The sequence below is a fragment of the Pagrus major genome, chromosome 12, assembly GCF_040436345.1.
Source record: "Pagrus major chromosome 12, Pma_NU_1.0".
NCBI classification, from domain to species: domain Eukaryota; kingdom Metazoa; phylum Chordata; class Actinopteri; order Spariformes; family Sparidae; genus Pagrus; species Pagrus major.
The window spans coordinates 8,894,917-9,183,274 of NC_133226.1; the positions used below are offsets into that span (position 1 = coordinate 8,894,917).

The window sequence follows — 288,358 nt, forward strand, 5'->3', positions numbered from 1 at the left end:
CTACTTTTAATGTCATTACCAATACTACTCTCTTCTGTTTAAGTTCATTCTTAGTTTACTGTTGTATTGAACTTATCTTACTTCTATTGTTATTCTGGTTTTTGTTATTAATCCATAAACACTTTATCCTTTGTATATTTAGCTTATTTCACTAATATATAATACTTCATTGTCTTTATTCTCATAAAGCTGGGCCCAGTGTGTGACAGGTTGTACTGTAACTTTTTCAGAGCAGTCTCTGGCACAAGAATTTCCTTTGGGATTAATAAAGTTCTACAGTATCTTATCTTGTACTTCAATATCTTATCAATATATTTTTTTAATCTCCCAGTTACAAACCATGAAGCTGCAAAGAGGTGCTGTTTACTGCACAGTATATCCATCACAGCGGTATTATCAAATTACAGATACTGGCTGTAAAGCATGGCAGCTTCTTCACTCCCTCCCTTATGACCTCACCAAACAGCATCTTCTCTGGCGGAGAAGATAACGCAAGAGCTGTTATCATGAGAACAACAGGATGTTGTGAAGACAATCAATTTGCCCATCTAACAAGATTATTGCATTTGAGAAGGTTCAACAGAGTGCAGAATCTAGCCAGCCACCGGCATCTGTTCCTGTGACAGAAGCGTGTTTTCATATCCTTTCCGTCTGTGCTGGTTAAGGAAATGATGAAATCTGTGGGATTCATCTCTTAAAGCAAGAATATCTCTTAGAGATAAAAGGAGGTGGCTGCCTTTGCTGCGTCCTTCCTGTAGTGACACAGACAGGTCTGACCCGTTTTTATGGAACCCTCTTTTAAACAGCTCAATCCAATTTCTGTGGTCTCACACATGTAGGCACATCTGATTCTTCACATCACAGATGAAACCCTGTCATCGGTCCTCTGTTGACTGTTACTGACCTGCCTCCTCTTTGCCGTGTACTTACTCAAGGCCAGCTACTAGAGTCACCTTCTTTGTGTGGTTCTGTCCAGTATCCAGTGCACTGCAGATAGACAAGGTAAAAGTGAAAAATTCATGGTTATTAAGGAGTATAGGTCGAATAAAACTTTTGTCGAGATGTGCTATCAGAAAAAAATAAATAATTTGACTAAAGTGTTGACTTGAGGTATTTTAATTAGATGTAAATGTTCCATCTCATTTCATTACATACGTTTAATGTAAAGTGTCACATTTAATGCAAAGTTTTCCCATTAAGTTGCATCAATGTGAACAAATTAAATAACTCAGTCCAATTAAAATGTAACTAATGCAAACTTATACAAAAACCTCATGTGTTTGTTCAATTATTACATATAAAGTTAAAGTGAACTTCTACCTAAACAATGAGTTTAAGTATTTTACATAAAAGTAATGCACTTTGACTCAGTTATTCCGTCTCCTGTTATAAATCACACATCTAGTTATTTCATTTATACACATTGTCTCATCATGATACCAGACTTTGCATTAAATGTGACCTTTTACATTGAACTTACATAATAGATGGAAAAAGAAAAAATAAATTACCATACTTAAAGTCATAATTATATATAATTATATTGATTGCCTTTAAAGTACAGTCTAGCTATTTTCCTGCTGTATGTTCCTTTTGACGACTTTATTATTTTTGCTCTGCTTGTACATGATGTATTTGATTTGTCTTTTGTCTTGAATGCTCTTTAGGATTTTTATCCCCCGTTTTTCTAATTTGAATGCAATTCTCCTAATGTAAGCACAGAATGTAACTGACAGGCTGTCAAATCCCAAATGGCGTGCCCACATCCCTGTAATTTTGCCCTTTTTTTACAGCTGTTTCAGGCACAGTTTAAATTGTTTTCATAAGCACAAAGAAGTCTTTAATATTCAAACACCAAAATATGTATTATTGTTTAGCTAATTGGTACTTGTACTGTTCCATGTCACGCACAAAATTTGTATAAAGACTTTTTGCATCTTTTGGCATAATCAGATTCAATTCCATCACGATTTTCTACATCTACTGCCACTCCTTTTGCCCTGTTTAGAGGTGTCGATGATGTGGCAAAGTCATTTCAATGAGTGCTGCTCTCTCCTTGTGGGCTTAATGAAGATTTCCCTGCCTCTTTAAATTCTTCTTCCAGGGGTTTGCTCTCCCCTCTGTCTCATAATTAAGTCAGTATATGAGCCGTAAAGGCTGAACTCTCCTGAAATAAACCCTGAGAATTCTCCGCCATCTGCTCTTCCTCTCCTCTCCGTTCTCCACTGCGGCCTCCCACCATCACAGCCCTGGCCACCCCTGCTAGACTCCCTCCCACATGTTTACAGGAGGGAGAACAGTATTCACAGTGTCTGTAAAAAAGGGACTTTTCTTACTTTCTGCACCTGTCATGGACAACCTTTTATTTTTTTTTGTTCCATTAAAATCCCAACACTCCTGACACACTTTCTCTGTCTCTCTCACACGTCTTTATCTGGTTCTATCACTACAAAGCACCAAGGGAGAGAGAAAGCAAAGCTGACAAAATGGGCTGTCCACTTAAGAGTAGGTATTCATTAATAAATCATATTGTTCATTTCCAACCAGTGAGTACATTTAAGTGAAATACAGACAGTGGCGTGGGGACTGGCTTGAGGGTGGACTATTTAATTTAAATGCTTGGATTTTAAAAATCTTCTCCATATTGAATCTTTAGGGATCCCGGTATAGGGATCAGGGTTTGACAATCTGAAAATGAATTCCCTTGAATATAAGGAGAATTTCACAACACACACGTCTTCAAACAATAGTCCGGCACATTGAAACAGTTTTGACTCGGTGTGGTAATTCCTCTTATTCAGGCTGTTCATTAAAGCTGTAACTTGGGATGGAAGACAAAAAAACAAAGTATTCTTCCTACAAAGGAAATGTTGAATTCATAATTATTTGGGTTTTGTTCCCCGTCACTAACAGTGAAAGCACATTAGGCAGGGATATTTTAATGGCCACTATGAACGAGAGAAATCAAGCTGTTTCTACATTCAAATGGGCACCTTAATGGAAAATTATGAATGTATCATTTATTAAGTCGTGCACACAAATGACAAGTTTGATCAGCTTGTGTAAACCAAATGTTTAATTTGAAATATATTTGAGAATAATTTTGTTTGTTCCATTTTCTTTGTTTTCCCATTCCTGCATTTTTGTTCTATATTTTGGTGAGTTGTGTACTTCCAAACCTTCCCAACAATGTTCAAACCCATAGGAAATCTATAATTATACTAAAGGTAATGGTGCGTTTCACTTGGCCGCCTGTGGCTATAACTTCCACGAGAGTCAGGGTGTGAGGAAGGATGGAAGCCTGCAGAGAGACTGAGCAGAACGTGAATAAAACACTGAAACATTACCTCGTCTGGAACATTTATGCCAGAGCTGCAAAGATAGATTTCATTGGCAATGGTTAGCATTAGCATTATGTGGACATAAAACTGATAAATTGTTGCATTTTGACAGAGCTTTTCTATTTTAACCAGCGCAGCTTTAGACTTTACAGGACAAGCGGCCTCAGGAAACTCCAGGATCAGTTGAATGCATTGTAAATTACTCATTTGATCCTACACAGCCAATTAAATCTGTGTATTATATACTGTTAAAAATCAACAAATCACCTACTGAATTGCCTACCTACAACAACTCCCATGATCCCGCGCTACTTTTGGCTTGATTGATACATTTCTGGATGCAGAAATTTCATACTGTGCATTTAAATCAATGACTCTTGGTGAGCATAACATTTAGCTAAAGTAAAAAAACAACATTGTTCTAATAGCCAAAACCCAATATCTCAGTCCAAATCAATCACTGTACTACACAGGAACATGTGTGCAGCTAGTTGCTAGGAGTTATTTAGTAATTTGATGCCACATCTATACTAAAGTGCAGTCAGTAGCTGATGGCTCGACCCGTCCTCATCAGGCAAACAACCATATAGGTCGACTGTGAAAGCAGATTATTACAACCTGTATTTACGTTTCTTGTTAGGCAGCGACCTCTAGCGACTGTAATAAGTATTACACTAGCAAAGGAGGAAGTCAGAAAAAGTAGTGTAAGGAGTGAAAACGTCTGTATAAAGAGAAAGTTGGGATCGACAAGCACAGAACGTTCATCCAGGAGACCACAGTTCGTGTCCAGTGTGAAACTGCAAGTCGGTGGTGAGTTATTTTAACTTACTATCCTAGTTAAATTACATCACATATATAGAATGCAACTTAAGTTACAGGGAGTTACAGCCAGTCGACCTATTCAGTTGTTCATGTACAAGGATTGCTCCCAGTCGGTAGGCTACCAGACTGGGTGCTGATCCCTCAGTGACTAGACCGGTTATGATGACTGCACACATTAATTCAAGGACAAAGAATTAAGTAATTAGTACACAGAAACAATTATGTTAAGGGTATCCAATTATGTATTAATGACCAACAATTTGAGTTTGTCTAACTAATGAAGCGAGTCATTCCTTCCACCGACATCACTCATATCCCCTCAGCTGATAGGCTGGTCAGTCTGGGATAGCTGCTGGTTAAAGAAGACTCCAGACTCGTTGGTTTTATATGATTGTCATTTATCATAAGCAACCTTGTGTCCACTCGCTGGCAGTATTCTGGCCTCAAGCACTACTCTAACTGACATGACATCATTCACAACAGCTTCTTCAATCTTTTGTTCAGAAGCGCTGTGGCCTGACTCATACTTACAAAAAAGTCATTTCAGAGTGAACAAATTGAGTTTGCACACTGTCCCTCAGAAGTATGTGTGACACAAATCCTGATAGCTGCACAGCAAATAGACGCAATGAAATTATTACTTTTTTCTTGAGTGGTATTTAGCAGAAAAACTTATTGAGGATATCACCCTGAAGTGGGAAAAAAATGAAATTTTTGAAGACATATTCTGACTCATCCAGGATTGTATTTATTCACTCTAGACAGGTCCCTACTGACAACAATGTTTATTAGGTAAGTTCCACTTTAATATGTGTTAAAACATACATCAAAAATACAAAAATGTGCCCGTTCTCAGTCACATAGGTAATGTTAATCTTCTAGGATCTTTAGTGTTGTGGTCCGTGAAGCCACAGTGACATACAATCACTGGGTGCAGCTCTCAGTGAAGCATCTCACGTCAGTTGTGCCCAGGTGAAATATATCAATATCTGTGGGCTGATAACCGTTTAAGCCAGTTCGATCTTACAGTGTCAGGGAGCCAATCCTTCACCTTTATTCATCTGGCTGGCCTTCGTCTGCTCCTGTCTGACCCACGCCATTAATTACCCTGCAGCTGGATCCAAACACTGGCGACAACACGCAGCAAGCACGCAGCAATAATAGAAACTGATGAGGACTCGCTTGCTGTGCTTCTATGCTGGCTTCTCCCAGGCTAGGCTGTCATGGTTTTTAGTTTTTGTCATATATCTGAGGCGATGCCTCCCTAAGCATCACTGCGCTGCTCAGCCCTTGCTTGTATATGTTTTGTCAGGAGAAATAGGTTCATACTTCCTTGACGTTGTAGCAGCGGATGCGCCGTGGCATATTGTGTGTGTGAACGTAACACAAACAATGACAAAGCCTTTATCTCTCTTGCTGGAGGAATCCACGGAAAAGGCTCTGTTCTTTTGTAGCCGCTGCAGATACAAATTTCTTCAAAGACACTTTTGTAAAAGATTGAAATGGTGCTCTGAGACCAGACTTTGATAACTGTGCAGAAAATGAAACGGGGGGAAAAAAACTTTTAAATAGTAGGCTCGGTGACTCAAAAGTTTGTCATTTTGTCCCTTGTGCAAAGACTTTTTTCTTTTCTTGACACTGTAAACAGCAGAGACCAGTGGGGAGAAGGTTTGTTGGAGATATCACAAGGATTTTAAAACAGAGTTAATTCCATGGTGAGACACAATACCCTATACACTCTGCCTTTTAATAATACATACATAGATTGTCAAACTTTGTGAGTACTTCATCATCTCTTGAAAGTTCTGGTAGAGCCTGTATTATAGTGACCTAAAGAGAATTCAATATCCATGTTTTAATCATTTGACTTTGGTCAAAATGTGTATTTTGCATTACCTCTCTCCCCCCAGGTCATATTTTGCACGGGGTCTGCTTCAGCTGGTTCTGAAAGGATTTGCTGAGTAATTGAAGGGATTGATAAGGATTAATGGGGAAGTTGGAGATCAATATCATTTCCAGCTCATTTACAGCACTGCAATTATTCCTTAAAGTAAAGCTCTGAATAATTTATCTTAATTGTAAATTGATCTATTGTAAGGGATTGGAATAAAACTTTGTGATGACAGGAAATCCTTGGTAATTTTGGGTTTGGGAAACTCGCAATTGCTTTGTTACTTAGCTAGAATCGGAGCCGTGGTTGTTTTGAGTTTATCAATGGTGCCCTCAGCTATATTTGAAATGTGAAGCTTTATTGCAATATGCATGGAGAACAAGTTACACTGTACAGATATCTTTTTAGCCACCACTCTCTCAAAACTAAATGACAGAATAGGTTGTTTGCCAATGAAAACAAAACAACATTTTTGAGTACGACATATATGACGATTGTTAAGTGGTTACAGTATGTCATGATAATAAACAAAATATGTGGTTAACATTGTTAAATGGTTGCTGTTGGATAAGGTTTAGCACCAAAACGATCATGGTTTGCGTTCACAAGAGTTTGTTAGTTACATACAGTAAGTCCAGTTACATATGTGCTGCAAGTCAACCTCCTTTATATGCAGTGCATGATGTAACTTGTGTTAACTTACATATTAGGGTTAAAACTTTACTTTTTGTTTCTCATGGGACATGGACAGCAGTGTCCTGATTGAAAGTCCTGTTTTTGACGCACCTATCCAGCCTTACCTCCCTACTTAGACTTCCTTGCTTTCTATACTGCGTCACCTGACTTCCTCCTCTGGTCCTGTCATAATTACTATGGCCACTACAGGTTGCCCTCTTACTCTAAACTTTAATATGTGTCGGAATATGCTGCTTGCACAAACAAGATGGCCAGCTGTTTTTTGGGGGGAGGAATGTCTGTTTTTAACTTGATTATCTGGAAAATATCCAACTACTTAAAGATGCAGTATGTGAGATTTTAGTTGAAAACGTTCAAAAATGATTGAAAATGATCAACATAATGTGAACAAATAGCTGTTTTGACGTTATCACGACTATGTATTCTGTTGCAGATCTATCGACTGAGGTTAGCATGCTAATCAGCTAACCCCGGCCTTTCCTGGGCCAAAGCTCCTGTGCTAGGAGTATACAGCAACACTTCCCCGGGGCTCCAAGCTACCAGTCCGGACCGCTAGCTGCACGGCTAACTAGCTATCAGGAGCTACAGTTAGTGCTTACTCTAGTGATATGCTGCCCCCTATTTGTATGAGTATGAATTTGACAGGGGGCCAATTCTTACATATTGCACATTTTAATGTACAGTCTTCCAACCAATAGTTTCATCTTTACTTCAGTGAAACAAATATAATAAATGACCATACTTTCTTTATTAAATTCAGCCTTTAAAGAAGCTCTGTGGAGGAGAGAGGCACTAAGACAAGGCACTTAGAAATGTGCATAAAGTCCCATCCTTTGGACTGTCAAGGAAAATCTGAGTCCTTCAAAAAGAAAACCACATTCCAGCAGCATTAAACAACTTAAACAGATCATCCACAGGCATGTAGGCAACCAAGAGAAACAGGACTGTCTCATTTTTCACGTCACATTACAATCCGCTCACATATGGCCAATAGAAAAGTGATCAATACATGTTAATTGCGACAAAATGTCACATAGAGCCCCTTAAACATCAAGACATGATGAAAATGTAGATGACAACAGAAATAATGAACAATATTTAAGTGTACATTATTAGGTCTTTGTTTTTTAATTAATAACTCCTGATTGGTTTAGAATGTTTATGTGCTGTTTTGGCTCAGCTCAACATATTTTCATGAGAAATGTCACCGTTTCCCCCCTTGAAGGGGAAAAAAACCAAATTGCATTGTAAGATATTTTATTGGTGCACTGTGTTCATAACATGATTCATATTAATTAATGGAGTTCCAGACCTCATTTACTAACGGTATTAAAATGCTATTTGGATCTGGAAAGCTAATCTGGATAAGTAGTAGCATATCTTATTAAACTAAATAATAATAAACGAGAGACAATGAGAGCATGAGAGTGTTAAGTATCTTCTTTATTGCCCTTATTTTCCAATTCGTCATTCTTTTTCTTTACTGCTGTCTGTCATCAAAACTGAAAAGGGGTTATTAAGGTTTTTTTTTTTTTCTGAATTAATTGTAAGCTATAACTTGGTAATTTACTATTCTTAAATTGTATTTACCTGGCAGAGATGTAATACTTTGGGTGGCTTGAAAAGTGCACACCGCTCAGTATGTTTCATATTTAGAATATCTGCGATCATTGAAGCACAGTTCAATGAAATGTAGAGCCTTTCACTGACTTAGCATTCTGTCAGAGCTCCAACATGACAGGATTTGATTTACAGTTCTGCAGAAAATACTGAACGCAGAGAGTGCTGACAGCTACCCATAAATATGGATAGGGCACTCAAACTGCAATCATAGGATTCACAAATCATAGATTTTTATTTTGCTGCTGTCAATACACATGTGCACCGTACTGCATAGCTGGACCTTTAGTTATCCACATGTTTCAGACTGGAAACGTGCTGTGCTTTCCACTGCGGCTATTTATCCGTGGTTTGAAAAAAAGGGAGTTTTCAGTTGCAAACAATGTGTGCGGTAAATAGGCCAGGCAAAAAAAAAAAGAGTCTACACGATCTACTCATGGGCACTTTCCTAGGTGTCTGAACTAGTTTAACCTTCCCAAGAGTCCAGACTTGAGTTCAATGCTTTTCGTTTTTCACAGAATGAGATGTTATATCACCGCCTGAACACACAGTCGAAGGCGAGAGCTGGCACAGAAACACCCACATACACATTCACGGATATCAATACTGCACATTTACACCAGTCCCAATGCACATTTAGACAGACACACACACAAGCAGACAATCATAAAGGTATGTAGGCAGCCACCTGTCTCCTCCACCTCCTGCTTCCCCACAGAACTCAGGTATCAGCCAGCTTGGTGGTCCAAAGCAGATGGAAGCTGAGGCTTTCACAGGCTCAGTCCAACTGGGTTTATAAAAGCACCATGGATCAAAAGCAGACGTCTGGAGATGCCTGTGCAAGAGCAGCAAAAAAAATAAAAGTATTTTAAAAAAGCTGATAATTCAACAAGTTTAGCTCAGAGCTGGGCCGGCTATACTTAGATTTAGATCCAAACCCAGATGCAAAGCCAAAGCACCTGTGATTGTTTACAGCTATCCGTAACTCAAGCGTCAGCTTCTGAATAGCATCGCTTTAATGAGGTATATTCTCAGAATTTTGTCTTCTTTAATTTAAAAAGCTGCCTCACAGCAGACAGGCCTCAAGTCCTCGGAAACCACTGGTTCAAAAAGCAAATGAAAGCACCGCAGCGCACAAGCAATGTGTCAGCTAGTGACAAAGCAGCCTGCAGCATGCAAAATGTAGCAAACAAGACAAAGCATGCAAAAACAAAGGGTATGATCCTTGAACATGGCTATAAAAGATGCATGAGTAAAGAGCTGAAAACAATGCATTCACCTGTCTGTAACCTCAGAGCTTGGCAGCACTGAAGTGAGAGGGGCGGGGAGCTTTATGCACAGCGTGTACTTCAGAGCTGGAGATGCTGACAACCACACAATGAATGCGAACACTCCCGTAAGTGTGTGTTTGTGTGAAAAGTGTTTGTGGCAGTGACTGCGCACCTCATGTCCACCCATAAAAATATCAAGGATCAAGGATCGTTCTGAATGACAAGTGCCATACTCAGTTATGCTCATGGCTTGTTGAAAAAATGTTTAGCGACACACTGGCTTTTGTTTTGAAGAAAAAAGAACAACCAAACGTAGAAAGAATAATTTCGCTCATGCAAGAACAAATTTAATAGATTATACAGAAGATTAAGAATGCCTAAAATATAAAAAAAGAATAAAAAATGATTAAACAAACAAAGCGGAATATAACGCATATTGTAATAGAGACAGGACCGTGGTTAGACAGCCCTTCACATTAGGCCCGTTTGTGCATTAAGTAACATTTGTGATTGACTGTTTGGAAGCTGTTGATGCACACATGTTCCACCTGTGGTCCCGCCCCCATCTGTGAATGAAAATACACCTCTTCACTTTGTCTACTGTGCTGTGATTTGATTTTAATGTGGTATGAGAAGTTCATGTTAAAAGGAGAAAAAATGAAAGGAATTGCACAACAACGTGCACCGCATTTCACTTTACTTCTTTGTTTGATTTGTTATCATTTAGGCCTTTTATATCTTCCATTTCTTTTTAAATGTACCAGTTTTCTACTGTTTCACATTTTCTTTTTCAGCATTAACACATTTACAGACATTTCAAAATTCAGCATTCCTTCATTCATCTCTCATGTCATTGCCCTCTAGCCTTCAACGCCTCCTGAGCAGCCTGAGCAATCTGAAACCCATGGGCACAATTCAGACTGTGCATGATGTAATTGTTAGCAAGACTTTTAACATTCATAACTTAACCTAAACCCCACATATCAGTCAGCGGGCACCTGGAACGGTAACGATACTTACAAGTGGTTTCTCTATCACTGTGATGGGATGAGGTGTCTCTCATCTATAAATTGTTTTGTAGCACAGCTGTGCCCTGTTTCTGTTAGCAAACCAAACTCAAACAGGATTAACATCTGCATTTGTTAGGACTATTTTCAGCTGTGGATTTGGTGCGATAATGAGTATTTACAGCACCGGGAAGGTTTAGACTCTGAATAAAGTACTTGGCCTGTGTTTGTGGTTATCAAGGAACATGGCGCACAGTGTAATTCTGTGGCTCACTAATGTGTTTTTAATAGTATTTGAACAACAATGGATGTCGAGGCACAGAAGAACAAGCTGTATCAGGCTGTAGGGAAATAGTAGGTTATATTAATTGTTGGTTTGAGTCATCTCACAGGATTTGCTGACAGTAAGAACAATACTGAATATCCCCAGACTAACATTAAGATGGGACACTGATGAGGAAATGCACCTTTGAAACTCGAGCAGGTTGAACAGTAATGCCCACTTGATCATGTTATTGATCAATGGGATAAGGGAATGTTTTTTAATTAATGCATTTGCTAAATCAACAAACTTTCATGAGTGTATCAGCAAAGTGTACGCACAGTCCCTCTAGATTAAAAGTTGTTTAGACACACATTAAAGGGTTTTTTGGGGGAGTTTTTCCTCATACAAATTCAAGGTCTGAGGATAGAGGCTGTATGCTGTAAAGCCCCTTGCAGCAAATAATGATTTGGGATTTTGGGCTGTATAGATACAACTGACTTGACTTTATAAGTGTGAGAGACCTCGGTGTGAACTATGACATAGGGCATACACATGTAGTGTATTCACATTTAACCAAGACCATGATCTTTCCCTAAACTCAGACCTAGAATGTGAATCCTGGTCTCCAGCATCAAAATCCTCCACTTGATCCACCGACGATCCACCCAAACATCTCACTACAACATTTTTTTCTTTCCACTCAACATGTAATTGGTCAAACAAATCAGTAGTATAGTTTTGCCCAATTATCTGAGTCTATAGTTTCTGTTTCCAGAAAGTTAGCTTACTCAGGCCACGTCCAACGAGGGACAGTGACGTGATCGTGACTGTAATGCAGATGTGCAGACTGGGAGGAGAATACGCGTTACTGGACGGTGACAGCTATTGCTGCTCAGAAGCTGACAAGGCAAATCTGAGTCATAGCTGCGCAGCACCAAGCTTTCCAGAAGTTTCTATATGATGCAGTGACTTTCATTATAGACTAATGTGTGAGATTCTGTTAGAAACACAAGCTCAGAATCTCAGAAATAAAAGATAAAATTGAAAAACAAAAAGCAAAGTCGATAGACATTAATCCATGTATATATCTCAGTTCAACATTTAGCTGATTCTATGAGGCTTCAAAAGGTATAAAGATATATTCATTTTCTAATGAGCTTTTGTAAATCCAATCTGACGCCCTACACTTAAATGAGAGTGTGGCTGCTCAAAGGAATAACTTTCTGTTTCTGAACTAACGGTCATGTATAGTGTAGGTTAATATTCAACAGTTAACATCAATATAATGCCACAATTAGTCAAAAGTTTTACTTTTGTATCTGTAAAGTTTACCTACAACTCAACTCAGGCTAATTAGCTTAACATGTCTGCTTATCTAATGCGAAATAAGCTTAAGAACATCAACAACGACAATACCTCAAACCGACTGAAAAAAGCAAACCGAAAAACAAAAATGACAACTTTGATTCATACCCAAGCATGTGTGTTGAATTATTTTGGTTAAATCAGCCACAGTTTCTACACATGGCTCTGCTGCTCCAAGAGTGTGCTGCTCTGAACAACTCAATAGTATATTCCAGCAATGCTACGATCTGAGGAATGGTGCTGTGGCAGTCGGAGTGACTAATCTGCCACTATGTTAGCTAATGCAGCTAATGTAGTGGCTAATATTAAAGATACAGAGATGAAGATACAACTGGAATGTAATGAAGCCACTGTTTGATAGCTACACTGCCTGACAAAGGCAGTAGCAACACTAACAATGAACTGAAAAAAATGGCTTCAGTTAGTTTTTTGACTGCCCAGCCAAATGTTAGTGTGTTAGTCTTCTTCTTGTCTTCTCCCCAAGAAACTTTAAATCAAATGAACCTTTGTGTTACATTTAATCACATTAGTTGTTTAATTATTTGCATGTTCAAAAAGTTGAAATATATAAGTAATAAACATCATTTCAAGCAATCCTCAAGCATCGTTTTGTGAATTTTAGTATACTTAGGTTTATTGTTCAATTTACCTAGACACATTTTTTTACTTAGATTTTTGCCTTCATACAATATTATGTTTGTTGTTATGGAAGTCCCTGTCTTAATATAAATAAATATCCATTATATCTAGGGTACTAAATATTAAAATTGTTGTAATACCTGCTGTTTAGAATATAAATTGAAGTTATACTAATTAAGACTTGGCTACAACCATGTAACATCAATGTTGTACTATCTGCTCCCTGTAACCCCTGAAATATAAGAGAGAGAGGAGACTGGTTGTCAGTTTGTACACTAATGTCAGTGTACTCCTCTGTGCTGTCTAGTTAGTTTGTGCCAGCAAAACAATTTTCAAGTATCTACTACAATCGTGTGAGCTGATAATACACAGATGAAGTAAGTACGAGGTCCCTGTGGAGAAAACAAAGATTCCCTTCTTTAGATTGTCCTGAAATCAATATGGGATTTACAGACACCATAGCTTTAGTCGCAACAGTTTGGATGGCTGTCATGCATCACAGTACAGGCAGACGAAGCTCAGAAAAACACAAGGGAAACTGCAGTAACTTCCCTGACTGTGTTTTGCCTTTGTTCCTGTGTTTTTTATATCCTTTATTCTCTGAGAAAAAGCAAGACTGAACTTAGACAATTTCTCACAAGATAAAACAGACATTTAAAAGTTCAATCTGAGTTGTAACTCAATTCTGACCAAAGTTGTAGTTGCTGCGCTCTGACTTTGTGCGGCAGGATAAATTGTGACAGTTCTTGCGGTGCCGACTGACTTTTATTGTCAGGTATGAAGTCAAGTTTTGGATCATTAGGCAGACTAAGGAGCTTAGTCTAACAGCCAGGTGAGAGGCTTAATCTCTAAGCTGGTTAGAGGTTTTTGCCATTGAGGAAGTCAAAGGCAAACCATGCTTGGCACCGTGTGGCGGGGTGTCCGACAAGGTGTGTGCCAATTCCTCCAAGTGCTTTCAGTTTCACCACACCGGCACGGACTGAATGTATATTATTCCTGGCAGGATGTTCCTTTTTCTTCTATCTGTCTCTTAAGTCTTGTATGCCTAAAAAAAACGTACTGACTTTCAGCATTCAAATAAATAAAACATAAAAATCCATCCAAGTACTCATCTGCTGTCGACCAGCTTGACCAGGTTTGATATGTTTTTCCACTTTTTATTTTGTCTCTTCCAAGAAGCTGCTCTCCTCCCTCCTTTGGGGAAATGGTCTCTGTTACAAGCACCGGCCCGGATGAAAAATGCAGTCACGGGTTTAATGCAGGACCCGCGTCAGTCCTTACATTAAAGAAGCGCTCATCGACCCGTGCTGACAGGGTTGAGCAGCGAAGTGTTGTTGTGGATGGAGGATGAGTGGTTTCGCTGTAGACGGAGAGGGTGTCAGGCGAGCACAGACAGGTCATTTCCTATCCACGTAGGGGGCAAAAGCTGCAGATTCAGCAGTCCTGGATTCAGATGATGATGACAGCTATGGATGCACCCGGTTGGTTCCTCCACAAGGCCATTCCTCCTCATCAGCTTCTCAGAGGGAGAGTTCGGCCGAGTCAGCACAACACAGATAAAAATGTCGCTGTGTGGCCTCCTCTCTGTGCTTCGCTCTCGCATTCCTCTCCGCGGAGCAGAGGAGAGTGTGCGTCTGAGAGAACGAGAGAGAGAGCACAGGAATAAAAGACAAAGACAAAGCGGCAGAGAGCAGAAAGGCTATCCTTGTGGGACACACTCGCTCCGTCTCCGTCTCTCGCAGCCCCTGTTGCTCATCGACATGGAGGGGCACATCTGCGATCCCGCGTCCTCAGCATCGGATTGCATTTCCAGTTTTCTCTAACAATATTTTCAACAAACGCTGGTCACAGCATGCGGCAGTAATGGAATCCAACCTTATATTTCGATGGATGCACTCGGGAATTCAAAGGTCTCAACATGAGCAGCGCCTCATTTTGTCAGACGATTGCATTCACTTTACAAAAGCTCTTTGGCGAGAGTTCTTTTAGCGTGCTCTCTCGCTAAGAATGCTCGGGATGTTTTAAACATTTGATTCAGCAAGACTCCGACTGGGTCATGAGGAGGTAACAGAGTGAGAGAAAAGACATAAACCACTTCAGTTTCCTCACATTTTGAGTAATGGTTCAGACGGGGAGATTTTGTGTTAAATTAACCGGTGAAGCTAAGCTTTGCCTCCAGGTTTATAAAATACAACCTCCCAAAATATTCTCTCACTCTAGCACACCTGATGTCTATAGTATCTGTTGTATCCAATTTCATGTGAGTTAAAACATCTGTTTGGAGTGCCATTTGCATTCATTTTCCAAGTGATATAAATCCAGTGAGATGCATCTGTCTTGCAAATATGGGGATAACAAACTTTTTTTTTTTTTCATGATTTTTTGAACATCTGTTCGAAGTGTTGACGTCTAGGGCCCAATCCCAATTCACCCCTTGCCAATACCACTTAGCCCTTCGCCTTCGTTCTGCACGTTAATGCTGAAGGGTAAGGTGTCACGACTCTTGTTGGGTAAGAGGAGGATGGTGTTAGAGCTACATGACCCTTTCAAACAGAGGTTGTTTTTTTTTCGAGACACGCTTCTAACCTTATGGGTTAAGTGTGTCATGTGCCCTTGACTCCAAAACACAGCATCTAATTAAATCAATACTCTTATACCCTTTAACCATTTCAGAAATTTGATCTTAAACCTCCCAACCACCGGCTGTAATTGTTTTAACCAACTCTGCTTTATTAACATTCAAATCATTTTAATTGTAACCATTTTACAGGACTGTATTTTTGTATAACTTTGAATTTTTTTATTCTATCTATTAAATTATCTGGCAGAACTGCAATGTTTTTACTTAACTGAATTTTTTTTCATATTATTTCAATTTTTATCAGAGTACCTAACTTTTTTAATGGCATTGTCTTTTTACTAGCCTGTTGTGGGATGGCGTTTGACCATATTTCTCCCTGTTATTGTTCTTCCTTTTCTTTATTTTGTTTGACACACTGTCACTGTAATTGAGGGTTGCCCCTCAGTGATCTCTCAAGTATAAATAAAGGTTGATTGATTGATTGATTGATTGATTGATTGATTGATTGTTTTTTTTGTTTCGTTGTTTTCCCCCCTTTGTTATCATATGATGCCCGAAAATTAACTAAAGTGCAGCAGTGAAGTTGCTGCAGTTGATACCGCTCCTCCGATATCAGTGCAGACAGGCAGGGTAGGAGCATGGGTTGCTAATGTTAGCCTATAAAGCAATGTTGTGGCGAGTCATTGTTTGATGACTCGACTGATTGAGTGAAGTTGTGAATTAACTATGAGCCTCATGCTTTTCTTTCTCCATCAGATAGACTGCATTGCACTTATACTAGAATCACCACAGCTGAACGCGACATATCGGAAATGTCCGGTCGCGTCTGTTTACATAAAGGGTATCAACGACTATTGATGACATATGAGGGTCTTGAAGGGCTGTCCCATCTCACAGGAGGGGATTACGAACACCACTCCTTGTAACTCTGTTCTGAAGGGCAAAAAAACAAGGGGTAGGGTTTAAAATTGGAAATGTGACTGAAACTAAAATGTGAGAACAACAGAGATGTTTTGTATTTATGCAAAGTAAATCAAAAAGACCTTGTAAAGAAGGCGAAAGACCTAAAAATGTCACACAAAACAGCTCCAAGTTGCTAAATTGCCATGGCAACTGCCAGTTCAACCCTGGCATGAAGATAACAAAAAACACAAACACTCATAAACTTTATGATAGAGCCACGGGAGCTTTAGCAGCCTGAGCAATCTGGAGCTTCTCTTCGACTCTCCTCGAACTCAAATGGTAAGTTTATGTGCTGACGTACTGTATGGGGAAAGGCTCACGGTGCCTGAATGCATGCGAGATGCAACAGTGAGAAATGAGTCCCGCTCTGCCAGCTAGAGAGCGAGCCTGTCACTCACACATCAAAGATGATGCCCGTGTAACTCCAGATTTGGAAACCATTTCAGCTGGTGACAAAGCAATTCTTAACAGTTCGGCACCAATCATTGGAACCAGTAAATAAAGACAGGAAAAATAAAGGAACAGCATGGTAACAGCTGTTGAAGCTCTCATGCTTCTTCAAGCTGTTGGCAAGACCAACAAACACAATTAAGAAGTTAATCAAATTCACAATATGGAGTGATCTTTAAATGAGAGGGGCTAAGAGACCCTCAGCCTTGATTTGGTTTGTGATGGAAATGAGGAGTTGATTGTTTCAGTGATTATTTGAATTCTTCTCCTTCTTAGTGCGTTAATGGAGGAAAATGGACATGAATTCAGAAAGAACACCAGTTTCTTCTGCTCCACTTTCCCACTAATTTCTTCTTCATTCTCCTCCTTTGCGTCCCACGATCTTTACCCTCCTGTGTGCATCCGTGTTTGCTCTGGCCTGATAGCAAAAGTGCCATCACAAAACAGGGCTCCACCAGTTAGAGGTGAATGATGTTGGCTCGGTATCGACTGAGCCCGTCACGCGCTCTGATGACTCATGTTAAAGCGCTTTTTGACTAAAAGGATTTGTAAAGGATGTGTCACTCACAGAGCCTTTTTCCATTCCTCTATTCCCGGTGGTGGGCCTCTTCGGACAGGAACAGTCAAACCGTTATCTTTTCACTCTTGACTTATTGACAGGATGCTGGAAGAGGGCTAAATGGAGGTTAGCCAATTACAGCTATTAAGGTCAAGCACATAAATATACACTTCTCTGACGTGATGATAGGCAGTGCGAGGGCCAGGCTTTATTCCCCACTGGAAATCACACAGAGATCAAAGCTCCTTATACAGTGACTGATCTTGTCTTATTGAGAAAACTGTAGCCTTTTGATGTCAGGAGACAAAGATGAGCAGAGCTCAGGGAGAACAGTTGGCAGTACACAAGTGAGAGTGGAAAAAGCCCATTTATATTAGTAGAAAGCCTATCACCGAACACAGGTCTGTGATGAGCCAGGTTCACAGCGGGGTGTCCGACTCTGATCGTTGCACTTTGCCTCTGAGTCGAACAGCTGCTACGTGATTGAATCTTGCTCTCGCATTTCTGGAATTAGTCAGGGTCTGTGTGATATTCACAGATCTGAAAAACGCTGCAGTTAATGTTGATTGTGTACTGCATAACCTTTTATCGATTTAGCCCCATCAAGGTTATAGCACGTTAGATTTGCACTGTTTGTACATTAAGAAAAAAATGATTCATGGTGAAATTGGACAAAACAAGCTCTCAAACTGAAAAATAGGTCATTTGTCAGTGTCTTGCAAAAACGCTCCATAGGACCATCCTGACACTGACTCATACGATGAATAAGACAATCACTTCAGAATTTGGTGCAGTCTGTTTTGCTTTCTTGGTGTCTCCAGGTCAAATCTCTGGGGGGTAGCAAGACTTATTTTTGATACAGGGGGCATGTTCATATTCTACAGGAAGAGTGAATGTTTAAGATACCATCACTCTTTCCCGAGAGTCTAACCTGGTTTGTTGCTAGAAGTCAAACTGAAATTAAAATGCATGTGTGCAACTTGTAGCTTGTTTCTATGCAACATGTTTTTACTCCAAGCGCATCAAATAAGACAGCATTGGTCAGTGACCCCAGTTTCAAACTATAATAAACTTATCTCTATAACATTAGTCGTGCACATTCATGGCTCCACGGTCAAGTTAGCAATAATACGCACGTCTGGTTAAAGATTGCTGACAAAAGTTTCACATATTTTGACTTTTGGGCTGTTAAATTTATGAAAAGGTCCCAGTTTTGGTAGGTTTAGGCAGTTAAGGGTCCAATTTCTAATATCTTTGATTGTTAAGCCTTTTTGAACTTGTCAAATATTGACGCTCTAGGTTGGAATTTGATGAGTTGGATGTTTAAACTACTTGGTTAGGTTAGGGAAAATATTGTGGTTTTGGTTAAAATAAGTAAGTAAGTTGAGTCAACTCTGACGTTTGGTTATACACAGGACTCAGGACTTCTGGATGGAAATTCCTGTGTTTGACCCTGACTGACACCAAATATGAACTTTTTTCGCTCTGTACACGACCACACCAGATGGCTGCCTCCAGAAATGACACTACAGGGGTGCCTACAGCATCAAGTGTTGGGCCATTGACCAAACTACAGTTTTTGACTTGTTCAGAGTGAGAACAGGGCTGATCATATAATAGGCATAACCTGACGCACCAGATCTTTTGTATACAGAACCATCTGGGACGGTTCTGCTAGAAACTGTTTAAAAAGGGCAGGCACTTTCAAAAAATACCTTGCAGGTGATTGGATGTAATACTACATTGAATCTGTTTTTCACCATCTATGGGTCTAAGTCCATCCAGTCAGATCAAGAGGAGGAGAGTGCTACCATCAGTGGAGCCAGTTGGTAAATCAAACACTCGCCTTCAGTGCTGTCCTTTGCTCTATTTTCATTAAAACATACTCTACTTTTCCGATATGACTGATGCTGTCAGCATCCAGCAGCTGCTCACAGCTGTCAATAAAACACAGACACTCACTCCACTGACCAGCTCAAAGGAAAAGTGGCATTTGTGATATTTTCAGAATATAGTTTTTATAAACAATTGACAATAAATTTGAAAAACATACTAACATTACTTTTGACTAAATGTGACTTCAGTTGAACTTTGCATGGGCAAGTCTATTGCAGTTTATTTTTATACACAAGCATCCCTCCAGACAATGCATCGATTGTGCGACATGTATCCATGACAACACAATACAGTATGTAATTCAGTAAGTGCTGTATCATAGGCAACTGGACTTGTTTCAGTTTCTTGAGGACATTTCACCTCTCATCTAAGAGGCTTCTTCACTTCTAACTAACCGGTGGGGAGTTGCAGGCTTTTAAACTCTGTGTGGGAGTATCCTTACAGAGTTGTTAAGGACACGTGTGAGCTCTGAGTTTCAGAGTTGTTCGGGCCGTTGACCCAACCGGACTTCATGTGGGTTGCTAGGGCTAGGTGAGCCCAGCTGTGAATGGTTGTTAAGCTGTCTGGGGAGAGAACTTAGTACTGCATTGTAGGTGGTTGATAAGTTATGTTGTAGGCTGCCTCCTCTGTTCAAAGACGGTCGTTCTAGTATATGATCAAGATCATATGGGTGAGCACGTCAGTTCAGCAGTCTGCCCCAAGTGAACCTCAAACCACTGCTCTGTTGTTGACCAAACTCTCATAACCTCCAAATACCTACTTGCTTGAGGTTTAAGAAAACTTATCTCAAAGATACCAGGTTGGTAGAAGAGAGGATGCAAACAATGTCTCAGGTTGGAACACCCAGCCATCTCCCCAGTCGCAATGAATTGTACAGCTGTGCAGTCTCGCCTCAAGGAAGTCCATAGGGATGCACTCATTTCACACACAAAAAGTTGCATCTAATAAAAAAAGCCATGTTGAGAGAGAAAAATCTGCCTACTTTCTCACCTCCCCTGGGTAGGATTGTTGGTTTTGTTATGTTATAAAATTTGCCAGACACAACCTCCCCAACTGCAACAATGGAAAGTTGTGTGGGTTGGTGGTTTCCGACAGTGTTAGACAATTTGACAAGTACGTATTTTTAACTACACTTCACTTCCTCCGTTACCACTGAGACACACAGTCATTATTCTAACGACCACAAGACTTTGCCTTTATTAAGATATAAACATTGATCTTGAGGAAATAATATAACCACAAGGTCCATTAGTTCTGGAGCATTTGATGGTGTTAAACGATGGTCTGCAGCGGAGGAAGTTTGACCGGTTGTCGTGGAATAGCAGCCACAGATCGTTATAATAGGCCAGTGCTGTTCTTTTTCTGATGGGGACAGTTTCAGTAGACTAACGCAGCGAGACACATTGTCATAAAGAACAATGAAGGCAAATGACCTCTCATAAGCAGATGGTCTATTTTTTGCAGATCTGTGTCACTGATAAATGTTACATTATGGGCAGATGGCTGCGGACAAAGTTCTATCAGGCAGAAAATGATACAAGGTATTTCACATAATTGCTACAAACAGATGTTTTGCTCTGTTGTCACCAGCAATGACCTCCTCAGACACATTATCATTAGATGCCAGCTCCTCTGACTGTGGCTGCCATCTTGAATTAGTGACGGCCTAGCGTGCAGAAGGCCTTCCTGTCTCCCTGTCATCTCTATGGAGACAGAGGAAGTGGATCTCGCCCACAGCTTGTGCCCACATTTCACATCTACTCAGCTTCACACCACACCATTCCTGTAGGCTGCTGCAGAGCACGATTCTGCACATGAAGCCAAGCAGACTTAATAAACATGATCAACTCTCCCATCCCTCTCCATTTAGGGCTTTAAAAGTCTTCAGATAGTCTAAGTACAACAGCGGGGGCGGCAGTTTGGCTGAATATGACATTATAAATTGAGGCGTAAGTGTATGCAGGCAAATTTGTAATTCAAATCGCAGCGTATTCTACCAAACATCTCTTAAGCTGCTACCTGGCATGCAGAATGCAGAGCTGTTGTTTCAGCTCTTACAATGTCCACTTTACAGCACTGCTCGCGGAAGCCAGGGAGGTAATGGACAAGGCATAAAACTGAATTGAAGTTTAATGCTTTTTGATCAGATGGGGAAAAGGCACTTCTCCTGTCTGAGAATTAAAGTAAAGACAACGTTTAAAGATTGTTCCCAGGGGCCAAATGATACCACAAGAGGATGCATGGTAATGAGTATGTGACAAAGTGAGAAAATCACACATAAAATGGTAAGTTAACATAAGTACAAGTGTGTTAATTTAACAATGCTGATGAATGCAAGACAGCTCTCTAAGAATAATGGGTTTATCACACATGAAAACTCCCGGGCTGACTTCTTTCATTTAATTCATTTAGACGTACTTATTTCCTTTGCACCTACAGTACTTAGATAAAACAATAAAGCATAACAAAGAGAACAATGCATCATTAGAGGGTAATATGACAGGCTGCATATGGCGCTGCAATGAGGAGCACAAACAAGGATTATTGTTTTGACAAGCTGTTTGATGCAAGTCAAAGACACGGGAGATTGAAGGCAGTCAGGCCGTATTTACCGTATATATATATATATCAATCTTGACATTTAGCTTCCCTCAGTTTCAGAAAGCTTTATCTACTGTCACTGTCGAGGAAGTTCTCCTTTTCCAAGGTAGAGTTTACCCTGTTTGACATTTGAAGTCAGCTCCACAGGGAGCTCCAGGTGGATAAGGCTTAATGGGAATGCGAGTGGGTGAAATATGAACTGTGCAAGAGTTCACTGCTTGACATGGAGGTTGTAAATCTTTTTGCATTCTTGCAAAAGAAGTGGTTATATAGTTTGACTTTCTTTGAAGGGATGGATTGCGTGAATGAATAGTAGCAGGGCTGAGCGTAAGACAAACAAGCAAACTTCAGACGGCTAAAGACAAAACAGGCAGGATGGTATTCATGGAGTGTCTCTCTTCTGCTAAATAATTCTTTACCATTTTTTGGTTTCATGCCTCTACAGCATTGTCCATTTTAAGTCTGCACCTCAGTCCCACCTCATCTCTTCTAGATGAAATCTTTTGCAACTCTCACGAGCATCTTTGTCTGGGAAGAAAGATACAGAGAAGAATTAATTATAGGAACAGTACACCATAAATCTGTGATTTGAATGTCAAGCACTCACTGCCTGTAGGCTTGCAAGGAGGCTCCCAAAAGTCTGGCATGCCTCTTTGAATAAATTACGGCGCATGATGACTAAAAACTGTAGTGTTACTAAAACATGTTGTGTTACAAAACTGAGTTGAGAAGTATTTTTCCAATATTGTTGACATTTCTACTTACCAGCAGTATTTTTCTTGTTTGTATTGTTGCTGGTGTATTGCTTTGTGTGCACTGTAGCTTGCTATGGCCACCTGTAGACCAGCAGAAAGCTATGCAGCAGTTGGCAGGACTGCATTTCGTGTCACCCAAGATAAGCAAGATAAGCCGGGCCTCCCATTGCATGTATGTCTATCAAAGCAGGTCTATCCTTAAAGGTCCAATTTTTTAACAGGGGATTGTTGAGTCTCGCTCGTCAATTACTGACACTTGGGGTTGGTGGATCGGGCCGGCCACCAACTCAAAGCGTCTGTATCGGACGAGTTGGGAATGTGACTCAATAATCAACTATCTTATAAATTGGACCTTTGGATTGAAATCGTCAGAACTTTCAGAACTTTTAAGTGGTTTGGTTTGATACAAATGCCAGATATGTATTTTTGATACAGGACACTTACAGTTCAACTGAAAGTCTGACTTTTATGTACATAGTAACATAGTACATAGTATTTCTATAATATAATGTTTAAGACAAACTTACCATCTGTATTTAGTTTCCATGTATATTAAGTACAATACTTAGAAATGTAAGTGTTTGGCTGATAATGTTACTTTGTTTATAATTTCAATACATTTGGAAATGGTTGCACATTATGTATATTGTGTGTGAAAATACATACTGTGTATCAGCAGGGTTGGACTGAGTTGTTACGTGTGTTACATGTAAAGTTAGTGCCGTGAAACTTTTTTAATAATGGAAGAACATACATTACCATAGCTGATTGACAAATATAATATTCAGCATCTTACTGATATATAACTTTATAAAATATATATAGGTATGTATATAAATATAAAAATATTCATTTTTTTTCCTCAACCCAACATATCTTAAACTTTACTTTAGTATCAGGCCACCCTGCCCTCACCAGAAAAACAACCATATATGTCATCTGTGCAAGCAGGTATTACCCATACCCATTACCCAACCCATATTTATGTTAATTGACCTCTAGTGGCAGAAGTAATTGTGACACGAGCAAAGGAGAAAGTCAGGCAATGTAATATAAAGTGATCAAGTCCACATATGGAGGATGATGGGATGGATGGATGGGGCAACCACACCGAGACTTTCACCCAGAATACTGCTGATCATATCACTTGTAAAAACGAAAGTCAACAGTGAATTATTTTACCTTGCATAAAATACAATGTTGTCGGCTTTAGATGGTCATGAGCACCAGACATAAACAGCTAGCAACAAGCTGACTATGAGTGATAAACCAAAAAGAATATGACCATATTGAGCATCTGGGCATACTGCAGAAATGAACAACAGATATGTGGAGTTAGCACAAGAGTGATTGGAAACATTTTGATAGACATACTGGTCCACTGTGGGAAACTGGGTCACCTTTGTAACAATCCATTGTTGACTGCTGATTACAACTGAGGTTCTTTGGGAAGAAGTGAGCAACAAATTGCAGGGCTTTCTTTCTTTCAAGCTTATGGTAAGTGTTATATTTAAAACATAGCTTTTCATTCATTTATTTCTTTCGGCTGACTCATAGCTCAGCACTGCTGTTGTACTTTCGTTGTTGCTGCTGTTGATTTGTTACTCTATACAGAATAAAATACAACCATACTGTGTAATTATATCATAATTTCAAATGTCATTCTAAATGTCAAGCCAAATTATTTATTTATTTTCTGTTTAACAACTGATTTGTCATGAAGTGCTCCTAAGAAAAAGTGTAACACTGAAACCAGAATAATCTCATCTATACAAATTGCCATTGTTAATGAACTCATAACGCCTCTCATGGCCATGGCAGACACAAGCAAACCCAACCGTTTTTGTCAAGGCTCTGGCATCTCTTTGTATGTAATTACTCATCGTCACACCACACGCTATCTTCATTGTCATCTCTTTTGCCGGCCCGCGTGTCATCTTATCGTCCTCAGCCTCTGTGAACCGTTTCCTCAGCCTGGCTTTCCAAGCGCAGCGGGGAGTGGATATCTCAAACTTGCCTTGTTAAACACAAAATAGAAGACAGGCCACAGAAAGGCTGAGTGTCAGAGCCACTGTGGTTGTTCAGCAAACACCATCAGCAAGAAAATCTATGTTTGTGTAGAGGAGACGCTGACAATGTGTGAAAAAGGAGGATGGGAAAGGTAGGTACAACATACATAGATGGATGGATGGATGCCCCATGGAAGAAAACATAGAGGTGATTTGATGCCCCTAACACCTGGATGTCATTGTTATTATCATATGATTTGGGTTAAAATGAGTACTCTCTCTTTAGGTTAGGGAACCATCATCATCATGGTGACAACAATAAATACATGGTTAAGGCTGTGGTCAAGTTACCAATAACAAAACATGCTATGTCCGGTCAAATTTTCAAAGTAAAGGCACCAAAACTATTTGGTTGGGTTTAGGAAAAGACAGTAAGATTTTGCTTAAAATAATTCCTCAAAACAGTCACCACTGGCTGCCTCTCACAGGGCTCAAACCCTGGTCTCATGGGTCAAAGTCCATTAAATAAGCCACCCGACCATCCCTGACCTCTGACTGTGGACTTTCTGGCTCTTTGAATTGTGTTTGTCCATTGTTCCAATCATAATTGCAACCTGCACCTTCATACACGCCTGTGTTTTTTGCGCCTATGTAAGCCAAACCATCACTCCCACACGCTGACCTCTCGTAGATCGTCTGGTACCAATTTGGCGTGACAATGGGCTATACAACATCACCTTATCTCCTCCTTAGCTCCTGTCATTATTATACAGCCACCAGAAGGCTTTATCACCTTAAGTATAGAAATATTGTTTTGGGGCACTTGACAGGATGACTGCTGTTCTGAAGGGAGAAAGACTCAAGAAAAATGTCTTTAAATATATTTTTTTTTTACGTTCTAAAAAGTCAACACATGTCAAAACTCCTTAACTCTGGACCCTAGCACAACATTTCCAATTAATTCTGACATTCGTGGCATGTTCAGATTAACTCCTCAAGTAAACAGGACCCCAGTTGAAGCCTTCAGTATTGTTGGTAGGAGGATTTCATTATTGGCAAGTCGTCTGAGAACAGACTAAGGACAGGATATGAACATCCCTGGTATATAAAATTTTCTCACACTCTCTTTTGAATGTTTCTAAATATACAGAATAATTTGTTCAAAAATATAATGTAAACTACAGAGCACTAAAAAATTATGTTCTGGGTATGGAGGTGCTCCCTGTGATATTTTGCTTGCTATGCTTTCATATGGATCCTTGCCTGTGACGGTGCCTATATTTTTATGTTCTTAAGAAAATCATGAACATGTTACAAAAGCTGTTATATAAATGCATAAAAGTATTAGGGAAAGCAATGATATGGTTAAGTATCTGTTCAAATTACTGCTGCTTTTTTATCCTTGTTATTGCTATCTGAATATAATAATTGTTTTTTAATTCTAATCATATGTGCTTTTGTTTTTACATAATATAAGCCTCTCAGGGACTTGCCTATTCATGCCTTTTTTTTCCCAATAAGAAGTAATGCTTTGTGATGAATTTAAAGTATTCACTAGCTCTTCTACTCTTTCACTTTGTATTTTCTGTCAGTGTCTCCCTAATCTCAATATTGCTTAAAGAAACAGCACACATTTTGTCTTTATGCTACACACTGTCTCCCTTTCTCTCTCTTTCTGTCTGTGTGGAAATGTACACGTGTGTCCATACGTAGACCAGACAGGAGCACGTATGGTTGTTATCCTTAGGGAAGCTGAGAAGAGATAGCAATAAAGCATGATGAGTGGGAGGTGTATGATGCTGGCGTGCCACATCTACTCCCCTGGCTGTGCAGATGACATCGGCCCAGAAGGCAAAATCTTGACACTGTACGTCGCTGAGTCATGGGGCACGGGGGCACGGGGCCACAGCGAGATGAGATCTCTACTTCCTCACTGTGTCACACACACATACACACACACACACACACACACACACACACACACACAGTGGACTATATATCTACACTGCCAAGTGTGGACCTCTGTTTTCTGATCATTTTTTAAACATTTTTGGTATTTTCCCATAATATTGCTACAGATGTGTAGAGAGACTTATGAGTTTTACCGTTTAATTAAAATCTTTGGTTGAAATTATTTAACTGGAAATACAATACATATCCTGCATGTAACCAAGGCCAGTATAGATGGACAACACCACATTTACACACCACACCACACACACACACACACACACACACACACACACACACACACACACACACATATGGTTTGACTTTACAGTATGAGTTTTTTTTGCCTTTGATAAATTTGTGGCATTAATAAAGTTCTAAATGATCTCAGAATTGTTTGATTTTGTGTCATGTATATATCTGTATTTCAACAATGGCTGTTCACCCCTAGAGGGCTCAATTTACCCAGACGCCATGCTCATTTACCCCCACCTTAGGGCAAGTTGTGCCATAGGACTTGTTCTGAAACCATCATAATTAGATAACCTGTTTCAATTTCTACAGGTACACAACAACCTGAGCTGTATATAGTAACTATTAATTGAAACAAATACACTTTTGTTTTTCAGTAAAATAATCGAATATTAATGTGTCTTCATCTTACCTCGTTCTCCCCTTGAGTTGACAGGACATACTGATTAATAAAAAACACAGTGTCAGTCCAACTTTATGTAATTGTCTTTTTAAATTAAGTAAATTAAATGTGTCAAAGGACTAAAGCCCATAATTACATTACAGCAATGTGTCTGGTTAGATTTGTTTGTTAATTCTACTTGACATTATATTTTTCACACAAACACATACACACATAAACACATTCAGTCAACCCTGGAAAACACTTTGAATTGCCTGTACACTGTTCTATGGCTCATCAGCTTCAGTTTTTCAGAGTGAAATAAACCTGTATTTGTTTTATATGAAAAAAATAAACAATATCAAATATACTGTATACTGTATCTTATGTCCATGTGACTGATTTTTTTTTTTTTTTTTTTGTGAGAGAATGAATCATTTTTATTTCGGTTATAGACATTATAAGAAACATTATTTTTCCTGCTGCAAGAGCATTTTGACCACCACAATTTACAGTCAGTCTTGCAGTAATAGAAAATTCTCAGAAACATTGAGAAAGAACTACAATAAGTGCCAAGAAGGGAGAAAAAGAAGAATGGTGAAAGAGTATGTTTACATGGCAAAGTATGTCTGGATTTCAAGTTTCATCTGAATTCTTGTATTCATTATTTTTCAATACACATTCCTCCTTTTTCAGTAACTAAAAAAAACTAATACATCTCAGCAGATACGTCTTTTTACTATCAAAACCAAAAGTAAAAATCTCTATTCATTTTTTATTCAGAACAATTTCTAGAATGTCCATGTCACATGTGAAAGGAAGGCCTCATGTTCCAGGCTTTGGTTTATCTGCTCTCTGAAAAGTCAAATTTCATAAAGTCAATAAAGAGCCACAAAAAAACAAAAACAAAGTCATTGTGTGTAGGCTGTTTCTTCTTGTATGTTTACCATCATGCTCCTATATCAAGAAGTACCTATTGTGATGTATGATTGTGATTTCCAAGCTGCACCATTGTATACAACACAACCAGTGATTGATTTCCCCGTGCACAAGGGGAATGACAGTAGGAAGATTGTCAGTGTGTTTTTCTTCTGCCTCTCTCTTCACAGGTAATTTTCATGTTGTAAATGGAGGTATTGATTGGCACTCTCTTCTGTTTGTCCTCGGCTCGGTCTATCATCTGAGGAGAAAACAGGAACTTACGCGAGTTTGACTTCATAGCATGGTGGGATGTAATCAATGGCTCCAACATTCTCTGAGGGAAGTTTGTTACACTTTTGTGATTTCATTAAAATTCCACTCTGATCTATTGATTCAGTCATTTTTAATATCCCCACTTTCCTTCAGTTCTCTTCAAGTGTTCTTTTCATCCTTTTGTTTTATAGAAAAGAGAGATGGGTCTTTGTCGTTATTTTTTTTAATTATCTCCTTATACATTTAGTAGTTGAAGTATAAATCTGTCACAGACACAGAAGGGAATCTTACAATCTGTATTCCTCATATATTTTAGGTTACCTCACTAGCAGACAAGCAAGGCGGCATCCAGATGCATGTAATATCGGTATACAGGGACATATCAACAAAGAGGTAAGAAGGACAAGAATGAAATTGTAGCACAAATGTGCAGTGTTGGTTTCAATGTATATGAGAGAAAGATGGAGCAGCAAGTTTGGCAGCTGAGATAAGGTCAGGTGGAGGTGGCAACGGCGTTTATGCTGCTAACCTGTAGTGATTCCTCAGTTCAAAAGGATGAACACGACAACAGATGTTTGCTTATCTTATAGAACCATTTTCTAAATTATATATAGGCCTTTAAATAATGTAATGTAATGCCCAGAATTCAAAGGTAGCTCCAAAACTATAGGGGGCAGCATAACTGCTTACTGCTGCTCACTACGCTGGACTTGCTACCCTTTGAGATCGTCTCGCATAGCCAGACCTATCTCCAGAGCACTGAGTCAGCACTGGAGAAAGGTCTTGCTCCACACATTTTCTTTCTGGTTTGCGGGGAAAAAAACACTCCAGCTTGTTTGCATGTCTTTTAAACCAATCACAATCATCTTTGGTGGCACTTAACCTAGTATGTGATTGTGTCCCTACAAAATAGTGATGGTGTAAACTTGACTAGCATGTGGGAAGGTGAGCCCTTGCATTAAAATGGCTAAATCCCTGCAAAAAAAAAGGTAACAGCTGCTAGTTTGTTCACATTTCAGAGTAAATGGCCAGTTTTAGCATGTGGGTTGCTAGCTTGGAAGTTGTTCACACAGTACACATACAGTAGATAGCAGAAGGAAGGGAGCAATAGGCACTATTCCTATTTCAAGCCCAATGACTTTATAGCAACAATCTACATCTGGTAAGTCACCTTTGCTGTAGCTAACTTTGGATTTAGCAACTGGATGCCGGTTGCAAGTAGCTCATTAGCTGTGGAGCCAAGTCCAACACAGTCGGCAAGAATGTAGCCTACAAAGACGTCTTTGTAATAACCCGGACACTGTTGTTTCTTCTTACTCTGTTGATAAGTTATTTTTTAAAATGTTTTAGACTATATTAATAAAGGAGAATATTCGCACATCAAACTAACTCAAATGCAGGTGCGTTGGAAAGTGTCACTTCACTCTTAAAAAAAGTAGATCCCATTCAAAGCTCTTGCTCAGCATCACGACTTATACATTATACTGATGTTGTGGTCCCTCTGGACCTTCCTCAAGATTGTTTCCGACTAATGTTTTAAACAAAAAATTCTCCCATATCTTACTTATTGCCTCTTAATGATGATTGTGACATATGTCAATACGAGCACCCTCTTTCACATCCAAATACTCTGAATATACCAAAAAAATATGAAATATTGCATCGTTAGTAAAAGAAAAAACACAACAAACCTCTGCTGACATGTCCCCACCCATTATTTGCATGAACCATTATTTGTAGTAAGGACATCTTGCAAGCACTGTGCAGAAGCCTCAGTAAATCTAGCCCTGACTGACTTGCCAACTGTGTCTCCCATAAATGATGTTCATATACAACTAATGTAAATCAGCAAACCATTATGGAGTAAACAATGCCTGGGCTGATTGCAGCTGGGTACTTTGTTGGGTGTCGAGCGAGCTTGTGACCAAAGGATCACAGGTTCAGTTCCCCAGTGTGGCAGGATAAATCTGGGAGGGGGAAAGTGAAAGGCAGCACTTGTCTCTCCCTGATTACCACCACTGAGGTGCCCTTAAGCAAGGCCTTTAAAGTGTTACCAATTATTAATGATGGTTGTAAAGTGTTCTGATCCTGATCACATTCAGACTGAGCAGCTCCACTGGAGTAGTTGAGGTTAAAGTGTAACTCTCGCCAAAATGCAACCTAGGCTTTTTTTGTGAATGTACCCGAGTCAAACCTTCTTGTAAAAGCATAATTACGACGAAAAAGCCACTTTTAAGATTTACTGTAGTTTTGTTTTCGGGTCAAAATCATTTTCAATTGCGTGCTAGGGGCAGCTGTATGGTAGCATCAAAATATTTTTAAAACACTAAGAAGACTCGACACAGCATGAAACTTTGAACACGAATTGACGCATTGAGAACATTGTTTGTGTACACAGAGTTTACTAAAAAGAAGGTTTTTGAACAACTCACGCTAGCAGTAGCTTGCTCCACTTGTCGCCGTCCTGCCAGTGGAGATGCGTCAATCCCCGAGTCTGGCGTAACATGGAGGAGAAAGCTCCATGTTATGCCGCACTCGGGGATCGAGTGCTACCATACAGCTGCCCCTAGCACGCAATTGAAAATGATTTTGACCTGACAACTAAACTACGGTAAATCTTAAAAGTGTCTTTTTCGTCGTAATTATGCTTTTACATGAAGGTTTGACTCGGGTACATTCACAAAAAAAGCCTAGGTTGCATTTTGGCGAGAGTTACACTTTAACCTCAACTACTCCAGTGGAGCTGCTCAGTCTGAATGTGATCAGGATCAGAACACTTTACAACCATCATTAGTAATTGGTAAATTCAGTTTATGAAAAATGAATGAAAAACTATTAATATATGTAAAGTTGAACTTTTAACTCTAAATTTACCATTCATTAATGACGGTTATTATAAAGTGTTAGTTGCAGCAGGCCATCTATACATACGTCCATAGTTTACTGCATTCACTGGTAATTTGACGTACAGATTTATTTGGCTGTGCATAACTCGTCCCTTTAACATTGCACCTTGGCATAACATGTCACTGCTATTGCAAAAAGAACATTTCTACTGAACATAGCTCAACATAGCAAATAATATAGCCTACAAGATTCTTGGCAGAAGATATCTATCAAAATCTATTAGCCTACATGAAGTAGATATATAATGAACATAATTTATAGGAGGCTGGATTGCCTTTGTGCCCAGGGGTATGTCCCAATTTGATCTTTTGCTTCACTGACTGCTGCTGCCTGCTTACTCTGATATTTGTTTTCCCACCCTATGACCCTGATTCCCAAAAAGTCGGGATGCTGTGTTAAACGTAAATAAAAAGCGAATGCAATCATTTGCACAGAAACTGTTTTAACCCTACAACAGTATTGAGAAGTTCCTGAGCTCATGTAGTAAAATCCTTTATATGATCGTGTGTTTACAAACTGATGAACCTCACCCAATCCTTGATCCCAATCATGATACTATCACCAGTTACCAATGAACCTGTTTACCGGTGGATTGTTCCAAACAGACGTTTTAAGCATTCAACAACTTTCCCAGTTTTTTGTTGCCCCTGTCCCAACTTGTTTGAAACTTGTTGCTGACATCATATTCAGATCAATGACGTTTATTGACAGTCGAGGACCTCGCCTACGACATCACGTCAAAGATTTTCTGTTTAGCTCCAGTTGTTGAGCAGTTGGACTTTAAACAACGAAGAGTCTCGTGGATGCCTGCAAATTCATCAGAAAAATATTAAAGTCTAGTTTGGTCTGTGCTCACATTCAGCAGTACTGTTTGTGCTGAACATGACATGCATACATTTAAAGACTTTCTTTCTAAATGAAACATCAAACTCATCAAGTTTTGTTTAAAAACTTTTAGTTCTCATCCCCATGAAAACCTCATACATTTTAAGGTTTCAGTTGTATATCCTGAAAAGCATATATCACGTTTATGTTCATTTTGGGTGGTAAACTATTCATGTCATTGTTATTTACATAGTGTATCGTAGCTGGCCACATCCTCAGTGATCTTTTATCTTTTCTTCATTTTTATTTGGATGTGGCTGAGTTTATGTAAGAGCATGTTTAATACAGTTACATAACACGCAGTAATAAAAGTAAGTGCGTAATTTCCTTCCGGCAACCTTGTTTGTGCACTTGAACTGAAAGAGAGAGCGAGACGGGAAAAAAAAAAAGTTAAATAAATATGATGAATGCCAATCAAACGCCTGCTTCAAGACGTGTTAAAATATTGTGTTGAAAATGAGAAAAGATGTCCTAAAAGTGGCGAACAATACCAGAGCATGTTTTGAGTGAGGAGGGAGGGAGGGAGCAGTTCACTAACAGACTGTAATGTCATGCTTCAGTAAAGCTGCTGTGGTCAGAGCAGCCAGCAAAGGACAAGACAAGAAAAGCATCACCGGTGACATTATTTGTTGAATCAGTGATGTAAGGTTTTGCAAGATGCAAGATTTTGTGGAACGCTTTCCCTCAGAATGTCCCGTACTGAGGCATGCCTCAAGATGTCCGCAGTTGTTTGTTTATTACATTATGTAATTAAGTACAGCCAAGTCTCCAGGATGAAATGCCGGCGGTTAACGTTTCTGCAACACACTGATTCCTTCACTTTTGCACGTGTCACAGGCCTATGTACCTTATTTCTACAAAACGTGTCCTATCACGTTCACATCACGTGTTTATGACCTGACTTTCATGTTGGGAGGTGGAGGGGATGGTGGTGGTTTCAGGTGAGAAGGATGCCAAGCCAGTGACCGCAGTTCAAGACAGCGTTTTAACATTTGTAAGCGTGACACCACTGGATATTTTCATGAAGACCTCAGGACATTTTCCAGTTGGTTTGTGGCGACAGAAACTGGATATTTTTGATGAAAAGTTTGAACATCTCGGGCCGTGTTTGAGGTGACCCAGACATGTACTTTAGGCCAATAACATGATGTTTTCCTAAGCCTAACCAAGTGGCTTTTGTGCCTAAACCTAACCGGAGCATGAGCACAGAGTGACCTAAGGAAACATAAAATTGCAATATAAAGAATTTTCAAATTTCAACATATCCGTGGTTTACAGAAACGTACATTGCCAACATTTAATCTAGTGACTGGGTTGATAAAGTAATAATCCGATGTAGGATGCTGGAACAAAAATGCGCTAAAACTCCACCAAGGACACTGAGGTCCCTCCCTGAACAGTCAAATCGCAACATTTTTAGTATATTGATTCATCCGATGAGTTAAATGGGCATTGATGTCCGTCTTAACTCATTCACTCCCTGTTAAAAATATCATGCTGCATAAGCTGGTGAAGTCAAATACTCTGGTGCTGAATTTAAGCCCAGGTGTTTAAATGTATTCAAAGTCATCTTGAATTCAAACTGAGCTCACGTCTGCTCTATTGGATTTACTCAGTTAATTAGGAACATGGGAACTACAGCAGCACCCTTTCAAGAAATGAGATTGAGCTTTGGTAACTTTTTCTTTGCTTTTATTGTATATTTCACTAATGGACAGCAGAGTGTAACAGGCTTTTCACCCAGGCCATGGCATAATCTTAAGTGGCGCAGCTGCAGTGTGATGCAGCAAGGGAAACATCAGCTGTCTTACAGAAGCAGAAAAGTGAAGCCATTCGCTTCTGACCCTTTCTGGAAATGCTTTACAATTTTCCTCAATGATTTAACCTTCGTATTTACTCCCTAGACTTTAAATCCATTTGTGTGAGTGAAAAGACAACAATTGTATTTTATGTAGGTTGGATGAAAATTCCAATTGCTATATGACAGTGATCATCTCACAAATCAAGATCCTTCCCTCCCTGATAAACAACCAGCTGTCAGGAGGAGGAGGAGAAGTTATGTTTTTAAAGAAATTTGCAGTCAGATACATCGAGGGACAGTCTCAACCTATTTTTCTTTAGAATATTGTTAGATAATGCTAGATCTGATAAGATTAATTATGCCATGGGCAGGAAATTAAAGTTTGTGGCATAAAGATCTCAAAGTAAATTGGATATGTCAAAACATTGTTTGGAGTGTCACTTAAGTGTAAAAATATGTATTAACAATGTGTTTTGCAGAAGTTACTCAAGAATGGATATAGTACTGTACAAGATGTTGGCATACGTATTCGATGTATGCACAAATATAGCATAAGCAGTAAATATTCTGGAGCTCTCTATTCATACTAAAGTCACACTCACATTTACAGTTGAACACACGGTCCATCACAGCTGCATTTAACTGATAAGGCACTTAAGGAACAAACCTGATGGCAGCACTGAGACCAAAGACCAGTAAAATAGATTGACTGTATAAATCCCATGTGGAGCTTTCCATATCTTAATAGACCAGCGAGAGGGCAATGATTTACAACACAACAACCTATGGTGGTAGGTTGGTACTATGCGTGTGTGTGTGTCTTTGGTGCATGTTTGTGTGTTTGGCAAGCTCAGGATTTTCCTGTGCAGGACGTCACATTACTTTTCCCGAGTTAAGAAATACAGCTCATGCTCCGGCACATCTGCTCAGAGCCACAGAGGGACCCGGTGAGAAACCAAACGAGGCTGTCTGCTCAGCCAACGCTCTCCACCCACTCACACATTTTCAACAGTCCACAAGCTACTTCCTGTTTATACCTTAATCCAAACCACACCTGAAACTGACAGCAAATCCAGATGAAAGTGACACTACAGTTGGTGCATCGACCGGAGGATGGGTTTGATGCGTGAAGGACCAACGATCTGACTTGTTTTAATGACCACGGAGGTCACTGTTATTATGTTTACAACAACTGTCATGAGATACCAGAAAGTATTAAACCACGTGCCAGAATAGCTTATATGACGTGTACAAAACTCACTCGCTTAAGGTGTAACCGAGTGACCTAACAGCGCTCTTTCTTTTTTTCTCTTTTCTTAAAATCAGTTTTTTAAATGCTTCCAAAATAGCATTAGACTGGACTTAAAGCGTGCATAAAAGCGCACACGGGACGAACAGTTTCTGCTGCTGGAGGGTTGCTGCAGGTAATGTAAGCTAATTAATATTTTCCTCGTTAAAGAAGTAGTATTTCACCCACAGCTCACTGTGGCCTTTTGGATATTACTAATCTCGCACTTTTTATTGTTGTATTCAGCATCTGTTGTTGATAGACATTTTTCAGTGAATGTGCTGCGTGCCATAACTGCGTCTGTAAAAATAAAAAATTGATGCCTTCTTATAAAGTAACTCTGAAGTCATGAAAATCAACTATTTTCTTAGCCCCCAGGTAAAGCCCCACCATAGCACTGGCAGAGAGAAGTGCCTTCCATACCAAGCCATCAGCTGACTCATGGTTACATTTAACCCATGTTTTTGTTATTAAGTCATCTCTTTGTGGGCTCTGGCATACTAAACATACATGAGGTGGATGGGACAATGAAACTACCAGCTAGACAATCAAAAACAGTGCATTTCCCCATCTGTGTGTGATGTTTTTCCACTTCTTGTTCGGAAAGTTTACTCGATTTTCCACCCTTGAATGCAAAAGACTTGGCACTGGCAATGAGAATTGTCGGCATCGACTCCCGGGAAGCGTAACCACACTTTTGAGCATTTATTCTCTGTGGTATTGTCACAAAAGCAGGGTCTGTGTGTGTCTGTGTCTGTGTCTGTGTCTGCGTATGTGAGAGACAGGCAGAGAGAAAGCTCCTCCAGCACAGACAGGCTCCAATAGAGATCTCCCTTCTGGATTGGGAATAGCAAAAATGCATCATAGACAATGTTTGTACTGACAATATCTTAATTTCTCCAGTGCCAAGAGCAGCACCAATAACGTAGGAGCATATTGATATTATGGTCTTTAATAACTTAACCTCAGGGGCAGTTTATTACCCGTTTTAATTACGTAGCCCTACTCCAACGTATGGGTGCTTATATATGTCTTTCTTTTATTTACTTTATGATCAAGGAAGTAAATTTAACTATATACTATAATTTTGATTTGACTACACACCGAAAAACCTTGCGGATGTGGTGATGAAAAATTAAAATACAATAGCAATTATCCAGCCTACCAGGAGGTCACCTGCAGGCGCCAGATTAAATAAATAAATAAATAAAAACCTTCATATCACTCATGTGGCTGTTACCCAAGAGAATCTGTCCTGATTTTGTGAGACCTTTGATCTGGGATTACACAGGGGCTGCTGAGGAGAGAACTAAGTGTTTGGCCTGGGAGAGCTCGTGGTGCCGCCTGCGGTGGTCGAGGCCTCTGAAGTCAACGCTGCTGCTGCGAAATCTACTGAGAACATTGAGGAAGGTTGAACTTTAACAGAATATTCAGAAAACAGATTAATGCTGCAGGCCTGAGTCGAACCGGTTCAAATCATCAGCAACATAGCAATTATTTTTAAGTATTTAAAATGTGTGAAATATAAATGAATTTATTTACACAATAAATCACTCTCATATTCGCAGCAACGTGTGTTTTCTCTTCCGGCTCTACATGCTGTTTTCATCCATGACTAATAGTCCTGATCAGAGACCCTGTAAATCGCCTCTGTACTGTATCCCCTGTCTTCAAATCACCACCCCCCATCATCTGAGGCAGGCAGACTCCAGCTAGCTGATAGGGCCATTTAACTCCACAGCTTGCTGAGCTAATTGCTAATGGTAGCTAGTTGCTACAGCCAAAGATAGCTAGAGCAAAGTATAGCAAGTCCAGGAGAGTTAGCAGCAGACAGCGTTTATAGTGCCCCCTATAGTTCTGTCTATTTCTTACTAATCACACCTTTAAGGACCATTATGATCATTTACTTCAAATGAGTATTGAATTTGTAATGAAACATGAAAAAAATAAAATCCCTAGATGGTTCTGTATTTCAGTTCCATTTAAAGGATTCGGGGGGAAAAAGCATTGAAACAGATGAAGCACCCTTTCTCAAACAGCCTCGGGCTCAACAGCTCACTGTACTTTAGCAAGATGTCACCTCCCCTCAAACCAAAGGTGTTATACAAAAAATTGCACAATATGTGTGTCACACAGCTTGCCTCGGGTCCTTAGACTGAGAGGTGAGATGCCTGCTGGCAGCACCTCACATCACTGCACTCACTGTCCTCAATGAGGTGAATCCTCGGAGTAAAAAGCCTTTCTAATGTAAAACAATGCGTCGATGTGTTCTGGATCTCGCAATTTTCTTTTCAATTAGCCTGAAATGAAGTTACAGTGGGTTTTCTTCTTTTACCTAAATGTTTCTTTCCTCCTCCTTTCCTCTCCCCCCCCCATCAAAAAGCTTTGAATCAATTTCATGCCCTACAAATGCTGTTTACCCTCTTGGGTGTGAAACATCTGCTGCTAGCTCCCACTGGCTGCTTGAGCTCTCCTTGCTCTCTCTCTCTTTCTCTGGCTTTTTTTTCCCTAAGACTTTATAAAGAGGCTTGTCGCAGTTCAGGCCCGCTGTGGAAATGGTCGATTGCTCATAATGTGCCTTCAAGAAAGGGCGGGTGTGGCATATTCATTTCCTGTATTCATTGATGAGGGACACAGCTACAGTCTATTGTTAATTCAAACTGCAGTATATTTTGGGCTGCAGTCTTCCCCTTGTATTCTGTGATTCCATAGTGTGTCTATTATGCTCATCAGAGCTGTTGAGGAAAACGTATCTCTGTGGCCCAAAAAAGCCTTTACAGTTAATAAAAATTCCCATCATCTGGAGAAGTATTTTATGTGAGACACTTGAACACTTTGAAATACAAGTTGTATTTATGAACATCCAATAAACGATATAAGAATGTCTCTGTGTGTCTTGCTCTCACAGTGTTTGTTTTCACTCTTGTTAAAGTCGCTGGTCTGGGGGCTGTCGGATTTGGAGTGATTTTAAGAAGCCTACAATTACCGACACACCCCAGGGTTTCCATGCTAACAACTGAAATCAGCTGCCTATGTTTGTAGTATATATTATTATCTGTAAATAGTTTTAATGTCCACTAATCTACACAGACACGGAACGACTTGTGTTATTTGTGTCCAAGTTTAAAGGAATGTAACAGGACAGTACATATCATTTAGCGTGTCTTCATCCAGAAACATATTATTGAAAACATTATTTTTAAAGCCACGGTTGCAGCCTCAAAGGGGATTAGGGCCACAGTATTAAACAATAGAAGAAAAACATGTGAAAAAATAAATGAAAATCATGTTTGGTGCCTTTGCCATCATGTGTGCTTTTACATGTTATTTTCCAAAAATGCCGATTGCCTTTTAAAGTCACGATATCGACCGTGAAGTCTCAGACCAGGTCACACTCCCGACGTGTGGAAAGGTGGAAGTTTTCAGTTGTGACTTGGAAATGCTACTCGTTTTCTCACTGAGAACTGACCTTTTCTCCTCCGAGCCAGAGTATTCCATTAGCTCAGCTGGAGATTGCACGGTTTCAAAACCCTTACAATAAATGTTCCCTCAGTTATCACAGCTACTCCACACAGAGGGTTGGCGGCCGGGTTCGTATGACAGGTTTGTGTCCACAACCCAATTGTTAGAATAAATGTCAGCTGTGTATGTTTCTGCAAACAGCAAACTTTACACTTGAGTTGCTGGAACTTCACATTTCTTTATGTCGCAACTTTCCGATCCTTTATGTTTAATTTTCCATGTTATGGTCTGGTTATGTTAAGGCACACTTATACTTGGTTAGGGAAAAAATCATACTTTGTCTTATGTGGTTCATGGAACTACAAACACAGCTGGGAATTTTCCCAATGTCTGGTAAAAAAACCTGGTTTTGTGCTCAATAACATGGCTAGAAAAAAAGTGGTTCTTTTGATAGTAAAGGTTGCTGACCTCTGTTTAATCATGTTAAAGGTGCAATATATAATAATTGTCCACCTGTTGACTTCAACAAATAGGGGCAGCATATCAACAGAGTAACTGCTAACTGCTGCTAACTGTATTCTCTTTACACATTCATGATTGTAGCTACTGTTAGCTGGTTAGCTCAGTTAGCTGTGCAGCTAGCCAGAAGCACAAGAGCTTTGGGCTCCTGGGAGAAAGATATTTTCAGGCCTGTGGCTAGCTGGTTAGCGTGTTAACCTCAGTATCACTGCAACACAATACAAAGATGTCTTTGACATAATGTCAAAACTGTTATTGCTTCATATTCTGTTAAAAATTTTTTATTTTCAAAGTTAAATTCTCACATATTGAAGCTTTAACATAAAACCACTACAGCTGACATGATGCAGATACAGATTTGTATGACAAGCTGGTTTACATAAGATTACATTTACCAAGTAAATTGTGTGTATTTCTATTACTCAAATCTTCCTCATGCATACACTGCACACAGGTTACTTCAGGACATCACAGACTCAAGTGCAAACGTCACACTTGACTCAACTTTCATCACTCTAAGCTTCTGATTTTCTCTCTCATAACTCTCCATTCATCAGAGTCAGACTCAGATGACCATTGTCATCTTCAGCGATCATTTGTCAGCTTCAGCTGCCCCTCATCCTCCTCAGCTATACTTCATCAGCCTCGGCTCTACTCTGTCAGCCTCACCTCTTATTCCCCAGTGTCAGCTGCACTTCATCAGCCTCAACAGCATTTCATTACCTTCAGCAAGACTTCTTCAGCTGGTCGGGATGGATCAACACAGGCTCATCAATCTGCGTACAAATAACATGACTTTCGAATGGATTGAAGCGACTGGGCAGAATAGATAGATGGGTCAACAAAATATTGGATTTTTCTTTGATAGTTTTTTCCCCATAACCTTACGAAACCATAGCTGTGTCACATCATGAAATTATTTTCAACTGCGATGCGTAACGTTTTTGGAAGGCACAAAGTATGGTTTAAAAAAACCTGGGACACTGTATAAAACATAAATGAAAACAGAATGCAATTGTTTGCAAACTGTTAACTGACAACAGTTTGGCAACATGTAAATATAATATAATCAAATCACGGAAATGATCACTTTAGCTTACACAGCATCCCAACCTTTGTTGGAATTGGGGTTGTAGGCTACTTATCACATATAGAAATATGGTTTAACAAGCAGTTCTTCTTTTGAAGCTTTTGCTGACTGTTAAAAGCTAGCTTAACATTGAATGTATCCCTGAATGTAGGCTTAGTGGTGGCTTAAGTTAGCAAGTCCGCTAAGAAGACCACGGATGGCATTTATCTCCTTTTGTAGAAGGTGACTCCCCCAGCTCCTTTGCTAAGCTAACACGTCAAGGTTCAGTTGGTCCTCTTTCCCACAGAGTACATGTCAAACAGGAATGGAGAAATGGTCACATTCTGTTTTGTGTTTTACACAGCGTCCAAAGGTTTTTTTCGAATTGGGGTTGTACTTAAAACATGTAGAAATACAATGTAACAAGCAGTCAGTCCGTTTTTATGAAGTGTTTACTGACTGTCAATGAGTAGCTTAACATTAGCCCTCCATCTAAACCAGGGGAATCCTGAAGCTTGCCAGTGGCTAATGCTAGCAAGCCCGCTAAGAAGACCAGGCATCACCTCCAGCTCCTTTGCTAGGCTAACACATCATGGTCCACTTGATGCTTTTACATCAAAAACGGTTACAAATATTATAACATTCTGTGTTATTTATGTTTTACATAACTTACCAACTTTTTGGGAATTGGGGTTGTACTTCTTCAACCTCAGCTGGCTTTTGTCATCAGCTGTACTAATCTTAACAGTTATTTAGTGTGCTATTGCTCATCCTTAGCATGATATGCTACCAGCTGCACACTGTGTGTCTCAAATTTCAGATTAAAGTCTGAACCCTCCCGTCACTTATTCAAGGGACAAAAGAGTAATAATAATGCCAAAAAAAACATGGTTGCTGTTGTTCTATTATTCTAGAGGATTTAGCCGACTTTACAATATGATGCTGATAAAACATCGCACCATCGGCCCTCTAAACCATCACTGACACACACGTTTAATCTTGAAAGATGTCTTTGATAAAAAATGCTCACTGTAATCCCAGTGATCACAGCTGTAGTGTGAAGCACAGGCGATAATGCTCTTATCCAGTAGATTAAGGTCAGACTATAGGCGTAAACATGTGCCAACATGCTAATGTGGATATTCCACGAGCGACACATTTATCCAATGCAAATATTGATACTGGGAATCATAACTCTGAACATTATATTCTATGATAAGTGAGATTTAAGTGTATAATCCTTTCATTTGTCTGATAAGGAGAAGTCTCCTCTGAACTTTTAAACCTCAACATATGTTAAAGGCATCCAAGAAAAACTATGGGCTTAATTGTTTTACCCTTCTCAGAGAAGTGTTTTTACCCTGTGGTGTTATTGACACAAAATGGTCCATTACAGAATGCTTACTGTGTCTTGTGCTGTGAGTGTTGTGTTGCTACATCTAAGGTGGGCTGTTTCTGTTAACCCTTACCTGCGCCATAAACGGGTCACCACTCTGGGGAGGTGATTATTCTCTAGCCTGGCTAATGGTCCTTACTGACAGCACTTAATGAAAATTAATGACCTAGCTTAAGGATGCCTGCACACAAATAGGGCAGCAACTGTATTTTGCTTTAAGATCCCATATCCATAAGCCAACCACAGTGGATTTAGATAGATAGATAGATGCATCGAGAAATATAGATGGATTGGGTGCTATGGGTTTACAAAATCGTATCAACGTGTTCGGAGACCGTGCCAATGTGTCCCTCGGCAGAATAAACGTTCAAAAATAAATCAAACCACCCCGCAGTAATACCCCAAATTTACTTGATGAAATGAACTCCAAGATGTATTTCTGTCTAATAATAACAAATTTCAGATCCCGGCCAAGCCTCTGATGAACTACCTTGGCACCATTCTTGCTTCATCATCCACTCATTGGTCGGCCCAGCTGGCTGCGGAGAGAAAGCAACACCGGCTCTGAGAGATCAGCGTCAGCCTTAAGCCTGTGAGAATCCTATTAATGAGTATTAATGGATGTCTTGGAATGCCGTGATCCCCTCAACATGGATGGGATCTACAGCCTCTTAACCCGACTCAGTCGCAAAGATTAGGCCTTACTGGATTTACAGGTAGATACATTTTACTTACTGCCTTTGAGACTTCTTTGTCTGTACACAGGCACACAGCTGATTAGACCGAGTTGGTCCAAGTCTGTGTGTTTGTTGGACAGTGTGGAAGTCAGTAGATAATTGTCCTTCAGTGTGAGGTGTTTACTGATAATTTTGAGGATCAGAAACAGGAGTGTTGACATATTGTGCTGGCCTTTAAAACATTTTATATACAAGCACAAAGTGGAAAAGTGGAATAATGTAGCAGTTTGCCATGAGTTCATCCAGATTCACTTTTCTCTGAGAGGTTCTACATCCCCAACCGTCTCTGCAGAGTTTATAGTTTTCCATCATCTCATCCGATTTTGCCTTTCTACTCACCATTTTGCCTTTTGCCAACTAAATTACCAAAGTTAACTGTTTTGGATCGATGTCTGTGTCTGATTTTTTTTTTAGGTGAGAATTCATGTTCTTGCTGATTTTGGATGGTTGTCTAGTAACACGATGTCAACCTGTGGTTCAGTTTTGGCATCCGCAGTGTTTTGATTTTATTTTTCGATGAGGGTTTTGGGATTTGGTACTTACACAGTATATTAGGGATACACGATATCAGCGCTTCATCTGCATCAGCTGATAAATTGCTGAAAATGCGCATGATGCAAACTATTGACTGAATGTGTACAGTTTGAAAAGCATTGTACATCTGCATCTGCCAGTGAGCCATCACCATGAAAGGAGTCAGAATAATATGTTAATTCCACTACGAGAGAGACTTGATGATTTTTTGCAATTAGGTGGAAAAAATATGTCCATATATCAGCATTGGCAGTCAGCCAAAATGAGTTGATGAGTTGAAATGAGCAAAATATTGGCGTATCTATCATTAAACATCCCTATTAAATACAACCATCCTGTTTTTGTGCTGTTGTGAGACTCCTGTTTCAGATCGTGCTTCTGGTATTTTGGGGTTCTGTGAAAAAGTAAATTGTAACATAGGTCATTTTTTTTAATGTTTTTACATATGCATATTTTCTTCCTGATGTACAAAAATGCTGTTATTGTTTGACTGAACAACTAAAGTGAGGAGCAAACTTTAACCAAAAGTCAAAGCTCTCTGTGTGCACAGGTATTAACATAGAAACAGGAAGGTTTACTGGTCCTCGGGAGGAGAGAAGTTTGTCTTTGCTGTGTGATTTTGATGAGACTAAAGTCCATTTCATGTTTTACAGCTCATTATATGATTATGTAAGGGCTATTATTTCTCAAGAAAAATGTCCATTATATCTTGTACGTTCTTCTGAATGAGTTTTTGTTAGGAACTTGAACTGTGCTCTATAGAGGAAAACCTTACTGTGGCTGATTTTATTAGTGGAGCGTGGGACAGGAGACAAAGTTCTTTGTTTGCAATGTAATGTATAAAGTTTTGTTGACAAATGTGTCTCCACTGAAGTCTTAGAAGTTCATGTCTTTGCACTTTTATGCATGACAGACTAACAAAGGCTACTAAAATATTTCAGCCCCGTCTTCATAATAACATTATAATAACAACTGCATACTAATAGTATGATTTTACTCTTTCAAATTGAGTCCAATTTTGCGTATAGGTGATACACAAGGCCCTCCCTTAAGTCAGCGTTGACTTTTGGTTTCACGTGCTACACACCACCGGTCTCCAGTGTGTTTGACCCAGTCATGAACCTCTAACCAACACTTTACTCAGCCTCTTACTCTGGGCTTTCTCGCTCTTGCACTAGGTTGTACTAGGTTAGTTTTTATGCATGGTATGTGGAGCAGTCTGTTTTCCACAGAAGTTAATGGGAAAAGATTGGTGTATCACCTGCACACAAAATTGGACTTTGGCATATGCACTGCATGCAATTTGGCAGTCTAAAGTTGCTTTATTTGAACACAGATTGAAGCATGTGTATGGTGGTGGACTGTGTGTTGTTTGTGTGGTGTGTGTCTCTGCAGGTATCATCCATCAGACCTCGACAACATTACCAAAGGTGCATCACACCACTGTGATCCAGCTATTTCTCTTTTCAGCAAGGTCAGAATTATTGTCCCAAAAAGGACCACAACATTGTTGTCTTGTTCACGTTTCTCTTTCATACACCCTATATACAGACGTTGATGACTCGTGGAGAAAGGATTCATCTCACCAACACGTTCCAGCAGGTTCAAAGAATACTCCGAGGAGGGCAGTGTGTTTACATGCCAAAACAAACCCGTTACAGATTAGCTGAGGGGCAAACAACATGTTTATCGTTACTTGGTTCCCTGTGAGAATACATTCTTCATAGAAGGTGATCTCCGCTCTGTCAGTAGTGAAGTTCACTGCCAACACGCTTTTACATAAACAGCCGGTGTGTCGCTCTTTTAATTGTGATCGATTTTGTGCGCTGTGCATTTAAAACACTGCATAAGTGCTTTCATAACATGCTTGTTATGAAGCACTCTCAAAGCGTTCCTGTTTCGCAGAGTCAGAGAAACCTTGGTGAATGTGCAGAATTGGTGAATATTTAGCGAAAGTGCAGGAAAAAAAAAAAGGTGTCATATTCAGCAAGGCAAACACCTTTCTTCATATGCAGTACACCAGGGCGAACAGGACATTTGCATGAACACGTACTGTACACAGACAGCATAGTTGTACAGTATGTGTCACATGTAAACATGAGCATGCTTCTGCATTAAAATGTATGTATGTATATTGTTTTCCACTGTGTTCACACATGTCTCACTGTAGAATCACGGTGTCCCTCTGAGATAACAGATATTTCTGTGCGTCTGGTTTGGTCTTGTGCTATTCCACAGAGGCCCAGGCGAGATATTAGCAGTCAATACTTGCATGAAGCATCTGAAACCATTGCAATTTATAGGCCTTGTTTCTGCTGATACAGCCCGGCTGTCAAAATCATCAGCGTGTGCACACAAACACCGGCCCCTTCTCGAGGCACGGAAACGCATACAGAGCAGACGCACCACACACTCCGAGAACGGCGAGGGTGGGGTGGGGTGGGGGAATTGAATCTCTCCCTCGCTCTGTCTATTTCTCTCGGCCTATCGTCCTCTTTTTCTCTGGCTGTTTATCTTTCCCCGGCCTCTCCCACCCCTCAATACTTGACGCTTTTCAGAGATTATCTTGTTTTCCTCCTCTTCCACAGCGGCGAACCCCATCAAGCTAGGGTGTGTGTGGAAAGCTGCCATTCAAAACCTTTCATGCGTGTGTTTGCAAATAATCTATAGCATTAAAGGGGAAATAGCTGAGATTAATATGTGCATGCTGGATGGTGGTCGTAAGGTAGAGAGAAGATGTTATTCAGCAATGGTGAGAAGGAGTTTGGAGTTTCAACTTTCTTGCATCAGGAGCGTTCAATATCCTTGACAGGTTTCATTTAAATAGACACATTTTCTCTTAGTTACATTTTTCATCTGCTATGTCACAATTTGCGATTATTACCGGCACTTTTGCTTTTTTGGAGACTGTTCTTTGAATATCAGCTAACCCTGTCCCCGGGGATTAGTGTACACATCGAATCTGCTCTTTCATATATTTCAATTGGCCACACTGGATAAGCCAAAACCCCACAGAGATAGATGAAAGGGGGCTGTTAGGTTTTAAAGCTATCAAGGACTGATAAGTCAAACTGATAAACCCCACAGTGGTTCCTCTGGTGGCCTGATCTAACATACCTGTTTGTATCAAGCCATACTGTCAATAGCACGCAGTGATTTGATCTCTGCCTCCGAGGCCTGTGATAATTACCCTGCGAGAGCATCAATGAGGATTTATTGGTCTCTGCTCCACAGTGCACAAAAGAGCCTGCCTTTAATCTTTGTGGGGTGAGAGACTTCGACTTGTTAGCAACGTGTGAGAAGCCCCCATCGCTTCTTTATCCTTGACTAATCATTAGTGGAAATTAGCGTGAACAGGGATGGAGTGAAAGTGGATGCTGTGTGGAGGAAAATGTGAAAAAGTGAAAGGTACTTAGAAAGTAGATGGTCGCCATCCATTACAAATGAGCCACGTATGACCACGACAGGCCAAGGACAAGGCAGTCCATCGAGTGCAGAGGGAAACATTTCACTAATGCTGAGTAGACAAAGTCATTAGCGGAAATTTGAAAACGATTTTCATTATGTGCGCCGAGTGTGAATCTTTCTGTCATCTTTGCCTGTGTGTGTGTGTATGAGTGTGTTTGTTTTTATCTGTCCGTGGCCACATGTGGCGTCAATGTTGAATGAGAACAACCCAGTCGACAGAATAAATGTTGGCAAGATATTTTCTGAAAAACACAGATATGTTGAAATGTGACTTTTTCTTTGTGTAGCAACTTTACGATTCTTAGGTTCAATTTTCAATGTTGTCTTCTGACAACACTGTGCTTATGATCTGGTTAGGTTTATGTAGAAAAACCACTTGGTTAGGGTGAGGGTTACAGTCAAGAGGGATGTGTTTTTAAGTTATGTAACATAAGTAATTTAACGACATAAATGAACTGATGTGATGTTCATTACGTGAGTGACATAGTGTGATCATATCAGTGGTTGGCAGAACAGTAACTGCCAACATTTTACCCTGGCAACTGGGCTGGAACAAACCGAAAGAATCTTTGCAAGCATCAAGTTGTTTGTCCGACACTGATATACATGATTGTGTAGCGGGCTCTGAATGCTGTCAAAATGGATGTTTTGTGAGTTGCTCACTAGGCAAATACGCCACAAAGGTTTTTCAGGCCTCTGCAGTTTTGGACCCATATATCATGGGCTTTACAATCCTTTACTGGCTGAGCTGGCACATATTCATGACCTGAAAATCATTTACTGATATGGCTTTTTGAGACTCGTTGGTTTATTGTATTTGAAAAAGTCGTTTTGGGCCACTGGACTTTCAGTACTGATTGTGGTCCAAAGTTGCTGCAGAGCTGTCCCTTTTAGCCTCATCAAAATGACAGATTTCCAGTCATTTTACGTTGTTGTGATGTCACGTCATTACAATAGCAAAATCAAATGAGAGCAAAAGCAGTTTAACACAAACATATCGTCTGGTGAAGTATTCTTATTTTACTTGTTCTAATCATTTGACATGCTTCAAAGCTAAAAATGTGTCAAATTTGGCGAGCTGTTGAATTCAAAGTCAAAACAAACAGGTTGTAGCATTGCACCAGTCTACTAACTGCTGCCAACTTTGTTAACTAGCTGCCATAAGCTAGTTAGCTCAGCTAGTCCTGCAGCTAGAAGTCTGGAGTAGGAGTTCAGAGGACCGGGGGACTGTTGGTGTTTACACCGCAAGCTCAGAAGCTTTGGACTGGGTCAGGCTGTGGCTATACTAGCTTCAGTATATATCTCTGGAACGCAATACATAGATGCCATAACGTCAGAACTGTTATTGGTTCACAATTTATCGATCATTTTTGGCAATTTTGTAATGTTTTCAAGTAAAATAACATATTGCACCTTTAAATGCAAAAGGGCTCAGCAATACAGAGATATCCACCACAAAGCTCATTAGCTAACATAGCCAGCTGTAACAACAAAACCCCAGAGGGTAAAGAATGTAGAATGGCAGCACAATATTTATAAAATTATTTTCATTATCATCATTATTTTCATTTGTAAGGAGAATGTGCCATTTCTCATTAGTATATACACACCTTAAAGCAGCCAATGTTATTTTATTAACAATGGCTAATGACTGTGTAATGTAAAAGGGGTTGCTTGTAGTGATGAATCTATAATTGTAACCTGACTTTCAGCATCTTTAAACTCATTGTTTTGCCATGGTCTGTAAATTTACAGTTTGAGTTGAGTATCACTGCTCCCATCAATGTCATTTCAAGACACAACAATTATTTCTGCAAATAAGCTCTGAGAAAGCCATGGCAGTAAATGGTAGATGAGGTTAGCGACTAGTGAACATAGTAGGGATGGGCCAATGAACGATTCCATTATGCACTGCCGATGGCTGAGCACAATAGAGTGGTGTGTCTCCTCAGACTTGCCGGAAGGCAAGAGTTGTTGTTTTTTGTGACATGTGGGAAAGAAAATGAAAAAAAAAAATGTTGCTACTCAGTGCAATAATGTTATGTCTCCATGTCCAGGTTATTATTCTCTTATTAAACCAAGGTGCTCAGTTACTTTAAGGGGCAGCTGTTAATGTTTTTCTTCCAACCTTTCTATTGTTATTCACATTTTCTTAGCTTAGGTTCCTCAGTATAGCTAGCTGGCTAACTTAGTTCAAGCTTCTGAGGCTGAAATCAGCTAAGTTATGGACATGTGGTGCTGAGAATATTACGTTTTTAAACCCAACAAGGGGGTTGTATGTTGGTGATAACGGGATACAGTTTTTACTGCTGGATGAGACAGTTGGAGGTTGCCATCAGAGTGACAGTGGGAAACTGCAGTGGTTATGGTGGTGAGTCACTGCTGTGACCCAACGATGATGTCATTGTCCATCATGATGTCTCACTGTCAACATTGTCTTATTTGGGAGAAAAAAGGGGAGTATTTAGCAGCTAAAGAGCCAGATATTTCCCTCAGGAGTTGTTGAAGACCAAAACAGAGTTAAAATACAGTGAATATTGGACTTTTTCACAAGTCCAATATTTTTTCATATTGGACACACACACACACACACACACACACACACACACACACACACAAAATGAATGGTAATGTTTCTCCATGTGTAAATAAGAAAGTGTTGGGTACAAAGACACTTCAAAGACAGGTGATAATAATGTCACTGAGAGTACAATGTTACAGCTTGCCTCAAATCAGTTAGGGCCGTTTTAAAGTAATTCTTAGGTTTAGGCAACGGTAAAGGTTAAGTAGCGTCAAGGGAATGAAGTCAATAAAGTCTCCTCCGTGTGTGTGTGTGTGTGTGGTAGAGCGCATCTGTGTTGTGTATTCCCATACCATCCAAATCTAGGTCACATAAGCCAGTATGTTGTGCCCTTGGCCTAAGCATGTGAACCCTGAGGTCTGAGGAAGGTGACTCCCACAGTGTGTAATTAAACAGCAAACTGCCTCACTAAACATGGACGCTGCCCTACTGAGCGCCTCCTTGCTCTGGCATCTGTGCCCGACACCAGACAGGCTTTCTTCGCCCATTTTTCATAGCACTCTTCACGCTGTAAAAGAAGTCAACAAGCAAAACAAGGGGGAAAAGAGCTGCAGCGTGCCATCAACCTCAAGGGTTACGAGTCAGGAACTTTGGAAAACACAAAGAAAAGTTTGTTTCACCTGGAGTAACACATCTCCAAGTGCCTCATTATACTGTATATCCCACAACACTGAGGTGCCATTTACTAGATAGCAGCAAAGAGTACACTTTGAAGATGAGGTTTATGTATTCCCTCGGAAAAATGTCATGAAATGTCAGAGACAATAGTAATGAAAGAGGAAGCTCTCTCAGCTCCTTTACCTTATAGCATCCAACTTAAATGCCAACTTCTAGTTGATATTGAGACATATATAAAGATATACACTTATTTAATATTCATTTACACCACTAATTTAACTGTGAATATAAAAACATATCTTTGCCCTTTATTAGAGCTCCTGCAGAGAAAATGTGAGATCCTGCAGAGTTATGTTTATTATCAGCTTGCATCAAAGCATTTTATAAGCGCTTGTGTCCCAGTGCTTAAAAGATTCATCTTAACTACTTTTACTGTGTTTTTACTTACATATTTTTGTTTACAGACAGTGACATAGTATTTTTTAACATATATATAGATTTGTAAGTAGAAACACTGGACATTTTAGTAAGAGGTCAGGACAATTTCCAACAGTGTTGGTGGCAACAGAAGAGAAAATTGAACCTATGTGAAGTTTCAACATAACTGTGGTTGGTTGGTTGGTTGGTTGAATGATTTAGTTGGTTTGTTGGTTGGTTGAGTGATTTAGTCAGTTTGTTGGTTTGAAGGTTGGCCGGTTGGTTTGTTGGTTAGTTAGGGTTGGTTGGTTTGGTCGTTGGTTTGGTCGGTTGGTTGGTTGAGTAGTTGGTTGGTTAGTTATGTTTGATTTATTGGTTAGTTAGGGTTGGTTGGTTGGATATTTAGGGTTAGTTGGTTGGTTTGGTAGTTGGTTGGTTGGTTGGTTGGTTAGTTAGGGTTGGTTGGTTTGGTTGGTTGCTTGGTTGGTAGCAGCACAGTTGGCGGGATAAAACTTTGTCTTTTTATGTTACTGCAAACCACAGATAAAATCACATTTGTGACCATTACACATTACATGTGTATGAGCTCACTGTCATGAGGTAATGGGGGCGGTGGTGGAGTGACAGCTAGGTAAGACGGCTGCCAATTATGAGACCACTGAGCTGGTGTTTCAACATTTGTAAGCACGAAATCACTGGATATTTAAAAGATTATTTTTTTTAGCTTTTGGCCTTTATTTGTATAGAACAGCTTAGAAGGATGACAGGACATGGGGAGAGAGACAGGGGATGACATGTAGCAAAGGTTGGAATTGAAACCAGGCTACTGCTGAAGACTCAAACTCCATACATGGGTTGCATGCTCTGCCACCACTGGATATCTTAAGATAACATTGGATAGATAGGTATATAGATGGATGGATGGATGGATGGATGGATGGGCAGGTGATTGGGTGGGTAGTTAGGTAGGTAGGTAGGTAGGTTTAAATTTTGCTAAACTCTGTTGTGGTGCTTTCTCACTTGAGGTGAAGACAATATCAAAGCCATTAAGAATAACCTGCATTCGTCGAGGGTTAATTAACCTCTGCAGGAAACTTCTTTGATGCCGCGCCAGCAATCAGAGGTGCTGTACATGTCACATGGAGCAAGCACACAGTGCACATTTGAATACAACAAAAAGGCCATAGCACGCAAGCTCCAAATCAAATGCTCACTCGCCGTGCTACAAGTAATGAAACCTTATATTTGTGTGGGTTTGAAAATGATTCTGTGCATTGGTGTTTAACCACGGTCACCCGTATGAAATAGCCTGAGACCATCTGCGATTTATGATTCGCTCCCAGCCTCTGGCAAGCCAGGCTGAATAATTTACATTGTGCTGAGGTCTACGTGCCCAGAATGTCTGATGCCAAAAATAGAGGGAACGAGGGGAGCAAGCAGGATGAGGGGGACAGAGTCAGACGAGCTACCACTATTGTGGGGACGTGGCACAAAGTGGGTGTGTCGAGGAAAAGGGAGTGGGTAGCATGCTGAGTAATTGGCCAAACATGCTGAGTCACATGGAAGTGCTCTTCAGAGCCGGGCTAATCTGTGCGCCTCCAGTGTGTCACCATGACACTATAAACACTATGTGGAGGAATCTCTTTTCCCTTCCTCCTAAGCACTAGAAAGGGATGCTTGCACTGAGTCTGTGATCCACATGTCAACAATAAAACATCAGGGAAGGATGATTTTCCTTCATCTGTCAAATACTATTCATTCAGCTCGGGTGAAAGTCAAAAATGGGAGACATCAAACAAACAAATGAAGCTCTCATACATAAGCCTCAGAATAACAAATGTAGATGAAAGAGAGGTATAGAAAAAAATGTTGGACTTTTGAGGAAATCTGTGGCGGTGTGCATTTGTATGTGTGTGCATGTTTGCAAAAAAAAATAACGTCTGTTTTCTCCCCAAACGCCTCCCGGCTATAACCTTGGATGGCTCTGACTCTCTCACAGGTGAATGCACTTTAACAAAGGTGCAGCCCCACAGCTCACAGCCCTCCCAAAGGCCCCAAAAACTGCAAGATGGGGAAAAACCAAAAACACAACAACGACCCTGTTTTTCATGGCTCTATGGCGTGTGTTCACTTAGCAAAGGTCACGAGTAAAAGAGTCATTAACATTGCTGGAATTATAGTAAATAATGAGATACAATATGATAACAGCTAAATGATATTGCCTCCACCTAAATGCTATTTTTCACTAAGCGCATAAAATGTGTCCTTGAGGATGCTTTTCTTGTGTCTTTGAACACAAAAGTAAGCAGGAGAACAGTGATTGCGCTCTGTGATAATCTTCAACTTGTGCCAATCAGCCAGCCTAATCACATTGGGGATTTAATGAAAGTGGAGGACCACAGGCAGCACAAAGTTAAACTGAAGCAGATAAGAAACTCCAGTGGCTTGTAATTGGACCTCATTGATCTGCTGGGTATATAGATCCTTATCATCTTACATTATGTAAATTCCTCTGTCTCTCAAGAGCATTAGCAGACATCCCTTGTGTCTCTACTTTTGACCCCACATGGTTGTAAAAGGTTCTCTAGAGGTTCTCTAGGTTCTTTCCGTCTAGTAGTGCCAATATAAGATCACATCAAAGCAAAGGAAACTCAGCTTTATGACTTAATCTATATATGTTTCCCCACCCTTAGAATAAAATCCTGATCATTTCCATGGAATAACCCCTGAACTAAACTGGAAACTATCTGCCTACCCATGTTCTACCCATGTGAGCTTATGTCCACAGAGACCCCATGGGCAGTTGACAGATGGCAAGGCACTGCCATACACAGATGCCCACCTCTTATCTCGCACATCTCTGCCAAGACAAAACACATGAAGCAGGCATTGGAATCAAGCAGTTGGGGGAGCAAAAATCCGTGGAGAAACGGCGAAGCAAGATAGGCGCAGCGATTACACGACGAAGACGAGATGTGTCTGATCAGCAAAAGCTCCTATCTTCAGTGTTGTCACGTGTGGCACAGGCACACAAGGATGATTATTTTGTGTGTGGGAATGTGTTTACGCAGAGAGATTTGCAACTAGAAACGATTCATGCTTTGAATTTTGTTAACATGAGGTGCAGACCTAACTTGATATATGACATGATGTGATAAAATATAGTGCAGTATTTCAGAGTTTTAGCTCATTTGTTACAAATCATGTACTAAATCTTTATTTTGACAGTTTTTAGATGTATGAATATAATTAAAGAAGTTCCATCCCTCATTACCATAACCATTGCTAGAGCACCTTTGTGTTGCAGAACCACAAAGAGAACTCTGAACAGATATTCCTACACAGGGATTAGTGCAAGAGAGTCTAATTATCAGTATATGCCACTGAATTATGAGCAATATTACAAGCTTTGCAGTGGGTGGAAGAGAACTGCATAGGCAACATGATAATTGCCTCTAATAGTTCTACAGTATCCTCAGAAAATCATTATATAACACAATATTCTGTTGAGGAGGAAGGTACATAATGGCTGAACAGTTATTGAAATCACAGGGAGTTGATGTACGGGTTCCATTACGTAAATGTATATTGTGTATGTTTCACTGTAATCAGTCAGATCCACAATATGTACGACTGGAATCAACTATCTGAAAGGGGAGCAGTAGAGAAGGCAAAATGTTGCATTTGAAAATTCTCACATAACGGAAATTATATAGTCACTTAACTTAAGTTTAGCAGAGACAGTTTTTATTTTCTTTGCTCCTACTGCTCCACACACCAATCCAGCAGGTGCCAGAAATGCAACTGTACATTTGCGGAACACAAATAAATCAAATTTCCAGTTATTAAATGTTTTTATGTTTCATGCACAGTTTACATTACTTTGTGTGTGCTATTAAAAACAGTAATTCATTAAATTAAAATGTCTGTGCCTTCGTATAAGGTGCATTATTGTCAATGTTTGATTTCGAAGTAATCATAAACTAATCAGAAGTATACAGATGACATTTATTTATAATTCAATGTATTACATTACTGATTACAAAAGTTGTAGATGTTGTGATGTCATTTGTATTCAGGAGAGGCTACATTTTGAAGTAATCTGACACTATTATTGCATGATTATGATTGCTCATTGAGAAATTGAATACCTTGCTTTACTAAGTGTATAACAGCAAAAAATAAGGCCAAAAAGTCAGCCTTTGGTTTGGAAGTTTTTCACTCACTATCAACAACTATCTTAACATTAGCCAGATCACTAGGTCACCGCGTACAGCGCTCCAATGTCCCATCGTCAGGTAAATCCCCTCCAACTCCAAACAAAATCAGGTGATTCCTGAATGATGGTTTAGAAGACGCTAACGTTAGCAACTCCTTCGAGTGCAAGTGCTGGATTCAGGATGCTGTGGTGGAGACAGGTCTCTGTAAAGATGTTGGCACAAAAGTCTTTGATTTGCTGTTGTTTGGCCAGCCTGATTACATTTTATATCAAATTACCCTCAAAAAAGTAACTGGGATAATGGATGTGGTTTCAAATAAAGGCTATATTTAGCCTTTTTTAATGTAATAAAGTAATCCTTGAAAATGTAACTGTAATCTTATTACATTTTTTCAAAAATAATGTAGGCTGACTTTAGTTACTTTTTGTAATCTAATTTAAAAAATCCAGATAACATGTATTCTGTTACTACCCAACTCAGCCTGCTAATACAGTATATTATCCTTTAATACATAAAGTAATAAAAGCCAGTGGATACCTGAAATGGTGGACAAAAGCATTCACATTTCTAAAACACAGCACCCGGTTGGCAAAATGGTTTCCCTTGATTTAACACTGGGATGGGTAGTCACAGAGCTGAAACATCTACTGGTGCAGTCCATTCACACTACATTGGAATTCTCCTCCTTCCCTCTGCGATCAATACAAAGAGTGTGCTTTATCCTGCTTGTTTAACATGTCTCAATCACTTTACATATGTCTACTTCCATGTACATCCAAGCTGCAAACACCTCAGCCCCAACCTGAGCTGCAGTCTGTGGAACACAGCTCTCCAGATTGGAACCCAGCTTGGGGTAAAGGTTAATGGAAGCGACCTGCAAAACAGAGATTTACAGCTACCGCATCTGCTGTGGCAACCTTGGCATCATAACATTCTTTGTACCAAAAACAACTTTTTAAAGGGAATGAGGAAGAAAAAAAAAAAAAAAAGCAAAGGGGAACAAGAAAATGTTTTCTTTTCGCACGGCACTGTGTTGGCTGTATAAGCTGTCCCTGGATATTTGCTCGATGATTCACATTCATAGGTGAACTCGAGAAACTCAGTGTCAGGTTGAAAATTGCCTTGAGGCAGGTTAAGATGATTCTGCCAGGCTTAAGATCAGAGGAAATGGAAAAAGAAAAGAACACTAGAGAGAACAAGTCCCAGTCTAATGTGAACACGGGAAGGACAGAACGGAGCTGTCTCTCACCCTGGAGATAGCCTGAAAATATCTTCTGTTGTCAGAATCACTTAGACAGAACACACGCACCGGTGAAGGCCATACATTTACCCATACAGGTCGGTCATGGAACCATCGACAGCCTGTAAATCCACCATGTGTCCATCTGTTTGTGTCTCTATTATCCTTCAAACATCCAAAGATTAAAAAAAATATATATATATACTGTATATATATATTTAATTGGCAATTTCTATTTATCAAAATGGTGCTTTGTCATAGACAGTAAGCATGATAGACAGGACCACACACACTTTTCTATTTGGTTCCTTGCAGCTTTACTTATAAGCTGAAGAATTGCTTTCAGGCGATAAAGATTACCTCTATTTTAGTCACTTAGTCATGCATTCAGACATTTATTAAATTTGTGATTCAAGCTCTTTCCTGTTTAACTCTCACAAGAATGTGCACATTGTGTGAGTACTGCATATTGTCATTACTAAATTATTTCCATTTCTTTGTGCTTTTTTATCACAGGGGCTCCGATCATGGGGAATTTGAGAGCATGTGCTGGATGTTTGTTCCATTTGATTCTATCAATAGCTTATGAGAGCGCTTTAAAAAAAGAAGTGCTATTGAAATCACCGAAGGCCTCAACATTCGCGACCTGAAAGATTATTCAACATGTGAACGTTGCCGAGCAACAAACACAGCTGCAAACAGGGAAGTGTTTTGGTAAATATTACCTATAAAGCTGTAATTATTCATCAGAGTGACCATTTGCAGTTGGCAGTGTTGCCAAAAACAAGAAAAGCCGTTTTACGTGAGAGAAAAGGATTCCTCTCCTCTTTCTTTCTCTTACAAATGTTGGGTCCTGCCCACCTGACAGACACTTAAACCAACAAGCAGAGGCAATTCATTGGTGGAGTAAAAAGGTGAGGGTAAACGATACAGTTATATTTCTCGAGGAGAGAAATCACTGCCGTAGCCTGTGGGCTGGCACTGTCTGTATCTCCATAACTTCACAGGGTATTAATTGTTTCAGCACCGTCAGCAGAATGGCCTCTGCTTGTTGAACCAAATCCAGAAGTAAAGTCATCAGCCAAATTGCATGGGAGCAGATACCGAGGCTGAGCCACAGGGCAAGATGCTGAATTTTAAAGATGGTGTTGGAGAACGTCTGGCTCCATTTTGAGAGGTGCAGTAAAAAACAGGTAACCCACACTGAGCAGAAGAACGGGTAAATACTCTGCAGGCTAATGGAAAATTGCTAATTTATTGGGATTACTGTAAAAATACGTGATAGGATTGTCGAAGCTGTCATTGCCATTCATGTGACACGCTCTAACCAGCACTGATTTACAGCAGTGCTTAGTATTCGTGACTACCTTATACCATTAGATCAAGTAAAGAGGGGCATTTGGTGCCAATCATGTCCCAGTGATTAGCTGAGAATAAGTGCAAGAGGTGCTGCGGGGAACAAGAGAGAGATTTTCATTTTCCAATAGTGCTACTTTACAGTGAAAGACAACCTACTTAGAGTGATGTTCTATTTAGCTTCAACAGGGTTTCAAGGCCATTTGGTTGAATACAAGCAAAGAATTGTGGTGAAAGTGGTGCTCATAGCCTTTACTGAAGTAAAACTTAGAGTACTATGATGAAAAAGTGCTCCAGCACTGGTGAAAGACCTGTATTCAGAGATGTGCATTGGTAAAAGTGCGAAAGTACAGCTGCAAAAACATACTTAAAGGACAAGTTCGCCCACAAATGAAAATGCCGTTGTTATCTGCTCACCTCCATGCCACTGGAATGTCAGGTGAAGTTTTGTAGTCCATAAAACATTTCTGGAGCTTCACAGCAAAACAGTGAGGCAGCATTCTCCTAAACAACTGTAGTAGATGAGGACTTGTTTGAAAAAACAACAACAATCAAACATAAAAAAAACAAAACAAACAAACAAACAATTTAAGTAGATGGTAGATGGGGACTTGTATTAAGACTTACAAAAACAACAGAACAATGGCTTTTACACTTTAAGTACAGGGACCAAACAAAAACCATCAAATGGCTCGGTACAGCTTGTCTGGCAAAATCCAAGTCTATGGAAGCCCAGCAATCCCAAATTGATTTGGAAAGATGTTTCTTACACCCTCCACACACAGTCTAGCTGTGCTAATGTTTTTAGCTTGACAGCTACTGTCAAAGAATTCAACTTAATAAAAGGTCTAAATAATATCTCCTTAAATCAATTTGTGATCTCGGGGCTTCCGGAGACTTGGATAATGTGTAAAAGCCATTTTATGTTTTTGGCCTCCACCAAGGAGGTTATGTTTTTGTCCGTGCCCGTCTGTTTGTTGGTTTGTGAGCAGGATTACACAAAAACTACTCAACAGATTCCCATGAAACTTGGATGAGGGATGGGTTTCAGCCTAGAACAGAACTCATTGACTTTTGGTGCAGATCCGGATAAAGGGACGAATCCAAGAATTTTTTTCTTACTTTCTTTAATATTTTGTGATGTTTTGAAGGCATTTTGAGACTTTTTCTTTAATTTCTCAGGGAATGATTTGTGGATCTTGATGCAAAAAAATCTGGCATATGTAGGTGGCTGGTATTTCTGAGTGAGTACAGTTTGATGCAGATCCAAACAAGAATATAGATCTAGCGGAGGTAGGTATGTTTTTATTTTGTATTGGATTAGACTTGATTGAATTAAAGGGGACTGTTGGACCTTGGCATTGGAGCTATGCGCACTACAGAGTGCCATTATAGTTACAGTGTTTTTTTAATAATTCTAAAACAAGTCCCTATCTTCTTCCGTTGTTTAGGAAAACGCTGGAAACCTGTTTTGCTGTGAAGATCCAGAAATGTTTGGTGGACTACCAAACTTCACCCGGCTTTCCATCGGAATAGAGTAGGAGTAGATAAGGACTGAATTTCCATTTTTGGGTGCAGTGATCCTTTAAGTATAAAAAAGTAAAAGCACTTATTGTGACGTTTCAAGTTCATCCTTTTTGTTTGGGTCATTTAAACTTCTGTAGCAGATATGAATGAAAAATCATGATCTGTACAGATTGTGGAGTAAGTATTTCACCACTGAAATGTAGTGGAGTTAAAGAATACAAATGGACAAACGGGAAACCCCTGAGTAAAGCACCAGCGCCCCAGGTATTTGGTAAACAACTCATTTCTCAAGCAATTTCTTGTGCTGGAACACTATTTACAGATTCTATGGCTGGAGTGTGAATTAAAGGGGCAACATAGATTAGTAACCCAGTGCAGATGCAATGCACATTAAAAATTCAGTTGCCTATTTCCTCCTTAAATACACCCAAGCTTTAAAAAGGCAGCTGAGGCAACGCAGAGGGAGGCCGCCGTCGATTAACTACCGTTGCATTTCCTATGCGGGTTAGTGGCGGAATGTTAAGTATAATTCCGTTTATGACTTCTGCTTCGGTCGTTTCTCATAACTTGTTTACACAGAGGCTCGGAATCAGTCCCTGGGCTGTTCCAGGAAATCAGCCCGCTTGTATTCAGTCACTCAAACGCACCATTTCAGCACCGTGGACAGCGTTTGTTCTGGCGCACAGTGTGTGGCTGCTGCTTCCTTTTTATTTTTTTACACTGGAGCTCATTCTCACACACAGTGGGATTCTGTACGTGTGTATAGGCTCACTGTAACGACATAATGTACTTGCCATAGCTTCTAACGGCACATTTACGCACAATATGTGTCAGCAAAACCCCAGCCTCCATCCAAACCTATTCCCAACTCAGAGTTTTCATAAAGATCGCTCATAATATCACTTTTCACCATGAAGGTCTCACTCTTAAAATGGTCCTCACACATATAGAGGAGTACACACACACACACACACATACACACACACTACAGCAAAGGCGATTTCTTATGCAGGAAACGATAACTAATGAATTCCTCATCATCTACAAGTGCGCATGATGCATTCATGAACACTTCACCCTGCTGTAATGTGTGATATCATAATTCTTTTTTAAAAATAAATATATATACGTTTTGCTTCATCCCAAGCAAATAATGACGCTGTTAAAATGAAGAGAGGGCGCTTTGTTCCCGCTCTGATGACAGGATTCATTTTTTGTTTTTTCTTTTTTAAAGCACCGTGCAAGCACAGTAACATTTAACTCACGCTGCACCCTTTGGACGAGCTCACGGGTCGCAGTCTCACCAGAAGAGGGCATTCCGATTCTGCCTGACAAAGTTGCCTTGACATGCAGACGTGATTAACAACAGCGTCATGCTGTATTTCAAACCGAGCCACGGCGAGGAGGAAAAGGAACATTTGGACAACAAGGGAAAAAAAGAGGGGAGATATTTGGATATTCGACTGTTCCGCGAAGACTCGGTGCCAGCGTTTCACACGGACTTGTGGATAAACGAGCGCTACTTTTTTTTCTCTGTGCGCCATGCGCGGATCTGACTGAGCATCCTCGAGAAACAGAGACGCCAGGGTTGTACTTGGGAGAAAGGAAATCTAAAAGGGCTGCTCGACTCCTTTTTGGAAAAATTACCTCCTGTTTTTCTTTTCGGTCTTGTTATTTGTGCATCGTGCCGACGCATCTGTGAAGTTTCGTGACAGGATTTTTCGCGGAATCTCCATGCGCATGTGAGACTGACATGAATTACTTGGATGTGGCTTCGTTATCGTCTGCGCCTACTGCGGTACTCTTTTTGGCTGTAACTTGAAAAAAAAAAAAGAGAACGATTCTTTTTTTTCTTCCCCTCCTGCGAAGACATGGATAGGTTGTTCTGAGCGGATTTTTTTTGTGTGTGTATGTGTGTGTCACCCTTTTTAATCTGGAGTTGGAGGTAAATGACATTTGCCCCGGTTCAGTTGTGCGGTTATAGATGCAGAACTAAACCGGATAGCACATCCAGGTCCGGGAGAGTAAAGGGCAGGTGCGCTTTGGAGTCGGCGGCTGCGCGGAGAGACCGGGCTAGTGGATTAGGACGGTACCTGTCTGTGGAGAGCGCGTCATGCGGACTCGGATGTCGCGCACAAGAAGCCATTAAAACCTGTAGGCTGGAGCTGACAGATAAGCGGATATGGGTAAGTTCTGTTTATGTTACCATCTTTTTTAGATCAGCGTGGGTTGTTTCGAAATACAGTTGTCCTCCTTTCTCAGAACACGGCACAGAAAAAATGTCTCGCCTCTTCCGAGCAGAGCCTGGCTCGAGTCAGATCAGAAAATAAAATGCTCGTCTTTTCTAAATGCGCTGTTGGAACATCTAATCTGGGTTTTTTGGGGTGTCTTTGGCTAAGTGGTTCGAGGTGGGGGGGGAAGCTTGAGGAATGTGGCAGGAGCCTGTGCTGCAGAGCTGAGCTGCGATGTGTTTTTTTTTTCTCCTCCATTTCCCGACGGTGTGACTTCTATTTTCCTCTGTGTCTTTACATCGCCGTGCGCTCACAGATTTGCCTCAAAATCACCGGGCAAGGCGAACAAACCTTTTACGTCTCAGTGAGGACTGTCCCCCACCCCCCCAGCCTGACTAGTTAGACTGGCTGCCTCATTGACATGGACTGAAATGCTAATCACGGGTAAATGTTGGAAGGCGGTCAACTTTATAAAGCGTGGCCCTGCATAATCATTGATTGTCCTTAATCTGTGCGCACGGAGCCCATTGTCCAGTTTGAGCTCGGTGCTGCTAACGCCTCCACCCCCCCTCACTTAAAAAAAAAAAAAAAAAAACTCTTGTGGGTTGAAAGGCACCGGCTCGTGCAGGTTTTGCTTAGCAGACTGATTCTCATTCAAGTAAAGCCGTCGTGTTCTGCACCTGGCATCAAGAGGGACTCTCCAAATCCAGCATACAACTGTGCGTCCATCTATCACTCATCTCTGTGCAGTCAAGACCCCCCCCCTTCATACCTCTGTGCCTCATGCATGTGTTCTCCCCATCTTATTCCCAGCTCTAGATACAATCAGAAATTACCCATAACCCACCCCCTCCACCTTATTGGCCCCCCTTCCTCTCATGGAATTCAACAGTTCTGCACGATTCCCCCAAAAATGTCAAACAATTTGGGCTTCTTCTCCATCACTCGCATCCTCCCCGGTCCAATATCAATGACTGAGGTAGCCTAATCTCCTCAGCCGTTCCTAACTGGTATACAGATGGCCAAGTTCACTGGTGGTGCTGTGCCATTAATTGCGAGGCCGCATGATATATCGACCCACAGTGGGTTACTGCACCACATCAATATAAGCTACAACGGCACACAAAGCCATACAGTACAGGCTGTGGGAGCTCGGACGCAATTTATGTGTACTACAAGCAGCCATATATGGTTTATCAAAGAAGTCTCCTATATGGGCCTGCTTCTTAATTTTGATATCTGAGCACGTCACAAAGCCCTGCATACCTGGCTCACACACTGGACGAGTGCAGGTGGGCACACATGCCTGTCCACAGACACATCCCCAGTCCAGGTGCTCAAATCAGCCCGGAATCCCAACTTTTGTCGACCACACAGCTCCTCAATTATTCGAAGATTACATGGCGCTGTCGTCTCAGTAATCCACCGGTGCAGCTCACTGTGATGCTCTTCATTAACAGCATGCAACGCACTTATGTTTCATGGACCATATCATTAGAGATCGGCTTTGCAGCAGGAGAACAGTAGGGTAGGGATAGCGGAGAGCCTCAGCCCGAGATGCAGCTTTAAGATAAATTGAGAGACCACACTGGTATTTTAAACACCTTCCCTGCGCCTAAAGAATGTTTTCAGCTGTAAAAAAAAATATAAGCTCTTGTCCAAAGAAACATTGTTGCCTTGTTGAAATGAAAATCAGTGTGATACCAGTGGTCGTATTGGTTCATCTGCTACTTCACAGTGGCTCAGCGGAAGAAACTGATGACCTTCTGCTGGCCCTACAGCATCCAACAGGCAGCATTGTTGAAATGTCAGGTGAAGCAGGTGAAGGGCTCGGGGGATCAACAGGTCCTCGGAGGGCTATATCTTGGCATTTGTTATTTACATTTGCTTTATTTTTAACACAAAAATCAATAGCATGTGAAGCACTCGGGATCCCAGCAGCCGTTATCTACAGTATATACAGATCCTGTTCAGGTTTGTAGGGGCTGGATGCACTGATACAGTACATGGTGGAAAGGGATGCCAGTGGCACTTGTGTATGTGTGCTGACATACTCTAATGTTCAGCAATGTTGGACAATGGTTCCAGTCAAACAAAACTAGAAATACAATTAAAAAGAAATGGTATGGGATATGTTGGAAGTCACAGATTGCAAGTGAGCTTTGTTTGTCAGAGTGGTAGGTGAGGAGGATGGCCCTCAGCTCAGCGGATGAACAACAAACAAAAAAATCTATTATTGATGATTTAGTGCCACTCTGCAGTATGTTTAGACCTCTATATTTGTAAGGACAGTTACTAGCACAAAGTGTTTCTTACCCCCTCACCTTATCTTAAAGGGTAATTTTTCACATTAAAGTCTTTTTACAGGTCTTGTGGAGGACTAATGTATATGTAAAAAAAAAAGTACTAAAAGGCTTTTTCTGGATCAAGATGAAGCTGCATGTAATTTGATAAATTGCCTCCAGTGATGTCACTCAGTGGCTAAGTTGTATTGTGGGTAATGCAGGCGCCAGGTTTTTAAAAACAAAAAGAATGCATGGAATGAAAAAGGCATCATCTCAGGCTCTACTGTATTAATTTTGATCATTTGTTTTTAAAAGGTCTGTAATGAGGCCAAAGCCCCTTTTCGCATATGAACTCCAGACAATATCCAGAGAATTGGATCAGGATATCATCCACATTTGCTTGTTCACACATGCAGCACGCAGCAGGAGACTGTCCGCGTGAGACGCGTTCACACATGTTGGGAATACTCAGTATGGTTTGGTAGGAGGCTGCAAACTGCTCTGTAATGATGACGTCAATGCTACATGTATTTGGACATATCCGCAACAGTAACAAAAGTGTGGAAAGCAAAATGCAGGAAAGCAAATAAGAGTATGAAGCTGCTACACACAGTGCATGACGATCCCAGCGTAGAAAGAAAGCTGCAGTATGTTGGATCCGTGTCCAGCAGCAGCGTGAATGGGCCATATGGAAGTGCAAGAGACCGAGTGGGGGAATATTCTGGGCAGACGTTTTGCAGAAACTTTGCCGAACAGTTTAGACACCATTTACACATGTTCCGGTGTACACTTGAATATGTGGTACAGCTGATTAAACCAGCACTAACACGGAGGATTGCACGCTGTCGACGCACCCACTCGCTCACTGTGCATTTACTCCGGACAATCGTCTGCTCTATTTACACATGTGGCTCACCCGGACTTTGGATTAGGTAAAGTCCAGGACAAATAATTCAGACATTTGTGTTCACACATACAGCTCCTCCAGGTAAACCCACAGTTACAGTGCATGTGTGTAAGGGGCTCAACAGTGAATTCAACTTAGCCACCGAGTGACATGCACTGCTGTAACAATGTCAGAAATAATGAGTCCACACATTCTTCCTCTGTTTCAAAGTTTGGGCCTGCGTTACCCACAACGCAACGTATCCACTGAGTGACATCACTGGAGGTAATTTATCAGATTCTGTGCAGCATCCTCTGGAGCCACAAAAGGTTTAAACTACTATTTTTCACATAGGCCCATGCAGTGGTACTCCCCAAGACCTGTGTAAAATGTGTGGAGTTACCCTTTAATGACCATACAAAATCATCAATTTGTCAAAACAAGAAATATTAAGTAGTATATAAAATGGCCTAGTCATTTTTTAATTGGATTAATCAACTTTTATTCATCATTAACCATCACAACAAAATGACCCCAACCTTTTCCTTAAACTCTGACTGAAGCCTCATTCTAAATGCCTTTTCCCTTAAAGAGGCACTATATAGTTTTGAAAAGGAAATTCAAACTCAGAATTTTAATATTTACAATATGAATGAGTTCATAATACGAACTCAGAAATATTTATTTATTTTTTTCCATAACTGAATAAACAAACTGTTCTCAGAGGAAAATAAGGTCCCCAGAACACTGTTTGAAGCTAGAAAGGTGGCAGGGGCCATAAACAAAGTAAAACAGTATGACATTGTGTTGTCCTTTGTTTATTCAGTTTATTCAGTAATGGAAAAGAAGAGTTTGTTTATTTAGTTTGTTTAGACATAAAACAAAAATGAAAAGAAAAATATATCCCCCAACGCACACAATATTATTTCTTCCAACTTTCAGAATGAATGAATGAATGAATGAATTACTTTTATTATTGTGTCATGCATACATGTATGCCCAGCCCGCATGGGCTTATAAGACACCAAGAAAAGAAACCGGATCTAGAGCACATCATCAGCACATCAAAGAAGTAAGAAAACAAACAGGGGTTCAAAACCATTATCTAAAGAAAAAAGAAAGGGAAGACAATGCCAAGGTTCAAGAGAAATCATCAAAAAATAATTAAACAAATTTACCTGTCTTCTTTTCCAAGCTTGAGAAATAAAGCTAGCAGTTTTAAACACATTGAAATTAAACAACCACTCCAGCTTCTGCTCATCAGAGCACCAAAATATTTCAGGGTTTTGTCCACAGATTTCATGAAATAATACCTCTCTCAAATCATCATACTTTGTACAATATAAAAGGAAATGAGACTCACTTTCTACTTCATCTAGCTCACACATTTCACATATTCTATTCTCCTCAGGAATATTTTTAAATCGACCAACCTCAATGGCCAGAGGAAGAATACCAGATCTCAACTGTGCAACTAAAGATCTTTGACTTCTCTGTAAATGTGATGTAACATATAATTCAGGTCCAAAGTTAGATTTAATCTGCATATATGTCCTTAATTTTGGTTTTAATAGAACATTTTCAAACCATTTCTCTTCAAATTTCAATAGAAGCATATTTTTATATTTTCAGAATTGTTACTGTTGTAGTTTTTTGCAGCCCTTTGTCAGGACTGTGTTGTCTGCTCATAAACACAATAACATTACTGCAGATTCGTTGAGTCAACTTGAGCAGGATGTTGGTCTTTTGCTTGGTATCTTGGGTGCCATGGTAGAAGAAACAAAACTCAACCTTTATAGTGACATACAGGGCTACAACCCAGTTTGTATTGAACTCAAGTACCTGGAACAGAATTTCTATTAGCACTGTGCCACTTAGAAATAATGATAAACACAAGGAGGAGCTGTCTCCTGGTTATTGTTTATTTACTTGCACATTCACCCTTTGTTTTCCATGCAGGAATTCACCCACAATAATTTTATAATGGGAAACTTATTAACAGATTTATCAACATGCTGTGTTGTCACAGTAACAATAATGTAAAGTACTGTAGTGAACTCATTCCGCTGCAGTACAGTGAGGGGTGAAGTCTCATTGGTTATTCTCCATCACTCCACCTGCATGGAGCTGTTACCGCCGAGGGAAATCAGGAATCAGACGAGCTTCAAAAACAGAACAGTTAAAATATTTATTTATATATTCTGTAATGTGAATATATGTGTGTGTTCAAGTCACGACAACACTCCCTGTAGCGCCTTTCTATACCTAATCAGTGCTACAAGTACAAGACAGGCGCCGGGACACAATGTTTTCCAACCACTGTTGAAATGGGTCTAACTTGGCAGGCCTTGCTATCATCTCAAATATAATTGGAGACTAATAGGATGACTTGGGCAGGTCTGGGGACGTCCTTCCCTGTGTGTTCGGATGCTGTCCAGTCTCTATGTGCAGTCAAGGCTGGGGCTGGTAGCATTTTGTCAATGACAAGCAGCAAATAGCAATGAGCCACTTGTGTGCACTCAAAGTGCACCAGTTAGCGAGTCCATTTGCCAAGTTATTAAGCTACATTTGGTTTTATTTTAGGTCAGCAGTAAAGTGCACTTACTCGCTCTATGTGTTGGGGTTGAGAGGCAGAAATAGCTATCTTCTCGTGCTGAGGACAGCAGGGCTGTCTGCTGCATAACTCAGCATTACGCACATGCCTTTAGACAAACTTCAGCTTTGACTTATCCAGCCATATTAGATTTAGACGGATACCTGCAGAGGGTGACAAAGAAAAATGAGAAGCACTTCCAGACATATTATCATACCCAGCACTGAAATGAAAGCAAGAAAATCATCTGGAAAGTTAGACTTGAAAGCCGGCAAGAAAGAAAGTTGGAGAGCGAAAATGAAAGTGAACGGGGCTGAGGAGATTTTCTGACCACATGCATTAAAATAGGCTTCACATTATCCTGATGACTCGAGGGTTCAAGGACATGCATAACTAGCGTATTTTCAAAGGATGAGAGAATGAAACGGAGGAGAAATTGTTCATCTAAGAAGATCTGGCATGAAAACAGTAATGGCGAGAGGTACATCAGGTAACAGGTAATAGAGACACAAAACCCCATGAGTGACACCTCGGAGGGTGACTCGTGCTCCTTTGTGCATAAGATTAGAGGAGTAGTGGGGAAGGAGATGGCTTACAGAGGCATTAGCGCACAGAGCGCTCATTAAACCACATACAGTGTCAGTAAAGGGGAGAGAGGTGGCTTGTGAGGCAGGCTCAATCTGAAAGAGATGGCAGAGTCACTTCTAATAAAGCAAGCCTATTATGCACATGGGGAATAAAAGCAATAGGGGGCCGTTTCGACATCCTCCTGGGATTCGAGTCAAACACGAACTGTGGAAAACAGTCATGTTTTAACAGCCCACACAATCTGTTCCACTGTCAAAAGTGTTGTCTATTAAAATTCCCTTAAATGCACATGGAACATTACACATGGGTATTGTTCTATATCAGCATACTTCTGCGGTCTGTCTGTTTTTTCTTCTCACCGTAAGCCTCTGAGGCACGCTGTTGTTGGCAAATTAGTTAAAGTTACATTCAGCAACCTGAGAAAAACAAATTGGCTGCACTCAGATATACTGCATCCTGTGATCAGCGCCTCTCCCTCCCTTTTCTCTCGGCAATATTTATGTGGAAGCGTCACAATCGCGCGATCCAAGATGCAGAAACGTGATTGATGTATCTGCGGGTATAATCAATAGCCAGCACAAATTATCTGTACAGTTCCATGGTTCCCTCCATCTGTAAGGAATGATGAAAGATTCCTCTGAAAACAAACAGTAAGTGTGTGTCGCTCGCTCTCTCTCAGTCACACTCTTAGACACACACTCATACAATACCCATATGGGATCAGCAGATGCTTGGCAAGGAGCGAAATGGCTATGTTAGATAGCATATGCCGTATGATGCCTCTCAGCCACTCTATGTCAGGGAATTATTTCTGACAAATCCTGCAAAGATTACGGAAAATACTAGAAATCTGAAATCATGCCTGTCGCCTCGACTGCAAAACAAGTTTTTTCCAAAATGCCCAGAGACTCCATGTTTTAGCTCCAAGTTCATCATCAAGTGTAACACGTCTTCACGTAACACATTAATTTTGATAAGTTGGTGAATTCGCTGAACGCTTCATACATTTTGTAAGCTAATTAAAGTATGGGCTACTTCTCTCCTGACATATTAATCTTATCTCGCTCTGATAATGGTAATAAAGTCCATACTTGATTATATTGCCTTGAGAAACACACATAAGTAGTGAAACCCCCCCCCACCCCCCCACAACCCCCATACCACCTCCTCAAGGGGAAATCAATGTATCTTAATGACAGATCATTAGTGGCTCTGTAAAGGGGAACGATTTTAATGGAAACAACTCTGTCTCACCTCAGAACAAGGAGTGATATCACGGGCAGCTACTGACCACTTTTCCGCACTTTTCGATCGCATTTAAAACAGAGAATCCACCGCACATGCAGTCATTCTCCACAGACAGGACGTGCTAAATTTGGCACTCAGGTGGTTGTTTACTGTAATAGAGATGAGTTGTGTAATTCCATAGGGTTCATAGTGATTTTTTATTTGAACCTGTGGGAAGCAGGAGCAATGATTCACGTTGAACCTGCGCTGCTTTGGTTTGGGTAAAATACTGTCTAAATTGAAATGCCTCCGGGATTGTATACACAACCATCAGCTCTTGAATGTTAATTTGCTCTGTACAGGCTGCCTTTCACCACTTATCTGCCTCTACCATTGGTGCAATGATGGCTTATGGGATGACTGAATATAAATACAGATAGAGATACGATTGAGTAAACTGCAAGTCGTTTTTGCTTCAACACTGGATGTCAGTGTGTATTCATTGTAAACATACAGTGCAAATTACATCAATCCAAACAGCTAAGACCATGTAATGGGGTAATGAGTCCACACAGTGTGAACTTCCTTTACATCAGAATAGAAAATGCTTTTTGTGATTAAAATTAAACTGAATTAGACCACTTAAAGGTTAACTCCACCAATGTTACACATTAAAGTGGACTTACAGGTCTTGGGGAGTGCAAATTTGGAAAAGATAAGTATAAAGCTGTTTGTGGCTGCAGAGGAAGCTGCATGTAATCTGATACATTGCCTCCAGTGATGTGACGCAGTGGATAAGTTGCATTATGGGCAGTGGTAGACTGATTATTGTCCCTTGCTGATATTCAGCATTTTTCAAAAAAAATCGGTATCAGTGCTTTTTCTGTCACATCGCTGATAACATTTTGGCTCTGATGCAGCATCATCTCACACAATGTCCCATCCACAACACTGTCTGATTGTACTTAATTGTACTTAAGAACAGTACTTGAGTGAATTGAACTGAGGTTTATTCCATCACTGGTTGCTCGAAGTTTTGACACAAAGAGTTCAATTTCTATTGCATATGAATACCGGTCCCAATATTTATTTTCAGTCTCCTTGATTTATAATAATTGGTGTCGGTAACGGCCCTAAAAAAGCCATATAGGTCGAACCCTAATTGTGGGTAATATAGGCCCAAAGTTTGAAACAGAAGAAGAATGCGTGCAGTGCAATGCTAAGCCAGTGGACTGTTTTCCCTGGGATGTAACTGGGGATGCCCTCTCTCACTCTCTGAATTCTTTTTACAATTCCCAATAAGAGGTTATTAAGATAACATGAAAATCAATAAATTAATCAAATCCCCAGGTACCCTGGTTAGGCTGGTCTCCTGATTTAGGCTATAATGTATGGAGGGTGGCAAGTATGTTGTTGAACCAAACGTACTCATCATGATTATTATGACCCTGATCCCTCTGGTGTGCAATGTCACAGAATGCCAACTCCTTAAATGCACCTACTTCACCAATACCAAATGTAACTCCAGACTAAATAGAGAAGTTGACAGCACTGCTAAAATACATTTTAATATTAAGGACAACAATGCACTTATTACAACACTTTCAAAAAATGTCGCACCACCACTCTGGTCTCAAGTGAAACCATAGCTAATCTTAAAGCTGCAAATTCAAGACCACTAAAGTAAAAATGCTTTCACTGGGTTGGAATTTTGCTATTAGGTATAGGTCATGTTGAGCTACACACAAGTCATGAACTTACTTCGAGCACAAAACAAGTCATGCTGTACGTCTGATAACATTATTGTCACTGTCATGGGGAACAAATTGGTGTCAGACAAGCTGCTGTCCCTTTGGACCACCCACTAGAGATCTGACCATAAGGTTCACTACAAAGGCAGACAACATAAGAGGACTGGGGATACTGTTCTGGAAATAACAAAAACAAAAGCTAAGCTTATGAGGGGGAAAGTGTTATTTATGTATGTGACAACCTTGGAGACTAAAATGAAAGGGATGCATTACAACATTGCTTTTAGATTTGAGTGAAGGTAGGGAGTTTCCAAGATACAGAACAAAAATGAACCTGAAAATCTGCAAGAGGAAAGGGCATAGAGTATGTGGATAAATCTAACAAATTTGAATATTGACAAAGGGAAGGGACTTGGTATGTAAGATGAACGAAGGAAGATATGGAAATTGAACAGAGGAATATGAGTCTGAATCTGAGGGACTGATGATCTAGTGCAGTGGTAGGATAGATCTCTGAAAGGAAGCCTGGCAATTTTGAAAGCTAAAAACAGTCCTGAAGGAAGACCCTGTAGAGGGGCCCTCTTTTTTAAATTCTGGCCTCTCTGTATCAAATTGAATGTAAAGAAAAAAAGTCTTCCTTCCTTCAGTATATAGCAACGGTTATGTATAATTTTCTTGACTTTCAAAGCTCAGTGTTATGTTGGTTGGTTGGTTTGCAGCAGGATTGTCATTTGATTAAAACCATCCAAATGTAGAAGCATGGATACTTGATGCTTGCCTTGAGATACCTGTCCAGAAGTAAACTCATCTGCTTAACTTCCTTTTACATTTCTTGTTTTCCTCTCCCCCTTCCCTTCCCATTCCTGTAGGCTCTGCTCTGCGGCGTCGCTGGCTAGTGGTCCAACTCCTGATGCAGGTGTGGCTGGCAGCAAATCCATCTTTGAGTGAGCGCCCATGCCCCAAAAGCTGTCGCTGTGATGGAAAAATTGTCTACTGTGAGTCAAGCGCCTTTCGCGATGTCCCCAAGAACCTCTCAGGAGGCTGTGAAGGTCTGTCTTTACGGTACAACAGCCTCGCCAGTCTTCGTGCAGGCCAGTTTGTAGGCCTCAACCACCTCATTTGGCTCTACTTGGACCACAATTACATTGCCTCTGTGGATGCAATGGCCTTCCAGGGGGTCCGCAGGCTCAAAGAGCTGATCCTGAGTTCCAACAAGATTACGTCGCTCCACAACACCACATTCCACCCTGTCCCTAATTTGCGCAATCTGGACCTGTCGTACAACAAACTGCAAGCCTTGCAGCCTGGGCAGTTCCAGGGCTTACGGAAGCTTCTCAGCCTCCACATACGCTCAAACTCTCTAAAAATTGTCCCAATGCGTCTGTTCCAAGATTGCAGAAATCTTGAATTCCTGGATCTGGGTTACAACCGCCTGCGCAGTATCACTCGGAATGCATTTTCAGGCCTAGTGAAGCTCACTGAGCTGCATCTGGAGCATAACCAGTTCTCAAAGATCAATTTCTCTCACTTTCCTCGCCTCTACAATCTGAGGGCACTTTATCTGCAGTGGAATCGCATTCGCTCAATGAACCAGGGCCTGACCTGGACTTGGGCTTCCATCCAGAAACTGGATCTGTCTGGGAATGATCTGACGGAAGTGGATGCTGTAGTTTACCAATGCTTACCCAATCTTCAGACCCTCAATCTGGACTCCAACAAGTTGACCAATGTCTCCCAGGAAGTTGTTGATGCCTGGATCTCCTTGACAACAATTAGCTTAGCTGGAAATGTATGGGACTGTGGCCCTGCCATCTGTCCTCTGGTGGGCTGGCTAAGAAATTTCAGAGGGGCAAAGGAGACCACCATGATCTGCGCCTCCCCCAAGAAAGCCCAGGGGGAGAAAGTGATGGATGCAGTTGAAGCTTTTGGTGTTTGTCAATCAAACCCATCAACAACTCTCACTGTGAGTATTCCTCCAACCCCATCCATTGTCCCTGTGCAGACTGACCGTCGCCCGGCCATTCTGACTTCACCTACTGGCTCTGGAAAGAGAGGAGAAGGATCTATTAGAGGCCCTACATCGTCAGCTGTTACACCACCTGTGGCACTTCCTCCAGAGCAAGACTTGGAGCCCGTGTCCTTCCATAAGATTGTGGCTGGAAGTGTTGCCCTTTTTCTGTCCGTTGCGATGATCCTGTTGGTAATCTACGTGTCTTGGAAGCGCTATCCTAGCAGCGTCAAGCAGCTGCAGGAGCACTCGGCTGCAGCCCGCAAACGTCGCAAGAAAGCGAGAGAGACGGAGCGCACCCTGAGCTCTCCACTGCAGGAGTACTATGTGGACTACAAGCCCACCAATTCTGAGGCCATGGATGTGCTTGTCAATGGGACCGGACCCTGCACCTATACGATCTCAGGCTCCCGAGAATGCGAGGTATGACCCACACCACCGCCACTCCTCCTAAACAAAACTCTGTCCACAGCGAGACGACCAGAGGTAATTATTTACACTGCTTTGAAAGATGATAAGTCTGCTGCTTAAATACATAGACTAACAAAGCAGGTTAGGTAAATAATGTGTTCTCATGGACTATTATTAAATGAAGCAGAGGTTTTTTAGCATCACTTTATGTATAACAAGATATCTCTTGTTTTCGGATAGGTGTTTGTATATTCGCTTAAACCCAAATCTCTGTTGAGATGCAAATGTTTGTTTTGCCTCAGAATTGTACAGAAATACAGATAAATGAGACTGATTACATTTCCTATTCTGCATAATCTCAAGCTTAAACTATGCTGTTTGTGATAAGACGTTGGTGATTGTTTAGGTTTGCTTTTTTTGCTTGCATATCACAGGCTTTGTGCTTTGTGTGTTTGCTTGACTGCTATTCAGTTTTTGATGAGCAGCATTGTGTGGGAAGAATAGCTGAATAGGGGGAAGATTTACTTCTGGACACTGGATGTGAATGCTAATAGAGACTCTTGTCACTGAAAAGAGCTTCCCCTGAGCTGATGAATTCACACTTTTCTTGACATAGGTATGAGTCAAGATAGTTGGAAAATATTTGATGCTCACAGTCCCCCAACAGCACTCCCATTCTGATTGTTTTCCTTCCTCTGTACATTGACTTGCTGAAGTTACTCGCTTGTTTACTCACCAGCTTAATTGATTTGTCACACATAAACCGAAATGCATACTTTCACTGGCCATCCACAATTTACCTCACACAAAGAAAGAATAAAATACGCATTGTATGATACAACCACACACACAAACACACACACACACACACACACACACACACACACACACAGAAAGATGTCTTGTTTGATAGTCCCGAAAGGAGTGGGAATCCTTTGAAATGTTCGGTACACAGGCAAGTGAATTTCTTCAAAACAGTATTTACAGACTACAGCAATGTGGGAATACCACTTTTTTCCTCTCGCTTTCAGCTTCTACAGTCTTGTGTACCTGACATACTGTACCATTCTTGGATAAACCTTTTATTCTACTGCTGAGTTGTTCAAGCTACAGCTAAGCAAGGCTTCTGTCGAAATGTATTTCTCATCACTGATTCACTGGCCCTGTTATAACAGGGGGCAAAGGATGGGCTTAGCCCATCTGGATGATCAGGTAGCCCACCCAGCGAATCTGTAACCCAAAAGGCGTAAGACATATTTTGGTTAAGCTCTCTATATATTTTCACATTACCAGCCCACTCATACTTGGTCTAGTTCCTAGATTTTCTCTGCATTTCCATGGTATGAATTTCTGGCAGGCTATCTCTGGAGGAATGACTGTAAATGCAGAGGTTTAAACAGCGAGGAGAAGGAGGAGGAGGAGGAGGAGGAGGAGGAGGAGGAGGAGTGCTCGATCCTCCACATTCTTTTCCATTTCTGTTACTGGCCGTCTGGCTTTCCTGAAGGCAGGTCACCTGTTAATATGTAACACTTGCAGGTTGCTCACAGTGGTTTGACTGTAAAGAGGGACAACAAATCACAGCTGCCATTTTGTTGTTGTTTGCCTTCCCCCACACAGGCTTTGAGTGCCTCCTTTCAACCTAGGGTACTGCTTTATGTTTAGTGTACATCTTTAAATGTAAAGTTCTATTGAAAGTGTTGCCGGATGGAAAGATGGGGAAAAATAGAGGCTGATGTATTAAGTTATTTCTGGAGGTTGTACTTCATTCTATAGAATGCCGTCAATTTGAATTATTCGGTTTTCACATGACCTCATTTTGACAAGTCTTTTGTGGCTTCAGCACAGCACGCCATGCTGTCTGCAAGCCAACAAAATATTCTTATTTTTGTAGATCAAAACTTGATGCACAGTATGATCTCAAGCCAGCAATATGCAGAATGCACAGAGGCAAGATATGATAACAGTCCAAAATCCAGTATGATAACACAAATATGCCTCAAAATTTAAGGAAATGCACTGACTTTTTGTGAAGTGCTAACAAAAATATAAACTTCACAGTAGAGTAGTTGTTGTAAAGCTGTTTTGGACATCATAAGCTTGTACAGGAGGTCATGTTATTGTGGCAGGCCCCTTATGATTTAAATGATTAGTTAATCTAATTGGCATGTTAATTTGCAAAGTATGTAACAGGAGACAGATGCTCACAGGAATCACACCAATATCAACAAGGCAAAATAATAATTGCAATGGAGGCGAACTTTAGGTAGAGGTCGTGAAGCCAGGAAATGGTATCCTTAATCAAACAGAAAAAACGTTAGATGAAAATTGATTTAATTACTATATTGTTTGATAGCAGGGCTGGTTCTAATTATAGGCAAATTGTGCCATAATCATGTTATATATATATGTTCAAATCTAGTCTTGGTCCTTTTAATTATCTTCTGAAAATAATAACATATTTTGAAAATTGCAGTTTTGTCTCATATGGACAGCTGGATTATAAATGTGATCATTTCAGATTCTTTTTAAAACAGTTTGAGTTGTTATTAGGTTATTTTTATAAAGCCCCAAATTATGAGCTCACACCCCTGTGTTGGACCTATATATTAACATTCTATATGAGAAACCTGAAAAACTTTTGATTAATTGTAGAGCAATTAATCCAAAGTTTTTGTTAGCAAAATTGCAGTATGGCCATGTGAAATGTCCAAATCGTAGGAGTTTTTTTTATTAATGTAAAATGTATAACAACGAGAGCACAACCAAAATATCGGTTGGCCCACTGATATATCGATTTGCGGATATTCGGCCAATATTGGACAATCATAGATATATTGGTATTGGCATACATTTTGTCTGGTATGCCCCAAGATAATAATGCAAAAAAAGATGCTTGGAGTAATTTATGTTTATTAAAATTATCAGTGAAGTCAAAATTCCCACAGTTTCAGTGTACACATTTCATTTAAGACATAAAAAGTTTATTGTTAAAATCAAAAATATCCTGCCTTTGTTAGTGTGATAAACAACATTTGAGGGATCATTTTTTAAAAATGGGTATATATCGGCTGATATATTGATATCTGAATAGTTTACTCTCCAATATTGGTATCAGCATCGCCCTCCAAAAATGAGTAATGGTTGGGCTCTAGTTACAACATACCATTATATATGACGCACTGTGGTGCTGCATAGATGTTCAAATGTAAGGGAACATGTTTATTTGTTACAGACCCCAACAAATGATGTCATCATCATTTCTATATATTTTACAGTAAAAACGAAATGCAAACGTTTCCATTCCCACTAAAATCCTGACTCATACAGCAACCAAAATCTGTCAAAATAATCGATTTTTTTTTTTCTCCACATTGATAAAACCTGATATATCTTACCAGTGTTTGCCTAATATTATATAACTGTTGACATTAACAATTCTCTAACTAACAATGGATGGCTGCACTGCACCAAGGATCAGGAGGAATTAACAGCTCTAGAGAAGAGGGGATACTGTCACACTGAAGGCTGACAAAAAAATCCTTTGCTTGACTTCCAGTATGTTACATTACAAGGGATAAAATGGCTGATTGTCATTCCCAACACTCATTTTCAGTCCCGATGCCCCCCGCCAGGAGGATCAGACTATTATCAGATTCATACTGCACAGTCCAGGGAGGCCCTTTCAGAGACCTTATCTATGAAAGGTGTCGTCCACTTCCACTCAAAGGGACCGCACGCAAAATAACCCACAGCCTCTCCATCAGTGTGCACTCGAAACAGGCCTACCGTTTACCATTGAATTCACTGCATCTATCATTAGCCGTTTTATCTTGACTTGATTGAACTTGGCAATTTAGCTGACTCTTTCATCCTGTGAGCCAGATAGAGCAGGAATTAACCCTTGCTTAGAGGGCCAAGGGCCAAATCAACATTACAGAGGCAGCAGAGTGTAACAAATAGGAAAAAAAGAAGGGGCTTGAAATATTTGTGATTATTCAACAAGCATTCGTATTAAGAAAAGTGGCAACAAAGAAAACAGAAGAAGAGTAGCTTTCTTTTATCATTAAGGGCAAAACAAGAATAGATCTAGTGATGGAAGGGAGGTGGTAGAGAAGAGGGTTAGTGAGTGTCTAAACAAAGGCTAACAGTACAGAGGGAAAAACAAATAAAAGATATTCACAGCACTGTGCAGCTCCCAATATTAAGTTTCAAATTATACAGTTGTGGTTCTCATGAATAGCAATTTGAACACTGATTCTGATATTCTCCACCTTCTTATATAAGACAAAGGGAGGGTAGTTGGCACAAACAGGTAATGTAAATCCGTAGGGCTGCAACTAATCATTATTATGTCAATTATCTTCTTGATTAATCAATTAGTTGTTTGTTATTTATGTCACAATATGGAGAAAAATGTCAATCAGTGTTTCCCAAAGTCCAAGGTGACATCCTCAAACGTCTTGTTTTATCGAAAACCCAAAGACATTCAGTTTACTGTCACAGAGGAGTGAAGAAACCAGAAAGTATTCACATTCAAGAAGCTGTTACATGAACCAATTAATCAATTATTAAAGCAGTTGGTGGTTAAAGGTGCAATAATCAAGAGGTTTAGGAGAAAACATTCAAAACTTCACTACAGTTAATGACAGAGTGTGAATAACAGTTCTGACGTTTATGTGTTGTGTTGCAAAGATAGTTAGCATGCTAACCAGCTAACGGCAGCTACACAAAGCAGCAGTTACTTTAGCGATACGCTACCCCCTGTTTGTTTTGAGCATGAATGCGACAGGTGGTCAGTTCTTACATATTGCGCCTTTAATATAAAAGCTGACAACTATTCAAATAATTGATTGATGGTTGCAGCTATATGCAGCTCTACAAACCAGGATATTAACACATTATTAATCTTAAGAAGGTGAGATGTAGAGCCTTGACATCAGTCACATCACTAGATGTGCTTTGTCAAGTAAGGCGAATCAACTCCAAGGCGTCATGCTACAACTTTTTGCTTCTATATACAAAAGCAAGACAGATTTCTTTTTCCGTGACTGATCTATAAGAGAAGTCTGTCTAATTTTGTCCACTCTCAGGGCTTCTTGGATACATGGGAGTCTGTGTTTCTTGTGAGTGACATGCAGGCTCTCAGTGCAAAACGAACCACCAATCACAGTCAGTCTTGATCAGTCTATCCAAGAAAAGCAGGGCCTACTGTGGTTGCTTTGATAAAATGCTCTCCTCTACAAAATCACCCCAATCATTTTGGAAGGATTCATTATTTTCAAATAGAGTAATTTCGTTTTCCAATATGTCATTTTATATTACTTACTTACTGAGATGTGTTCATAACAGGCTGTAAATATAAATAAGAGTATATCTGAAGAAGTGAAGCAAAGCCTATTTCCTAAAAAAAAAGTAATATGCAATTTGATAGGGAGCCCCACAGTGATGCTGACATGTTTAATATACTGTAACAGAGTGTGGTTGTACTGTTGGAAAAGCTTGCATTAATGTATTTAATGTTATAAACATATATTAAAGTTGAAACAGACATTCCATCCCTGCTTTCTGCAATCTGCTGATCAACTCAGCACACCTGTAGGGGATTTTGATTGTCATCAGTATTACATGTAGGCCTCAGGTGTCTTATAGCATAAACTGTATAGCTGTAGCCATACTATAAAGCCATGTTGCATGAATGTCTGTAAACATATGCTGGAAAAGTGAGCGAATGCCCAGCACTCTGCTACTTCGCAGTTCTGATTCCACGTCCTTCCTTTCCATCCCCACACTCTCCTCCTCCTCCATTTTGTTTCTTCAGATATCCTTGAAAATGCACTCTCTCCTGCCTTATCTGTCCCCCTGTCTCATCTTAAAACATTGTAGCACGGAGACAGGAACTATCAGTCAGCAGTCCACAAAGTCCTGAGTTCATCTCGGAATGCGCTCCGATCTTGTTTCTACATTTTGTTGCTCCTGCGCGGACATAAATCACCCGGCAGCACGCAGCGGCACCTGCTGCACTCTCCTCCACCTCGCAGTACTCGCCGCCTCTCCTGTTCTTCTCCCCTGAGTGGGATTTGCTTATTCTGCCCGTGTCAGTCTTACCAGTTCTTTCATTCAGATCCCACGCCATCATCATAACTCACCCTGGACCTCTTCACATGATTGTCCTTTATCAACCCCACCCGGTTCCACCTGACATGAATGTGAGTTTCGGCGGCCTCTTTAGAGAATTGCCTGAAGATGGTGCAACCCTCGTTCTCCTATATTCAACCTTCCCTCAAAAAGCATAATTCCTATCATTTCATTTCCATCTACCTTTCATACCTTTCATGTGTTCCTTTCCGGCTGACACACTTGTATCGGAACATCACTTGGCATCTTTTGCCGTTTTTTCTAATCTATTTTGGTAAGCATACCACACGGGAACATTTCAGGCTTTTACCCTCCTCTCCTCTCATCTCCTTTCACTTTATACAATGTCTCTGTGTCCAGCAGCTCTATAATCATCCCCGACCTCCACCACCTTCTATCTGATTCTGCTCATTTGTCGTAGCCTGAACCTCGCTGCTCAGAGACCAAGTATTAAGCAGACTTTGCCTTTTGCATCTGACACAAAGTGGCTCAAATGTTGTTCTTTGATGCACATTTTGATCATATTCCAGGCCTGCCCTGCCAACTACCCAGCAGTGCTCAACCTTAAATCACTCACCACCACCTCATCTTACCCAACTCAGACAGCCTTATAATCACCTCGCCCTCTTGACTCTACATCCATATCCCCCCTTTTCATAGCGCTGCTGACCTTTTACAAACTAGAGTCGTCCACTTACCATAATGTCACACTGCATACGGCTGCCTTTTAAGTAATTAATGATGTTCCTATTTTTAAGAAACCCCAACTCATCTGATGCTCAAAACTAGACAGGTTATATGGCTCCAACTTCTCCTAAGTGTACTTCCCTTTCACCTTTTTTTCCAGGATTGGTCTTGCAGAGCAGCGTTTGAGAAATCCACCTGCCCACTGGCTTTAATACATTAATCATTCAAACTGCTGACCCGTGGCCTTGCATTTGTGCATTTTCACTCCGACAAGAATATCACTCAAAAGAGGAAAAAAGGAAACTGCCAAGTACTATCTGCTGTGTTCAAACAAATTAATGTATTGATTAATCAATTAGCTGGTCAGCAGAAAATTAATCAACAAGAATATTAACAATTGATTAAGTCATTTATCAAGCAAACCCAGTAAATGCTAAACAAATAGCGGATTCCTCTGCTTCCTGCGTCTCACATGGGAACATTTGCTGCTCTGTTTTGAATTTTAGTTTATTTTTTTGCCATTTATAGATTATGTAGATATTGATCCATGATGAGAGTAACTGTTAGTTGTAGCCCTGATGCTTTAACTGACATTCAGCTCCACGTTTATCTTCCATTGTGGCAATCAGAAATGAGCCAATCCTCACTACAACAACAACAACAGTAATCAAAATAGAACAATAGGAGGTACATGAGTGAATATGAATATATTATATTTTCTTATTGTGTTCCACATGTGAGTAGGTACAGTATATAGTATGTAGTATAAAGGACATAGGGGAAAAGAGAGAGAAGAGGAAGGGAAACTCTTAAGTGAGGGGTGAAGAGGGGTAGAGCCAGGACACGTCAGGACAGCTGGCTCAGTCCAGAGTTTTATTCATTTATGTCTGTTTCATTCTCCCTTTCTTTTATCCATTTGTCTATTTTGGTTTATTGTGTTTTGATGTGTTTGTTTTTCCCCTTTTATTTATTTTCCTCCTCCGTCCTTGCTTTCAGACGTAGGCAGAACAAAATGTTGGCAATGTACGTTTCTGCAAATAACAGATATGCTGCAACTTTTCATTTCCCTATGTTAATTTTTTTTTTTTATGTCAGTGCTTTACTTATAGTCTGGTTAGGTTTCGGCATAAAAAAACACTTGGTTAGGAAAGGATCATGTCTAAGCTTAAAATATCTGTTTAGGTCACCACGGACACGGCTGGAACAGTCTCCTTAAAAATATCCAGTGGTTTCAAGCTTACAAATATTTAACTCAGTCTTGAACTGTGGTCACTGGCTTTGAGGCCTTGTCGCCCAACTCCACCACCATCCCCTCCGCCTCCCAATACGAAAGTCAGGTCATAAACATGTAATGTGAACGTGATATGATACGTGATGTAGAAATGTCAAGATGGTGTGTATGGCATTTACAAATGTGAACATATCAGTGGTTTTCAGAAATGTTTCCTGTCGCCTCGGTTGCCCAGACCCGTGGGAGGTTTCTGGCCCGACGTAGCAGCATAACGTTGTACTATTCTTTTTCTCCTCTTGTACATTGAGATGATATTTTAAAAGCATGCAAGGCCAATTAGCAGGAAGTGTAAACGGGTGATTTTAAGTAGTTGAACACAACCACTGGTAGACATGTACCTTGCTTAAAATCTGCTTGCTAGAGTGTTAATTTTCTCAGTTTTGTCAAGATTTATGAGTTGAAACAGCATTTTGTGGAGTTGGTTGGATGACTTTATACAAGGCCTGAATGAATTAATAATTAAGTACACACATTTTTGTAAGATACCAATATTTGGAGGTAAAAATACAGTTGCAGTGTTTCCCTGCACCGTTGTACCAGCTGTCTCTAAAGGTATGAGGCAGCTTCCCTCTCTCCCTGTTTCTCTCTCCCCCCTCCTTTCTCTCTACAGTCCAAGGTCACGGTGTCAGATTGTTAATTGCTCAGAAAAAATCAACACAAACACTGGGAGGCTAGCCAAGGGCAAGTAAGCTATCTGTAATTCAGTGGGGAGGCTGAACTTCTCGATGCTAGTGTCTTCAGTCGACAATTAGCCATGTGGGAGACTTCAAAACATGCACTGCGCGTGAGAGAACGTCTCTCTCATCCGCTAATCCTGTCTGTTTCACACTCTGGTTCCATGCCGCCGCTTTCTGTACTGCCGTTTGATCCATGCTTAATGAGGGTTTTAGATCACCAATATAGCAATTGCATTACCTGGAAAAGAGGCAAGACTCTTCTGTCTTTCCTCCCAGTTTTCACAATGCAGCCCCAGAGCATCGTTAATGCTAAGCTTCCTGATGCACTGCCTCTGTTATCGTCTCTCCTCATCGGCGATTCTCGTCTGAAGATCTTCCAAAATTTACATCCGATGTGGTTTGTATGTACTCACTCAGAAATTATTATTATTTCCCCCCTCCCCACTGGTCTGTCCACTTCCAAAGCAGTTTTTCAAAAGCCGTGCATGGTTCTGTTTCACACAGTTCTCTTCGCCCCCTTTACTACCTCTTAGTTGCTTCCCTACCTACTGATTCAAGTGCAGCTGCTTTTTGAATGGCCAAAAAAAAATTATGTATAATAAAGGAAGCCCAGATTACTGACACAGACACAGTATCACATTAGAGCCATGCACGCCCCTCTTGCCCAAGAGTGATCCGTGTTACGCTGTCTTCCCATTTTTTGACGCTGCATTGAGTTACAGCACCAGCAACGAAAAATGTGCCTCGACTAGCAGCCAGCCTTCCACTACATTTAAAACTCTCCCTGTTAGAGAAACTGTGAGGGAGAGGTGCACCAAGCACATAGCAAACACCTTCATCCTGTCAAGCTGGCTCTCTCTATAAGCTTTACTTTTTTAGAATAACCTGCACGTACTGCAAGAGTTTTACCACCATGAATCCTCCCTTCTGACTGATGTTCTATAGTAGGGCTGGGAAATACTATTATATGGATATTTATATGAGACTTGTATTGTCTTAGGTTTTTGATACTGTTACATCAGGATGTTGCATAAGTGTTGTCTCTTCCTGGCTTATAAGGCTGCGTTACAGTAAAGTGATGTCATTTTTTGAGCTCACCAGACTGTTCTACAATATGGCCGCAATATTGATGTTGAAGTATTTGGTCAAAATGATTGTGATATTTGATTTTGCCCATTTAGCCCAGCCCTGTTATAGACCCTTTTCACAGCAGACAGTTCCACTTGTCAAGGCAGGAAAAGTACAAGTGCGACTAATAGCGTTAACGATGGCTGAATTCCATTAAGCTCCCCAGAAAGTCATGTCAGTGAGTGAGCATTCACAATGGCAGAGCCCAGGAACTGGCTCACCTGAGAAGAATGCAGCCATCATTAGTGTTTTAGATTCCACTTTTCCACTTTTGTTTTTACTGCTTTTACAAGTCAAAATTTCTGGCGTGAAAAGGGTCTGTAGCCTACTGGTACAAAGGACATTTGTATATATTTTAAGGGCTTTTTATGACTGTTCAATGCAATTGGAACTCTAAATTGATCTAAAAGCAATTTGGTTGAAGTGGACTCTGTCGAATGTAAAAATGAATTAAATCGAGCGAGAAGACTTCATAATAACCATCATTATCAGTGGTTAATTAATAGTTAATTACACTTTAGTTAATAGTTATTTTACTGTTAACAAACAATGTAATGCTTTATAATAAACAATTGCTCAATAAATGGTTTATAAAGCATTTCATTGATAGTTAAAAGTGACATAACTATTAACTATTAACTACTATAAATGAACTATTAATTTTTTATTCTAAAGATCTCGGTCAGATTTTTAATCAACTTTAAAGGGGCACTATGTAGTTTTGGAGAGATAGTTCAAACTCAGAATTTTTACCATATTAGTTAAAAAAAAAAATCCATAACTGAATAAACAAGCTGTTCTCAGAGGAAAATAAGGTCCCCAGAACACTGTTTTAAGCTAGAAAGGTGGTGGGTCCGCCACATATAAACTAAGTAAAACAGTATAAAATTGTGCTATTTTTATTCATAGGCCATATCGCCCAGCCCTATTCGTTCCTTCTGTATTGTAAAACAAGAAGGAATAAGATGTGTCATTGCATTACAATAAACATTTCCCATGAGACCATGACAAGTTAAAACCATGTGACTTTTTATGCCAATCACCTGCCAACTCCTGTGTATAAATGACATGACTTCCATATTCCTACATGGTCTGATGAAGGCCGGAAAGACGGAAACGTCAGCAAGATAAATTGATGAAAATGAGAGTTGTCAACTCTGTCCTGAACATTTGTGTGTATGCTACCTTTATTTTGTTGGTTATTCAGCAGTTGGAACAAATAGTGTATAATATACAGTATAGTGTATTGAGATTTAATGATTCCTCTTGTGGAATAAGTGGCATTTCATGAAACAATTTTAATATTTCTCATTGTTTGTTGAGGGTGTCATGTGTGTAATATTGAATGCAAGGAAGCTATGCGGACTAGAAAGAAGGTTAGAGGACTTGAGTGTGGATCTAGCCCGCTGAAGCACTCCTTTTTTCTCATTAACTATGCGATCATTTGCCGTAAGGTTGGACAGCCTCACTATCACCTTTCCCATTAGTCACTAAATTCAAATACGTGTAAATTAGTAGGTATGAGGGAAGAGTATGAGTCATTCACGGATCTGCATCTGAATGCACCGTTAAGTGGCTGCAGCAGTACATCTGTTCACATCTAAAGTGCAATAAAATGAAGAAGTAAAAGGCGAGCGAGCCATCCCCGTGATGGGCATTTTTAATCACTTTTTTCATCCTAGGAACACTCGCTGTTGAATGAAGCACTTCTGCTGAAGTTGTGCAGACTTGTTCACTCTTACCCGAAAATGATGTGCCATTTAATGAATTGACAATGAGTCTAGTATAATTAGCCTGTCATCCTTGCATAACGCCGCTGTCAGATGAAAATATTTTAGCGCTCCAAAGTCAATTTTATATTTCTATTTAATAGGTTTCATGGGGCCTAGTGTCAAGAAACTTACTTGGAAGTGAAGACCGCATCTTTCAAGGAACTTAAACTCTCCATTCATTACTGCAAGGAAGAGTTGCTATCTGATTCTATAGCCCGTCCTAATTAACTAACTACTGTAATTAAGTGGAGCTCTCTCCAAAAAGAAAGGGTAGAGGCCTTGTCTCTGCACTTCTCTGTGGGTGGACAGAGTATTAAGAGTCAACAAGACCACAGATCTGCGTCTCCAGAGGGATTTCTGTTATCTGGCCTGTTTTTCTTTATCTCTTCCTAACTAAAGAATAAAGTACATGATCTTTCTGCTGACATTTATATTTCTTGCAGTGGCTCTTTCACATCCATTAATGAAAAAAATCAGTATTTTACAAGGAAGTAATAGAGCAAATAGATAGGAACATCGACAATAAAGATGGTGCCTGTATGACAGGATTTAGTTTGTTCTTACTTCCCAACCCAGAAGTCATGTCTGGACCTCTTGTAGGGATCGCCGCTGCATTCTGTCCTTGGTGCACCCCTTCCGGTGTTTTCACCTAACCCATTACACCTCGTCTCAGCACCACGTGGGCGAGTACATACTGTGCATGATTGACATCTCCCTGAATCTCCTGCTGGAGTGCTTGCACCTGCTATGATGTGAAAATGTACCTCTTTATCATTTCTATTCATGGACTTGGAATGTGACCGTTCCCATATGCATGAGGTCACCAGCCTTCCATACAATGAAACTGCCCCAAGACAGGGATGTAATGTCAACGGTCAGATGCAGGTAAGAGACAGATATTAAGCGATGTGTGACAGCAATGGTGCAGTTTGTAGTCTGGCAGTGTTATACAAAAAATGGCGGTGGCACGTTGTTGGAATAATGACAGCGCATCGATGTCTCTAATGGCCGACTGTAAAAATTCAGTCAGAAATCACCTTGAACAAAGGTGACACATCAATAAGGATGAGTCCACTGACTATACTGCAAAGAAAATACAGCACACAGCATTCTTAAAAAATTAAATAAATGCACTGTTTTAATTTGTTCTTGTTCTGTATACATTATGCATTTCCAATAAATCTAAGAAAATGCCTCCTCTTTCCCAGAGCTCATGAGATGTTTGTGCTTTTATTGGCGCTGACAAGGCCGTCCTGTTCAGCAGATTCAACAGGCAGAAGAGATAGAGCTGCACTCGGGGGGCTGAAGTCGAGTAAGACAGGTAGGCAAGTGAACCTGGCAGAGAAGCACGGCTCGACAGGACGAAACAGCCGACAGGCGGACAGGAGAAGTGGTTAGAAAGCCACAGAAATCAGGCAGTCATCCAGACTCGACAGCTAGATTGGCAGGCGTCCGTCCACAAAGACACACAGGGCTTTGTCCACGGACAGCTGTCCATCCTCTGATCGGTGATGGCTCAAAGCTTTTTTGAAGTAAGATAATAAGTCGACGAGGCAGGGCCCAGCAGAGTGGCATGTTTTCCTCAGTGGTCGGATCAAAACTGCTATGCGCCGAGGATGGTTTGTGTGTGTGTGTTGTCAGAGTTAAAGGGCGCTTGTGATCAAAATTGTGTCAAACTGGTTTGGCTGATTGTGTGAGATGAAAACACAAGGGTGCAAATGTATTTACTGCTGGACTGTGTGATAAAGACTGAAGAAAAAATCACCAGATAAATACAGTGTTCCTTTTCATTATTAATGATCACCTTTGGGTTTTCAACTTCTGGCCAGACCACAGAACTAGAGCCCAACCAATACTGGATTTTTGGGGCCGATGCTGATACCAATAGTGATATTATATATCTCTTTTATACACATAAGCGCACATTTTTTTGTAATAATCTCTTAAATGTGGTTATCAAGCACATGTGACAAAGTTATGTCACTGGGAATTTAATAATTCTAAATTGTAAAAGGTATCTTTTCTGCAATATGTTTGAGAGACAAGCTTTTCATGTCAGCACATATCGGACGACATATAAATACTGATATTTATTACAGGCCAATATTGCCGATAATATCAGCAAACGGATATCCATGAGTTCCCTGGGTAAATCAATTGTGGGTGAAGTATCATAATAACTGACACACTGGCAGCACTTTCAAGGCTTTACAGGCACAACCTAAAAGGGGTTAACAAAATGCTAATATGGGTTAATATAGAGTTTCATGGATGGAGATCTACATAGATCAGCCACAACATTGAAACCACCTGCTTAATATCGTGCAGGTTCCCTCTCTGCAGCCAAACAGGTCTGACCTGTCAAGACATGGTCATGAAGATTTCTGGGGGTGTCCTGTGGTGTCTGTCACCGGGCCCTTTGTAGTGGATCCTTTGGGTCCTGTATGTCGGGGGAGGGACCTCTTCCATCGGACTGGTTCCGGCGCGTCCCACAGATGCTCAATCAGATTGGGATCTGAGGAACTTGCAGGCTAGCTCAACACCTTTGGGCTCTTTGTTGTGTTCCTCCAGTTGTTCCTGAGCAGTTCTAGTGTTGTTTCAGGGCTCGTTGTCCTGTCGGGGGGGAACTGCCATCGTGGAGAGCCGTTGCCATGAGTGGGTGTATTTGGTCCACAACAGTGTTTGGATTGGTGGTGTGTGTCATGTTGCATCCACATGAATGGATACCAGGAGCCAAGGTTTCCCAGCAGAATATTACATTGTAATGAGATGATCAATGTTATTCACATCACCTGTCAGTGGTTTAAATGTTGTGGCTGAGCAGTGTATACAAGGATCTATAATGAAGATCTTAAGAAAGAGGATTAGCGTCCTCCATGGACAATTACGGTTCATTGACAGGAGGCGCTACAAGTTGTGCCATAATTCACGCAATAATTTGCGTAGGTATCATAGTGGGGACTAAAGTCCAAGCAACAAAGACAACAAAAAGGCAACAAGAAGGATCCAAGAAAACTATAGCGTTACACAAAAACGGAGAACAAACATAAAGCCATGTGGAACAAATCCTCATATGAGGACCGGGGAACAGACGCAGGAGGAAAACAGGACTATGGTGGGGAAACAGATGGACCGACAAAGAGTGAGGGAACAACACAAGCTTGAAAACACAGGGAGTGATCAACTAATGAGACACAGGTGCACACAGAAAAAGGGCGGGAAAACAAACAATGAGAAGAAGCGCAAAGTAAAACATGACACATGAGGATAAACTTTCAGCATCATTACAACACTTACAAAATATTGTGTCGATGGCAATTAAGAGATCTTTATTAAAGTAGCATTGTGAGAGCAGCATGATTATCACGTGAATATGTCTATTTAAAAGATTAAACTCTTTAAAAGAGGACATTTCAGCTGCAATTATAGATAAATATATCATTTTTATTTCTGACATTTGGAAATGTAACCGATGAATCTCATGCTCGTGAGTTTTGTTAGCAACGCTAAAACTTCAAGTCTGCTCTTAGCATTTCTCTGTTCCTTGAGCTTTTGGTGAGAGTTAGAGAAATTCAAATTGACACACATGATTAACCTCCCTCAGTTTCATCTTGCATTCAAAGAAATCACGTTACATGCATGGTTTAAATCAAAGGCCGTCATGTGAGTGTGCCATCCTTGACATTTCCACAAGTTACGGCAGTCGGACAAGAATTGTAACACAGTAGAAAAAGCAATCAGACATCAAATTTCCATTGCTGCTGTGATGTGCTGCCAGTCTTTTATGCTGGATATATATAGAGAACTCACATGAAGGGGTGTGGGTGAATGAAATATATTGATGTTGAAAATCTAATGAAATTTCCCATGCCTTTCAAGTTTGATCCTTCTCCAGCGTGTAGGTGTCGGAGCGGGCTGGCTGCATGTGCTGCATCCACTCATGCCTGCATAAAAAAGTAACCTTCATCTCCTTGGCTAGGATATTCTCGGAGGTTTCACTCCGTTGTGTCTCCTGTTCCTCTTAAAGCCCTTTTCTCTGCCGTGTCAAGCACATATTATTTTTAGTTAATTACCTGTCTCTGTCAACCTCCAGCATCCCACTCTGTGGCCTCGCTGCATCAGCTGGGATGCAGGTTGTCTTCCACTGCAGGAAAATGTACACCTCTCATGATTGATGACTTCTATTCTCCCACAGATTCACTTTAGCAGTCTCAGCCTCGCAGTCATGTCCTAGCTGCGAAGAACATAATACGAACACATGCTCTAAGAATAAGTTCCGACCCATGGTCAACTTTTTTTTTGACATCCCAGGACGTTTGTGGAGGGAGAAGCTGAAGGGGAGGGCAAGCGCAGTGTTATAGCTCCACAATGCACGCACTCAAGCAATATCTGGCCTACGTTGTAGCAAATGTCATATATTTAGAGGCCATCTTTCACAGTAAAATATAATAGCCCCTCTTATCGATTGAATTAGCAAGGTGATAAAAGCTCTGTATTGACAAAACTGACAATGGATAGGTTGGGGATTGATTGTGCCATGAAGCTAGTGAGGCTACTTAGGGACCAGGACCCCTCTCTGCATTGATCGACTGTGTCTGGAAATGTTAAAAAGATCACAGATAACGATGATCGTAAAAAGATAAAATGAGGAAGAGAGCAAAACCCACCTGAGCCCTGTGTCTGTTATAAATCATGACATCTGTTACTTTGCATTTCAAATGCATGGGCATCTTTAAGAAATACAAAAAAATGATAATAATTCTAATTTGAAATGATCGATTCACATCATTGCAAGTAATAATAATCAAATTGCTGTCAAGCTGAAGATCTGACTCGGTTTTTCTAGGATACCAGCATGCATGTTTATGTTCAAGGCTAGCTCAGTTGTTCTATATATAGCACTATGTATTATAACTGTTTGACTTGCTCACACTGAGGAGACATGGAGAGTCAAATTAGCCCCCCCATCGGCTTGGAGCTTAAACATTTTTTTTTACCCACTTACATCAGGCTTTCTCAAAATTTCCATTATTACATCATCCGAAACTGGAACGCTGGCTGAATGTCTACACTGGAACAGTGTGTCTAACTTCAGTTTTAGCCTTTAATTGCTTCCAGGTGCCAACGTCTGTAATTTTGATAGGCTTTTACACAGAATGTGTTAGCAGCTCAGAATACATTTGAGGTGTGTCTGTGTGTGTGTCGCCTATAAAGGTTTATTTCGCCTATTGCCTACAGCAGATTTTTATTTTGCCCTAAAATTCTACCTGCTCCCAGTTTGCTGTTTGTCTTTTAGTCCATAATAATTTGACTAAACACACATTTATTTCAGGATATGTTCCATGGAGACAAAGTAACAGGAATGAAAAAGTGTGAAAAGGTATATTGCTTTTTGTAGCTCCATGATGCTGTGCAAACTCTCGTTAATTGGCTCAAGGGACGTCTCTTAAGGTTAGTCGGTTCAAGCTGAGATTTAGAAGTTTGAAAGAGAAAATAATCATTCGGGGCTGGAGTTAGGAAGAAAGAAGTGAGCTGCTAAGCAGACTTAGCTCACAATCTCCTCATGTCTGCCATTGACATAGATAAATATGGAAGACACGTCTCCAACTCCTCCCACTTTACAACAATGAAGCCAGATAAACTGGTTACAAGCACTGCCATATTGTGCTAATGATGTCTTTTGGAGCTCGAGTCTGTGCAATAGTGAGCAAAAGCGGGCAGAGGAGCCGAAGGATTGAGTTCCCACTCATACACCTGCCTGCTCAATCGCGAACAGGGCTCGGCTGTCAATCATGGCATCACACCCCCTTATAATAGCATTAAATTATCAGAAAAATGAACACTTGAACATATTTTAGTACCTAAAATGTTTTTTTTGTTTTGGTAAAATTAATTTGACGTGTACTTTCCAATCAATAGCCGGCCTCTGTAGAGCAATGAAGACGTTTTGGATTCACTGCCATCGTCCATCTTCGTATGCCAATGGTCTCTGCTTGCGGCTACTTTAGCAGCTAATAACATAACAAACCCCAATTCTCCGATCGAACTCTCGATAAACGAGATACATCATGGGTAATGTAGGTTTTGGCAAGGGTTCATTGATTTTGCATTAAATGTGGTCTTTTTTTCAAACAATGTCTATCCTAAAGGGTTATGGTGCCCTGGGCAAGGGATGCCAGGTTTGTAAAATAGCCTGAGGTTCATCATATTTAGTAATACTGCACTACATTTTCCTTAAAACTCCTTCAGGAGCTGTCATGTCGTCCATCTGTATTTACGCATTGATGTCTGCTTGAGGCTAGTGTTTCGAGGCTACAGTATCTGCTAATTACATAACAATCCTTGAATCTCTGACAATAGAGATGCATTGTGGGTAATTCAGGCACCACATTTTGACAAGGGTCCATTGATTTTGCGTTGAATCGTCTATCCTAAAGGGTTCTGGGTCCCTGAGCTGATTCCCTTTTTTTGCCTGGTTTGTGATACAGCCTGGAGGAGATCAGATATTTAGTAATGCTGCAGTGCATTTTCCCTAAAAGCAAAAAAACATCTTTTTAGCTATCATGTATTTTGTGCAGTAGTTAGCCGTGAATCATGCCCCATCTGAGCGGTTTAGTCAGTTTGGAAAAGCAAAAAACTGTTTTATTTAAGGACTGAACTCCAAATGCCTCCTGTTACCCTCATAATGACTCATGCAGTTAAAGACTAGTATGCCCTAAGGGCTTGAAAAGGGCGTTTTAAGTACTGTTTATTGTTAATGAATTTGAAAAGGAAACTAAAAATCATTCAGAACAAGCGTCTCCAAGGCTTTGTGAGTGTTGCACAGCTGTCCTATCTTCTCCACAACTGTTTCAGCTCATCAAATGTGAGGGTCTACTGCAGTACCCTGTCTTGTATTATTGTGAATGTCACATTTTGGAGGTTTGGACTGTTGGTCAGGAAACATCGGATTCATCAGTACTGAAAATAATCTTGGTTTGCAACCTAATTGCACTCAATTTAGCATTTCCCATGTCTCAGCCGTTCTTCCTCAACCTGTCTCTCCCTCATCTGATGTGTAAAGTGGATTATTCAGTGTCTGAAACCATCAGGAGACTTCGGGCCTTTTTCATCTGCAGTGTGTCTGATATTTCATTCATTCACCTTATATGATATGCAGCCTTTGAGATATGATCCCCACTGCTATTCTGCCACTGATTATAACCATTAACAAGCAGTCTGCCTGTGAATGAATGGGGTCACTACCCTCAGCATTAAAACATTCATCAGCGAATGTGATTTACAGGGCGCTCGCACCGAGTGGGAGGATGTGCTCTTTGTAACGCGGACATTTTAAAATGGGACGCATTCCAAAGTGCATCACAATCAATGCAAATAGAAATTTTTAATCACCTCGGCCATTCTCCTTCAACTCTATTCTGATCTATTGGATTGCTCACCTCTGCAGCTAATGCACGCCTGATTTGACAATGCAGCCCCTGTACTGTGACATAACCGAGCCCTCACGCGTCTAAAGAAAGATTCCAACCTTTAGCAGAGTGCTATTTTCAGAGCAGCGAACCAAGACTGAAGTAGCTGTGTACCTGGCCGCTGATAATTGAAATTCTGCTTTCTCATATTTTTCTAAAGCGATGAACTGCCCACAAATTAAACACTTAAGCTCTTTTGTTTCTCGACTCTTTTTAATCAAGGCAGGTGGGTCTTTCTATTTTATTTTCGCATATTAAGAGGCCGGTGCAGGCCAGTAATCAACATCAGGCTAACCAGATTTGGGGTTAACACATTGATGTTTTGGACCTGCGACTGCTATAGCTGATGATGATGGTAGAATAATCTGCACAGTGCGCGTGGGTGCTCAGGTGAGATTAAAGTGGTGGGTGTCAATCTGGTTATCCTTTCAAGTGTGAGTTAAATCACCTGCAAAAAGGATAAAAATACACATGGAGCAATGCGGGGAATCGTGACAAACACAGGAAAGATACAAAAACAATCCTCCGATCTCTCCTTTCTAGGGGGGACATTTTACACTGTCGCCTATATTTATCAAGTCAGCTGCGAAGGAGAGCGTGATCAAAGAAAGGGCACCGAAAAGCAATGGAAAATCACAAGTTGAGCCAAAAGATAGGAGTAGACAAACTGAGAGAGGAGAGAGAAATGGGCACCTGAAGTGGTGTGGGATTTAAGGACAGAAAGAAATTGAAAGTTGGAAGGGGAGAGTGGGGAAGAGCACACACACAGTCACTCTCTCAGCTCTCTCTGACCTGAGAGGCACAGCCTGTTTGATTTAGTGCCAATCAGAGTTTTTAATGTCTGTGCAGCGCATCATAATTTATTAGGATTATCATAAACTTGTGCGGGGAGAAGGAGCAGGGGCACTTGTGCCTCCCTCTCAGAGTGAATTACGCGCTGCGAGCTGGAGTGTCAATCAGGCCAGAAAACAGCGACACCAGCTTTTTTTCTGCCCCACTTTGTTTTTTTTTTCTCCAACCTTTTTCACGCAGCCCATCAAAGCCAGGGCTCACGATAAATATTCATCCCAAAATATTCCACCCTCGATGGGGGGCCAAGGATGTGAGGTGAAGGAGAGCTGAAGGCAGGTTTAAATTGCATTCTGGACTGGTGGGGAGTGTCTCTGTCATCAACAGCGGGGGGTGTTTGGATTCATTATATGGATATATGAAAAAAATGTAGTAAAAAATGCACATACAGACTCACTAGAGGAATTTGAATTTTTTAAAGGAGACATTTTCAGGTTCATGATTTTATTTTGGTTTGCCACTAGAATAGGTTCACAATACTTTTGGTTCTTCAGCACTGTATTCCCCCTCAGTCTGAAACGCCCCTGAGTACCTACTCTGCTCTGATTGGTCAGCTCAGACACGCCTGAGCCAGAACCGCTAACAACAACAGAGCAATTGTGTTAAATCAATTCTTATGCGCCATAGTCACAGATTATGCTAATGTGTCACGGAATTAAAGGCGGGACTACTGACGAGGCATTTTAGGAGCATTTTTCTGTGGGAGAGAGAAGCTTCTGTTGGTGCCTTTTTTTAAATATCAAGATCTTTTACATGCGCAAGAATGTATATAAAACAACAAAAAAGCATAATAGGTCTCCTTTAAAGCAGTTTGGACTACTACAGCTAAATTTTACATGAGTAGAATTATTGCTGTTAATGCAATTGATAGTCAGTCAATTGTCACAGCTTCACCCCACTGCCCCTCTGAACCCTGGGTAAAGGGGACACTTGCCTCTTTGTCTGTTGTTGTTAAGGCTGAAGTGAAGACTCCTCATCTGCTGAGCCTCTTCCTTCCATTCCGATCACACAGTAGATGGAAAGCGACATTGAAAGAATCGTCTTGAATATGGTGGTGAAGCTTTATTGTGTCAGTCAGAGACTAAGAACCCTCTTCACCTACTTGAGGCTCTGCGTCACGATGGACTGGCATTGAATAAATTCTCTCAGGACAAGAACTGGGTGAGTGGGCAAATGATGTAACTCCAGAAGTGTGTTAGACCATGAGCTTTAGCCTTTTCTTCTGTGTCAAGAGGTGAAGTAAATACCGAGTGTTAACTTATTTGGAGTTCATCCACATGCACACTGCAAGAACCTCAAAGTCATTTTGGTCTCAAATTAACTTTTTAAAATTTTTCTTTTAAAAAAGTCAGAAATAACACACATTGTTGCGGTCCGCAGTATAAGCTGAGCTTTGTGTTACAAAGTAAATGCCACGTCCCTCGACTCGAGTATATTTCGCCTTATTGCAAATTTAAGCATCATTAAGCAAATGTGGCTCACAGTAAATTTCATGCGCGCAGGCAAGCACAATCTATCCTTGCAAGGTTATGTCTGTTCTTCTTTAAGATGTTTACTGTAATTTACCAAATTTACACCGTAGCTTTTAAACCCTACGGTGGCCCTGCATAGACGGTGAAAACACACATTCCGCTGAACGAATGGAAAATCTGTGGAACAATAGATGGGCTGGCTTTTGGGAGTTTGTCTGGGGCCTGTACTGGCATGAAGCTCAGTGGGAGTATGAAAGGCAGGCAGACTGGAAGCCTAATTAATCCAGCCTTCCTTAATTAGTCTCTCTCCCGTCCATGACGCACTCGCCAATCTTCTGATGCTCCCTTTCCCTCCTCTACTCTTCCTGTCTTCTCTCTCTTTCCCACCATTTACCTATATTTCACTGTCTCTCCCTCCCTTTCTCTCCTGTCTGGTTTGCCATCATTCCAGGCTTGACCGAGTGGTGACAATATGTTCCGAGGTGATAAACAAGCACACGCTGCTGCAGAGGGCAGCTTAGGCAAAGCTGTGGTTGTCTGTGCCGTTGCCTGTGTTGCCACTAGAGGACGAGACAAAAGCCCAGCTGTAGGCGGCAGAGATTGCCTGCACCGCATTGTCTTTAGAGATACACGGTGCACCTCGCAGTGCAGGTGGTCACTGTGCGGCTGGATGGCACCGTGCCCCGGGCGCTGCACCTCTCGCACGCGGACCACGGCCGTAATCTGCAAACACTGGCACAGGAAGACATTGGATGCATCCCCCCAGCATGGCGGGACAGCAGGCCATGGCAGTAGCTGTAACCAGGGCCAAGGCTGCTATGCTCAAAGATGCAGACATTAATGACACTGCGCAATGCCGAGGCCCGGCCCACTCACTCTGTGCCCAGAATAATGAGGCAGTTATTCCACGAGTGGCCATGACCATTCAAAATGACTGCACTGTGAATACTGATGGAGACTAAATGTTGACATTCACATGCACCATGCTGGCTTTATAATGAGCCGCATGATGAACTCATCAGGGTTTGCTTATCTTTCTTGAGGGAAATGTAATGTAGTCCTCTTCAAACATAGGGATCAGTATTGTAACCAAGTAAAAATGGCCAAATTATGACTGGTTAAGCTAAAAAACATTAGGTAAAAGGCACCTTAAATCATTTATTTGGGGTGGAAATGGTGGTTATTTTAAGTCCCCATGTTCTTAAATCAGCATTAAAGGTCCTACAAGGAACTTTTAACTGGTTGTGATCACAGTCTCAATTTAATATTAATGTCTCCATATAACCTACACACAGCCTGAGGAAAAAAGCTGCTCTGTCGTCTGGTGGTACGGCACTAAAACAAAGTTTGCTTTGTTTCACCGTCGTCATATTACAGTTATTAATCTTACTTTGCAACAAATAGATTACGTCAATCGCATGCATCCTGCAAATAGTTGTATTTAAAAAGGAAAAGGATTAAAGATGTTTTCCTCACTTCCAAAACAGAAGCACACGCTAGCCAGATCAAGATCTTTATGACAAAAAAGGCGTTTGTGCGCATACTGTTTTTGTCCACAGGGGCCGCCAGAATCAAGTTCCTTGTAGCTTTAAGTAAGACGATATTTTTAAAAAAGGACCCTAAAGTATTTATCCGCAGTGGAGTTGGTGGTTATTTTAAGTTTGCACATTCTTAAAGATGCTTCAATCAATGTATTTATTTTATATTACCATTGGATTGAATGACAATGACCGCGAACACCGCAGCCCCACAAAGCCTTTTTACCTGTTGTTTCCAGTCTTAATGCTAGGCTAAGCTAACTGGCTACTGGTGTAAATCCTCTCGTCAGCAAAAGAAGTGAATGACCTTATTTTAAAAAATGTCCCAAGGATTCCTTAAAGCAATGCTGAGCTGAGGTACACTTTAACCAAATGAATACACTACCCCTGGCTAAACGCTCATCTCACACATCTAGATTCTGATCATTTTTCAAAGCATCATTAGACTTATCGCTAAAAGAACGCGCTAAATCGCCAAATAATCCAATCAAGACTGCATGTTAAGAGAAAAATAAATGGAGTTAGGTTTGCTGTGATTTAATAGTCAGCTCCTGCACCTTCACTCCGTCAAAAAAGCCTGATGAAAAATATGATAGACTAGAAGGTGATAATTACCTGAAGCAGATCCTCCAGTGGACCATAATTTGATAAATATCTTCAGGGATAATATCGCATCTTTTTTCTCTTTTTTTAGATGTAAAGATGGGCTATTTGTGTATCAAGGTCATCTTGCATCCCTGCTGCTTTTTCCGCAGAACAGTTGCCAATTTTTATCTTTTCCTCTATCTTTTTTACTTTCATTGCCACACTCTATCTTCTTTTTTTTTCCTTTCACTTCTGACCTCTCTTTTCCATGGGGGTAGGACACGGTCTGAAATAGAGACCAGAAAAGGGTCGAGGTGAAGTTGTCTTTTACACTCCAGAAGCTAAAAATCCCTTTTCTCCTCCGAGCTCCCCTGTAATAATGCCTCAAATGTCAAACCTCAGCGTGATTGCCTTCACCATATTAGATGAGGCTCGGGTGGCATTTCGCAGAGAACTCGTTTTCAGATGAGATCAAAATCCTTCCGATTATTTCAGGTGGCATTTCTTTAGGTTTCGGGTGGGAACTTCAAGGTTTTACGAGATTGAAGCGTGCACATTTTTCAGCTGCTGCTTCAGCTCGTTGTAAGTTAGAGCGTATCATATAGCTCAGCTCCGGGAGAAAACCCGCGGATAGTGAGTGAGAACATGGCGCAAGCACAAGCCGGAGTTGTTAGTGTGGTTTCGGCGTAACAGCTTGCTGTGTTTGTCTCTAACCCTGCCTGTAATCCCAGGTTACTCCCAGGCTGTGTGGGTCTGAGATCTGGGAGCTTTCAAGGTTCTGCACTCTAACTGGTGTATACAGTGACTCACCGCTACACTGCAGTGTGCAGACTTAACCATCACAGTCCCTGAGCACCGAGCATAAATCTGTTTAGTCTGCTCCAGTTTAACGTTTCTTCTCTCCCATTTCTTGTGTCTTTCACGCTGTGATTCACCAGCTTTGCATCTCTTCTTTGTGAATATCAGAATATTTCTCTTTTTGTTTTGGCGCAATTTTTTTTTTTTTTCTTTTTGGCCTGTTCAGTGTGGCCCATTTCTTCTGTGTGGGTTTTCGGTCTCTTTGTGCCTTTTCGTTTCTATAGCTCTCTCGCTCTATCCCAGGGCCTCCTCGGCATCATTTGCATGGCCTACTTTTCTGCACGGGGTTTGGTTAATACCCACAAGTAGACACTTGAGGAGTAAACAGTTTCCATGCCGTGACTACCAGTGGGCTTTCCCCGAATGAACTGATCCACTTAAGGCTTGATCTCTGTAATGCCTGTTATGCCATCCAGGACAATACTTCCCTTCAGGATCTTGACGGAGCAATCACACACCTCTGCGGGGTCAAATCTGAAAGAGAGACACTTAATACAATAATTACATCAAATCAGTCCTCCTCAGCAGTAATATATAATCTGTACTCTATAATTACCAACCTGCTACTCCAATCTGACGGCTAATGCTGCTAATTTTAGTGTTTCACTCTTGCCAGCACAAAGATAGAAGAGTGAAAATACAGAGTGGAATACTGTGTGGAATATGAGTTGCCTTATCAGAGAGTAATGAGAACCTGCCTTTTGAGGAGAATTTCACAGAGATAGGGAGTGAACCATGTAAGCATAAGATGACTGACAGAGCTTTATCAAAACACTCCACAGGGAAAAAAGGAGAAACGAAACCCTCCAAGGCGTCTGCTGCTAATTAAGGTTATTGACCGTGCCCGACGCACTAATATTTGACGTACGGTTTGTCCAGGTTCCCCCAGAACGATGTCTCAGAAAACGGTGTGGCGCGATCATTTTCACCTGTCACAGTCGCTTTCAAATTGACTTTCAGATGTGCGACAGCTGAGTCTAGTCAAGAAGAGACAGCTGTGCCTCTTTCACTTGAGAGGGATCTGTGTTCCTGCTCGCGTAGCCATGATTTGTTTTCCGCTGTGCTTATTCTGAAGTTCCTCAAAAGATGTTCAAAATATTTTGGTGTGAGATGATTTGCGATTGTTCCTACTTCATATTCCCTCTTTATGCAGTCACCTGCACAGAAGGTGTATGCACTGTATATACACGCACGCACATAAATTGTATTTAATGTAACTTAAAAAAAAAAAAAAGCAGGGAAACTACATATACATTATAAAAAAAACCCTCACGTCTATTACAGTCTTCACCTGTCAACCTGAGTGTCACATACCTCCAGGGTACTTTAGTATTTCCCCTTAATACCTTCCCCACAGAGATAGGGAAAAAAAATATGTATCCATATGAGTCAAACGCATAACTTCATAGCAAATGATGAGCAGCATTCACTCATTTGCATGCATTTCTTCAGCATTTGGAAGAGGGGGGCAGAGAAAGATGAAAAATAAATAAATAAATAAAAGATCTCAGAAAGCTAATCTCCCACTGCATTTGCAAGGCTTTCTGGGACACCAGAACCCCAGGAGGGAGCTGCCTGTGCACTATAAACAACTTCTCTGAGTTTGTGTTGGGGTTTCTTTGAGAGAACAGGAGATAGACACGCAGGTTTGTCTTCCTAAGATGGTAGCAGCAAATAAAAGATGGGAAACGGATGAGAGGTAGCGATGGGGGAGCAGGGTTCATATATAATGGCTGACTGGTAGAGAATGAGAATTGGCTGTTTTTCATTTCACCTGTCGTTGCAAAGGAAGCGCCTGTCACAATGAGGGCAATGTCACCAGGACAGACGATGTTTCCATGACAACCGGGAATTTTCCCCCGTCTTCCTGATTTGTGTCGAGCTGTTGCATGGGATAAGGTCTTTAAGCGGGGAGGAAGCGGTGCCCCTGCACGGAACGCAAATGAGAAGAGCACTTGCTCCGTCCATGCCGGGGAGCGATGTTGTGCCTTCCTCTCCTGTCGTTGTCGCACCGCTCTTCAGATCTTTTCCCTCCACGCTGATGTTTTATTCCGCACATATCAAGCTGTGCCTTTTGATCGTCACTCTGCTTGTTCTACATCAAACGCTGTCAGTGTGAGAAAAATTATAGTCTGCTGCGTCGTGGCGCCACTAATGTCTCACATCTGTGTTTAACATCTTGGCGAAAGTCAAAACAATCAAGTTGTCATTCGCATATTCATTCAAAGTTGGGGGGAAAAGAAAAAAAAAAGGCACTGGAGATTCTTCTTTGTCCGACAGAGCAAAGAGCAGAGCTCACAGGTTAAGATCCAAAGGCTGCCTGTAAAGATAACAACTACCCGTCGGGTTTAGGACGTTTCCTGTGCTATCCATGAAATCTCCAGGATGAAATGTATCAGCGCTGTGATCCAGGATAAGGCGGCGCTGCATACTGACACACAGCAGTGATTCAGTTCATCCGAGTGGTTTATTAAGTGTTGCAGAAAAAAAGGGGACATCCTAAACCTCTGCTCACGGTTATCATTACTGTGAGTGTGCGTGTAAACGGTCGGTTCACTCAGATCACAGAAGAAAAAAAAAGATATTTTCTCACTCACCTTTTGCAGTATCTGAGATGAGATAAGATAAACCTTTATAAATCTGAAAGACATTCAGGTGTCATAGCAGCACCAAGATAGTAAGAATAAAAACACATATAAAAAGTAAAACTAAAGATAAATCAAGTAAGAAGTGAGCAGTTGGCTGTAGATATCTGCAGTGGATCTCATGAGTGCATAAGTGAGTATATATACAGTATTATCAATAAATACGAATGTGTGCATACATACAGTCTGTCAACAAATAGGTATAGATGGACATGTATGTATAAAATATATCAGTCAGCTGTTATTATCAGTCAATATTGGCCTATCTGTGTTTATGTTGTCCTATATGTGCCTATATAATAAGTCATAATGCTGAAAGTGATGCTTGAGGCAATGAGCTATTATTGAATTTTAGTATCGTCACAAGAAAACACAAAAGAAATGTCCAAGTTCGATACCTATGGTGATCTTCAGTATCATTTTCGATACCATTGGGTAGTATATATGATATATATAGTTATCGTGATATGACATAAGTGTGGTCTTTTCCTGGTTTTAAAGGCTGCATTTCAGTAAAGTGAGGTCATTTTCCAGACTGTTCTACTTGTTCCAGTACTTGTTTTTCCCCACTTAGTCATTATAACCACATTACTGATGATTATTGATCAAAAATGTGATTGTGTGAAAAGTATTTAATCAAAAATATCGTTGTATTTGATTTTATGGCCCAGTACTTGCATTTATGAAGGGCTTCTGAGGACATTTCGAAATATCTTGCTATATATCCTATGTCCCCATACAGCCTTATAATATTGCAGTACTATTTTAAGGCCTTACCACCCACTACTGCTGGAGAAAGTGACAGCGTGACATTTTAGATTTTTATTAAATAATAAATATAAAAAGGCTATAACAGGAGAACGAGAAACAAGTTTTCTTGGTTAAGCGTAAATAGTAGTTTTTTTCTCTTTTGATTAGGCCGTTAAAATGAATGTGTGTGTGTGTAGAGTCTGCAGAAAATGAGTATAGAAACTGTTTCAATTCCAATTGAAGTCCATTAATTCAGTGCACCGCATGTCATTTTTTTCAATAAAGCTTACTTTTAACATCTAAAATATCCTGCCTACATTATAAACCTGTCTTTGTCATAAGTACAAATGTGTATTGACCAGACTGTAGCACAAAAATTAGGGAGAATATGAGAGAATGAATATGTGCGTCTGCAAGTGTCCAGAGGCCATGGCCATGCACATAGTGTTCTCTTTATTCACCCAAGTCAATGCCATTACCCAATACAATGAACGTGACTCAGATTTCTTTGTGATGCTCAAAAAGTACATAAAAACACAAGAGCCAATATAATATGCACTGGATACTCCATAAAACAAGTTGTCAATGGCGTTTATAGGGACTATTTTTTAAGGTAAAAAGTAGTTCCGAGGTTATCCGGGGCAACTTTATGAAAAGACACATTAGTGTTGAATGTTTCTATTGAAATGTTTCTGCACTGAGAAAAAAAAGGCTGAAAGGAAACATTTCCAAACCCCAGTTCAAAAAATCAAAAACTCTCCGCATGCCTCTAGAGGTAGGTAAGAAAATATATTTTCTTTTGTAATTTGGCTGAATCAACACTTTAAGTGGAGTCAGCATTTGTGTGAGGCTTTTTCTATTAGGTGGAAGCTGTAAGCGATGGCACTGATTCAGATAAGATCTCCCATAAAACACGGTACAAAGTGTTTTGTATCGTGGAGACATTGTTGGTGTGAGCACAATCAGACCTGATGTAGAAAGAAGAGGAGTTCTGGCAGAATCAGTGGCCACTTTTCCATTGTCACACAGTTGGAAAATGATGGCGCCAATCTGCAGCATGCGGCGAGAAACAGTCCCCCTGTAGGCTTACTGATTTTAAGGCAGTACGTCTATGTTATGTTCCACCATTTCTCATTTTGGGAGCTGCAGGTGGGCATTTTTATTTTTTTTCCAGGGAACAGATTCCCTGTACTGACAGACCCACGGTAGCGTGCGCTGTTTTCAAGATGTATTTACTTTGGGCAACGGCTATACTCGAGGTCCATTTCACCTTCAGTGAGGCAGATTATTATGTGCTCTAAGAATATATTGTGTTTTGATTTGAGAATCATTTCTTGGGTATCACATACATTTATCTTCCATAGTGAACGATATTACAGAGAAAGCGAGGCGATGGAATAATGTTGAATTTAATGCTATGAATCCACTGAAGAATGACGTCTCATGGTTCCATCTCCTCGGGGACGTTTCGCTTTCAGTATTCAAATCTCAGGCTTCTTTTAAATTACTCTAAAATTGACTTAATTAATCGTTTATTCAATAATGATAATGCTATTTTGAGACATCAACATGTTGGTCTGTGACAATACACAAAGCGAGGGAGACTGTTGTACATCGCAGGACTCCTGCTGATGGAACGGTTTTCAATTAAAGGCAGACATCGCTCTTTGCCAAGAAACTTTAGATTTCAGAGTTTTTCTCCAGCAATCACGTCCAGACTGAAACAAGGCCAACGCATTACTCATTCCAATTACTCATCAGTCAGTTTCACTGTTAATCAATGCATGGATGGAGTTTTATTGAAAAGAATGTCATTCAAACGTACAGTACATGCCGATCTGTTAATTTTACTACCGTTATTACATGCAATGATAATCTATGAAGCCATGTATATACACATGGTCGCTTTCCATCTTCCTAGAATATAAAGTCAATTTTTAGCATTAAAAGGTCCAGTTTGTAGGATTTTGGAGGATCTATTGGCGTAAATGGAATTCAGCATTCATAGTTATGTTTTCGTTAGGGGCAGCGGTGGCCTTAAGGTGAGACAAGCCAAGTCAAATCCCTGAAAAGTGGGTGGGGGAAGTGAAAGGCAGCGCTTGCTCCACCCTCATTACCACCCCTGATATGACTGCTTCCAGGTGTGAATGTGTAACTGTGTGGATTTGATCAGGGCGTTCCTGGGGCGTCGAGGGGTGTTTTATTGTTGGTTATCTGCAACCTCACTGGTAGATGCCCCTAAATCCAACACACTGCACCTTTAAGTACTCTGTACTTGCCAATGTCAGCAATGACATTAATGTGAAGTGGCATGAATGTTTAAAGCATGTTTAAAGCAACTTCTGCTGACCCCCCACACTGTCTTCGATACCACATCAGAATCACTTCCTGTTTTCAATATTAAATGCGATGAAAAACAGCAGAGGTACAGTTCATGCAGAGGTCTGCTGAGGCTGTCCAAGATGCTGGTAAAATATTTAAGCTCTTAAATATGCGAACAGTTTAAAATCCTTGAAAGCCTTGTAAACATTGTAAATATACGTTTCGTACATGCATTCACATGAATTAACTTTCCCTAACATTCTCTCCAAAATGTAAGGTTTGAAGGACTACCAGCAGGTCAGCTCCAGCCTACAGATATCTGGACGGCACATGCCTCAGAAGTCTGATTCAAGGTTCATGTACAGGTCCCCAAACTGATTAATTATAGTTCTGGCCATGTTCGTTTGCATGATGTAAATCAGGCCTATAAATCATTTGGCCAATATTGGGAAATTTATATTTTTGCCAATTTATCGATGTGAAAGTGCATCAGATAAATAGAGCCGGTAATACAACCCTCAAACTGCTATCATCGACTTAACAAGCAGCATGCTGTCGTCAAACTGCTGGGTAGAGCCAAAGTGTAAACTGGAGCTTTGGTTCCACCTGTGGGTCAAGACCCCCAAATGGCTCAAGAGTTAATTTCCTCAGGTCCCCTGATGGTAGTGGAGGAAAAAAATTAAAAGAAAAATAATCAGATTGGGGAATAGTTTTGACATTAAATTGCCTGTACCAGTGATAAAATGCCCTTTAAAATGTATTTTATTGAATGTGTTTGTAGGAGTCAAAGCCTGTGTGCACAGGAGTTCTGATTGGACACACACACACACCCAAAGAACATGTTGAGCCAAATGAACCAGCACTGAGGGAGGGTCGTGAACTCCACCAGTCCCTCGAAAATGCTGAGGACCACTGGACTAGAGAGGCAAACATATCGTTGCTGATGTGAACATTTTTAACAGTTTCAGAGGAAGGCTTCGGAGAGGAGGGACAAGGTCTACAAGATTTAACACAACAAATCTTATTAGAGCTAGCCTTTCATACCCTCAGGTGTGCAAAAACTACAGGTTAGGAACTTCTTTTTAAAATACGAAAGTGTGAAATTATCGGTTTCTTTATTGGTATCAGCCATGAGAAGCAGGTTTTTATCAGTTGTCGTATCAGCTGAAAAAATCCCACCTCACATCCTCAGTATGAGGAGATGTCTGAGGCATAATTTACAGTAAGCGTAGCTAGTGCAGGCACTTGGCTGTCATGAGAAATGCATGAACTGTATGGGTGCACCGCCTCTCCCACTCTCACAAGACCAGACATGCTCGATTCAATCGGTCTTGGGCTGGCCTGTCAGAGCTTAGGGTCAGGGTTGAAACAAAAGTCTTAATGACTCCCTGCAGAGACAACATTAGGCAGTGGTCTCTCACTTCACCATGATGCAAATACACTGGAAGCATGCATCGATTTTCCCATCATGTCAGGACTACTCAGCAACGCCAAATCCTTTCCCAGTCTCTCCCAATTAGCTTTCGGCCTGGGGAATACTGTCGATCCCCATCTGCCCATCTGCCTGTCAGTGGCTTCATTCCACTGAAGGACCGAGATAGGAAAGGGGAAGTAGGGGAGGAAATGAGCGCGAGAGCAAGAAAGCGATGGATAATTCTGTGTTTGGCGGCTACAGGCGAGAAGGCTTGGCAGATCTGTCCAAAGCCAAAGCCAGTAGGGGTGGTTTGGAAGCGGAAGGACTCCCTGAGAGAGATACTGTTGTTTGGATGATAGAGCGAGGCACAATGCCCACTCACTCTCTCTGCAGCCATTTATCAATGAAAACACAGGACTCGTTCTCCATACAGCCTATGCCAGAGAGGGATGCAGATTTCTCATTTCTGTCTCAGTCTTATATGTCTCGCTTTCTGTCTATCTTCTTATCTCCCCATGGGATGGAGCTATCACTGCGCTGCCCTGAAGGTTAGGGAAACTGGTCCAGATAATGGCCTGTCTAAGAGGACTTCAGCTGAGTCTTTCACTCTCCCAAAAGGCCTTGGCGCTTGAAGTTGGCAAGCCAGACGGACGTTCTGTATGATTGCTGACTCATCATTCTCCACTGGCTTCTTCCGCTCCTAACCCCTGAAACGGAAGCTAGTTCCCCTTTGAACCGATATGAGCGACAGGATATATCCTCGCAGTCACCCTGCACGCAACGTCGCTCCGTATCTTCAACTGCCAAAAATTGGCCACATGCCACAGTTGTCAATTTGGGAGCTGGAAATGAGAAATCTGCGCAGAGAAAATGAGTTAAAAAATTGTTCTAGCTGTCAAATTTAATTTGACAGCCAGTTTTCTCCTGGCAGGGGCCTTTTGCCTTGCCCACCTCCCACAGCTGAATAGTGTGTAATTTTATTTGTATGGAATAGCTGTTATATTGCATTGGCCATGAGTGGTTTCATCCTCCAGAATTGGCTCGTCGCAACGAGGCTTTGTCCAGGCACATATAAATGAGAGTCCATGCTGTTACGTTAGCGCTGTTGTCCTACCTCTCCTCACTCATTGGTATTCCTCTTCACTCTTTGTCCTGATGGGTGGTGTAATTACTGAAGCAACAGGGAGGCGGCCGTATTTTATAGTTTGTGGAAAGCCTGCTGGGAGCTGCCCACTAGTGGGCAGGAAGAGAAATACCTGACAACCATCCATAACCTCATCAACCAGTGGGCAACAGGCGATAACAAGGAAAATTTAATGAAAAAAAGAATGCATGTTCACGCACTGATGTTGAGACATGATTGGCCACTATCATCCATGCACACAAAACACACTGAAAAACACTCATATAAATGCATGCTCACACAGCTGGGCATGTAGACACACATTGTGGAAATGTAGCTGTCCGCCCCGGCACACGAACAGATAAAGTCGCCATTGGCCCGGGCTGCAGGCCGATAAATTTCCCCCCACATCCCTTTATGGGTTGTGCTTTTTATTTTGCTGCTGGGGTTTTATCTGGGGGCAGCAGTAGCTGAATCCGCATATCCTGGGCCCTGGCACAGCCAGGACTTCGCCTACAGTGCATTAGTTCTCACATGAGGAATGAGTTTTTTGATGAAACGGCCCACTATTCTCAGTCCTGATGGAACACCACTATGGGTTTACCCCTAGTGATCTAATCCACAGCTGGGCCCAGACACCGGCTGATATACTAGTGCAGAGAGACAGAGAGAGATTGAAGGAGCTGAACAGAAGAGATGTGGAGTAAGAGCGGGGGATTGAACCAGAATGAAAAGGATATACTCTGCGAGGAGAATCAGCGTGAGAGGATCCTCCATTAGAGAGTCCATATTTGGCATGTGTACGTGCAAGTGTGTGTATCGCAGCCATCTCGCTGGCAGATAAACAACTCAGTGCATGGCTGCCGGCATACTGGTGGGTCAGTATGGTCTGTTTGAGGGGGTTAGAATGAGAGAATAAACTTCAATAACAACAGCCACAGTAAGCAACAACAACAGCGGCGGCAGCGGCGGTAGTGTTCTCGAGAAACCCACAGCAGCGGGCCTGCAGGAGCAGAGGCTGCATTCAGGAGCGTGGTTATGACTCATTGGTGGGCTATAATGACCACAGATGGCCATTAGCGAGGTGTAAGGTGAACAGCGTAGGCCCCGGGCCCCTTGCGCCTCAGAGGTGTGCATTGCTTGCTTATGACAGGCTCAAACTTGATGCCTGTCTAACGAGCCCCCTGGTAAATTGTGCTTGTGTACAGAACGTCTCCCCTCTTCACCTGCCGGAGAAAATGCTACCAACAACGTTTCCGAAAGGCAGTTTCCATATGGCGGGGATCATTTTACTGACCTGAGCTCGCCTGGACTATACATTTCTACACTGATCCCCTTGTTGCCGACCATTTACAAATCGAGTTTGTCACATACTCGAGCTTTTCAATCAAAATTTGTGTTCGGAGTGGGATTGAGTGGGATAAGCGTTTCTGCAGGGTTCACAGTAATCCTTCACTCACAAATTACTATGAAATTCTCGGAGTTTTGAGCATACTTGAATCAATTTAAAGGATAAGTTCACCTAAAAATCTAAATTCAGTCGTCATCTACTCACCCCAATGCCAATGGTAAGTTGGGTGAAGTTATGTAGTCTTGCAGCATTCTCTTGAACAACTGAAATGGAAAATAACAACAAGGTAGGTGCTAAGCTAAAGGCGTTAGCATGCAGCCCTGTGAAGTGGGTGCCAAGCTTGGCCGCAAGTAGAGGGTGTAGGTAGATGAGGCGGATGGAAAGGCGGGTGAAGTTTTGTAGTCCACAACACATTCCTAGAGCTTCACAGCAAAACAGCGTTGCAGCATTCTCCTAAACAACTGAAGAAAATGTGGACTTGTTCTAAAAGGTTAAAAAAAACAACCAAAAAAAACAACATAAAATGGCTTTGTTGGGTGTGATCCAAGTCTCTGAAAGCCCAAGATCCCAATTGATTTGAAAAGACATTATTTACACCCTTTTTTTAAGACAAAATCTTCACTGCAGCTGCTAGAGCGTTCTAAACTTGACCGCACGTCAAGGGTGTAAATAACATCGCTGGATGAGCTGTATGGAGCCCTTATCTTTCTTTTGTTGTTTGTTCATGTTTTAAGGCCCCCGCTACTTGAGTTGTTTCTGAGAATGCTGCAACGTTGTTTTGCGTTGTGGTTCCTTGGACTACAAAACTTAACCCGACTTTCCATTGGCATGGAGGTGAGTAGATAATGGCTGAATTTTGATTCCTGGGTGAACCACTCCTTTAAATCCATTTGTTATGTTATTGTCATGTCATTATGTTAACTACGCTCGGTTTCACAAACAGCAGTCACTCTTAAATAACTGTAAAAAAAAAAAAAAAAAGATCCATTGATAACAAGAACAAGAGTTAATTTAGGACTTGGGAACTTTCAGAACAGCAAACAACTTCCCTTCCATCCTTCCTTCCTGCCCGTGTTTGAATTTGGCATATTTTTAATGAATGTTCTTCTCAAGCCTCCCTCTCCTTGGATCCTTTCCTCCTCCCTCATATCATCTGCTGTGCAAGAAGAGTCTCAGCGTGCCTCGGCTCACTCACGGGCTCAGTGGCACTTTAATTCTCCAGGTGCACTCTGTGTAACTGTATGGGAGGTGCTGAGTCCCTCTCCTTGGGTGGGTGCTCAAATGCTTCGAGGACTTTTGGGGGGAGCTTGACGCTTCCTCCGTCGTCTGCAGTTCATCCCACGTCCCTCCTCTCTCCTTGTCTCCCTCTGTCTCTCTAAGCTTGTTAAGAATTCCTGCCATGTTCCATTGTGGCTAAGCTGAACAAATCCCTGCATATTTTCCTGAAAATTGCCTGATGGAAGGAGGGCTGGGAAATTTGGGTTTTATTTCTCTTTTAAAAAAAGTTGTTGAGGGCGGAAAGAGAAAGAGATTTATATATGGATCTGAAGGAGTATTGGCATACTATGTGTTCTCTTTTATGGACTCACTCTTACTTAAAGAAGCATTTGTGTTTTAAGTCCTTTATTCTGCACTTTTTCTTAGTATCTGTCTACTTGTTGTCTGCTACAACAACAGGTAAACCAAAAATAACTAAATTATGAATCTACCACTGGCACTTTGTGTGGCCTCAAGGTGAGCATTACTCACACAAATTGGGATGCAGCCTAACGCTGTGAACACCAATCCTCTGCCCTGCCACATACTGGGTGAAGCCATGTATTATTAATAGGGTACATTGTGCTGTGTCTGGGACAGTCAGGGCCACACCAGAAAGTGAAATGCTACAAGTCCACACCATGGACATTACTGTCCCACATCCTTATTCTTGGCCTTTTTCAGGTTGAGTTTGTCACATTTTCTGGTTGCACTGGTCATTACTTGGATTAAAACTCAGTTCCACACGTGTTCATTATCTACTGTTACACAGTTACACAGACCTTTGTTTTGTGTTGCTCTCTTTGCTTTCAAGTCACCTTATTGTATTCTACTTGTTGCTTTTAAGAAGCATAAACCCTCAACCTATTCATGCATTGTGCATTATCCTCCAGCATATTCAACTTAAAAAACTTAATCTGAATCTTTGCAGTGAAGTATGGCACAGGATTCACATGCAGTGGATTTGTCTTGGAAAGTTGCTCCAGTTAAGCAAATGGAGCGGTTACTAATACAGTAATGATAATTATTGATATTTACGCGAGCAGGGTTAGGCAGAGGACTAAGTATATACACATTACTTGTATGTTATTTCCTGAGCGATGAAACATGAAGATAAATGTTAGGTGCAATTTATGTACAATGTACATTAAAGCAACATCATGTAGAAATTCCTATTTTTTGCGATTTGGCGCCCCTTACTGTTCCACAGTGCAACAAAACTGTTGCAAATACAGATCTGAGGTTTCTGTAACAATTTGTCAAACTTGATGTAACATCAGGTGCTACCTATAAACAAAACTCGGCATGTCGTAACGATGCTATGTCCTGAAAACTTAGGGTATGTCTTGAGGTAAACATGCATGCTCAGGCTATTCAAGTGCAGCAAGTCCAGCTCAGCGTTTGTCATTGGCATCCTGCAGCCTTTTATGTAGCAAAGCTGTCCCCAAGACTCTTGACTTCTTAGCTTCCTCCATTAACGTCCTCGTCGTCTCTTCATCTCTGTGATGATGCCTGTAGAGGCTGCCGAGCCATGTTCTGCCAGTGCCAGAGACACCATTCTCTGTCTATTGCAAGTCATTGTACTATCATAAATGATTGTTATTGTTATTGTTATTTTAAGCTGGGATAGTTACATAATGTTGCTCTGATATAAATAGTTTGGATCCACCTGCAACAAAAACTGTGATACAGTCAATACAGTCTTTCAGGCTTTTTGGTTAAAGTGAATCCTCTTAACAAATAGATGTTATTTTTATGAAGGGTTTGACAAAAAAAAACAAAATTGATGTTTTGTACATGGAGAAAGAACTGCTGCACAATGGTTTAACCTGACTGACAACTGAAAAGGCAGAGAGAGACCGAGATACCCCTGAGCAACAGTTTAATAAGAATTTAAGAAATCACCAGTCACTAGGGAAAGAAATTGGAAGAAACCTGTGCTTATTTAAATAGGAAGGGGTTCCTTCCTTTCAGTGTCAAGTGCATCATAATGCCAATAGCAACAACCAGAATTAACAGGCGTGTCTCTTTAGCAAAGCTATTCTTAAAACTTCAAATGGAAATAGAAGATAAGTCAAGGTAAGCACTATTGAAATTGGATCACAGACTTTCAGCTATGGGACCAACAAATCACAGTTTAAACCTATTCAATCTAACCACTGAGTAGACTGCAGACGGCCCAAAGAAAAACAGGTTCCCAAAATATTTAGAGCCCGGCTGCTAGCACCGCTGGGGTTTAATAATATCACTTACGCTTTTATGGAGTGGAAAACAAATTCAAAGTCGAAGGGAACAAATGGCGACAGCAGCATTCTCCCGTGTCATGCAACACTGTGGGGACGATGACTAAATGGAAGTTTTAATCATTTAATTGTTCTTCTTTTGGGGCTAAAACTTTTGCAAATGTAAAACATGCATTTGGTGTCTCAATTATACTGTTTTTATGTGTGTTAAAATAGCCATAATTGAAGAAAAGAAGGCAAACATGAATAAAAACGGATGACTCCAACCATAAACATACATTAGCATTGTTCGGGTGCCAGGTTTGAGATCATTTTGGGGGCGTTTTTCCTCAACACATGATATAATTAAACACATTCTGTTTCTGGGGACATGTAGGAGGGAAAGTGAATGAAAAACAGTTTTGCTATGCTAGGCAGCTACACTGCTCTTGAGTATTGCTGCTTTTAGAGCCATTCAGTTCCCAGAAATAGAAGACAATGGTTAAACCGGGCAGCACTCATGTATGGGAGGTTCAACAATGTACTTTATAACTAAAGCAGTCCTGCTGGGAACAGAACAAGCGTGTCCATTCAAATTTATTTTTCTAATTCCTGTTAGCTCATACCAAAGCGCTTCCATAGGCGCAGATATTTCTTATTTTCCAGAATGGTTAAAAGGCTGTTTCATAACTTTTTTTCCATTATAGTGTTTTCCCTATGGTGTTGTCGCAGCGGAGGTGTCACACACACGTCATTTTGTTTTTTTGCATGTAAAGTGCGACGTCTGGGAGGTTTCTATTTGTGTGGCAGCATAAGGGCTGTAAATACATGTGAGGTGTGAAGAGACGGTTTTCTAAACTCATCTGAAAATTCAAACACGCAGGGGCGAAAAAAAAAAAAAGCTTTGGAGGGGACAATTGCATGACATTTTCTCAAGAGCAATTCCTGAAGGGGACACCAAATGTAGTGCTCAAAGAATAATGTGATGCCCTTCCAGCTAAGATAAACTACATTGCTACTGAAGGCACTGCCAGTTGTGTTTACAGTGATATACTGGAGGGGGCAAATCAGATTTTCCCAGGATGGGGTGGTTGTGCCCCCCTGGGATTTAAGCCTATGTGATTTAACAAGCAAGCTAGCCTATTATTTTATGTGTGACCCCTATCACCCACTAGGTGCTCATTTACATCCACTGGGTGTGGCTACATGTAGCTAGCTGTCAATTATTCTTAAATTTAATTTAATTTAACTTAATTGAATTCATTCTTATCTCTTTTTTTCTAGAATGAACTTGCATCACCACAGTGTTGTATTATCAATTACTGATTATTTTAATTTAACAACATTTTCAGTGATAAAATAATTTGTGAAGATCATTATGAATCCTGTCTAATTCATCGTTAATATCTCTGAGGGAATCCATCGATCGTCTTTGATTGACAGCTGTAGCTCCACGGTGCCCATCGCGCACAGCTAAAGGCCTGCCGCCAGGATGAAGAAAACAGTCGGATCATGTGGAATACCTACTGTCTTTGTATCAACATGGATCCACCAAATGTTGTTTATTTCACAGAGTAGTTTTTCTCGCATTTTCCCAATGAATGACTGCGTTTGCTGTAACGTTACTGTGCGACACTCTCGTGAGGTTGCGGGACAGGTTTTTTGTTCTGTGAGAATGATAATCATGCATCTGTCTTCAGCATCGCCTGCTTCAGTGTCGACATTAACCTGATACTTGTGGTTTTAATCAATGAGCGGACATAAGCAGGTGAGCGTAAAGTTCCTGGTTTATATGCTGAATGCTTTCCTCGTGTGTGTGAAGTGGTCTGGATATGAAGCGTCAGTAGTGAAAAAAAATACAACTTTATTTTCTTAAGTTATAAGACGGAGTCCTCTATGTTTCTATGCTTTACTGACAAAAGTGTGTCAGCGCAAAATAATATAACGTTAGTTTCTTAAGTTAAATTAAGTTAATGCTTCCTCTCTTCTCGGCTTATATGCTTTTACTCGCAGGCGTGTTAACTGACCTGTAGCTATATGAAGCATCCGTAGCGCCAAATAATATAAGCCGACTGTAAGATAAAACGCAGCCCTCTCTACTCTTCCCCTCCTTTCTTCTTCTATTTCCTCCTCCTCATTTCAGCAGTGGAGGTGCGCCGCTGCTAGATGCATATACATGTCGGGGGAAACACTGCATTAGTGTCTAACATGACTTGGTTGCCCCTTGTACAGGATCAAACACTTCTCATCTGCCGCATCCTTTTTCCTAAAGCTCAAAACTTCTTCAAAGAAGTGCATTGCAAAGCAAGACTGTTTCCAACTCCTCACACTTTGATTTTTTTTTCCGTCCCGTCCTTTCTTGTTAGTCAAAACAAGAGTCTGATCCCCGGGAGACTGCTAATAGGTTCTGGGCGTCCTTCGTGGTCCTTTATGGTGCATCAGGCCAGTGATGGAGCGGCTTTGCTCGACTCAGCAGGTATCTGTCTCCGACTCCTCCTCTCAGAGGGAGCTGGACACCAGGCAGAAAGGAGCCTGTGGCATGGCTGGAGAAAATGGATCACATAAAAACAACACAAGCTGACTGTAAATGAGCATGGGAGCAGACAGCGGGGAGTGGGGCGGGCACAGACTGGTGGCTGGGTGAGGCGAGGAGCCAACAGGCCTCAGACCAGACGCTCCGATTCAACATATCCAATCATTCACACTGCCTTGAGCCACAGCGGGGGTATTATGGGATTCTTCAGGATTTTTTTTCCCTCATTGACTCTTTCTGTGACTGACAGCTATCTACATTGATTGACACTGAGGGAACTAGCAGCCCGCTGAGAGGGGGGGCGCCAGGCTAATTGACTGTGTTCCAGCTGCTTGATGGCTGGCTTTGGAAGAAACGGCAGGCCCACAGCCCGCCACCGTTTCTCCCCACAGATAGACGGGAAATGATGAATCCTGTCGGAATGTTTTGGCAGAGACGCCTGAACCCCGGCTAGTCGATTCTCACTTTGTCTTTCCCATAAACATGTGGATGTTGAGTCACCGCCACTACCACCCTGGGTGTGCAGAGTTTTCTTTGCCGTTATAAATACTGTCTCCACACTCCAAAAGGAAGAAATTAGAATTAGATGGAGCCGAAGGGGTCTACTAAATAAAGCATTTTGGTGGTTGAATTATTGAACAAATAGAGATGTATACCTGCAGCAAGACAGCGGGGCCTGATGGTCTTGCCGGAACACAGCAGCAGAATCAGTCATGAATTAAATTACGTGTTCCAATTATTTGCTCCAGCCTGCAACATTGGACTAGGAGATTTTTTTTAACAAGACCATGATTAGTAAATAATTGATACTGCACATAAAACATAGACTCGCGCTGGAAGTGAGGACAAAAGCCTCGGAGAACCTAACAAGATAAAGGAGGCGGTTTTGTCAAAGTGTGGGATAGCTGGCCACGATGGTGCAATAAAACAAACTAATTTTGGATGGAATATTGTACTTTGCATTGCATGTGATTTATTACACATTATTCAAATTGGATCACCAAATGTAATAGTCCACTTTGGCCTCATTCATAAGCAACGTGAACCGAACAACAGATGTTCTCTTTTGCTGCTTTCCTCTCCACCAGTTAGTATGAGTAAATTTATTTCGTTGATCAGATTGAAGTTGGGGGGTGACAGCATTCACGTCTATAAGAAGTAATTTATTTTTCTCATCTTGCTTCAGGACCGTCTCCTTTTTATTCACAGTGCAGCACTCTAAAGCAAACTTTCCGAGCCAGGGGATAATACTGTTGCAACAACAGCGCCATTTCAATACATTTTAAATATCCTCTTGAGTTATGCTGATAAACAATATCTGATCCAGAGCTAATATCCATTTTAATTTGCAGTAGATACACAATGTCTGCACTGAGGTCATCCTATTGATTTAACGTAAGCCACTTCAATGGGAAAAATGGCATTCACTGAACCTCCACACGCAGGGTTGAAATTGATTTTGCGAGAAGACACAGTCACCGTAACGTTTCTGTACACTTCCAACTATAGAATCTTTAAGACAAATGAATATGTTGGATTTAACTAAGGCCGTGGAAGATTAATCGTTAAGGTTAAGGCTTGATGAACCATGAAAATGTCCTCGTCAACTGTTATGCATGCCACTTGTCATTGTGACGATGGAGTTGAGAGGCAGCCGGACCTTTGCTAATGCACCGAGAATGCGTTTTTGCAAAAAGGGAAAGTGGCCAGTGCGGTATTTGGATGGGCCATCCAATTTTCTGCTCCAGTAGATGTCTGTGGGTGTTAGCTGTATGTATGGAAGGCCACGCTTTGGTGGTAACACATGGAGACTTCGGTCCAGAGTCAGCAAGGAAAAGATGTAACTAAATAACTAAAAGATAGATAGATAGATAGATAGATAGATAGATAGATAGATAGATAGATAGATAGACAGACAGACAGACTGTATGGAAGGCAGTAGGCTTATAAAAAGAGTGTGGTGTGTGTGGTGTTGCTCCACAGCTCTGGCTCAGGCCTCGGCATTGACAAGCTGTCCACATCTCACTGTAATTTAGAGACCTTACCCCAGAGAGCGAGTCTGAGTTATAACATTTCTCTCAACCCACCCTTCCTCCCCTCTCGCTCCTTCCTCTTCCCCTCCACCCACCCTCCACTCCTCTCCATCTTTCTTTTCCCCGCTGTGATGCTTTTTACCCATCGTCATACAATTCAGTAAAGGACAATTTGGGGTTCTTGCAGCTCAGATCTGTCATAGTTATAGCTATCCGTCCTGCTGGGTGTGCTCAGCAATTTGCTAAAAGAAGTCCAGCTGGGTGAAAGGCACTTGTTGTCATACACGTCTCTAACAACTTTGACCTACCATGTTTACCTTGCAAGGATCATGTGATCATGCGAATCCATCTTGCCAGGCTTCAAGCTATGTGCTTGTGACTGGGCACAGGAGTTGTACCAATCAGTGTCCTATCGGGAACTGCTGGCAGCTACGGATGTAGATGACAGATGTAGATGTGACAACCAGCTAAAAAAGTGACTGCTCATTTAAACACAACAATGGCTGCTCCTCAGGAGGAGCTGCCATAGTGTCAAAACTCTTCACTGACGGAAGTGAAAAGATCGGCAGTGAAGGTTTTTTTCTCAATGAAATGATGATTTCACTGTTCTCTCGATTGACCTCCATAAGAGTTTTGATCCACTGCTGCTAGAACTCTCCTACTCCTGATCTGATTGGTTGAGGTTAGTCCGTGATAGACGTTGACAGTCAGACTGTTCATCCAATCACCTGCCAAGTATTTTTTGAAAGTTCCTATCTTTGTCCAAACAAAGCAGTGCCTTTCCAGATGGCATTATCTAACAAGCAATCTCACGCATTTGGTTACAGTTTCCAGGGTAATGAGGGATTTTGGTTGACTTCCAGTTTTATCTCCAATTAAAAGGACTTGGATCATCTGGCTAAACTGCTCAAAACCCAACCCTTACTCTTACCCTTAACCCTGACCCTTACCCCTAACCCTAATGCTTACCCTTATACCAACCCTCAACACCTAAACCTTACCTTTTCTCTTACCCCTAACCATGCTCAGGAACTACTTTGGTGAGTGCAAATGATGGCCAAAATGGGAAAAAAACAAAATAATTACCCAGAATTATCCTTTCTTTATCTGCACCACCCCATTTTCTTCAAAATTCAGTTCACTTAAATGCTAAATATCTTCCAGTTTGTATTTGTTCCTCTTCTCAGCACCTCCTACCCCTCCTATTACTCAACTCAGTCCCATTATCACCTTTACAAGCCACACCTGACCTCTGTTACTACAACGGATGGTTGTGACCCATTCTCCTCTGGCCCCAGCAACAGCTGGCTCGGTTGTATGCTCACGAAAAGATGAATGTTCCTCTGTGTCTTTTTATGTACGTTTAATGGAATTTTGAATTGAATTTTGGTTTTTCTCCAATGGTCTTGCATCATCTTGACATGATATTAGACAGATGGTGCTGTATCAAATTGCGACGAGTTGATTGGAACGGATTGTTTTCTGTTCCTTCCATTTTTCAGGGGATACTGCAGAGGTTAGTAATTGTGTAAGCTTTTCCCATTTTCCTCACAACTAAATCCATCCTCTGTGGGTTCAACCTTCCTTAAAAAAGCATATGTTTCCAATCAGCTTGTCCTTGATCAGGTGTCCCACAAGACCCGTTAGAAGTCGGTTTCTCTACACATGACTGCAAAACAATTACACTAAATGAAAATGGACGTCCCCTTGGATGCTCAAAAAGCAGTTTATCAAAACTCTAATTTTCTTCCAGCAAATTACAATGTTGTTTTGTCCCTGCTTACACAGATCCCTGTGATCAGCTTAACAAGAATTCAAACAAATCCTATAGTGTTCAAAGTGGACAAGGTAAGAAGTCAATTCCAGAGAGGTTCCACGTGCCTCATCACTGTTGACATTTCCATCTGACAGCGAGAAATTAAGACCGGCCACTTTAGATGCTAATTTAACGGCTTAGCACATGATTTCCCTTTCTCAGTAAAGCTTTACTTCCACCATAAAGCTGTCGCACTGCCGTCGCATCCCGCTTCCTTACAAGCGGCGGTACAGAGGTACACAGCAGTCCTCTTCCCCCACTGAGAGGAACAACAACCTTCATTATGTTTGGTTTTAATCACTTAATCTGTGCTTTAATACAGAAGTAAACAAATAAAAGCACATCTAAGTAAATGAACAGTTGGGGTTGTTCTGTAATAGCTCGTAAATCTTTCAGAGTTCGTAATGAGCTCCTTTCTCCTCTGGGCTCAGCAGCAAGAAATCAGCACTTCACACACGAGTGAGAGCGGCGTGCGAGCAGACTCCCACTCTAAATGTGTACTATTGAGAGACTTGGGGGAAGATTGGTTTGTTTGGTCGGGGAAGTTGTGTTAATCCGTATGTGAACTTTCACACTCCATTTTGATCAACAACAAAAATCTGAACAAATATGGCTTTGTATCGCACAACAGTTGAGATGTTTTATATTTTGTTTAATCAACTGCACTGATGAAAAACGTAATGCCGTGCTTTTGCAGAAATCTTCGCACCGTGCATGTACACAACGGCATGACGAAAAACAGATATCTCTACTGTCTATGCTGTGAAAATCATGTGCATTTCAATTTAAGCATTAGATACCTAGCAATAAGATGAGATGACCACCCTTTTCCCTGTATCTAGGCAACAAGAAAACCACATAACATTCTCTCTCGTTCCTGCTCTGTCTCTAACTCCTTCTCTCTTTCGCTCCAGGGAACATCCCGTCTTACTTTTAAATTAAAGACTCATGTAGAGCATATATATATATATATTTCTTTGGCCTCAAATTTGTGCCGATCTCTTCAGACTTCTCCCCCGAAAAGCTGAAACTGTACGCTGGCGGATTCCTGGGCGCATCATCCGCTCAGCAGTGACTGTGTTTTATGGCTCTCCTTGAGGAGTGATGAAATGTTTACCAGTGGGTGAGGAGCAAACAGGCCGAGGAGGGGGGTGTGTGATGTGTGGGAGGATTGGCTCACTCCGACCACAGGAGGGATGGGGAGTGAGGAGGAGGAGGAGGAGGAGGAGGATGAGATATAGGTGGAGTTTGATGTCATCTAGGCTCAACCCCCAATGAGATAAATCAAATGTGTGTGCGAAGTTAGTTAGAACGCCGTGTCTTTCTCTGTGTGCGGCCATGTTGTCGACATTTTCTGCTATGTCACTGGACCGGTTTGCCGTTTCTCCTGCTTTACATGTTTCTCTCCTCTGCCCACCAGTCTTCAATTTGCAGTCATTTCCGGGAATCAGACTTATATAACCTTCATTTACCCAGTGATGTCTGGCATTCAGCACTCATGCTTTGAAATCGAGTTGCCACAGAAACAGTGCTAGATTTTTTACTGCTGGAGGAGAAAAAAAAAAAAGAAAAAAAGGATGACAGCTTGGAGAAATAATTGTTTAATGCACAAGGAGCTATTCATTGTTCGGAGTATTATGATTAATTTCTCGGTGGCTAATTGTAAGTAGTTATCTGCAATTAATTTCTTCAGCGGGATATGACATGTCAGCCTTGAATACACATGTGATAAAATGGCTTTATGTGAATTATACTCTGCTTTCAACTTTTCAAAATATGTAAAAGGTTTTTTTTTTTCTAGTTTTCCCTTCCAGTACATCTTTTTTCCTTTTTTTTAACCATATTTCCTAAATATCCCCTCTACTATCAAGATTCCATCACTGACCTCTTGTTTTTCCATCATTTTGACATTTTCAAATGATAAATAAACTGAGGATTAACTTGTATTAAATGTCCTGATGCATTATGTATTTTTTGACTTTGTTTATTCTACCACAGAAGCTTGTAATAGTTCAATTTGATGCATTGGTGGAGTCGCTATGCTGAGAGATTAAAGAGTTCATTTGTCTTTTTGTTTCTTGCCACTGCAATCCCCTGGTGTGCGTAGCATAGTACTAAGTGACACTGTACAGTATCTGGTGTGGTAAAATGACAGTCTCCAGAATATAATTAAACAGCCTACAGATGCAGGGAGCTATTTTCGGCAACGGTTGCTGTTGTAAATACAGATATCTCTGCTAGTTTTCAACAAGTGCAGAGAAAAACGAGTTTGTTTTTTTAAATAGAAACAATGTTGATGTACAAATACCATACTGTTCAAATGTAAAAGCCATCCTCACTCCCAACTTGTCAAATAATGCAGCTTGCTCATTGACCTCAATCTATAAAATATGATGCTCTACTTACCCCACTAGTACTAGTTTTACACATGAAGGGCTCCATGGTCAAGTTAGTAATAATACATTGTATGCTATGTCTGGTTAGACTTTTAAAATAAAGCTTGCTGACTAACAGTTCACTCATTATGAAGTATATGATTTATTAACATAGTAAAACGGTAATGGTTTGAGTAGGTTTAGGCAAAAAACTACAGCTAGGTTTAGGCTCCAAAACACTATGTTAGCTTTAGGCACTAAACTATCCAGTTAGGTTTAGGCACAAAAACTACTTGGTTAGGTTTAGGATTAAAATAACTACATTCAATCTCATAACATACAATAATGGAAGTGACATAAGTATGTTTTTTAACGTACTTACTTTACGTATTTTAACTTACTTTTGTAACACGACTTAAAAACAAATCACTCTTGGTCAGAAACAGGGCACAAACCCTGATCTCCAGAGGTAAAGTCCATTGAATGGGTTAGGGCTGTCCGACCACCCCCTGACTCAAACCTTCCTCACTCTTTATAGTACTGTACTAGAGAGGCGTTCCAAGAAGTGATGCTAGAGGAATACCCACAACGTCAAACTGCCATATTTGACATTTTGGGATGGCCTGAATATATCGTGTATTTTTAAAATAGCCCATTCACTTTTTGAGTGAAGTATGAACAGTGTAAAAAAAAAAAAAAAAGAAGCTGTGCAGATGTAGCTGTAGGTACACAGTCCACTCTGGTTTAATTTATTGCTCTTGCAGCAAAATAAGTGCACATGCACCTGCTTGAGTCCCAGAGTATCCATGCTTTTAGCTTTTCCAGGCATTTCAACTTTGACAATACGGTGGCTGCGGAGAGCTTAACTGCTGCTGCACTACTAGCAAAATGTATTTTAAAAAAGGCCCTGTGCTACAAAGTATACAGCAGGAAAGGGATAGGCAGATATCTGAGGCATGTTATAATTTTGCTTGTTCTCTGTCGCAATATTTTGCTATAGGATGCATTATAAATACAGGATGCAGCTAAATATGCTCACTGACCAGATCAGTACAATAAACTGTCAGCACTATTGCTTATGCAAGTATAATCAAAGCTGCAATAATTGTTTTTTGGCCTCTAGGGGCAGAAGGGCTCAACATCAAGCTTACAGTCACATAACCCTGATTTATGACCACCATATAAAGCTGTTAGGACCAACATGTTAGCAAACAGTTGCCAAATTACACATTGAACACAAAGCAACATAAGTATTCATCTCAAATGATGGATGTGAGTCCAATTTTGCTCTCCTCTTAGCTGTATTTTTAATCTCAGTATATGGATCTTAGCTGCTATGTTCCACTTTCTTCTTTAGCTAACTTTGTCTTATGTTTGGAGCTGGGAAGTTAGCCTACAGCGGGTTTATCAGAGTTAAAAAGATTTGTCGAGCAGCAGAGTTGGGGGATAATTCTCTTTAATTCTTACTGTGGGCTCCCTTTTCACATTGCACTTTGTCATTTGGTTGATTTTTTTTATCTACATAGAGAGGAATGTAACTGCGAGAACACTTGCCTTAGATTTGTACTTTCTGCCTGCACTTAGTTTTCCTCTTCATCCTCAGGAAAGCAGTAAGGTAGCACAGGAAGTAGGCTACAGAGGGGAGATGAGACACTGACTCTGGCTGATAGTTCCACATGATGGATGTGGCTCACTGGTGACAATTCATGCTGACACCCCCAATGACAAAGCCATGCTTTATAGACAGACTACTACCTGCAGCCCGGCCTCTCCGCCGATGTGACTTGATATCCTCTGCGGTGTAAAAATCACTTGTGCCACACCGCTAACAATATTATTGAGAAGTGCACGTAGAGGTAAAGCGGGGTGGTTTCTAAAAATGTCTCATACCCAGCCAGGGTCAGCCCATAGTTTGATTCCCTGTATGTTGGAGGAGTAGTGAGCCTCGTGGGCAGTCTTACAGGGAAGAATTTACTAGGCCAGTTGTTAATTATAACTACGCTGCATTGCACAAGCGAACGTTCGGGCACCTCTGTGCTCGAAGAGTGTGTGTGGGGTGTGTGCATGTGTATATAGAGAGATATTTTGTGCATTAAATGTTTGTGTGACTTTCCTTCAGGTTTGCTTGGAACTAGCATTAGCATTAACACCGGTATGAGAGACATTGCTTGCCACAGCAGATACAGAAAGAGTCACAAACACAGCAATAATAGACGTGTTAAATATGTATTTCATATAGGAAAAATAAGCAGGGAGGCAAACAGTTTCCTGTCAATTCTTGCCTTTTGTAGATTCATTTCCCGACCTTATTCTTCCTCTGAAAACATCCTTTCAAGAGGAGGAAACCTGCAGGGGAGAAAATGAAACGTCAACACCTTGTTGTCTTCTTCTCCATTGTTCCGCTCCTTTTTCTTTTTGCTCTGCATGCACCATACTCTGTGGCAAACTGAGACTTATTAGAGGGCATGAGAAGAACTGAGTAAGGGAAGATAAGCTAAGACTCCCCTTTAAGTACCTCTCCATCCATTAAGATGGAGATTAAAGTTTCAAAGCTAATTGTTTTTTTTTTTCCTGCTCTCCTTCTTATTCTTTTCATGGAGAATGTGCAGGAAATCAAGTAGTGTGGCCCTTTCTTTTCAATTTCCCTCCTAATAAATTCCCTTCTTTTATCCCTTGTCCTAATATAACAGCAAATTAAAATTCATTGAATTTCAACGTGTTCATTAGGCTCTGAAGGTGAGCTCTCTGTGAGAGGATGTGGTGCTTTAGAGGCACTTGTCTTCCTCAGTATAAGTGAATGACAAATAGAGATCGAGTGTCAGAAGTGAATGCAGAATGAATGTGAAGGAGCCGTTTGAGGCTTCATATTCACTGAAGGATTTTCACTTAATGTACATTTATACTGTAGTGCTCTAAACTATGCGTTGCTGAAACACAAGGGACAGGCAGCACACAGATCCATTTATAATGTTCTCATGAGGCACGAGAGTCCAGTCACTTAGATGACAACGGACAATTTAGTTGCAGTCATGCTGATAAAAATAAAAATGGTCTTGACAGCTGTTGAGGATTCATGTGCAGAGCAAACAATGGGTCAGTAAGCATGACTTGTTCAAGGAGAGACAGCCTGCAAGCAAATAGTCACAGGGTCCGCTGGGATAACGACATACCTGACTGTGAAAACCTTTTTCCATAGGAAAACGTGCAGTCTGTGTACAGTGTCGATAGCAGTCCTGTCTGATGTCACTCACCTCAGTCCTTCATATGTGGTTACATGTCAGTGTAGTGGTCCTTCCATTCCACTACTGCTTGTTACTCTGATGGCTGAACAATTGTTTTAACCCTTTGGTGCACAGGCTATGCGAGCCCCTTCTAATGTACAACACAGGTCAGAAATGACCCGTATTCATTCATCAATGAAAATGATTTGTGGTAATCTAAAGCAAGCTATTAAGTGACTACCTAGAATGTTAGATAATTAAATGCATCTATTTCAAATATATAGCAAAGAAACACATAAGAAATGAATACGGCCATTTTTTTATCCATGTTGCTGATTAAAGGGATAGTGATACAAAAAATATTTTTATTCAAAAAGTAAATTAAAGGTGCACTATGCAGTTTAAGGGAAGGGATTTTAATCAGAAGAGAAATATCAGATTTTTTATGCCCAAACAAACAGACCTTAAAGGACAACACAATTCCATACTGTTGTTTATATGCGGCGGGCCCTGCCACCTCTCTAGCTTTAAACAGTGTTCTGGGGGCCTTATTTTCCTCTGAGAACAGCTTGTTTATTCAATTATGGAAAAAATTAATTTTAAAATCAGGATTTGTGATGATCAAAACAAGTAAATTGAGGAATACCTGGAGTACTCAATGATGAAATGAATTTATTGCACAGATGTGGAAAATGAAAAACTCAGCCGGGTCATTAAGTCGATTAAGTCATCAAATTCATGTATTTTTTACTATCTTTAATACGTCAAACATACTGGTAAAAAATAGGGTTTGATAAAATTACAATTCCATTGATTACATGTTTATTCACTGATGTGAGTGGGTTGACTATATATATATATATATATATATATATATATATATATATATATATATATATATATATATATATATATATATATACATGTATATATATATATATATATATATATATATGTATACTGTAGGTGGGAGTATAATTCCACACACCATAAATATCTGTCACTTGTCTTTTCAGGTTTGTCTTTTTAGCCTCATACCGAGCAGGTACACAAGATGTTTGCAGATGAGAATTTGGGTCACTTATTAATATATTGTACATCTGAATTAAGTTTAAGTGATTGTTTTTGGTTTTTCAGGTCAGTACAGGACAATGAGTTGAATCCCAACTGGTGACACAGTTTGCCTCTGACTTTAGTTAAATGCTGGCGTCTGCGTGTTCTCCAGATCCCTCTGATGAAGTCTACATTTTTCTTCTGGTATAAACGCTTGAATTTTTACATTTTGAGCCCTGTACTCAAAGAGCAGTATATCACTTTCACTTCCACTGAAGCACGTTATTGCCACCACCTCCTGAAATTAAGAGTAACTAAAGGTTAGAAAGTTCATTTTAACTTGACGCCGTGAGACCCGTACGCAGCCAAGATAGCTGCGCTATGATTGGATGATAACAATAATGCGTTTTGAATCATTGCAGCCGGCAATAAGGTCATGTCTATGCATAGTCATTACTCCTAAAATTGGTAGAAAATGTCATCATGCTTAAACACTGATTAGATTCCCGGTTTCATTCTGACAGATTTGCTTCCAGTTAAGCAGTCATTGGTTGGGAGATGTATGTTAATCCTATGTTCTACTGTCTGCGTGTAACACAGTCCACACAATGCAAGTGTAAATACATCAACGCACATGTAAAAGAACCCTCTGTTTAGACGGATAAGTGGTGTAAGTGCTCGGAGATAACAACACCCGGATGGATTGATATCAAATCTAATATTTATGACGTGAATTAAGTATATAGAAATCCCAGTGGACTATCACATATATAATGCATCTAAGCAGGGCCATTAATTCTCTCTGGAAGCTTTTCACCTTCTTGTTTTTTTGCCTGAAGGAGAGACAATGACAAAGAGAGCAAGAGAGAGAAGGAGAGGGACGGACAGAGAAAACAACCGAGTTCATCAGGTCTTGGCCTACTGTGAAGTGAGAGTGTGGGGGGTGGGAGAAGAGTGTGTGTGTGTGTGTGTGTGTGTGTGTGTGAGAGAGAGAGAGAGGTTGGAGGGTGATGAGAAAAATCAAGGACAGCCGCCTGTGCCTTCCCTAACTCTGTTAGGCCAGACTGGCATTTTAATAAGGGCTGCTGAATACCACTGCTTCATCCCCCAGGGAAGCCGAAACACGCACACACACACTCACTCGCTCACACTTCTTCGGCCACATGCGCACAAAGTATACAAAGGGAGGTGGAGGCACAAATCATGCGTAGGTGTAGTGTACACAGAATGGTGTCGGGTGTATAAAAAAACCTCCATGAATTATACAGATATACAGGCACGCTAGCCGGTGAATGTGTTCTAGATATTAAATTACTTCAAAAGTAAATCTATAAATGGTAAATTAAATGGCTGGCAGAGATAGCCACCGGGGAAGCTCTTGCCCACATTGTATTGTAATGCCATTACCGTCCGTACAAGAGCAGCAGGGGTGGGCCGTGTGAATACAAGAGGGCTTTCACATTCTCACACGTCATTGGCAATGAGGGGCAGGGGAGGGTGCGGGAAAGGAAAACGCCACACGGGGCTTATATTCCCCAGCCTATCAGCCACCAACCGTAGCATGATGTGTCACATCCAAGAGGTGCTACATCAGGCGAGTCATCTGTGAAGCGTAATGCAGACGGAGGACCGCTGCCCCCTTATTGACCAATGCAAATGCAGGCAGAGCCGTACACAATGTTTACACACACTGCGACCGCTCCCGCGATCGATCTCGAAGTGTGGAAGCGGCCGGCGATGCACACTCTTCGCAGCTTCCCAGTGTCAGGACGTATATAATGCATCTCATTCGCCAGCTGCGGTGCAGTCCGCTCCCTGCGCTTTGATCAAAACCAGGCCGCTGCATGTGTCATCTGCTGCGTATAGAAAGTGCAGAACACTTCTGTAGAATTTGTGAATAGCGAGTGCTGACTTTGTATGACGACTGGAGCGACTCGCGAAATGCAGTTGGAACCGAACTAATATGTTGACCTTTTAAGCTGACAAGTGTGTAATGTGATTGCATGCGCGCGGCTCCGTTTCTATTTTCTTGAGACTTCCTTTCACGCAGCGGGGCGAGCAGCTTGCGAGGGGGATCAGAGTGGTTGCGATACCGCTCGGCCTTTTAGGCAAGGAAGAGATGAAACAGAGCAACGTCCTGATTGAAGATAAATCCAGCCCTGATTAGCTTTGCTGTGCTTCCTATGTTGTTGTTTCCACTCCCCACTTTCTCTTCCTCTTACTTTTCTCAGCCGCCGTTCCCACGGAAGTCCAAAGACTGGCATAAAACACTGACACGCTTGCGTAATTATTAACTCTGTAGAGGCTCATATTGGACTAAAGCTGGTTTCTAGAAATCCGTAGCTGTCTTTGTCCAACGCCAAGGAATAATTTGTTTTCCACTAGCAAATAGGTGTGTGAATTGCCATCCATGCATGCAAGCAGGGGCATGCATGAAATGTCAGGAATTACCATATGCATAACTTCAATTCAATTATTGGTATCCCCTTAAGTTAGAAGAAAACATTATTGGATTCCCCCTCTACGTCTTGATTTATTCATTTTCATTTTCCCACCAAGAGCCGGAGACAGCAGCAGTGTCCATGCCTTCCCTTTAAACATGCATGCAGTTATTGCCTCCGTGTGGTCCGTACACATACACCTATGCATAACCCCAACGTGTATAGGCTCCGGCTCGTCCCTTTACATTATTGGAATTGCCCAATGGGCATTGACAGCGGGGGTTTAATGAATTAAAGTGGACATAGCTGACTCAGTTCAATCGATAACTGGTCCCCTGTGGAGCCCTCTGCTCCTTGCGCCAGGAGCAGCAGAGAAGGGGAGATGGAAAGACAGAGATAGAGTGACAAGAAGAGATAAAAAAAAAAAAAAAATGAAAGAGTGAGCGCAGAAAAGAGCACACAAAGGGGAAAGAGAGGAGGGACTAACCCTCTAGAGGGATGATGTGGAGGGGGGAGAAGCGAGGATGGAGCTGAATACAAAAACGAATGGAGGCGATGAATGAGGTCCGGCTGATGAAAGGGTTAAGTGTTTTGCAGTTCCTCACCCTAATGGCTCCCGTGGTTTCTCCTCAAGAGGGCTAGTTTGTACTTTATCCCCCGAAGATTCTGCGAGATACACACCCGATTCCTGCCTTTTTTTTTTTTTTCCTGCCCCAACAGCAGCTTGTTTGTTCTTTACAGCACAAACAAACTGGGACTTTATAGCACATGTGGCCTCATTCAGTCCAATGCTCGTAGAGACAACATTTGTCTTGCTCTTCATCGTGGCGCTGAAATCATAATCGTCGTGGCCTTTTGAGCAATAAACACTGCTCGCCGCCGCGCTTTGTTTCGACGCGCGGCCTGGCAGCAAGAAAAAGTGAGTTCTGTTGTGTTTTGCATAAGAAAGGGATTAAAGAAAAACTGCCGGCCTTGAGAAGAATTACATAAGATAAAATGCAAAGTGTAACCATCTCGCAAGGCTGAATGATCTCTCTCTCCAGGGTCCACATTGGCTGATGTCAGGGATTCCAAACACCCACCATTAAATGGATTTTTATATTTCACTGGTGTATGCACGAGTAGATGCTACATGATATCCAGCAGAGCCCACTCTTGAAATAAATGACATTCGGTCATTGGCTCACACCACTTGAAGCAAACTGTGTTTTGGTTGAATACCTAATAAGGAGAGACGTTTTGTGGTGCCTTAAAGGGAAGTGGAGCTCAGTAAAAAACAAATTTAAGATGCAGCACAACCGCACACAGTAACAAAATGAAAACACACACCTCTGACATATCGTTTCCTCATAGAAATTGGTATGGCTCGCGTGTGTAGCGAACACAGCCAGCAGACATGAAGCACTTTTAAATATTTATTTGGGGTCATGATTCATGCCCACGATGAATGTGAGGCGAATATTAACTCCGCTTGTAGCTCTGATGTGTTCTCCGTCACAACCATGTTTGTTTGATGAATACAGCTGCTTGAGGTTGACCAGTGCAATAGGACTGAATTATGCAGTTAATGTGCCATTAAACCAAAACAACATGTTAAAGAGGCTTAAAAGCCACAGAGGGGCTGCAGAGCTAACCCACAGAAAAAGAAAAAAAAAATCATTAGATGAGCTCTAAAGGTGCAATATGTAAGACTTTGCCACCCAAATAAATAGGGCGCAGCATGTTAGCTAGTTAGCTTAGTTAGCCATGCAGCTGGGAGCTCAGAGCACATCGGTCTAGTTTACATCGCTAGCACAGGAGCTCCACATTTTTAGTGGACTGCTTTAATAAAAGAAAGTTGGTCACCAGATGACTGCCATTTTGTTTTTTGCTTCCAAGCGGAGCTCACTGAACTGAGATCAAACTGTAAAATTAGGCAGTGCTGATCAAACATGAATCTATGGCATAGTTCTCATTTCAAATGGTTTCAGAAACATATTTCAGTGTACTTGTGTTTAGGTATATTATGAGAAAGTGTCCTACCAGGCAGTCGTGAGGAAGACGGGAGGACTCACAGAGGGACATAAACTCCACTAGGAAATAGTTGACTCCCGCTATGTTAATGTTTTAAATACCCTTTATATGTTATATTTAACCTTTAACACTAGGGATGGAACATTAAAAACAAATAGAAAAATAGAAAACAACAAATATTAGTGTTACAGAGATCCTTTATTGATGAGAAGAGGTTTCACTCGAAGAGGAATAACTGAACTGAACTAAACTGATACTGTAACATTGCCGTAGATCCTTGGACAGGTTTGAGACAACAAACTCCTATTGTTGTTGGATCACTGAGGGCTGGTATTTTTTTTGTTGAACTCTTGAATCTTTATTTTTGGTGAATATTATTCAAACTTGTCTGCAAATAGCACCAGGACGAAGTCAAGCTGTTGTTGTACATTGCCCCTATCTTTTTAAAGAAGTGTAACAATAGCATAGCTGTCAGTGCTGAACATTTTTTTTTACTGAAAATCTAATCAAATCAAATCAAATCGAATCAAATCGTGGATTTAAAGAATTAGACACCCCTAGTATGAAGTTATGTATGAGGACTTGTTCGAATATCCAGGTATAAGGGCTGCAAAGAAGATGCATTTGCGACCGGTGAAATTCATCCAAAGTGATTTTTCACCTTCCACATTTCTGTCCAGTCTGAAATGATTGCCTCTGTCTTGCCTTTCCTTAGCATCTCCACTCCTTTCAATCACAGCTTCTCTTTTCTCACATTCTATTATTTTTGTTTTAGCCTACCCCCGCCCCATGCTCTCTTTTTGTATTTTTCTGCCTTGACAGGGAACGGTTTCGCCTGTCATGTCACACTTGTGACTGACTGCGTGATGGATGGTATTCTGGTTAGAGCTCTGCTCTGTTTAAGGCACACAGCGGGACAGAAGCCTCCCCCCTCCCACCTCCCACTCTACCTGTCACGCACCGCACCCTGCTCACGTCACCCCGTATTACTTAGGATTTTCTCCCACCGCTTCACCTTTTCAAAGCAACCTTGCTGAGGCTCTCCATCCATTTGTTGGCTTTTCACTCTCGTCTGGCACTATTTGTCTTCCTGCTGTGAATCTGGCTGCTGCAGACAGTCAATCATTGTCTTATACTTTACACTGTGATTCCTTCCACATTTGCATTTTGTCATCATTTTGGCACGAGGTAATATCGTTTAATAACACTGTCTCCTCCAGTAAACAGGTTAGCTGTCTGGTGTTTCGTCACAGGGTTTTTACATTTCCTATTACTTCTCCGCGGTTCAGCACTCTGCACTATTGTCTTTCAACAAAGACAATTTAATCTAATAGCACACTTTTTTACACATTTTTTCCATTAGGCTCTGTTCTACCATCTTTTTTGCTCCCAATTATTCCCTTGCAGAAGCCCTAATCATAGTGTGTGCGGATGGACAAAGTGGTAAGATTTAGTTATGCTAACAAGGAGCAGGGCAAACGCAGCCTTTTCAGGCGTTGCTCCGGTAATGGGTCCTTGACTGATTGACAGGCCTATTCTCTGCTCCTCCTGAGTGACAAGTCCGCAGTCGCCGCCGCAACGTGGGAAATGAGAGTGGAATTACAATACCAACCATGTCACCTCCTCAGGGGACAGGAGAAAGGAAAATACAATCACAGTCTCCATCAAACACACACACACACACACAAAGTGTATTCTCCATTTGGAATCACTCTGGTGGAGAAAAAACACATACAGTACGTGCAAACACACACACACACACCCAGACTCCAGCAATGTTGTTACCTGCTATTATTCTGGCTGCTACTTGAGCTTGATATGACATCCACCCAGCTGTTTAGGTAGTGAAAATGAATGAGAAGCTGCTTGTTACTCATTGGATCATGGTAGTTTATTCCTATAAAGTCAGCCCATTCATTTGGCGGCCCACGGGCCACATCTGGACTGGAAGCAACCTCCGAGTATGCCCAGAAAACACCAATCTGTTTGTGACAAAATATGTAAATGACATATATAGTGTAGTATATGCTCATGTATGTCTCACAGGTATATGCTTATAGATGTGATGTACATATAAGTTATCATATATTCATATCATGTAACTCATCTGATTGCACCCAGATGCACATATGCAGTACCGATCAGGCAGGATGTACGGGTCAGGCACTTTCACAATATTTTCTCATGTGATGCTGTTCTGATACGTTACAATTAGGTAAGAGCTCTACTGAAGATATGTCTCTGTAAACCCTGAAACAGAAAAGTGACCATGAAAAATGTCAGTTTAACCCTACCTGTGGGGCCGGGCGGTATGGCCCCGAGTTATTATATTTGGAAATCTTCTTAAAGGTCTTCATAAACAGTAAGACTGAGCGACAAAATCAAATATCACAATATTTTTGACCAAAACGTCCCTACTTTGATATTGATAGTATTTCGCTTTAAAAAATATTTTACACAGTGACATTTCTGATCAATAATCATCAGTAATGCAGATATACTGACTGAGTGGATAAAGGCAAGTATTTGAACAAGTAGAACAGTGATAGGTTTAGAAAATGACATCACTTTACTGTAATGCAGCCTTTAGAGCAGGCAAAGACAACACTTATGCCATATCACGACATAATGATATCCAAAATCCAAGAGAATATATAGTCTGCATATCACGATAACGATACATATCATATATACTGTCCAGCCCAAACTACCTGGAAAGGAAAAAAGGCCTGAGACAGAGCCATCATTCACCCTATTACAAGACACTGTACCTTCAAAATGATTTTGAAGCTGTTCATGGTTTAAAAAAACGGTATGCTAAAAAAGTGAAATAACATTGCTCTAAAATTTGCCTTTACCAAAAGCTAAAAAAAGCTTTTAACTAGGCGGCAGAAGATCGAGTGTCAGGAGAAACCTCAGAAGTATAATGGCCTCACACGGAGGAAACACACTTTATTAAAGGACTAACGTTTTGACACCATGTGTCATCAGAGTCAAGCTCTGATGAAGTGTCAGACAGGCTGTCCATGTGAAGTGCAACTCGTTACTTCTTCCGTCAGGCTGTCAGGCCCATCTACATTTCCGGGGTTTCAAAATCTGTCCCAATTGAATTTGTAATTGAAAGGCCCTCGTATAAGTCATTCCAGAGGAACATTGCTTGAAATAAAAAAACAAAAGAAACTTCAGAATTCAGTCCATTATGTTTTATAAATTGAGCCGATATTGTTCTGCTCGGAGACATCTTGGGGCCTCAGCTTAGATAGTTGAGAGGAAGTGACAATGTGAATACAAGGGGAGGCTATTTTATTTCATCCACATCCTCCTGTAAGGGGAGTTTGAGATGCGTGTGTGAACAAGTGTGGTTTTCTTCGAAAGGGACTGTGAAAACACCCTTAATATTTTAGGTTGTCCCAGGGATTTGTTTAAAGAAACTGTGAAAAAGACTGAAAAGTCTCTCTGTCGCTCTTTGCGTATGTGTGTGTGTGCCAGAGAACAAGGAACACAGAGTAAAAAATAGCGAGCCAGGCCGTGAAGGAGAGCTGAGGTATGTTTTCCTGTTTACGCCGCATGAGAAAATGCAAATTTAAATCCGCAGACTCCTCTTCTGTCAGTCAAGTCTAAGTAATATAATCCTTGTAAGCAGTGGGGGCGGGGGAATGACCGAAGCTTTAACCACTGATTGAACCCACAGGAGGAGCTTTGTCCAGTCCATGCTGTGAGTTCACCCAATGCATCGCTCCTTCACAGTCATTAACAGGTCTGGTTAATAGTAATGCTCGGGCAGATTAAAGTCTAAGTGGGGACATTTCCTAGTAAAAGCTTTCTATTATGTCTGCTTTTACATGGAGGCAGCCACCGGCCCAGAGTCTGTTTGTGCTGCATTTACTGCCGTTCCCCTGTCGCTCTGCCTTTACTGCCTGTGGTGTGAGCGGGGGTGTTTATGAGTTTATAAAGGCTCATGACGCATCATCATGCTTTTGTAAATTCAGACATGAAAACTCAGCCCACACGCCCTTTCCCTCTTGCACCCCATCGTCAACCCCCCATCCCCCTGGTTCCTAACCATCCCAGCGCGCTCATTTAACCTTGTTAAACCCTCCAAGGCGCACCGCTCAAGGGCTGTTACATGCCACAGCAATCTCTAACAGGGGATTCATTTCCACTGTCGTTAAAGGGAGAAACTGTTCACATCAGCCGTATATGATTTACAGACAGCGAGATCTTTAGAGATGGCTATTGTTGTGATGCCTCTTGAAGATGTGGCCTCGAGGGCAGCGATAGAGACAAGAGGCCGGCCGGTTAGTGCTCGGAAACAACGTTGGGGCCTTTTGTGGCGTGACAGGCCAACACGAGGTGAAGGGTGTAGGGCTGTAGGAGCAAAGGAGAGCCGTCGGCGGAGGGCGAGAAAGACAGATCCACGTCTTTAGCGTAAAGCAGCAGCTGGACGGGTGCACCGCCGCCATAATGAACCCTATTGAAGGTGAGCAGGAGCCAGGTGGCCAGCCTTTCAGGGGTGGACAAAAGGCAATCAGCACTGTGAACCCTTTGTTTGTGTGTGTGTGTGTGTGTATGTGTGTGTGTGTGGGTGGGTGTGTATGATGCACAGGCTCCTGTACAAGTGAGACGGGGATCAGTCAGAGAATGGAATTGCGTATGGCATTGAGAATTGCTTTCAGGGGAGCTGGAGTGTGCTACCGTAGATGGACTGGTATTATAGCCCCAGCAGACATCTATTGGAAAATCCCCTCAGAATTCGTTGTGGTTAGAATAAAGTCCTGGTGTCGAGCATAGGGCCGTTCAATAATTCTCCACTGTAAATTGATAGTTTTGAGTGTATTGCACCTCATCGTGTCACGGGGCTTCTGGAATTGTTTTTCGTTGAGCTATGGGTTTCCAATCTCGCCGTTCACGATACTTGTGTTTTATTCTTCCAAACGGCAGCCATCTGTACTCCTGAGTTTTGAACGGGGGGCTCATGAGTGCACCTGTTTGAATGAATAATGGCCGGTGCAATATTGTGCTGTTAAGGAGCGTCATATGGGGAAAGAAATGATGATTGTTTCCTTCCAAGAGATGTTCTCGGCAGCCACAGCATGGGGGCCCACTCCATAGATAAACCGCCAGATGTTTCAGTGCTGTAGATTCGCCTATGAATCTCCTTAACTGCGGCTCAGCCCCCTCGAATGACAGAGCGAGTATATGGTCAAATCACTGTTTGTGACAGCGGCCCACAATTTCTGCTCTCTTAATAACCGCCATTGATGGTTTTCCTTTACTCATCCCCGCCCCTCAATTCCGCAGCTCTTCTTCACATTTTCGGCGGGGTTCGGCTCCTGTGGCACGTGGCTATATTTCAAGCCGTGCTGTTTGCCGGTGCTAATGCATTTAGTATCAATGACTAATTAAAACTGCAGGATCGCTTTGGTAAAACATCTGTTCCGCTCTTAATAAGCAGGGCTGTCTTCAAGCGATTGCGCTAAGTGTCATTAAGTGCTGATCAAACGATGCTTCCCGGTCAGTGGCGGTAAACGTTGCTGAATGCTGAGTTGTGCATGCCCTGAATTCAAACACATCCCACACCCCCATATTCACAGTATATCTTCCTCATGTGCATGTGTTGTGTTCTGTCTTTTGCTTGGTGCTTGTTGCTTTTCGTCCGTTAAATATGAACATTAAATATGAATGTTTAAAGGCATAGTTTCTGAATATATGCTGTGTGAATTTCTCTGTTGATTGAGCATGTTGATACTTTCACACTATTTATATAGCACCTAGACCTGCTTTATGATCAAAAAATTGTATGGAAATATAATTTTCAAAGTATGGGACCTTTAAAAAGCTTTTTTTTGCAAAGTTTTTGCAGTAGCTGTATGGTCGGATTCATGCTGATGCTTGATCGTAGGTGTTTTGACATAAAAAATGGGGATTTTATAACTGCTAACCAAATTAAACCTTAAACATGAAGCTTCTTGCTGTGTTCCCACTGTGTTGTGTTGACTTACTGTTGCTTAAAAGCAACAACAAATGCTTCTCTATCTGGGGCATCCATTTACATTCAGACAAGAAAGAGACAAGACAGAGAGAGACAGAGAGACGGTGGAAAGACGACCAAAGATTATGCATTTAAAAGTCAGAGAGCAGAAAGAAGAAAACCTCAAAAGGGAAGGGGATTTTAAAGTGTGGTGCGGTAGACTTCAGAGAGACTGATAATGTGTTTCCTAACTAGGTCAGACAGAGGAACCCATGACATCTGACTGACCTTAATGGTGGATATGGTGAGATAATGCAGTTGATAATCTTCTTCTTCTATCCAATACTGACTATTATCAACATCAGCCTTCCCTACTTCTTTAACCAATGAGAGACATTAATAAATACATAAGGAACTGAACAGTCTTTCTTAGAGACTGAGTTTAGAATTTTTTTATTTTGGATCGCCAAATAAATTTGCAGAATTTCTTCCATAGAATTTTAAAGGAGACATATTATGCTCATTTTGAGGTTCATAATTTCATTTTGGCTTACTACTAGAACAGGTTTACATGCTTTAGTGCTCAAAAAATGCATCAGTTTTCTCATACTGTCCACTGATGCAGCACTGTATTCCCCTTCTGTCTGTTTTAGCTCCTGTCTCTTTAAGGCCCCCCCTCCTGAATGTCCAGTCTGCTCTGATTGGTCAGCTCACACATGCCTGACCCAAAACCAATAGCAACAACAGTGCAGATGTGCTAAATTGACTTTCCCATGCCAAAGTAGCCAAATTACCACATGCCAAACTAGCCACTACCACAAATTATGCAAATGTATGACATGGTGATGTGGTGTGATGTCATGAAGTCACATAATTAAAGGCAGGACTACTGGAGCAGTGCTTTCTGTGGGAGAGAGGAGCTTCTGTTGGTGCAGACTTTGACCTTTTTTAACTTTCAAGATCTTTTACATGCACAAGATCATACAATATTTAAAACACTGAACGAAAGGAAAAAGCATGATAGGTCTCCTTTAAGATTTGCATCTGCAGTACACCTCTGCGCCACTAAAGGGAGCACCTTGGTACAACAACTACACCTCACCATTTTCAGCTCTCCACAGCCAGCCACAAGAAATGGACTGCTACCCCTCAGTGCAATGTGCTTCTCGAAATGGATGTATGGTTAATGAACCAGATGAAACTAGAAAGCTAAAGCTAACGTTCCACAAACACCTGTCTGTTTTGTGGTTGAGAGTTTTACTAAAACTTGGAATTTTACGAAAGAGAATAAAATGCAAGGGCCTGTTCCCTCGTACTTAATGCACTCATTTTGTCTCATTAAGTATTTAACGTATGTTTTCAATAACACTTGCATAAGAAATCCATGTGAAAGTGGCAGTAAAAATGGTCAGGATTGTTCATTTATACACAAATTTATAAAGCCTATTGTGGAACAGAAAAGTTTGCAAAAATGCTGCTCTAAAAATGATAGGTTTGTCAATTTCTTGAATAATTACGTATTCTTCAGGTGAGCTTTCACATAGATTGTTATCTTTTATTTGAAATTCCAATCTGAAAGATTAAAGATTATCTAGTGGGTAGCGTATTGTACTTTGTTGAACCATAAAATGAAACAAAGTGAGTCATGTCAAGGTTTACAGACTCTGTGAAGTTTATTGCTCTCGTGATGCTCTCTTTATTAAAACTTAATGGATTTGGCTGGCTGGTACAAATCTCCAAGGCTTTTGTGTTTCTAAAGATTCTCATTTTTAACTCAACCTTACGTGCTCTTTTCTCTCCTGCACCAGCCCTGCCCTGAACCGCTCCACTCTGAATTACTGTATTTTCTGTTTTATAGTCTTTTCTGTGCATCCCTCTATGCAAGTGCTTGGTCGCTTGTCCCCATATAATGTCTAAAAGGCAGCATTCCAAGTCCTATTGTGTAAAGCATTGGTGTGCATTGCTGAACTAATGGCTTTTAAGATGTCAAAGGGAAATGTAGCGCACGGAAAAAGAAAACTCCTTGCCCTGTGTGGGTTTTCTTCTAAAATTGGTTCCTGTGCACTGTGCACTCGGACGGCTGCCATCCATTCTGCAAGAGACCTTTCCCTCTCTCTCTCTCAAAGAATGGTTAACAGCAGCAGGCAGCGGCAGGCAATTCAAGTGGATGCATATTAAATCTGCTAATGTTCACACTGCCTTGACAACTTAAAAGCACGGAATACAAAACATGTTCCCGTATCTTCTCCGACGGTGTTTTTGCAGCGTGCATCTCTGCATCTTGCACTCACGAGGGTGTAAAGAGTGAGTTTCTGCCCGTTAAACTGAAGCAGTGGGATGGATCAGATTGTTAAAAAAATAAACAGGGTCCAGTCGGCTCTCAGGTGAGCGAAGAACTCTCACAACCGCTCCGGTGGCAGAGAAGCCATCAGCTTATACAATGCTTCTTTGCTCTGGTAATCTTTTAGCCGGCAAATAAAGGGCTGTGCGAGTTTTATCAGCGCCGCAATGCTCCCTCTGAAGGCTTCCTCTCAGGAAATGGAGGAGGAAGTGAGGGGTTGTGCACCGTCAGTTATCAGATATACAGTAGTTGCTCTGGGATATTACTCGCTGATAGATTCTGAATAAGACATCTGCCAAAATGCTAGGAGAGTCACTTCTCGCATAGGTGCTTTCGCGGGAGAGCAGACACTATTTGATTCCGAGATTGGAAATGCTAGAAGTTGCAATTGTTCCGCTGCTTATCGCCGCAACATAGCAAAATTGTATACGGCCGCACTCATCCTCCCCCCCTAATTTACCACACCATGTGGGTTAAGAGGAAGTGTAAGCAACAGAGGAGGACAACTCTACTATATCCACAACACTTGCACCGACACGTCTGACAGGTGCTAAAATGAGACATAAGGGCCTGTAAAAACCCAGACACGGAGAGCATGGGAGCTGAGAAGCTGCTGATTCTGAGAGAAAACACAGAGACGCTGCTGTCTCAGGCCATAACCCCGACAGCATCACTATGTACCATTTGTCTTCATGGATATGACAGTCCTTAATTATTTCCAGGGGAGGCTGAATGATTTGTATTTCAGTCGATGAGCCACGGACCTGTTCTTCATCTGCTGTTAATGATTTAACTAAGTGCCTCTCATGTGCTTTATCTGCATATGAATTCTGTTAACCATGTTTTTGAAGCCCGGCATATTCTCACTGATAGCTATATGATTCTCTCTGGCTCCTGTTTAATTATCATTATCGTTAGAGTATAAGGTAATTGTATTGCTAGCTTTGCTATTGCCTTAATTGGCTTTATCATGTGGTCTGATGGCTTTGCTGTATTCTTTTTTTTTTTTGAAGAGGTGTCCTTCAGTCGACGATATGCTGAGGGGATTCTTTTTGAAAATCAACCTGCGCGCTTTGAAGCTCCACTCTTCGCTCCATTTCGTGTTCTTTGTTTTGTTTGTTTGCCTTGTACATTGGTGAAATCTTTCCCGAAGCCTCCCCCCCCCCCCGCTCTTTTCCCCTCCTATTTCCCAAGACAATGCCGCTGTAAATAGATTTACCTTTCCCCATAGCAAAGTCCTTTCTGCATATGTTTATCCCTCCCCGATTGGGCCTTTCATCCCCGACTATCTGACTCTTTCTTCGTAACTCGAGACTAAACTGAAGGGGCAGATTGATTCAAGGTGTCACCGTAATAACGGTCCCCCTCTGGCATCTCAGTGTCGCCATTAGGTTTGGTCCCATTTATATTTCCACGCCATTAACCACTGAAGCCTGACACGTTGTTTTATACGCGTCTAGTCAATTGTGTATTTCCCGCTTTTTCATTAGAAAGCAAATAAACAAACCAAAAATATGTTCCGATACCAAACTTATGCATGCATCAAATGGAAAGGTGTGAAAATAGCCTGTTTAAAAATGCATTAGCACACTCTGCCATCATTAGTGTCTGACTAAGCCGACAGTGTTACCTTTCTATTCATAACATTTAAATCTTCCTGCCATATGACAGCAAACAATGTAGGAGTGGCTTCCAAAATCCCCGGTAATCCATCTTCTTAGTGATTAACGCAAGAACTGGCTCTTAACTGCTTGTGACAGCCAACACGAAACGCCGAGACAGATGTCATAAGTTATTGTCGTTGGCAGTCAAGAGGCATTATGCAACTTTAATGACGACTTTCATCAAGCTTCACAAAGCCCCGTCGACTCCAAACGGGGATGCTGTGTCGCTCGCTGTGCAACGTCTCTCCAGCCCTGAATCCACCATCCGAGAGCGTGAGCTGCAGCTAGAAGAGCATCGCTCCCAAAAGACTTACTGGAGCGTGGCCTCGAGCCACCTTGAACTATACCACCGCTCCTCAAATAACTCAAATGGAGGTCATCCTGCAGAGTGAAGTTACTGTAAGCACAATGGAGGTACTCAGTGTGCAGCGATGGCCCGAGGAGTCCGAGAGCATAAACGAGGCCTGCTGCATTATATTTCAATCTCTCCCTCTTCCTCCTCACTCCGTCATTAGTGCACACACACAGTATGCCATCTCTCTGCATTCCTCTTTCTCTCTTCCAGGTTTGCTTCTCAGAATAATTCGCAGTGATGGTGGCAGAAGTCCACAAATTGCAACTCCTACTCGCATCGCTCAGCTCGTTAACGTTCAGACAGCGTAGTTCCTGTTCCAGCTCCGGCTCCGCTCACCCCCCACCAACGTGTCCCTGACTCTTGCTCAGCGCCTATTTTCAACCCCATTTCCCACGCCTAAATCCTTCACCGTAGGACTGGCATGTCCCACTGTCTCACATTACCCTCAGTTACCCCAGCACCGTTACGTGCGGCATCAGGAAAACCCACTCATCTACGAATGTTTCCCTTTTTTACGCATGGTTACCGGCCGGCCACAGAGACATAATCCTCTTCCCAACTCATCAGGCTGCTTATAACAGTAGTCTGTCCTGACAAGCCACCCGAAGAGAAAAAGGAGCAAACGAGGGCAGTGACGGGTTTGGGTCTGGGGAGGAGCAGACAACGAGGTGGGGAAGCGGATTCTCTTTGAGGATGAGCTGGCTTCTGAACTCGGTGAAAAAATGCCATGTGCCAAAGACCACCAAAGTGTAATGTGCAGCCTTAATGAATGGGAATAGCAAATGAGGGACTGGCATATACAAACACAGGCTGTCTGAATAATTCCATTAGAAAACAGTCAATGTTCATTTGAGCCGTAATTAGGCCCCCTCTCCCAGAGACATGCTGGCCTGATTGATAGTCAAATTGCAGGAGATTGTGTTTACTTTTTCATCCTATCTAGTTAGGAATTCTTCCTACGTCTCATGTCTCATGTTCTCTCTTTCATCCCTCCCCCAATTCCCCATCCGTCTCATGAATAAACCAACAGAATGGCCGCAGGTTGATTCTTGGAAACAGGAAACACAATTATTGTAAACTCTTCGTACACCTCTCTGAAGGGAGGATTGGGGGCAATATCGGCTGCATTTCATCACTATGGGTGTGCGTATGGACGTGTGTCTGCATGTCATGTCCACGGAAAACGTTGAAACATTCCAGTCTTTCACTGCTCTGGCATTTTTTAACAAACCCAACATGTTTGACTTATCTCTCTGATTCAGCTTTAGTGAGAAATGTTTGCTTTTTGCATCACTCATGGTAAAACACTTCTCCAGCGGAGAGGGATGGCATCATGGTGTCATCATGTTCCTTGAAATCTTTAGCCAGAGGGCAGCACATGGTTCCTGCTGTGTTACAGTGTACTTGTAGAGGAGGGAAGGGGGCAGGCGCGCCTTCCGGTGCAGTTAACATAGAACACGTTGCTTTAGAGCGCCAAGTGGGTGGTGTTGCCTGTCCTGCTATGTTGGACGTCGGTGGTGGAACATTAACTCAAGTATTGAGTGCAATTTGAGGTACTTCATACTTCAACTGCTCTACATTTTAGACAGATATATTGTACTTTTTACTTCAGATATTTTTTTTTTAAACTATTTTTAGTCAGTTACTTTGCAGAGTCAGAATATTGAATCAAAAACAACAACTAAATGATGATGTATTATCAGTTAAAGGTGCAATATGTAAGAATTGGCCACCTGTCGTATTAACTCGTAGTTGTATTACTCAAAACAAATAATCGCTAACTGCTGCTAACTGTAGCTGCTATTTAGCTTAGTTAGCAGTGCTGCTAGCAGTCTAGACTGTGAGCTAGCTGGTAGATGTTTCTGCAACACAATACATAGGCATCATAACATCAAAACTGTTAATTCTTCACATTCTGTTGAGTCAAGTCTTGAATGTTTTAAACTGAGATTCTTACATATTAGACCTTAAGGATAAAACTGTTGCTCCTGGGGAGAAATTCACAAGCAACCCATAGTATAAAACCTGAATTCATATAATATATAATATAATTCGTATGAGCGTATCAACACCATAAACACATTAAGAAACTGTTTACTGAGGGAATAACTCAAGTGAGAAGAAGAGTCATTTTCTCATAAGCTTACATGCAGTTAAGGTGCCTCTGCATTGGCTTCATTTTCAGACCTGGAAGCTCTGTGTATATTTTACACAGTCAGTGGCTTTAATATGAAAGTGATGTGCACATTAATGCATCGGTAATTTAAAAAAACAATTTAATTTATGTTATTCTGAAATAGGCCCTTCTGCATGATGAACACTTTTACTTTTGACCTTTTACATTGAAAACTTTCAGTGGAGGACTTACCACACTGCGGCATTATAACGTTCACTTCCGAGTGCTTCTTCCACGTCATACCTTGCCAAATCATGATCCCACTTTTCTGAGCACCCTTTGCAATCTCAGAATCCTGTTTGATCCAAATTAGATCCGCTTGTAAGGTGAGTCAGTCAGTCTACATGCAGTGATTGTAATAACCTGCTGTTTGCCCGTTTATGGGGACATTGCTTGGATACATTTTAGAATATTCCTCCATCTTACACTTCATCTGCTTCCTATTTCCTGGATCCCTACTGTTTCCTCATTCATTCAAGAGTGGGATCATATAGCTTCCTATACTTCTCTGTGGCTGTTCTGCTTTCAAAGGGCCTGTGCATTTCGCGAGTGCCCACGACAGCAGTTTTGTTTTCTTTATTGTTCGCTCAGGAGGCCAGGCTGATGAAAAACGCAGCCTGCATGATCCAATGGCAGCACACTCACCCTGGCAGCCATGTGCGCAATCGGAGTGTGCTGGCAGCGCCTGCAGTAATGACTTAATATCAGTCCTCCCACGGCGGAGCAGATGAGAGCACAGGTGTGCAGATTGTCCCCTGTCACATGGCACTGCGGGGGCCACACACGCCATTCTCCATTAGTTAACCCACCACCAGGCCATTAATACATACACTGACGTTAACATTACATATACGTGCCGCATATATGTAATGCTTTAATGTCATTCCTTTACTAAAAGTAGCTTTGACTGGCTGTTTTTCATAAAAGGCATGCACGGCATGTTGCTTCTAATGTGCAGAAACATGTGACACAATCCTACCATCAGGAGAGGGCATGCACATCTCTGTACCTTCCTTTATCTTTCTCTCTTGCCTGCTTTCACACTCCGTCCATCTGTCTCTTTCTCTAACACACCCACACTCTCACATGTGCCTACATAACCACATTGTCTCGCACAAACACAGTAGGGGAGAGGAGAAGGGGAATGGTGATGACTAGTGATGGGAATGTGCCTTGGCTTGAATCTCATCCGAAAAGTCGCCCCAGCTGCCCCCCGAACACGGCAGACGGACCCAGCTGCTATCACGGGCGCGCATGCACAGCTCTGTCAACAGGTCAGGGTGTTCACTGGCTGCACTCTGCTTCGTCCTCGCTAACTGTAGCAGCTTTTTGTGCCATAAGGGCGGGCCAGTTTTAATCTCATTTCACTTCTGCTCTGTTGTGAGTTACTCATCCTGAAACACAAGTCAACAACATTTGTGTTACAGTTGTTGAGGTTGGCTGCAAATGGAAGCAAGAAATCACTGTGTGCAGCTCAAAAATTGGAATGCAGACACATTTGTTTTATGCAGGACTGAAATGATAACATCAGCCTATTACAGGGCTGCAAAATTAATTGAAATTAAAAAATGTAATTGCAGTACGAACAAGTGAAGTTTTCGAATCGCAGTAGCTTTTTTTTGGTGAAGGTAAAATGTGTGACCAAACAGACTCATGATGAAGTATGGTTGTGCTGCAGAGATGCCCTTATGGAGACTAGATTATTCCCTGGTTATTGAAGTATGATCTGATTTTTCACGTGAAACTGAGTGAAAAAAAAAATCAGGAGTAAATTCAGGAGATTTTGTTTTTCAATGTGGGAAATCAAGTGAATATCCCCCAAAAAATTCTCCTGCCAAAACTTTTTTTTTCGTTATCCGGTTTCACCCATGAAAAAAAAAAAAAAAGATTCTACTGAAATTTTCGAAAAATGTTATTCTTCTCAAATTCTCATGAAACCAAGTGAATTTCCCAAAAAATGTCTCCTGGCAAAACTTTTTTTTTCCACTCAGTTTCACACAAAAGAAGAAAAAAAATGTCCTGAGGAAAAAAATGTTTCACTCGGTTTTACACATGAACGAAAATTTCTCCTGCAATAAAAAATGTAATAAAATTCTCCTGAAATCCTGAAAAGTGAATTTCCTCAAGGCTTTTTTTTTTCCCCCACATGAAATAAAAATGATTCTGATTTATTTTTTCACATCTTTTCACAGATGGAAAAAAAAGGTACTAAGAAAGATTATTCTAGCAAAAGTTTTTCTTTCCCGCCAGCTCGCAAGTCATAAACACAGGAGAGACTTAGAAAATGAATCACCAGGAAAAAAAAAGAAATGTCTTCACTTGCCCCTCAGGGCTTCCATATGTGCTGGCCTACAAATCTTTTTCTCCAGATATAAGAAAACATGTTTGTTTGAAACAAACACTGAACATTTTCTCATCATTACGAATTCAATAGTTTTTTCCATTGAAAATGAAAACTGTGATGCAAAAACAGTCATTCCCACAAAACAGAGAATCACACTGCAACCGTGATATCTGTCACAATAATCATAATATGGTTTTTGTACCATATCGTGCAGCTCCATCACAGCTTGAGTTTTATTTTAGTAGTTCTGGCCATTTTCTCTCTTTCACACCATGATAGACACAATGTTCCCAGATCTCAGCTGCTACTTTGATGAGTACAGTGTTATCATAACTGTAGAACAGACAGCCAAATCTTTTTATAATAAGCTGTAAGTTTTTAATAAACTAGAATTATCCTTTACCACACTTCATTTGACACAGCTGTGGCACGCTGCAGGTGTGAGATGTGGATTTAAAGCGACAAGACACAGGCGTACACTATTCATCGATATAATCTCGAGGGTATAATTTTTGCGTGATGTGAATTCAAAACCCCTCAACGAGCTGATCTGACTAGCCGGTATAAGCCAATTACGCCCTCTAACATATGACTAAAAATATTAAAAATGAACAAACTCTGCGTCACAGCATGGATGTGTCATTTGGGAAATTATAGAGCAGAAAGAGTGTCATCCTCCTGGGATGTAAGCAGCACTGTATAGTTTTTACATTTGTCTTTCTGCACTGCAGCTCCTGGAGGCAGCTACAGTGTGTTGGTCTCAGCTGACAGTTCGAAGAAAACACATCAAGGCAGTTTGACTCGCTGCTGGACACCAAAACCCTCACTGTGTTTGAGAACAAAAAACTGACTCTAACAGTGTGCCTCTGGCTTTACGTCTAAAAAACATCTTTTTCTATAGATGAGAGGGGAGTAGAAATGCAAAGTGAGAATTTTATGGATCGGACTAAGAAGATTGTCACACTGACATTGAAAACCATTGGTAATTGACTTAGCGGGTGTAACACAGTTTTCTGCTTTGCAGAGCATGATAATCACTTATAGATTGCGAGTAGATGCATTTAAAGCCATATGCAGTGGTTTTAGGTGCACCTCACAACAATAAAATAGTGAAAAGGGCAGCTCAAGACAATATTATGATGCTCGAAACAATATTGTGTCGACACAAATGCCTGCATGATGAGGAGCCAAAGGTCAGCTATAATGTATTAACCAGGAGCACAAATGCTTAATTTCCCTCTTTGATTTTCTCTTATCATCCCGGGTAAAGATTTATGCAGTGCTATTGAATTTTAAGCATGTGTCTGAAGTCATTAGCAGTGTCAAGATGATTTTCTAAGCAGAAAATGTTGCCCCATAAAAAGCAGGGTCTCAGCCAAGGAGCCAAAAATGTTCAAAGCAGTGGATGTACAGTTCTTACAAACATTTATTTTAAGGTTGATGAGTTGAAAAAGTCCAGAACAGAAACACGATTAGTCACCCGTCTGGCAACGGCTTCAAATGGTTACTGTGGTGTCACACAAGGTCTGTTAAAATCAATAAAATTAAGTGATAAAGGTAATTCTTTTATTTCAAATGTAAGCACAGCTGACCTTTCGGCCGAACATTGATTTTTAAGGTGATGAACGCCATCATTTTCCACAACATGAAACAGAACCTAGCTTGCACTGTGTCAGTGTGTCTTCTTCTCTGTTACTGAAGCTGTTCACTCAGTTTTCTCCCATCACTCTGAAAAGGCAGTAACATGTAAACATGCTATTTTCCCGCTACGTAGCTTCAAAGAAGTGCCATCCATGTACGGACCTCTTCTTTTAGCTTGTCCAAACATGTTAAAGTGAACACAAGGAGCTGACTCATTTTCTTCTTTGTTTGTTTTTTTTATTCTTCTTAATATTTCCCTTATATGTGTGTGTGAGCGAGGATCCCACTGGCTGCTGCTGTAGTCTTTGTGTTGTGATGTTGTGATGTTATTTTCAGACTTAAAACATTGTTCAATCCCTTTACGAGAAGTAAAGTACACACATTTGCATAATCCTGTACTTAATCTAACAACAAAAATAATATGGTTTTTAAATTGAGTTCAATATGGATGTACTTTAAAAAAAACAAAAAAACAGGGGCCACAGGAGCAGAATATGCAATTTGCATAAAAGCTTCATACTGACAACAATCTTCTCCACAGATATTAGACCGTTTATGAAAGCTTGATGTTTTGATGAATCTAATGATTTGATGAAAATAATTAATTGATCCAGAGATCACTGGTTAACTCGTACCATATTGTTCAATTTACATTACATACAACTACATTAAAACTTCCACCAAGTCGCCAGGATAAGATGTTGGCAGTTAACGTTTCTGCAAACCACTGACACATGCACAAATTGACATTCTTACAATACGTGTCATGTCACATGTTTATGACCTGATTGTCATATTGGTAGGGGAAAGGGATGGGGGTGGTGTTACAGGCAAGAAGGCTGCCAAGCCAGTGACCACAGTTCAGGACTGTGTTCCAACCTTTGTAAGCATGACACCTGTGGATATTTTTAACCAGATCTCGAGACAATTTACAGCTGTGTTTGTGAGATATTTTTGATTAGAAGTCGGGACATCTCCAGCTGTGTTTGTGGCAAGTATTTTAGGCCAAAACATGATCTTTTCCTAACCCTAACCAAGTATTTTTTGCACAGTGTTAGTATGACATGAAATTAAAACACCTGAACCTAAAGAAACGTAAAGTTGCGAAATCAAGAAATGTAAAGTTTCAGCATATCTGTGGTGTGAAGAAATGTACGTTGCTAACATTTATTTTGTAATTGAGAATTTTCATCATTTTAATGTTGTGTGTTGAATCTAGTATCAGCAATCATTATTGTGTTAGTCCCATTTAGATGAATAAACAATGCAGTTATTGATTCTTTCTTTTCAAGCCAGAGGTAGAATACGTTTCTGAGCGAAGTCAGTGACGGACTTGACACCCACATTCCTGCGATAGGAGTAATGGTATTCAAACGTTTGCTGTTAATTTGGCTGACCTTATGACATGTTCACAACCTCGCAGCATCAGAAATGCATGATTCACATCATTTGTAGCTAAGTTGAGTGGATTGTGGGTGGAGAAGTAGAGAGAAGTGTAACAATATGAAATACTGGGTGTGCATTTCATTCTTGCTAAGTTCACAAATGGCACTAAAACATGAATAAAACTGAGCTACTTTTGCTAACTTTTATTGTCAGATTATAGGAAGAATGACATTTAAAAGTGAAGTGCAATTGAAAGGAAGGCTCAATAACTAAGTTAAAAAATCCTGAAAATGCAGGTTGCATTTACCCCCAAAAAAGTTATTCTTGAGTTATGGAAATTCCAACATACTGCACTTTGTATAGAAGAGCAGAGTGTATGTGGAGTCATACAATATACATTAGGTAAGATCCTATAAAAGTGACAGAAGTCTGGTCCTCTGAAACAGATATTGTCAATCCTGTCCCCGGGGACACCTGCCCTGCATGTTTTAGAGGTTTCCCTGCTCCAACACACCTGATTCAAATGTTCAGGTCTTCATCAAGCTTGATAATGACCCATTTATTTGAGTCAGGTGTATTGAGACAGGGAAACAATTGAAACTTGCAGGTATATTAAGCCAAAACATGATCTTTTCAAGTGTCTTTTGTGCCTAAACCTAACCATAAGCACAAAATAACAGAAATTGAGAATTGAAGGACATAAAGTCTCAACATGGATTGCAGAAACATACATTGCAAACATTCATTCTACTGATTAGGTTAGAAAAAAACAGCATTCAAAAATAGAACAAGATATAAACATTATACAGTCTGTGATGTCTCCATGAAGGTTACAAGGATTAAATTTCATTCAGTATTTATTACCATTCTTGGTGTAGCTGGAGGGTATTAAGTCATATTTTCCACTGAGTGTAGATAGTGTTAAAGAAAAAGCTCATAGTTGGAGGGCTTCTCTGGAGCAACCGTTTAGTGATTTTTTTTTAGCTTGTAGCCAAATAGATATTTAAAAGATACATCATTTTCACACAAAAATCCAGAATAACAGTAAAGAGATACAGGCAGTCTTGGATGTATGGATAAGGCCAGTGGGTGTATGGTCATGGTCCAGTGCTAATCCAGGCTCCCTCCAGCAAGGGTACTGGGACCCAGTTCATTTTAATTTGTGCTTGGTAGATATGAAAAAAATGAAGCAAGTTCATAAAAAAGATTACATTTTTTATGCTGTTAGTTTGCAAGAAGAAATACATCTTGAAGGACATGTGATTCTGCCCACATTACTTTTTTTACGTTTTACTTTTTAAAAAAAAAATTTTAATGGGTGTGTTGAGGCCCCCTGCACCTCATTGAGGATGATGGGGTTCAAGTTGACAGTTGAAGTACAACTCAATGTGTAGATCAATGATTTCCTAATTGTGGCCCACTGGTGGGCTGTGAAAGGTACTGCAGGTGGGCTTCTGAAGGTCATTTACAGTAAATGATTAAAACGTTTTTAATTTTCAATCGTGTTATTACATTTGAAATTACCATAAAATATTCATGATTATTTTTCAGTGTAAATATTTAATCAGAACTAAAACAAGGGAGTTAAAGTACGTTATTCTCATTGATCTTTTTATCCATACTTGTGTTTAAGTTTGTTTCTAATTGATATGCGTGCCATCTACCGACCTTAACCTGCATTGATGGGTGGACACTGGACAACAACAGTGGAATATATTATGTTGCATCAGTGACAGGGAATTATAGGTGCATGTGTTTGCGTGTGTTGAAAGATATGCAGGTCTACAAATTGTTATGTGGTTGTGGATGGATTATTAATATGCACTGCCCACCTTCACATAGAATTGTTCTGTTTCTTCATCTTAGTCCTGTGTGTTGATCAGAGTTATGATTAAAAGTTTGCGAATGGCAGTTCTGGGTAATTGTACTTGTTTTTTTTCAGTGTGACCTGCTCCATGAACTCTTTGCTTTTACAAAAAACATAGAAAATAATCAAGACAGCAATTACGTGATTGGCAATACAAATAGTAATATATAAATGTAGTTTGTAGGAGGCAGGGTTGTAACCCTTTCATTTTTCTTTCCAGTGTTGCTTTTGCACAATTAAAGTGACGGCACAATAAAGCCTCTAAAACCTTTGGTGTTTAAGCATTGAGTGTAAAACTTGAATGAATAAGGAATAATTCCTGATGAGAAAAAAATGTTATTTAACTTGTAGTTTTCCAAAAATTCAGCCTTGGCTTAGCTATAAGAGCGGCAGATAACAAACACTCTCGCACTGTATGAGTCATGTTGGAACACTCTGACAAACTACCGTAAGTGTTTTATCGCCTGTGTTTGAAAACTTGTTTCAGACCTCACTCTCTGTCTCTCCTCTCCCTTTGTTTCTCCTCACGTCATGTGGAACACATCCCCCCACTTTGAAGTGACACACAAATCTTATCTTTTTTTGAGGGAAAATGATCGAGACAGTCTGTTTTCTCAGGGTGTAATAAGATTGACTCAGATGACACACCCGCTTCATCAGACTAATTGCCCTTTCTCGCAACTGCGCTGCGGAGGGATTTGTACGAAACCCACGGGACATCAAAGACAAGCATCGTCTGCTCATCCCCATATCCCCTGTCTCTTTAACATCCCGTCTTATAAAAACACTGGTCGGGCTTAATTGACTTGGCCCCATCTAGAGTAGCTCTTCCATATTACTGAAACCTAAGCTGCTTGTGAGTGTCATGAGGCAAGCCAGCAAAGGCCCGGGGAGGAAATATTCTGCGACAGCTTCTCTCCCCTGAGCCCTTATTGTTCCTTCCAGCAGCACCATTGGCTGAGAATGGAACATTTGGATGATTAAAGGGATTTGGCGGTTGCGCTGTGTCATGTTCCTGTAATCTCCCAGATGATGGATTAGGGGTCTGCCCTGTCATACTCCCCTAATCTGGCTGCAGTGACGTATGCGTCCCAGTCGCCTTGACACCCACGCCACCTTTTTCCCAGAGGCCGCCGCTGCCTTGGAGGAGCAGTAGTCGCAGTTTGACCCGGTCAGCCAGATTCCCGAATACAATAGCATCGCATGAGCGGCTTATAGTCAGTGAATGCCTGGCAGTTATCTCTCTGCATTCCTAAACTAAAGCCATAATAGAGCGATTGTTAAATATCCTCCTTTTTTCTTCTCATATTTGATCCATGTTTCACTTTTCTTCCTTTGAGGTCAGAAAATGATAGGTAGAGCCAGATAATTACTATTCAGAATATCTCTAAACCCAAGAGAGTGTCACAATTTTCCAGCTGTCATAATGCACATTCTTACCCGACACCTTCGATTTGGCCGGGATTGTCTCACGGGATTTTTGAGTATGATAAAGTGGAGTGGTATTGAAATTAATAAGGTGAAATAGACAGATGTGAGCCTTGGCCTTTGCCTTTTAAGTGGCTGTCATCACTTTCTGAAAGGCTTCAGAAGGAGAGGTGAAGAAAGAGAGTGAGAAAGGGAGAGGGAGAGAAATAGAAAAGGGACAGAGGGGATGAAGCAAGAGAATAGCTTTCCGCTGCCGCCGCCCCTAACAATAGCCCTGTCATCTCCCTCCAAAGAGCAGATGCCCAGGTTTCCCGGTGGCATCTCCAGAGAGAATGTCAAGCGAGAAATAAATCTCCCAGCCAATTTATGTGAGGAAGGTGAACTTTTTACTAGCGTTCCGTGGTAAAGGCGAGGAAGGGAAATCACTGACAGCTCTGAGTGGAGATTTTCTTTCTTCTTTCCTCGTTGACATGGCATTTTTATTCATTGGACCTCCAGAATGCACTCTTGTGCAACGTGGGGGTGAAAGAGAGTCAAAAACAGTCCATGTGAAACTCCCCAGACAGCACAACGGTGAAAAGTAAAAAAAAAAAAGTAAAAAATGTTTCTTTCCTTTTTTTTTATACAAGAGAGCTCGAAGCACCGCTGATCACTTGGCTCCTTTTTTGTGCTGCGAGATCCCATTAGAGGCGAGCTGTAAATACTCAGGCGAGCGGCTGAAAGAGCACATTGCATTACCTATTTGCTGAACAAACATGTGACCCCCGCGCACCTTTTTCTCCATTACACACATCTGCAGTACATGTGATGTGGCATTTACCTCAAGCAAGCAAAGGAACAAGAAAGTCCAATGGCAAGCACATAAAATTAGCAGTAATGGTGTATTCTTTGTCGCTTTTTCCTAGAGTACGGGGGCCGCGATCTCACCCCATGTGATCCTGAAAAATAAACTGGGGATTATTAACGTGAAGCCAATTGGTTCCCTGCGGTAAAACACACATTGGCTTGCTGCAGGTCTGACTGTCTTATTCATGTGTGCGCTCTTTAAAAAAGAAAAAAAAACACACACGCTGTCACAAGAGTGGAAAGTGCTCAGGATTCAGCGCACGTGCGGCATATTGATGTATCATTTCATGCCAAACAAAGCAGTTAATACCCTTGAAAAGAAGTGAGGAGAGAACCAAGAACCCTGCACATGTAATTTACAGGATGAAAGAGGAGTAGAAAAGGTTACAGAAATGTAGTGTTCATTTACATTACAGTGCCACCTCAGACATGGCACACAGTGGCGAGCACTCACAGTTACTCGTCTAGATATAAATACACTGGAAAAATGGTTTAAACTCTGCAGCTCTGTGAGGCTTGCTCATGCTGGCATGCTCATGTTTGGCAGGTGTAATGTTTGCTAACATGCTAACATTTCAGGCCCAACTGACCCGCCCGTCCACCGTGTCACTGTCGTCTATCCGTGACGACGACAAGTCTCTTCTGTGGCCAAGTTAGTGATAACAAACGTGCTATGTCAGGTTTAATTTTCAAAATAAAAGCACCAAAATTTAATCCTCTGGGGACCATGAATATCTTTATAGTGTGGCTGTGTGGAAATCAGATTTTCACTGCACAATTGTGTTTAGCTCTTGTCCATCAGCTCCTCCAACATGATTTTACATGGCAGTAGTAGCCACACGCTTTGGAAGTAGTTAGCTCAGTACTGCATCTTCTTTGTCATTTTTCCATGTTACAGCGGGTAGCACCCACCATAAGGGTGCATTACAACCACCTTCTATGACAAAGCTAGAAAAGAGAGAAAAATAATTGATTTAAGAGGCACTAGAGTATTTCCACAGTTTTATCATATGTGTATTATTAACACAATATGAGCAATTAGCAATATTTCCTCTTTAATTATCATGGTTATCGTCAATACTGGTGTATCACGACACCTCTAGTCTGTCCATTCAATATGATAGTTGTTGCGATATTTCAATTTGGACCAAAGTGGACAACCTATTGACAGACTGACAGCCAATAAAGGTGAAACATGCTGTAAAAGATGGAGTTTGGAGATGCCTGGAGAAACTGAGACTTGTCAAAGTTTGAAAAAAAATCCCCAAATTTTGCAAACTATCCTCTAACATCCTGAACATTCTTTATGAATGGGACTCAAGCTCACACACAAGTGCCTGTGTCAGTATTTTAGTGTGTGTCCCTGTGTTTCCCGTGGTACAAACCAAACTGACAGCCTTGTATTGTACCAAAGGGGTTCGCACTGCAGAGGTCAGCGACTACAGTTACGACGAGTTTTTGCACTTAAGAGCATAACTCTTAGGTCTCACGGCGGCGCAGTGAAGATACAACATGACTATGTAGAAGTAGCAAGAAATCATAATCAGAAGAAAATGCTTCTCCATCTCCCTCGGTGACGATGACTCAGTGGCAGTGGAAGCTACAAAAAGAATGCTGTGGGGTGAAAAAAAAGATGTTGTGCCCGATTTCTTTACAGGGAGAATTTTTTTTCCTCATGATTTCAATTAAAGTCAATGTGAGCCTTCTTGGCCTCACTGCACAGGAGAAAAGTAAAGAATAATCCAGAAAAATCATTAATCTTTGTGACACTTGCAGAGTTCAAGTGGAAAGCTGGTGCGGAGGAGGTCTTATTCACATCCATCCACTTCCATCTGTCCTGCTTGGTGGAGTCTCCCGGCCCCGAGGGGGTCTGCCTGCGAGCGTGGCACACAAGCTCGGTGCAAGGATCTGCAGTTCCGGCTGGTTGCCGGGCAGAGTTCAGATCTATTTCTGTCTGTTGCGGCGCATTTTGGGGTGGCTCCTCCTCGGCAGGATGTCAGCCATTCCTATAAGGGCGCGCAGCAGTGTGAGAGAAGCTGCCATGCCACTACCAGGAAAGTCCATCCTGTTTTAATGAGCCCGGCCCGTAAACAGACACATCACCCGCTCTGTCTCGGCAGTAGGAAGCTTATTACTATGTGCATTAAACATAAGGTGGCAGAGAGATCTACAAATGGTATGCCGTCCTTCCGTCCAAGGTGGTGTTATTATGTGCATATCATTCCCTCCTCGGCAGATATATTCAATGTATAATATTCAAATGTATGTGAACCAAACTTGAGTTAAGTCCCTTTCATCTTGTGAGACTGTCCATGTAGTACTGGTTAGAGGTTCTTGCTTTATCAGTTATACATCATGGCGACATATTTACAGCGAGGCCGAGGTTGTTTGGATGCCTCAATATGGCTCATGTTGCCTGGATGACAGGCTTATTCTCTCATACTCTGCCCTTTTCTCTTTCACATATCCACAGCGCTGCAACCATGGAATTCAGTGTCATTATCTATTGAACACTACAGGAACACTATCGACCTAGAACACTGGACGAAGTGTAGCAAATTTGCTGCCTACCGCATGCCGAGTTCAGCATTTTTCAACACGTCATCGCACCTAAAGGACAAAATAGGTTCTTTGTTGTTGTCTTCCAAATGACCCAGACAGCACTGTTAAGGTTTAGTAACTGGTGACTAGGTCCCAAACTTTTGCTACGACGTCACAGCACAATTGCCATTATATGCTGAAGCATTAGGATTTCCTTTAATTAGAGCTAACCAAGAAAAAAGTACACAAAAGTAATTGGACAGGAATGTCCACATACTTAAGCAACATGCATGCACCAACATAGTGCATGCATTTTCTCGTCGGGATGAGACAACCTTTTACTACGGGACCCATGTGCAGGCTTATTCTCTCTGACTTTGCCTTTTTTCTCTCCTGTGTTTGCACATCACTGCAACATTCAAATTCACAGTCAATATCTACTGTACACTGGAGTATTATAGACTAAGCACATCAGACGTAGCAAATTTGCTGCTTGCCATATGTTCACTTCTGCTTTCTTCAGCTCACTTTTTGCATGAGAGTATTACGCTCGTCTCTGCGTCATGTCACTATGGAAACCCTGAGAGGTAAGTGAGAAAAAAACAACTGGAGATGAATTTCAGAGTCTGATCTAAACCGTTTTCTCCTGTGTTTATGGCAAAGAAAAAGAAAAAAAAAAGGTTTTTTTTCTCCTCCCCACTCATGAAAACTTTTTTTTCCAACCTGTCTAACAGATGAAAAACATAATAAATAACTTATTTTTCTGTATGTCGTAAACACAGGAGAGATCAGAGTTAGAAAACTGATCGTCAGACCTCCACTAGGGAAACTCCCACCTGTTTAACAGATGAAGAAAAATAAAATAAAGAACTAAGAAAATTTTTTTTTCTAAAGTTATAAACACAGGAGAAAAAAAATGTTTTTACATCAGAGTTAGAAAATGGATCATCTTTTTTTTTTGTTTGTTGCCTCTCAGAGCTTCCATAGCTCCCACATCACAGTGCAGTTTGTTCCAATTCAAAGTGCCTTGTCTGCTTGGTGGTGACATGCAGGCCATGTTGGGACAGTGTTACAGTAATTCTGTTGGTGGGCGCTGCATTTGAGCCGATGTCTTTTGTGCGTGTCTGTGCGATGTGTCCATCTGTGAACGGATGCGTATGTGATCCTCTGTTTTGTAGCCTCCGCGCGTGTGTACACATGTGTAAGTGTGCGTGTCCACTGTGGGACCGAGCTCTCTCCTGGACATGCCAGGGGGCGGCTCGGGTGATAGGATACACTGCTGCTGTCGGCCATCCTTCTGAGATAATGTCATAATGGGGGGGGACAGCTGGCAGCTTCGTTTCCTGTCGGCACAAATTTTCTACTACATCAATAATGAGCGCCACAGCCCAGCCATGAGCGCTACGGCTCAGTGGGCGCATGACTGTATTCTCATGTGTCCTCTCGTTCTCTCCCCCGTCTCCTTCTCCTTGTATTTCCTTCCTCTCTCACTCCTTTTACCTTCCCCAATTCATCTTGATTTTATCTCCTTCGCCCTGTTTTTTTTCTCTCGCCATCTCCATTCTCATTTATATGTGTTACTCCTCATATCAGTCTTTTTCCTCCTACACAAATGTGTTTGTTTTTATTCATTTTTCCAGATGCCCTTACATGCTAAATGAAGCATAAAAGCAAGTGAGGTTCACTGTATCTCAGAACGTGGTTCCGTTATTAGACGGGCTTTCCGGGACAGCTTGTGTGCAATTTCAGTAAATATTGTGATATTCCACGACATATACGGCAACGCTCCCATTAATACACAGTATGATGTGACCTATGTTTATACGCAGCCAAACAGAGTCTCTTGAGCTGTCACTTAAGGGGAAAACACAACCAAAGTGGAGATTACTTATACCGCGGATACCTGAAAGCCATAAACAAAATGATCCGCATTTGCTGGAATGTAAATTTTGTTGCTTTTGGCATGCTTGTCTAACCCGCAATTTTCTTGGTTTTCAAAAATAATTTGCCTGATTTTCTGCAGTCTTGTAAAATATGTGCTGCATAATAAAACAGCGATAAAAACCTGCATCCATTTTACGGTGCTGTATAACAGACAACGAGGGTTCTGCTCTCAAAGCTTTGTATAAACACAGGCTATGTAGATGACAGGGCATCAGGGAGCAATGGGTGGCGTGACAGTGAGCCACTTAAATGTAGTTCAGGGTTTCACGAAGACACATCAAAGCCTGTCTTTCACTGAGCAGGAACAAAATGCAAAAAGTCAGCACAGTGATTTTAAGTATTTTTGATTTAGGGAACTCCCTGCATCAAGAAATCATCAAAACAAGATTTCTGTGACATATGTCCTCGTTCTTTTGTCTATTTTTTGCATGTTTTATTCAGCATGGAAGCCTCGTAAAGGAGCATCACACTTAGTTACTCATCAGCAAACAGAAAATGGTTCACATCAACAACATATTGCTGTTACAATTCCATCCGTTAATCCTCCTCTGGAAAAAAATCATCTCCGTGTAACCTTTCAGTGTAAACCCCTGTGATTAAATGTGAACTTTGGCACACAGAGACCTGAACATGGTAACAGTCAGATCTACCATTATGTACCAATCAGCAGAGGGAAGCCTCTCCGCACTTCAGACATGAATTTTAATGCAGGTTACTGCATGGCTAGAGAACCGTTCAGATCACTGTAATTAGCAGAGCTCGAATGTGATTTTGAAATGTTACATCTACACGTGCCGGTTGGTGTATTCGACTTTCCTGTAGGATGTAATGCAGAATCAAAGGGAACATTGTTATATTTTATTGTATCTGTTTGTCATTTATCTGAGATTTAGCACAGCAGCAGATAATGATATGTAAAAGGTCAAATTTGTAGGATAGTTGATTTTTGAGTCTTATTCCAACTCGTCAAATAATGTGCCTTGGATCAGCAGGTAGAGCCACACCCATGGTGTTGCAAGTGTTTCCTTGACTTGGCCTCTAGCTCCATGAGCAGGTTATACTTCATCGTCATTTATTCCTATTTCATTGAGTTTTGGCTGTTTTGCATTCTCTCCTAATCTTCGAATGTTTTAACCTTAATAAAACTCACTAAAGCACTTTGTAACTTGGATTTTAAGAGCACTTTATTTAAATAAAACTCATTTTGATTAGAGCTAGTCAGTCCATTATCACCACTTTGGTTTTAGTTATACCAGGACTGAGTAATGACCTGGCAGAACCTGTTTTTATTCCTGTGTGTTTTTGTTAAACTAAGAAAGACTAATCACTCCTTCCAAATACAGCAGTGTTGAAAGAAGATTTAAAGACCTAACATGCAGGCCTGCAAACTGCCCTTCTGCTTTAATTAAGCTAACAATTGTTTAAAACAGCGCAGGCAGTTAGTGCTAGATCAAACTGTCGGTTGTAGTTTTCTGTCATAACTTGCTAGTATTCTGCCGCTAGCTGTGCTGCTAGCTTTGTTGTTGTTGCAGATTTTTTGGGGGGGGGGGGGGGGGGGGGGCTTTGAAAGTGCTGACAAACAGTGCCGAGCTGAAGGAGAGGTAGCCAGCCAAAACCTGCTGGAACCAATGATGAAATTATCTAGAGTCAAACATCTGGTGAGTTTGACTACAGTTAGGCTGCCAATGCATTTCACTGATGTTGTTTTCTTTCATTGAATATTGGAAAGTGGGCGGTCGAGTGGTCCACTGTTGATATGATGGAGACAGTACAGCTAGACCAACGTGTAAATCTCTGCGGTAACATTCGTTAATTCATGCATTTCATCAACATATTCTACCTTTGTAAATGTTTTTGCGGCTTCCATTAATCACTGAATACAGAAATTGGGCAACCTTCCTTATGTATTTTATAATGATTAGTATTCATTGCGTTTAAGTACTGTCCTGTTGTGTCACAGGAAGGTTGGTTTTGGTCACGGGCGTAGGAAGCATTTAAAATGTGGGTGGGACAATCTAACGAGGTTCTGGGATTCTACCCTAGAACATTTTTAACAGAGTAGATGTCTTTTCCTGTATTCTGGTTCCTTTTAACAGGTGGATTGACAATTTCAATTGGATAAACTATTGGAGAAAAATGATGGGTGCATTTCCATCAAGACTCATATTGAAGATATTAAAAAACTAACTGTATAGAAATGTATTTGATGACTAATTTGTTGTAGCTTTGTGGCACAGGCCGCTGATGTATCCTGTTTTTTGACTAAAGATATAATTGCTAACATTTCAAGTAGCTTCGCAAATAACTTAAGATCCAACACATACAACCAAAACATCTAATTAAATATCTAAATTAATGTGACAGTTTTACTCACCAACAATGACTTAAGTGGGTTGATGCTTGTTGCTGTTCTTTATTGAATACATTTCATGACCTGACACTATTATCAGGTGTCAGTTGTATCCGCTAATGTAATGATGGCACTCTAGTAACAATTAAAAGATTCAGAGATAGTAAAAAATAATATCCCCTCATTGATATCCTTCATCCTTTTTTGTTTAGTTCATTTCATCCCTTCCTTTCTCTCCCTTTTCATGTCACACTTGCCACCTTACTTTCCTCTTTCCTGTCTTGTTTCCCTCCTTCCCTATCTCGTATACTCCCTTTGATCAAGGCTTTTTGTGGTGACAGTGTTTGACCCACCTTAATTCAGCTTCCCTGGCATTTGGGCATCAAAGACTCGTTAGTGTGAGTGGTGCGTGTATATCTGCGTTGATCTGCCTGGGTGTAAAGTAGCAGTGAAAACGTGATATGGAATTTCATTCATTTGGAAGCTCTCCCAATAAGAAAGCGGAATGGATTAGATGAACACTGACGGTGCGCTCTGAAAAGAGCACCGAGTGAGTAGACGGACGCATTTTCTACATGGTAAAAGTGGGGGGGTGAAACTAATAATTTGAAAAAATGGTTGGGACTTGTCTCCGACGGCTATGAAGCCCAGAATTCTTGACATTTTATTGCATTGTTGAATTTTCAGTGTCGTGTATTTATGATTCTGCTTGAAAAAAAAAACATTAAAAAACAACAAAAAGCTGTAGAAATTTAATGACGGTTTCTGCTAATACTGTAGCATTTCTTGAGTATGGTTACTCCTGTCCTTCCAAGTTAGTAACAAGTCAGAAGGAACACTTTCTTAACCTGATCAGACAGCTGCAACATGTGGTTTTATGGCCCTTTGATGCCTCTCTGAGCAAAACACAATGCCAAATGATTGTGCCAAATGAAGACCCAGTGTGTTGTATTAAATTCGGCAAAACCCTAGCTGTACAAGCACGCCACAGAGAAATTTGAACATTTACACGACTTGCTATGCATAAACAGTGTAATAATGACAGCTACTCCAGGGTGCCACACTCTGTGATTTCAAACAGCATTTCACAGCCACAAATGAGGCAAATCATCACAGTAAGATGGCAGCGAAACCCTTTTAACAAGTTTGCATATTTCCTTTTTAATACACTCAACACGGACATATTGTTTTTGTTATCTATTTAGCAAGAATAAGCTGTTTTCAAGTCCCCACTGCCATTAAAGTTATTCTTTAAGATGAAAAGGTAATAAGCTGTAGTTGATATTCTGTGTTCGGGTGAAGTGTGTGTGTTCTAATAAAATCCATTGTTCCTGTGATTGCAGGAAACTGAAACACAGAGCGTTAATTGAATTGACTTCGCATCGGGCACTTGTGAGGACTTTTTTGATATGTGCCTGTAGAAAATCGCCATGGAAACAGTAGTCTAAATGCCCAGGACATGACCACGCAACCAGACCACTTAGCACGCAAGTCAGAGGAAGGTGATTCTTGGCTCCCTCCTCTCCCTGTAATTCAGTTACCACTAGGCTGTCATTTAGTTCAGGCAGACTGACAGCGCTTTAAAAGTAAAGGAAGGAACAGCAATTACCCCGGGAGAAAATGCGGTAAAAAGGCAAGAGTCATCAGGGCGCTTTCATGTCTAGACTAACACACAGGAAGGGAAGGAATGGCTCCATGTAACACATCAGTGAGGCTGAAGAAAGTGTCCTCAATCTTTTGATTCAGGTTTTTTTTTGTCTTTGTTCTCCGTATAGCACAGTGCGCTGTATTTTGAGGCTTTTAGATGTGATAAGACTCTTGTAGCATCATCAGTAGACTGCATGTCATGTACATCGGTGTGCTGCGCATCAAATACAGGCAGTATCTGGCATTTGATAAGGAGATGATTCAAATACAGAGATATGTCTGCCCGAAGGCGTAAATCTGACACATTCTGTCAAGTTGATGATATTTTTTTGAAGCAGATTTGTCTTTGGAGCGTTCACATCACAGACTGGACCTTTAAAACTCTGCACTGTGCATCTGTGTTTCACTTCAATCTGTATTTTATTTATATCAATGTTTAATCCATAGTGGCAGGCTACAACCGCACGTTCTGGTGTCCGCTTCTAGCACCCAATTAGCGCATCTTGTGACAAAAAACCCACACACATATCTGTGTCAGTACCGAGTGAAACTGGAACATACAAACATCAAACATATCCTGTGAAAATCAGCAGGACTTACTCTTAACAGTGCCAGATGACTTTGATGTCTAATGAGGACAAAATGCTGATAATCAGCTTAAAAATCACATATAAAAGACAAGTCTTATTACTTCACATCTTGCTTCATAGCAGTCAAACTGTCTTCAGTATTAAAAGTAATCATTCTTCCTTTATTGTCTGTGCATCCATGGTTACAGACAGTACCTACAGGAACTGGTAGTGGCTGATGCAGCATGACTTTAAAGGAGACATATTATGCTCATTATCAGGTTCAGAATATTATTTTTTGTTACGACTAGAATAGGTTTACATGCTTTAATGCTCTAAAAACACATCAGTTTTCTCATACAGTGCAGTGCTGCAGCACTGTATTCCCCCTCTGTCTGAAACGCTCTGTTTTAGCTACTGTCTCTTTAAGGCCCTTCCTCCTGAATACCCAGTCTCCTCTGATTGGTCAGCTCATACATGCCTGACCCAGCACTGCCAACAACAACATAGCAGCTGTGCTCAATCAATTGTTACATGCCAAACTAGCCGTGTGGCATAAATTATGTCAGGTGGCATTGTGGGTAATGTCCACTGGTCTACCATTCCAATTGTAAAACACTGTTAAACTCATTATGGACAGTTTAAAAACAAATTATCAAAATGGATACAGCAGAACCAGAGACATCACCTTGTTATGCCTCACATTCTTCTTCCTTTTCAAAACCTGGTGCTTACATTACCCACAATGCAACTTATCCACTGAGTGACATCACTGGAAGCATTTATCAGATTACATGGGGCTTCCTCTGGATCCTCAAAACCCTTTATGCTACTTTTTTCACATATGCAGTAGTACTCCTCAAGACCTGTAAACTCACTTTAATGAGTCAAATTGGTGGAGTTACCCTTTAAGCAAGCAAGCTCAACAACTACAAGAACAATATCAAAATAATGACTTACCCTGACAAAGCCTTACCCTGCTTAGCTATGTTGTGACAGTGCCTTAAGCCTGGAAGCAAAGGGACAGATGAAAAAAAGAGAGCAACAATGATGATGATAAAAATCCAGCATTTGAGTCACATTTCCACAAATAACCGTGCAGACACAAGCTGTTGTATAATTACTCAACAGACAAAGAGTTTTACTGTGTTAACTTGTTTGAGAACTGTAACTAGGACAGACACCAGAAACAGGCATGAAAGTAAAATCAAATTACCCTCAAATCATCTCATACTGCTGCAACCACACGGAAAATGAAAAAACACTGGAAGATGTTTTATTTTCATGTTTTTCCAGTGTGAGAGATAACGAACTGTGCTGACAAGTACATCCAAATACAGTCTATTTAAAAAGTCTGAAACGGTCTCAATAGAGTCTGAAGCTAGGCATTAATATTCCAGTACAGTATGATCATGCCCTGAGACAGTTCTGGGCGTATTAATGACTTTCTGTATTTCTCTAATATCCATAAACATAAGAATTTGCCTGTGATTCCATTGCGGAGAGATAACTGACTCCACCAAGAACAAGAGGGATCCCTAAGGTCTTCATTACTTAACTCTGAATTCCTGTCACCTATCGCCGTCCATGGTCCATTATGGGAGCTGTTCCCACAGATTGGCACTGCATAGGAATGTGGGGGATGTTTGATTTTGTAGTCAGGGGAGGGCAGGCCAGTTATTTTACATCTGTCAGCTTTAAATTCTGCTGAAGTACTTGCCAGGATACAAGTGGAGCTTTTCCTTTGTGTGCTTGGTTTGTTTGGGTGTTTAGTTGGGGGTTCTGCCAGTCATCAAAGTGTAATTTTGAGTAGAGCTAAACGAAAATGTTATGCGTCCCGGAAAGGGAATGTAAAGGCTGAAAAAGGAAAGGCACAATATATGAATATAGAGAATTAATTCAGGACTGTTGACAAAATGGCTGAATATGTTTGTCCACTGGGCTGAATGAGCGATTGATTGTCAAATTTGCAAAGACAGCAAAAACCAGTCAGTTGTGCACTGGCAAGCTGACTGCCACTAAGAGCCAGATGGACTATGGAAAGCTAGTTTGGGCTGACACTTGACTTGGCTGGGAGCGTTGTGGTAAAATGCCTCCAAGCTGCAGCTCAACTATTTATTGTTTCCAAGCACAAAAGATACGTTATAAAGACATGACATCCAGCAAAGTGTGCTCACTCGAGTCACTTTTATATCTGACGCCTCTTAACAACATGTCTTGTGTCGTCTGCAGTCTGCCAGCTCATTAGTCAGCTAGTCACTGGAGGACAGGCTTGTCAAGTTTGTCCCGGGGTTTCTCCGAGCCGAGAAAATTAAATCATGACAACGATTTACCTCAGATGAAACATCTACAATTTGTCAATTTGAAACTTTGTCTAACTTAAAAGTTTGAGGAAATGTGTTTGTGGGTCATTTGAGGATCACGTTAAATAAGCTGCTGCAGCTGCACAACCTATAAAACTATTAATTTAAAACACAAAATAACAATTTAAGATTTAAGTGTCATCCTGCAGCCGGCTCACAGTAACTCAGTTCTCTTCTTTGGAAGGCAGCACGGTGAGACAGCTGCAGGATGACACTGCATACTTTGTCTTTACATGTGAAATCATTATTTTTGTGTTTGGCATTAACACCGTCCATCATCGGCAGATTTTGGTACATGTGCATTAAGTTTAATAGATTACATTTTTTTTTTTTTTAACTGTGGTCATTGGCTTGCCTGTAAGTCTACCAACATCCCCACCATCTCCTCATATGAGAGTCAGGTCATGAACATGTAATATGAATATGATATAACATGTTTTATAGAAATGTCATTATGATACATAGCCTATGACGCGTACAAATGTGAATGTATCTGTGTTTTTGTCATTCACTGCCAACATTTCATCCGGCCGACTGGGCTGCAGTTTTCCTTTAAAGGAAAAAAAATCGATGGACTTGAAATGATGACCACATACTTAGCCTGTCAAGCTTTGCATATATTCAGAGACATCTCATTTGTACAAACTGAACAAAACAAGAAAGGAGACAAGATGGCAGAGGCTTGTACCGATGAGGGAAAGAGAGAAATAAGATGGGGTAAGAGAACTACTCAGGAGCACAGGAGGGAGGCGAGAGACGGTGACAGGGAGCCTGACAGTGCATGGAAACACATTGCTGTAGGCTTGGACAGACTGCTGGTCAAAGTGCACCAGACTGGGGTATTTTGCTGTTAAAAAATTCTGTCAGGTCCAGATCCCCCACGGAGCACCCTATTCTGGTTGTGTAGCCTAACCTCATCTGTTAACAGAAAAGTGCTCTGAAATCCTGCAGTGCCCCTGCCTTAAACTCCTCAGGTGGTGCAAGAGTCATTTTATGGTTTGGAACTGAGAGTGTATCTGAAATATTAAAAAGTGATGCGGGCGTGACAGGGCGATCACTCAAACTGAGTTTTAGATATTTCATTCAGACGGACGGACGAGTACATTTTTTATCTCCATCAACACTTTGTTCATGTTGTATATTGCTGTGACATCCATCCATTCATTCATTTTTCATGCACGCTTTTCTTATTACTTAGTCATGGAGAAGTAGGTGCTTGTCCCAGCATGCATTGGGTAAAAGGCAGGGAATGAATCACTGATGTACGGATTTTTTTTTTTTTTTGTCCTCACACAAACTTACAAACTGAGTACACACAAAATGTGTTTTTTGCATTCATTTGCATAAATACATGTATTCTGTTGTTTGTTTTATTGTATATAACTTTAAAAACAATGTTAGACAATATATAATTTTTGTTGCTTTGCTCAAATTTGTACATTTCTGAAGAATATTCTAAAAATGGCGCAAATGTGATCATTTTGTGTGTATCTGCGTCTGTGTGCGTGTGAATGTCTTTGCACAGCCCGTCCATGTGTCTGCAGGTTTGACATCGCGGATGGTGCCATCTGTGTGTTTAAGTGTGTGAGGCAGAGCGGGTGGGTGGAACTTGAGGTGTGGGGTGTGTGTGTGTGGGGGGGGGGGGCTGCTGATAGGGGTGCTGCAATGATTTCACTGAAGGCAATTTGAATATTGTTGCTCCATTTCAGTAGCAATCACCAAGAACCACCTGATGAAATATTTATCAGGGATTTGAGGATTCAGGCAGTTTTAATTACCATTTGCTAAACAGGCATCTCACAAGGTTTACTGTGGTGCCATCGGTGCTGCCATTCACACTGTTTGCTTGTCTCTGTTTACGGCAACATGATTTGCTCTCTTCTCCGCGTGCATTACAAGGAAAGACATACAGTAAACTCACGTAACATCACATCGAAACCATCGGTCTGACTTCTTAGCCGACAGCTTGGTTTCCCTAGTAGCATGCATCATGTCGTAGTACAAGTCTGACTATGGCTTTGATCAAACTAACATTCAGACTTCAGTAAAATCATAGTGAAGATTTATTTATTGACAGCTAGACCCCTTAGTGATGTCATCCTATTTCAAAGGAGGTGGTGGAGCCGTCGGTGGTAGGTTGGAGTCCGAACACTGGTCGGGTGGTGGTGGGGGTTATTGAAGCTGAGGCTGAGATCTAGAGCAGGCTTCTGGTGAACTAGTGCTGCGATGATGAAATGGAGGTGTAAAGGGTGGAGGGTGGTGGCGACAGTTTGCACTGAAATGATAACTGACAGCGATAGAGGGAAAACAGAATTACATTTTGACAGCAAAGATGGGATTGGCTGATAGATGAGCCTGGTGAAATCTGGTTGGTTAAGGGACTGAGCGCCCCTGTGATCGAATTATGCTCATTTTCAGAGAGATGTCTAAATTCATTTGCACATGGCTGCCTTTTTCTTGACTATCTTAAGTAGGACTAATTTGCTATGAATTCTGGGTATATTGAGACTAAAAACCATTTAAAACATGTCAAACCGCTCAGCTGTTCACTCTTCTCGCCGTTTCCTCTACATCATTCAGGAGTGGAGGACTACCACAATAAGAGCATTACCACCCCAGCTAGATAAAAGTGGGAATTGAGAAAATCTCATCTAGATAAAAAGACTAAACACAAAACACACAAGCATAAAGCCTAGTGTGGAGAAGAGGCCCTTCAATCATGATCAAGTACCCACACAAATACCAGAAAATGATCCCCTTCCACCAGCTACAAGACAATACACTGCCCTCCGGAAGAACTGAACAGTTACTAGACATTTTGCCATGACAGTAATTCAATTCAGAAATACAGTTAAACTTCCATTAGCATATGCCAACCTGTGGCAGAGCCAAGGAGCTGTAGCTTCTTAATGTGGCAGGGCTCAGTACTTCTACTAACTCGTCAGTCAGTTACACTGGACAAAAAAACGACTAACGCCTACTAACACTAGTGCAATCGGCATTCACTACCGCGGCAAATGACTCCGCGGTAGTCATACATATTTATCGGCTCTGGCTGGATAGGCGGTGATGAAAACACAACACCCTGATGCTAATTGTCGCCCCCTTTCTGACGCAATGCTCTGACACATGTTGAAGTTTATGGAAGTTAGGGACACTGGCTCAGTGTTTCCCATGCATATATTTTACTTGGGTGGTCCACCCATTTTAGCATTTTATACTATGCCACTATTCCGTCCGAGAGAACAACGGCATCCACGATCTATTAACTAGTAGACAATCGGCCACACCCTTTGCCAGCTGCCAGATCGGTACTGCGGTAGAGAAAGAAGCAAGATGTCTCACTATTTCACTACTTCCATCATCAGCTCTGTGAAACAATGTGTCTAATTCAAAATGTTGTTGATTAAGACTTTAGAAACAGGTTTAACATCTCGTGGATGTAGTCTGATGAGGCATATGATCTGCTGCTTTCTACTGTTCCCTGTTTTTCTGGCGCATTTGTGACATTGAACGTGGCACCAGCAAAACTACAGAAAGGCAAAACTCATCCACTGGCAATGGGGAATGAGTCATCTGCCTGATTATATTATTATTATTTACCCGCATTTAAAAACTTGTAAAGTTGTTAAGTAAGTAAACTCTCCCAGACATGCAGCAGGTCTCATGTGTAGAGAGTGGGCAGAAGCAGCAGTAGTTAGATTACAGTGTAGAGAGACATACTTAAAATCTACAAGCAGGAACATAGAGTTAGGAATGCAATAAGGCACTTGAAATACAGAACGAGAAATGCAATACACAGCCACAAACTATAAGATAGCAACACTATAAAATGAAACCAATTACTGTGGGTCAAGTCAGAGATCAAAACTGAAGGGGCTGGTAAGATGTAAAGTGTGGGAGTGAATGATTGATGGGCTACAATGACGACTTTGTGGTTTCTATTCTAACATTATTTAGGCGGTGCTGCAATGCAGTAAATTGAAAACCACTTGATAAATCGTATATAAAAAGATAGGAACAAAGACACAGGTGAATTTATAGTCCTTGGTGGGGAAGTATCAAAGTAAATGAAGCAGGGTGAAACAGGCTCCAGCGTACACCTCTTGTCAAACAGTGGTGAGGTGATCAAAGAGGTGATTTGCCTCAAACTCTCTGTATTCCAGATGTCTACATTTCCGAGAGCCGTCGAGTTTAGTTCCATTTGCATTGCTTCTTATTGAAATTCAGACGAGAGATGTTCGAGCCTCAGAGGAACTGTCTGGTCAAGGTTTCTCAGTGAATAGGTTCTCTCTTTGGGGGATTTGCTCTGCCGCGAGTGTATGCAAAACCGTCCCCTCAGGGACTGCCTGTAACGACCTGGATTTTCCCGCGATTACTTAAGCCCTATGGCTAATTACCTTTTCAGATGAAAACATACGCCTCCTCATTAATTCAACACTCCACAATCTATCATAATTACTGCCAAGTAAGTTGTTGTTATCGCTTTAATTTAAATTAGTGGCTGTGATTCTACCTCAAAAAGAATTTTCATGTACTGTGTGCACATAGTCAAGTGAAATAAATTAGTATTTATAAGATAGAACTACTTGATATTGCATTTTCAAAGGGTGTGTGTGTTTTTATCATCTCTAAAGATTCTACCTTTCAACCAGGCAGGATTTGTATAACGCCACCCAGTAGACTCTCACTGTAGCATAAGCTTTCCTCTTTTTTTGACTGACAGACATAAACTCGACATAAAGGCCACTGGGAGTCACAAGGAAACGTGACGGTAAATTATACCCTTCCACTGATAGTATACAGTTGCAATATATATGATGGTCTAGTCCAAAGCCTGTCAATCACTTTACAGGTATCATATGCCTTACACCACTTTATAGTGCTAGCAGTGATTTGCTCAAAGCGTGCATATGATTTAGTGTCAGTTTTTTCTTAAAATTGAGGGGTTGTATATTATAGAACAGACAGAAACAGTTGCAGACTTTGAGGAGCAAGGGCAAAAACAATAAAAAGGGCACCAGCTGTATGAAGTGGGGCACCCTAGTGGGCACTTTATCATGTTTTATCTACCATAAGGGCATCCACGAGGGCACTTCTGCTGAATTTTTTTCAAACATGGGGGCACCTAGGAGGACGATTGCCCCCCCTGCATCCCCCCTGAGTCTACCAGTGATCAGAAGTAAACATGCAGTGCCTCTGTCTGTGTTCCTTCTCTGTAATGCAATCCTATAGGGACCCAGGAGCAAGGGAGAAGTAGAATTTTGCCAAGCAATAATTAAAATAAACTGGCATTTCACACATTTCATGAGGAAACAGAATGTGTTGATTTGAAGAGCTGAAACTGATGAACTACTAAAAAAAAGTTAGAGGGAAAAAATTATGTTCCTGACCTTATCTAAACTTTTAAAATACCCATACAAGGATAAAAAATCTGAGGGGAGCCAAGAGAGAGAGGGAGAAAATGATTAACCATGAAGGCATCACGCTGCTATGAGATGCCTGGCGTTGTGTGCTTGCATCAGTGAATATCTAGCTTTGTTAAAAGGCCATCTGTGTCCGAACACTGTTGAGGCGGCGCATGGTGAGTCAGGATGGGAAGCAGATAGGGGAGAAGGTCTGCATATCAGTTCTGGCTGTTGCCCAGCTCTCTTTGACATGTCTTATTAGTCGGGTCTTTAAAAGCCTCAGCCTGCCTTCCCAGGCACACTCCTCCCCAATATCCCTGATTAAAGTGCGACTGACGCTCCCACTGTGGAGCCAAGTTGGCCACACAGCGTTTATGTTGGGTCATGCTCATTACTCAGACACACTGCCAGTGCCGCCGCGACTGGAAGCAGCTCATAATGCAAGACACTGGCAGCCAAGAGATCCTGGAACTTTGAATTCAATATAGGACAGCAGAAATGAAACTACAAATTGTTCTCCTTTGACACAACCTGTCACTCGGCCTTCTTAATATGCATTTAGGCAGTCGGCAATGGGTGGAAGTGATTTACTTTATAAGGGAAGCTGGGGGCAATTTGAACTTGTTTGTTAAGCCATGAAATAACATCAGCGTGCCCTGACTTTGATCATTTGCATGTATATAGATAACATAAAAATAAAAGGACACATGTCCCTGCTATAGGGTTAAGTTATATTACGCCACACAGATTTAATGTCACAGATGAGTTTAGAGTTCAGAATTGCAACTAATAAATGGAAAAAAATAATAATACAAAAATAATAATTTAGTCATAATGATGTTTAATCTCTTCTGATTATCAGGTCTTATCTGCGTTATTGCTAAACCAAGGGCATAGATTTAGTTAAATTAATACAAGTCGCACTGTGATTTACTGCCTTATAATTGATCTCTAGGAGAATGTTAACCAAATATTATAATTATTTTTCTTAACTCTAAGTCATGCAGTGAAGATGAACACTATTTATCCGTAAAGGTGCAATAGGTAAGCATATCGTTCACACCTTTAAAGGTGCAATATGTGAAAATTTAAATGTCTACTGAAGTTAACATGCTAATCAGCTAGAACCCACCTGTTCCGGTCTAAAGCTCCTGTGCTAGCTGTGTACACACCAACAATCCCCAGTCCAAAATGCTAGCTGCACGGCTAACTGACCTAACCAGTTAACGGCAACTACAGCGAGCAGCAGTTACAATTACTCTAGCGACAAAGCCTACTGGCTCCGATTAGTTTTGAATTCGACAGGTGGTCAATTCTTACACACTGCACCTTTAAGTACTGTCTGCAGATATCACCCAGGGCCTGTATGTCGCCTGAAAGATAAAACCCAGGGCAATGAAAGTCCCATATCTTCGAGCTTAAATGAGTCGAGTACTTTTAAGTAAATCTGTCAGTTGATAGAGAATTGATTTACAATGCAAAACAAAATAATACCAAACATCTTCCAGCTTCTTAAATGTGAGAATTTGCAGATTTCTTTTGTTTTTCATCGTTGTGAATTGAATATCCTTTTGATTTGAATTGTTTCTCATACAAAACAAGCTATTTGAAGGCATTTCTTAAGCTGTCACAAGCTCTGATGGCCTTTTTCTCACTTTTGAAAGTGATTGAAAAAATAATGAAGAGAACAGTGATGATAATCATGAGTTGCAGCCTCATCTGCACAGGCAGAAGTGTGACTCTGAAACAAACTGAACAACAGTGAGCACATACTGTACACTGCAGGCTTTCTGTCTCATTTCCATTGTTCCACAGATTCTCAGCCCCCGCCTTCATTAGTTGTGGTAATTGCATGTTAGTGCTGGGTGTGTGTGTGAAAGCAAACCGGGCTTAGGAACGTGTTGAGCATTGAGTAACATTTCACGGCCCATTTGCTTTGGTCTGCAGAAGCTCCTTTACTGTACGTACCGTAGAGTGGGAGGAGGTTGTGATGAGCCGACGGTGGGCACGCATTGGTGCGTGAAGGGGGCCTCAATGCTGGTCTCTGTCTTTCCCCAGTTTTCTCCCTGACTTTCCCTGGCTTTAAACCAGCTTTTTGCATAGAGTTCTGCATGTTTTTGTTAGTGTGTATCTATCTGTGTGTGTGTGTGTGGTGAGCCAGAGACCTGTAATCAAGAGTCACTGCACATAAAGGGACCTCCAGTCATTAAGGAATTAGTGGGAGGCTAACGGCTTGTTTAGTGAATCAATTAGTTTAAAATGTGGACATGTGGGCTCATTTTCGCACACAGCACTAGCAGGGAATGTCAAGGCTGTACATTCTGCCTCTGATGTTAACTGACCCTTTATGACTCTAGCACCAGTACAGTCCTGGGAGGCCTCTTTAATCCCAGTCAAAGGAACTTGGTCTTAAAGACACAGTAAAACAGAAGTTAGAGCATGTTTGGCCTCTGTGATGTGACAGATTTCCAGTTGAGAATGGAATGGCAGGGTTATAGTTTCAGGAAAGATTTGATCGGATCGCACCTGATTTGATGCAAAATGGGTATTAAGTGAGCACCACAGCGATTCTTAGGTATTTCTTCACTTTGTCGTGAAGGAGGGTGTTGCTGCGAGGACATGCTGATTTCCCACCGCCAGCATCCTTTCATGCAGCCTTCGATTATGTTAATTACCACAGATGTTAACACAGAGACAGATGTGTATTACTGCACACACACGAAAGTCTATTACACACACTTACCCATGCAGCTGGGAAGTCTTCCTCTCGGGATGAGCTGTCTGGAAACAAACTGATGGTGTTTAGCTTCACACCCTCCCAGACACGTCCATGCACACTGCTCTGCTGAAAACCTGACTGGTGGGCTCCGTGTCATTGACGCCCGCCTAGCAACATCTGTGCCGACTACCCCCGCATGCGAGAGCAGCATACATTTGAAAGACAACACTCACCCACATGGAGATGCACGGCCACGCATGAACACACACGTGCGAAACGACCACGAGCGCACGCGTCCTTGCGCATGTATGCACACATGGAGTCACAGTTTGCAGAGGGCACATGATTACGGTTTAGTCGTTTCAATTAATGGAGGGTTTTAAGCGCTAATTTGTAGGTTTATTTTTTCACACGTTCACATGGTTAAACACATACAGTAACAAACCATTGATAAGCGCGAGATGTCTGTATATACGTGGCACCCTGTGAACCTGTTAATACATGTCCTATAGGTACATATTTGCACACTTTGCATACAGTATGTGCTGAGAACACTTTTCTGTAAGCTGTAGTTGCTTACAATGTTTGATCATCTGTTTCACTGAAATGTAGCCTGCTGACACAGGTATTGAGCAATGACGTGATGTAAAGCTTGTCAGCTGAGTTTGTGTGGCTGAGCCCAATCAGTTATACTGTTGTATACCATCACCAGGAGTACCACTGCTTTTCTTACTATGACTACTACTACCATTTCCTCTATCACCACCACTACCACTTATACTACTATTACCACCATGGCCTCCTTCTTTACCTGTGCCAGTACTACCATTACTTCTACTCCTTCCACATGCATGCCTACTACTACTACCACTTCTACTACTGAGACCACAACTGCAAGCACTACTACCACCACTACTGTAACTCCTACCGGTACTACTACAACTTATTTCCACAACCACCATCACCACTTCTACTACTACTACCAGTAATACCACTACAGGTTCAACCGCCACTAATGCCAGTCACACATTGCCTGCTTGAGCAACAACTACGACTACTACCACCATCACCCCCAGTACTACTCATGTCATCACCAGTACTATCACCACGACCACCATCATTACCTATGCCACCACTATGACTACTACAACTACCACTGTGACCACAACTAGCACTATTTGTTCTTCGACTACTACGACATCAACTAACACCACCCCCGCAACTACCAGGACCACTTTCACTATTACCATTACTACCACCACTGCTACTACTATTACCGCAACCCCCACCTACCACTAGTACAACTACTGGTAGCCTATGTAGAATACCCCCACTACCTTTAATGTTATCACAACTACTACCACCACCGCCAACATTACGATGCCACTATTACAACTACTACTTTTTATCCTACCATTAATACTCTTACTGTTACCTCTGCTCCTGAATAGGAAGTTTTGTCATCTAAACTACATTAGAGGACCTTATTAGAACTCATTATTCCTGTCTTCATAATATTAACAATCTGTACCAGTACTTTCTGATCACACATTCAATTCACAGTTATTACAGGGGCATGGTACCACCAATTGTAATTACTTACTTTTTCATTAAGCAATGTGCAAGTAAAAGTGAAGACGAGATGATAATGGGAAAGGAAATGATGTTGTTGTGGGTGGCAAAAGTATGAAAAACACGGAACACAATGCTCTCCGGAAGCTGAGATTTATTCTCAATGGCAGTAAGCACTTTGTACAACAACACAGAACAGTGGCACACTGAAAGAGTCTGAAAAGCATAAACATTGAACCTTTACATCAAATATGTATCACAGCCCACTTTAAATATAGATGGAACAAAATGAATTATGGTAATATATCTCCAGACCTCTACAAAGAAGACGAGAGAGATAGGAACTTAACAAAGAACAGAGTAATTAAACAATTATTTCCAGCGACTCTGTCATAGTTAGTTTCAATAATTCCTCCATATGAATAGTGAGCCTATTAATAACGCAACATAGATGATTATAAACATGCTGAAAACATTGTTACAGAGCAATGGCAGTGAGCAACATCAGCTTTATTTAATAATGTATGTAAAAGAGAGAAGATTTGTTATATTTTGGGAATACTGTGATATCCACAGAGGGGGATGAAAGAGAACTTTCCACTCAAAATGATACAATAACTAACGATTCCCAACATAATTCATCGGCTTAGAGACATGCAAACAGAGCATTTATGAAAATATAGGACATGTAACAGCCTAAGACACATTTTAGAGGGCGTCCGTTGCACCTTCTCCTCGCACCGTGACGCTTCTGCTTGCGACAATGCGGTGACTTGAGAAAGGATCAAAATGTTTGGCTGGGAGAGCGGCAGACTTTTGAACCGTAATGCTCCAAAAGCCCGGGGAGGCATTAGCATTGTCTGCCTGTGGCACAGTTACTGCCTCCTTAGCTGCTCATAAAAGTGTGAATGCAAAAAAGAAACACAACTCGTGAGGGGCACCGGAATACTGTAAAAGCTGAATTTATGGGATGTGGGGCTTTTTAAGGGACTCCTCTAATAAATTAGAGCTGTTGTGAGGAGGTAGTGGAGAAAGCACAGATGGAGGGAGGAACTGTTTTGCAATTCTCTGATCAGGTTTTTATAATGTCTGGTTATTAGGCAGAATAAGTGGTTCACACAGAGGTGCCACTAAACAGAAAAATATGCTAACAGTAGAATAACAACAACTTTATTTGAACAGCACCTTTTTAAATCTCACTTAAAAGCAAACGTCCCCCGGATAAAAGCCTTTTTAAGAAAAGATTTAAAAGGTGACACTGGCCTGATTGGCTTAATGTCCTTGGGCAAGTTGTTTCAAAGCTTTGGTCACCCTTGTGTGCCCAGGCGTACGGAGATAAAGATCCAGGGAGGAGGCAGGATGCCAGTCATTGTCAGTTGAGGCACATGCAGGTACCTGTGGCAGACATCCAAAGAAGCAAAAACCCATGCAGCGGTGTAGCTCGGGGAGTTGAGAGAGGTTTTTATTGTCTTCATGCAAATGTATTCTGACAGGTAGAAGCTGCAGTGTACAGTAAAGATACATATTTATATAATACACAATATAGGATACAGCTGATCCATCTTAAGCTTGATTCACATGATACAGATAGTAAGCAATAGATTTGCTCAGGGTAGGGCCATTTCTAGCATTGTGCCCTGCTCTGATTGCGAGTTCACTCAATTTCAACTCAAACCGTGTTTGTTGGCGACCTTTCAGTGCACTCTCACGAAGACAGCTGTCCATGGCATGACCTGAGTGTACCTGAAAAAGTTTTTTCATGCACCAAAGCTTCTTGACCCCTTGGTTCTCACGTCTTCCTCTCAGGAGGGGGATAATTGCCAGTACTTTCTTCTGTCTCAAACTGAAATGCATAATTCATAAAGTCTGGGATCGTTGTTTTGCCTTTCAAATGTCCCTGTGCTGTCCTGCTAACTGGTGCATGGTGACATGACCCTGTGCTGCCCTTTGTCCTCTGTACTGTACTTTGTGTCCCACCTTGCATTTGTAAGCTCTTACCATCTCCAGCACAGCTCTGAGACTGTTACAGTTTGCAAAAGTAAAATCTGTCAAGTGCCAGTAAATGCTACGTTAGACCTATTTTCCACATAGTGGCAACTTCATTGGGCACCCATTCAGAGCTGAATATGTAAATGAAGTGCTCAAAGGTAAACAAGCCGGAAAGCGACAGACTTAATGAGCGAGACAGCCGACGTCTTTGTATCTTTATGTCTGAATTGAGGCTGCGTCTTCAGACTAGACCTCGGAACAGCCAGGATGTTCCTGCCTGCGTCTCAGGTTGCACTCACAGGGGCTTATCAGTAGAAAAGAGGAAAAAAATAAAACTAAAAATGTGTCCATACGAATGCTAATCACCAAAATATTCAAATCAGTTCTAAAGATGCTGAAATCTGAATTTAAACGAAGTAGCAGTTCTGTTGAGATGCCTTGCAGCTATGCATGACACGTCACTCCTCAAAACTATAACCTCTCCTCAAACTTATGCAAAAATCCAACCTGGATTTCACATTTCAACAACAGACGCCACATTTTTCCAGTTTAAACTTGAAATTGAGTGACAGGTGACTATTTTCACATATGGAATTGTGCAATTTAGATAGGCACTAGACCCGCAAGCAGGAAGAGGATTTAATTGGTGGGTAAAGCGTCAGAACGGCTTCAATTAGTATTAAAGTATTGTGTTTGATTAGTGATGGAGAGATCACAGACTGAAAGAAGAATTGGTCTTGTGATGCTTTCACAATGTTAAAGGCGCAATATGTAAGAATTGGCCGCCTGTCAAATTCATACTCAAAACAAATAGTGGGCAGGATATCACCAGTCTAACTGTAGCTGCCTTTAGCTAGTTAACCAAGTTAGCGATGCAGCTAGTGGTCTGGACTGGGAGCCAGAGCACCGGGGAAGTGTTGGACAGGACATACCACAACACCTTACATAGATGTCATGAGGTTAAAACTGTTATTTATTCACATTCTGTTGATAATTTTAGTTAATTTTTGATCATTTTCAAATAAAACTTGCACATTTAAGATATTTAGATGAGCTAACTTCATTTAGCTAATGATTTGAGCTAACTTCCTGTCCGTTTTGCAGTTAGCAATCCCCTCCGTCCTCTCTACGTCTAAAATTTGCCCTGTAATATTTCTACAAAGCGTTTAGATAAGCCCCAACTCAACATCTTTCATTCACAAACAAACAATGTATCTTTTGGAACATTTAGAAAATAAACCGTTCATTTTGTATTTTTGCTGGTCTGGCCAGATGTTATCATTTACATATTTGGCTGTCTCCTCTATCAACAGACAATTCAGTGTGAGGAATTAATAACTTCCTAATGCTGAGGAGCACAAAGAGAGGCTGCAAGTATTGCTAATGAGCTAGCTGCACCTTGCAACTACATGGATGGTGAATATCAATAGCACCTTTTGTTCACGGAAAGTGTTTTGGGTCAGTGAATTTGTCCGACAAGCCAAATCAGCTTGTCCGATTTATGGGTCTTCCAACATGTGTGTTCTTTTTTTTAAAAGCTGCCTTGAATCCTGAAAACTGTAGGAAGATTGTAAAAATGCTCAGCTTTTTATGTTCCTTCTCCCTCTCTCTATCCGTGCACGAATACGAGACACACATGTACACACGCACGCTCTCCACGAGGCCAGATTTACGCCCTGACAATTTGACAGAATCCACTGAAACGTTAGGACTTAATATCGGTTAATTAATTCGTTGGACCTGAGCAGGGAGCTGTGAGCAGAGCTGAGGTGGACTGGGGTGTGTGACGGGAGATGAGGTGGTGGTGGTGGAGGTGGAGTGGTTGGTGAAGGGTTTAAACTGAAAGGGGAATGAGGGGAGTAATCCACTGAGTGCCTATAATGTAATGAGTCAGCCTCGCTTAATGGAGTCCATTTGAGGAGGAAGGAGGTATGGAGAGAAAGAAGGTGGTGTTTCTGGAGGTGTGTAGATGTAGCTGAATTAAAAAAAAAAAAGGCTGGGCTGGAGGACTGAAGGGTGATTTTTTAAATGCCCTGCCACCTATATTAACACCAGACCACACAAGCATTCTCTGAGCAGCTGCTTTTTTCATAAATGCATGACTACGACTTTGTGCAAATGCTGAATGCTGCACTGAATCATGAAGGCCTGTTACAGTAAAGCTCGGGGCTACAAGCAACACTATTTTTATCTAAAACAGAACTGGTGTTAATGCTTTCAGAGTAGCTTTATCTCAGCCCCATGGTTCAGGATAATTCCTGAACTGCCAAGCCGCGTTAGCCCGGGCTGTTTCCATTTGACTTTGAAATCTGTGCTGTCACACACACGCATGCACACACACACACTATTCCCCTCCTTCCCAACCAGCATATATCTGCATTTCATTGACACAGACGGTCCTCTTTTCAAAAAACTCCTGTCCTGAATTCACTTATGTTCCCTCCAACGCGATTCATCCAATCAGAGTGACTTTATGTGATAAGTTTAATAAATGTGCGGGGATATCAGGGACACGTTTTTTGGGTTACTCGTACCGAAGACTCTTTTCTAAATCCACTTTATTGATGTGTCTGCTCCTGCTTTGCTTCTCCAGGACATAACTGAGGGCTCACTTGGGAACAGTCATTTCTTATCTGTTTGCACCTTTTTTCTCTTCCCTTTTTTCTTTCCACTCAAAGGATCAGTCCACCAAATTAAAAAGAACATTTTCTTATCTGTGGTATCTAGCCATGCAGCTAGTTTTGTTTTATGTGGTTTCGGTTTGAAGAACATCTGCATCTGATGTCTTCACCGACCATCTTCTTAGAGACCGGTTCTTCAGTAGAGGCCGTTCAAAGAAAAACCTTTTCTGTCTGTCATCGTGGTTAACTAGAAACTGTTGCTTTGGAGCTCTTTGACTGTCACTTTTCAATGCTCGGGTGAAGCACAAATAAAATGTAATCCATGTTTATAGTATGGAAGTGACGGCAGAACAGAAGATAAAGAAAGGTATCTCAAAATCTTAGCGCTTAACGTCAAAACTCTCTACATGACTTGACACCAACAGGGATAGGTAGAAAAGTATGTCCTTTATAATTGGGTGAACTGATTTTTAAAAGGCATACTATGCAGGATTTGTTGGTTGCTCCTTGTAAACACAACACTCACAAGTGCAATAAGCAGAAAGATAGTTAACTGTCGAGTCTCACTCCCAGGTCTTTAGCCCCATGAAAATGGATTGTTGTTGTTTACATGATCCTGTTTAAATCGATGGAAAATAAAAAACGTAATAGCTTGAGGATTCATTCTTTTTGCAGTAGGAAGCTTAGACTTTCATCTCCCACCTAATCCCATTGAACATGCAAGATGACGTTATCACGTGACGCGCGATGGAAGAGCAGACGGTGAGGCGCCAGAGGATTGCCCCAAAATGACCGCGGGAAACGCTGTTTACATGATCCTGTTCGAATTGATCTAAAATAAGAAAACATAATAAGCAGAACATTTTGCACTATTTTGCAACAGGAAGCCAAGACTTGCGTCTATCACCTAGTCACGCTGTACGTGCATGATGATGTCATGACGTCTTGTGACGTAAGCAAAATGTGATGAAAGCGTGCGGTGGCACCAGTGCGTGGAGGGAGAGGGAGCAGAGAGGCAGGTTGATAGCTGTCAGAGAGATAAATAGTAGTTTTGGGCATGATGTATTTTGTAGTCTTGATTAAAGTGTATTTTGTAGTTGGGAGCATATTGAGCATGTGATTACAATATGCAGTAATACCAATGTAGGCACTGTATTTCTACTGAAGATGAAAATATCAAAATGCCTTTGTAGTCTGCATAAAAATGAGCTTATATATTTTCACAGTAATCAAAAACACCACTGTAGGCACTGGCAGATTATTTTTGTTGCAGGTTTTCAGAGGCCTTGGTTTGGTATTTGTCCACCTGGGACCCAGAAATATCCTGAGCAAATAATAGAAAATACAGGCGGAGGGTCTCTGCAGATACAGATGCCACACATTTCTAGTGATCTACGGTCTCTTTCTAGTTCTATACATCTTTTAGGAAAATCCTGACTGGTGTGCCTTTAAAGAAGTGGATATCTGTTGTATTTTATAAACCACCTGAGATCTCGTTCTCAAGAACTGGTTACCATCGCTGGTTAAGGTTAAAAATAAAATGTCACGGATGAACATGAAAGACGATGCAGTTGTGACACTTGCTCCGCTTCCAACGCCTCCTCAAGAGTCAGGGGTTGTATTATTCATGTCTTCGGTGTCGGTGTCATATCTCGAGCTCCTGCTGTTGTTGTGTGTTTTCTTGTCGCCTGTGTGTACTGATCTGTTGATCTGTCACTCTGCCAGGCTGTGGTGTTTAATCCAGGTCAGCTGCCATCTCACCCTGCTGTTTTCACGGCCTGTTAGAAATCTCTTAATTGGCCTACTTTTTTTTAAGGGGAATAAGTGTGTGACTTAAAGTCAGGGAGACAAGGTGTCAGGAGAGTCTCATCTGTTTGTTTGCCGCCGTTTTTAAGGTTCAGGAGGAGGGAGCACAAGACTAGACACATAGCCAGATGTGACGAGCGCTCCTGGCTGTGACACAGCAGACAGAGTACGTGACATGGCACCGGAGAGAGGCCTGTTTGCTCCGGCTCTTGAACCAAAGGTTGAGCACAGAAGTGGTTTTGTTAAATGCATCTTGGTTTGCGCGTCATTCATACTTTCATGCCCATGTTCGTATTCTTCTGACAGTCACAGTGAGCATTGTAGCACAAGTTGTGGGCAGGAAGCCTTCTGAGACGACATGACATGCTTCACACATCTGCAAAGAAGCGGTTGTGGCAGACGCTTCGGAGCACACATTTTGGAGGGTCTCTGCAGCAAATGAGTTTTGGGAAGCTGGAGGCTCAGGTGGTCACCATGTGAGGATGATTGCAGAGGGCCAGCAGTGAGCTGCCAGACTAACTGTCTGCTGAAAGCTTGGAGTCACACATGCACAATGAAATGTGGTGTAACAAATGAAGTGCATTGGAAAAATAACACAGAGTTTGAAAATATATAATATTTATTGGAAGAGTAAACAGCTGTGGCTGCTGCAGCTGCAGTTTACTGAATGTAGGGCTCATTATTTTTGTTTTAAACCTTTTTTTTTTTTAAACCCAGTAATTAATCATTGTTTATTTAAAAGGTCGGTCCACCAAGATCACATCACAAACACAAGCAACTAGGACTACACTCTACCACAGATATAATCACAATTAAAAAGTTGACATTGGGAGCATGTCTTTTGTTTTTCCAGTTAATCACAGGGGCATTTCGCAGTTTAGCTCTTCAAACGCAATTTGCAATCGCTTTGAAAACAACAAGTTAATTCGTCTCACCTTTTTGGGTCGAAAAACAGAGAGCCTTTCTTGTGACTTGGCGGGAATGTACCCTTTAAATGTCAAAAATCAGTGAGAGAACAATCAGCTCTGCAGAAATTAGGGTGAAAATCTGATTTTGAAAAGGCCACAGGGAGTAACCCCTATGTGCTTTAAAGCAACAGTATGTAGAAATTGGCATTTTAAATACAAATCCCAGGTCTGTCACAGTTTGACAGACGTAACGTGGGTGCTAACCGCAAACAGAACTCATGACGTCATAACAATGTTGTGTGTTGAAAGCTTGTATGTAACGCTGTGACCCTACCCTCTCACTGAAGTGCAGAAACAAGTGATGGGGGGGCTGAGACAGAGACACCATTCACCCTATCACAAGACACTGTACCATCAAAATGATTTTGAAGCTGTTATTTTAAGTTGAAAAAGTTACATAATGTTGCTTTGAATGTCAACAATTAGATGAATATCAGGTATCAGTATCAGCTGCAGCATTAAGGCATCCTGTAGTTAAACCTTTGATTTCACTTTTAAATGACTTCTAATCTATAGTGGTAATCGTTGCAGCCATCAATCACCGATTTTCTGAGTGTCACTCACTGCAAGAGAAAACTGTTGACTGTATATTATTGATCTGTAGTCTCTTGTGGAAGGAAACAACAACTTGAGGCAGTGTGGGGACATAAATAGATCTCTCTAAACATCTCTTTTGGGTTTATCTGAAGGACACAGTTGGCTGAGAATTTGTATGACTAATGCTTTTTCTCTCTGTCCTCTTTTGTTCCCTCTTCTCTTCTCTGTATTTTCCTCACTCTTGTACCACCCTGCCCATGGGGCACTTACCCCGACTTCATCCTCTCCATCACATCCTCCCTCTGTCTTTTCCTCTATTCTCTCTCACTAAACAGGTCCCCCACCAGTTGGGTGCGCTGACCTTCTACCGCTATGAACAGCCTATCGTAGACTACTGCCAGGCCCATCAGCCCCTGCGGCTCAACATGGGCTACGAGGGACCCCCACAGGGCCTGGAGGGCCTGGAGGACCTGGGGCCATGTGATAGGGGCACTATACAGACAGTGGCGCTGCCTGCCGTGCCCTCAGCTGCCACAATGGGTGCCCCTGTGCCAGGGCCTCGCTCTCCTCCACCACCCCTCAGACCACCGAGCGAAGGTCCCGGCAGCGTTCCTTATCCTACCGTCGAGCGCACCGGCACACTCAAATTTGGACGCTAGTAGGACGAGCCTGGTTGTTAGAAGTGGGGCGAAGGCCTCAGATTCACCGTGACTTTGAAATGAAGGGGCAGGCGAGCTGGTTATTCAGTGGGGCCTTGTTTTCAGAACATGAGTATGTGAACTCGAGGACTAAATTTTTCTAATTCTGCCTGGAGGGATTTGGCATCTGAAACACACAGACACACTAATTTACAGTAGAGTGGGAGACATCTTTTGCAGATCATTTTGATTTCTTTTTCCAAAGCACTCCATAGAAAACTCCGTACTACTAAATCATGGGAGGGAATCCGGCATCTGACAAAAAGCATTACCTTGTTTCCCAATCTGGTCTTTGCTACATCTCATGATAACATGATGGGGCACCTGTTCAAAGCATAACAGCAGTCCACTTGAGTCAGGAGTGAAAGGGAAAGTGCGATAAACACCAGTTCTGGATCACACAAAGTGAGAGCAGATAAGAATAGGTGGGGCTGGACGTCATGTGAAGAGCAAGGGGCTTCATACTGTGACTATTATTAAAATATCTAGTCTGTAGTCGTTAACAAAAGCAAAAGCATATCATTAGTTCATGAACATGAGTCATTTTCTCAAGACAAGTAATCACACTGAATTTCTCTTTCTTTGTTTTCCTTTTCCTTTCTTTAGACGTGGGGTCTCTGGCTGGATTCCATTAACGTGCATGTCAAACCAAAGAGTTATACTTTTTCTTTCTTTTAATGCACATGAGCTGCTTTAGCTGAGGGCATTCTTAAAATGCCAGTTGGTCTGCTAAACTAGCCTCTGCCAACTCACATTCACAATTACAACCAAATCCCCTGGCAGTTTCAGATGAACCGGGCCCGTCTTCAACAAAGTAATCACGCGATTAGTTTAGAAGTGAACCTGAAATTTGAAAGGTATTCACCATAATTATGTATTTTACCTCCCAACCTCAATTCAATGCTTATACATGATCTCACAGAATAGATATTATGGGACGTTCCATAAATGTCTTCTTGCAGGGGCCCGTTTCACAGCAGAATGGCAGGTCTTTGTATATGATTATATCCCAGCTGAATGATTCACTATGCTTTAAAGAGGTAATCATGGGGAATTTTTTGTGGTAAAATAAATACATTTGAATGCAAAGTATTGTACATATTCTTAAAAAAGGTCCGCATTACTGAAGGTCGAACCACTCTCACTGCCCCGAACAGTCATTCGAAACAATGTTGAGTCAATGTTTGACTTTCATCACACTGGACAATTTGGAGAGCACCATCCTGCTGGGTTGGCAAAGCTCCGGCCATGTGCTCCCGTCTCTCCCCTCCGCCGCAGAGAACAACAGTGCCTAGTGGGGGCATGTTGAACCAGCACGTTGACTTCTCTTTGACCTGCGTATGAACCCATGGGCTGTACTGGGAAATATTGCCTGACATCTCCTTTTTTTTTTTTTTCCAGAAAGCGCGTGCAGTGCAGGACTTTATTGCGCTTGGTAACCCTTTGGCCACCATGTCAAGCACTGCTTCTCACTGACTTACCGAGCTGATGAGGACTTCATATACGGCTGTGATGGCCTTTCAAATATCATCTCCGGCTCAATCCAAGCAGTGCACTGGGGTCGTTTTCTACATGTCAGTGGTCATACTCACGGGAGTTGCGGACATTGTGCTTGGTCCTCCCACAGAGCAACTGATTGATTAAGAGATGAAACTGCGAGGGGCCAAAATGCCCCACAAACGTGGGTATATCCTCAAGATAAGAGAAACAGTAGGGATTTTTTTTGTTCTGTTTTGTTTGGTTCCTTTGTCGTTATGGCTCGGAGGATATAAGAGACGTTTTTTTTTAGGTGTTCAAAGATGATGTCAAGAAATTCTATAAGACTAATCAAAGGACAAAATCGAATAGAACTTATTTATCGTGTAAATAGTGAATCTTTAAAGATGAAAAAAAAAAAAGCGTATGAACTTGACTTCTTCTGACACACAAACTGCTTGTGAACAGAAGAGGAGCCTTATTCACTTTCCAGTGGGAATCTGTTACCAAGATGACTCGGTGAAGAGGTTCCTACTGAAACTGCTCCTGTTGTTTCAATGATAAATATTTTTCTATCTGCTCCCGTCACTACTCTACCATTAAACACCAATTACGTTGAGGTTATTTCTCAAATCCAATCATTTTACGTGAAGAAGGGAAGATTGGGAGCCCCGTTGCTGTGATGCACTTCAAGCGTCCGAACCTCATAGAGATCCATATGTTCTGTTCTGACTTCAGACATGTTTCATCTTGCAGGAGGTGGCCGTACGACGTGTTGTTAGTCACATCTCAATCCGCTCCTCTTGTTTGAGAATTTCAACACTATCTGCCATTTCAAGGTCTACTCGGGGAGAAGAAGTGTGCTATTCTTTATACCAAGAGTTTAACTTGTGAAGGATGTTCTTTTTTCGATGTGCCATTATTTTGTTAAATGTTTTACCAAAAACCAGCCCCAAAACAACAAGTGACCCAAAAGTCGTTTTCATGGTTTCATGACTAAGAAGGGATCAGTCCCCTTCGTGTACAGGACAATGCATAAAAAGCAGTTGATTCGCTCAGTACGGTTGCTTAATAGTGCTGGTGGAGTTTACTTTGTAATAGCAGCTGTGCCAATGTCTTTATAATGGGAGCTCTCTCAATTCTATCCATGTATTGTCTTGCCTTGCTCTATATCACCCCTGCTAACTCCTTGGCCTGAATTTCATGTCTGCCTCTTGGTGACTCGGGTGAACCTGTTTAATGATGTTCTATTTCTGTCCGCATGCCGATATTTTGGGAAAAGTATGCCCAGTTAGGGAGGAGCGCTGAACCGGAGACAAACAGTACGGGAGATATTTCCTGTCTGGAGTGCCCTAGAACCAGCAGCACGTATCATGGACAACTTCACTGTTTTTTACAGCACCTTGTTTGCTGACCCATTCCTGCCCCTTGTCTCGCCTAAGGTAGAATTCCCTGGCACTATATTGGCTGTTAAAAAGAGAGCAAGGCTTTCTGTTGGGCACTTACTCAAGGGACAAACTTTCCCTTTAATAGCCTCCTGCTAAAGCCCCAGTACCCCCCATGTAGTAATTACTTCACTTTTCAGACAGTGATAATGGTTCAATTCAGTCTAAACACACTGATCAAAGCTACTTTGCCCTTCATGTGTAATTAGGAAGTGCTAATAAAATCTTCCTATGTTCACAATTAAATCAACTACTAATAAGCAATTGATTAATCACGACTGCCTCCCTGATAAAATCTGATATGTTCGGCGGAATGTTCGAATCCTGCTGCCAGTAATTATTTAGTCTTTTGTCCGTTTATTTTGCCATCAGAGAGCTGGAAGCACAGGCGCCGCATGCTAATGATGCATGTTTGAGCTGAACTCTAGGACCGTCTGCGCTAGCCCCGCAATGCCAACAGGCTTTATTTTCTCTTCAGCTTTGTTTGTTTATGGTTTTGTATACCCCGAGCTCCCCAACCCCCTTCACTCTTTGAGTTTGGGCTCAAGTCCCCACTGAGAACATTTCTCTCTCTGTTATTTTTTTCTTTCTTGCTTCGGGTAGGGTGAATAAAGGTCTGAAGAATTGCAGAGAAAACTTTCATATTTCAGCGTTAATGTGCAGAGGAAGAGCTAAATGCAAATCTACAAGGGAAGGGGGGGAATGCAGAGACGACGAGGGGGGGAGGGCGGGAGCCAGAGGAGATGTACAATAGGGAGGATGTAGAGGGGACAAATGGGTAAGTGCAAGGACATTTTATTCTGTTAAAATGAAAGTTGTGTGATGTTCCTGAATGCCCCAGTCAGCTTTATTTTCACTGTAAGAAATGACACAAACTAGTTTGGATAAGCTCAGAGACATGCTAGTCACACACACGAGTATTCATTAGAGTTTCATATGGTACACACAGACATAAGGCAATTAACTTGCACCCTCTAAACTGAATGTATTATGCATGCTCACATGCAAAGTTAAACCGACACACACGTTTCACTTTATTCAAATTTAAAGAAGACATTATGCTCATTTTCAGGTTCATCATTTTATTTTGGGTTACAACTAGAATAGGTTTAAATTGCTTTAATGCTAAAAAAAAACACATTTTTCTCATACTGTCCAGTGCAGAATCACTGTATTCCCCCTCTGTCTGAAATGTTTTAGCTCCTGTCTCTTTAAGGCCTCCCCCCTCCTGAATCTCCAGTCTGCTCTGATAGGTCAGCTCGCATACGCCTGAGCCAGTATAGCTAATAACAACAAAGCAGCTGTGCCAAATAAATGATTTGATAAACTAGCAATGAGGCATTCAATTATGTAAATGTGTGACTCTGTGACGTAGTGATGTCACAAAGTCACGAAATTTAAGGAGGGGCTACTGACGAGCCATTTCCACAGCAGTGTTCTCTGTGGTCTATATGGAGAATATATACCACATAGACATGTACACACACACAATGCAATATATATATATATATATATATATATAGAGAGAGAGAGCAATGTTCTGTGGTATATATATATATATATATATATATACCACAGAACATTGCTCTGAAGATGGCTTGTCAATATATATATGAACCTATATAAAACACTATAAAGCATAATAGGTCTCCTTTAATTCACACTAAGAATCTAACTTTTAATTTCTCAGTCTTTAACTGCAGAGCAATTACGCATAAATACGTATTCACATTTGAAAAAAACAAAACAAAAACACAAACACAGTTGACGCACATGCTGTGATAAATGATAATAAAGTACTCGAGCTTCTGACGCTGCCATCCATCGCAGTTCACCCAAGGCCATCTGCGACGGTTCAGTAGGTTCTAATCCATTACCTGATAAATAGATTTGAGAAATGAATTCCAAGCCAGACGTGGAGTTGCAGCTTTTCTTCCTCCGCCATACATCTGTGTCTTACCCGCAGGCAGCGCTGGGGCATACCCATACAGCACACAGTCATGACTCCAGACAGTCAGCACGTATACACATGGATAGGGGGCCTGAGCAGGAAAAAAATCAAGCTAATACTCCCCATCTGCCACTTCCAGATTCCAAATTTCTATTTTTGTTAGTGTCATTAGTGTGTGTGCAGACTGCAAAGTGGTAAGAATTAATAACTTTGTCATGCAAGGCGTAAAGACAGACTGGAAGCATTGCTAGTGAGTTAGCTACCCCGCATGTACCCAGATGGCCTGTGTGTGTATGTGTGTGTATCTATAGCAGCACCTACTCCTCTACCTCCTCTGAACCAACGTCACCATTACTGATGTTCAGGCCAGCCCGGTCCCCATTGATTGTTATTGTTCCATGCTGTTTCACATTAGCAGGAAGTCTTTAACCTCTGACCGGCATTGTCCTGACTCTGTTTTTCTGCCATTGCTCATGTCAGAGGGGACACAGGAAGCGAAGGCATGATCATTAACCTCTGTCAGGGAAACACACTTTTTCGTTTGTCTGACAAAGCCCCGTTTACGCCCCTAATTGGATTTAATGTGAGCACTAAAGAAAGGAAGGTTTTTATTTAAATGGCCTGCATTCTACTCCTGCAGTCGACTTGAGTGTGCAGTGAGAGAGAAGGCAGAGAGGAACTGATAGAAAGCAATATCAGTATTGGCCTTTGTTTCCTCGCAGGCTCAAATCAAATTGCTGCCTCTTAAACGCTATCCATAGGAACCAGGGGATCCCCGCTGTCTCCTTCTCATCCATTTCCTGCAGAGAGCATTGATTTCTGTAGGGTGTAAATATGCGCTGCATTGTTTTCTTTGGTAGTTGGTTTGTTGTTGATTTTTTTTTTTTTTTCTTATTTGGATTTTTGTTCTTTTTACTGTATTCAGACCTAAAGCATTTTTGTGGAGACCTGGTCCAAGCGCAAAAATATGGCTCTTCTTTGAGTATATTATTGTCAGAAAATGTTTTGTAAAAATTTTGATGATGATATCAGAAATAAACATCTAAAGATGGGAGTTGTGGTGTCTTGTTTACCTGAAGATTGTACCTTGTATTAAAGGTGAATTTTACAGATTGTACACATCAAAAGTACTTAACTATGGACAGTACTACACAGCCAGTCAACACAGTAATACTGTCAATATAACAGGATGACGTTTTGAGTGCTTATGAAGGAGCTTTCGTGGGGGAAAAAACTATAATGGTGTCACCACAGTCATTCCAGGTTGGACTTGGACGCTACATATGTTAAATGGAATCCTGTATTATACATGTCAACTTTATGAAAGACATGTACCACCCACCCAAATACCGTTGCAGACCAAGTGCACCCCCTCATGGCTGAGATATTCCTCAATGATAGAGGACCCCCCAAGCAGGACAGTGTGCCCCACCACACCTCAAAACTGCTCACGAATGTGAAAAAGACCATAAGGCGTTGGCCTGGCCCCAAACACCCCAGATCCCAATCTGATCGAGCATTCCATGGGATGTGCCAGAACACGTACAATCCAGAGAGGCCCGATCTCACAACCCACTTGACAGAAAGGATCTACCGTTCAAATTGGGATTAGGGCAATTTTGAGGCAAGGTTGATACATTGGATTGTTGCCATGAGGGAGTGCAGTTGGTCTGCAATGGTATCCCAGCAGAACATTGCATTGTTATGTCACGGGCAAGCTCATTTACCTCACCTGTCAGTGGTTAATGTTTTATCTGATCGTATATGATTCAGTGATTTTGGCACAACTCTGGACTAAAAGTTGTACCCAGATAGCACACATATGTCTTGCAGATGTTGGCCTGACAAATAGAAGTTACGTTAGAAAAATGTAGTGTGGGAGCGTTTGCTAATTGTAGACGTCGGTGAGATGTCAACCAAATGCCAGCGTCTCCCCAACGTCTTCCTAATTAGCAAATGCTCCTAATGCTACTTCTTCCCAACGCAACTTATGTCAACTTCTGCAAGACGGATGTTCCTTTCTTTTTGACATTGTGAAAGTGCAATGCTAAATCCATGTTTGTTTTTTGTTCTTTTAATAAGTATTCATGATATTGTCAATTACTGTAGCCAAAGTTGTCACATTGCTGTCACAGCACAGGTTGTACTGGCACAATGTTTTGTTGTTCAGTCTAAGTGTACGGTTTTATCAAACCAACTACCTTGATCCAATAACTCCCACCGTATAGGGTGCTTTAACTGATGAACAGTGTCACACTCAAGCACAGACAACCGATTACTATCTTTCCCGTGTTTATTTTCACATGAGCATTCCTGCTACATACATGCCATGCTAACTAGCACCTGAACGGTAACCGTGCCGTTTGCCAGGTAATCAACTGAAATGACACAAAACAACACAAAACCACAATATTAATGACACGGACATATTATCCACTGTATAATCCGCATACATGAACATATTTATAGTATTCAACATACGTTGTAATCACTTGTATACATCTCTTAACTCACCAGCTCAGCTTCACCAGTCAAAACAACATCGGCATCAATATAAAAGAAGATCCGGCAGGTTATTACATCCGCCCCAAATAACCTACAGGGGGAGTTGCTACCACAAGAGGTCGCTATGAAATTAACAAATGTGGGACAACTTCACACTAAGGGATTCATTTACCACAAAGCTTTGTGGTAATTGAATCCAATTCAAAATGCAATGAAAGCCTGCATTTGCCAGCAATGAAAAAGAATGAGGCCTTACTTACCTAAACCACTGTTAGGTTGGGTATCTCACTGCTGCAACTCCCCTCATTCTCTGCAGCATCTCTCATTTGACTGGCCGGTTCGAGGTGGAACCAGTGCTCTCCTCTTCTGACGTCAACCTTGCACAGAGCTTGACGTTGGTTTAAGTTCATTTAAGTTTCACGGATGAACACAGAGAGAAAAGGGTTATCATTTATTCATCATCACTGTATCAAGGAAAAGTTGCTCCTTGCGTCCATCTCTACTCTCCTCTCTTTGGCATCTTCCCTCAGACTAGCTCCTGTTAGGTAACACTTCTTGAGTTGTGCAGTCAAAAATGACACCTTTTGAGCTTGCAAGTACCAACACCTTATTGAAGTACTGGAACATGAATCTAATGCATCAAACACAGCAAGAATCCCAGTAGTCCCACATTCCGACTGGGAGATTTTTGCAGTCCTGATGCAACCATCCACAACTCTGCCATCTCTGTTGTTGTTTAAAAATCAGCCGATACCCCGCAGTTCATGGAATCATGCTTGAAAAGTGATGAATGGCCCATCACCACAAGGACTACGTGGGCAAGACAGCCTTAAACAAGCAGCCAAGCAAACATGATAATTGACTGCTTCATTTAGTTTCATTCAATAGCATTTGATATTTCATGAAGATGACCTTTGGGGATGAATGTTGAGTTTATAGCATAAGGTAATTCATGGAGAAGACGGAACAGCTGTCTCCCAGTGAGGACTTGGGCAATGGTGGTCATTCTTAAAATTACAGTATGTTGCTGAACAGAAGGCTGCAAGAAGAAATAATGAAAATGTCCAGAGAAATGCAAGCAAAATCCATCGAAACAGGTTCAAGATCTTTGTATCCTTCGAACTGTGTCTGCCAGCATGTCTGCAGCTACTTTACAATTCCTGCCTATGGTGCTTGGTGTTGATGACTTAACCCGAAAACACTGACGGTAAAATAAACATTCATCCTGCTGTTGTTTCTGTGCCCTTTGCAGGATTTTGCCAGCTTTGAGGTTTTTACAGAGGATCCAGCTCTGGCTGTTTGGGATAAGGCTCTGTTTTAGGTGGTTCTCGACCGATCTGGTTTCTTTGTTATGTGAGCTTCCTTACTGTTTGCACTAATTCAAGGGTGTAAGGGAAGATTTGTTTTAGACATAGTGAGAGGTCCAAATATAGATAAATGTAAATTATTCTGGACTGGACTGTTAAGACATTTCAACACTCATCCAATCATCCGAAGAAATTCACAGTAATGAGTGTAATCTAGACCTTTCACCACCTGCAGGAGTGCAATCACAGAGTCCAAAGAAAGGGAACAAAATCACCCTATACAGGCTTTGACAGCCTGTGGTTAGCCTCACTGGTGCTTCCTCAAAATAGCAACACAATCCACAAAGAACACCATAACAACAAGAAGAACAGACCACAGTATGAGACACATTGTGATCTGTGATCACACTGTGACAATTCCCTCACAATGTGCGAGGAGATTGTCTTCCTAGTAGCTGGAGTTTCTGAGAGGTTCCACATGACATATTGTTTTGTTTTTTTTAAAACCTGCCAGCATGCTGAAACAGTGCTTCAGGCTCATCAATGGTCTATGTGACAAAACCCTCATGTGAGCTGCAGCATCCATGCTGTTAAGTGCAGTGAGGAGCATACATAAGAACCCAGAAACAAAGCTTTTTACTGAGAGAAGCCCTTTGACAAACAGGGCTTTATTCTACACCACAATGTAGCTGAACTCAATGGAACAAAACATTTTCAACCCCTCAGTTAAAGTTCTGAGTATTTTGTTTTATATTTTGAAGTTAGCATCCAGCTAAAATGACTTGTAACCAGATGTGAATCAAGTTGATTTTATCCACAGCCCAGGAAGTAAAGCACAATCAAGTGCATCTTTGTCTTTCCATGGCTGCAGATGCAACTCCCCCAAGCTCACACATTCATTTCTTTGGTTTGGCCCTAAATCATGCAGTAAATAATACTTTATACCAGCTTCAGGAACAAATTGCAACATTCTGGTTTCTAAATTTATCCAAAAGTCACTCAGAAATATGAATAAAAGCACTTCCCAGAAGCATCTGAAAGAACAGCTTCACACTTGCTGACAAGCTTCCTGCTGAGCACCAGCAGGGGTGTGGACAGAGGTGCAACAGACTTGAAACTTTCAACCAGAGAGGGCAAGGAAACAGCGATTTTTAGCCTGTTGTTAAGTCATTCTTTGAGGCTAAAATACTCTTAGATGCATTATGGCTCTAAGTCTTTGAAAAAAATGTTTTTTAAGTATAAAAATCGATGCAGCAGAGGGGGGGTATTATGAGCCCACAAAACCCATAATGCAACTTGACTGTCGACTGTTTTAAGAGATTTGGGTGTGTTTTCTAGAGGCAGAGATGTGAAAGAGGCTACAGACGCGTAGCAGATTTCCAAACTTATAGTCTTTAGCTCCAATTAACATGTTCTCACTCCCAACTTGTCATAGAGCAGCTTGGTCTGTGGTCAAAGTAAGACGCTCTACATATCCCTCTAGTGTCAGTTTTGCAAATGATAGGCTCCATGGTCAAGTAAGTAGTAATACCTATTATCCGTTAGGCACCAAAACTTCTTGGTTAGCTTTAGGCACCAGAACAACTTGGTTAGCTTCAGGCACTAAAACTATTTGTTTAGGCCCAGGAAAACACCCTGCTTTTTTTGAAAAAAATAATTTGCCTGTCTCTTGAAAAGTGACCCTAACCCACCCTCAAAGTCTGTCTTTTCTTGCTCTTTATAGTACTACAGTAGAGGGCAGATTCTAAATGACACAAAGGGGTAACTACAGTGCCAAACTTAGGGCAACTGACCAGGCTGGCATATTGTGAGAACAGGCTGCTCTAACAGATGCTTCAGAACACATCACTTAAGGAAATTAATCAGACAGTGTGCACACCCTCTCAAGAAACAGAGGCTTTATACATTTTTTATTTTTTTTACATATATGCAGTAGTACTCCCCAAGACCTATAAATTGACTTTTATGTGTAAGAATCTGCGGAGCTCCCATTTAAGACGTTTTTTGGGGGAAAATGAGATATAGTTGATAGAAGGAGCAAAATGCAGTCAGTCTTAACTTTGTCAGCCAGTTCAAATTCGCATTACACCACTGTTTTGCCATTGACGTTTCTGCGACGGTGAGTCAGTGACAGTGAGTCACCAAAATATCGAACAGGCACAGGCGAGGGGAGAAAAACCAAAAAAAAAATAAAAAAATGCAAAAAACAGCGGCGACATAACCTACATTTGAGAGTTTGTGTTTGTTTTCTAAAGTTTTGGAAGGGTGCACTGTCATACAAACACTCAGGAAGTAAACTTGACGAATGCGGCTGACTAGCAGTGAACCAAATACCCTCAACGAAGGAGTACCGTCAGTGTCACAGAGACGGGAGATCTGTTTGCTCCAGCCCGCTGTCACTTCAGATGCACAAATCATGCCATCACCGCCTTGGAGGGACATGACAGGCCCGCTCACAGTCCGGCTCACAGCAGTTTTCAGGACATGAGGTCTTGCTATCTTTTACTCTTCCCCTCCAGTGATCACACACCCTCTGGAGTAACGTCAACACAGACGTCAAGAAATTACCCAGTGTTTATTCGTCATTCAACGTTTAAACTTGTTGCTAGGTACAGTTAGGTGACACACTGGTCACGACCCGTTCTGTAACTGCTTAAGGGTACTCCTAATGACGTGGCTAATTTTAGCTGTAGAACATTAGTGATTGTTAGCATAAGCTGGACTCAACACTCACTCATTTTTGCTCAATAAAAAAATTCGAGCAGTGTGTTATTTATCAAAGGTATTAAAATACACTATACGAGATTCACTGACATGCTGGGAGCAGCATTATATCAAAATACACCGAACTGCAGCCCTTTGGATGGGTACCAGCTTTTGCAAAGACACACCTTATCCGAAAGGTTAAAAAAAAAGGTCTGACATGGCTGAGGGGTCAGCCTCTTTCAGCTGATTGCACACAGCCAACCTCATCTCAGTCTGTGTGAAAAAGCCCGTGGCTGGTGGTTGATTGGCCAGGTCAGGTGGCTTGGTAAGTACGCAGTGTCTGATTCTCAGTGACCTTTAAAGCAGCATGATGGTGGTGTGGGGCTGAAATTCTCAACTGGAAGGGAGTAGAAGATTCATGGGTTTGAGACACTCTAAGGTTTTGTTTCCGTGTTTTGCAACTGCAACTCTGTCTATCTCCTCTCTCTCTCTCTCTCTCTCTCTCACTCTCTCTCTTTGTGGAGCTGTTATCCCTACCTCCACAGAAAGTAATGGAGCTCCTCGGGGATGTAAAATGTCTTGTCCTCATACAACCTACACTGGCTTTCAGCGGTGTCCTGCCACAGCCTGGATCAACCCTAAGTAAATTTCATCCACAATTGTTGCCCTCTATGGAAAGCCAGAGAGAGCCCTTTTCCCCGTTCCCTTTGGCGCTTTCCTTTTACACACTGTACCGTGTCTTCCCCTTGACCTGAAATGAGCAGTCAACATTTAAAAATAGAGTTTACATTTTGCTCTATATGCCCTCTTTTGGTTGTGTGCTTTCATGCTTTTTTTTTCTTTGTGTGTTTCCCAATATACATGTATTTGCTCTTAGATGCTTTAGGTAATTTGTTGCTTTGTAAAAAATTGAAAGAACATTTTGTTGATGACCGCTCTGACAAATTACACATCAACACATCATCAACAACCAGACAGGAAAATAAATATGAGCGAGAGTGCAAAAAACACTAAATATTAAATGGTATTCAGCAACAAAAAAAAAAAAAAGAAAATACTTTCAATGTTTTGAACAGCACCAACAATTTGAATTTTGTAGACAGCCTGTATTTATTAGGAGAATCACAGTTGGAGACACCTCTCCCCTCAAATTCTGAGTACAAACACATGATGAAAGTACAATAACAAATTACAGAATAGAATAGAACTTATGATTCAGATTCAAATTAAAGTGTGTTTACAGGTCTTGGGGAGTATCACTGTGTAAGTGAAAAAAGCATAATAAAGCCTTTTGTGGCTCCAGAGGAAGCTGCATGTAATCTGATAAATTGCCTCCAGTGATGCCATTCACTGACAAAGTTGCATTGTGGGTAATGTAGACACCAGGTTTTGAAAAGGAAGAAGATGCGAGGAATAACAAAGGCGATATCTCTGGTTCTGCTGTATCAATTTTTTTATTAGTTGTCTTTAAACTATGTCTTTCTATAACAAGTCCAACAATGTTATAGGACTACTTTTCAAAACCTGGCACCTGCATTACCCACAATGCAACTATGTCACTGAATGGCATCACTGGAAGCAATTTATCAGATTACATGCAGCTTCCTCTGGAGCCACAAAAGGCTTTATACTACTTTTTTCACATTATGCAGTCGTACTCCCCAAGACCTGTAAATGCACTTTAATGTGTGAAATTGGTGGCATTAGCCTTTAATTATGGAGGATATTCTATTTACAGTCACTAAAGTGTGTGAAGAAAAGTTTAGCTTTTAGTTGTTGTAACTCTAGGTTTTCTTTTCACACAGAGAAGAGGGCAACAGCGGACTGTTAGATGCCAGCAGGGAGCTTTAAGCGGGGGTTTTCCACCATAACAACCCACTGTTACAAGAGGCAGTACAGAGGGAGAGTCCACCCCCTCCGGTGACAGCAGAGAGCAAAGCCTGGCTGCTGGGCCTCAGACACAGACAGATTTGAGGATGCACATTCAAGGTCACAAGGGTTTACCGGACAAACTCTTAGAGCTTTTAGCAGACAGATGTTTATTTCCACTAGAAAGCTGGAGCAGCAGAGTGTAACAGAGGGAAAGCAGGGATGCCACGCAGCCCCCTGAAGGGAGGGCAACGAGCTTAAGCTTAATCAGCAGCCAGCGCCACACACAGCGCTGCAGTGTCACATAATGAGAGGGAAGACAGTCGAGGATGCGGAAACCTAGAAGGCTCCTTCAAAGATGCTGTAGAAGTTGTACACATTTTGCACATGAATGAAGCTTTCAGAGGCTAGAGTTCACGAACTCAGGATTAGCAGTGAGCTTGACAGCCTGGCTTCAAGACATGCAGTGAAATGAGGTTCAGTGAAGCGCAAATAGTGCTCTGTGCTTAAAAAAGTTAGAAAACAGCTCTCCCTTGCATGAACAAAGATTATGACGCAGTCACGACTGATCGGTGCCCATGTGGCGCAAGACCTTGGACATGCTGTGACACGAGGAAGTCTCTGTAGCCTCGTGTCTCTGTATGACAGGAGGAGGTTTCCCACCCTGAATCGTTTTGGAGGAAGAAAAGTTTAAAGGTTAGGATTTGATTTAGAATTTTTACATTTGTTCGAGCAACATTATTTCACAGTTTACAAGATTTAGCCTATTTATTATTTATTATTAAGTTTGTATAATAAAATGAAATCAAACTCAGAACTATTTACCTCTGTTAATATTCCCCTTGATTAGAGTAAGTCAAATGTGTATCCTACGGGTCATCACCTGGGTGCCAGACTGTCAATTAAAAAAATATATACTGTAATAATCATTTTAGTTTAATTAGCTTAAGATTGTTTGATATTTTCACTCTTGCTAAATGAATGTTTTATCAGCCTGTGTCAGTGTGAACAGACTCCTAAAAAACACAGAAAATCCATAATGATAACTAGATACTGAATGCTGTCAGACCTCAGCCAAGGAGGCAGTCAGTGCTCGATACAAACGCCGAAGTTCCAGGAAACAAACAAAAATACGTTGAGGCCCAATACAACAGTTGGCCAATAAAAATCAACCCAAGTGACGCCTCTGGCATCTAATAGACAAGCTCATTGATTCTGACCAGGGACCCGGACGGCTCAATGTTGGATTAACGGAGTACAAAGGATGGAGTTGGAGCGTTATCCAACTCACAGAACAGGTGAACTATAAATTCCAAACTTCTTGCTCGTTGCCCCGGGTCTGTGAGTTTATCAACAATTCAGTCTCAGGACAAGCTGGGCCTCTCGTGCTGGCAGGTAATGTCATATGTACGTTACTCTCTGGGCCAGAAGGGAAGCTTTGGCCAGATGTGGCCACCAGTTGACAATCATTTGTGTAGGCTGTATCCAAAAGAAAACCATAGAGCTTAGGTTTCTACTTTTTCATTCATTGTACTGTTTATTGTATTAAAGTTAAATCCTTCATGACAATTTTTGCTGTATTGATACGAGTCAACAACAGGCCACCCTAATCTGAAAAACTTGTGAAAGCAGCTTAATATGACCCATACTGTATTTATGTTTCTTGTTGTAGGTGGCGACCTCTAGTGGCTGTAGTGATTGTAACAGCGTGTCCACATAGTCCACATGGGGAGGAGGTCGGTGATGGGTGTTTGGGCACAACCAAGCACAGGACTTTGACCGAGGAGACCGCTGTTCAAGTCGAGAGTGAAAGCGAAACTCAACGGTGAGTTGTTTTAACTTACGTAGTTAAGTTACATCACATATTATGTCACTAAAGCTCGAATGTTTCCTTAAACCTAACCAAGTTTTCTGTCCTAAACCTAACCAATCTTCGAGAGTACAACGAAGGTCCAGTGCACTGCAAGGGTTTGTTTGCCACTACTCCAGTTTTACATTAAATATGTCTAGTAGTGCCTTTGCGTTGACTGAGTTTTGTCCAAACTGCTTGAAGAAACAAAGTGTTATCTAGTTTTAAATGGGTTAAACTACTGCACTCTCATGGTTTGAAAAATTTGTCTCATCATAAAAACCATTTGATCATCTTTCCTTGGCAATGTCATTACTTTTTAGTTTTAATGTACTCCAGTATCACAGTGATTCAGAAAAATCCCCAAAGCAGTGGAGGTGTTGCTTTTTTATTCTTTAATCAAATCCCCCCATTTAACAGCATCATTACTGGACAAATCGCGTTTGCAAATCACGTGAGATGGATTCCACCAAACCTTGCCAGGAATCTAGTGAGATCCAAGCACAACTGCTTCATTTCACAAGCTCGGGTGGACAAGTTGGACATATCGCCTGAGGTTTCAGTGTCTCTCCTGGGTTTTCAACCTGCTTTTTTTGCTTTTTTCACTCCAAACCATCTTTAACTCCCTCGTGTGGAGGTTTTAGTCTCTCTCATGGGGTGCAATCACTCTCCAGAACTCGACTTCTCTTACCTGACTCAGAGCACTTCTGTCTAAATTGGTGCTTCATCCTGATGCAGAGCCTCCCAAGGCAGCACACACACACACACACATGCATGCACCCACACACACACACACACTACTTGTGCATTATTTGAAAATTTACTGAGGCAGGCCTGCACTAAAACCCACCATTGGGCAGGGCCAATAGTATTGAAAGGGAGGAATGGACTTCATTTACAGCGAAGCAAAGCAAAGTGGAGCACATCAGAGGAGAATGAAGCTCAGAAACATCGGGGAATTCTACATTTGCAATGAAAGTACAGATATGAACTGAAAATCTTCCAAGTGAATCATGGTATCGGACTCTCTGGATGTGGGGCAAATGGGTATTAGAGCTCGGGTTGATGGATGGGTCCATTAAACTGTAATTTAAGCGTAATAACACAAAGCTGTTCTCTTCTGTAAGTGATGTTGGTTTTTCAACACATTTTTCAGAAACAGCCAACAAAAACTTTGACGACCTTTTATCTTTTATCATGCCACAGAAAATAAATAAAAAGTCCCTTTTTATGCAACGTTACTACGGCCTTCCTGCATTCTTCGCATCAGAGTTAGTCCAGATTGTGAAAAGCTAGGAGGCCTCGAGCCAGATGACTGATCTCTGCGCCATATTGGGTTGATTGGTGAACATGACTCGCTACAGTGTGGATGCAGGGTTTGAGGATAACTCATCTGAGGCTCAAGAGGACAGTGGCATTGCTGGTAAATTTAATCTGGACAGCTAATGCAAACGTCACATTAGCTCGATAAACATGGACATTAAAAGTACTGACAGACGGTGCAAATGAATGAACTGAATATTCTCAATACAGCTGGAAAAAAACAAACTTTATTTCTGGCAGATTAGATGGTTCACAGCAGGTGGAACCACTTTGTCAGAAAAGTTATGTTTTGATTAAATGCTTTGGGCCTTTATTGGATTACTTTTTTTTAACAGATTGGAATCTGTAATCAGAATGATTTCAACCAGATTGAAAAAAAATATTGTCCATGTCAACGCAGCTACAGTATTGTCGACCTAATCATAAATTAAAGTTAGTTTTCCTGTTAAAAGGGAACTCTACTTATTCCACACATCAAAGTTTGTTTACGAGTACCACTGCATTATTACAATAATGCTTCAGAGAGAGCTCCTAGAAATCTGATTGCCTCGGTTGAGGTTGAAAACGTTTGAAAATGAAAATAACCCCGGGTTGTGGAGTTAGAGAAAAGTGAGCTGTCCAGACCTCTGTTGCCTGTCCAAATCTCTGCTGCAGGCTAGCAGCTCGAAGCTACATTTGCCGCTACTAGCATAACATACCCAAATCCAACCGAATTGGCGCAGAGGGAGTTGAATTGCAGGCACTGAGTTTTGACAGGAAAGGAAAAACGTGTGGATTAAAAAAAGATAATATCTCTGGCTCTGCAGCCTCAATTTTAATGTTTTTTTTAACAGTCCGTTGTCCATTTTGATTCTTATATGCAAAGCTAAATCTGTGGAGTACTCTTTTAATAGAAACGCTATCAAATACGGTGTCCAAAGCACAACAGCTGAACTCTAAGAGGCATACAACTGTAAATACTGGGTCCAGAACATTATAAGTACATTACAGAAACAACGGAAGGATTAACTCTTCATTTATGCCCTTTTGGAACCATGCTGTTCAACATAATAATCCATCTAGCAGCACGTTTTCAACCTGCCTCAACACAACTGTCTGAGATGATGGAAATGGTGAGTCCAATCTGTACTACTGAATTTAACTATCTGTAAAATAAAGTTAAGTTTCTTGCTATGGATCCGTATCACATATCTTTATAATCTTTCACAGTTCAGTGTGTTCAGACAGACTGTGCTGGTTAGAGGTCAGGGAAGAGGACAGGCAGCATAGCTAAGAAGAAGAAGGAAGTGATGAGGGATGAGAGCACAAATGAAAAGAGCGGTCAGAGTCATTTGAATTGGTTCTGTGCCCAGAACATAACTGCGCGAGTGTGTGTGTGTGTGTTGCTGTTTATCTTTTGTCTTCTGTAAAGCACTTTGAAATCAATCTATTTGTCAGGATTTGTCTTTAGGGTACTTGACTTGCATTAGAGATAAAAAACGATAAAGGTTAAAGGCACAGGAGAGGAGAGGAGAGGAAAGAAGAGCGGACGTTAACCGAACTTGATAGACTTAGATGTGGCTTTTTGATAAATGGTTGACCTTGGTATTAAACTAAATTCTTTGAGGCCCCAAGAGAGGGGTGAATATTTTAAAAACTACAATACAGAGTTCAGTTGGGTCCCCGGGACGGGAATTTAATGAGAGACCTACTGAGGGTTTGTACTCAGAATTCAGTTTTATCCTTGGCTTTAAGTGCCTCTTGTGCAACAACATGTGTAGGTTAGCTTCCCCCTTAACAGCACTGTCCAGAGATGTACCTGAGTCAGTCTTTTCATGTTTTGCAAAGTGCTATTACAGCTTTTAATAGGCTTACAAGGGATTTCGAGTGAATGAGAGTTGAACTGTTCCATGATTAATCAGACTTGATGCCATTTGATCAGCAAACGGTGAATAACAAAACTGTCAGCAAAAGTCCCTTCCAATCATCTAATCAGTGACAAAGCGTGGCAGCAAAATTAAAATCTAGCTCTGGCAATTCGTGTGCTGTGAACACATTCTGCTTTTCCCTTCATACTTCAAGTCTTTTTGCCTTGCCTCAGTGGAAACGTGTGAGTAGGAAATGGCCAGAATTCAAGGTAGCGTCAGAAATTTAGGGCAAAGCATAACCCCTAACTGCTGCTCACTATACTCTTTGCTTTTGCTATGCTTGGCTGTAGTGACCATGGTAGCGCCATTAGCCTTATGAGCTGACGGAAGTCTGACTGGACCTCAGATTATTAAAATAAGTACTTGTTAAGATTAGGGATTCTCCGTTGTCATGATTTAATATAGACATATTGCATAACCAGGGGTTACAACCTGCTCTGCTCTCGTGTTTGCAGTTTCATGCTGGAATGGCTACCAAATCTCCACTGACCTACATAAAGACTACCTGAGTTTTCCCACTCTGCCTGCCAGCACACGAGCAGATCCATTTGCAGCCTAAAAAAATAACAAATATGCAGAAGTGAAAAACAATGGTGTTGTGACTGACAAAAATGCTTCTGCGGGAGCCAAACACAGTTTATTTGTTGATGGTTTATTTCCTGAAGGAATAATATCTGTTAGAATATTATGTAGTGTAGCCCGATGTGAGCAATACAGAAGCATAATGGGATAAATAGCGAATATTGAATAGCAGCAAAACACCCCACTAAAAAAAAGGAAATCCTTATTTATGCTCTATTTACTGTACGTTTCATTTCTATCGCAGACATTATTGTGCAATCTTATTTCTCTCAAGGGGCCAATAAAGATAGACGTGCTGGGTAAAAGCCAAGCATGAAGATGAATGAATGAATCTCACAAACAGCACGGCAGTCTTGAATAGTAATCAAGCTGAAACACTGAGCCCCGGTGAACAAGTCTGATAATGAACTGTGCGGAAATCTGTTCAGACTCGTTTACCTCTGTACATGCAGTCAAATCTGACGTCTGGTTCTACTGCAAGCGATCCTGAGGGTCAATCTGATTCTCTCTCAGCTTTTTCATTTCCATCATCACTTGTTTCTTTTTTTTCTGCGCGAAGAGGAGTTGGACTTATAAAATGGCATTTAGGCAGGGTAATGACAGACATCTTGCTCTCAGCCGCCAGCCAAATAGTGCAGTGCAGAGCGGCAACAGGCCACTAATTTACCTGCATAATGGGCAAGATTTATCAAGGCACATTGGTCTCTGCGGGGCAGGGACTGTGCTGGTGGCGGTCTAATGGCCTGATGGGAGGAAATTGTCAAAAAACGACCATGTGGAAGCTGCAGAGCCCTTGACCTCTTGACTCCTGCAGAGCTCAGGCAGAGTAGTCAAATTAATGCTTACCTTAGTTGTATTTAGAATTTCTCTCTAGAGAGGAAGGAAGCGGTGCATTATGACGTGTCCTTAATGTTTCCTCTTTCCCTTTCATAGGTGATTGAAAGGATGTCACTGGGTCTTTTGAAGCCCTTTGGTCCTGCTTTCACCCTCTAGTATTCAGGCCTCAGCAGAAAGGGAAATAGATCAGATGTCATTGATGTGTAATTCCTACATGATCAGCGTCCGTTGCGGCGAAACATTTCCATCGACATGTGGTTCAAAAGATGTAATAAAAACCTTTTAAATCAAAGCAAAAGAGTGCATCGCGTCTCTGTTTTCAGGCTCCCGACAGCAGCCTCTAACTCATTTGTGGTCATCTTCAAGGGCACAAAACTATTCAAATCCCCTATCGTCCTAAATCTGTCTTTGCCAACAAAGCTCGGGAGTGCTCTCCTCTCTTCTCTCGAGCCATCAAAAAACTCAGTTCTCTAAAAATGCATGAGCTCCATGCAGGAAATAGATCTTAACTTCAATTGAAAAAAAAAAACACACAGAAAAACTTTGTCTTTGAAAGTTTGTGGCATGTTATTTTTGGTAAAGCCCTTGTTTGCATCAAGGCCTCTCACTTCTAAAGAACTGAATCACGCCTCCGGAGAGTAACAAGTAGAATTCAGCTCTCATCACTTCAGCATTTAAGCAGTTGCAAAGCTCAAACTGAACACGGTTATCAAACAGAGAGAGAGAGAGAGAGAGAGAGAGAGAGAGAGAGAGAGAGGGACTCTTTTTTGGACAGCCTGACTTGCAAAGAGCTCCGGTTCTGTGATGTATTTAAAAATGCATGCGAGTTTGGCACGCAAGTTTTCAGAAGTCAAAGCAAATAATATCTTAATATATCACACTCCCCTGAGAGACTCAATTGATTAATAAGCGTTTGCTGTGGTTGTTGTGAAGTGCACAGATTGCAAATGTATCAGATTTTCCAATTACTGTAACTGCATAGTGTACAGAGCTCATTGAGAAAGCAGACACTACACCCTGTTCTCTGTACTTTCCGAACCATTCGTGCATCGCTACATTTACCGAGGCAATAATGCTGCTCGACGAGCAACACTTCAACCAAGCAGTACAATGGTACAAATCCATAATACCCTCTGCTGCATGCCACAGCAGCAATATAAAAAGCCCCCTATACTGGATGCTCCGCTGGTGGCCTAACCCACTGTTCTGTAATCCTCATGATTTGTTTTATTATACACCCCCCTGCTGCCTGATTTATTAGTTTGTTTGAAGTTATCCGCTCATTAATATCATGCTGGCATCACTATGCTGATCACATATCAAGCTCTTACTTTATTCTATCAAATAAATAAGTTCAACAGAATCAGTTTACGAGAAGGGCAAAATAATGAGCATATTGGTTGGTTCAACAATGTACAGTCTCTGATATATTGTTTTCACATTGTTCATATTTAAGGGGCAGAGCACCAATTAAACACATCAAGCTCAGTTTACTCGTCACACAAAGTATTATAATATTAAGCCGATGAAAACAGGCCAAAATTGTCTATAGCAGCAATTCCCAAACTTAAGAAAGACATGGCCCAATTTGAAATGGGAAAATCTTACTTACTACTCTGATCCAGTCATTGACGCAATAAGATATATGCCGATGGTTTATCGAAGTCAAATATCTGTTACCCTCCTGTTGTGTTCCCTGCAATTCCACCAACTGACCTTAATGTGCACCATTGGGTGCAGGTAAATGTCCATAGGTGGTGCACATATCAATGGGAAACAGATTTAAACACAACACCAGATAAAAAGGTCAGATAAATGAGGAATAACAGGTAAATGAACTCCCTTGTTGTATCAGTTCTGATTAGTGGTTTCATGTCAATATTTAATCATATATATTTTAAAGCAATTTCAAACTTAACAAAATTGAACATTAGAAACTTAAAAATATATATTGTTTTCATTGTAAATGACGTATCGTGGCCCACCTGCAGTACCTTCACAGCCCACAGGGGGGCCACAGCACACAATTGGGGGTTTACTGCATATATCTGTTGAAGTGCTTCCCTGATGATGTCAGACATAGATGTGTGTTTCTTTTGTTCCTGGCTTCCTTGCAGCTCCTTGTTTGATTTCTGGCTGCTATAATTAGCTTGCGGTAGCATTAGCAACATGGCAACAGCTAGCAGTGTGGCTACTATCCAAAGCAAAAAGCAACTGTAAGAATCTCAATATTGGGTAGCTCAGTTGTTGTTACTAGTATGGCCAACTGAATGTTGTTTTTGAACCTGCACAATTCCTGGTGGTAAGGACTTTCACACAGCACGGGACTCTCCATTGGGTGATTGCCTGTCCGTTCCTTATGTTATGCCCTATGTGCCTTCTCGCACCCTGAGATCCCCACCTGCATCTTTTCTTGTTGTTCCCAGGTCTAGATGACTTCACAAAGGTGATACAGCCTTTGCAGTTAGAGCTAAAACTCAGTCTCATCTTATATATCACTTTTGAAAACCCATTTGTTTAAAATTGCCTTTCATTGATTTTATCTGCTTTGTTATTGCATGTTTTCTTATGTGTATTGTTTTTATTGTAGCTTTTTTTATTTGCTTTGCGTTTTATTCAGTTTTGTAAAGCACTTTGTAACTGCATTTTGAGAGGTGCTGTATAAATAAAGTTTATACTTTTATTATTCATTGTTCTACCTCAGTTTCTATCACTATCTTCGCCGTCTACGCCTCCTCTGTCAACAGGGTTCTTTTTATTATGCAGGAGACAGTTTCTAAAATGGCTTTGGTTTTTCCACCGTTACCTGGGGATGGCAACCAATAGCTATCGGGAAAACAAGTGACTCTTCCAGGTTTAGTCACGCTATGGCAGACTTTGTGACAGAAATTTGTCCATTTTTCTGCAGCCATGACTCTGCACAATCAAAATTGACATCATAAATTGGCTTTTTCCACTTCCACTTCACTTCAAGTTTAGAAAAAAAAGGAAATTAAAGAAAGTTTGCATGTTGCACTCACTTTCAAACCCTAATGAATGTCCTCAGTTGGTCATCTGTTCATAGTAAAAATATGAATCAGACTGATGCATAGCTAACATTACCAGCATGAATATGAGAGATTGTATTCTTTAATCAATAATAACATGTTCCTTTCATAAAAATGTCAAACTTAATAATCATTCATATTATGTCTTTTTTTATGTTCAGTGGACCCTTGCGCATATAGCTAAATTAATTGAATTGCTTTATTAATAAATCCGTTAAGTCGGCTTCTCTTAGCTGCTGAATGTGCGTTTGCTCTTAACTGTCATCTGATTAATCCTTCGTATTTGTTCATTATATGGAAATTAACTAAAACCAACAATGCAGCAGGGTTCATTGAGGCGTATATTGTATGCACAGAGGAAAAAGACAATCGACCAAGCAAGTCCCAGTTTGATCTGATAATTCCACACCCTTTTAGTTTTAATGGGCACATAGGCATTGACGACAGTTTCTGAAAATACGCCATACAAGTTGGATAAGTTGGGTTTTGGGATGGTCCCTAGTTGCAGTTTTGGTGAGGATATGAATATCTCAGGAGCAGCTGTCTCTCTCTGTCTCTCTCTCTCTTTTATTATTACCCTACTTACATGAATTTCTGTCTCTCTGTTGCATATATAACACTCGAACTGCCATCGGGCAAATTTTCCTCAAGGCAGTTTTTCAATTCAACTTTACTATGTTTTAATGAAATATTGAAATCCCCCAGTTTTTGATTTTACGTAATATTGTATTACGTCAGACTCCCTATTATTAAATAGGTCAAGAGAAATTTTTATGAAAAACACAGGCATTTTTACATGTAACTACCACTATAAGAATACATTTATTTACGCTGCGTTTACGTTTAAACATTCAAGGAAATACCATTTGTTCAGGTGTGATCATTACAGCTTACAATTGATACAGGAAAGTGGTCTGTGGAAAATGCACAGTCAAAATGCTGAATGTCGGTTCAGTGTGTTTCAAATGCTGGAGAACAGTCACGTGTTTCATGTTATGCTCAAGTCTATCAAGGGTAGACCTCACCATGACAATTTCATGTAAATCAAATGATGATTGTCAGAAAAGTATTACTTCCTGTTGCCAGTAGGTTGTGCAATGTCTATGACTCCCAAAGAGCATGTAGAAGTCTTCAGGCCAGGACTCTTCACAGTTAAGGGGGTGGTGGTGGCGAAAAGCCTTTCAAGCCAGGGACCACTGTTCAAGACGAACAGGAAAAGTAAGGCAAACCATGATCTCTCCTTTACTCTAACCAAGTGGTTTTTGTGCCTAAACCTAACCAGAGCATAAGCACAGCATTGTCACAACATGATATTGCCAATTAAACATAAATAAATGTAAAGTTAAGTCTGGCGGTTGGGTTGATTGTAAAAGAAGTGGACCAAAACACAGGTGTTAATGAAACAAACGTGTTTTATGATTTAAGACATTCCTTTGTGAAGACAATGTGTTGCAACACATCTTTATACTTAGATGACTGAGGTTGATTGTCAGTGATGACATTCATCACCGTTCCCAAAACAACAAGCAGCAGGCAAACCTGATGTTAATCGTACGGTCACAGTTTGGTTAGGTTAAGGCACTAAAACTACTTTAGAAAAACGTGCTGTTTATTTTTAAATTATTACCTTACTATTTATGTTACTTGGATTATGAGTGTACCTACCTAACTTACGTAACTTCAGTTACGTTATGTGACAAATTCACTACATTAGTAAGTTAAAATGACTTACCACTGACTTTTGGTTGCACACTGGACACAAACAGTGGTTTCCTGGGTGACAGTCCTGTCCCTCCCATCCTCGACCCCCTCAATATACCGCCTTTATCTTATCTTTATACTACTTCACCCAACCTCCTCCTTTGCTGCCGCAATAATTACTGCAGCCACTAGAGGTCAGCACCTAACAGGAAACATAAATATGGGTCGTAATAGGCTGCTTTCACAGTCAAACTATGTGGTTGCTTTCCTGATGAGGATGGGCTGATGCCTTAAAACAATGATAGAGTACATTTTAGGTATATAGCAACCAGTTCTAATAATGCAAATGGGTGTCATGTATAGTTAATGTAACAGCATGATATAGCATGATTTTTCTTTTGAAACAGTTAGATAAATAAAAACATTTTAAGAGCAATCATGGTGCTCAATAATACACAATATAAAGTCAATCACAAACCAGGCCATCATGTATGATTGGCTGTCTCTTAAACTAAAGCTCTAACTATCTATTAGCTGCGTTTTTTTCTCTCTAGCACTCAGAGAGCCACTGTCAGCTAACCATGTTGAGAGTGACATTTTGTCTAACCACATCATATTATATGCTCCCACTAAGCTGAGACATGATGCATGAAGTTCTGGCCCTGCAGTGGTGGTGGGGAAATTATTTGAAATATTTGACAGGATGAAAATTAGTTCTGCACTAAAATACAGAGCTGAACTCGAAGAAGAGCATCTGCAAGTACAGCCCCCGGAACCAGGCCAGGTTGTCTTGGACACTGCAGAGAGGAGAGAAAACGAGTAGGAAGAATAGAGAGAGAGAGAGAGAGAGAGAAAGAAGGATTAGTGAGAGATGGAGGCTGACAAGTATGAGACAGACAAACAAACAGCTCAACAGATTGACCGGGGATGGAGGGACAGATGAAAGCTACAGACTGAAAGAGTGACTCAGCCAAAATTCATAATCTTGCCACGGCACAGGGGAAACAGAGTTGTTTTCAAAGTTGATAACCTGTACTAAGTGCCTCAATCCAATATTGATATAAAGATCTCCCTTATGAGGAACGAAAAAAAAGGGGAAAAATGGACTGCTGGCAAGAAAAAGATGATGTATTCCGAGCACAAGATACCTGCCGCCGCTTAATTAGAAGATCAGTGACTTAATTACTGTCTGTAATCAGCCAACAGAATGAATGTCCTTTCGCTCATTAGCTGAGGCGTCATTGTTACAATAGACTTTTCACAGTGTCTTCCTCTGTGCACGTGCCAAATGAAAGGTGAGTCAATTGTCATCACTTGGGTACACATGGGCTGCAACTTTAACCAGCATCTGTCAGGAAAAAGAGAATGAGGAGATGGAAGACTGGAAAATACCACCGAGTTAAGACCTTGGTTCACCATTCTTCATAGGTTGCTTCTGCTTGCCTGATGGGATATGAGTGTTTTCTGGTTCTTCTGTTGTTTCTTTAAGTGGGTCAAAGTGTACGTTATTAGATCATGTGTTGTGGTTTCTAATGTAATTACGTTCTCTGTTTGTTGAAAAACCGTTTTATTCTTGTATTCTAGAGCTTGCTGGCTGAATAACAATTTCTGCGAGGTGATCAACCTTAAAGTTTATCAGCGCCAACAGGGAGCACCCCGCTAGGATATATCATTTAATATAATTACGGTTTTCTTGTTGCTAAGGCAGCCAAACCAAGATTCTTTTCTATTGCAGCAGTCCTTAATCAGTCCACTATACAGATATGTGGCTCTTTGTGCGGCTGTGTTGGATTATCGACGGACGGTAAATTTAATGTGAGTGCAATTTGATAAAGAAACTCTCTTGTTTCATTTCTTAATGGGACAATATGTAAGAATTTTAGTTGACAATATTTAAAAATGATCTGAAACTGTCAACAGAGTGAATTAATAAGCTTTAATGTCATGACGTCTATGTGTTGCAATAAAGAGTTATCTATTGAAGGTAGCATGCTAACAAGCCAGCCCCAGTCTGTCATGGTCAAAAGCTCCTATGCTAGCGTGCTAAGACCAACAGTATAAAACCAACCAGTTTTTCACCTTGAAGGCAACGGTAACCATGACAACGCAATCGCTAGATTGCCAAACACCTGACCACAGTTCGAGTCACTGCATTGTATATTTTTAAGGAAACCCAGTGATATTTCCAGACGTTTTTGTGGAGACCAAAACTGTTTTTCACGGGAAGTTGGACCATCTCCATCCGTGATCATGGCAACCAAAAAAGGTATTTTAAACCAAATCATGATCTTGTCGTTACCCTAACCAAGTTGTTTTTGTGGGTAAACCTGACCAGTCCATAAGCACAGTGTTGTGACGAGAAAGAAGATGCAAATTTTAACCCAATCCAACCTAAAGTTGTAACATAGATAAACCGTTTTACAGAAACGTACTTTTAGCAAACATTTGTTCTGCCCATTGGGCTGATAATACCTGCTTTGGTCACTACAAACAGCAGGATATGTTTTCCCACGACGAACACGACTGGAGATTCTTTTGTCGCCACAAACGTCTGGAAATTGTTCCAAGATATGTTATTGCAGTCTTGAACTGCCGTCACTGGCTTCAGATCATGAACATGTATTCTGAACACATTTGTAAAAAAGTCAATGTGGTATATTTGGACATGTACAAATGTGAATGTATCAGCGGTTTGCAGTTAACGTTAATTGCCAGCATTTCATCCTGGCGACTGGGCTGACCACAGACTTGTTACCCAGGCTTTATCTGTTTTTAAAGGTGAAACAAGCTGAACTCAGAACTTCTCAAGGCTGGGAGTGGAAAATACAAACATGTTTTGATGATGTTAAAGTGAGCTGATGTTGGAGACTGGAGCAATTATTTTTGACTGGAACTGTCATATACATCATGTGCCGAGTAAAACACCAATGGGACCACTTAACAGGCAGAATTAGCAATACAAAACGCTTGGCTGAAAATGCCAAACACCTAACTTCAATTTTATTTGCCGCTCTGTGTGGTACAGCAGAGGGAGGAGAACACCTGTTCTTATATTTGCTCCTACAGACAGGTAGAGACTCTGGAGACATAGCTGAGGTCCAACATCGGGTTGTAAATCTTACACAGTGTTGTTTTTTTTCCCCTTTCTTGTGCTGTTTCTGGAATGCCGGTGGATTTAGCTAATTAGAAGGAGCCAGGTGTTAATTAGCCAAGGCGAGCCGGGACGGGTTTGGTTCCGATCCATACTGCTGTGTCTCACGGAGCTCCAACTCTTTGATCTCCCCTGCAGGGCTGAACGCGCCACTGTGCTTGTCATTTCCAATTAGGATGTTAAACAGATATTCCAAAGATATCCCCCCCTTGTTACCCCTTTCCTCATCCCAGTCAGATGAGCAGAACAAGAAGGATGACAAATCAGCGGAGTGAATATTTTCTTTCTGTCAAGTGTTCTCCTTTCAGCTGTGTGACAGGAAGCTGGAGCAGCGAGCGCAGAGCAACACCCGCTGAGGAGGACACGGGGAGAATATAAACACGGCAACAGTTTTCTGTCGCTTTGGATAAAACTGAATGAAATCATCGCCTTCTATCGCAGTTATTATTTCGCTGATTAGAGGAAAGACAATTCAGTAGTAAATTGTCCCTGAACACTCAGGCTGAATGTTCTACTTACACAATAAATACACAAGTTGTTAGGGGCCATTAAATGGATCATCAAATCTGAATGTGTCACGACTAGAACTGAGGAGTAATTTAGGCCAATCAATCACCATAGTATGTTAATTAGGAGTGTGTTTGTTGGCACTGCCCTAAGAGGCGATTACATACAGTGTGTGCACACACTGCACCAGAAATGAAATACAGAGTGTACAGCCAACTGTGTGTGGGACTCATGGTGTGGGTGACACAGCACCTCAGTACCTCAGAAACCAGTGGTGGGAAGTAACTGAATTAATTTATTGAAATTTTGAGGTACTTATGTTTTACTTGAGAGTGTTTCCATTTTTAACTACTTTAAAATCCTACTCCACTACATTTTATCAGGAAACATCACACTTCTTACTCCATTACATCTTTATATTCTCACGACCTCTCGGATTTAAAGCCTTTTCGCTCCAAGTACGATTTTTGTCTGAAGATTTGCACTCAACTGTAATAAAACTGATTTTATGGGTTCTTATTAGCGTATGCACACAGCTACGGAACGCTCACGCAGGGCAAAAATATTTGAACGAAACACAGTCTCTTTTGATTGAGTTTCCTGTAACAAAATACGTAACAAGCGAAAGCCAAACACCACCCAACTCGCAGTAAGTCACCCATCAGCTTTAGGTTGGATTCACACTGGATCCGGTGTTATGGCGAAAACGCAGGTTTCCCCATTCATTTTGATGAGGGTAGTCTGTTTTGGCTGCATTTGTGCGTGCCGCAAAAAAAAGCAGCCGGAAAAGTTGAAGCCGACTCAACTTTTGGAGAAACACAACCCAACGTCACGATCCATTGGACAATCAAATAAGCTGGCACATAAGCGATCAGACTTTGACTGAAGCCACAGTGGAGTGTAACGTAGTGTGCTGTGTGTATTCACTCAATGTGGTTTTGTGCAACAGTTTAAAACACATCTATGGATGCGGACGATCTCTGTAGGACCGGCATGTTTAACCTTCTGTGGCAGAGGCATGACAGCAGATAATAAGCAGAGCAGAACGGGTCAGTAGCAGGGCATGTTATTTAGCATGAATAAATACTACAGAGGGAACACAACAGACATTGCTCTGTGTAGTGTTAAGTTTCATTTTCACTTCTGTTTGGTCTTGTCCCCCAGGTTAAAAGTAATGTAATGATCTACCTCATCCTGGTTGTTTACTGTTATTTTTAATCCGTGAATGAGGACAAACAATCACTAGTAGCACCAGTGTGCCAGTAGCAGAACAACGTAGCAGCTTCGTCTTTCAGCAAACTGTTCAGTCGGGGTCCCCAACACGTCACACACACGGACCGTGGAGTGACACTCCCCCACGGCTGCATAAACCTGCTGGGTTTCGCCGCACCACCAAATTTGGTGTAAATGTAGCCTTAGTGTTTGTTGGGTCAGTGCAGCGTAGTGCATTTTTGTTGTCGTAGATTTTCTACATTTTGAGCAAAAGGGAAAACCACTTGCTGCCCTTTTCTCTTGTCTCTGGTCATGTGGCACCAATTTCAAAACTATTTGAATCTTTCTACGGCACAGACAGACCAGTTTAATGCAGGGGAGATCTTTCCAGTGGGGAAATACTTCTCTAAGTAAAGGATCTGAGCAGAGTCCTCTTATGGATGTAATGACCATTCTATCATCTGATGCATGCCATCCAGTCTGCCTAGAACACTGCATAGTTATATCTAAGGAATTCAAAGCATGTACTGTATTATCATCACTCCTTTATCTATTAGCATAGAGTATTATCAGAATGGACTAGTTGTTTGTTATATGATCACTCACTAACAGGCTATAAATTGTGCTTTGCTGTATTTTGCTTTGCAACATAAATACACAGCTACAGTAGTTAAATGTAAAACACTATTGCTGCCAAATTATCTGAAATATACTGCAAGTGCATAAACTGGTGATATTAAATCATGAACAGTTTTGTCCAAAATTGGCACCTTTCTTTGTGTGACAAAAATGATTCCTTGCATGAACATAAAACTCATGATGAAATATCATTGGAGTTATTGGCTATCTTAAGTCCTTTTCTTACAGAACACAACATTTTTGTGGATACAGTTGTCTGTGTTGTTTAACAGTAAACATCAGTTGACTTTTATCCCTGGAATAAATGTTTGTGTACCATGCTTTTCTCTTAGATGTTTTGAATGCCATCAGTTCTAGGTTTACATGTAAGTAGCACACTGTACTAAACGTGTGTAGCAAGCGCTGAGGCCAACTTTCACACTACCAAGTGAATGACCTATCCGGGTGTGTTTTCAGGTACCCGATGAAGTTTGATGTGGTCGATCCAGCATCCTTTATATTTACTCTGCAAACGTTGCATTTGACCATTCTTTTGTTTGCACCTTGTGATTCGTGCCTACAGGCAAAGCTTATGACAAATGGGAGAGCAGTAGCAGTTGTTGTGCTCGCCGCCAAAGTGCTGTTGCCATCTGTGGCAGCGCGCAGCGTGCACCAGATGCTTAAGGTTACGCATCAAGGAATGACGATCAGCTCGTCAGAAATTTTCTTAATGTTGATGTGCCAAAAAATAAAAAATATAGATTGTTCACAAGTCCCAAATCTCAAGTCTAAGTTGAGTCTCAAGTCTTTTGAGGGCGAGTCTCAAGTCAAGTCTCAAGTCACTGAGTGTGCGACTTAAGTGCGACTGGAGTCCAAGTCCTGAGTACTTCTTTCATTACTGACCAGAATGGAAGAAAATTGGTTGTTGCTGTCCAGGTACGGAACAAGCTCTCTAACTAACAGGCAGCTTTGATTTTTTTCCATTGCCATGCATTATTTGAGTTCTACAGTCTGTGATCCTCGAGTTAAAAGGATAACATCAATATTAATAGATTACCCAGAGAAAACCAGTGATAGTACTCTTCTGTTGAAAAAACAAAAAACTGTTTAAAAATAAAAAATACTGAAACTCTGTTCAAAGCCTAATTTACATGAAGCAATGTGAAACCAGCAAAAGGAAGTCTGAATTTTATAAATGTTTGCTCGAACAAATCTTTGAGCTTAATGAAATGTCAGCTCAGGGCTGCTCAGCTGTTGCGCTACTCTGGCATAAAACAGTGACAGAAACAGTGTCAGATGTTGCTTCAGTCACTACATATGCAATTATGTTTTCTCTTAATCTTCCCACTTGTTTGTTTTCATTAAAACATTTAATGCCACTATATGAACTGTAATTTTAAAAAGTCTTACTTTTGTTTGTGATCAAAACATTTTTACATGTGCTTTAAAGGGACACTATGTAGTTTTGGAGAAGAAATTCAAACTCAGAATTGTAATATTTACAATATTAATGAGGTAATAATACAAACTCAGGAATATTAATTTTTTTCATAACTGAATAAACAAGCTGTTTAGAGGTTCGTAAGGTCCACAGGACACTGTTTGAAGCTAGAAAGGTGGCAGGGTCCGCCAGATATAAACAAAGTAAAAAAGTATGACGTGTTGTCCTTTAAAGTCAGTTTGTTTATGCAGCCATGAAAACGAAGAGAGTTTGTTTATTTAGTTTGTTTACACAGAAAAAATCATTGAAAAGGTCATGGAAGATCTTTTTCTTCTGATTACAATTTCTTATCCAAAACTACAGATTGCACCTTTAACCACCATCTTTAAGATATTCGAGACTTAAAGGTAATCTTGTAAACACCCAAAAAAAAAGAAAGCACAAACAATCTTCATCAAATCATTGCTCCGTAGCGCCAGTGTTGCTCAAAAGCACAACAGGGTGCCTTGAATATGTAAACAGGTTCCAGATGTTTTGGTGTACATACATATAAAAGTAATCTTTTAGTATTCACAAGCTGCAGCTCCCGGATGAGTAATTATTTTGATGAGTGAAAGCAATATAATGTGAGTCAAAATATAAGTGACGTGTTTGGTTACGTCACGTTCTGTCATCGATGCCAAACTTGCTAATTTAATGGCCTGATATCTTCTCCGTGGACATTTGTCCTGCTTAAGGCGATGACATGAGCTTGCTGAGGCCTTATCATGTCCGACATGTTATTCTGATTTATGAAAGAGATGGCACAGTGTGAATATGCATAGAAAATGGATTAGTGGCTACAGAATTTTACTGGTGTCTAATTTGCATCTCTGCAGTGCCTCAAATATCTTGCAGCAGTTGCAACGCTGACTCGTGTAAACACCTTTGTTTTGTGCGATGAAAGGCAGGTGGGGGGGGGGTGAGGCATTTTCAGAACAGCATGCAAATACAGAAAGAAGCAGATTTGCATATGAGAAAAAAAAACGGTTCACTTACGGGGAACGCTAGATGCCTTCAGTCCATGGCTGAACACTCAGATGAGTAATGTGTCTTGTGGATGAGCACGTGCAGGAATAGCTCATGGGTTTTCTCCTCAGTAGGATCCAATTGAATGGCTTACATAGAATTAGCCTGGCTCTGGAGCTATAGGATTTGGCTGCGACAAACGACAGGTCATTTAACATGCTGCTGTAATGTTGTGGTGTAATGTGGTAATTGTTTGCCAGTGTAAATATGAACCTGAGTGGTCCCAATTTGAACTGCAAATCTGTGTGAACAAACCACAGAGGAAATGGACGATTAATTGGATGGGTGGGCGCACACATATCCTGTGTTTGCATGGTGAAAAGGATGGATGGGTAACAGTGAGCAGGGAATTTCTGGCTACAGTAAGATGTGCAATTGCAGCTTTCAGGACACAAAATCTGCGTGTGTGGGAGTAGAGAGGACGCGGGAAGAAAAAAGGGACAGAAGGCAAAGAAAATCCATCAGAGATTGAAAGGCATTTCACTCGGCAGAGAAAGTCAAACAGGTTTATACACAGAGAGGACGACGAGGGGCACAAAGGGAGGATAGAGAAAGAGAGCAAGAGAGAAGGAGGCAGTGTGAGAACAAGGCTACAAGGGAGACCACAAAAAGGAAAAAGAAAAATATCTACGCACAGAATTGAATGATACTCCTCTGAACTTGATTTTGGAGTAAGGGAGCTTCAAGGGGTGGCATGGGGAATGTCGTTTTGGAGGAAAATGTTCAAATCGAGAACGTCAAAAACTGAGAAACAGAGAAGTTGAGGGGGAGGAGAGTGAGAGGGTGAAGGGGAGGAAGACTGAGAGTGGTTGCCAAGACTACAGCACTGCATCAGCATCAGGAGAATAAAAGGAGAAAAAAATAACAATGACATAAAAATAAATAAGTTATTGCAGCACTGGTTCACTAACTGATCGCTGAGTTAGTCTCCTGTAGACTAATTGCTGCATGAATTATGATTAATGCATGTAAAAAATGACTTTTTTCATACAAAACATTCTGCGTGAAAAACATGGTGGCATTTTAATGATTTATGCACAGATTTTAGGATCAAAGCTTTTGCAGACAACCACATTGTCAGAATAAATGTTTCTGCAAATTACAAATAAGTTAAAACTTTACGTTTGAAACTTCATATTGTGACAACCATGTGTTAATGGCCTGGTTAACCTCTTGGTTAGGGTTAGGAAAAGATTTTGACCTGGTTCCGTCGCCACAAACATGGCTGGATAATGTCACGACGTCTCGTGAAAAATATATACAGATGTTTAAAAGCTGTCTCAAACCGACCCAGTGTCAAGCAAAACTGTGTAATAGACCTGCTGGTCCGATGTGTCACTATCATGTTTGGCTTTGCCTATCTGTGAAAGCAAGAGTCTCTTCCTTGATCAACCTAACATTAACACACATACTATGTCTGGTTTCAATTTCAAAATAAAAGCACTAAAACTACTTGGTTAGGTTTAGGAAAAGATCAAAGTTGCACTTGCACAAAGGAACGATATGTCACTATTTTACCTTATAACAGCTTAAAAATTTTGGTTCAGTTACTTGTGGGTGAACGGTGTCTCTGTCAGCTCTACTCTGTGCCCGATCAATTGTATTTGTTACCTGCGTGGGCAGGTGAAGAAGTGTGTGAAACTTAATGGCACTATGTCACACAATACCAACTATGTCAGTGAAACTGGATCATATTTTACGGAGAAAATATTTGCCTCAACTCAAATAACTCTACCTGCTTGTAAAAGGTCTGCAAAGTGAAAAAGCCACACCAAAGGGAGTTCCTCTCTCCTACAGATAGCACTGCTCCTGCACTGCCTGAAACACCTGGTTTGGAGTCCAGCCTTTACTTCCATAGCTTATGGATGTCACTATGTAACATGCGTTATGTTGAACCTACATGAACCTGAAAATTAGCATAACATGACTCTTTAAAATAACTACCCCTCAAAACAGTCACCACTGGCTATTTGCCTCATACATACTCTGGTTACCTAGATGAAAGTCTTCATTCAGGCCTCGTTTTTCCCCTCATTATCGCCCCGCTGTTGCTACAGCACGTTCATTCAGGCAAGCTAAGCTGCCACCCCCATACACTGACCTCTAGTGGATAGGTGGTTATATTATAAGCCGTGCCATGAGACTAGGCTGCTCAAACAGTCATCACAGTGGCAGAAATTTTGATATGTTACAAAACATTAAAATTTTATGTATCCATGGTTTAGAGGAACTTACAATGGTAGCATTTATCCTGGCAACTGGGCTGTGTCAAATAATATTGCTTCATTGCCGCAGAGAGGAGATCCTGAAGAGGTTATATAAACAAATGAACATTGTCAACATTCATTCCTACAGAATAAGGATGTGCAACAATAAACTACAAGTGGAAATCTCTCCCAAGAAAAAGAAAAATTTGATTGATGTCTGATCAGTGCTTTTCATGCTGGATGTGAGAAAATTACAGGCTATGAGATCTCGCTGTCGTCATGCGGCCTAGGTTTGACAAATGAAACGTAGACGGTAGGGGGAGGTCATGACCCAACGAAGAGCACAGCACTTGACAACGAAAGTTCTAATTCAACCGGCCATTAGATACTGCACACTGGAGACAAATGGACAGAAAAGACGGCACTGCCAGTAAAAAGCTCATTGTGACAGCCAACAAAAAAATAAAATGTAATGCAATAAGCACTGATGTTTTCCAATGGCCGACACAGCCCTGTTTTTTGTAAAGCCTGTCATTCAATCTGGGCTGGAGGCCCCGAAGGCTTTTATCAATCAATGTCTCTGCAGAAGCAATTATAAGAAGAAGCACTTCTGCTGTACACCCAAATCATCTTCATGCATTGCCTCCCAGTAAATGTTAGATGGCAAGGCTGCAATAGGTGGAAATTGAAAAGCACTACACAGTTATGCTTCAAGGACTGGAGAAGAGTTGTTTCATTCAATCAGAAAAAAGCACCCAGATGCTAATTGACACAGCATGAATTACTGCACTCTTGCACATAGAAGCTCTGAACCCCACACGCTAGTTACCGCACAATTCTCACAGGAGGTTGCTATAAACTCAGACATTTTCCATATTTCAAGCCTGTATCCATGTCTGACCATCTTTCTTCCTCTCTGGCTCTCTTTCTCTCTCAGTCAGTTGTGTGATAGACTGACCTGGGGATATAAATGACATGAATTCCTATCTATCATTCCTCCTCCGTTCCCTCTCCCCTTCTTCCTTCCTTGCGCTGTGGAAATCAAAGACTGCTGAGCCAAGGGGAAAAAAGATTCCATCAATCTTCGCCTGTCCCTAACAGTCACGTTTACCTGACAAAGTTGCACAGCACTCTGTGAAATGCGGTTTCTTCCTGCCAAAGCCTTGGCTTATGCCCCTGAAATACTGTTTCTTTCTTTATATTAAATTCTATTTAATGGGCTGCCATGGTGTCTCAGCAGGAGCGGGTGCATAATGTGAACTTGCAAGATCATGGAGTCTGTCTCATGACCTTCGTCACACGTCTTCGTCTCTCTATTTTAAGCCTTATTTATTCAGGGGAGGTTTGCTGAGCATGCAGGCTCGCTTTCAACAACGCCTTGCTTAACATTCATACAGTTACACGCATTCGCTGGGAGCTGCCGTGCACTGATACAGTCTTTACTGTTGGACAGTGAGCAGCTCTGGTGGTGCAGCTGGGACTTTGCCTAAAGGGTCCCTCAGTGATTGTTGTTGAGTTTATACAGTACATGTCTGCCCACATGTCTTCTGAAGCTGTTGACATCCACATCCCACTGAAACTGAATAGAATGGTTGTAATGTTTCTTATGTATATAACTATTATATTTACTTCCAATGTCTTTATTGTGGTATGTTTCTATAGCCTATTATGGCCAGTGAAAGAGCTCTATAAAGAATTACTCAGGTAATAAGTACATACTAAGGGATAATGCAAGTGGTAGTGCATTATGGGAGGGAAGTCTATTTTTAAGATAGATTTAATGGTGAACATGAATAACGCCTCCAAGGCTTTTAGGCTTTGGCATAGCATAGAAAGCAGCATCACTTTTTTTAGCTACAGGTTGCTCTCTACGTTTTATTGGAATTGGAAATACAGTATACACACACGTTAAGTTAATAATGATCTGTTCCTAACCCTAACCAACTGTTTGTTTGTTTTTGCCTAAACCTAACCAGACCAGAGCACAGTGTTATCAAAACAAGAAATATAACATAAAGACAGATATTTTGTTGAGAAGTCAGGACATCTCTAGCGGTGTTTGTGCTGACCAAAGTATCTTATGCCAAAAAATGATGTTATTCTTACCCTAACCAAGTGTTTTTGGCTTTTTTGTGCCTGAATGTAACCACACCAAAGCACAGCATTGTCAAGTCAAGACATCTCCAGCTGTGTTTGTGCCAACCAAAGCAGGTATTTTATGCTAAAACATGATCTTATTCGAACTCTAGCCAAGTGTTTTTTGTGCCTAAACATAACCAGACAAAAGCACAGCATCGTCAAAATATGAAATAAAAAACTGAACATAAAGTTGGAACGTAAAGAAATGTTAGTGTCAGTGTGTACAATGCCAACATGTATTCTGGGGACAGAGTTGATAGTTACAAAGTACAAAATCTGAACCTCCATTTTTTTACAGTTCCAGATTTAGATGTGCCTCATAAAGCAGCATATTTTTCGGAAGGGTGAGAGTTTTTATGAGGATTTATTGGAAACTGATCCGTTATTACAGTCGTTTTAGTATGTAATTCCCTCTTTTTGTGTCTCTTGAATTATTTCCTTGCTGAGCGGTGGATGAGGGATAGCAAAATTAAGAGGGAATTTTGCACCAAAATGACTGCAACTTCGTAAGACACCAACTTGTTTTGTCCAACTAAGACTGCTGAAGACTCACTTAAACCTTAGTTGAACTTTGGATTGCATTGTTGCACAGAATACCATTCCTTTCCATTGGAATCGCATTAGAAAAGGGATTTCTTTCCAGCCAGTTTGGAAGAGAGGAACAATTACATGATAACTTTTTGAAATGTACAAACAGTATGGGCACGTGATTGGAAAAAATGTGAATCTATCCTTTAAATCTTGTATGCAAACTGTGGTGGATAATCACAGCTCTCAGCTGTTAAACTGGTTAAGAGCCTACAGCCCATTCTCCTTTCAAAACAATGGCCTTCCCCCAGAAACACAATGCTGTGCTTGTGCATTTGGTGTGAAACAGCACTGAGGCAGCCACACACATCTAACGTGTCTGTCGCTATGCTATTTTCAATCTTTTCATTGAGAGATCTGTTAACTACCTGTTAATCTCTGTCAGATGCTGGCAATTCTGTGGGTATTCCACAACATTAGCATATTAAATCCTGCCGTAGTGCGAGCTTAAACACATCCTGGATGTGATTTTGTCAGACAGCAGTGTTAGAAAAATGCAATTCAATGGAATACCAGCATATATTAATAAAATCATCACAACCCACTTCGCCAATTAGAGGCATTCTCACATTTATTTTGGGGGAAAATTGTGACAAAACTGCAACCTCAGAGGAGACAAAAATAAATGCACTGCACAATGTTCTGTTCCTGAATGTTAAGATTCATCATCAAACGATTTTTCACAACGGCAAAATACAACAGAGTAATCCAAGAAAAATGTTTGGATGATTGTAGGGTTTCCAGGTCATCTTGTTATTGAATTTAAACTGTATACTCCATTTTGTCTGAAAGAGGCAAAAACAAATCTGTTTTCGTCAAATGTTCTGTCCCCAAAATGTAGTTTATATCCCTTTACAAAGAAAAATATATTTCATAAAAGATATATAGAGTTTCCTTTGATTAAACAGACGATTGGCACTGCTTTCTTCTCTAATCTCTACAAATTCTTGCCTGTTTTGAGCTTTTTTTCTGTTCAAGTACAGCTTATCTCCTCTCTCTACCATTGTTGCTGTCAATTCCCACCAGATGCGGGGTTTGAAGCTAATCTGGAAAACTTAATTTAAAGGCTTTCAAGTTGTTGGTTATTACATAACAATCCTGCATGCACTGTACATGAGTAATTCTTCTCTGACATACGATATGGAGATATGAAATTGTCTCCAGCTAGCTACTGAATAAATTATATGTAAAGGCAAATGTATTCAAAGATTGCTTTGCGGAGTCTCCAAAGCTGGAGTATATCTGTCCTCATTATTCTGATATGATATTGCCCTGAGACAGATCAGACAGTAGAGGCTAACTACTCCACTAAGCTTGAATAACCCCCTAAAATCTTTGCCCAGCTTTTTTTCCATCCCTGCATTTGATAATGTTATTGCAGATATGCTTATGATGGTCGTACTAAGTATAGAAAGTTCTCTCTGTTTGGCTGTAAGCCTGGAGGATCAACATTATCATTGCAGGCCAGAGAAGAGCTGCCCAGAAGCTTGTCCCCGGAGGCTGCTTAATGAGAGGACAGAGAAAAGGGGGTAGGAATCGAAGCACCTGAAAGCCAGCTGTTTTCAGAGTACAGCAGGAACGCCTGCAGTGAATGTGTTGACATCGCCACGGGGCCTCTCCAGACAATGTCTCAACCCTGCTCTGCCGCCCCCGCACCAGCGACAAAGTCGTTTATCCAACCCGTAACCACAGTTAGGGTGACTTAACACGAGATGACTCGGCAGCTAAGGGAGAATTCCTGAGGACGCATGCTTCATGTGAGAAGATACTGGCCTCTTAGCGTCCCATTTATAGTGTTGTTAACATGACAAGACATATAGCCACCTCTGGAATACACCATGACAGGTGTATGATGTTATTGCTTAGTATCAGGGCTACACAGAGCATTATGAGTCTGCAACAGCATCCCTCAGGGCCTTGGGTTGGTGAAATAGTAGCCTCTCTGAAAGGCCAGGAGCTGCTCTGAGTTGAGAGTTTATTGGATAACTGCAAGACACGTACGTGTTGTTTAACCGCCATTTTATTGTACAGCAGCTGCGTGTAAAACACGTCATCAATAAATGACTAAGGGGAGAATAAGGTAGGGTAAAGGGTAAAAAATGCAAACTAACAGATATCATCATTGAACTTCTCCAGTTGATTATCTACATTAAAGGGGCTGTATGTAAGAATTTCAGTTGAAAACATGAAAACATAACTAAAATTATCAACAAAATGTAAAAAAGTAATTTGACATTTTCTCAATGTATTGTGTTCCTCAGTTATCTACTGAAGTTAGCATGCTAACCAGCTAGCCCCAGCCCCTCGCAGTCCAAAGCTCCTGTGCTCACAGTGTAAACACTAACACTCCATTTGTGGCGATAAAAGGAAAGGAAAAGACAGCAATTTTTTCCAGTAACGGATTACTTTTATGAAAAAGTAACTTGAATTGCTAACACGTTACGTTACTCGTTACAACAAAAAAGTAATCCGAGTACTCTAATGGATTACTTTGCAACGAGTTCCCCCAACACTGGTTATCAGTCACCTAAAACGTTGTTTACGTGTGAACAAAAGGCTAAAATGCATAGAAAAAGCTTTGTTTTAAGAAATACCCTTGTACATGTGGACAGGGCCTAAGACAGTGGTTGTCAGTCCTGGTCCTGAGGCTCCTGCACTGCATGTTTCACACATTTCCTTAATCCAACCCACCTCATTCAAATGATCAGCTCGTCGTCAAGCTCCCCTGAAGCCTTAGAACGATCTATCATTTGAATCAGGTGTGTTTGACGCAGGGAAACATCCATGCAGGACAAGGAGTGGAAAACACTGCATTGAGACAGGTATTTTCTGAAATGTGATCTTTAAATATGCAAGTATTATCTAATTAAATATGTGTGTATTCTTTAACATTTCCAGAGCTTTTTAATCTAATCATTGGATAAAGCCAGAGCCATTCCTTCATTCTTCTTTCGTGTTGTTCACGTTAGACCAAAAGGTTTCCACTGAGGGAATTTTGAATTCTCTTTATCACACCACAAACCAGAAACTACTCTCTAGATATAAGATCCATTTTCGCCTTGTTTTAGGATTAAAATGTTACATTAATCAGGCTTTGAAGGATATGTGCACAGAACCCTCTGTAAAAACCTTTGGCATATGAATAGGATTAAAACTAGAAGGTTTGATGTATGTGCATGCCACTGAAGTGGAGATTACAGGCTCAGAGTATAAGGAAAAACTCATTTTGAGAAAATGGCCAGGAAATATATGTATTGTGAAATTCTATACATTTTTAGATAAAAAATGGTGAATAAAAAGGGCACAATATCCTCTTAGTAGATATCACCATGACACTTCCCCAGGAAATTACTTACAGTAAGACAGTTATTATACAAGTTTTCTGAAATGTTGTGTTTAAATATGCAAATTATGCTTTATCTAATGAAATATGCACACATTTGCATTAATTACCAGAACAGCTTTGACTGTGAGAAAAAGGCAAATGGCACGAAAGTAGCATATAGGTGGTAAAAACAACAGGAAATATGAGAATATTTCCATTAGTGTATGTCTGACTGCCCTTTTCACTGAGCTCCAAAGGAGTGACGACCCAAGACAGTTGATGTTCAGAGAAGCTTCGCCTCCTGCAGCATCATGCGAATATCTTAACAGCGGTCTTCATGTGTAGCACCGGGCCTCCTCTCATTGTCCGCCTCTGTGGCAAGGCTTTTTGTGGTATTGACATTTCAGAGCAGTGAAAAGAAGAACTGCTAGTAGCGCTGACAGGAAGCAGCTTCTCATTGTGTGGAGGTCTTGGAAACTGTGTGGGTATTATTTTATGCTGTGAAGTGGAAGGGTGTGAAGGAGCAGGGAGAGCACAACTAAAGTTGGATCCGGCCTTCTGTAACCTCTGCAGGAAATTATAATGCAATAATGGAAGTGCCCTCCTTTCCTAAATGAGAATATAAACAAATGATGGATAGCAATAATCTGAGCAGTCAGCAGAGCGCATCGAAAGCCCCGACGCCCACATGACCATGTAGAAACGTTCACAGAGGGAAAATAAATGGGGAGAGGACTGAAATTAACAATAAAAATAGCTCATTTTACAGAAATAACTAGAATTAGAGTGAGGTGGGAACTGTGGACCGGGAGAGAGTAAGAAGAAGGAAAAAAAATGCGATTAAAAAAAATAAAAAAATACCCAGCAGTTGGGGACCCTGTGAAAAGCAGCCTCCTGTTCACTGGTGCTGAATCTATTCTCTGTTTGCTGTCTGTGTGAGTGTGTGTGTGGCTCTGTGTGTGGGTTGGCATGGCTAGGAGTGTGTTTGAGTGTGTGTGGCTTGTCTTTCGTCTCTCTCAGATGCTGGTCCAATGCAATGTTTGTACCTGGCGGTGGGTGCAGGTGCAGTGTTGGCCTGGAAGTCCCATCTCACTGCTGCATCATGTTATTTTTATTTTTTTGGTTCCCCATGTCTCATCTGTTACTGTTTATTATGCTGTTTTATTCCAGCACCTATTGAACTTGATCTCCTGAGAAATACATTCATATTTGCACATAAATATATCCTGTCTTACCTAAAATAAAACATTTCAATGTGTAATAGTGGTTTTAACATTTAACAAGACAAAGACTTTACAGTCATGCTCTGTGAGGCTTCACTTAGGCAAAGCACTGTGTTGAGGTAAATGTTAGCATGCGTATGCTAACATGCTCACAGTGACAATGACAACATGTTGATGTTTAGCAGGTTTGGTAACATTTGGTACAGTACAGCTCAGGTTGATGGGGGTGTCATTAGATTTTCAGGTATTTGGCTATAAACCAGAATACTGGACAAATAAAAATTTTGTTCTGGGGATGTCACTACAGAAAATGTGCAAGGATCAAGGCATACCATGACCAAACCCACCGTTCCTCCATGTTATTGTCGTGTTTAGCCTGGCCTATCTGTTTAAACAACCTTGCTCTTCCATGGTCATGGATCTGGTCTGGTTAGGCACCAAAACAACCCCCTTAGGTTTAGGAACAGACCATGGTTTTGGTCAAAAACAGTCCTCAATGGCTCTGGCGTGATTCTAACCCTGGTCGCCTGGGTGAAAGTCCCATGAATGATCCACCCAACCATCCACAACCACCTCCTGATATGGACTTAAAGGTGCTACTTGTAAGAAAAGTTGATTTTTAAGTCTCATTCCCAACTCATCAAAAATGCTTTGGGATGGCGGCCAACCCGTCCTACGTCCTAAAGCGCCAGTTTTTGACAAGTTGGAAATGAGACTCAAAAATCAACTCTCTTACAAATAGCACCTTTAATGGCCCTTTGAATTGCATCATTATCGCCCCCTGCTGGTACTGCACATTCATACACACGTGTGCCTTCGTGCCGAGTGGATTGGTGGGCCTATTATACACTTTGGCATGAGACTGGGATGGACTGTTAGTACCAAATGTTCTGCTTATACATCCAAGTAGATGTTGAAAGATTTGGCACAATAAGTGTTTTTAAGTTAGACACACTGAAGGCGCCAGAGGAAAGTTCAGCCAAAGTCTGAGTTTAATCCTCTGGGGGCTTCAAATGCCTGTACTAAATGCTGTTCCAAGTCATGCAGTAGTTGTTGAGATTGTTCAGTCTGGACTGAATGGCTGACATCCTTGGAGCTAAGAAACTACTAAAACCTTGACCAAAAGCATCATTTTCCTTTCTAAACTTAAACCTAAAAGTTGCATTTATCACTTTCGATTTTTTATTTTTAATTTAAACTGACTCAAACTGACCTTTTTTTTTTTAGCTCATTGGTTTAATAGCACAAATACTATCTTGCTTCACTCACCAACCCAACATTTGACAGGTTTTTTTTGCCCATTGGCCACAATCAATTAAAAAAACTTTAAATGTAACTCCCATAACCTCAAGCAAAGGTTTTTGATTTCACCTTGGTCAAAAGAAAATATGAAACCAGCTGAAGTAGAACTGCACTATAGCCATTGCGGAACGTCCTTATTCGACAAAAATCACAATTAGGCTTAACAACCAGGGCAATACGCTGACCTGCTGCACACTGAACCAACTTGACAGGATGAGAGATGACCTTAGCTAACCCAAGGTTTCTTCCAATTATGTTTTTCCCCTTTTACCGTAAGGATCTATGTGGCAGACGTGTAATATCTCTCCAGCACTGTCTTGCCTGGGTTCATATTTTGTGATTGATTATCGATTAGTTCAATTGAGGTAGCAGGCGTTGTCCGAGAAAGTCATTCTTGAGGACACACTGTATGAATAAATGACTTGAATTGACTACACAGCCGAATTGACTACAAGCAAGAGCACGCCCCTGCTGCTCCATCTAACTCTGACAACATGGGGCCACAGGGTCAGTGGTACCCTCCCCTCGGAGCCCTTTGACACCACCCACCAGCCGCCCGCTCACCTTGGAACGACCTAGTTATTATGTACGATTTGGAAGCAGACTTGTTTAAGCCATGTCAGCTGGCCTAAATAATGCCATCACCTGAACAAGCAGGACTCAGCAGAGAGATGGGGGGATTAGCCAGCGTGTTGGCTGCTCGCTGTCTCGCCTGCTGAAGGGCAGATGGAAATTACTTGGAAAAACAATCCTTTTTATCACCAATGTCAATATTAACATTAATCACCCAGGGAGCAATTCTGTGAGCAAAACTCAGAAAAAACAATGACAACAAAACAAAACAAAAAAAAAAAAAAAACGTTAAACATACATTCATAGAAAGACAAACACACAGAGGTACACACACAGAGACTTGTGCCCTGGCCAACACACACACTCACTGAAGGTCACTTAAGGACTAACCTGCAAAGGCTGCACGTAAACTGACCCCAGATATTATGTCCACAACACATCATATAACACATTATATAAAACATATATTATATGTTGTAACATATGACATATATTACCATTCCCAAAATAGCACGACTGTTGTAGCATACCAGCAACATATATGCCGGAACATCAGCATACAACTGCAGATTGGTTAGGTTTGGGCGATTAAAACAATTTTTGCAAACAAGATAATTGTTTTAATGGTGGCCCTGAGGGTCAAAATACAACAACATTTCACAAAAAACAACATTTAACAAGACACATTTCAGAAAATATAACAACATTTTACAAAACAAAGCATTTCAGATTATGGGAAAGGTGTGAGAACACTTCTTGTTTGGGACTGGACAGAACCAATCCAGGTCCCTGGAAATGTGGGTACCATGGGACATTTTAAAGGGATAGTGTGGGTTTTTTCAAGTGGGGTTAATTGTGGTGCTATTCATAGTCGGGGTAGATGGCAGTCGGCACGCGGTTTGGAAAAGCAGCAGGAGAACCAGTGTAGGAAGCTAAGCAATGTACTGCTGTGAATGGGGTCAGCTAAAAAAACATCTTTTTGACACTTCTACTGATGTAAAAAAATCACTATCAGTTTAGTACTCAACTCTGCAAACAATAAGTAATTGCATTCAAAGAGCAGGTCTAAGATGATGGCAATCATAAGCTATATTGTAACAATGTATACAGTAAGAGAAGGAATCTCATATCTCCAAATGTAATTACATTCCTTTTTAAGAATATAGTTAGTCTACACAATGGCAAGGGCATTTTTGCTGTTTCAAGCTATGTGTTCCCTTTAAAACCACCACGATAAGGAGATTAGAGGAAACAGCTAATATATAAAAGGTGTGCAAGTGGATTGCTCAATAGCATTAGGTTAATGACATGACAAATTAAAATAGAAAAAAATACATGCACGCCAAGATACTACACATCAGCACTCGGGTCATAACCGCAGAGAGACTCAAACTACTACTTTATATGTAATTATTTTTAATTGCTTCCAAAAACATCATTAGGAGGACAACTTCTCAATGTAGAACATAAAGTTTAGAACAGAAGACATGGTGCCGTTACTGATGGATTTCATTACTCTTGATAAAATCAACACAAAAGCCCTACAGCCTCACGACTGTACAGTATAACTGAATCTCATCTGTCAAATGAGGGAGAACATTGGAGATGGTTTGGTGCTTTTTGTTGGATTGCTTCCATCCAGTGCATCTGATGTATGGCTGTAAATATTGCAAGTATCTAAACAACAGAAGGAGAGGGACGATGGGTATTGAATATGTAAATGGTTGTGTTGACTGAGAGCAACATTAATCAGCACAAAAGGATTTTTTTTGTCCTTTCTGTCAATTCTTTTTGAAAAGTGTCACCAACAACTTAAAAGACAAGATGATTAGAAACAAAACAACAATCGTTTTCTGACAATCACTGTCCAGTTGCACTTCATGTAGCATGACATGTGCACACCACAAACAGCAGTGGGTTACATGATGGATTTTGAGTTTAATTATACATTGCAGGCTTTTGCCACCCAGGCATACGTTTATCGGGTTTTAGCAATTACATAATATTATTCAGCATTCTGATTGTGTTGGATGCTTTCGTTTTGAACTCATCTAATTTATTTAATCCATAAATTATATGTTTGCTACCACATTAAATGGGTGAAATATGATCAAATATCTGTAACTTGGTGTCTGACTACTCTCTCTAGTTACACACACATATACACACAAACACACGCAAACTTAATTAATTCTTCAAAGAAGCTATCTTCATTACAAATCCAGTTAAAAACAGTTCCAGATCAACAATTTACAGTATGTTTTAGGAGTCTAATTTCAGCTAATGGTGTTAAAAAAAATCATATATCATAACATTTTATGGTGGAACTCCAGTCATTTAAGCCCAATCTAATTAATCCATCTTTGGCTGCCCGTTCTCATTCCCAAAGTGTCAAATATGGCAGCTTGGTCAGAGGCCGAATGCTTCAGGTACCCCTGGAGCGTCATTTCTGGAGGCGCCCCTCTAGGGTAGTAGTATAAAAAGCAAGAAAAGCCCACATCAGGAGCTAATTAGCTCATGGTTCAGCTAACCATGGAGCCAGTGCCCCTAGTATTTGCCTGGACTGGTACCTTTGATCACAGGGTGAGTCACTACGGCCATGGGGATCAGCTCAACTGGATATGGTAGTCTGAGATTACAAGAGGTAATCTATGGAGGTCAGATTGAAGACAGGGACCAGGACAATGAGGGGACGACAAGACACGGCAAGCAGGGAGAGGAGAGGCGTGAAGCAGGAAAGGGCGACAGAGAGTCGGATATCAGCAGCAGACTGTGATGGTTAGTTCAATTTAATTTATGTTGAGTTTGATGAAGTGCGTTTTAAGAAGAGTTTATGAGGCCATTAAACTCGTCTTAGTTCGGTAAAAGAGGGAAACTTGAATTCAGGAGGTGTACGGTTGTATTTTTCTGTAATATTAAGATTTTTGTGTGTTATTTTGTTAATTTATTGTGTTGACAGGTGGCACATAACTGCCTGCTGAAACTAAACGGGGGCCGGTTCAAAGTGGTATTACAAGACAGGATGGGCCGGGGCTGGTCGGTTAGCATGCTAACTTCAGTAGACATCTCTGCAACACAGAACTTAGACGTCTTTGACAAGGTCAGCATGCTTAGTTTGTTCATACTGTTGATAATGTTCTTTTTATTTTTTTATGTTTAAAAGTACAATTCTGGCATTATCTGACAAATTGCTCCTTTAACCCACACTATGGTATTGTCCTAAACCTGACCAAGTAGTTTTCGTTTTGTCGGCAAGCTTTTGAAAGTCTAACTGGACGTTGTATGTTTACTTTGACACATGGAGCCCTGCAGGTGCAAAAGTGATGCTAGAGGGGCACCTACAGCTTAGGGCCACTGACTAAAACTGCTGTATTTGACGCTGCATCATAAACATATATTCAGGTTTGAAATTTGCACCAGTGTTTGGTAGTTAAATCTTCATTTCTACATTTATTTCACATTCAATCCGTCTTGGTGCAACCTAGCCCTAAGCTTGCGTTTCATAGGCTATTTCAATTGCCAAAAACATTGAGGGACAGCAAAACTCTTTCCTTGTCAGCTGTGACTTTGGTAGGCTGATTGAATCAGATTCAAACAAATGGACTCAGCCGAATCTGTTTTGTTGTGATTTAAGTCCCGCGCCAGGTACACTCCCCGGCTCCTCCACGGTGCTAAGCTTTCACTTCTTGGAATGAGACTTGAGAGCATGAAGTGAGAAAACAAAGACACTGCAGAAACATTGTTTTGGCATGTTACACTGATCCCTTCAAGAGCTGACAGAGAAGAAGTGGGATGTGAAGTAGAACTACTGGGAAATATCTCTCGGATATCTGGCAGTAGGGAAATAAATGTAATCCCTCCTTGTTATTATCTTCGACTGGGCTCGTGCGCACTTGAGATAATGTCGGCCAGAAGGAGTGGAGTAAAGGCCTACTCTCTCCAAATAATGCATGCATCTGATTAGCCTTTGGCTGTTGTTGGTGGACAGAAGTGGCATTATCTCCAGCTTCTGTGCAAGATGGCAGAAACATGAAAGAACAAGGCAGAAGAGAGGAGAAGTGAAAAGGAAAGGATGCTTCATTTTATGTTTTTTTTTTTTTACTCTCTTCTTCTTCATGCTGTTTTAAAAGCATCTCCTACACATGCATGCCTTCAATAAGATGAAATCAATTCAGCTGTCTGGGGCATATTAGAGCGCCGTCGTCCAAATCTATCAATTCAGCTGACAACCGCAGGGGCTTTTGATGTCGAGACGGGGTCAGGCCATATCCTGACTCAGCTTAGAGAATAGGGCCCCTCCATCTTAATGTGCATCTTGCAAGAACACAGAAATAAATTGCCTTCTACTTGGCAATCTTTCCCCTGCGCACCAGTGCCACATGTTTTAATGTATTTTTCAGAGTAATATCAACTATGAATCACAGGATAAAAAATAAAAAAAAGAATTGATGCATGTTTTATTGTGTGTTAGAAGCTGATATTAACATGTTAAATGGAGCCAGCGCTGCCTCCTGCACACACTAAGTATCCAACATGCAGCAGGGTGATTTTTGTCACTTCATTATTCCTTTTGGATTCCTTATCAAAGTGCATACTGCGGCTGTGATTCTCGTTTTCTGGTTCATCATACCAAACAGATCAGCCTGAGATTCATGCCTTATTCTATTAGTCATTCCAGCTCTCTAAGGGGGGAGAAGCATGATAAAAAAAAAAAAAAGAGGGAAGAAATACTGGAATCGTTTTCCCTCTGTGGGTACTGGCACCAACTCTAAACTCCCCCATCCCTGCTTTCCCTTTCCTCTTTGTCTCAGATGTTTTTTGTCTGTCTCTGTCTTTCTCTCCCGTGCAGGCAGAGACACACGACCCCCCTCCTTAACATTGTTAAAGTAAGTGATGTAGTGATTCCGATGGGCCGACGTGTTCCCCCACTTCTCGAATTTGTTACTGCTGTTGTTGCTATAAGTTCGATGTCTTCCTCTGTCCCCTCTCTTTGGCATCTGCCGGCTGCCGCTGTGCCTGCAGGACACCAGAGGAGACGACTGGCATCCTCAATGAGGAGGGAAGCAGTGCTCGCCTTCACGCTCCAGCGCCTGCACGCCTGAAGAGATGACAGGGAGAAGGAGAAGGTGTAGGTTGACGGGCCAAAACCGCTTTTGCATTCATGCAAACACATGAACACATTTTCGCGAATGCATATGCATGCGCCGCATTTGGCCACGCAAATAGGGGCTGGATATAATAACGACAACACCTGTAAACTATAATGCACTCTGAAACAATCCCTCTGGCTCTAATCAGAATCAGAATCAGAATTGCTTTTATGGTTTACACATAAGAGGAATTTGCTGTGGTCTGTAGGTGCAAAACAACAAACAATACTAAAAGTACTTAAAAGACATAAATATAGAAAATATAAATAGAGTGTGAATATAAATATACAAAGCGTGTGGGTGAAGTGGGTGAAGACTATCCAGATTTGTCCAGTAATGCAAAAAGTTTGACCTAGATTGTACAAGGTCGCAGTAGATACTGATTGCAAAGAGCGTCAGTGGCTAAAACTTACATGAATGTTATGTAAGTGAAGGGGGAGGGAAGGGGGGGCAGTGTCAGTAGGAGTCACGGGCCCTGTTGATAATAGAGTTAAATACTCACTTCTCTTAAGAAATGGTGCTTTTTATGTACAATTATCTGACAAACCACTCATGAACACAAACCACCAATAATTCATGTGCATACAGTCATAGACCTATGCATGCTACATATTTATGTTCTTAAATATATGCGTAGGAAGCATTTAAGATTCAATTCAATTCAAATACAATTAATCACCAACAATAACTTTTGCTGTTTTCTATTTCATATTTCATCAGCTTACACTATTGTAAAGTGCCCAGTTGGTAATGGTTTTACTGCAGTAACAGTTAAAAGATTTAAAGATAATAATAAGCTCCTCCCTGCCTCGATACCCTTCATCCATTTTGTTCACTTCACCTGTTCCTTCTTTACCTCTTCATTTCAACCCCTTCTTCCTCTCCCTGTTTTACTCACATTTGCCATCTTCCGTTCCTCTTTCCTGTCATTCTTCCTTTCTTCCTGCCTAGTTTACTCTCTTTGTGGTGACAGTAACTGACCCACCTTAAAGTGTAACTCTCGCCAAAATGCAACCTAGGCTTTTTTTGTGAAGGAACCCGAGTCAAACCTTCGTGTGAAAGCATAATTACGACAAAAAAGCCACTTTTAAGATTTGCCGTACTTTCATTTTCGGGTCAAAATCATTTTCAATTGTGTGCTAGGGGCAACATTACGGTAGCATCAAAATCGCTATTTTTAAAACACTAAGAAGACTCGACACAACATGAAACTTTGCTCGTAGTATCACCAGGGTCTCTACACATGAACACGAGCATTGAGAACATTGTTTGTGTACACAGAGTTTACTAAAAAGAAGGTTTTTGAACAACTCACGCTAGCAGTAGCTTGCTCCACTCGTCGCCGTCCTGCCAGTCAAGAAGAGTCGATCCCCGAGTGCGACGCTTTCGGAGCTTTCCACCTTTACTCTCCTCCATGTTTCGTCGCACTCGAAAATGACCTGAAAACGAAAGTACGGTCAATCTTAAAAGTGGCTTTTTCGTCGTAATTATGCTTTTACATGAAGGTTTGACTCGGGTTCCTTCACAAAAAAAGCCTAGGTTGCATTTTGGCGAGAGTTTCAATGACCAGTTTACATTTGTGGCATTTGGGCACTCTCTATAATCAACCAGAATGGCATTAATAGCTAATGTAACACAGACGCTCCAAATAGATAGACTGATAGACTGAGTGTGGGGGGACTATAATGGCTACGACGGTCGTTTTCTTGCAAACACAATCAATCAAAGACAACACTGTTTTTTTTAACCCCATTATTTACAGACGTGTGGCACAGCAACTACATGTCTTATGTCCCAGATACTGCTGTTTTTCAGCACATGTAAAGTTATACGTCAAAGGCATCCTGCCTTTATTTGACATGTGAACAGTACTTAACATGTTCTAGGCAACTTTTATGAAGAAAAAGCTTAACACCAGGGTGTTCTCAAACTTCTTTTCCAGCACACCCCCTTTAGAAGTTGAAAAGGGTAACGCCCACAACCCCACTATTTCTATCAGCCTCTAATAAAAAAGGATCCAAGAATAATTTTGGTGAAATAAAGGTCACCATGATAAAGCATCTCCTCCCACCCCTACAATTGCTCTATGCCCTCCCAGGGGTTTGAGAACCATGGTTTCACACGTTTTTGGTTTTTGGAAGATGAAAATGTCAGCGCTCCAGAGAGTTAACCACTATATAACAGCTATGTTCACATAGTTCGACATTTTATGATTTGGTCCTGTCAAAAACATGTGTTGAGAGAGTTTTTTTTTTTTTTTTTTAATGTTGTCACTCACGTTTTTGATGTATGTGTTTAGTTTTCGATTACATTTACCAGCATGTTATGGAAGTGTTTCCTGCAGGCTTCTCCTGAGACACCTGGAACTCACCGTAGCTGATTGCTTTTATGTTTTTTTAGTGGTGTCATGTAAACATGCACCAGCCCTTTCTACACTGTTATATACCAAATTTTCACCAATCTGAATCAAACACATCTTGTAAATGAATATAACCAGAGCAGCAATCAGTGTATTAAAAATATGACATAAACCCAAACAAAAGAAAATGTCCTTTTTCAGGCAACCCCTCAGCCTAAATGCAAACAGGCTGTTTTTAGCCTTTGATTATTCATATTTTGGGGAATCTGCACCATGAAAAGTCAAGGATCATTAGCAGTTCGTGTTTGCTCTGTCACAACTGGTGTACAGCAGACTGTATAATCACCACGATTACCTCTGATACTGAAGGGGGAAAAAAACAGTTGTTGATTATGAAACAGTATCTGAAGTGACAGCGATGTTTATCCTGAACACACTCCGAAGACACCGGGAACTTTCAGTTCCGAAGCCAGCAGCTTGTGTTTGATGTCTGAAACAGAATCCAAACAAACAAATATCTAAACATACATCATCATCTGCAACAATCACGACAAAGTTTAGTACTTTCCATTTGGTTTTGATGTCTAGACACAGAGTCGCTGAATGCAATGCTTTTCACCAGCTGTTGCTCTCATCTGAATTTACATCTAAAAGCAATTAATTAGCAGCAGCACATACATTTGAAAGATATGAAATGCTCCCTGGATTTTATTATTGTATCAACACAATAAGGAAATATATATATATATATATATATATATATATATATATATATATATATATATATATATATATATATATAATACTGAACATATTTGCAAAGACACAAAATGTTTAGATGGAATATTTTTTTTTACTTTCTATATCTGCTTTTGCAATACATATCCTCTCCATTTATTGAATTTACTTCAAAATCACAGTCTCCTACCTTAACTAAGGTGCTTTTGTAGCCTAAATCTGAACATGTGAACCATTCACCACAACCACGCACCTCTTTGTATGCTTTCTATTTCCATGCAGTTATACGAACAAATGTTGAGGAACAAATGTGACAATGAGAGATACATAAATATAAATTGTAGAATATGGGTTAACACCAGCTGACCCTGAAAGAGCAAATGCCAGATCATCTTTGAATGCAGAGCTGGGAAGTTACAAAACAGCCCCTGTCTGTGACTGATCCACGTTCCAAGCATTTATCTTTGACAAACAAAATGAAATAAAGCTGTGTGGCGTAGTCTGATGCCACTGTGGGTTTCTCGACAGGAACAGACACACGGAGTGATGATTTTTATGTTCTTTTTATTTTTCAATACTCGGGCCACACAATAGCTCTCTCGGGGTCGATCACAGGCGTCCGTTGCTGCCGACCGCCAGGAGCATCCGTCCCTGTGTGGCTCACTCGTCTCTCCCCCCAGGTCCAGCACGCTACTGTGTTTTAAAGGAGAGAGTGATTAGCTCAACAGGAAACCGGTGTGCCAATCACTCTCACCTGGCGCTGCTCTCCTGAGCCCTCCCCACACCTCTCTCCTGCAGCCGATGCACCACGCCCCCTCCACATACCTCCACCGCCCGACTTAGGCCGGGGAGCCGTCCGGCCTAACCCACTCCCCCCCCCCCCCTCCTCATGAGAGCGGGAAAGGAAGTCGGCCACAGCCATCTGCACCCCCGGCCTATGGATCACCGTGAACTTAAACGGCTGCAGAGCCAGATACCACCGGGTGATCCGGGCGTTGGCATCCTTCATGCGGTGGAGCCACTGGAGGGGAGCGTGGTCCGAGCAGAGGGTGAATGGGCGCCCCAGCAGGTAGTACCGCAGAGCATCGACCGCCCACCGGATGGCCAGGCACTCCCTCTCCACCGTGCTGTACCTGGCCTCCCTCTCGGACAGCTTGCGGCTGATGTACAGCACTGGGCGGTCGAAGCCCCGCACCTGCTGGGACAGAACGGCCCCCAGCCCTCTGCCCGACGCATCAGTCTGCAGGACAAAAGGGAGAGAGAAGTCAGGTGTGTGGAGAAGAGGCTCCCCACAGAGGGCCTGCTTAACCCTCTCAAACGACACTTGGCACTGCTCCGTCCACTGGACCGGATCTGAGGCACCCTTTCGGGTGAGGTCAGTCAAGGGGCTGGTCAGCTCCGCGAAGTTGGGAATAAATCGCCGGTAATAGCCGGCCAGCCCCAAAAACCGCCGCACCTCTTTTTTGGTCTTGGGCCTTGGGCAGGCTGCAATCGCTGCTGTCTTATCTACCTGAGGACGCACCTGCCCGCCGCCCAAGTGGTACCCCAGATACCGTACCTCCCTCCGTCCAACTGCACACTTCTTCGGGTTGGCCGTGAGCCCCGCCTGCCTCAGTGACTCGAGCACCGCGGCCACCTGCTGCACATGCTCCGCCCAGGTGTTACTATGGATGATGACGTCATCCAGGTAGGCGGCAGCATATACAGCATGTGGACGCAGCACCCGGTCCATGAGGCGTTGAACGTGGCTGGGGCCCCGAACAACCCGAATGGAAGTGTAACAAATTGGTACAAACCGTACGGAGTGGAGAAGGCCGTTTTCTCCTTAGACTCTGGAGATAAGGGAATCTGCCAGTAGCCTTTGGTCAAATCCAGCGTCGTGAAAAAACGAGCAGTGCCCAGGCGGTCCAGGAGTTCGTCGACCCGGGGCATAGGATAAGCGTCAAACCGTGAAACATCATTCACCTTGCGATAGTCCACACAGAACCGGATAGACCCATCTTTCTTGGTTACAAGAACGATGGGGCTACACCAGGCACTGTTGGACTCTTCTATAACCCCCATCTCCAACATGGCTTTCAATTCTGCCTGGACCACTTTTCTCTTGTGTTCAGGCAAACGATAGGGCCGTGAACGCACTGTCACGCCCGGGTGAGTCTGCACGTGGTGTTGAATAAGGCTTGTGCGTCCTGGCAGGGGGGAGAACACATCAGCGTAACGCTGCTGCAACCTGGCAATGTCTGCTCTCTGGGACGGCGAGAGATGGTTTTCACATAGGAGCGAGGCAGGATTGGTCGATTTTGGTACCTCCGGCCCCAACTCATCTCTCTCTGCCACTGCCGTCACCAGGGAAACAGACTCCGCCTCTCTCCAAGCTTTAAGGAGGTTGAGGTGATAAATCTGTGTAGCCCCTCCCCGGTCAGATCGCACAAGCTCATAGTCAACCTCACCCACTCGCCGTGTGACCACAAAGGGCCCTTGCCACTTGGCGAGTAATTTGGAGTTGGAAGATGGGAGCAATACAAGCACTTTATCTCCCGGTGAGAATTGTCTTAACCTAGATCCTCTGTTGTACAGCCGCTGCTGACGTTCCTGGGCCCGGAGCAAATTCTCACGTGATAACTGTCCTAGTGTGTGGAGTTTTGCTCTCAGGTCCAGGACGTATTGAACTTCGTTTTTACTGGGGCTTGGACCTTCCTCCCAGCTTTCTTTAACCAGGTCCAAAACCCCGCGTGGTCTCCTGCCAAACAGCAGTTCAAAGGGAGAAAATCCCGTGGAGGCCTGGGGTACCTCGCGTACTGCAAACAACAGAGGATCTAGCCACTTATCCCAATTGCTACTATCATCGTGAACAAATTTACGGATCATGGACTTCAACGTCTTATTCAGGCGCTCAACGAGGCCGTCAGTTTGAGGGTGGTAAACACTGGTCCGAATTGACTTGATGCCCAATAATCCGTACAGTTCTCTCAGTGTTCGTGACATAAATTGGGTGCCTTGGTCAGTCAGGATCTCTTTCGGGATCCCGACTCGGGAGATAACTTGAACCAGCGCCTGCGCCACACTCTTTGCAGAGATGGTGCGCAGCGGCACTGCCTCTGGATATCGTGTTGCGTAATCCACAAGAACTAACACAAAGCGATATCCACGTGCACTCCGGTGAAATGGCCCGATGAGGTCCATCCCAATACGGTCAAAAGGGACCTCAATCAGTGGTAATGGGCGCAAAGGCGCTCTCGGGGTGGCCGGTTGGTTAACCAACTGGCATTCGGGACAAGACGCACACCAGCGGCGCACGTCCGCCCAAATACCAGGCCAATAGAATCGGGCCATTACACGGTTCAGTGTCTTTTCACACCCCATATGTCCAGCCATCGGGTTATAATGAGCCGCCTGGAAGACCATTTCCCGGCGGCTTTTCGGTACCAACAACTGGGTCATTATTTCTCCTGTCTGAGTGTCACGGCTCACTCTGTAAAGTCTGTCCCTACGTAAAGAAAAGTGCGGATATGTTAACGCTGTGTCAGGGCGCACCGTGTGACCATCAATTTTTATCACTTGGTCGAAGGCAAAGCGTAGAGTATCATCCCGAGACTGCTCGAGTGGAAAATCTTCCATGGAGTCAAACACAGGAACCTGCGGAGCCTCCTGAGAAGGCTCCGCTGGCTCCCCCTCCCCGTCTGCAGTGTCGGACAACCTCGCGTCACCGCTGAGCACAGCGCACATATCCCATGTCCCTGTCGGCCGTGAGCGCACCCCCACACACTGCCCCACTAACTTATCAAACCCCGGCCAATCAGTACCCAGAATCAGGGGGTGCGTTAGGCGGGAGCTAACCGCAGCCTTTATACTATGCTTTTTTCCCTTAAACCGAATTTCCACTGGTACTACAGGGTATCTGTGAATATCCCCATGCACACACCTAATATCCACCCATCCAGCCTCTATCAGAGCCCCGGGTCGAATCAGACTCTGGCGAACTATAGACTGCATGCAGCCCGAGTCCACCATCGCCTGATATGTACCCCCCTGAATCCTTACCGGAACGCTGTACGTCCCTCCTGGACCGGGGGAGGGTGCTGGAGGGCCGACAACCCGAATCACTTGACCGACCTCCATGAGTGGGCATTCACGGCGGAAGTGTCCGGGCTGTCCACACCTCCAGCACTCCTGCCCTGCCGCCTGAGGAACCCTCTGTGGGCTGAGAGCAGCCCCTGTAGCGGCTGGAACCTGGGAAGGAAAAAGAGGGGAAGGGGGATTAGATCGGGGAGGAGGAGAGGGTCGAGCGGGTGTGTGCGTGTGTGTGTGTGTGTCGGGCGCAGGTCTTCTCCGGGGTGCCGGCGTGGGACGGGCGGGAGCGGCTGGCCGATCCTCCTGTGCCCGGGCTCTGGAGAGCACGGCCAGATGGTCCTCCGCCAGTGTGATGGCCGTTGTCAGGTCCACCGGGCGGTGGCAGTGCACCCAGTCCGAGGTGGCAGCTGGAAGCCCCTCCATGAACTGCTCCAGGACGATCTGGTCTACCAGCCGGACCTCGCCGGCGGAATCCCCGGGCTGCAGCCATCGCGTTGCCGCGTCCTTCAGCTGCTGCGCGAAGACAAACGGCCGCTCTGCGGGTCCGAGCCTGGCTCCCCGAAACCTGCGGCGATGGTCCTCCGGGGAGAATCCCAGTCGGTCCAGGATGGCCCTCTTTATGTTCGCGTACTGTCGGGAGGGGGCAGGCAGGCCGAGCGCCGCAGTTTGAGCGTCCCCCGACAGAAGGGGAAGCAGTCGCACGGCCCACTCCGCCTCCGGCCAGCCGCATGCCTTCGCCGTCTCCTCAAACATCCCCAGAAATGTCTGTGGGTCGTCCTGCTCCGACATTTTATGGAGTGCCAACCCAACGAGCGAGGGGGCCGGTGCCGCTGCCCCCGCCCGGTTCACCATCACCTCTAACAGCTGGGTCTGTTTTTCGGCCTGGCCCTGAAGTGCTGCCAGCTGCTGCCTGCTGAGCACGGCCTGGTCTCGGTTCATGGCCGCTACTTCTGCCAGCATCTGCGCCAGCGCCATGATTGGTTGCTGCGGTTCCGTCATCCCCCGTCTCTGCGTTCGCCTGCCGAATCACGTTGGGTGCCAATGTGGCGTAGTCTGATGCCACTGTGGGTTTCTCGACAGGAACAGACACACGGAGTGATGATTTTTATGTTCTTTTTATTTTTCAATACTCGGGCCACACAATAGCTCTCTCGGGGTCGATCACAGGCGTCCGTTGCTGCCGACCGCCAGGAGCATCCGTCCCTGTGTGGCTCACTCGTCTCTCCCCCCAGGTCCAGCACGCTACTGTGTTTTAAAGGAGAGAGTGATTAGCTCAACAGGAAACCGGTGTGCCAATCACTCTCACCTGGCGCTGCTCTCCTGAGCCCTCCCCACACCTCTCTCCTGCAGCCGATGCACCACGCCCCCTCCACAAGCTGAAAAAACTGTTCAGTGTGATGAATACTCATCTCAAGCAGGGTTCAAGGCTCCGCAAATTGATTTTTATATATAGTGAAATGAACAGGCACTGATATCTTCCGGGAATGTAGGAATTAAAATTGTCAATGTGTATTTTTTGGAAAGGATTTATTGACCTTCGTAGGCAAAACCATCAGTGAATGATTTTTGTGTGCTCAAAAAAAATAATTGCCTAAAACAGTGACTTTTACGTATTTGAATTTATACATTTTCCATATAATTCTATTTCATAAGATATATGTAAAGGATGTGTGATTTATTACAGGAGACAGGATAACCAATTTAAAAGTCATTACAAGTATGTATAATACTTGAATAACAGACACTTGAAAAGCTCATTATGTGTATGTAACGTGTTTAATGTTAAACGTTAAAGTTTTAATCTAATTAACACTAAAGGTATATGTGTAAGTCTGCATTAATTTAATTTGATTGTAAGTAACCTTGTAAGAAACAGCAGCACATGAAGATGCAGCAGCCGGCAGCTCCTCCAAATTATGCCACTTTTTTCTTTTTTTTTAACCATCATTGTTTTTGGCTTAAGTGCTGAAACATGTACTGCCAAAGGTAGACATACTGTTACACAAGAAAGTGGGTATTTTCAATTACGAGCAGCAGACTTTGAGACCATCACAGCCTGCGGTGTCTTTCGACCATCCTGACCAGCTGGAACGCCCGAGGGAGGAAGACAGTTGTAATAGAGCCATGCTAACCCAGCTTGGTTTGAGGCTGCTCCTGGCTTACGCCCAGTTGCAAGGAAAGGACATGGACAAATGGGACAACGTGAAATCAGAAACTGAAAACAAAAACACATTTTTTGTCAGGGACCTGTCTTCAACACAATATCTCGGATCAAGCTGTTGCACTCGACGGGCCGACAGAGCGCAGGACTACAGCTGGACGAGGAGAGGTGGACTCTGTGTTTATAACATTGATGCTTTGACACTCGGTCAAAGTTGAAAGACAGTATTTCCCTGATGTCAAACTTTTGATGTGAAGATGCCACCCATATTATCATCGCCATCTTGTTGCTGCTGTTTACATACACTCTGATGCAGATTCAAAAGATGCATTAAGAGTTTATATACATTTTCTATATAAATAACTGTATATTTGTGCTGTAATTTATGTAGCATGAAGGAGTTTATGAGCTTCCAATTCGTTATGCAACCCTGTGGTGTATGGTGATGAGTAAATTACCTTGTAGCTTATTTAATTAATTCACATTGACACAACATGATAGATGAAAAGATAGATATTAAAATTAGATGAATATTTGCATGTAATTAAAATACTTAATGTCACTATTTTAGTTTGTTTATTTTCTTTAGTGTGGGTTGCCCCTTGAGTCACTTTGACTCTGACTCTAGTCTTTATGTGATTCATGTTCCCATGATCTAATGCTCCCCAGCTAAATATTTTGGTACATTTATTAGGCCCGATCCCATTTCCACATTTTTGGGACTGGGCAGAACCGTCCGATTGTGTTAGGGCCAAATAACCCTAACCCTAGAGTGGGGAAACATGGAAATAAACATAGAAACGAGTCTGTGCTGTCTTATATAGTCTTTTACTGACAATCAAACTCAGTCACAGGATTTTCTTTGGGGGATAATCTTTTCATTCAACTTGATTTAATCTGGTTGTGAAGATTTTTGAGTGCTTGCATCTGCTCTTCATTTGGATCAGCTGTTTGTTTTTGGGTTTTTTTGAATAAGATAAAGTATGATCATCACCAAAAAAAAAAAAAAAATCTTTACTAAATTACAACCTACAGTGATTTTCAGTCCTGTCATTTCATTTTGTAATAACCATTAACAAAATACAAGATTTCACAGATTTAATGTCAGAATGTCAGAGGTAAATTTGAATGCAAGGACAAGCATTCTGTCAGTGAATGAACAGATTGCTCATGCCTGATCCAGCATGTGCACCGCCTGGGCTGGTGGGTGAATTTGGCACAGTGATGTAGACATGATGACAAATTGTCCCAGCAAGAAGTTGTATGGTAAGTAAAACAAATGTAATTAGATGCAATTAAATAACCTTCTACCACCCACCTTCACCACACACAAATAAACACACATGTACACATCAAAGTACTTTTTAGTATCTTAAAATGAGTCATAAGCCAAATATGAAGGAATATAGCAGAAAGCACAGAGTGACTTATTACAAGCCTCAGGTATTCTGCTTTGGTCAGTGTAATTACTGACTAACATACATACGCTCTGAGGCACACAACAATTTCAACCCAAAGTAAAATGTAATTTAAATGTAGTGTGGCGTGACAGTTTTAATGAAATGCTCCTTGCTTTTAGCCAACAACACTTGAAAACAAGCTTCCAAAACAATCACAAATTACACAGTGAGCATTTGGTTCTCTCTGGCACACTTTATTGATGTCACTATGTGTTTTTCTTCAGTTTTAAGTCACGCTAGGAGCATGGCACTAGGTATTGCAAGGTGGATAGTCCACCACTTTGGCCGAAACTTAAATATCACAACTGTTATTGGATGGATTGTGAGGAAATTAATTTTGGACAGTCATTTGTGGTGTTCAGAGGATTAAATTGATGAATACCGACTTAAAGTGTCAGTGTAGCATTATTTTTGCATGACAACGCTGTGCTTATTGTCCGATTAAAACACTTGGTTAGGGTTAGTTAAGATTATTTTTTGACTTACCTGATTCTAGTGCTTCCCTGATTACAAATATTAAAGCGAGGTCTCCAATAGGGATGTTGATATGATACATATGAAATGTGCAAATGTTAACACATCCATCAGACATTTCATTCTGGCGACTGGGCTGTCAGAACAGTCCTTCTGTTGGGTGATTGTTTGGGTAATGGTTTGAAGATGCAATATGTGGGAATTCTGCATTAAAATCTCTGAAAACGACAAGACCTTTCTCTATATATTTTGTTTAGCAGTGAAGTGAAGTACATTCTCCATCCAACTCTAGTCAGCAGTCAACATTACAGTACATAAACACCTGGCAATGGAAGTCACTTCTGCAGATCGCTGCTGCAGTCAGGTTAACAAACAGGAGTGAAGATAAATCTACTTTTTAACTCCAAAAGTAAAACAGTAATCTCTAATTGGCCATAATGAAAACATCTGCTCTTAAATCTGACATGTCCAAATAAATTCTATTAAACTTTGCATGGATAAGCAAAGTGCATTATATTTTTTAGTGGCTTAGAGGGCCAGTGGAGGACAAGACAGATGTGTTGCTACAAAAATAAGACATAAAATAAGAATGACTCTAGTCGCCATGCTAACATTGACATGGGATACCACCAGAAGTTGTCTTCATGTTTTACCAGCAAGTACAGTAAGTAATATGGGATCCCTTTTGGTCAATAAGTGAATCATTGTAGCCTCATCTCAGGATGCATTGACCCAGACTGACTCTGAATGTTCTCTCATTAGTTCTTGACCTGCAAACATCACACATAATGTAAAGTACACTGTGAGTTAACACACGACTCTGGTTATTTTACCTCTTCTTTGCATAGAATCTGTCAGACCTGGCGGTATATTGCTCATTATATTTGTAATAGCCACTAGTCCTCTTATATTACTGCATGTGTAATGTCTGCAGTTGAAACAGTGCAATCATTGTATCAGCATCTAACTTCTTCACAGATAAGGTCACTAAAAAGGGGGGGTTGAAAAATGATCAAAAAGTGGGAACAATGATATGACAAATTAGGAAGCGAGGGGGAACGTAGGGTGACATAGCGTCAGAATGTAACCTGAGGCAAGGCTGCCTTGGGCTATGATAGTGATGAGTGACATTTAGTAGCTAATCAATTAAGGATCATCAGGTAGCGAGTGCAGGGACACTAACATCAGTGGAATATAACCTTGTTTCTTAGCTTGCAGCCAAATTTTGATTGAGCTGTAAAAAGGATACTTTTTAGACACACATGAGCAGTGGGTTGCAGTAATCCTGTCTGGGTCCTGAAATGAAGGTGTGAAAAAAGAAGTTTCAAGGTTTTTTGGTAGAGAAAAACGGTCTGATCTTTGAAATGCTGCAGCAAAGATTGAACCATTGATTCAGTACTCATGCCCTCGTGAGAGCAACCATTGATGTTGGGTGATAAAGTCAGGCTCAGAGTGAGGTTGAGGTCAGGGCTCTGTGCAACTCATGTCAAGTTCTTCCACCAAACTGGGAAAACCATTTCTCGACAGATATGTTGAGGTAGGAGAGGGCCTTCTTCAAACATTTGCCACAAATGATTGTATGCTTAACATTAAGATATTCTTAAAGTTCCCATGTTGTAGAAAGTGAGATATCAATTACTTTTTTGGTTTAAAGCAGCTCTGTGAGCTATAGAAAAAAAAGTGAAACTATGAAAATGCTCAGTCCATGTTCATATAAAACAGGTGTGCCTTCAGACAAACCTTAGGACTTCCGTAAGGTTGCGATGTCACAACTATCCAGTCACCGCCCCCAGCACGGTAATGGTTGCAAAACCATTGGCAGAGCTCACAAGGAAACATTGTGGGTGGTGCCTGTTCAGGCCTGTGAGAGCTGACTCTCTTTCCTTAAAGAGACAGGAACTAAAACAGAGTGTTCAGATAGAGGGTGAATAGAGGTGCTGCAGCAATGGACAGTATGAATTTGAAAATCAGCATAATATGGGACCTTTAAACGAACTTGACAAACCCAAAGAAACAGCCTTGTATAAAATGCAAAGAGAATTGTGTTTGAAACCTCATACCTGTGACATTCAGACTGGGACCAACTGAAACCACCTGGAACTGGAGAGATCGAGGCTATGAATGTGTTATTTCTTTCTTTGAGACAAAGTGAAATATGCATGCTTCTAAAAGGTTTTCTCCCGGACACAAAGTTACTAATCTGACAACATCAATAGACTTACACAGAATATGGCACAGTGGCCCACCAGAGCAAAACAAATAGCTTCTACAAGCTCAATTCCCAAAGAATCTGGGACACTGTGTAACGCATTAATAAAACAAAATGTGATAATTTGCTCATCTTTTTCGGTGTACACTCAATTGAATACAGGACAAAGACAATGAATCTCATGCCAGCTAAACGTTTCAAACAAGTTGGGACAGGAGCAACAAAAGACTCGGGAAGGTAAACAGGTTCATTGTATGAAAGGGGCATCCTCGAAGGATTAATTGTATGATGACATGGAAATGATTGCATTCTTTTTAATTACTTTATTTCTTTCTTTTCTTTTTTTAGCTGTGATCTAGTTACCTTGCTTCTATATTCAGTTTCAGTTACATGTCTCGTTTTTCTCATTGAATTAACAGAGAAGTTTGGTTGTACCTGGGTATAATGACAATAAAGATAAATCTAATCCATCTGATCTAATCTCATCCCAACTTTTTTCAGAATCAAGGATGCACATGCTGGTTTTATGACCATGCACACAATACCAGCATGTAAAGCATGTCGCTAAACGATATTTCCATAAAGTGTCAAGCGTTTTAAGATCTGAATAATTGTACGCCACATTAGTGCTCAAAGCGATGGGGTAAGAGGGTTTGTCTCTGTCAATGCCTATGAAAGTACGAAAAGAGATACAGTCCACCAGAGACAGACAGTGTAAAAGAAGATATCTGTGAGTGACAGGCAGTTAGTTGGGAAAGTGGGAAAAGGAGGATGACCTTTCTAAGACGAGAGGTGTCAGCTCCAGGAGGAGCAGGGAAGGGGACGGTGTCTCCTTCGCTTCAGTGACTTCCTCCCTCCTGTACAAGAAAGCTGTCGGCCATCTTCCAAGAGGACTCTCTTTCACTTTTTCACTCAGTCTCCCTTTATCTCTCTGCCTATCTGCCACCTCTCCCCCTTCACTCTTTCCGAATGCAGCATCCCCCTCTCTTCTCTCTCTCTGTCAGCCACTGTTAAATCGGATAGATTGCAGGTGTGTTGCCTCTGTGAAGGAGGATTCACTGCTGCTGTATGCCTGCAACCTCTCAGCATGACGCAGCACCTCTCCCAATTTACTGTGCCGTAATTTATCCGCAGACCCTGGACATACTTAAACAGCATTTATACATGCAGGCCTTATGGTTATCCTATTTATCATAAACCCCTGCCTCTGCATTAATTCCGCGGTGTGATTAACTACAAATGCGGCCGTTGGTGAGCATATAAAGTCTGGCAATAAACTGCCCAACTTCATCCACTGCCCATAGAATGATGGAGATATTACTCAAGCAACCAATCTGTGATTATTCTGCATTCATTTACCCTGGGCATTTTCAGCGTGAGACTAGATGTATCCACGCTGAATACGATTTTCTATCTCGCCTGCTGTGTTTTCAGGCATATTTTCCTCCCCGTATCCTCAAACTGGCAGCCGCTATCAGTAAATGGCACCAACCTTTCTCTGCAGGGTGAAAATGACTGCCTTGTAAGCTTAGCACCGGCCTCAGCCCTCTCCCAAGATGGTAGTTAAAAAAACGATGTTGACCTATGCGCGGCCTCAGGACTGTATATCTCAGCCAGAGCAGCACGAAAGGAAATAATCCCCACAGTTTTGAATTATTATGTGTCCCAAGGTCCCCGAATGGATTTTCTTAGGAGCAATGTGAGCCCATAGAAGCAGGACATCAGACTATTTTGCTTTGTTGGTGTTTTTTCCCACTTTTATTGATTTTAATATTACCTACATTTCCATAATCCCACTTACACAATTAGATTTATCTTCAGCCTTCCAGTGGTGCAGAACGGCACTGATTAATTGAGTCTCTATTGACAGGTCTCAGTTAAACGGACGGAGCGCTGGATTTGAACTGTATAAAATTCATTAATAGCCTACTCTATATCAAGGATGTTACACTGATGGATAACTGGGGTCTGGCCTTTTAGAATTACAACAGTAAACCATCTGGTTGAGATTACCATGACATTTCTGAACCATGCCTTTTTCATTTTCAAACTGTCTGTCTGTGGGTTCTATATAAAACGGTTCTGTCCTCACAAGCTCTCAAAGGTCACCCTGGACAACACCAAGAGCTCTAATTATATTTTGCTGAAACAATTGTCTAGGGAGCACAGGTCTAGTAATATTATAGCTGCTGCACAACATAGGTGTTTGCCTGCATTAAGGTTAAGGTTCAATCTCAAATTGCTTCCGTTTCATTGGGATCACAGGGTTTTGACCCTCCCAAGACAGGTGCTGCTTTAAAGTTGCTTATCAGTCTCTGCTGTTTTTTTCCATGCTTGTACCACTCTTACAAATGGAAAGCGACAGCATATTCGCATTTCAAAAGTACCCCGCGCCCTCCATCCTTGATGTCTTTGCTGTCTTCATGTTATAAACTATTAAAGTGTATTTTCTTTTCCCTCGGGTGAATTTTGCAAAATCATGTGTAAAAATTGAAAAAAAAAAAAACAGGCAGAAAGAGGCAAAAGCAGAAAAAAAAAGAAATCAATGAAGAACGCTTCAAAGGGGGCAACTATGAGGAGAAAGGAGGAATAGTTCAAAACAAGTCAAAAAGTCAGAGTGTGATCTCCGATAAACCTTCTCCTTGGTACAGTTCTTGAAGACTGGGGAGCAGAAGTTTGGCAATTCAGTTCAAGGATGCGTCTGTACCTAAAACCAGTTTGATATCAAATAAACCTCGGGAGTTGCATTTTTTTCATTCTTTAACAGAGTGCAGGCTGCTTTGTCCACCAAATGTGAAATGATTAGACAGAAACTGATACACCAGCGCTGTGTTGAGGGACTCCCTAATTAATGGTGGTATAAAGAAGCAGAACTTCAATGCAGTGGTGGGTTGAGTACTGAAAATCTATACTGAAAGCACAATTACTCCCATTAAAACTGACTCAAAGATAATTATTAGAACATCAAAGGTGAATATAAAACGTAAAAAATGAACAAAGCTAACATGAGCTAGCGGATTATACTGTACTTGACCTACAGCATTTGCAACCTACTTCAATGTGCTTGCCGACATTTTCTCTCTCCTAAGTTGTCAAAATATGGTGGCTTGGTCGGTGGCCTTATAAGGCCTTAAGATTCAAACACTGATGCTCCACCTATCCCTCTAGCATCATTTTGCACATGTAGGGCTCCTCGGTAAAGTTAGCAATAATATAACATATGCTCCACCTGGTTACACTATCATAATAAAGCTTGCTGACACATAGTACGACTTCTAGTGACTTTAAACTGTTATTATGTAGTCAAACGTTCAGGGTTTGGTTAGGTTTAGGCACCAAAACTACTTGATTAGGTCAAGGCTCCAAATCTACTTCTTTAGGTTTATGAAAACATATTTGGAGTTAAAATAACTATGTTCAGTTACAGTCAGTCAGTTCACTTACACAACAATAGTAACTCAGGTCAAATAATGTGACGTAACTCTCGTTATGTAAGTTACATAATTTATGTAGATTACCTTACTTACGTTACATAACTTAAACAAATCACTCTTGATTCTTGGTCACAAACAGGACACACACAATGGTCTTTGCGAGTCCACTGCATGACACATCCAACCATGCCAGCCACCACCTGACTCGGACTTTACTTGCTGTATATACTTCTGCAATCGACAAACGCTTTAGGAAGTGACCCTGGAGGGGTACCTACAGCGTCATAACTTACTGTAGAAGCGTAGGGCCACTGACTGACATGTGGCCAGAGATTGTTGCTGGAAGCGGTCTCTTGTGGTTTGAGTTTTTTGCACCGTCATCACAGTGTGGTTAAAAAACAGGTGGTGCTTGTTTTTCATCAAGGCAGTTGGCAACTTGGCATCTGCAGTAGAGGTGCTCCTTGTGCCCACTGCCCCGAACACTGAACAGCAGACTAATTGTAACAAAGGTTTAATGTAAATTCATGGCTCAAAAAATAAACCAAAGTTTTAAAAAAATGAAAATGAAAGATGTTTATTTCTTTAAAAAATATATGTTTGTACTCATGTAAAAAATAAACCTGTAACTCATTACTACCCACCCCCACATACTGTAGCTGCAACAGCTTTCATAGCGTTCAGTAGCATTCTCAGTCTATAGCATAAAGGAGCTCCGTCCTCTTGAGAGAAACATTTTTTGGCAGCATTCTTTCCTTACAATGAGGTGGAGGCGAAGGTGACCCCTGCGGAGCAAGTATCTTGGGCTGAACCACTTTCCCTGTAGCTCTTTCTGCCACACGGGCCATCAGAAAGCCAGGCTCAATCCACTTTTCTAAATTGCTACCATTTAATGGAACACCTTGACCTGACTTCCCTCCCTGCCAAAAATAAATAAAGAAGTTGTTGGTAAAAATGGGGCCTACCAACTTATGTGATGCCTGAGGAAAATTGAACGTATCAAACACCGCTTTTACTGAATTGCTTGACAGAGACTTTTTTCCAAGAGGTGTTCAGCAGAATAAACACAGCAGCTTTGTGGTCTGTTCCTGTAGAGACACAGAATACTTAGAGTGATTTACTGTTTACAGTTATTTCTCCCGCTGAATACCTTCCTTAATGCATTTATTGTCTTTTTGCTGACAGGTGTTTTGAGATGGTCAGGCAGCTTGAACTAAAGGTGAACAGCAGTAACAAAACATGCCTGAATCCTCACTTTAGCTTAGTTCCAGGTGGGTGGAGAAGCAGCTTGTTGCGTGACCTACAGGTACAAGTGGAGGAGTTTGAAGTTCAAACAAGAGGGGAGGAGCATTTCTGCAAAGAAAGTAAAAAGAGGTTTCAGTTTTAAAATCCACTCCTGGTTTCCATAGCAATTATCAAGCTCATCTTTCGGCTGGTAATTCCTGCAAAATTCGAAGACTGACTTTTATCTTTCCACATTGCTGAAAACCCCTCACAGACATACAGTAGCTCAGTATGACTTCTTTGAGAGAGATGAAAAAAGGAGCTTTTGTAACCGGGGCTCATTTTTATTCTCTTGATTGTCATCCTCCGAGTGTACAGTAATCCCCTCAGATCCAAGATCTTGCTAAATCAATCTGTAAAAGTACAAACCTCTTCAAACACTAACAGTCTGAAATGTGCTTCTCTCTTGGTTTAACACCTCAGAGGGCTCTGATGAGACTTTAAATGTAACTGGCCATAAAGCGTCCCACACATTAAATTAAGCCAGCAAGGAATCTAATTAGCAATGACTGCTGACTTGAGTGACAACTTGTTTACGCAATGCGTCAATAAGAGAGTGATGTTTGCCAAAAGCGAAGGGACGAAACAAAGTCCCTGTTCTTACCAAGTGGCTTAGTGGTCAAAGCAAACTTGATTGCTCATGAAATTATCCAAATAAAGGAGTTGCCAGAGTACTTAATCAACATCGATTGGCATAATCAAAAACAAAATTTCCATTTAGTCTTAAAGGGAGACTAAAGGAACAAAATCCATAAGGAAAATGTGGAACCTTGAAGATTATCCAACCTAGTAAATTACTTTTTTTCCTCTAAATTTGCATATATCTGCAAGACGGCCACAGCTATCATAAGATGCCCCGACTTCATCGACAAAATCCACTTTCCCCTCAAGTGTTGATGAGTTTCTGTGCCCTGGACTTTGTGGCAGAATTTGTGAAACCTTTCGCTAGTATCAGCTTCAAATGTTGCAATGGATGGAAAGTGAAAGAGGTGGGATTGCACTTCCATTGGCACCCCGGGTGGCCTTTTGATCTCAGCTGAAACCCTGCCTGCCTGCTGGGTGGACTTAGAAAGCGAGCTGAGTGTCCAGCACAAGCAGCGCGGTGAACCTGGGCTGGATGCCAGCTGTGGTAGGTGGCTCTGCACAGAAAAACTTTGTCGCCCATTTGTGGTTGAAGACATCACCATCACAGATAGATGGTGGGAGTAGTAGGAATTTTGTGGAGCTCAATGTTTAATATATGAAGGTGGAGACTGCACTGAGTATCTTTAATTATACTGATGTGACAGCAGACCAAATGATTTATTCCAAGATAGAGGAGCATAGAAAATGAAAATAAAAGGGGAGACAGCAAATTCCCAGCATGAACTTTTCAAAATGCGTTTTGTAAGGTTTTACTACTAAAACCAGGATTAATGTGTTTCAATGTGACTTTGCAAAAAGCCTCGAGTTTGCATGAAGAAAAAATCACTGTTTAAGTATTTTTTTCACATATGGCTCGCTCCATATCTCGCCAAAAAAGCCATTTTGTAGCTATTTTTAGTCATATTTTAGTTTGTAACTTCCTGGAAAATCATTAATATGTCGATGAGTCATCCTGCACTTGGGGGCATGTATAAATGTTTCATCCAATAAACGCTTTTTTTATTTTACAACGCTGCTATGGATGTATAAAAAGAGGGAGCCGGGGCCAGAGGGGTGTGTTGGTCTGGACCACACCTCACGTATTACTTCACAAAAACACCTTTATAACTTTATTCAGTGATTTGGGTGAAACTGGGTCATGTTTTATGGAGAAAATATTCTCTGGTTTTCCCTCTGCTGCCCTCGGCCTGCTCTGCCTGGAGCAGCTCTGGACAGTTGCTTTACTTGTTGCTAAAGTAACTGCTAACAAATGCACTGCAAACCAGCAGCTTTGATATGTGGTGACTTCTGTCATTTTAAACCTATTGTATGGAGTTTTGTATGATAATTTGTGCTTTAGTATTGAATGAGCGATACTTAAGTGCGTTGGGTACCTTTAAGTGGTGCTCTGTGCCTGGTACTACTCAGCCAAATACTGATGGATAGACGAAAGAGCGTCTGTCCAAACTGCTGCTACAGTAGCTGCTTTTTAAATTGAATACTTTTTCATTTTTACTTTCAGTAATAGTTTGCATACAATTAGGACGTACTATTATGATGCACCTTTAACTCTGAAAATATCAATTAAAAAGAAAAAGTATGCAATTTGGAATGCAGCTTCACTGAGCTCGGTTTTGACTTATCTTTTGCTGTGCAGAGGATTGTGGGTCAGAACAGCCAGAGAAGTATGCTGGCATGCATACTGCAAAATGCAACTGAAAGCAGTCAGACATTCTGGTAATTATGGCTCACTGCACCTGACATACTATGTATTGAGGCAAACTAAACCTTTTTCTGGTATGCTAAATAGTATAGTACTATGGATATTGGAAAGCAGCCTATTTGAGCTTTGATAAAGACATTATACAGCTATGCATTAAGCTTAATGTATCAGTAAGAGTTAATACACTTCGTTCTGGGTAGCTCCTGCTTTTTATGGAATTTTTAATATTGCAGTAAGTATCTTCCCACAATCATTAAGTGCAAATCAAAGAAAGTGATGATTAGTTAAACCCATGTGTCGCTTTTAAAGAAAATATAAAGAAACATACCATGATGTACCACTAACAAGCCCTGAAGAAGCCCAATGACAAACACAGCCGGTCAGAAAGGAAGACAATCAATAGCAGGTCCCTTTCCTTTATTATTTTCCTCCCTGGTCTCATCCACCTATATCCTGATCCTGTTAGCACCATATAATCTGTCTCAGGATGGCACCTTTCCTAGAGCGAGCCTACCAGGCTTATAGATTACTGCCTTTTATTGGAGAGAACAACAGAACAAGGACAGGCTTTATTCGCTATTGGAAAACCATAAGGAGCATGCCTCACTGCTATAGATGATACACTCAACAGGCTAAAGCATCTCGCTGAGGATATGCTTCTCGTGTTAAGTATGCTAGTGCTTAGCAGCTGCTTGGAGGGTGCAGGAAGAGAGGGGTCAGCGGGTGCATGTGGGTGAGTTCAGCCACATTATGAAAAAAAGGCACACGTTATAATACTGTGGCCCTTGTGAGCAGTTACTAAGGAACAAGTGATGAAAGAAGGAGGAATGACCTGATTACTCGTGAACGGCTATATGATTACGTCCCGTCTGAGGACCATATATGAGATGATGTTGAGTTATAACTATATTCATGAATCACTGTGTAATTATTTCACAGATATGATGTGAATAGACATACTGCGATGTAACATACTCTTTTGTAATGAATCTGTCTCTGCTTATGTCTGTTTTTGCAATGTTATTCTGCCACTTGCATGTCACTGCTGTGCTTGCTTGTGTTTGCTGGTTGTTGTGTTGTTTGTCCTTGCTTTCTTGCACTGTAATTTGCTCTGCTTTTGTTTTGCTGCCCATGTCTTTGTCTTGGTTTTGCTGTGACTGACCTGCCTTACATCAAGATTGTTGTTTTAAATTTGTTTCTTGATTTTAGGCTGCCAATTTTACCTCTGGCCAGGGACAACATGTCAGAACGAAGACAGAGGCAGGCAGATTGAGCAACACAAAGAAAGCTTTTAAAAGGTGTTAATGATAACATTCAGCCATGAATGCATTCATGTCACAACACTGCTGTTGTTTGAATCATCTGCCCACTCAAGTGGTTGCCAGCTTGTGCATGAGCTAGCTTTGCTAATGCTGGCTATTGTTGGCATTGTTAGCTAACATTTGCTTGCTAATATTGGTAACGTTGCTAATATTAGATAGCAAACATTAGCTAACATTGTTAATGCTAACTAACTAACATTAGGGCAGAAGTGTGAAGAGTGTACAAGAAAGAATATTTATATTTTTTTTTTCACAAACTGGCAACTACCAAGACCCTTGATTGCTGATAAAACACAGATACCACATGATACTGAGGCCGTTATACTACTGACTCTCAAATCTCGTCAGAAGCTGGAACCAACAGTCAGAGTTCTAACACAGAGATAAACAAAACAATTATTTTGGACCCAACATACTCGTAATAATGTTTTTAAGGAAAAGTGATACTTTTATTCTGGGCCTTTCTACAAGCTCTGTAAATGTCTAGTTCTAAAGTTATTTGTCTACATAAAAATGTCATAAATATGACCTTTAATGATGAAGTCCAAAATGCAAGCAAAAAAAGGCAGGCAAATGAAACTCTAAGGCCAAATCTAAAGAGAAATACAAAAAAAAGTGGGTACACAGAGGACACATGATGACCGGGGAACCAGGAGATTCAGGAGACACAGACGAACCAGCCGAGGGTAAAAGAAAACACAGACTAAACTACACAGTGGCTAACAAACAAATAAGACACAGGTGTTCACAGAAAAAGGGCGGGAAAACAGACAAAAACAGGAAGCGGAAACAACTGAACTAAAACGTAGGATCATGACATTACAGATGAAAACTAGCCTCTTGGCTCATTCTAGCATATTACTCAGTAATGTTTTTTTTATTATGCACTGTCCCAAAGAAATACATTGAAATAAAAAGTTATAGGTCACTGCTGCTCTCTTATGGCTTGCTGTCTGGGCCGCATTTTTCTGTCCAAACCCGACCGAGTCTGAGAGAGTAGTAACCGAGCCCGACCTGAACACGACAGGCAGTCTGTTTTTTATGCCCGAACGTGACTCTAACCCGACACAGTTAAAGCCCAAAGATCTGCAACACGACGAGTTGAAACTTGCAACTACTTGCAATGTCCCCGTCTGCAATGCTCTGAAAAAACCTGCCACGTTTACACCAATGAGACTAAAGGAGATGGTGTATTAGCTCACCAAATTATATCAAACATGTACAGTGTAGATTATGATGAGAAGGCATTGTTCTATGCACATAGATATAGAATTTAAAAACAACATATACATATATTTTATATCTGTCACGAGACCAAGCCCTACCCTACCCACACCTGTACATTATTTCTAGATTTTTGTCGGGGCGGGTCCCCACAGGCCAGGTATCCATGCTCTATTGCTTCTGGACAGCTAACATGCCACTCAAAACCTCTCACACCAGTGACACATGTCCATTGTTAAATGTGAGCTGTCCTTTACTCTTGACAAGCAGAACTAGCTGCTCATTTCACCCTGGTCGTTAACTTCTCCCATCAGATGAGCACGTTAACTGAACGATAATTATGCACCAACATCTGGTGCTTGAAGTGTGGCCAAAATAAATAGTTAGTATTTCTGCTAACAGCAATCATGCTGACGCAAAGCATCCCAGATTTCTTCAAGAGCTTCTTATTAGTGATCCGACAACAATCAAGTTGATGCTGATTCATTCACAGCTGTGTGTGTAAAGTGCTGCGGCGATAGCTGCCTTTTAGACTTCTGCTGCCATTCCAGCACCATAAATTAGGTCTGTGGTGCTCAGATTATCGAAAAACGAAATTTGAGAAACTCGGCAGCAACTTGTCTCTCCTAAAGCAATGTTCTTGACAGCGTGGAGAACCCAGAGCTGTGAAGTTTCATCTAAATAGTTTTTTTTCAAACAGAAAAAAGCATCTGACACAATGTTGGATTTTGAATGATTTAAGCAGCAAAATAAAATTCAATTTGGCACTCTGGCATGGTACTTCAGACGACATAAGCTAAGCACATTAAAAACTCAGTGTGCGTAGTTAGACAGCACTGTGGGTAGGAAAACGTCTCTTTGTGATTTGATCATTTCTGACCCTTTCATCCTGTCGTAGGTAGGCAGGAGGATTGTTGAGTCAAATCTTTCTGATGCCCGTATGGATAGAAAATCTCAAGTACATTTTGTCAAAGGACATCTGCATTGTTCCCTGAAGCGCTTCAAAAAATAATACCAACACATGAACAAATAAACTAATGCTGCATATTGAGCACAGTTCCCTCTGAGGTGATCCCGAGCACCAAATGTTTTGAAGCGTATTTTGTAGAATGTGCTTGTTTCAATAATTGATTTTCATTTTGTTAATTCATTTTTCAAGAGGGTCATTTTCTACTGCGGAGAAAATCTTTTTTTTTTGTCACTCTCACTGACTCATTCTTAGTAACAACAAAATTTTAACTCCATCTGAAGTGTTTTTTCAGCCAAACTTTTACCAGCTGCTCCGAGTTGTAAATCACAAACATTGTCCTGACTGGCTTGTTTTTTTCGAATCCTCTTTGAATGCTCGGTTTACTTCTTTTCAGCCTCGCATTTACCATTTCTTGGCATGTTTTTTGGGGGGAGAAAATTGATGAAGCGTGATTTGCTGGCGTGTCAGATGGATAGTGCTGGAAATGGATCACTTGCTTTGATTAAAGCACCCCGCTTGGCTGGCTTTGCACATCATAATCTAAGAATGGATTACACTGCAGTAATGTGGGTCACAATATTTAGCAACGGCGAAGGCGACGCCACTGCAGTGCATGGGAAACAACGCTCGTGGAGAAGATTACAATGAGATGTAGCCCTACGCTGTGCCATGAAATTGTGGAGTGTGTACAGAAAGTTCACCGTTGCACATTAAAAGGTGATTTTCCCACTCCGGCCATCCATATCACACCATCCTCCGAATGTAAAGGTGAGGGCGAAGTGAATATGTGTGTGTGGACATGCCCGTGCATGTGATTGAGTGTGCTGAGTTATTGACCTCTAGCTGGGGAGGAGCATTAATGTCCAGTGTGCCGTGAAACCGGCCTACACCTCCGTGTCCAAGGTGACTGGCACTGCCCCGTCCCATGGCACACTTCTGCCTCTGATGGATTGACTGGGCCTTGGCGAAGGACCTCTTGTGTCTTTTCTCTGTGTGTGTGCATGTGAGTGTGTTGAATAAACAACTCTTAATTGTCCGAAGAACACACGTTTTGTTTTTTCGGCTGTATCTTCCTCGATCGCTTGTGAAGCCGTTGTTCTTAACTCTCACAGGAACATTTATCAAGACCGGGACTCTCCCTCCATGCCTCATGCTAATGAATCCCTGCACACTTTCTTCTCTCTAATGATCCTCAGGAAATGCTCCCCTCTTGTCTCCCTCTTATCACCATCTCCCATGCTCCTTTCATTTATCTAATGCACACTTTGATTTAAGTAACTTATAAATGAAATGCGCCCGCAACATTTTCTTCCCATCATGTTCCCGTTCTTATCTCCGCTCCTTTTTTTCTTTTTTTTCTATCCATGCACTTCCACTACTTGTGATTGAATGGATGAGCTGAACACCCGGAGGATGGTGCTAAACTCCTACACAGGACTGTATTGTACATGCCAGTTCCATTTATGGGATGAGTTATAGATTTCCCCTCACCACATGCGGAGGCAGGAATGTGAGAAAACTGCTAACAACATACCTAAGTTGGAGATTTGATTACAGGCTGCCACTTGCAGCTTGGCCAAGGAATATTTAATGAAAGCGTTGGTTGTCAGCTCTGTCACATTGGCAGCAGACAGATCCCACCACTGACTGACTGTGGAGAGAAGAGCGGGGGCGTGTGCGTTTGATGGTTAATAGCTGATATACCTTCGATTTTTACATGTTTTGTGCTCGTCATCGCTGCTGATGCAAACTAATCGAAGGGCAAAACAGCAATTTGTGATAATCTTTCTTCTTAATAGCTTTTTTGGACATTAGGAGAAGGTGAAAGTTATTTTACAAAATAAAAGATTAACATGTACAAAAAACCACGAGTGCTTTTTCACCTTCCAAAATAAACTATTATCCCCTTGGCAACAAGGCAATAAGTGTTACATTTTTTTCATTATTTATTTACATAAAAGCATTACGTGAAATTTCCAGGGTTAGTAAGGTTTTGTTAGTTGGTGTGGCCAATTCAAATGCAGCATAGTGGTCAAAGGACCACGTGTTTGCCCAAACACTGAACTTGCATCACATACAAAATATAGAGTATATATTTTAACCCACACCATGATATCTAAATCTAAGTCCTGAATACAACCAAAAAGTTTTGTTGCCTAAACCTAACCAAATTTTGACCATTCCACAATGTTATGTACGTAACTTACGTCATGTACGTAACGTTGTGTTCAAAAAGTAGGCTAACTTGAAGTGAGCAGAAACATGAGGAAGTACAAACACTGAAATAATGACAACTAGTGAAGGAATACGCATGGACTAATGAAACTCAGGTGAGCTGGGAAAAAAAGGCAGGAAAAAGACAAAGACAGGAAGTGTAAATCAGAACAAGACACATGAGGAAAAAAAACTCAAAACCATGACAACATGTTGGTCTTATGGTCAGTCTATGTCAAAGTGTTTGAGAACAACTAAGTACTTTTACTTTTTCTGTTAACAGGTAAAGTGTTAAGAAAATAGTGTTTTACTTCAATATTGCAATGTTTTTTACTAATATGTTAGAGGAGAAATACTTTTTACTCAACTACATTTAATCAAAGCAATAGTTTCTTAGCAGATTAAAAATTCACTTTCAACACATTTAAATAAATAAACGTTTAAATAAAATATGATGCATTTTTATGGATTACTACCAAATGGTATGTTAAGTTGTTCCAAAACTGTAAAATGCTGCTTGGCTGTTAATGCAACAATGATGATAATCAGTTATTAGTGGAATATAGCACTTTAAAAGGGACCATTTGTCACAAGAACTACCTTTATTTTTCATGCTTATATAGATTAATTAATTTTTACTTATACTTATGGCCTACGTGCCCGCAGGGGTTTCCTCTGGGTACTCTGGCTTCCCCTCACAATCCAAAAACATGCAGATTGGCCTCCAAATTGATTAATCTAAAATGCCCATAGGTGTGAATGTGAGTGTGAGTGGTTGTTTGTCTTTATATGTCAGCCCCTCCAGCCCCTCGACTTCTCCATCCATCCATCCATCCATCCATCCATTTTACATTGTGGCATGTCTGCTTTTCTTCAAGTGAAAGGTGAAAGTACCTCCTTCACCCTGTACAGATCAATGCAGCTTTGATCAACTGCATTTATTTTGATGGGAAATACTTTCATCCTGGAACTTGTCAATCGAGCACGTGGCCATTTGTGTCTGTCACATGTTTATGAGTTTATGGAAACCTCCTCTTCATATGTTCCTCACTGTATAGTTTCCCATCAGTGCTTACTGATAAGCTGCTTTGACCCTGTGTGTCTACATGTCCCTGCAGTCGATGGAGATGATGATCGATGTTTCAAGTGACATTTCTCAGCTAATAACCTCTTATCCTATTGATTCCCTGCCCAGATATCCTGCTCCGCTCTCTTTCCACAAATGGATTTTGTCCCCTGCTGTCCTTCTCCCCACCCATCTTCTTTTCTCATGTTTCTGTATTTGATAGAATATCTAACATGGACTTTCAGGACCTCTTCTTTCCTTTTTATACTCCATATAGCTCATCCCTAAGGCTAAACTCCAACACAAATTAAAACCCAATATAACCATTTTTAGAGAGTGGCCCACTTCAAAAGTCACCCTGTAGTTTGCCTACAGGAGCGACTGTCGCTGCAGTTATACTCTTCTACATCTGAAAGGGCAAAAATGGGGAGGAATTTGAAAAAGAGCCTTGCCAAAAACCAAGTCATCAGTAACCAGAGTCTTTGAGGAGCTTCTCAAAGGAAATGATGTTTCTGCACGCCCATATCACAAAGGCAATCACTGCACACTCACTCACATCTTAATTAAAAACTGTGGGCATACAGTGACTCTCGACTGTGCTGCCAACTTTCACATTCTTGCTGAAAAAAACACAGTTTCCTCATTGTGTGACTATTCATCTGAATAAATTTTTTAAAAAATGTTTTGTATTTGTATATTCATACAGAAGTCAAAAGGATAAAGGTGTAAATGGTTCTGGGCTTGGTGGAGAGACAGTTGTTTGCGAATGAAAAAAACACTTAACAGTAACTGGGAGAAATTTATGAGCCAGATAATTAAATCATGTTGTAGTCACACTAACTTCGTTAGTTGCATCTCAATGTGCTTTTACCCTCGAAGCAGATTCTACCCTAAAAAAAAACAAACAAAAAAAACCCACAGTGTTAAACGCATGCAACAAAAAACAGCTTTAAATATTACTGTTCACTGGGCCTTTGTGAGTTTTATTTATACTAAAAAATAGTTTTAGCCACTTTAATCACGCATCCATCCAGGTTGCAAATGACAATAAATTGAATAGAGAATGGTTTGATTTTCTGTCCACCTGTCTCCTTGCAAATGTTGATTACAGTCATCCAGACAAAAACAAGCCTGAGGCCTGGTGGACCATCATTTAGTCGTTCCATTTATTTCCGTGATTAATTACTCTGTGCTGAGTATTATGCTGAATAAGAATCTCTATAACCCACCAATCCAAATGGCCTCTGCAGACACTTGCATTTAACTTGACAGTCCATAAACGGCCATAAAGTATAAAAGTATTAAAACTCACCATGGACTTTGGACATTTACGTCCCTGCACCATTTTGCCAAAGGCGATGTAGTCGCTTATATCACTGCTAAATATAAAACTGGTGTATAGGCAGAAAATATACCAACATTGAGAAGCAGTAATGTAGTGTTGAAAAAAAAATCAATTTCAAAGGATTGTGCCTCATTTTATCTAAACGCATTGAGCTAACAGTAAAATAATAACTTAAAGCCTGCAGATTACCCCATATGGCTGAATGTGTATGCAAGGATTGTTTCATCACACTGTGTGCCTCGTAAACCCTGCACACACATCATGTCTGTCACGTAATCCCTATTTATATCCAACACTTTTTTTTTTCCACTCATGTCCCACAAGACAGAATGACACATTGAATTCTTCTCTCAATTAATTTTGAGAATTTACAGTGCTGGCTTTACCAGCTCACATCAAATTGGAGTAGCACGCTGCTGAGTGTGTTAACACTACACTTACTTTAGATCACAAAGGCTGAAAAAAGAAAGATATCTCCTCGTATCGAATCATTTGCATACTGTAAAAAATAGGCCTTAAAAATAATATTGTAACGACTGCTGACAATACATAGCTGCCTTTCATCATTACAGTGATTTTTCTGGCTTGAAATGGTCTGCTGAGTAAATCAGTAACTAAGCTGTAAAGGAGCAGCAGTTCACTAAGTTATATAAGAAAAAGGCCAGGAGCAAGAGGAAGTCTGTGACTACACATTTGCACCATATGCTATGCTATTATGTCTTTATATTCTACTAGATCTAACTAAATACTTACAGAGTATGGATATTCAAGCGTTTCTTTCACAATGTAGCATACCACCAATATGAAAGTGTAATGATGTGATCTCACAAACGTCTTTTGTCTCTATTATGTCCTCCTCAGAAAAAACGACCATATAGGTCCAAAGATCAAACAGGTCATTACTGCCCATATTTACGTTTATTGTTAGCGGCTGTAATGGTTATTACAGCTGTCGAGGAGGAAGTGAGGAGAAGTAGTATAAAGAATAAACAATTCTGTATAGTGAGGTGGATTAAAGAAGCACAGGACGGTGAGTTCTTTAAACTTACATAACGTAACGTAAATTACATAGGTAACGTAGGTATGTTTGTAATGGAAGTTACTAAAGTAATGTTGTGATTCAAACACAAACCATGATGTTTTCAGGGCCTAAATCCAACCAAATATTTATCTTTCTTGCCCAAATCTAACCAAGTATTTTACTTGCAGAAACCTAGCTAAGAATTTATCTTTCCTAAACTTAACCAAGTAATTTTCTTGGCAAAACATAACCAAACTTTGACCATACGATAAAGGTCCATTACTATTACTATTGTTTTGGGGACGGTGATATATGTCATTTTCAAAGACGCTGACAAACGACTTATTCAGTCGTTTAGGTTTGAGGATGTGTCGCTCATAAGTCTGTTTTAGCTGGGTTAGCTCAAACTGTCCAGTTTGCAAGATGCCATCCTGCTATTACCAAACCACTGTTCTGTGGATGGCATTTTCTGTTAAACTGATGAAAGCCAAATTGCCTTCAGCAGTGTAATTACTGTGTTTTTAACCTTCAGCGTTGAAAATGGACAGCATTGATGTGGTTTCTGATGAAAAAAAAGGAAATAGACTCAGGAGCACTGCATTCACTTAAAAGTCATACGAGTTAAATCCTTTCAGATGACACAATTACCTCTCTTCATTGTCTATTCAATTTCATTGCGCCATCAAGTAATAAATTGTTAAATTTAGGATTACTACACATAATATTTTGGATCACTTTCCAATCTTCCCAATTACCACGAATGATGTAAACGTGTCAAAAAAATAAAGAAGCCATAACATTGAACACAAGCAACAAACTTAACATTTTTAAAAAAAAAAACAGAAGCTATCTTAAAAGGTATATTTGGAGAATAAACCAAATACATACAAAATATTTATGAATTCTTTAAATCTTTAATTCTCTTTAATTTGGCATTCTGTCTGATCTTTATGTTATTTATTTTTTTTAAATGTGCAAACTAAATAAACTAAACATCCATTCGCCCTTTTCCATGAATTCAAAGCTTTCTTTAATGGCTGCAAATCATCCTCTATATTCAAACAATTGCAAAGGGCATGGCTCGTTTGACTGTAGCTAAAACATTCTGAGTCATCAAACATGAACTGTCATCGAGCTCAGATGGCAACACAGTTAAGAAACTGACTGATTGCTGTACCCTGAGCTGAACATCGACAAAAAACACTTCAGTGCTAAAGCGCAACAAACTGCTCCTTTGATGGCTTCTCGCAAGTGACGAAGAATGTGAGGGGTAGTCAGGGATAGTGCTGTGTGAGCGCTCTCTTTTTTTTTTACTGGGTGTTGTTGAGCTGTGAATCTTCATTTACTAAATTTCCCATGCCAGAAACCTGGCACAGCAATTCCATGGCACTGTCAATCACTGACACTGTGTACTGCTGCAGAATAATTTAGAAGAATGTGTGAATTTGGTCATTTAAAGGCAGACATTTGAAATGCCAGGATTAGGGGTAACTTGAAAGAAGTCCGTCTGGACGGTACCTTACAATATGTGTCTAGACTGCAGACGTCACATCAGCGTAGCGCTAGCATGACAGCAGCGTTCACGGGACAATGAAGCATCTGTCTATACCAATTCCACCTTGTCCAAGAATTTCAAAGCCACAAGGAGCGGCCAAACTTCTTTGGTTTATTTCTTCGATATAGCTGTTCTGACTAATGGAAGAACAGGAGGATCCTGAATGCATTATCAGTCTATAGTTTTTTTTCTAAATGTAATGTTAACAAATAATCTCATCAAGCAGAAATCAAGTTATAAAAACAAATCATTTAGAAGGACTTCATCTATAGACACTTCAGACAGATTTACATTAGTCTGTCTAAAAAATGAGGTTTTGTTATGCTCTGTATTCCACCTGTTATTGTGACATTTAATGGAGCTTCCCACCCACACGCTTTGTGCTTTCATACATTAAATGATAACATGGAAACAGAGCTGGTGCTCACCTTCATTGTATGCACCTCTCATACGAGATTATGATTCAGCCAGCTGCAGATTCTTCTCAGCACATCAGAAACTTTTCTGTGTAGACTAAGAAGAAAGCTTAGGTTGGAGGGATATTTGATACTGTTTTGGATTGATTTCAATCCTTTCTCTTTAAAAAGACATCTGGCGTGGCAGTAAAACTTGAAAAATCCTCCAGTACTCAATTCATGTATGGAGTACCACAGGGATCACTCTTCAGCCCTGTTTCTTTTTTATGACAGCAATTCTCAGATCAGATTCTCTGTTGATACCAGTTCAACAAACAGAATGTTCTGGCAAGATGCCTCACAAGATCCAATGAAGAGTGCATACAATCCCAATTTTAACATCTCTACATTGGTTGCTTGTACATTTCAGAGTAGGTTTTAAGATTTTATCCTCCAGTTCCATATGTATATGGCTCCTGACGATATTTCTCGGTAACCCCATACAAGCCTGAATGCAGAAAATTTCTCAAATTGTTTACCAGTATGTTGTGTCTGCATTTTTATGCTGTTATGCTATTTTTTGATTGCTCCTCATTTTGATTTTAAAGGGGCAATATGTAAGAATTTGATTAAATGAGTGTGGTTAATTTAAGATGTGTGTGTGTAGGTGTGATGCTGTCCACAGTACTGAAATGGATTGGAGGTGATCGATCAGACGGACAGACATGTCTCCTAGTTTAGTATCTTAACATGCTGCCTTTTGGACTTGTTTGTAGATCTGTTGGCCCTAATTCCATGGTTCAAGTTACATGGGAGCCAGTGGGAGCTGAGCTCCCATAAGGTAGGGTATGAACTCCCATTAAAGCAGTAAAATCACAGATCTGTGGGGGTCTCTAATACATTACCAACAACTGTTATTTTAATCACAAATAATGATTTTTTTCAATGTAATGGGTATTTTTTACATTAATGATATAAATATGTTTTATAAACAATAAAAAATATTAAAATCTTTTTATTAAAATAAAAACATGTTTTTCAGAGGAACTACACACCATATTCGCTCTTTTTTTGCTCCGTTTTATTGTGCACATGAATATACCCAACAAACTCTCCCTTCATCTGTCAACTCTTTAGTAGTATTCATTTAATTCAAAATTATGAACAACAGTTGACCTTGTTGCGCCGCTTAAAAATGAAATAAAAAACTGTTTTAAAATGTAAACCACTGTGGGAAAATGAGACGGTTAACAAACTTAGAAAAAAAAGAAGCCAAGTGCAGATGGAGGAAAAGTAAACTTCAGATTCATTATAATATTCTACGCGACCACCTTTCAGAATACCTCCCTCTTTTTGGTAAGATTTGAAAAGCTGACAACAATATCTTTGAGACTTTTCAATTTGGTTTGAGAGCCCACCACAGCACAGAGACTGCATTGGTTAGAGTGGTGAATGATAGAAGAATGAATAGTGATTCAAATAAGCTTTCAGTCCTGGTTCTCCTAAATCTTAGTGTGGCCTCTGATACCATTGACCATGAATCCTACTGCAAAGACTTGAAAACTGTGTTGGTCTATCAGGAAAGGGCTTCTAAGATGGCTTAGATCATATCTGACTGGCTGGGAGTTATTTGTTTCCCGGGGTGACTTTTCCCCAGAGAAAACAGAAATAACCTGTGGGGTCCCACAAGGTTCTATTTTAGGTCCAATCATTTTTAGTCTCGACATGCTACCACTTGGTGATGTCATCAGAAATCATAACATTGAGTTTTCACTGGTATGTATGGTATATCATTACATTGTTTGCCTATCCATTTTAGAATTGATTTTAACATCCCCTAGCTAGTTTTTAAATCACTGAATGGCCTGGCACCAGCCCATCTCTCAGACATGCTTTTTAGATATGTGCCCAGCAGGTCCCTCAGATCCTCTGCAGCTGGTCTCCTAGCCGTCCCAAGGATTCTTGCAAAAACGCATTGGGTGTCTGCCTTTAGCCACTGTCAACAGTCTGCCTGAGGATCTCAGAGACTCCATCTCTGTGGACATTGTTAAAATAAACCTTAAGACATATCTTTTTAGCCTGGCTTTTACTTAAGGTGCCTCATCATTTGATGCCTTCATTGTTGTAATTTTTACTTTAAACTTGCAAGTTTCAATTTACTGCTGTCTATTCTTGTCTTTACTTTTTGTCTGTTTTTTTGTCTTGCTCTGTGGAGCACTTTGGGCTCCATGTTTGTATGAAAGGTGCGATATAAATAGAGGGTTGATTTGATTTGATTTTGATTTGACTGACAGTGACAATGACCGAGTACTGTAAGTCTCTCTCTCTGGGGTGTGCACTGTCATACCTTTTCATATTTGTTGTTGTGATCTACTTCACACAATTGTTGCAAGAAGTGGGCTGCAGTGTGTGTGTGAAAGTCGGACCACACAATGAAGTGATGAATGTCACAGCAATATCCCAGGCTCCCTTACAAATCGAGTGGTTTTAAGAGTTGTTGCATCAGGAGGAGAAACTTAATCAATTTTGTGAAACTGCTAGAGACGAGTTGACAGGGGGATGACGGGACAGTCAAGTAGAGAGAGAGAAAAAGAGGGAGAGAGTGCATGCAAACAGTAACGTTTAACAGCTGTTATAACACCACCCCTCCCTGCAGATTTTGAGCGATCATAGTGAATGCTCTGACTTTAAACATGTAAATAAATAATGCTCAGTTTGTTTCGTCAGTTTTAGTTTTGACTGCCAGCTCCAAAGCACTGTCCAATGTTAATTTTTTGAGGTGTTCCCTCACTTTTTTACTCCTTATAACCTGCCGGAACAGCACCCTGTATGTGTTCGGGGACCTTTTTTGATTTACAAATTAAGCACTATGTATTTGTATTGTGTTGCAGAGGTATGTACTAAAGTTAGCATGTAACCAGATAGTCCCAGGCCTGAAAAGCTCTTTCTCCCAGAGGTATATAGCTCCTGTGCTGATGACAATAATGAGCTAACAAGCTAACAGTAGCTACAGCCTTGACTGTATAAGCAGAATACATTTAGAAGCAGATAGCAGGTACTCTGGTGATATGCTGCCCTAATTCCTTGGGAGTATGAATCATACAGGTGGCGAATTCTTACATATTGTACGTTTCATTATTTGTATTTTATTGAACTTGAACTTGAAATTTAAAATGTGATATCTTTTGTGTATCAAACTCTAACTGGCTTTTGAAAAGTGCTTATATTATTATTATTATAATTGTTATTACTGTTATTATTGTTGTTGTTGTTGTTGTTAGCCCATGTGTTGACATTTTTATGTTTAAAGATTATTATTATGAATGAACATGGGCGGGAAAGCCTTAATTTTTCAGCCTGTATTGAACATCCAGTCATTAATGGGTTGTAACAATTATCACATTAAATCAGTTCCTTCAGCTGTGACATTGTGATACCTTCCTATGAAATCTCTTCTGCTTTTTATTCGAACTCTTTTTATCATTACAAAGAATTCATGCTCCAATGAAGGTCTACAAGGACTGAAAAGTTCGACTGCACTGCTGAAGGTGAAGGTTTCTATGTAGTGATTCAATAAATGCATTCAATGTTAGAGCCCAATACGACTTTCTCAGTTCTTCGTAGAAAACTATGATCAAAAGAAAAGTGTTGTTTGCATCCATGAAGATTTTGCAGTGTCTGGCATCTTTTAGGTTGTTTCATCTTTTATATTTTCCAGAAATCTGTCTGCAAATACATGAAGAGGAGGCCTTTGAGCCACCGGCTGCTGCGCTGTCATCCAAAGACCCAGCCGCCCTGCTGGGCTGCTACTTCCTCTGATGGCACATGTAGCTGCATGGGTTCAGAGTTTCCCCCGTTTTTGATTTCTTTTTTTTGTCATAAATTTTCAGTTTGTTTGAAGATGTACTTAACTGGGGTCTGTCCCCCTGGTCACTTAAACATGACATAATGGGACATTTTACCATCAGCTTTAACTTAAAGAGCACAGAAGGAGAGGAAGCTATTGTAGGTTTGGGACAAAGTGAAAGAAAGATAAATAGAGCAGAGAGGTGGGGAGGAGGAGAGGTTGAGCTCTTTCTAACATTTAATGAGCTGAGATGTGGATACATTTGTCAGCAGTGGAAGTTTCAGGCTTCCGTGAGGGTAAGTTCTTGGTCCTGGCTGCGGGAGCTTTGTATTATTTGGGATTTAATTAGCAGCCGCTCACATAGAGAAATAAGGGATTAATTAACAGAAGTGCATTTCTGAAAGCTTTGATCAGGGAGTCAACTTTTTCAAATGTTTCAAATCCCTAAATGAGGTATTTTGAAGGTAAGGTTGGAATGCAAAGCAGATGTGTTGTGACTAAAACATGTTTTTCTTTACATTTTCGAGGTTGTCCTGATATTTAATCAAACAAGGTGCACCATGTAGCTTTTGGGAGGAAATTTTAATCAGACGAGAAAGATCTTCACTGACTGATTATATTATTATTATATTATATATATATATATATTAAACTCTCTTTGTTTTCATGACTGAATAAACTGGATAAACAAACTGACCTTTAAGGACAACACTATTTAATGCTGTTTTGCTTTGTTTATATGTGGCGGACTCTGTCACCTTTCTAGCTTCAAACAGTGTTCTAGGGACCTTATTTTCCTCTGAGAACAGCTTGTTCATTCAGTTATGGAGTTTCTATTATTGCCTCATTAATATTGTAGACATTAAAATTCTGAGTTTGAATTTCTTCTCCAAAACTACATAGTGCACCCTTAAGGTGTCATTTTCAATGTTTTTCTATTCCAGGTTCTAGAGGCACGGAGGCTCTTGCTGAGCTTCTTCTGCAGAGTTCCCCTCCTGCAAACTTTTAATAGCTAGATATGAGTTCATGTCATAGTACAACACTTTATCATCCAATAAATTATACAATGACCATGCAACAGGAAAGTGCTTTAGTTCTGTTGGGTGTTCTACAGTGTGGAAAATGGTACCATGGGGGATTAAAATTCATGTCGTGTTAGGTGTTGAATAGAAATAATTCAAATAATGAGGAAATAAACGGGGGAACACAAAGCCAGCGAGTTAACCGAGTGCAGACGGAAAAGAATCAAGCAAATGAAGCATGTTTAAAAATGTTTTAATGTCTTGTATGTTACACACTTGTGCTTAATTCATGATTAAGTGATTAATCTGCCGAGCGAGGCTAGGAAATTTGGATTCTCTGGCTTTTCATTACGGAGCTGTGGAACATTGGAAACATGCTTTGTCAATTAGTGCAGCTAACTGGAACTGATTATGACATATTCATCAAAATGTGATTTGCTTAAATAACTGTCACCACCCCCGCCATGAGCGCTCATACTGCAGCTGTACGAGTTCATACGCACAGAGCTACAAAAGTTTAGCTTCTTTCAAAAGTAGCTCTTGAATCATTTGAACATGTATTTTGTGCAAAGAAAAAATGTCTATGTACAATCAAAAATTCATTGTTTACTTCGTTCCTGTGTTTTTCTGTCAGTGTGGGAAAGAAACAAGGGGAGAGACATAAAAAATGTAAATCCAGGAATTAAACAGGGGTAGACAAAAGACAAACAAAGAAAAGGGTCGTAGGAAGAGGAAGGCGGAGGAGATGACAGAGGAAGAGAGAGCTCGAACAAAGTGAAACCAAACATTATGTCTTCTGTTTCCTCAAGCGGTTCATGCCTCTGCTTCCATTAACCTCCACGATGACAAGAAGAAAACAAACGGATACTCCCCGCCTCTCTTTCCTGCACCCAGTAGCGCGTGTGCTGCCGAGGTGGGGAACGGATCACGGGCGACACAGATTAGGAGTCAACAGGGTTCCCTTCATCTGGCTGGATGCAGCTGGAGGGCCGATTAGACAACCCAAGCGTGGGTGAGGAAGGGGACGCCCGATGCTATCACAGCCTCTCAAACTCACTTCCTCGCTGGGAACTCTGCAGACTACCGTGAAATTGATCAAGCTCCCCGAAAAGATGTCGCAGTATGTGTGAGTGGCATGTCAAAGGAGCCAAATGAGGATAACTGCTATATGAAGACGCCTCCAGGTCTTTGTCTGTTGTGTCATTTAGCAGATTCTGCTAACAGTCTGTTAACTGGAGTCCATTTGGGTCAGTTTGGTTAATTTAGCTTGAATTTTACACTTCTTCTATGCATACAGGTATGTTTTGTTAAGCACCCATTACCCTACATAGTACATGTGCTTTAATTCAACACAAACTCAGCTATGAGTCTACTGAAGTCATCTTTAGACATAAACACTCATAACATTGGAGCAAGCTTGACATTTTCACTGTACACAAATAAGGCAGAACAATGCCACACAAAAAATGAAAAAAAAAAACGTCAGCTCCAGTTCAAACAAGTTGGGATGCTGTATAAAAATGGAATGCTATCATTTGGTGTTGAACTTTGTTTTCCAGCAACGATTTTATTAAAGTGTTTCAGAGCCCATGCAGTGATATCCTCTAAACAACCACGTGTTGCACCATGTGGTGAACCTCGATCCATCCTTCCTTGTGAATGACTGAGCCTTTCGAGGATGGGGTGATAGTATCATCATACCCTCACCTGTTACCAATGTACCTGTGTAGCTGGAATGTTCCAAACAGGTGTTTTTGGAGCATTCTACAACTTTCCCAGTTTTTTGTTGACCCTGTCCCAACTTGTTGATGTTTCCAATCAAGTGTCTTTCAGAAAGGATTAGCTCATTATTGCATTTTTTTAGTGTTTTTTTGGAATCAGGGTTGTAATCTGTGTGGGGTGAGTACTTGTGAGTACGTGCAGTAATGGAATGTAACTGCAAGCGCATTTACTCAAGTAGTTTTGAGCTACTCATGTAGTTTACTTGATTATTTCCATTTTCATTATTTTCTCCATTTACATGTTGGAGACAAATGTTGTACTCTCCACTACATTTATTTGATAACTTTAGTTACTAGTTACTTTGCAGATTGCATGCTGCATCAGAACCAAAGTAGTGCATTTTAAACTTGTTTATCTTATCAATATCGATTTAAAAGAAAAAAGCATGGATTCCGATGATCAGTAAAATGCCGAATATCAGATTCGATGATCAGTCAACCCATAGTATAAAGTATATAGGCTACATACATGTAAATATATGTATTATTAACTTTTACTTGTACTTTAAGTACATGTATTGCCATAAAATTACTTCTGATACTTGACTACATATGATACTTCATCCGTACTATTCATATGGTTGACTTTCATTTATACCAAAACAAAATTTGAACACCATATCTTTAATTTTACTCAATTATAACTTTTGGGTACTACACTGACCATATTGATACAGCTATGGTTTAAACAACAGCTGGTGCTGTGATTGTGGCTATTGCTAACCCAACTGTTATAGATACGGTGGTATGGCTGTTTTATGGACACATGGCTTTGGCTATAGTTACCACTGTAGTAAACCACTGTAGTTGTTACTACAGTTAACAGCACCTAAGATATTGACTTTTTCCAAAGAAACACTGACAATCACATCATAACTTGAAAACCTGTGCCACTGGTGATCACCCCTCCTGGTTCCCCCATGTTTGAAAAAACGCTGCGAAAGTACCCTTTGGATGCCCCTATATGGTAGATAAGTGCATTTTGAGTGCCCTTCTTGTGCCATTTTTGCACGCTGGTGCACCACCGCATTAGGCTGGTGCCCTTTCAGTCAACCACTGACTTGTGCTTATATCCGATATGATAGATTTGTAACTGATACACCAATGAAATTTGGCAATAGCTCCACTTAGCCAACACAACCATCTTAATTCAAGTCCTCCAAATAAAACTATAAAAAAAACTTGCATGTTCATGTTCATGCCCTCTTGAATGACAGATAAAAGAGTTTCCTGACTGAAGCCTCTGTCGGTATCATTTGTCTTCTTGCTCTATAATAATGTCACCTTACTTCCTCCTTTTGTCCTGTCATAATTCCTCTGGCTGCCGAGCGGCTGTGTCACTTCAACATAAACAAACATATGTCATTTTGGGGGCAGTTGCTGAAAATCTGCTGTTGCTCTTGGAAGGACAATCTCCTCGGTTCACTGCGCACACACACACACCACATGTTGTTTGCTGCTACATCCATTAGGAGCTCATGTGCTACAGCCTTGATAATCATTACAGGACCAGTTGTATGCATAGCCATATAGCAGCAGCAGCACTTAAAGCGAAAGCTTTGTTATTATCATATTCACTGTAACTGCCACAGTCACAGCTATGCAGATATGGCAGCTGCTCACTTCACAGTGTAGGGAATGACTTGTATCTGAGTTCGCCAACTGTGACCTGCCAGTGCCCACGAGCTGTGATACATATTCACAAAAAAAATATTGCAAAGTAAGATAAAAACATTGTGGAAGCAAAAGTAGCTGAGGAAAAGAATATTCACTGTGACCTTTAAGGCGCTCTGTACAATTGCTTCTGATCAGTTGACAAAATAAATAACCCCAGCCTGCAAAACAAAATCCACTCTTTTGATTTTCTATTCGCTTCTGTGTCAAAACATTTCAAAATAATGTTTAATTTAAAAGATAACCTCAGATGAAACCCACTGGATGTACTACTGAGGGAGTGAAGACAATCGTGCATGAAAATTCCAGTCTTGACATCTGTGCTTCTGCATGATGAACACGCATTAAATGAGATACTGTGTGAAAAAGCTCAAAATCAGCATTTGTTTCCATGTCGAAGTGAAAAAAAAGTTACGTTGCTATTATTCTGATTCTTTTCTCTGACTCACTTGGGGTCGAATTGACAGGAGACAGCATGAGACAAAATGCTGAAAGGAAAAACCAAACCACTGCTAATAGAAAATGGATATCCAGAGGGATGATTCCTTTTTTTTTTCCATTTGAAGGTTTTTCTTTAAGTGATGTCGGCCCGACTGCAGATAGCATCTGTCTTAGAAGAAAGTTGAAATGATAGTGATCTTTCCCTCGGGTTGGTTTGAAACATTTGGGGGAAGGTATATCCTGCCACCATGTCAGAGCTGCTCTCAGCCTCCTCAAAGATATTCTCCTCCTAAATCGCTCAAATTGAAAGTAAAAGGTATTTACAGACAATCTGCCACCTCTATCTGAAAAGGAGTTAATCGGATTTGAGCCAGGCCCTGGGCTCGCTCCAGGATTGTTTGAATGCGGACACCAGGACTCCCTTCACGTCCTTGTCTCCCCCTCTATCTCTCTTCCACTCCGACACGTTCCCTTTTTCACTGACTGTGACCTGCCGCTTCTTCCATTCACTCATCCCGAGCGGGAACTGGGTCAGGTTGACCTTTTATCTGTCAGAACACATAACAAAAGCGACCTGACAGGACACAGTATACGTTCTGTGTCGACTGCCACTTCTCTTTTCCGAAACAGGCTAAATTTGTTTGCTCTGCATTTATCATTTTTCATCTGCAACAGTTAAAAGGAGTCAAACTAAAAGCCACTGTCACAGTAGATGTGAGCATCATCATCCTTTCATTTCAGGCCCGGCTTTGATGCTAGATCTGAAGCTTGCAAATAAAGAGACTTGAGGAGGTTGACTTCAACCTCGACAACAAAGACCACACTCTTCAATATATAATAGAGTAACAGGGTGACAGCTGATACTTCCCTTGTCTTGTTCCCAGACTGATCCTGCTGTAAAATGTGCAAAACATTAAACATATGCCTAATAAAAAAAAAGCAAAGCACTCTATTTTTCATTTAAATTGGTCATCCAGGTTTCTCTTCCACAAAGGCAGGGCTACAGAATGACCCTGTGCAGATGAAAAGAGAAACGTTAGATTGAAAGCACCATCCTGTGTTAGGAAACATTTGCATTTGAATGATTCTGGTTTGAGTCGGCGGAACAAATGGGCATGGAAATCCTCTGAGTTAACTGCACAACTACTCTCCTCAGCGTCATTTATGTAACCCAATAAAGGGATAATGAGCCATCACTGAACTGTCAATTACAGGTACAGTAATGTTCTCTGGGGCTTGTTTGTTTTGTCAGATGATGTGCCATCATCTGGCAATACTTTAGGTATTCAACGTCCTCTAGAGAATACTGCATGTATAGGAAGGCTGATAACAATAGGGATTATGTAAGTAATGACTGAACAGAGTGAATTATCCCGACTGCCTATACAGCTTTTCTCACTGGAGCAAAGAGAAATGCTTCCTCATAACAAGTGTAGGGAGTGCCATGAAAAGTGGTACTTTATATTGTCATGGTGCTTAGTTTACAGAAAAACAGACACAAAGAAAACAAGGGTTTCATGCTAGAGCTCCCACGCTGTTTTTTTTAATGTAATTTCCATCTAAAATGGAGTCCAAAAATTCATTTTTTTACAAAAAAGAAAAGACAGCCAGTATGAATGTTTGGATCTGTTGATAAAACCACACCAGTATGGCATAATCTACAAAGAAACAAACAAGCTATCAAACTAGCATGTACAAAGTTCTGCCAACTCACCAATAAAGTGTCTGGGTGTTTCAGTAGTGAAACAACCTTCCCTTATTGCCAAATGACCACTTTGAGTCCAAAACACAGTATCCCCTGATTAAATAATGACAAAATGGCCAAAAAACTGCAATTATGGAATATCTTTCATGCTTTTATCTGTGAAACGACTCCTGAGATGGCAGTCGTTTTATTGACAGCTCATTGGAGCAGATATGAGCTTCTATGCCTGCCCTAGAGCCTACAACAGCCAATGAGTGATCGTGTAGGCCAGTGACCCACTGTCTCTTCTTTCTCCTCTCTCCTGAGCCACTTACACAGTAAACTCCGGATGGCTGATGAATCTTGTATCCAATGAGATTTCAAATGCAGTAATATATTGTTTATATCAGTTCTTAAAGCCCTAACCTTGGAAATTCTGCTACTTTATGTAGTTTTTATGCTCTTTGAATAGGCTGTTTTTCAACCTAAGCATTTGTTTTTGACTATTTTATATGCACAAAGTCAGTGTAAAATAGGAAATACAGAACTATAATGAGTTTTTGCCCCTAGTACTCTGAGGCAGGGGTGTTTTGAGGTCAAAAATTGCATTTTTTTGCCAGGGGCCTGAATATTTCCTTAGAAAAACATGTGGTAAGTGTTCATTTCCAATTATATTGTTATTACATTTGAGCTTGGACCATTTAAGACTATACAATGTGGACCCATTGTGTTTTCCAGCTAATAAGGGCAGTTACAGGTCCTCTGTAGGCTTATAATATACACATATACATTTCAATATTCATATACAATACAATTCCCAAGATTAAGGTGAGAAGAATGTAATATCTGTACCTTGGACCAAGGAAGAATAAGTGGTGTAGCTACACTAAAATTCAGAACTCTGTGGAAGTGGCAAACACAGGAAAATGACACATTTAATTTTGCTTAATTTCCCAAGATTCTCTTGTGTCAATAAAGATGTCATCATTTATCTGACTCAGAGCTAATATAACTACACACACACACATGTTTTACTTTTGTGACAGAACCAGTGAACAGCTGAGAACAGGAGAAATGAAATCATAAAGTCAGTGAAGTGGCTCAGCACTTACACAGCAATAAAGTTTGCTGACATTAGCCAACATCAGCTACTGGTCATACCAGGCCAAGTAAGGCCAGCTGGTCCTCATCAGGAAAACAACCATATAGGTCGACTTTGCAAGCAACTTATTACACCCATAATTGTGGTTAATGATGGTGACCCCTAGTGGCCATAATAATAATTACGGCAGCAAAGAAGTTGTATGAACAGCTGAAGTTAGCATAGGACAGAGTAAGGGTTAGATTAGTTAGATTGTAACATACATAACACACATACAAGTTAAAAAAGATACTTATTTAAACCCAAACCATGATATTGGTACCTGACCAAGTAGTTTCCTTACTAAAACCTAACCAAAAACATAACCAAATAGTTTTCACAACTAAACCTGGATGTGTTGAGTAAGGCTATAGAGGCAAAACTTCTATGTTTATTCATTGAAAAAAGGTTTTATTGTTCATGAATGAAGGTTTCATTTTTAAGACGAAGGTGGTGTTATCCCTTCTTTCAAAAGTTGCACCGCTTCACTGATGTTACAGATAAAATGAAGAGTACACAAATCAATAATTCTCCATGGTCTATTCAGAATTCAGATTCTGAAAATATAAATTAGTGCCTCGAAAACAACTTAAACATTCTGTACATATCAAATAAAAACATTGGTCCTAGGCTGCTCTCCGTAAGTGGACCCTGTCAAATGCCAGCAGTCCTGACGGGCAAGGTTCAGTAAGCCAGAAGAAACTCATTAGCTTACCAAGCTCTAATTACTGTCCAACAGAGTAGGCGAGTCCTATCAGACCATCCATGAGCACTCACACTTTTTGAAGCTTCTATACCATTCTGCTCACTTTTCCGTGACCCCAAAGTGCCCCTCGGAATGGAATGACAGCTCAAACCGCCCACACGTGTTTGAAGGGGGTGTATGAAAGCAAGCAGCATCGAGTGAGCATAAAAATGCATACTGTAGAGAGCTCTGTGTGACACTGTCAGTGTATATCATCAAATGCACGGGGCTGAGTGTTTGACTGTTGCATCTGTGCAGTTCAAAACATAAAGATTGAAACAGTGCACAATATTTCCATCAGAAAGAGTGGGTGGTGGTTTTTTCATGTTCCCTCTCCACATGCTCTGTGGTCTGCTTTCACTAATAAAAAGGATTATTCAGTTGTAATACCTTAATTTAGAATTATTCATCTTTTTTCTTAATTAAGATGAATAATTTTGTAAAGCTTACAAAGCCCAAGACACAGTCCCACCCCCGTTGGTCTTGATTTTTCTAAGCAATGTAGATGTAACACAGTTATTTTATTTATTTTATTTTATGTATCTTTATTATAAGGTTATGTCATAAAAATATATAGATTTGGATTTATTCAAGAGTAGGACAAGGTTTATACTGGAAGATGTTCAGAATGATTTACTCAGTGACATGTTCTGCTTTAATTTGTTTTCTACAGCCAATTTTACTCCTCTTCCATATGTCTCTAAGTTTAGCTGCCAAACATTATTTTTGATCTGAGCAGCTTATGTGGCTGGATTACAAACATTTTTGAAAATGTGATATGTGCATACAGCGGGAGGAGGTCCAGGTGAAAATAAAGTTAATTTGAAAGTCAGCTGAGGAAAGCTATTGAAAGAAATCAGACAAATGGATCTGCTTGGTCCATTTGCATGAACTTTAGAGGCGGTCCCTAACCCCATGCTTCTCAGTCTCCCTCCACTGATTGTAGCAATGTGTGTATGATGTTTGTGTGTTTTGACCTGATGTGAGTTAGGACCCCATGAAGAAAGGGTGTCATCATTTTTGTAACTAGTGCAATTTTTTAATTAATTTTTTTTGCATGTTTTTAAGAGTAAATTAAGTCCATTTGTGTATAGTTAACTAGTGAAACTTCAAATAATTGCAGGCAATAAAAGAAGAGGAATGATTTTCAATTTTTATTATATTTCTACTGTTATACAAAGCTGACACTCCTTGCACTTACCATGATTAGCTAGGGTTTTTTTTATTAAAGTACCATTAAAGTACCTATAGTTAAGTAGATGGGATCATGTTTATATTAGACTTTAGATTTGAATATGTAGATGTCAGGTTGTTCCGCTTTTAGACAAAAGTCATATTTGATCATAAATCATTCCTAAAACAGTGAGCTTTATGTCAGGATGATGTACATGTTAAGTCTGATGGGGGACGAAAACCCATAGCCATCATGTGTTAAGAAGGGGAACAGGTCATGTATTATTCAAGGTTTTACTGCAGCTCCTAAAAGCATTTTAAAGATCAGTTATCTAGTTTTCAGCACCTTTTTTATGCTTTGGGATTAGCTTATTTTAACTTTACTAGTGTCTAAAGGTCCGATTAAGCTCCATTAAATCTTTGCCGACCTCACTGACATATTCTTTTGTTTGCTTCTTGTGAATATCTCCACATTAGTCAATATTTTTCTTTGTACAGGCGGATATTTTGCAGCAGCTACAGTGGCCAGTTATTCGGCAGGGGGCCAGCGGGAGCAGAGCTGCATGCTACAGCGTGTGTGTGGTGATTAATCACGCTGTGACTCTGCGTCTCTCGGGCCTGTCAACTACTCTGGCCGCATGAGGTCCGGGAACATCTGGGGATGTCTGGGGACGTCAGGGGGTGACCACAGCCCATTCGTCTCCCAGGGACAGGGACCAGACGTGCTGCCTCAATCTCACGTCACCCTACCCCTCCTCCTCCTTAGCTCCAGGGTCCCTGCAGACCCAGCTTGGACAAAAGGTGTACACTCTTATTACATGACACATAACACTCTGAGGAACTGTGAACAGAGGAAGGCAATGTCTTGGGGCTGCACATCAGTGACAATAACAACCGGGGCTGGTAATATGCCTGTTGGTGAGCTATCAAGAAGAACAACAACCTGCCGGGTGTGGGAATAAGTCCTGACACATCGCTTTAGCGGCTACAGCTTGAGACAGGGGATGCAGCTTAAAATACCACAGCAACGTGGCACAGGATCAGACTGATAATATAGATGAATCTGAAAGTTATGCTTAAAGCAGCACACTGGTGTGATGGCACTGAAAATATGCAGCAGCTGAGGAGCAATAAAAGCTGACAAAAAAAGAGAAAAATACAAAGAGGTGTCAACGGCGTATCTTTTCTCGCAGGGCGCACGGGCAGATCAGTCCTGCTGGAAATAACTACATGGCTTCTAACAATACAAACACTCCCTGTCCAAACTAAAACCGTCTTGAGCTGATGTCACAAACATGTCAAGCTCAGTCTTGGTGTGATATCCTGTTGCAAAGAAGATGGTATTTGAAAGTTATTCTTTAGAAAAAGAATTAAACATCCTGCTCCTAACTAGAAATTTAAATGTAAAATACACACTCCCACGCAATTGAGATAAGGGATTATGTGTATCTATATTGCTCTGTTTTTTGTAACTGGTTGCCTAAAATCCACAAATGCTCTCGATGCAGGAGACCTAAATATCAGATAATGAAATATGCAAAGCAAGATTTGGTAAACAATTGCTTCCAGTGGGCAGGCTCGTCTTCGCCCATTAAAACAATCCACTGAATTACTCCTGCAATCCACCGACTGTTTCACTCCAGGCATTGTGTCCTGTAGCTTATTTTGTAAACATGAACCCGATTATATCGGTGGTGCAATCCTGGTGATTCACAGTAAATCAATTCAGTGCAGATAAGATAAAGCAGCAGCGATGAAGTTAATGCAGATGAGGTATTTTGGGCATAAAAGAACCAGCTGATTATGCAGTGGCCCCCTCGCCTCTTCCAAGAAGCCGCCGTACAGCAGAGATACATGAGCTGTGCTTCCCCCTCGCTCGGTGTGTGACGGCATGATGAATGATCGCCGAGGGGGGAGCAGAGGACATGCAGCCAGGGCAGGTCTGACATGAGCAAACCGTGGAATATACATGCACTGGCTTTGCGCACTGGTCTCTTTCCATTTTTGTCCCTCCGTCCCTGCGGCTTGGAGCTCAAACACGAGGTCTTTGGAAAAAGCGGCAGATTTGAGGGCCTCCCTCCAGTGTGACGTTTGACAGGTGGCGGCTCACAGCGCATTGTTTTTCAGAGGCGAAGATTTGACGTTTTAAATCCTGCTTAAACCAGTGGTATTGGACTTTTCTAGACACATGCGCACACAAAGAGCCGTATAACACATGGCTCTCAGTGACTTAGCTGAGTGTGACGGGATTACCATCGACTCTGGTGAAACTTTAGCAGAAACCACATGGATAGAAACTCTAATCTCTCATGTGAAGGTCAGTATGTCTCACAAAATAATTTATTCCCAAACCGCACGCAGGAAAATCCAAATGCGCACGTGCTTATGTTCAAACACACACACACACACACACACACACTGAAGATGAGCACTTAGATGTGCACTTATGAACACACAGCTGTGTTACGCATACATAAATGGCAGAATAATAAAATGCAATTAGACCCCAGACTGGTGCAAAAAACATCGAGTCAAGTGGGTTTGGGCTGAGAAACAAATCTCAGCATAATGCTATTATGTTTTCTCAGTCACAATCTTCATTCAAGAGGCAGCCTCTGTTGCTGTTGCATGCTTTAAAAGTGGGGCCATCACGTCTCAATGCTGAAATGCCCAGGTGGGGATTTAAGTGGAACGCTCACTGGCTGTGCTCTGGTAAACAGAGCCTGATCGAGAACAAAACAACAGCTCATCTGGCTGATCGGGATTTGTACCAATGCTCTTAACGTTCGTCATTTGTTTCTTAAAACACTTAGGAGCATGTGCTTGCATTCAGCGAGGAGGAATGATTTAGCTGTTTGTTAGCCATGTCGTGCAAATACGAAGCACAAATGCAACTGATAGCAAGCATGGTACATGTGTAATAGTCATTTATGGTCAGAGATTCTGGCTCGCTGCATTTTATTGTTCATGTAATTGTGTTGATGTATGTTTACAGAAGTGACATTTATTATAAGCAGTGTTATTATTTTTGGTTTCTTACGTGCACCATCAACAATTCAGGTAGGTGATGTCATTCTCCAATTGCTCTGCCTAAGACTTGTTAGCAACTGGAAATTTTATTTCAAGGAAAAAACATTTTAAAAAAGAGAAAATATGAAAGACAAAAATTTTGAAGAAAATTATGATAAGAGCCAGAATACTTCAGTTCAAGATCAACCTAACAATTGAGGTGAAATCGTTCAAGAATTGCCTAAAATTATCAACAGGAAGTGAAGAAAAAACAGTTTTGACATTATGATGTCTGTGTATTGTGTTGCCGATATTTCTACTGAAGTTAGCATGCTAACCAGCTAGCCCTGGCACATCCAGGAGCAACACTTCCAAGCTCTGAGTCTTGACAGGTAGCTGCACAGTTAACTGAGCTAACCGAGGTAGCTGGCTGACAGCAGGAATAGTAAGTAGCAGTTAGCAGTTACTCTAGTAATACACTGCCCCCTATTTGTTTTGAGCATGAATTGGGCAGGTGGACAACTCGGATGCCATTACCTTTATGTAAAGGTAATGGCATCCTTATATGATCAAGAGGAAGAACAGGAGGGGAAAAGAATGAAAACTGCCAGACACAAATCAACTAGTAGGTGTGCTGTACAACGCTTAGGCGGTTGAGTTAGGATCGGTCTATTTTATGATTTAAAATTAACTTAAATCATTGTTATGCATCAAACACCACATGGAATCAGTGGTCATCATCATTAAACAATAGAGTAAAGTGGAAATTAGCAAAAAACAATAAACACTTCAATGATAAATGGTAAATTAATAGTTATGTTAATAGCTATTTCAATGTTAACAAACAATGAAATGCCATTTATCAAGCAATTGTAAAGATTTATAAACACCAGTTGCTACTTTATAATGGCCATCCAAATAGTGTTTGTAGGTCAACTACACAGTACTTATTAACCATTTACAACATAACATCAGTTGCAACCTGGCAATAAACAATTGCTTAATAAATGGTTAATAAAGCATTTCATGTTTGTTTACAGTGAAATAACTATTAACTAACCTTTAATTAACTATAAATGTACAATGTATTAATGATGGTTATTATGAAGTGTAATAATAAAAATGAAACATGTAGCTCACCATGGCTTCCACTTGATTGACCTCTACAATTTTGATCATTTAAGGCAGAAAAAGCTTTGTTGAAGGGGCCCAGGATGGTGTCGATCAGGGGACAGTTTTCTTTGGTTGGGAGCCAGCGTTGAGGTTTGTCATTTTCTTTGTGGTGCCTCACCTACTTCCTAACCAGCTGAGATATAAAGCTTTTCTGCACCAGCACTCACAGATACTGATCAATGGAGGACCATAATGTTCCCAAATGCAACCCACACTTTCAACATTATTTTAGTCTGTATTCTTATACTACATTTTCTTAGCACATACTAGTTTCTTAGTTACTAATTATATTTAATACAGCTGTTGACTGCATGATTTACACCATTTTTCATCAATGATATTATTAAATGTTTTTTTTTCCCCATTGCTGCTCTATCGCTTAATCTCCCAGCAGGCACACATTTCTGCTGGAGTGAACTGAGCTTGAAGCGGTTGCTTGGTCAGCCATGTTTTCAGTTTGATGAAAGTCTTAGTGAAAAGAGACAAGGTCATGTGAAGGTTGTTCTTGCCAACTGAATCAGCAGGGCAAACAAGAACGAGCTGCTGTTTGAATTAAACATCATTTGAAAAAATAATGGCAAAGTGCTCTGAATTCTGAGATGTCTGCAGATCCACAAAGGTAAAATTACCTCTTCATTCTGTGTATCTTTCTCCGTCTCTCAGCACTGAAGATCGTTTAATGGTTAAGCATGGAAATGTGGGATTTAATAAAAGTAAAATAAAAAAAGGACAACATGATTTAGTGAAATCGTGACTGAATAGTGACCTGAGTTGCACCCACACAAGACAGAAAATCTGTAAAATGTGAACACCAAAGATGCTCAAAGCCCTCCAGACAGAATCCTCTGAATAAACCAAACACATTTGAAACATATTGCACACAAACTTACTTGCTAACCTTTTGCAGTCAGTTTCACAACACAAAACAATCAACAATGCTAGTTAATAAAACTAATCTAATTTACTCTTCATATATTTACCTCTATTTTTTTAAGTGTTTCAGATAAACACAGCAGGGGAGTAACAACATACATGTAATGGGATTACGTAATTAGGATACAAAAAAAAGGTAACTGTATTCCACTACAGTCACAGATAGAAATGTGTAACACGAATATAGGAAGAAGGAATAACTAACAACGATATCGTAGTCGGTAACCATGCACACACATGACGACACTTCACAAGTCTCACACAACTCTGGTCTCAAGTGATAATAAGGTGTATAAGTGATAAGGTAACTGTATTGAAATACATCTTTAAAGTAACCATCCCAACCCTGTTCACTACAATACCCCTGAATACATAATAAAAGTATAGTTAATATGTTTTATAAGTACACTGAGTATATATTTTATACAAAGTGTGACATTTTCAATTACTACTATTAGTATTTTCTCTTTCTGTTGCAGATGTAGTTTAAATCAAGCAGGGTTGGAGGGGTTACTTTACAATGTATTCCAATACACTTAGTAATTACCTCGAAAAATGTAGTCAGTAACTTAATCCAAGTATCACAATATTAAAGTAATGCAACTTGATTATTTTCCGCTACTTTTGGATTACCTCAGCACCGAACATATGCAACTAAACTGTGTTAATTGTGTTTTCATGTGCAGCAGACTAATATATCATTCTTTATTTTAATCCTGCTAGCTATCCCCGTTTTAACTGAATGTATCTGTAATCTAATTACATCTTTTTTTGTGTAACTGTAATGGAAAACAGTTACCTTTTTAAAAAATAATCCTAATCATGTAACCTGTTATATGTATTCCGTTACTCCTCATGCCTAAATAATCGAGGATGTTACTCTGTTTAGGACCAAGACATTCGTTCTGTGTGAGTTAAGCAATTATGCAGCGTTGTGATTTTCCTCATATTACGTGAAGATATAAACAAATTAAAAATGATACAATCTCATTCCCTCAGTAAACAGCTTACATAGTTGTTGTTCTCCCATTAAATTATGTAATGTGCTGTATGAAAACGTCTGAGCCGTTAAGGCACCAGCTAATGACATACCCCCCTTAGACGTATATTATGCTCTACTAATAAAGTGTGTTTACATCTGTTCTCTGGAAACTGTTTGTTGCAAAGTTCGCCCTGAAAGATTGAAAAACATAACAATAAAGGATGCATAATGTTAAAAACCTCAATCTGTGATTTCACAACACATTTTGGTGTGGAGAGGATTGTGATATGAATAACATGGGGGAAAATAGTATCAAACAGCTTGGAGAGGCCTTAATTTAATTGTACTGTTCAGTCCTGAGGTTGATCGCAATAGAGACTGAGGTGGAGGCTTTTCAGTGTGAAAGTGTCCTTGAGACACAACTGCAGTGATTCTCACAAATAGAGAATGTAAACATCAGACAATTGAGACATTATGCTGTACTCCTACCAAAATACACATCTGTATTGTATTAGAGGTATATTTGCATGTTATGCTAATACATAAATGTAGAGGTATGGATTGGTGTGACTTAATGCATCCAAGATTGGAGTGCTTGAAAGATCTAAACCAATTTTGGAAACACTAGTTGTTCCAGGTGTAACACTTAATCATTAATAAATGGTTAATCTATTGTTAATTAAACTTGAGGTAATAGTTATTTCACAACAAACAATGACATGTTTCAAAACCATTTCTTAAGCAATTGTTTACTGTACTTTTACTTTGTAAATGGTTAATAAATACTCTGTAGTTCATCTATAATCATTTGGACAGCCATTATAAACTTCAAATGTTCATGAACATTTACAATTACTTAACAAATGGTTCATGAAGCATTTCATTGATTGTTAACAGTCAAATGACTGTTAACTTAAAGCAACACTATGTGATGAACGGTGTCTCAGCCACTCCGCCCCTCTATCACTTGTTTCTGCACTATGTAACTTCAGTGAGAGGGTAGGATCACATTCATGTTACATTAATGTTTACTTCAACATACAAACTTTCAACACATAACATTATTATGACGTAATGAGTTTTGTTTGTAGTTAGCACCTACACCTGCATCTGACAGATTGCTACAGACCTGGGATTTGTATTTACGACTGTGGAGTTGCACTCAGAAACTGTGTGTGTGTGTGTGTGGGGGGGGGGGGGGGGGGGGGCAGAATCACGCAAAAAGCCAATTTCTACATAATGTTGCTTTAAGTTGGATTAACAATAAATTTACCATTTATTAATGATGTTCGTTTAAAAGTGTGAACATACATGGTATCAAAGTTTGTTTGTATTTTCAGTTTTTCTACTTCGAAATCATGGAAATCAATGCCTGACCTTTGAGGGCGCGCCTCGCAAAAACACTGCTAGAAATATTTATCACACATATATATACACACATTCCATCTACAGCATGTCTCAATGTCTAACTCTCTGTGTTTCTCTTTGTCTCTTTATTCTGTATCCGAGCAGAAAAACAGGCAAACGCAAACATGCACATGCACACACACACACATACACATACACACAGGTACGGGTGCAAACACTCACACACACATCAAGCGCACACGCCGCTCAGTATAGCTGTGCTTAGTTTGGCAGTGCCTCCGTCACTGTGAAAGACCTCTGTCTCTGGGCACCAGTGGAAATGACTGCCCTTTCATTAATCTCCCTGTCCACAGTGCAGACCTCCCCTAATTACAGCCATTGTTTACCTTTGTGCTGGCACGCCCACTGAATTATTGATGGCCACCCTGCCCCAGTCAGTTTAAAGGCCTCGCCAATGGGCACACAGCAGCCAGTGGACAAAGATCTGCCAACACATACCCCATGTCTCCTGTATGACAGTTCACTGAATTATTATGCTAATAGCGATTTGTTTTCCTGACAGTGTGCTGTAGTGCTGAGAAAGGCATGCCATCATTGGGCGCTTTGTTGTGTAGGTGTATGATGATATAATAAATTGTCATTTTATCATATAAATAGATCATCAGGTGACTTTAAGCACTTTTCCAATGTTACATTTGATCACATTTCAGAAAATATTACTGCTAATATCTGTGATTCATCCTTTAATTTATGAAATAAACAAATGACCCATGGAATTATTCAAATCAAATCGCTACCACCAGCGATCATCCTCACTGTTTATAGCATGAATTTAAATGCTTCTGAAGCACAATACAAGTCACATCCAATTTGCGAAACCTGCCTTCAGTGGCCCATTATAACTCTCTAATGGCATGCATATATGAAATCCCTCTATCTCTACAGCAAATAAAAAAGCAACTGAGACCAAACCCAAATCCATGAATGATTACCCCCAACAATAAGTAAATCCGCAGAACTAAAATTCAATTTTCAGCAATCCCACAGTCCTACTGCTAGACGCCATTCAAAGCTCATGAGGATTTGGACTTAAGGCGACTTAGAGGTGATTTATGCAGTAACCCAAATGGCTGTGCGAGGAAGAGAAGAAAGGCCCGGGACTTCCGCAAGAAAACCTGTCTCTGTGTCATGACTCACTGTGGTTACGCTCCGCCTGACAAGGTAGGGTACTGCCTTGTATCAGATTGCCTGGGATTGCACTCCGCTGGGTGTTTCCATTGTGCACACCCCCTTATGTCATCCAGTTAGAGACGACCCGCTCTCACTGTTGGCTCGAGAGGAAAAAAAGATCAATCTTTAATGTCAAAACCATTTGAGATATCTCCAACATGGCTGTTTAGAACGGATCTGCTTCAGCATACCAATCTATAAAAGGAATCAGAGCCTACAGTATGTCTCAGTGGACACGTTTGCAATGTAAACATCATGTCTCAAAACAACAAGGCGGAAATGTAATTTTCATCCCGTCATTTTAGTCAATACATATTTCTATGGGAAAAATAATGTCAGATAGATAGATCGGTAAATTTGATTAAGAATGGGGAAATCATGGTCATGGTTTTGGGTTCAATCCCAGTACACCCCTTGCCCCTACCACTCAACCCTACCCCTGTTTTTGCACGTTCGTCCTTGGGCTATACAGATTCTTGTTGGGTTACAGAGGTAAGGTGAAAAGGTTTTTCAGGGGCACACTTCAAACCGGGTATAACGAGAACTCTGTCTTTTTTTACAGTAAACGTAACACAATCGCCACTAGTTTGCTGATGTCTCTGTTGCTAACTAGCTAGCTAGCTAACGTTACATTGTTATTTTTGATTAATGACTTCAACTTGTGACAGAATTGCAATACCTTTCTACAGTGTCTCCATCAGATAAACGTAAATATCATTGTGAAAAATACTAGGATTGCCACAGTAACACAAAAGAAAAGCACAAAGCAAACACAGCAAAACATTTTACAAAAACATTCATGGATTTTGTGTTTAGTTTAGATGTTTCCTGTTTTATTTTGTAGAATTAATCCTTGTGTCTTGTTGCGACTTTCCACTTCCTGTCTTTTTTCCCGCCCTTTTACCCTCCCCTCCTGTGTTTCATTTGTTCATTAGCCCTTATGTATTTAAGTCTGTCGTTTTTCCTCTCTAGCAGGTCATCTGTTGTCCTGGTGTTGGGCATCATGTGCTTTCTCCCCATGTTCCAATTTTGTTCCCAGTTTTATATTCTGAATTATTTCTCGGATTCTCTTTTCTTTGCCTTTTTGTTGCCTGCTTTTTCATTGCTATATTAACTTTTTTGGGATTCCAGCTTTGGAAATAAAGCTTGCTTTTTGTTTATATTTTGTCTACCATTATGTCTGCATTTGGGTCCTTCAGTCACTACCCATTGTAACTCTGTTCTGAGGGGTCCAGAGGGCACCTGGAAACCACAAATAGGTGTCAAAAATGGAAATGGGTTTGGTTGGTTTGATAGGGAAATGGTCAACAATAACTTAAAGCAGGTAAAACATGTTGACTTTATTAGTATTTAACTAAAACCACACTATTTCCCTCATCTTAACAAAAGTTCATTGTTGCCAGTTTGAGGATGTAAACATCAGTCTCCATTGTCAGGTCCCACCATCAACCCTGACCTGAAAACAATTGAAAAATAAATAAACATCGTTTTTAGGGGAAAGTGTTCTAAAAAGCAACAACAGCACAAATTGTGACAGGAATATATGATATGGGACAACTGCAAACAGAATCATCATAACCCATTGAAAGCAGCTTATTCAACAAAATGATGTAACTGACAATAAGAAAGGCCTTTATCAGATCTACAGAAAGAGGCATAATGGTGTTTTTTTTAATATATATATCCATCAAGCAAGTTAACAATGCCATGCACAACAGCAGCTACAACAGTAACTGTGCTATGACCAGGTTTGTTATGACTGAAGGACATTATATTCCTCCTGAAGGACACAAACCTGTGAGCTGACAAGTGCTTGTAGGATTTTAGACATGCCAGACAGAGAAACAGACAGACTGAAATTCAGTTTATTGAGTCATTATTCACAAGTATACATTTTTATAATGATTGTGTCCTTCCGTAGGTGATTATTTTACAAACTGGTGTGTTTGTTTCCTGTCCAGCTCCTCCACTGCCGTGCACATTACACAGTTAGGCTGCAGCTGTTTAAGGGAGCGTAAGGCTACATGTTTTGAGGGGAATCCAGCGAGCATGAAAAATTGTGGTGTTAAATTGACTCACTCGGAATTAGAGCTGAGGGGCTTCTGGTGTGGAAAAACGTATGCTTTATCAGCTGAGCTAAAACGATCCAGCATCACGGCTCATTTTTTGTATTTATATGTTTCCACAGGTCTCACCTGATATCTATATGCATTTGCACTTTAACCTAGCTGCTTCTGAGAAAGATGGGTTTCTCATAATCATGTCAAGAATACTGAGTGGGTGCAGAATATTCATTATTACCAGAGGATTCATTATGTCAATTATTATATCATTCAATATCCTACATAAAGTGAAGTATGTAAAGGTTACTATCTGTTATTTATAAGCCTGTTGCTAATGACTTGCTGTAATGTAAAACCTTTGCTCAGAGAGAAATGTATAAACACAAAGAAATTAAAAGGAAATCTGGAGAGAGCAGCTCCCTGGTAAGTAGCTCCGCACAAACTCAGTTTCACGTAGACAGCTTGTTACATCGGACACAATCATTACAAAATTAAATTACCTCCTTCTTCCTCATTTCCTCAACAACACTGGAGCAAAAGGAGAACACAGTGCATTATTGCCATTTTCCCTCTCTGTGATCACACTTTAATGCAGAAGACATAAGATCAGTGATGTCAAAGCATACTGATATATTAGGATTCTCATTATGAAACAAACCTGCTCAAAGGAGGACTATTTTTCCACATGTTCAACTTTTATCGACAGTTTCCATTGCTTCCATGGCAATGAAAAATGGAAAATGTCAGAGCCAAGCCTATAGATGTAATTTAATAACTTAGATAAAATTAGTGACAATAAACACTATAAGAAGTGTAAGTTACATATATTTGTTTGTTAACCGACATATATCTTTAAACTTTAAATAAATGTGTTTTGATCAACCTCATAGCAATGTATTTCAAAAACTAGTTAACAACTTTTCCCATCATGCATTGTGCTGAGCAGTTTGTTAAGTTTGCTGTTTTATGTTCTGAAATGCAAATGTTACTTTTTGTTAGCGACTGTTTAAGGTTCCTAGATACTTCTGTTAGTGTTTGTAATGTGTATGCTCAGAACATCTTTGCTCATATTGGTAAATCTTAATTTTGTGGTGGTTTGTAGTTTATACCATCTGTAAAGTGGTCGTCACACTTTTGATTATCATCACTATCTTATTGCTGCTGTTTACAGTCCCCTGAAGCAAAATTCAGAAAAATGCATACAGAATTATTCTCTGGGTGTTTATCTGTTTGTGTATATATATAACTGTATATCATCTCATCACAATGCGATGTTCTGCTGGGAAACCTTGGGTGCTGGCATTCATGTGAATGCCACTTGACACGCACCACCCATCCAAACACTGTTGTGGACCATGTACACCCCCTCCTCACAGCATCACTACCCGATGGCAGTGGCCCCCCAGCAGAACAATGTGCCCTGACACACCGCAAACACTGCTCAGGAACAGCTCAAGGAACACAATAAAGGGCCCAAGGTGTTGACCGGGCCTCCAAATACCCCAGATCCCAATCTGATCGAGCATCTGTAAGACGTGCTGGAGCAGGTCTGATCCATGGAGGCCCCACCCCCCAACATACAGGACTCAGAGGATCCACTATAAAACGCCCTGGTGCAAGACACCCCAGGACACCCTCAGAGGTCTTAAGTCCATGTCTTGACAGGTCAGAGCTGTTTTGGTTGCACAAGGGGAACCTTCACAATATTAGGCAGGTGGTCATAATGTTATGCCTGATCGGTGTATATTCAGTGTTTGTGTAGCATGAAGGAACTTTACAACTATCAATTCTGAATGCAACTCTGGTTCATTTAGATGATTGAATATAGCTGATATCACTTGTAAAGTTTATTAGAGCATTCATTAGAAAATGTTAACATGCTTTAATGCTCAAAAAACTCTCACAGGCCTGAGCAGGCACCGCAGACCATGTATCCACATCAGCTCTGTCAGTGTTTCTGCAGCCACAGCCCTGCTGCAGGCAGTGACTGCACCGTTGTGACATCACAACCTTACAGAAGTCCTGACAGCTTGTTTAGAGGCAGAGTTTCCAAATACGACTGTATGCATTTGTTCGTGAAATGAGCGTTTTCATACTTTCACAGAAGTCATAGAGCACCTAGACCTGCTTTCTAATCATTGAAATAACATGCTTGCATAAATTATGTTTCCAAGATCCTCAGGAATACCTCAGTGTTATTACAGGACATGACTCCTTTCACAGCTCTGTGTTATTAGTCTGCACAGGTGCTTTGTAACACTCTGCAGGAACAGTAGACAAGCTCAGGCCTGTGATGATGGCCATTTCAGGCACAGGGTGAGATGGAGGGGTTGAATAATAACGAGACAGCAAATGGAAGGGCTTGTCAAGTGGCATTAAAGTGTCACTTTCAGACTGTGAATGGCCACATCACTGAGGGGGTCTTGATGGACGCGATGTCAGGAAAATAGGCTAACTGCATCTCTCGTGGGCTCAAGACTACAACAGCCAACAGGTTATTTTGTTCGAGTGAACCATCCTGTCCAACCAAAAGTGCTTCAACGCACAAAAAATTCAAATAAAACAAAAGATGCCCCTCTGATATAAAGGGAAGAAGTTAAATTAATACCAGCTGTGGCCTTGTTCAAGACCAACTTTCTATCACACACCCTGCTCAAACAAAACTGTTCAATTTCTTGTGCAAAGTAAACATGATAAGAGCTGTTTCAGATACCAGTCAGTACTGACGTGGAAAGATAATGAGTGTCATACAATATGTTTCTCAAGTGTCACTTTCAGGATGCCAATCATCATCAAAGCACCGAGGAGCTTCAAGAGGCCACGTTAAGATGGTTACAGCCTGGACGGTTTAACACTACAGCTGCCACGATGAATGATGTTCATGACTGTCATGTGTTATATGTACAGGATACAGTTAAACTATTTCTAATGAACTTCACTCAATGACATCCTTCAATGATGATACTAAAGTTTCCACAAATAAAAAAAATTTAAAAAATAGAATAAAATTGTTAAAGGAGCAGTATGTAAGAATTGGCCGGCTGTCAAATTCATACTCAGAAACAAATAAGGGTCAGCATATCACCAGTGTCCGCTAACTGCTGTTAACTGTAGCTGCCTTTTGCTTGTTAGCTCAGTTAGACCAGGGGAGTGTCAGCATTTACTCGACTAGCGCAATAGCGTAGGACCGAGATGGGCAAGGTTGGCATGCTAACTTCGGTAGATGTCTCTGCAGCACAATACATAGACATCACAATGTCAAAACTGACAGTTTTCCACATTCTGATGATAATTTTATTACATTTTCAAAGCTTTTTTTGAGGATATTCTATATAAAATGAACAGTAACAGAAAATATTATGACTCAATTAATAATTTAAAGGGGCACTGTCAACTGAAATATGTATTTTTTCCACAACTGAATAAACAAACGGTTCTGAGAGGAAAATAAGGTCCCCAGAGAAAGGTGGCATGGTCCGCCAAATATAAACAGAGTAAGATTTTAAGTAAGATTTTGATTATATAGTTTGATTAGATGCAAAATTGAGTCAATGAAAACAATTTCATCAGATTTAGTTCCAAGAGGAAATGTAATCAATTCAAATATGTTGTTCGGTGTCAATAAATAATGAAAACTATGAATTTTACAAAAACAACTTTGAGTATGATTAATAAGACATGTTTTTCTCTATGGTACCCAAATTCTGAAGATCTTGTTTACCAAATATCAAAAATGCAACAATCCAACATCAGCTTCAGCAAAGCAAAAAAAAACTGCCAAATTCTGCCAGACTCTTGTAGTATGAATTTTGACTGGAGAAAAAAGGCCATCTTTAAGTCTAGGCTGAAATCCCTTCTCATTAACATCTTTGTAGCCTGGCAACAGCTGACCTGAACAAGCCAGGCTGTATTTAAAGATGGACGAAATCACTGCTCTCCAGTAGTGCAGCCAAAACGTACAGTCCCGCCAGTCTTTTTGCCTCGAGTGGTTTCATTTATTCAGCCCGCCTCACAGTGATTGTATTATTTAGCTTTTATTAGTCATCTGATGCCGCCGCAGAAGCAATAGGAGGCTGTCAAAAGTTGAAGGGGTATGTAGAGCACTCGGCTGCAACATCACATCACCTTGTCTCACCCTGTCT

General features: G+C 41.0%; 1 protein-coding gene across 1 annotated transcript; it reads left to right on the top strand.

Annotated features, from left to right (window-relative positions):
• The first annotated feature begins 60,716 nt into the window (after positions 1 to 60,716).
• On the top strand, positions 60,717 to 179,256 carry LOC141006227 (leucine-rich repeat transmembrane neuronal protein 4). The gene is made up of 3 exons (XM_073478377.1): positions 60,717 to 60,720; positions 70,965 to 72,526; positions 178,933 to 179,256. The coding sequence occupies exons 1-3, from the start codon at positions 60,717 to 60,719 to the stop codon at positions 179,254 to 179,256; spliced, it is 1,890 nt and encodes a 629-aa protein (XP_073334478.1).
• The last annotated feature ends 109,102 nt before the right edge of the window (positions 179,257 to 288,358 follow it).

What these genes read in the sequence shown, in the direction of transcription:
- LOC141006227 (XM_073478377.1), top strand. An exon ending in CAGGCTCCCGAGAATGCGAG is followed by an intron (nt 72,527 to 178,932) that starts GTATGACCCACA and finishes CTCACTAAACAG; the next exon opens with GTCCCCCACCAGTTGGGTGC.